This window comes from Theropithecus gelada, chromosome 3, assembly GCF_003255815.1.
Source record: "Theropithecus gelada isolate Dixy chromosome 3, Tgel_1.0, whole genome shotgun sequence".
In the NCBI taxonomy this organism is placed as follows: domain Eukaryota; kingdom Metazoa; phylum Chordata; class Mammalia; order Primates; family Cercopithecidae; genus Theropithecus; species Theropithecus gelada.
The window spans coordinates 154,900,148-155,188,505 of NC_037670.1; the positions used below are offsets into that span (position 1 = coordinate 154,900,148).

Consider the following 288,358-nt stretch of genomic DNA (forward strand, 5'->3'; position numbering starts at 1 on the left):
GGGGTAGCAAATAGCAGGTTGTGAAAAAGGAGGAGAGATGGATTACGAAGGAGCATGAAGAAATTTGCGGGGTGGGTAACGACTATGTTTATTATCTTGATTATGGTGATGATTTCAGGGGTACACACATACATCAGAATTCATGAAATTACACACTTTAAATATCTGTGGTTTATTGTACATCAGTCATAGCTCAATAAAGCTGTTAAAAACTTACCAAAAATGAAAAAATGAAGAGAGGGCTGAGGACAGCTTTAAGTGGACATGGTCTCTGGCAGTCATTTATCTCTGCCTCTCCTACTTGCCTTGTTCTCATTTTTGGATTTCCTGTGCCTCTATCCTTCCTCATTTTGGCTATGCATATTCGCTTTTTTTCCTATTGCTGTGTCAACAGTTTGTGGGGTTAGAACTTGGAGAGGGTACTGAGCCTCTTTACTCTTAAGCCCCTGTTATGTCCCTAGTTTGCCTTTGGTCATTTCCATAGCTAAGAACATTTGCAGAGCAACAATTTTTGTTCCCTTTTGTATATATACAAGACTATATATCTTGTATATAGTCCCTGACCTAATAGGCTGAGGTCCTTCCACTGTCTCTGTATAACAGTTTTAACAATTTAATGGTGGCAAGAATTGGCAGTTTGTTTGTTTGCTGGTTTTTAATGCCCTTGAATTTTCAGCTGTAAAACTCCATCCCTGAACTGCAGAAACACGAAGATAGTCTCACCTCTGATCACGGTCCAGGCGCCTACATTCATGGCTTTGGGCCCCACCTCTTAGCCTTCATATACAATTTTCTTTCTTTTTCCAGGAGTCATTTTAACCAATTCCACAGCTTTCAGCTGCTTCATCTTGAGAGCGGAGAGTGCTGTACTCATAGCAGGCAGCTCTCCCAGAGCAATTTATGGCTTCACAGTTCTGCAAATTACGGTCATTTGCAATCTTCTCCATTAGTGCCCTGACCCCATCCAGCTATGTCTGCATGTTTTTGGTTCCCGATGTCTGAAGCTTCTTGTTGCTTTACTATCTGATCTCTCCAAGCTGAAAATGTTCCTTTTCCATTTTCTGGGGGCCTTCTGATCTGTAGACATGCTCGATATTAAGATCATAAGGTGACATTTGTTTGTTTTCTGTTCTCGAGTTTGCTAATTCTTCCATTTACAAACTTGTAGTTTTCCAGAACTAGCTTTCCTATAGGGAAGAGATTATCAGTGAATTCTGATTCTTCCCAGAGCCTTATTACTTAAACCAGTCCTGTCTACCTCTTTTCTATGGGCTGGGCAATCTTGCTTAAAATCTCTCCCACCATCAGTCCAACGCCTCCGTGAAACCCAGACTTGGTTTCTTGTGTCTCCCCTTGAGTGAGTCTTGCCATTTGTCTACCTGTCTAGGCTGACTCAGTGGTTTCAAGGGAGCCCTGCTCCCCAGCAAGCTTCTACTCAGTGGCCATGAGAAGCACGTCAGGGATGCTTTTTTGGGGTGGTTCTCAAACTGTAGTGTGCATAGGGATCACTTTGAGGGCTTGTTGAGACACAAATTGCTCCACCCCCAGAGTTGCTGATTCGGGAAGATGGAGTATTTGCAAATGACCAAATCCTCAGGTGACGCCAATGTTGCAGGTCAGAGGCCTGCACTGCTGACTGGGAACCCCTGTGTTGGTCCATAGTCAGCAGTTGTCCAGGGCCTGTCTCCATGTGTTATCCAATGATCCCATTTATTTTTCCTTTGTTGTTGGCTACTGTTTTTAGCTTCACGTTTGTTCTTTGTGTTCATCCTCTTGGGCTTGGTTCTCCTTGGTTTTCTCTTTATTTTTTTTTTTTTTGAGACAGAGTCGCCCAGGCTGGAGTGCAGTGGCGTGATCTTGGCTTACTGCAGCCTCTGCCTCCCAGGTTGAAGCAATTCTCCTGCTTCAGCTTCCCAATTAGCTGGGATTACAGGCATGCACCACCACACCCAGCTAATTTTTGAAATTTTCATAGAGACAGGGTTTCAAAATGTTAGCCAGGCTGTCTCAAAGTCTTGATCTCAAGTAATCTGCCCGCCTCAGCCTCCCGAAGTGCTGGGATTACAGGCGTGAGCCACCACACCCGGCCCTCCTTGGTTTTCTCTTATCTCTGAGTCTTTTGACCCTATCTTGCTGGCTCTTTATGCTCCATGTCACCCAGGCAGGAGTCCCTTCTCTAGCTCTGGCTTTTTGGGGATCCAAATTCAGTACCAAAACCCTTAACCACCTTGCAGGGGGTGGTGTCCAGATGAACTCTTGCAAAGTCTTTACCCTGAAACCTCTTAGCCATAGTTTCCCAAGCCATTCCCCCTCAATCATTGCCTTGCCTTGGAACTGGCCAATTAATATCGGTGCATTTTGCACTAATAGCTCCAGACTTCCCCCATCTTGCATCTGCCACCTCAGGTTATTGTCAGAGGCACTAAGGAGGATGCTCTGTGAAATAATATTTACCCTTATTTCTCTATCAGTGGCTGTCTGAAGGTGCATTTCAATAGTACCCTCTTGGGTAGAGGCGAGGAAACGGGCAAGTGTGTTTCGGTTTCTGCTCCTAGCAAATTTCCCTTCTGTCTTCCGTTAAAGCCCTTAAGTGCCTGATCACCCATTTTAACCAGCAAATAATAACTAAAATAGCCTCCTCATTCCTATCTTCATTTATTAAAGCAGTAAAATCTGTATTTGTCCTTTTAAGTACATTGCTTTCATGTAGTCTCGTCTGGTTTCTAAGATTTCAACCATTCTAAGTAGTGCCTTTTTTTCCCTCTTTCTCCCTTAAGCCCTTGTAATTTTCCTATTTGCCATTTCCAAGCTAAGACTGTCTCCAGGGCAACGGTCCTCTGCTTGCTAGCGAGTCCTCAGCCCCTGCCCCCTCAGCAAAGACCCTTCGACTCTTTATGTGCAAATTGGATTTTCAGAACCTAATGCTCCAGGTGCAGGCTGATTGTCTTTTTTTTTTTCTTTGCCTTTGGCATTGTAATTATTTAATTTTTTCAACCACTTCAGTCGAAGAAGCTATATTGCCAATTTAATTTTCCCACTTCACTCCACCTGCCTCATTTTCTGTGCTTTAAAAACCACTATGATAACCAAGACTTATTGATTAAAATTTCTAGAGGGCCCCAAACAGGATAGACAGACATGAGAGTGTCTTTGGACCTCTTGTGGTCAGGCTGCAGGTTTCGTGCTGATGGCCAGAAACCGTTCTTTCAGCCCATGTTTGAATGGAGTCATCCTGGGGTAATTTTCATATCATCCTAGAATGCATGAGAGGAGCACCCAGCCTGTTCTTCAGTGGTTCCTGGTCCCTCGGATGATGTAGTCTGTGAGGAAGTTTTTTTCTGGCCGGTAATGAAAGGAAAAAAAATAAGGCCAGGTGCCAGTGAATGAACTTTTTCACTGGCACCTGGGGAAGGGTTGTCATTTCTATTTTGTCCTTCTCGCTTTTCTGGTGTTAAAATGTCTTTTTATTTTTATGGCCCTTTCTTGAGCTCTTGTGTTTTATTATACCTGTGAACTCAAAACCTGTGGGTTTTCTCTCTCTCTTCCACCAATTCTAACACTAAAAGCTGGCTCACTAGAGCTGGTTTTAAGATGAACTTCCCCTGACCCCAGAAATGAATCTGCCTCTCCAAGAACACTAGATTCCTACTCCTACCAAGGGATGCTAGTCCAGACCTCAAGCCAGGGCAGGATCCCATACTCTGCACGTGAGATGTTCCCTGGGAACACAGCTGCTGTTAGGGTTTGCGTGAGCGGCCCCCAAACCTCAGTCCCTCATGCATAGGCTTACATCAGTTCTGCCAACCCCACCAGGTGTTAGCCTTGTCCTCAGAATCCCAAACCGTTCCATTCTGAATAGTTGCCTGGTTTCCTCTTCTGGCAAAGTGTCTGGACACTGTAAAAATCTCAAGAACATCCCTGATCCCAGTGGTTATTTTTTAAGAGGCATTTCTCAAATTTTTTCCACCAAAGTATTCCTAACAGCTGAGAAGACTGAAAACACACAAAGGAGAAAATGAAAGCAGTCTGAAGGGATCATTGCAAGCAAGAAATGTGTATTTTATCTTAAAAATGCATTCAGTGGTTGCATTCTATTTCATAATAGATTCCTTTTTTATTGACATTAAAATGTTTAAAATTATTTACCATCAGGCAAAATGAGTCTGCCACTTCAGAAACGCAGTGTGTCCATCCAGGAGCTCAAGTACTCATGGTGCACAAAGTGACCCCACAAGAGTTTCAGCCAACATCATGCCCCAGAATGGTTCCATCCTGCAGTCTGACTTGGCTCAGAAATCCTTTCCTCATCTTTAGCCAACTTCCTATGCTATTTCTTTTAAGGGACTTCACCAATCCCCTCCAAGCCCAATTTTACCTCCACCTCATTCTACAGGTTATGTTCTGTTTTGGCAAGGAAAGAGTGGCATCTTTGTAGCTCTTCTTAGCTCTTGGGTGGCATCTTCTTAGCTCTTCTCCAGTCCATCTCAGAGGACACTGATATGTGGACCAAGGAATGCATCTCTCTTCCTTTATGTTATGCTCTGTTAAAAGAGCACCAAAGCATGTTGCCTTGGGCTCAGTTATTCTAAAGATTAAAAACAAAATAATATCTTTTTCCTGATTCCCAAAGTAGTACATTGTAATAGTCATCAGCTGCGTTTGCTTGTCAGTGCCTTTATTCTATCAGGGCCTCTTTTTTTCTTCTTCTTCTTTTTTCCTCTCTCTTTTTGGAAACCACTATTCAATGTGGGGCTGATACCACCCTGTTTCTACTCGGCTCCACAGATGGTTCCTGTGACCCAGGCCTGGTCATTAGAGTCCCAGTGTTCAGGGAAGGGCATATGTCCAAGCAAGGCCATTAAGAGTCAGTCCAGAATTATCTGGGCATGGTGGTATGAGCCTGTAGTCCTACCTACTCATTTGCATTTTCACATAAACTATAGAATCAGCTTGTTATTTTCTACAAAAAAAGCCTGCCAAGATTTTCTTTGTGATTATGTTGAATCTACAGATCAATTTGGAGAGAACTGATATTTTAACAGTATTGAGCTTTCCAATCCATGAACATGGTATAACTCTTCACTTATTTAGATCATCCAGATTTTTCTCAGTAATGTTCTCAGTGTACAGATCTTGTAACATTTTATTTAATTTTTCTATAAGCATTGCATATTTTTTGATGTTATTGTAAATGGTATTGTTTAAAATACAATTTCTAATTATTCATTGTTAGTAAATAGAGATAAAATTGATTTTGTATATTAACCTTGTGTTCTATAATCTTGCCACTCACTTATTGGTTCTGGTGGCTTTTTTGTAAGTTCCTTAGGATTTTCAACATATGCAATCTTGTCGTATGTAAGTGGGAGGAGTTTTACTTCTTTCTTTCCAGTGCGTATGCCTTTTATTTCTTTGTATTGCAGTATTCCATTGGCTAGGGCCTCCAATACAATGCTTAACAGAATTGTGAAGATTCTATTCAGATTCAATTCTTGCCATGTTCTCTGTGTTAGGGGAGAAGGTAGCAAGAATAATGTTAGTTGTAAGTTTTTAATACATGTCCTTTATCAGGTTGAGGAAGGTTTCTTCTATTTTTAGTTTGCTGAGACTTTAAAAAAAATTTTAAAAATTTTATAAATAAAGGGGGTAAAGTGCAGTGTTCTTCCATGAATATATTGTGTAGGGGTGAAGTCTGGGGTTTTTGTATACCCATCACCTGAGAGTTTTGATCAAGAATGGAGTTTGAATTTTGCCAAATGCTTTCCTGAATCTATTGAGATTACTTTTCTTTTTCAGTCTGTTAATGTGGTGAGCTATATTAATTGATTTTTGAATGTTAAAACAATTTCATGATCCCTGGGATGAACACCATTTACTTATAATATGTCATCCATTTATATATTGCTAGATTCAACTTGCCACAAATTTGCTGAGAATTCCTGAATCTGTGTTCATGATGATACTAGTGTGTAGTTTTTTTCTTCTTGTAATGCCTTTGTCTGCTTTTGGCAAATGAATAATGCTGGCCTCATAAGTTGGGAAATGTCCCCCTTCTTCTATTTCTAGAAGATTTTATGAAAAATTGGGATCATTTTTTCCTGAAATGTTTGAAAGAGCTACCAAGTAAAGTTATCTAGGCTTGCAGATTTTTTTTTCTTTTGTTTTTTTTTAAACAGGGTCTCACTCTGTCACCCAGACCGGAGTGCAGTGGTGCGATCACAGCTTACTTCAGCCTTCACCTCCCAGGCTCAAACGATTCTCCCACCTCAGCTACCTGAGTAGCTGGAACTACAGGCATGTGCCACCATGACTGGCTATTTTTTTGTTTATTTTTTGTAGAGATGAGGTCTTGCCATGTTGCCCAGGCTGGTCTCAAACTCCTGGACCCAAGTGATCCACCCACCTTGGCTTCGCAAAGTGCTGGGATTATAGGTACAGGCCACCATGCCCACCCATATAAGTCTATTGTTTAATTTTCAAATATTTGAGGATTTCCATGTATTTTTCTGTTACTGATTTATAATTTAATTCTACTGTGGTTAGAGAACATATGTCATATGAATTCAAAATTTGTTGAGACCTATTTTATGGTTCATAATGTGATCTATCTTGGTGAATATTTCATGTGTAGTTGAAAAGAATGTGTTCTACTTTTGTTGTGTGAAGTTTTCTTTATGGCAATTAGTTCAAGTTGATTATTATGTTGCTCAAACATACTATACACTGATTTTCTCTCTACTTCCTCTTTATGTTATTGAGAAAGGAGTATTTATCCACAGTTATAATTGTGGATATGTCTACTTCTCCTCAAATTTCCATTAGTTTTTGCTGCAGCTATTTTGAAGCTTTATTATCATATGCATATGCTTTTAGGGTTGTTATTGTTTTATTGTTTTGATAAATTGATCCTTTTTCCATTGTAAAGTCTTTCTTTACTCATGATATAATCTTTGTTCTAAACATTTTTTAGAAGAAGGAATGTATCATTGTTGAAGTGGCATCAAAATTATGCCACTTCAGCTTTTTAAATGAATATTTTCTTGGCATACATCTTTTCTTTATTTTTTAATAACAACTTTATTGAGATATAATTTACGTGCCATATAACTCACCTAAAGTATACAATTCTATGGCTTTCTGTTTATTTACAGTTGTGTAACCATCACGACTATCAATTTTAGAATATTTTCATCACCTCCCTAGGAAACCCTGTACCCATTAGCAATCACTCATCTTCACTGCTACCCCCTCCAGCCCTAGGCAACCACTAATCTACTTTCTGTCTTTATAGATTTGCCTATTCTGGACATTTTATATAAATGGAATCATACAATATATGTTCTTCTGTGACTGGCTTCTTTTACTTTTCAAGGTTCATCCATGTTGTAGCATTGATTAGTCCTTCAATCCCTTTTATTGATTAATAATATTCGATTGTACAGATATACCACATTTTATTTTTATCCCTTCATCAGTTGGTGAACATTTGGGATGCTTGTGTGAGCTCAGTGGATTTGCCTTAAAGTGCTTGAACAACTATGATAAGCAGAGTGTTGTAGGATGGAGATAGTGGAAATGGGGGTAGGTGGGTTACAGATGGGAAACCACCCCATCTGTGGTTTTACAAATTCTGGGTTTTGTTCCTTTCTTTTTTTTTGAGAAATGAACAGGCCAAAGAGAGGAGTAATTCATGGATCTGACTTTATTCATGGTTCAATCTCCCCACTTTACTACTGTATTCCATTCCCCACTGCTTAGACCACAGAGGATAAAGTCTCTGAAATACCAGCCTAAATTCAGTGAAATCTTTTTAAATAAATAATTTTGGCCAGGCGCGGTGGCTCACGCCTGTAATCCCAGCACTTTGGGAGGCCGAGGCGGGTGGATCATGAGGTCAGGAGATCAAGACCATACGGGCTAACACAGTGAAACCCCGTCTCTAGTAAAAATACAAAAAATTAGCTGGGCATGGTGGCAGGCGCCTGTAGTCCCAGCTACTCAGGAGGCTGAGGCAGGAGAATGGCGTGAACCTAGGAGGCAGAGGTTGCAGTGAGCCGAGATCGCGCCACTGCACTCCAGCCTGGGCGACAGAGCGAGACTCCGTCTCAAAAAATAATTAATTAATTAATTTCATTCAACTGAAGAATTTTCAGTAAAGAACATAGATAAAATATGGCCTCCAGGACTCTTGCACCAGTCTGACTTTTAGCTGCTGCCAAAAACAAAAGAATGTTTCACTTGGAAGTGTTCCTTGTTCTTCTTTTAAGGTAAATCTTTACTTTGTAGACTGTAGAGTTTTTAATATTATCTTGATGTTAACTGGGGAAACCACTGATCCTATGTTGTAGACAACATGGGCCAGGACAAGACTCTCTGGTAGACCTTGGCTCCAGGACATTTGGGTTTGATTTCCATAGTACCTTTGGTGCTGACAGCTCCTGCTTCCTACACAGCTGGTGCCATCACTGTGAAGAGTGAGAACTTAACTTGCAGGGACAGGAGAATGAGACTCTCTGGGTGTGCTACGGGCAGAGTTAGACTCTCATACAGCACAACAGCCCGTGTGAGCAAGTTCTGCCCAGCAGCCCACGCGATCAACCACAGGCTGCAATTTTTCAGGATGGAGAAAGAAGGGATGAAGGAGCCTGTGCATTCCTTTAACTGCAGTGGCCAAGAAGGGATTCAGAAAGAGGTTTTAAACCTGGGTTTCACAATTTATCCTTGCTGTCACTGGCTAGTTCGAACTCTCCTTGCTCCTTATCTAGACTATAGTGATCACTTCCCAATCAGTGCCTCTTCTTCCAGGATCCTTATTTTCCTCTATTCCTTCTTCTCATGGATGTGAAATGATGGCAGTTCCTAGTCTACCCTCCCTTAAGTTATGAAGTAATGTTTGCTTACAATGTTGAAACGGAAAGGAAAGACTAAAGCATCCCTTCAGCCGCCCCTACCACTATTATTTCTTTCCTCATTTGCCTCTGAGGGCCAGAAGCAACTGAGGGAAGCAGAGAGTGTAAGATAACAGGGAATACATTGAGGAATAAATAGGAACTGTATGGGAGCCTCTCCTAAAGGCATTCAAAATTTAAGTGAAAAAACAACCACCAATAAAAAATCTTCCTGCAGATTAAATTTGTTCCTGCGCTGCCAATTTGCCCCACCTAGATCTTGCCGGCATTTCTAATACATATACAACTATATCAATATTATAAATGTAACTATAGCTGTTTAGATACATGGTACATATATGTTAGACAACTAGGATTACAATATGCATACTATTTTGAACTTTGCTTTTTCATGTAACATTGGGAAGCTTTACACGTTAGACAACCTCATAACTAGCACCCTGTAGAGGACATTTAGGTTGTTTCCAGTTTGAATTTTTTTTTTCAAATAATACAGCATTGTTTGCTCTTAGACATGTGTCAGGGAATATACATATAGGATAAATGTGAAACAGTGGAATAGCTGGGTCAAGTTTGGTAAATATTGCCAAAATGCCTTCCCAAAAAGTTATATCTATTTAATTCTACTAACAGTGTTCCTCTGTTTAATTTTGAACTTTTTTTCTCTGTATATGTTTTATTAGTTATTCACATCAGAATAGCTGCCCTCATTTCACCAGTCCAGAGTGAACTACTCACAGAAAGTTTCTTTACTCTGTTTATTGAAGAACCAGAGGAACATAAATACGTTTTGCCTACATAAAGTTAATGGCCTGTAGTAAAGAATGTAGACTTTTAAGCAGCCTTCCATGTCATTTGGCATAGGAAACACTGAGTTAGTGTGCTAGACACCTGGCACGGGTTTGGAGGAAAAAGGTGGGCTTTTTTGGGCTGTGCCCGCCAAGTTGGGCCACAGCTCCACCGCCTACCCCTTCCCTCTTGCTCAGTGTACACATCACCAAGTCTGTGCTCCACAGTTTCTCCTCTGCTAGAAAGGGACTGAAGCCTGGGGGATGGGAATGTGTCTTCCCCTCCCGGAGTCTGAACACCCTAGTTGGACTTCTAGGTGAGGCCAGAACTTCCTTTGAGTACTGGGCCACATCTTCATAAGCTTCAGAGACCTCTTCCCCCTGTTCCCCATTCTCATATCATCTTGGTGAAAGCCTTGCTCTTCTGCCCAGTGACCCCGTTCCCCCAACCACCAGAGGCAAAGGAGTGCTCGAAACTGTGGAAACTTTAAACATTGTGGATTCTAAGAAGTAAAGCCTTTAGTAGTAAAAGATTTGCTGACAAATAAAGTGTTTCTGAAAAAGTTAGGTTGTGTTGCTCTGGTTCTAGCAACATGCTCACTCCGCAGTTGTGGGATCTCTGGGTGCCATTTTGTTTCCCTGACACCTCCCTATTCCCTGGCAGACCCTGTCCCCTTGGAACGCCCACAGAATTTTGATCATAGCTGAATTACATTATTTATCACATTGCTTGTTGTCAGCTTATGTGTTTATCTCTACCACTGGATTGCGAGCTACTTGAGTTCTTAAGAACAGCGGCAGCAATAATACAGTGCTTCCTGTGTGCCAGGCACTCCACCAAGTGCTTTACACATGTTAACTCATTTAGACCTCACACGTCCCTCACAATATCTTGGTATCTTCATCTCTCACAACTCATTAAACATTCTATGGTGTCTTTCAATTTAGATCTCTCTTCTTCAAAAGGAGTTTTAAAGAAAAATCTACTATTACTGGTTTGTAATATATCAATCCCTAAGCAAAAATACTCATAACATTCATATAATAAGAACAGATTATATGGGATAAGATATGATCATTTTCTCAGTTAGCCTGACATCAAGAGTATTTATTTGGCTTTCTATACCATTAGTTTAAATTAGAACACTCTATTTCCATCCACTAGAGTAGAATAGCTATGTGTTTTCCCTTTAAAAGATAAATTAACTCTGTAAGCATTAATACTTTAAAAAATGACTAGTGGTTTTTCAAATATTTTAATTCTACCAAACTGATGAATAGATAAACATGAGCAGATAGATCTGGATTTAAATCTTGATTCCACAATTTACCAGCTCTGCGACCATGGGCAAGCTCCTTAATCTTTCAAAGCCTGTTTTCTCGTTAGTAAAATTAGGATAATAATAGTTCTTCATAGGGTAATCATCAGAAGTTAAAAATGTACGTATGAGAAATTCAGCACAGCATCTGGCACAAAGCGATTAACAAATGTTTGCTGTTATTCATTCTTATCATCATTGTTATAAAATGTTGGGTTGAGCTGGGCGTGATGGTGCATGCCTGTAATACCAGCTATTTGAGAGGCTGAAGCAGGAGAATTTCTTGAGTTCAGGAGTTTGAGGCTGCAGCAAGCTATGATCGTACCACTGCTCTCTAACCTGGGAGACAGGGTGAGATCTCTTGTCTATAAAAAGAAAATTAAAATGTTGGGTTGGCAAAAGGGACATAGAAATGAATAAAATGCTGTCGTTGTCCTCAAGAAGCTCAGCTCTGTGGTAGGAGAGGCAAGACAGGTCTGCAAACATCATCACAAAACAATGTGATAAGGCAACTGAGGGACAGAGATGGCACAGAGGAGGGAGGGATCATTTCCATAGGAAAGTTTCATGGAAGGCTTGCAAGAGGATGTGAAAATTACGTTGATTTTTGAAGAATGAACAGGAATTTTTTAGGTAGCCAAAGTGGGACAGGACATAGCTGGTCGTGGAGAACATGTGTAAAGGCACGGAGAAAGGAAACCACATGGTGTTTTGGGAGTAACTATAATTAGTAATGTTTGGTCAGATCATGAGGTTTTGGTGGGGGTGGGTAAGATGGGGGTGGTAAGATAGAAGATTCTAGAGGAAGTCAAGGCAAGGACCAGATTTTGGAGTGTTTTGCATGCGGAGCTAAAGAGCTTGGATTTAGCACCAGCAATAGGGTGTCAGTAAAGAGTTTTAGAAGAGAGATGTGATCAGATTTGCATTTTGGAAAAATCACTTTGGCAGGGGTGTGAATGATGGACCAGAAGGGTGTGATGGTGGAGACTTGGAAGCCAATTAGGAGGCAGTAGTCCAGGTGAGAAATAATGCCCCGAGCAAAAGCAAATGGCATTAGGAATGGAGGGGAGCAAGACGAATTCAAGAGACCCTCGGGAGGTAAGATGAAAGGGATGGGGAGGAGGGAACTTGTTGAGATCTGTATCCAAAGGTGCCCGACCCCTTGGCCTCATTCCACTGTTCCACAGGGGTTGGTGACAGTGTCTGGGAGACAGGGGTGGATGGAAGTGCATTAACCAAGATACAGACTAGAGAAGGAAGCATCAGTTCTTAGGACAGGGGTCAGTTTGTAGTGTGGGAAAGAGGAGGTAGAGAAAGGGTAGTGAATTTCACCTAGCTCTTGTTGAGTATGAGATGTCTATGTTCGCCATGTGAACAGCAGAAAGCAGGCAAATATAAGGCTCTAGAGCACCGGGTAGAGGGAGGGCTGGCGATGGAGACTTGTGCATCTTCAGGGTAATTACGAAATCAGGGGCATGGCTGAAATACAGAAGGCTCGCCAAAGATCTCTACGTAGTTAATAACTAGCAAAATGTCACTTCTTTGGCCTTCACTTTTATTATGTAAAAGTAATAGGCCGAATACAATTTTACTCTATCCAACGCCGTAGGCTATTGTCGAAGCCACGGCCTGCCATTTCATACCCTTTGCGATAGGTGGCGCTGACGCCTGGCAGGGAGAAGGCGGCAGCACATGCTGGGCTCGGGGGCGATGGGCTGGTGCGCGGACCTGGCGACGCTCTAGCCCCGAGCCGCGTATTCGCGGCGTATTCGTGGTCGGGTCCTCCCTGGTGACAGGGTGAAGGCCGAGAACCTCTGGCCTCAGGAAGCGCATGCGCAACGGGTTCTCCCAGACATGGAGTCCTGTAGCCCAGGTCTTACCTGAATCAGGTAAGAGGCGGGCGGGGAAGGAGTGATCTCCCCATGCACCCTCGCAGCCCGCTTCAGGAGTGGGACTAGCGCTCCTTGGTGGGTGTGGCTTGTGTGCGTGGGCCACACCAGTCCTGGGGGGCAGGTAAGTGCGCGTGGCCCAGGAGGCGTGAGGCTGTGCTGACGAGGGGAGGGCTCCCGGGGCGCGTGGGTCCCCGCACTAGGTGCGCCGCCGCCGGCCCACAAGAGGACCACGTGGGCGAGAGCCTCGGTCGTCGTCTCCCAGCACCTCGGGGTCGTAGAGAACACAAAAGTCACACAACCCTCGCCGAGGCTTGACCCCCGCTTAGTCATTAATTAGCTGGCTCCACCCGCCCTCCTGGGCGATTTCTTGGGAGGCTGCGCCTTCCCACTTGGGGGACAGCCAGCCTTGGAGGTAGGGAAGGTCGCAGGCACACGGGTGTGACCGAGTGGTAGAGGGCGCGGTCGTTCGGGGTCGGAGCTGCAGGTGCAGATCCAGGCGCTGGGGTCACCAGGGCGGAGAGCGGCAGTGGTGGCGCGGCTGGAGGCCTGGTTCGGGGAGGGGGACAGCCGGTGAGGTGAGGAGAGCAATCGAGGAAAACGGAAGCACCTGCTCCTGGTTGACTAATTCTGGCTGGAGGCATAATCTAAGGTGGGAAAGTAGTAACAGAAAAAAAAAAAAAGCGAGAAAGACCGACTGTGCTTGTGCTGAAGCCCTTGCCTCCCCAGGCAGCTGGGAAATTGCCTGCCTGAAAGAAAGTAGCTATTTTCCTTAGGGGACTGTGGTGAGGGACAAATGAGATAATATCTGTGAAAGGGTAAAGAGCTATAAAAATGCAAGATTCTATTACTTAATTAGAATCCTTCAGCCTGTTTATCTGTTTGAGTGGATAAAATGTCCTCTAGGTGCGAGATAGTGGGGTAGGAGTACCTGGTGAAGCAGTACCAGCTGTGGGATAATGGGATGTGTGGAGTAATGCAGAGGGTGTGTGAAGATAGTTTAGGGGTGCCCGCTGTCACCTGGAGAAACAACCATCTGTCATTTAGGGTCATCTTATTTGGGTAAGAGATTATTCAGTTCCACTGCTTCCTTCGTCTACCACTCATCTTTTGAGCTTTTTACAGCCAAAGACTTTTACTCAAAATTGGGCCTGAAGAGGAAGACATCAGTCGCTTCAGGGATATATTGGTTAATTTGTTTTTGTTTTTGAGATGAAGTCTCGCTCTGTCGCCCAGGCTGGAGTGCAGTGGCGGCATCTCATCTCACTGCAACCTCCACCTCCGGGGCTCAAGCCATTCTCCTGCCTCAGCCTCCCAAGTAGCTGGGACTACAGGCACACACCACCACACATGGCTAATTTTTGTATTTTTGGTAGAGATGGGGTTTCACCATGTTGGCCAGGCTGGTCTCAAACTCCTGATCTGAAGTGATCCGCCTGCTTCAGCCTCTCAACGTGCTGAGATTACAGGTGTGAGCCACTGTGCCCGGCCATATTGGTTAATTTGGTTGAGAGCGAGGTTGATGTGATTTTATTGATGATAATGTCTTCAATTTGTTTTGCCCTCAGTATGAAGCAGCATGTCATACCAAGGGTTCTGGGCTGAGGGACATAACTAGGGAAGACTGAGTTGTGGATTCGTCCCCTCAGTAGAGGATCACCTTGGCCAAGTTCCAGTTCATCTTGGAGCCTTACTTTACATCAGATGGGAAAAGACCTTGCAAATCATTCATTCAGTCTTATATGCAGAGCTTGCATACCTGCCACAGGGTTACCCAGCCCCCAGTGGACAGGGAATTTGTCCCATCCCCAAATGGCCGAGCCACCCAATCCCTCTAGACAGCCCCTACTGTTGGAAAATTCTTTATGTTGAATCGACATCTGTTTCTCTACAATTTGCACTCTTTGGAGCCATACAGAATAAAATGTCTAATGCTGCTTCCACAAATATTTGAGGACCGCTAACACATTTCCTTCTTCTACTTACTCCACAAGGCTTCTTTTCTTCAAACTAAATATGCCCAGCTATTTCAAACAGGGAGGCAGTGTGGAGTAGTGGAAAGAAGGCCAGCTTTGGAGCCAGGCACATCTGCGTTCAATTCCCAGCCCCTTCACATCCTAACACTCAGCGTTCCGAGCTGCCATATCTTTCTCTGAAATCTGTGAGTGAAAATACTTGTCTAGCCAGGCTACTGTGAGGATCAGGGATATGTTGGGTGAAGATCCATGCTCATGGTAGGAGCTTAAAATACAAGAGCTGTTACACCTTCAATTTGCAATTCATTTAGTTGATCTTCTCTGAACACATTCCTATTCGTCTCTGTGTTTCAATATCTATCTGCTCTGTAGAACAGAATAAAATGCTTTCTGTGAATTCTAACTAGCAGAATAGAGTAGGATTAGCTTATTTTTGGTACTTCCCCTCAGTCTACAGTCACAGTAGCCTTTTTTAGGGTCCTGTCCTACTGATTCGGTAAGTTTCTCAACCAAAACCCCTTCGTTAATATGTGCTCCTCTGTTCAACCAAGTTTCTCCCATTATGAAGTGTTTTAGTTGATTTGAATCTACAATGATGGCTCTTGAAAGTGGCAGTCCCAGTTGTGTCTTGTCGTCTCCATAAATATCCTGCACTTGTCACATTATGGTTCTCAAACTGGGGTTAGAAAAATACGGTTATTGAATCTGTGATACCGTCCCTGCAGATCCCATACCACTGTTGTGAATCAGCGAGATAATAAACACGGAGCTTTCTACATGAATTTTTGCACAAATCTGAGGTCTTATTGTGAGGCGGAACTGTGTTAGACTTGGAATGTGACAAGAATGTGTGATAAGCCACTGGCTGAGGGAAGACTACTGCATGAGATACCCTGCACGGCCCAGGATAGCATCAGCCTGGAGGAACTGAAAGGGTGCAACTTCGAGCAAGCCAGAGCAGGCTTTGAATTTATGTGTGGCTGTGTGTTTTCTCAGGGCTCTGAGTGTTTTATACCTTGGGTCAAATTCTTCCCCTGTGGAGGAAGCTCCTTTCTGGAAGTAAATCAGGCACATTTAGAAGATTCGTTAACTCTTTGGCTCCTGGGGGATTATGGCCAGCATTTTCTCTCTTAGACTTCCGACAGCAAATTCCTGGTTGGGCCAAGCTGATATCTTTGAGCTGACTTCTGTACTCAGGGTTCTTCCAAACAGGAATATGCTTTCTCTGCCTAAGATCTGGGTTCCATGCCCATCTCAACCTCAATCCCTCCTTCAAAGAAGTTTTTCCTAATTACTCGGCCAGACATCAATAATGTCTGAAGGGAGGATTTCTCCCGAGTGTCACACTTGGAATTCCTGTTGTCTTGGGGCGCTCTCCCTGGTGCTCCCCGCTTCCCCCAGGGCCTTTAAACTGTTTCTCCTCCAGGCTGTCCACTTGAGCCATGTGGGTAGATATGTTCCATGGCCTTCAGAATAAGATCCTTTGTGGGGCACTCAGTCCATAAACAGAAAATTGCCTTCATCTTGGGTGCTGGTGTTTCTGGCCTGGTGAGAATGAAAGTGTGGAATTGTTTGTAGGACTCAAAGGTTCCATTAACAATAAGTATGAAAAATATATAACGCAAAGGCTTTTGTTATTGTTATTATTAAAATAGGAAAGCCTTTACCTTGTTGGAAGAACCGATTTAGATTTTGAAGAGTAATTCAGTCTTTAAAAGGTAGTGATAATTAAAATAGGTAATCTTTGACTTGTAAAGAGACTAATTTAAATTTTGTTAAGTAACCAATTAAGGCCATAAAGAGTTTAAATCCATCTGTGGCTTCTCATTTTCTCTAGAACAAATTCCTAATTCCCTACGATGAAATTCTCTTGCTAGCCTAATTTTTTGCCTGTTGGTGCCCCGGTTCAAAGGACTTCCCGTTTTCCGCAAACGCGCGGCCCTGAGCCTCCAGTGCTTCGCGAAAGCCGTCCCCTCCGGCTGGAATGTTCTTTGTCTCTCTGGTAAATGTCTATTCATCATTCAAGACCACCCTTCCCCCCTCCCCTTAATTACTTCCTCCCCTGTGCGCCCTCAAATTCTTGTACTTATTCAAGCAGGATTTATTAGGGGCCAGCACCGTGGCGGGCTCTGGGGATACAAAAGGCGAATAATACTTGGGCTCGGCCTCTGAGGGCCTTACATGTTAGGAAGGAGTGGGTCAACTGCCACAAACGTCACTAGGAAATTACAAGGAAAATTTTAAAAAGTGGCAGTTCTTGTCTGTCTGCCCCTTCAGATGGCCTGCGTCTTGCTCTCGGGCCGGGGCTATTTCTCATTTATTTCGCACCCCCGGTTCTTAGCGCGCTGTAGGTGCTAAATCAGCTTTTGTTTCATGAGTGCGTTTACTGGGGGCAACCAGACCCCTGCAGAAGTGTACCTGTGTTGTGCCACAGGTTCTGATGACAGGCTCATAGGCGGTAGTTTCCTCAGTGCCCGTGGGTCGCCCTCGGTCACGGGTTGGAGGCCCTGCGGGCCAGCGCCGAACCTTTCGGGTGCAGAGTTGCAGAGTCGCGGAGGGCCTGGGCCGTGCGCGACCGAAGGGAGGCCTGCAGCGCCCCCTCTGGATGCAGCGGGCACCAGCCGGCCGGCTGCCCCGCTCACCAGCTTGCGCCCCGCGTGCGTTCACCAGTATTTCAGTTTATGGTCAGAAAATGAACACAGACACTTCGTGATACTCTACACTTTTCAAAGGCGTAAGGGATGCCTTTTAAAGGATTATGGATTAGAAAAATTCCTCCCTCTTTCTTGTGCCACTGAGCCCTTGCACTGTGATTCTATATTACGTAAATAAAGGGGGCTTTGCTCTCCTAATTGTGCCCACTCTTCTGTGCAGCGCGGACTGGCTCATGCAGGGAGCGGGGCTGCGAGGGCGCTGCTGTAGCCGGGAGTCTGGCATGCCGACCACGTCGCGCTGCTGTAAAGGAAACCTGCCCCGCGCGGTGGCGGTGGCTGGAGTGGCAGAAACCGGACTTTGTGCAACTTTGGCCATAGTGGCCATACCATGAATCTGTTTACTAGCTTGGTGGTGGGTCCAGCAGAGCTTGTCGCTCCCTGGCCGCTTGCTCGTGCCCTTGGTGGTTACCGGGAGTTAGGGACTTAGGGCGCGTAGGGCCCTCGTGGCTTGCCACCTCTCACGGTTCAGTACGAGGGACGGGAGCAAGCGCCACGGCCGGCACCCCCGAGCCCTGCTGCCCCTTAGGTCGAGCGGCCATCCTCCTGTGGGGCTTGTGGGCGGCCTGTGGGGTTTGTGGGTGGTCTAAGGAAAGTGTTGGGGCTCTCAGGGGTCTGCTGTTTTTGCCCGTGGCCTTAACTCGTCAGGGGAGGGTTTCTGCAGCAGAATCTCGGGCTCAGGGTTGGGGGTTCACGAGGGAGCAGCGGGGTCTTGGGGAGGGGGCTCGACACCCCTGAAGGTGCTCCCTAAAGGAGCCACTGTTAGAGGGGCACCCCATCTCTGTGGCCGTGGCGGTGGCAGAGTGGCTGGGAGGGGCTCTGCGGCGAGCGGGGGAGCAGGCGGTAGGGGTTCTGCGGCGATGGGCGGGCTAGGGGCGGGGCGCGGGTGGGCTCTAAAAGTCGGTGCCCACTCGCTCCGCGCTGCCGCGGCAACCAGCACACCACAGCACCTCCTCTGCGGCAGCTGCGCCTCGCAAGCGCAGTGCCGCAGCGCACGCCGGAGTGGCTGTAGCTGCCGGGCGCGGCGCCGCCCTGCGCTGCTGTGGGCTGCGGGCTGCGCCCCTGCTGCCGGCTGGCCCTGCACGGCTGCGGGCTCCGCGGCGCCCGGTGCTCTGCAACGCTGCGGCGGGCGGCATGGGATAACGCGGCCATGGTGCGCCGAGATCGCCTCCGCAGGTGGGTGTGCGGTGGGAACGAGGGGGTGTGGCTGGCCGCCCTGGGACTAGGGCGCGGGCGAGTGGCGGACTGCTTGCCCGTGCTCGAGCCGGGGCTGCTTTTGGGCGAAAACTCTACCGACAGGCGGCACGCATTCCGCGCCCGCTCTGCCTACTTGAGGAGGGGGTGTCACTCCTGCACGCAATGGCATGTTCAGAGCGCGGGACCTCTTTGGGTTAGGATTTCTAGACCCCGGGATTGCCTTGGTGAGATTTAGGATTTCTGGACCCCAGCGTTATCTTGATATGACTTGGGATCCATAATGACCCTGGTCTCACCCTGATACGAATTGGGATTTTTAGATCCTGGCATCACCCTGGCGCGATTTAGGATTTTTATACTCATTGTTGCAGCATGATTTAGGATTTCTAAACCCTAGCATCGCCCTGATTTGATTTAGGATATTTGGACTCTGGCTTCCCTCTGGTGCGATTCAGGATTCTTAGACTCCGCCTTTGCCGTGGCGCGATTTAGGATTTATAGATCCCGGCAAAGCCCTGGTGCGATGTAGGATTTTTAGACCCCGCCATTACCGTGGCGCGATTTAGGATTTCTAGACCCCCAAAGAGCCCTGGTGCGATGTAGGATTTTTAGCCCCGCCATTGCCGTGGTGCGACCTAAAGGATAGACCCTAGCATCGTCCTGGTGCGATTTAGAGTTTTTAGAACCCCAGTATCTCTGTGGCGCACCTTAGAATTTCAAAAACAAGATAATCGCAGTGCCAAGATCGCCGCGGTGCACCTTAGGATTTCAAGACCCAGGTACCACGGTGGCGGGAGTCACCGCAGAGTGACTAGAACTCACAGTACCCGTCAGCTGCCTTAAGTATTTTTCAGATTTCAGTAACAAGCGCGAGTGAGAACGGCGATGTGACCAAACGGTCATGTTGCGCAGCGATTGTTCGCCTTAGTTTCGCGGGTTTATAAAGTGGTTCATTCATTTTGCGGCGACGCCATCAGGTGGGCAGCAGGTTGGGTGATATTATTACTGGAGTGTGTTTTTCTGTTTACCAGATGAAGAAATCAAGGCCCAGAAATTTCTGGAAAGTTTGTTACTGGAGTTTGCTTATTTTCTCTGCTCATGGCTCATCAAATAATTGGGATTTTGGCCAAAAAATGTTTGCTTAACCCATTTCGCCTACTGACTGCTAGGCTGCTTCACTTCTAAAAATCCTAAAAGGTCATGGGGGCATTTTTACTGAGGTAATGAGACAAGAAACGGCTCCTTGAAAGGTTGCCGCTTTGCTTTCTTGGAGTAAGAGGAGGAGGGTGTGGAGGGGGGTGTCCAGGAGTGGAGTATGTTGGTCGATCGCCTCGATTTTTAACCCCCATTTTCCCTAAGCACCAGCGGGGGAGCCTCCCCATTTGCCGCTCTGGCCGCCCCTCCCGGGGCTCTCTGCTGAGTCACTGCAGAGATTCAGCTGCTGGAACCCCGTGGAGGAGCGTGATGAGAAGCACTGGGGGAAAGGAGTAATGAAATCCGCACATGAAAATGTATGCACTGAAGTAAAGGACAGATAGCGCTGGGCAACTGATCATCAAAACTTAATGCTTTTTGTCATCTGACCTTTCAAGGAGGTATTTGGGATATAGCCTGCTATTGTTGTGGGGTGAAAACTGTGATATAACTATCATGTTCTGGCACGTTTTTTGAACCATTTCTAGTATTACCTTGACAAGTAGGACCAAATGGTTCTATCCGTCTTATGGACAGGTACTTTGGAGAAAAAAGGAAATGACTGCCCTAATAATGCCTAAAAAATAGGCTGGGGAGCTGAGATTCTTTAAGAAACATGGTTATTTTACCACTGTAAAACCACAGGTTTGTTTTTAGAGTTTAGCTAGCTATCTCTGTCTCTAAAACTATCGGGGATTTTGGGGGGGGGGAAGTATCTTGTAAGTTGAGGAAGTTAGTGAACGTGTAGATTACAGGTAATAGGGAAGAATGTGTGTACAAACAGAAAGCCATTTCCCCCAGGGCTTTAGCAATTAATTTATTTTAGCTCTATGACAACTCTAATTTTAGTTTTGGAGGGTATTATTTCCATTCTGGCTGTTTTGAGAGAACTTCCATTCTACTGACAATTCTTGATCTGTTGACCATCAGAAGTCATAGACTTGAAACAGAACTGTTTATAATTCCTGTTTGGCACTCCTTGTCAATGTGGATAAACTGACTTGTGCCTTTGAAGTCCTGGGCATGGGAGAGTTGGGTGTACCAACCAGTGCTCTTTTTCCAAAGACAAAATCAATTCTCACATGCTGGGTATGAGTTATGCCTTATCTGGGGGTGGGGGAGCATCTTAGAAAATTAAATGGAAACTTCAAGAGTCTGCTAAGAAAAGCAGAAATATAATCTACTGCCCTGACCTCTCAAGAGATTAGATATTCAGGGTCATAACAAAGCTGCTTATGTTGGAATACCCAGCGCAGCTATCTTACTTTCAGACTGTTTACCCTGAGCAGTTTCTCAGCCCAAACCCAGAAACGAGTACTAAATGGGGCTTCATTTAGGCAGGAGGGCTGATAAGTATGCATTAAAAATCAGGAGCAACTCTCTGCTTGAGGACATGTGATAAGTTACTACACACACACTCTTTTAAGACATGAGATAAAGCACATATATATATTTTGAACACTTTACTCGTGGGGGCTAGTGGGTAGATGGTAGAGCTTTTGGAGTAAATAAGAAGTTATTTTTTTCCTGGGAAGCCTTGATAAAAGTCAACGAAAGAGTGTCCAGCATTTAAATAATCTCCCTTTTATTTATATAAAGTCCTCTTCAGCAGGTATTGGGAAGACCACAAGGGTAGGGGCTAAGGGGTTAAAGTTGGGGAGCAGAGGCGGAAGATTGTATGTTGAAATAATGTATTTTTTTTCCTTAAAATTAGAATGATGAACAAATACGGCGAGTGCTATGGCAGAGGTTCGATTATAGTCTTGGTCAGCTTTGTGCCTATGTGAAGGGCAACGTAATCATTGCTGGTAATAGCAGTCTCCCACGCCATCTTACCAGGTTTTGGTTTGTAGATGAGTGTACAACGTTACCTGACTGCTTACAGTGGGTCTCTGCTTTTCCTACAGGATGAGGGAGTGGTGGGTCCAGGTGGGGCTGTTGGCCGTGCCCCTGCTTGCTGCGTACCTGCACATCCCACCCCCTCAGCTCTCCCCTGCCCTTCACTCATGGAAGTCTTCAGGCAAGTTTTTCACTTACAAGGGACTGCGTATCTTCTACCAAGGTAAGAAGTGGACTATTGGAACACCTGCGTGTATCGGTCATGTAAGTCCCAGCTGAGGTATTTATTTTGTGTCTGCTGGTCTCTTGTTGCTCCTTAATGATGGAGGAGAGTATCTCTTTCTGTGTAGTGAGGTTGCAGAGAAGCGCAGAAAACTGCTGGGAGAATGGGGGTTGGGACTGAGATTCCAACCTGCAGACCTTACCTTTTAGTATAAGTTTTCTTTGTAGCTTGATATGTATTCTGATATATATATTTTTTTAATTGGGCAACCTTAGTGTCAGGTAATATATAAAATATTAATAGATATAACCACCATTGGTTCTCTCCTCACCATCCCTGATTTCATTTTACTGTTTTCTGTAGATTATTTGTAGTGTAACTGTGATTTAAGTCTTAATACCATTATATAAATTAATTTGCTAGTGATGATTATTATTATGACCACTACTTATCAAGTAATTACCATATGTCAGGCACTGAATTATATTTTCAGCCTTCATTGTTTAATCTTTATAACAGCATTTGGAGATAGGTGCCATTAACCTCATTTTATAGGTGAAGAACCTGAGAAACAGATTGGAAATGATTTATTTTGAGCGGGGGTCAAGAGCAATAACGAAAAATGTTTGTCATAAACCGTTTTTCATTATTGCTCCTGACCTCCTCTCATTTGCTATATTCAATTAAGTAAGTATACAATTTTCATTATGTTGGGTTGGGTTATTTCCAGTTTTACTGTTTTAAAAAACTAATGTTGAAGGAAAAGCTTCATGTCTGTACAGTTTATTTTTTCCTTACATTTTCAAACTATACTACTTGTATAAATGGAATGATTTTATTTGCACAGATTCTCAAGAAAAAAACTCTTAGGCTAAAGTATATACAATTTTTAACTGCTTCTAAATTATTTTTGAAAACCTTATTACCGAAGTTTCATGTCACTGGCAGTATATGAATATACCAGTTTTAATCCAATACTATTAGCAAGGTTAATATTGTCTAAATGTTTACCTAATTTAGATGATGCTGAATGCTTCCGTATTGTCATATGCATTTAAAAAGTTCATGTTTATGTTGATTAAGCCCTTTTTGTAGTTGACAGGATTTTGTAATAGTTTTATTATGTTTTTGATGTTAGATTGGGTCTCCTGCTGAATGAAAAGTGCTGAGCAAACAGGATAAGCTAAAGGTGTTCTTTGGGAATAGTTGCTATCTCTTAGAGAATTTCTGTGAGGCCATTCATGATAAAGTACAAATAATTTGTAGTTTTTGTGTTGGGATCATATGCTTTTAACTGTGAAATTTTACTTTTCACCGTGAAAAAATGTGCATATTACAAAACAAAAGGAGAAATGGGGATATGCTTTTTAAAAAAACACCTAGGTTGAGTAAACAGGTGCCTTCAAGTATTTTCACATAGCATGATTTTTACAGTGTTTTAATATACAGATCAAAAGGAGAAAAGGCCTGTTCTCACCTAACGCAGTAAGCTTACATTTTAAAAAGAATTGTGTCATTTTAATGTCAATTTGGTCAGTTTCTTGTCTTTTGTATCAGATTACTTAGATTTTAACATCTTCGAGGTTATTTTTATAGGGATTTGGCCTGATTGATTGTACTTTCCTTCTTCCTAGACTCTGTGGGTGTGGTTGGAAGTCCAGAGATAGTTGTGCTTTTACACGGTTTTCCAACATCCAGCTACGATTGGTACAAGGTAATGAAGTCAGACTTCTAGGTCCTACTATGTCTTAAAAAGCCTCGGCCGGGCGCAGTGGCTCAAATCCTAGCACTTTGGGAGGCTGAGGTGGGAAGATGACCTGAGGTCAGGAGTTTGAGACCAGCCAGGCCAACATGGCGAAACTCCATCTCTACTAAAACTATAAAAATTAGCCAGGCATGGTGGCACAAGCCTGTAATCTCAGCTACTCGAGAGGCTGAGGCAGGAGAATCGCTTGAACCCGGGAGGCAGAGGTTGCAGTGAGCCGAGATCGCACCACTGCACTTCAGCCTGGGTGACAGAGCGAGACTCTGTCTCAAAAAAAATTTTTTTTTAAATAAAAATTAAAATAACCTTTTATTTATTTTTAAAAAATAATTTTTTAAAATAAAAATAAAAATAAAAATTTAAAATTTTTATTAAAATAATGAAAATTAAAATAAAAGGATTTTGTTGTCAGCACTAGAAGGCTCTTGCACATTTGAATTGCTTCTAAAAAATATTAAATGTTGAACTGTTTCTTATATACTGAAAGGGAATGATAAACTCCTTGGCACTCTGGAAGGAATCACTGCCAAGTTATCCTCAACAGGGATTAATTAGCAGGAATAAAGCATTTTCCAAGAGGATCATCTGTGGGACCTGTGGTGGTTTTCTCTTTATGGAAGTCTGTTAAGCCAAGAGAGGGCTGAAGCTCCTGTGTTCAGTCTGGTGAAAGGGAGGGGCAAGAGCAGAAAGCCCAAATCATCCTTTCTTTTTTGTAGATTTGGGAAGGTCTGACCTTGAGGTTTCATCGGGTGATTGCCCTTGATTTCTTAGGCTTTGGCTTCAGTGACAAACCGGTAAGCGGCACCTATCTGGGGCTGGTGATGGGGTGTCGGGACAGACATAGACTGTGAGGGTTCGGCCGGCAGAGAGCTGTCCTCATGACTTCATCCTGTGTATGTGGGCTTTCCTTTCCTCAGAGACCACATCACTATTCCATATTTGAGCAGGCCAGCATCGTGGAAGCACTTTTGCGGCATCTGGGGCTCCAGAACCGCAGGATCAACCTTCTTTCTCATGACTATGGAGATACGGTTGCTCAGGAGCTTCTCTACAGGTCAGTGGAGCTTCAAACTTCAGCTTATAATGCTAGGAGAGCACATCGTTTCTGGACTCTTTGCATCCTTTTTCTCTCTTGGGAGTTGTCTTCAGAGGTGCACTGGTTTAAGTCTGCTCAGCTACATGTGTGTTTCCTCATCTCCCTTCTAGGTACAAGCAGAATCGATCTGGTCGGCTTACCATAAAGAGTCTCTGTCTGTCAAATGGAGGTAAATGTCTTGGCGGTAGGTAGAAAGTGGGTGTAGTCTAGAAGGGCCATCGTTAGATACCACAGCGGCACCTAAATGGTAATCTGATAATATTGCAAGTAGACATAATTAAAACTATGAGATCTCTACCTTTTCTGTGCCATCAACTCCTTTGGTGGCCTGACAGGATTTATGGACCCTTTCTCAGAATGTTTTTAAATAAACAAACAGCATTACAAAGGATAGGGACTTTACTTACACAGTAAGTAAAAAGCTGCATTATAGTCATATGTGCTTTTTCAATGCATTAGATAGCAGGATCTAGTGGAGGACCTAGGAACAGCTGTATCAGGAGTGGGGAGGGTAAAGGCTGTCTGCCGTATCTGTGACAACTGCAATAGGTTATGAGAGTATAGGATTGAAGGTACAGAAAAAAGCCACAAGTGTTTCTAATCCTACTATGATGTTAGTGTAGAAAATCCTTACTTAATGTCATCAATGGGTTCTTGGAAACTGTGACTTTAAATAAAATGTTATAATGGAACCAATTTTTTTTCTCATCAGTGTTTTAAAGAAAGGATGTTATTCAAGGACCTGCTGTACCTCATTTTGCTTAAAGCCGAAGTTTCTAAGAACCTATCCTGATGTTAAGTGAGGACTTCACTGTATGAGTCTCCCCAACTCCTAACTGGCACTGCCAAGTTTCAGTTAGAAAATACCGAACCCCTGATTAGGCCTTCTGGGCAGCCAGCTTGCAAGTCCATGAATACCCAAATGTCTCCTGAATGCCTTAAGAGCAGACTGGGAGAGAAATCTGTCTCTCCCTTTATCACTTATGCTCATGGCTTTCTTCCACTGACTCTGAAGAGAAATGGAAAAGAAAAACTCTAGGTTTTTTAAAGGACCTATACTTATTTAAAAACTTCTTGTTTTATTCTTGCAGCCCAAATCATTAACCCTTGTGTTCTGAGTGATGGCGGAAATGCTAAGGGGAGTCAGAGCCTGGTTATCAGCATTTTGGATGACCATATATTTTCTCCCCGTTTCACAATCTTTAAGATGGGAAAAGTAATTCCAGTGGGATTTATTGTGACCAGTTAAACATGTAATTCCTGGAGATGTAATTAGATGACAGTATTAAATTTTTATTTGTAATTGTTTTGGTAGTAAAGGCTGCAGAGGTGATGGTGAATAGGGTGGGTAGTTTCTGATAACGGGCTTGCCTTTGACCTTAATGTAGGTAGGCTGGGCGAGGTGGCTTACACCTGTAATCCCAGCACTTTGGGAGACTGAGGCAAGAGGTTGCTTGAGCTTGAGACCAGTGAGACCCCGTCTCTATAAAAAAAAAAAAATAAAAATAAAGCTGTAGGTAAATGACTAAGATAAGTCTCTTCTCCTACAGGTATCTTTCCTGAGACTCACCGTCCACTCCTTCTCCAAAAGGTTGGCTACTTCACTAACAGACTTTAGTTTGAGGATTTGCACTGACGTAGATAATGCTGGGACCTTTAAGGGCCGTAGCTCCTGTGATCGGCAGTAGTTCAATACTCTTCCTTGGGAATTTATCTTAATGAAGTTAGTTTTTCCCTTCGTAGGCAACTAAAGCAGAGGCAGTGGCCCCTACATAAACCCAAAACACATCCTAAGAATAAGAGATCAACAAATATTTGGAGAAATAACAGTTATGGAAAGATCTGTGTCACAAGCTTGATGTTTGAAGAAATTAGGATTCTACTCTAAACTTGAATATATCAGAGTTAAAGTTTTAGGGATTTAGTGAATTGTAGCAAAGTAATCTTAGATGGAATTAGAAATAGATTTGTCTTCCTTGAGAGAAGAATGTAGGTAGGCAAAACAAAATGCCAAGTACCAAACCATTCAGTAGCAGGAGATTTGGCTAAAGATTTAGTTCCTGCCAGGCACGGTGGCTCACACTTGTAATCCCAGCACTTTGGGAGGCCGAGGCGGGTGGATCACGAGGTCAGGAGATTGAGACCATCCTGGCTAACACAGTGAAACCCCGTCTCTACTAAAAATACAAAAAATTAGCCGGGCGTGGTGGCGGGTGCCTGTAGTCCCAGCTACTCAGGAGGCTGGGGCAGGAGAATGGCATGAACCTGGGAGGCGGAGCTTGCAGTGAGCCAAGATCGGGCCACTGCATGCCAGCCTGGGCAACAGAGTGAGACTCCGTCTCAAAAAAAAAAAAAAAAAAAAAGATTTAGTTCCTAATATAAAACCCTTTGCCCAGGTGAAGGTCTTCCTCTGGATTCTTGAGCTTTACTTCCACTTATTCCCCTCCAGCTACTCAAAGACGGAGGTGTGCTGTCACCCATCCTCACACGACTGATGAACTTCTTCGTGTTCTCTCGAGGGTAAGTGTCACTGTCAAATATTGACTGTGGCCTAGGAACAATGTTGTGAAAAGGTGCTGCCATTACAATTCTGGGCCAAATCCTAGGGCTTGATATTTTAAAGCAAAGGTGTTGGCCGCTTGCCAGGGAAGTAGAAGGAATTCATAAATCACCTATGGGTCGGACTGATGGCCGGGACTGCATGGCCTCTGAGGTTCCAGCCATATTGAACATTCTGAGTTCTCCTCACACTTATCTTCCTGCGTTTTGGACTCTTTCAGTCTCACCCCAGTCTTTGGGCCGTATACTCGGCCCTCTGAGAGTGAGCTGTGGGACATGTGGGCAGGGATCCGCAACAATGACGGGAACTTAGTCATTGACAGGTAAGAAATTACCCTTTGCTTTCGTTTCCAGAGAAGCGTTTTTGTGGAGAGTGGGGATTGCTTGTTCTGTTCCTTGCTGGCTTATTCCCTATCACAGGAAGGCTGATGACCTATGGGGCAAACCAAAAAGTCATGGTCTATATGAAGAAAGAAATAGAAAATAGAGTGAAACTGGACTCTTTGTTAGTATTAAATGCTTCAAAGTATTGAATCATGGTTGTGAAAGTAGCCTAGGGCCTCCCTCAAGGTACAAGGCTCTACCTTTTGCCTATCTTTCTGCAGCAACAGGGAGTGAGAGGGCAGACTTATCCTCCTCTGTCTTGTACAAAGAATTCCCATGCCTTGGTTCAAATGAGAAGGTAGACCCAAACCAGCTTTCATAGGGGACCCAGAGGTGGTGATAGCTGTAACTACTTGGGATAAGGCTCTGTCTTCTAGCCACCTGGGTCAGTGTAGCTTCCAGTGTTTTTACTGATGGCTTTGCTGGGAATTGTGTGTTAGAGGCAGCCAATCCTCCCACCCTCTCCTAACCCCTACAGGATCCCTGAACATTTCATTTTAGTATTAAAAAACTGAAGAACAATTAAGACTGACTTTCAAAATTATCTTATATTTTCCTTTCCAAAAAGTATATACTGTTTCTAAGATGAGATATTTGAGGGTTCACAAAAATAACTCCTGGAGTTGCCAGGCAGAATGAGTAGAATACATGAGTTCTAAAATGTGGCAGTAGTGTCTTATGCTGGAGAAGGAGGAATTCTCTCCATTTTGTCTGTGGTCAGATGAAGCCTTGTGCTCATCAACATCTACACTTAGAATTTTGAAGTAGATGTCGGCTGGGCGCAGTGGTTCACACCTGTAATTTGAGCACTTTGGGAGGCCAAGGTGGTCGGATCACCTGAGGTCAGGAGTTCAAGAACAGCCTGGCCAACATGATGAAACCCCGTCTCTACTAAAAATACAAAAATTAGCCAGGTGTGGTGCCACACGTCTGTAATTCCAGCTACTCAGGAGACTGAGGCACAAGAATTGCTTGAGCCCAGGAAGCGGAGGTTGCAGTGAGCTGAGATCATGCCACTGCATTTCAGCCTGGGCAACAGAGTGAGACTCCGTCTCAAAAAAAAAAAGAAGTAGATGTCAACACAGAAGATCATGTGTTTCAATCCTCTTATTTTAAAAATGAGGAGGCTAGCCAGGTTCTTTGGCACATGTTTGTACTCCCAGCTACTTGGGAGGCTGAGGTGGGAGGATCTCTTGAGGCCAGGAGTTATAGCTGTAGTGAGCTGTAATTGCACCTGTGAATAACCACTGCACTCCAGCCTGGGTAACATAGGGAGACCTTGTCTTTTAAAAAACAAACCAACCAACAAATGAGGAAACCAAGTTGAAAGATCTGTGTTATATATTTGAGTCAGAGAGGTAGGTAGTGGTGAAGCTAAAATTGGAACCTTAGACCTGGGCTTTTTAGTTACATAAAATCCAAACCAACTATCAGCCTTCCTAGATGTCATTCCCTGCTTAATAAATACACGAAACCACTAATTCTTATATTGATAGTAGGCATAATCACTACTAGAGCTACATGGTGGTTAACTCTAGAGGTTAACAGAAATGGATAAATTAAGTGGGACATTTCCAGGAATGCTAAACTGCTTCTGGATTAAGAAATTGTATCTTGTATTCCTTGTGGCTCTTGTCATGCCCTTGAATCCCTATAACAGTAAAGGTTTCTTGTTCTGCTCATGCTGACTTACCTGTCCTATAGTCTCTTACAGTACATCAATCAGCGGAAGAAGTTCAGAAGGCGCTGGGTGGGAGCTCTTGCCTCTGTAACTATCCCCAGTGAGTATTTTTATATTATTGATAGGAAGCTGAAGGACTATAGGGTTAAAATAATTGCAACTCCTTTATACAATTAGGCTTACCAGATTTAGCAAATAAAAATGTTAAGATACCCAGTTAAATTTGAATTTCAGATAAACAACAAATGCTTTTTTAGTATTTAAGTATGTGTTGTACAGTATTTAGGACCTACTTAAACCAAAAAGAAATCAATTTTCATCTGAAATTCAAATTTATCTGGGTATCCTTTATTTTACTAGCAGCTGTACTCATGACATCTGGAACAGTGATGTTTGTGTGTAGAGTGAAGTATATAAAAAACTGAGATATTACTGTAAAGGTAGTTGGTATTACTGATTTCTGTGGTGTGCATTGTCAGTGACTGCCACATTACATGCTGAATTGCTCGGACAGAAGGCTGTTTGGATTACTAATTAAGAGGCTATAGGTGGTTTGTACTTATTTGTCTTTTCATTCTTACAGATTTAAAAAGAAAATTACAGTGTTTCACACATAGTGATTAGTGCTCAGGAAATTATCGGTTGATTTCAAATGTCAAAGGTCTGTTATAACTGAAGAGAGACTTAAAGAATGATAGTATCCTGGACTTAGAGAATGTTGAAAGATGGGCATATTCCATTTGGTCTAGGGTGCAGGAGAGTTGGATGAGGGACCAGTTGGTTGTCTATAGGAGGAGATGTATCCAATGAATGAACTGGTGCATTCCTAGCTGCTCTTTAGAGGTTACCTAATAAAACAAGCTAGGTTTTCTATCACACAAAAAAATTATTTATAGAAAATATTTTCTTGGGCTGGCTGAGGCGGCTCACGTCTGTAATCCTAGCTCTTTGGGAGGCTGAGGCGAGAGGACTGCTTGAGCCCAGGAGTTTGGCACCACTCTGGGCAACACAGTGCGCACATTTTTCTCTACAGATAAATTTAAAAGTTAGCCAAGTGTGGTGGTGCACACCTGTATAAAGTCTCAGCTACTGAGGACGCGGAGGTGGGAGGATCGCTTGGGCCAATGAGTTTGAGGTTACAGTGAGCTATGACTGCACCACTGCACTCCAGCCTGAGCAACAGAGAGAGACCTTGCTTATTATAATAAAAAAAGGGAGAAGAAAACATTCCTTTTTGGAGAGGAGTTAATTTTAGGGTGGGAGTAAAACAGATGTGAGAGCTGTTAAGTATTTCATTCCTTTTCTCTTTCCTAGTTCATTTTATCTATGGGCCATTGGATCCTGTAAATCCCTATCCAGAGTTTTTGGAGCTGTACAGGTGAGTCTCCCTGAGAGAGGTCTATGTTTTGTTAGTATCTCATCCTGACAGTGGTAAACAGAATTACCTGTTGAGGGCTATTGGCTCTAGCCATTGTCTCTAACCTCACTGGCTGTTCATCCAGGAAACAATAAAAGCATTGAGTTGAGGAATCTTATTCTAACATAATTGTAATATCAAGAAATTCAGTTATACATTCTCTTGATTTATACATAGTCTGTTTTCACTGTCATCACTGCTACATATTCCTTGGTGTACAAAAAGCTCTCATGTGAGTCAAAGGTTGAAAGTGGATATATCCTACAAAGTGTTTGTTTTAGTCCGATTGTAAAGCCATTTCATTGACTTAGGCTGAGCAGATGGCAAGGAGAGATTGAGAAGAGCTCATTGTGGAAAAGTGCCTTCTCATTGGTTGCTATTCTCTCTAGGTACTTACTTGGAAGGTATCAGAGTATGAAATCTTGATTGATTATGTCACATAAGAATGTTCCATACCTTCCTGTGGCCTACTGGATACAAGCTAGTAGTAAATAGCTTGCATATAATTTTAAATAAAATACCCCCTCTCATCTCCTGGGATTAAGGGAAGATCCTTGGTTATCTCTGCTTGGGCAGTGAGTTGCTGTGTGATCCACTTGTTTGATGCTTCATCCTTCTCTAAGGAGCTGAAAATCATCTTGCTTTGACAATTGTTGCAAAAGTGTTATATTTTCAAGTTGTTGTTTGTTGGATTATGAACATTTAAAAACTAGTTTGTATAAATGGAATTGGCAAGTTTACCTGCCTAAGATACAATTTCAGAGTAGAAGGTGAATAAGCTCTTTGGTGGCTCCTTCCAGTATAGTGTGTCCACAGGGTCATTTACTGGGGCTTCCCACTGGCTTACATCCCTCCTCCTCCAGCCTCAAGTTCACCTGCGTGCTGTTCTCTTCCACTAGGAAAACGCTGCCGCGGTCCACAGTGTCGATTCTGGATGACCACATTAGCCACTATCCACAGCTAGAGGATCCCATGGGCTTCTTGAATGCATATATGGGCTTCATCAACTCCTTCTGAGCTGGAAAGAGTAGCTTCCCTGTATTACCTCCCCTACTCCCTTATCTGTTGTGTATTCCACTTAGGAAGAAATGCCCAAGAGAGGTCCTGGCCATCAAACATTATTCTCTCACAAAGTCCACTACTCAAATTGGTGAACAGTGTATAGGAAGAAGCCAGCAGGAGCTCTGACTAAAGTTGACATAATAGTCCACCTCCCATTACTTTGACATCTGATCAAATGTATCTTGGCTTTGTTTTTGTGTTATTAGGAAATTCTGATGAGCATTACTATTCTCTGATGCAGAAAGACGTTCTTTGGCATAAAATACTTTTTAACACTTTGGATTTCTCTGAAATATTTAGAAGTGCTCATTTCTGGCCCAGCCCCAACAGGAATTCTATAGTAAGGAGGAGGCGAAGGGGGCCTCCTTCCCTCTCCTTGAATGACGTTATGGGCACATGCCTTTTAAAAGTTCTTTAAGCAACACAGAGCTGAGTCCTCTTTGCCATACCTTTGGATTTAGTTTCATCAGCTATTTTTAGTTATAAACATTTTGTTAAAATAGATATTGGTTTAAATAATATAGTATTCTAGGTATTTGATTTAAGACTATGATTTACCTATACATTACATATATTTTATAAGGACACTAAACCAGCATACCCTTACTCTGCCAGAGTAGTGAAGCTAATTAAACATGTTTGATTCCTGAATAAATTGAACTAAATCCAAACTACTTCCTAAAATCACAGGACATTAAGGACCAATAGCATCTGTGCCAGATATTTACTGTTATTAGCTGGGAAGACCAATTCGAACAGCAAATAACAGTCTGAGACTCCTCATACCTCAGTGCTTAGAAGCATGTTTCTCTTGAGCTACTGTAAAGGGGAAGGGATTGTTGTGTAGTCCAAGTCACCATGCTGAATGTACACTGATTCCTTTATGATGACTGCTTAACTCCCCACTGCCTATCCCAGAGAGGCTTTCCAATGTAGCTCAGTCATTCCTATACTTTACAGACAGGAAAGTTCCAGAAACTTTAAGAACAAACTCTGAAAGACCTATGAGCAAATGGTGCTGAACACTTTTTTTTTTAAGCCACATTTCATTGTCTTAGTCAAAGCAGGATTAAGTGATTATTTAAAATTCATTTTTTAAAATTAGCAACTTCAAGTATAACAACTTTGAAACTGGAATAAGTGTTTATTTTCTATTAATAAAAATGAATTGTGACAAAAGTGGACTCTGGCTTCCCCTCCCCCTCACCCCCACCCCTCTGGGATAAAAATTTTCCAGCATTGCCAGGAGCTTTCAGGTACACATTAAATTAAAGAATAAAATGAAGTTAAGCAGCTGGAGTATAGGATAGTATTTGATTTTCAAGATCACCTGAAGCTGCACTATTGTACCAAAGCTGACCAAGTATAATAAAAAGAAAAAAAAAACAACCCATGCACAAAGATAGACACCTGCTTGATCTGCTGGCTCAGGGCCAAATGTTTAATTTGCTTCTCCAAAGTCATTCATCTTCAAAAGTGTGATTCTGGGAAACTGATGCCACTAGCCTAAAAGCCCACTGACCGTGAAGTGTACATCAGTTTCCTCTTGTCCAGTAAGCCTTTATCCAACAGAAGCTAAGATAACATCTACAGGTGTTCTCTCTTTGCTTCTGACAGTCACCTGCATGGTCACTCCATCGGCTAAGGCCAGCCTGGACCTCACCAATAAATCATAGCCACCTCTGAATATGCCTGAGAGAAAAAAGTGAGGAAAAACATATTAAGAACCCAAAACAAGCACTGGATAATGAAATTTATCATGCTCTCCCTGCATCTCCTTTCTATTAGTTTAGTTTTCCAGAGATTTGTGGAAATTGAATCCTACGCATAAATTCCAAATATATATTTTTTATATTCCCATGAAACCAGATACATAGAAGGTATTCAAAAATACCAATTTGGAGTACTCAAAAGGAATGTTGGTGGTGGCTTTGGTATCTGTTGGAGAGATTTAAGTGTTTTAGGTCAAATGTACATCTTAAAAGAATAACTAAGAATAGCATGCAAAACAAATTATTCATTTTGACTGGGTTTCACATTGTGGCTCATATAATGGGATGATGGGACAAAAGCAAGGCGTAAGATGCCCATCTATATCCTATTAAGCTTTGCAAGAAAATGGAAGGAAAATCTGATGGAAGCTTCTTACCTGCCAGATAGAGCGAATGGGAATTCTTGTTCTCAGGTACTTTATCGGACCTCTCACATGGCTGCATGCCCAGAAATGTGATGATATTGTTGACAGCCTCTGTGTTGAGAAGATGTATGAGACAGTATTAGAAAAGTAAAGCACAGGGATCTCCCTCTGCACCAGTCTATGCTGGGAGCTGGGGTGGAAGGGGCTGTTGGTGATGTGTAGAGGGAGGCTACTTGGACTAGAAAATGGCTGATCAGTTAGATGATGAAGACAGGGTGCTGGCCTTTTAAGTAAGAGATTTATGAAGTTTTTTTTTTTTTTACAAGGAGTTCTTCTGGAGTAACAAATATACCTATTAGGTGTTATATTGCTATCAGGCAATATACTGATAGCAAAATGGGTCTCACCTTCAAGGGTTTTGGTAGAACTGAGGGCAAAGGTTTCCTCTTTCTCAAAGGTATCTCCCACCTCTTCCCAAGCAGCAGCAAAGTTAGGCTTCAGTACTTTCTGAATGTGGTCAGACACAGTCACTTCGAGATCTTCCAGCTAGTGGGTAACAAGCAGTCAGTAAAGAAAAGTCCTTTCTGTTATAGGGCAAAGATAAAGGAATTAATATAGTTCTCTGGAGCCTAGAGAAAACTCTACCACCAAAATAGTTTAAGTTCTGTAGTCTGGATAAATCTAATGCTGGAGCCCTTAGCAAAGGAAAGCAAGAAAACAGAACATCTGGCAAGAGCCAAATTCAGATCAACATCTGTAGCCCTGAGGTACAGAGTAGTCATGTTGTACCCACACTTGACCACTGAGTTCTGGGCACACAGTACCCTCTCATCATTCACTAAGAGGTTGATATTTTTAAAAGTTTTCCCTCCATTCTGTGAAGGCTTTTTAATCCATGATCTGGCTATAAACTAACAGTTGCTGAAGCAAAAACAAAAAACCAAAAAACAAAACCAACCCCCGACCCCAAATCATTTTAAATAAAACTGATCTCAATGAAAATCATGTAATTATTTTTATTTCTTAATTATCCCTATTATAAAGAAAAAAAAAAGGGTGAGTTTGTTTTAATGATGAAGTGGTAAATCTCAATTATCTCTGGCCTGATGCTGTCCAGTTACAGAGGAGGGTTAGTCCAGGTCCTCCTAAGTTGTCATCTGTTTCAGAAGAATAGAAATCCCATAAGTTTATGTCAGATGCTCCTAGAAAAATGTTCTCTCAAGGCAGAAGTCACTTAGTGCTGCGAAGGTGTCAAAGAAAGTCTCTCTGCTGGGAAGACTCACCACATACTCATCATCATACCCATCCTCATCTGGAACTCCAGTGTTAGGGTCACAGTCCCGGACTGTAAACTTCATGGTGCAGCTAAAGGTGCCTGCAACTGGAGGAGAAGGCAGGCAAACCTGCATCAGTGGGCAGTGCAAGCGAGAAGTTTCCATCATTTCTTAGGAAGTGCCACCTGTACTCAGCATTGTGTTCCACATTTTCCAGTTAAATACACATGCCCTGTTTTCTAGGGTAGTGGTTCTCAAAAGCAGCCTGCAAGCGGGTCAGAAAGGCAGTCTCACAAAGCATGAATGTAAAGTCTATTCCACGCTGTGGGTTACAGCAGTACAGGAATGATAACATGGGCAAACTGTTTCTCTATTGGTATGAAGAAAGCAGCAGAGAGGTCCTTTTGGGGGCTTTTTGCCATGCCTATCTCAAAGAGGCCTAAATGTTGAAAAATAGTATTTTGTGAACCACTGCTGTAGGACCTGACCGAAAAAAAAAAAAAAAAAACCGATGGTAAAAAAAGCATACAGATCATCAGATTAACATTGACCAATCTCATCAGCACCTCAATACTATCTTTAGATTGTGGACTGATGGCGGGCCCACAAATCACCAGACAGAACTTGCTTTATCTGTCAACCTTCAGCCTAAAGTGAGGAGGTCAGTAATGAGTTTCTATTATTGGTAAAGTCAGTGTCTTAAATGGAAAAGCAAGTGGGCAGTTGTATGTTTTCACACAAGTGGTGTTAAGTAATAAGAAATGGAGGTGGGGGTACATTTTTGGAAAGTGAAGTCTTTATAAAGAAGACAGGATTTTCTGAAATGTTTGAAGGAGGGGACTTAGCAAGCAGGGATGAAGAAAAGGCATTTAGGATCTTATCTATGGTCTGGAAAAAGCTTACAGGTACAAAAATATTAGATATTGGGGCAGTTAAAAAGTTATTTGGGGGATAGGCGAGGAGAGGAAAGAACAGGCTCAGATATAAAGACCATATATGACAGGTTGGGTAATAAGACTTCCATCTGCTCAGTCTTGACTTTAAATTCCATCCATTCATCCATCCATACATGTAGTGACTGTCAATACATGTTGACATTATATGTAAAGGTATAAGCTTATGTGCCAGACACTTGGATAAAAAGATGACTGAGACATGACCTCTGTCTCTAGGAGCTGTCTAGGAGTTAAGTAAGCGTGTGAGGCTGTGTGTGTGCGATCTATCTATGACATTACAACTCAGTGCCATAGATCCTTTAAGTTTTAAGAGAGTGCCATGTGAAGGTGCAGGATTAACCAACAGCCTGGGAAAACTGTAAAAAATGTTAAACGACACAGTAGTTTAATTGGCTCTCAAAAGATGCAAAAGAGCTTTGGGCAAGCAGAGGAAGATGTACAAACAAGCAAAAGGAAAGAGGCTAGAAAGTCCATGGGGCAGTTGGAAACAGTAGGAGGCAAGCTAATGCCTAGGTGCTGAGAAGAGAATTTGTTTCGGAATAAATTGTAAAATACCTTGTATTTCAAATGATTTTCCAACAGGCTCTGGTGAGCTGAGGCAGTCAAGAGATTGAAAGGTTAGAGATAAGCTAGACAAGATGTGCCTAATTTAAGCCACTAGTGGGGACTATGAAGAATGGGTCTGAATTCAGAGAGCAGATGGATTCAACAGAATCCGCCGAAAACAGATGATGGCAGTGGGTTGCCCCATACAGGCAAGAATGAACCTATCAAGTCTGCAGACTCAATTTCAATGCTATTAGGGGTTGAGGAAAGAACAAGTGTGCTTTAATAAAGACAGGATTTTCTTCAGGGAGAAGGGGAAAGAAAGAAGGAAGTGAAAGTTAACACAAGGCCAGAATAGGTCAGGTGAGGCATTTTTTTTTTTTTAAACAATGAAAGAGATACAGGATATGGTAGGGGAAAGGTCATGATCAAGTTAGAATGAAGAGTCAGGAGAGACATTAAGCAAATAGCTAATAGCAACCCAGTGTGGTTCCAATTAAGCAGAGAGGCTACAGCAAACGAGGAGGAATAAAGAGACAACATCAGGTATGAAGGTAGATCACAGACTGGGCACAGGGGCTGGGTTTTATGTGGAGGTAAAGACAGAAGACACTTACATGTAAGGACCTGATACAGAGAAAGATATTAAGGAAGTAAATACGAATGGTGTTAGTAGAGATAATGTTCCTGAAACCTTGGGAATTTTTTACTTAAATGGTTTGACTGATACAATGAGAGGTTACAGGGATCTGAGGAAGTCCAGGTAGTAATCTATTGAAGCCGCTACAGAGGATGACGAAATGGGGCGAGGAGGTGGGGCGGGGGGGGCTTTCCATGGCAAGAAAATACTGAATGCACTGCCATAATGTAAAGATAAGAGTTACACAAACAAAGGAAGACAAACACCAAAGGGAATCAGGAAAGAATGCCCTGAAGATCTGCATTAAAACTGGTCTCTGAAATTAGGCTTGTCTTGTGAGGATTCACTGAAAATGACAGTCAACCATTAAGGAGATTTGTATGAAAAGAACCCAGCGGTGCCTGTACAGGTCCCAGCTACTCGGGAGGCTGAGGCAGGAGAATGGCATGAACCCAGGAGGCGGAGCTTGCAGTGAGCTGAGATCGCGCCACTGCACTCCAGCCTGGGCGACAGAGTGAGACTCTGGCTCAAAAAAAAAAAAAAAAAAGAAAGAAAGAAAAGAACCCAGTGAATTATAGAAAAGATGGATGCTGGCAGCTAAGACAGGAGAGGGATATGTGAGTTGGGCCAGGGTACAGAACACGCAGTGTGGCAAAGGGCAGAGTGGAAAAGGTGGGAGGGAGCTGCCAGGTCTCAACCACCTAGGGGAGACCATGACAAAGTAAGAGACACTTATGAGGCATTTCCAGAAAGCTTTGTTAGAAAAATAATTAAAGAAAAGGGTATGTCACTAGGGCAAAAGATTAGAAAGAGGGCAAAAGAGATGGATCTGTACAGGCTAACTGCAGCAGTCTATGCAGGTCTGGACTGAACTGAGAAGGAATGGGTGCAGTATAGCATGTAGGACATCGAGGCAAGTTGGGCAGTGAGTGTCAAAATAAGCAATACACACCTACCTGGAAAATCGTGTTGAGTCTGTGGGAATGCTGTACAAATGGTGGGAGGGTTTTTCTCTAGGACAAATTCAGAAAGGGAAGGAGGAATGGTACTAGGAAAGCAACATTAGAGTTGTCCTCAGATGAAAAGGAGTTAGTCACTAAGGAATGACACACATCAATGGGAAGGTAAGACAGCATTGCTGGGCCAAAAGTCATAAGAGAGTAAGAAATAAGACACTGAAAGCAAAAGAAAGAAAATATTACATAAGGAAGGGCCAACTGGCAGAGGAGGTGTGGAATAAAGATTTAGAATGGGGTATCCTTTCTAGGTCTAAATGGCTGACTGCATGGGAAATACACAGAAAGGGTAAGGAGCAAGGAATTCAGTAGGAGGAAGCAATAGACTAGCTCTTGAAGCTTTTGAGGGAATGGCTAATTAAAGGACTTGCTTGACAGGAAAGTTATTAACTGGTGAATGCTGATAAAAAGCTATAGATGGGCCGGGTACGGTGGCTCACGCCTGTAATCCCAGCATTTTGGGAGGCTGAGGCGGGTGGATCACCTGAGGTTGGGAGTTCAAGACCAGCCTGGACAACAGTGTGAAACACTGTCTCTACTGAATTAAAAAAAAAAAAAAAAAACAAAATTAGCCAGGTGTGGTGGCGCATGCCTGTAATCCCAGCTACTCGGGAGGCTGAGGTAGGAGAATCACTTGAACCCAGGAGGCGGAGGTTGCAGTGAGCCGAGATCGCGCCACTGCACTCCAGCCTGGGCAACAAGAGCAAAATTCTGTATCAAAAAAAAAAAAAAAAAAAAAAGTTATAGATGGCAACTTTAGAAATATTAGGCTTGATTTATTAAGAGTGTGTGAACAGGTAGTTTGTCCAGAGAATGGATTACTGCTACTAGATGGGGAATGGGTGATTATGAAGAGTGAAGTTTTAAAAAAAAGTCTATATCTATTTCTGTAGAGAGATGGTAGGGCCGGGTGCAGTGGCTCAAGCTTCTAATTCCAGCACTTTGGGAGGCCGAGGCTGGCAGATCTCCTGAGGTCAGGAGTTTGAAACCAGCCTGGCCAAGATGATGAAACACTGTCTCTACTAAAAATACAAAAATTAGCCGGGCGTAGTGGCACATGCCTGTAATCCTGGAGGTTTCAGTGAGCCAAAATCACGCCACTGCACTCTAACCTGAGTGACAGAGTGAGACTCTGTCTCAAAAAAAGAAAAGAGAGATGGCAAGTGAAAGGATGACTGACAGTTAAGATATTGTAAACTATTGCACAGTGTTCCAATGAAGTTGCCTAGAAGTTACTCTGCTATGTGAGGATTGATTAAAAGTGATAGACATTTCCTAGGGAAACATGAATGAAAATATCACAGGGGAAGAGAAGATGGAGGCTGGAAGCTAAAAGACGAGAAGATGTAGGATTTAGGCTGGAGTATGGAATATAAAGTGTGGGTAGGGGCTGGGCACGGTGGCTCATGCCTGTAATCCTAGCACTTCGGAGGTCTGAGGCAGGTGGATCGTTTGAGGTCAGGAGTTCAAGACCAGCCTGGCCAACATGGTGAACCCCCGTCTCTACCAAAAATGCAAAAAGTAGCCAGGCATGGTGGTAGGTGCTTCTGATCCCAGCTACTTGGGAGGCTGAGGCAGTAGAATCACTTGAGCCTGGGAGGTGGAGGTTGCAGTGTGCCGAGATCAGGCCACTGCACTCCAGCCTCGGTGACAAGAGTGAAATTCTGTCTCCAAAAAACAAAAACAAAAAAAAAGTATGGGTAGCGAAGGGCATTAAAGAGGGCCAGAATGAGGAACACCAGAAGACGGCAGCGCTGCATATGCAGTAGAGATATGAGTTAAGAAGAAAAGAGAATGCACAGAGTAAGGAGATAAATAAGAACTGGTGTCCTGAGGAAGTGCCATCTGGGAATCTTTGCTTGAATGATGTTGGAAGCAGCAAGTGTGCCCAACAGAGTGGAAGGTCAAGGAGTTGAAATGGGATGGATTCTAGCCATAGGCAGTGGCAGGAACCCTATGAAGGTCTGGAATGAACTGAAAGTGCAAGTGTTCAGAGTGGTGTGGAGGTGACGAGGAAGAAAAGACTAAATCCATGAGAATGATACACAAGATTGTAGCTGAAAAAACAAGTGACTAAGTAACAGTTGTTTTTCTAGGGTCAACTGGGGAAAACAGTGGAAGAGCCTGCAGAAGAGATAGAGTCATTTGAAGATTGGCAGGTTTTGACAGGAGGGATACAGCCCCATAAATGTAAGATTAAATAAGGAGAGACTGGAAACTGTGTAAAGGGAGAACTATACAAAGAGTAGGTGTGCATAGGTGGAGTGGCATGGACAGGTAAAATGAGAAAAGTGTTTCCCAGAATGGGAAATCTTGTAAACCCTTTAAATGTGGGTCTATTTCGTCAAATGTTGGCTCTTAATTGCAGACTTTGAAAAGTAGTAGATAAAATGGGAAGAAGAGGTGCTTGAAAAGTAACGGGAAGCTTCTGTGAGAAGTTTAATTAGAAGGATTAGAAGGAGGTGGATTAAGATGAGCCCTAACAGGGCAGCACTTAAAGACACCAGGATAGATCTTTGAGTAGTTTGTAGAATGGATGACTAATATTGGGAGAGGAGTGGCTGGAGATTACATTGGAAACCCATCTAAAGGGTAAAACTTCTTTGTTTCCAGGTACAGATGGTAGATGAAATTATACTCTATATAATTAAGATAAGGGAGGGCAAATCACCAAAGGGGAAAAACAAATGAATATCATGAAAGTGCTGTATTAAATAAAGTTACTCTTAGAAGTTACTCTGTCATGTGAAGATTTTCTACAGATGAGAGGCAGATACTAGAGAGAATCTGGCTAGGAAGTGCCATTCAGGAGGAGACGGAGTCCATCTGAATGAAATATAGATGGCAGTTAAAAGAAGGGAGGCTGAAGATAAGGTAGCGTACATCTTTAGGGCAAGACAGGTAACAGGGAAAAAAGGAATAGAAGAAAACATAGTTGCCTCCAGATGAAACGGTCATTTGAAGAATGGCAGGACTGACTGGCGAGATAGTCCCGTATTTGGGCCAAAAGACATGAAGAGGAGTTAAAGCTAAGGGGAGCATTATATAAACTAGATAACGATTCTGAAAAGGTGGCATGGTAATAAGAAAGACCACAGCGCCATCAAGATGCCCGGAGAATCCTGCCAGATCTCAGAATGGGCCTAACTGGCCAAATATAGTAGGTGTAAGGCCAGATTGCAGTGACTAGCATATGGGAGAGAAGGAAAGACCTGAATAGGAATGAGTCAGTAGACTTGCTCTTGATGCCTTAGTGGAAGATTTTTAAAGGGCTTGGTTGAGGGAGAAGTTGAGAGCAGTGCTCCTTAGAATGTGTTACATGGCACTATCTAGGAATCTGTTAGAAATTTGAATTCTTCTCCCCTCCCCCAAACCTAGTCAGTCAGAAACTCAGGATACATTAATCTGTTCTCACATTGCTATAAAGAAATACCCGGGACTGGGTAACTTATAAAGAAAAGATGTCTGATTGGCTCAAGGTTCCATAGGCTGTACAGGAAGCATGGCTTAAGAAGCCTCAGGAAACTCACAATCATGGCAGCAGGTGAATGGTGGGGAGCCAGCACTTCACAGGAGAAAGACAGAGATGGGAGGAGGTACCACACACTTAAAACAATCAGATCGTGTGAGAACTCTATCACAAGAACAGCGCCAAGGGGATGGTGCTAAACCATCTATGAGAAACTGGCCTCATGATCCAATCACCTCCCACCAGGCCCTACCTCCAACACTGGGGATGACAATTCGACATGAGATTTGAGTGGGGACACAGATCCAAACCACATCATGGGGTAAGGCCCTGCAGCTTGTCTTAACCAGCTGCAGTTGGAGAACCACTGCTTTAGACAAGGCAGGCTAGGAACAATTCTGATAAAGAGCCTCTTCGAGCAACTGTCGTGTTAGGGTTAGCTGAAAATTAGAAGAAGCAACTGAAGAGATTTGAATGAAAGGACAGGAGAGACGGAAAGAATGGAGGTGATGGAGGATTCAAAAGGGAAGGGATAAATGAATGAGGCTGGAGGCTGCACTTGCAGCACAGTAAGTGGGCTAGTGAGGAAGGGCACTGAAGCGTGACGGGATGAGGAATACTGGGACAGGGAGAGTGGCAACTCTGGTAGAGTGATTTTACGTTAATCCAGTCACAGCCACTCAAGAAGACAGAGGAAGGAGAGAATGTGGCTAGGTAAGAATTGAGGTTATGAGGGGTCACTGTTCAGGAAGCTTTGGACCTCAGATCCAGTGTGCAGTCTGAACAGTGAGTGTTGAGTGTGAGGGGTCTGTTTATCCAAAAGACAGTACTGAATCTATGGAAATGACATACACAGAGTCTCTGAATGAAGGAGGGATGCTGAATATAGTTTTAATAAGGCAAAATAAAAAGGTGTACAATAGTGAAGTTAAAATTGCTTCCAGACGAGAAGGCATCACTTAGTATTGACCAAAAAAAGTGTCAATGATACTAATTGGAGGTATTTGGCACCATACTTGTGCGAAAGGTCATGATGGAAAAGAAAGAAGCCAGGTTAGATGCTATCTAAGGGGAAGGGAAGGCTTATCTGAAGAGTAGAAAACTGGTTTTGAATGAGGGAGAGAGTGGGGATATGAGGGGAGGAAACCTCAAAAAGAATATGTATCCATCACTATGAAAGGTTAGGCTATACAGGGGAAGCCTCCAAAGGGAAATTTGGAGAAACGTTCTGAGAGGGACATTAAGGATGTACTCAAAAATTAAGAATGTTAGGACTTGCCAAAAGTGAGAGAAGCAACTGAGGAGACTTGTATGCAAAAATCGCAAAGAAGGAGAGAACAAAAGATGGAGGCTGGATGCTAAATAGAGTGAGAGGACATGTGAATGAGGTAGGGGGCAGAACACACAGTGTAGAAAAACAACAGATACGGAAGGGCATTAAAGAGGGCTAAATGGGAACATTAGGAAATGAGTTGGGAATTTGTCAGAGTTGTGTATTAAGAAGAAGACAGTAAGGTAAGAAGGTGGCACAGTAAGAACACGGGTATAAGGTTTTGCTGTCCAGGAAGCTTTGCTGGAAAAACGTTAGAAGTAATGTGTTTGGTCAGTATGGTGAGAGGTGAGAGAGGCTAAGTGGGATGGGCATAAAGGGCAGGCCAGTGGCAAGAATCCTATGAAAGTGTAGGCAGATCTGAAAGCACAGGCAAATGCAATGGAGAATGTGGCAAGGGCAGAGGGCAGTGTGCTGAGCAGCGAGTGCCCAAGGGGAGGGGAGTATCCAGAAGAACCCATGGAGTCCCTAAGAATGACACACAGGTGATAGCTGAAAGAAGGAGGGACGTAGAAGAATCAGCAGCATGATTGTCTGGGGCAAAATAAGGAAGAAAGGAATGGAAGAAGAAAGTGAAGAGTTCCTGCAGATGTGAGGGGATGACTGGAGGAATGGCAGATATTGACTGGTGGGTAAAGGAACCATTTTTGGACCAAGGTTACGATGGAGTAAGAAGGAAGAGAGAGCTGGCTGAGTAAAGGACCATTGTATAAAATAGACAAAAGTTAAGAGTAGGTGGAGTGGCAACTAGGCAGATCAGTTGTGTTTTTAAAGGGGAAACTGCTAAGATCTCAAAATGGGCCCAAGTGGTCAAATTGGGTGGGAAGGCCCAATGGTAATGAATGGTGCATCTAACAGAGCTTCGGGGACCCAGGCAGGAATGGGAATTAGTAGATTAGCTCTTGATGCTGTAGGTAGAAATTTTTGGTTAAAAACTTGGTTAATAAGAAAGTTTAAGGGAGTTTTATTAAGATGTATTATCCTAAAAAGGCACTGCTAGCAACCTTTAAATACATGGGTATTGACCATTTAGGGAGGGTAGGTGAGTAGTTTGTCTGTAGAGGAAATTAATTGTATTTCTTGAGGACTGGTAGGGAATCATGAGGGAAGTAAACCTCAAGAGTATAATGCTATATCCGTTGCTATGATAATTTAATGCTAGTAGCCAAAATGGATAAGATATGATAGAGCATAATAGAAGAAGAAGAAAGGGGTTTTCATCTAAGTAATGGGAGCACTGTTAATTAGAGCAGGGTTCTGAGTGGTCAAGTTGCAAAAAGACAAATAAGAACTGTAATGGAGAAATCTGTCAAATCTCAGAAGGGGTCTAATGGGTGAAATGTGTGTTGTTGAAGATTGCAATGAGTGGTGTAGATGGTGAAGAGCAGCGAAGGCCTGAATACGAGCAGGAGTCAGAAAACAGACTAGCTCTTCAAGTCTTGATGGGAATTTTTTTTTTCTATTAAGAACGCATACATATACATTTATACAGCACTGCAAACACAGCACTACGTATTATTTATGGATACATAGTAAAATTATGAAAATAGGCATGAGGATAAGTATCAGATTCATGTAGTGATTTTCTCTTGGAAAGGAGAGAGGTAAATGATTTTGGGGAGTGATACCGAGGAAGTCTCAACTATATGTGCAATATTTCTTTAAAAAAGATCTGAAGCAAATACAACATCAAGATAGGAAGAAGTGGGTGTATTAATTTTGGGGGAATGAAAAGTTTTAATTAAAGGGCTTGGTTGATAGAAAGGTTAGGGGGGAAGATCAGGGTGAATCTTGATTCAAAGCTACTGACAGTACCTGAAAGACACTGGTTTGACAGAGCAACTGGAAAGCATGGGTGGGTGCTTTATTTGGTGAGAAGGTGATCTGTATTTGGTGTGGAGCAGGTGGATGGCATTGAGGGAGTATACCTCAAGAGTATACCTTGAGAGAAGGGTGTATCCATCACTGTGATTATCGATGGAAGGTGATGTTAATATATATGACAGTGCAAATAAAGGAAATTAGGAGGAACTTGCTGAAGTATGTTAAGATTTGCTCACAAAAGAAATATTATGTTAGAACTGGCTGTAAGAGCAACTATTAATATATGTATAAAAAAAGAGTGAGCAGCCTGGGCACAGTGGCTCATGCCTGTAATCCCAACACTCTGGGATGCCGAGGGGGGCGGATCACCTCAGGTCAGGAGTTTGAGACCAGCTGGCCAGCATGGAGAAACCCCATCGCTACTAAAAATACAAAAAAATTAGCTGGGCATGGTGGCACATGCCTGTAATCCCAGCTACTCGGGAGGCTGAGGCAGGAGAATTGCTTGAACCCCAGAGGTGGAGGTTGCAGTGAGCCAAGATGGCACCACTGCACTCCGGCCTGGGCAACAGAGTAAGACTCTATCTCCAAAAAAAAAAAAAAAAAAAGTAGAGAAGGAAAAACTTGAGAAAATCTGAAGCTAAAATTAAGGAAGGAGAAGGCATGGTTTAGGTTAGGGTGCTGAGCATGCAATGCAATTTTGCAAAATGTTAAACAGGGAAGGGTATAAGGAGGGCCAGGATGAGGAGCACCGAGAATCAGAATTACAAGTTCAGTGGAGTTGTACGTTAAGCTAGATACCAACCATGGGAGAAAAGAGGGGAGTGAGAACATAGCAAATAAGAATTGGAGTATACGTTGCTGCCCAGAAAGCTGTGTTGGAAAAAGATTTGAAGCAATTGGTAGAGTCAACAGAATGGGAGGTTAGAGAATGATTAATGCGATGGACTTAAAATGGGTCAGAGCAGGGATCCCAGGACGTCCAGACTGAATGGAGGGTGAGAAGAGATTAAGTACCAAGTGAGAAATAAGGAAGATGGAAGATGGTTAAATAGTGCTGAATATCAAGAGTGTACATAACATCCAAAAGAGATGGTTATATCCACTAAATGATATAGCTGAATGAAGAAAGAATGCTGGAGAAAATGTAAGGAGTTTGCAGCCAAAGGAGAAAGAGAAAAAGGAGAAAAGGAGTAGAAGGGAAATGTTCAGGTTGTTTGTAAATGGAAAGACATTATTTGAATAGTCACAGATAATAATAGGAAAAATGGCTGTTGCTCTATACTTAAGCCAAAGCTCATGATAGAAAAAATAAACAGAGGATAGCAAGTCAATAAATGGGACGTTGTATGAATTAGAAAGCAGTTTTGAGTAGGTGGAAAAACAAGAAAACAGATCAAGTATAAATTAAAGAAACAGAACTGTCAGATCGCAGAAGAACCAAATACAGAATGAGAAAAGATCAGAAGTCTAAAAAAGAACAGAAGTTGGATAGGCTGGCACTTGAAGTCTTAGTGGGAAATTTACTTCTTAAGTGACTGCTTGCTAGGGAAGGTTAGAAGGAGATGAATTAAGATAAATCCTGATAAGAAGCCATTGGTGGAAACCTTAAAAACATGAGGATTGTCAGGTATAGGTCGGGATTTGCTTTGCAGAACAAATGAATGTTATTGGTTGAGGACTGGTTGGGAATCATGATAAGGTTAACATCCAGAGAATAATACAGCATTCATTTATTCTAGAGTCAGTGGGTAAATGATTTGTAGAATATTTACGATATGGCAGGGCAGATATTCCAAGGGAGTTATGAAAGGACATAGCAGTAAATATGATGTTAAATTGGCCAAGAAGTTAAGAAATAATGTTAGGATTCGCTGAAAGTTAAGAGAAGCAACTGAGAAGACTTGTATATATAAAAAAGAAGAAAGGAAAAGGGAGAGGAGAAGATGCTTGGTTGGAGAAAAAAAAAGTATGAATTAGTCTGGGTTTGGAATATGCAAGGTATGAAACAGGAAATATTATTGAGACCAGAATGAGGAATTCAGATATCACCAGCTATCTGTTCATACAGCCTAAATACTTGTTAATATGAAAAGATTTACATTATATATACATCTCACCAAGTACTTAGAAAATCTGGCGCAGTGAGTTAGCATTCTTGTGCTAACAAAAACTTTTAGCTTGCACCCAAGCCTGCTTGAGATGGCATATTTTTGCTGTGGCTCTTGTGCCGATAGGCTTATTCCCTATGCTGAAGGATGTTAAATGTGTTGTGCAGTATTCCTGTCATCTTCCCCATAATATGAGTGGGGCAATTCAAGCAGCTCATCAGGTGGTAAGTCAGTATTTCCAAAAAACTTCTTGTTTATATATTTTATTTAAAATTGTAATGCATTTGTTATTTATACTGAAAACATTCCATTGTTCCTTGCAGTATAAAAGGCAAATGCAATTATAGTCTTTATTATAGTATGAGACCATTTTGTACTACACACAAACATGTCTGCTAATGAACTGATGATATGTTAAATAATTAGGTCATTATCCTTTAAAATGGCATATATTATGAGAAATACTTAAAAGTTTTTTTTTTTTTTAATCATAGTGTTTTAGTGATGATTGAGAAAATAGGTTGAGTTGTTTTAAGGGAGATGGGTAAGAGCTTTATCAAATTTAAGATAATGCAATATAATTGTTTGCTACCAAAAATTATTATTCAAGCACACAGGATAATGAAAATTGCTTTTACTTAAAAAGTTGAGTCAAGAAGACAACGATGTAGTTAGTTCTTAAAGGTCTCCCTTTAAGAGAAAGAAAGGGACGAGATAAAATAACTAAAAATTGGACATAAGAGAGACAGTGTCCAGGAAAGTACATTTGCATTAAAAAGTGCAATTGACAGAAAGATTAGCGACACATTCAGTAAAGTGTACATAAAACAAGGCAAGTGGCAGGGATCCTATCAAGGAACAAACAGAGAACCAAAGCAGTTCAGCACAGTATGCTGGAAAGAAGAAATTCTGAAAGGGATGGAGCAGTGAATGGAGGAGAGAAGGAGGTGCTTGACAGGAAGATCTTAGTGAATGCAGAGGAGTGACACACAGTGGATGGGTGGATAACAATGTGCTCTTCCAAGGCAGAAAAAGAAAAACAACAAAATAAAGGGAAAAGGCATTTAAAATTTACCTTAGGATGGGAAAAGTCATGCGAGGATAACATACTAAAAAACAAGATTTGCTACTATAATCATATCATATGGAATAAGGAAGAAAACACCTGATGGACACTAAAAAGAGCACTGCATGGATTTGGCAACATTTCAGAGTAACTTAAGTAAACACAGGGCAAATCCACTTCACAATAAGGAGACCCAGAAACAAGGAGGTCAGAAGAACAAGAGCATACATTAAGAAAAGTTATAAGATTAAAGATGGACCAAAGATACAGAAGGGAAAAAGGGTGAGGTAGAAAAGAAGCAAGTCAGAAGACAACTATATGCATCTGAATAGAGTATTAGAAAAAGGCAAAAAAAAAAAAAAAAAAAAAAAAAGGGGGAGGAAAAGAAAAAAAAAAAAAAAAAAAAAAAAAAGGTGGCGAGGCACGGTACATTGAGTAGTATACTTAAATCTGATTCCAAAAAGGAGGAAAGAAGTTCAGAAATGAGTAAAGAGGAACCGAGCTGAGACAGGGGAAAGGAAACCAGGAAATGGAATTGAAGGGTGCACATCCACATCTAGAAAGGGTTGCTCACTGCACCAGAAAGACAGTGGTGAACAAATTATGGGTGGCACAGGGGCTTCAAAGTGTCAAAGAAGAGAAAAAGAGGTGCAGAACAGATTGCCAAATGAGCTTCCAGGTAGGAAGGTAGGACTAAGAAAGTCTTTAAGAAAATCCAAAAATGAGATGAAAACATCCTGAATAATAATGAAAAGATAGGAAAGATGCATGGATTAACAGTATGAATGACGGTAACGAAAATACTATAGTACAGCAAAAAGAATGCATGATGGGGATAAGAGGAGCAGGGAGTAACTGGAGGCAGTCCTAAAGGTGGAATCTTGCCACCTGTGTCACAGTATGTAAACCTCAAGGATAGAAAATATTAAAATAAGAACAGAAAATATTGTACGGGTATGGAAGCTATCAGGCTGATATGAAGGGGGTTTAGAGTATAGGTCGCTTTCATGTACTGAAGGGTAAAAGTTTCAATGTAGATCTTTAAGAGAAATCCTTTTCAAGAGTCAGAGGGTGACTGTGGAGTAGAGAAACAAGGGGAGGGAAGAATGGGGTGGAAGGATGCCAGAGGAAGAAAAGAAAGTATGCAAAAGAAAGTGCTTCCATGGGAAGACTACCAGGTTAGTTAGCATACGAAAAACATGAAAAATGCAAAGTAATAAGTATAAAAAGCACATGAAAGAAGTAGCAAAAAAATGAACAAACAAAAACTGGTAGAAAGGGGGCATTCTGGCGCTTCAAAACAATGATCTTCAATAGTAAATGCAAGCACAAGAAGGCTCCAGGCATAAAATGGGAGTCAGGGAGTCAGGTGGCCATAGGGAGTCACAGTGGCCGTCCACATCAGTGATTCTTATCTGGGGTGGGGGGTGGGTTNACGATCAGCCTGGGCCCAGGAGCTGGGAGCTGCGAGAGCAGAGGGTGCGTTTGCAGCATATGGGAGAGCAGGACAGACGAGAGGTGTTCCCCAATGGGCAAGAAGAATGAGTTGGAGCAGGTTATGGAGCCCAGCAGCTTAGAGAGGTGAGCTTGTTGAGAGGATCAGGGCATGTGTTGCAGCAAGGGAGGCATGCCAAGAGCAAGAGTGTGGGTGTGAACGTAGAGAATCCTCCTTTTTGCCCAAAAGGGGCAAAGTGTTTGACACAGGTCATGGAGGAGAAAGCATGGTGTGGGTAAGCCAAGGGAGGAATGAAGGAGAGGTGTGATGAGGGGACATAACCTTATTAATTTTTGCCGGGCTTAGTATCAGTAAAAGGGCTGACATGGAATAGGGGAAGTTGGAATGCAGAGTTCCCAAAGTGGGGGCACTGACAAATCTCAGGGACAAGTCAGTGGTATGTTCAGTATCATGGCTGAGTGTAAGAAAATTTTAGGGAATAGAAGTTAAATCCTAGACGACAAGCAAGTGGGGTAACAACACTTCACCTGTCATGGTAACTACTTCATTGAATGGGAAAACAGACAAAGAAGAAACTTTGTAGAGGGTGACGGTAAAGCAACCCCAACCGATATGGAAGGCAGTGATGGCAATCACTAAGTCAGGATTTTGAAAGCAAACAATTAACAATGTAAAATTTGCAAGTGTGGGGGTTGGACATAGGTTACTATGTGTTTAATGTGGTCTCCAACAAAATCAGCAGAGCCAAAATGAGAAGGAAGTATTACTCTGTTTAACAAGATTGAAATTAAGGGGACAGTATACAGTTTAAATCACTTTGAGATTTAGGAATGTCAGAGTTGGTACGGTGGGTATTGTTGCCCCTTAATCCAAAGTATGGAATAATGGCAAAGAGGAAAAGTACATAGAAAGAACTTGTTATTAGAGAATTTGGTGGCTGCCTTAAAGCTCCTTGAGTGAAACACGTGATGAATGCTGGAGTCAGGAGAATAAACAGTCCCATGTAGAGATAGGTTTATGAAGTGGAGTCTGAAGGATGAGCTTCATCAGCAATCCTCAGAAGTCACTTCTACTAGCCAAGGATGCAGGTATGTTGGACACCAAGAGAACAGGAAGGAAATGTTTTGAACACTGGAGGTGGGTCACGGAGGAAGCTTATACATATTCACATTGTGAATCGAAATTTCAAGGACAGATGAACAAAGACTGGGCAGTACCAATAGAGCAGGGTTTTGTTTTGTTTTTCCCCTAAGGCAAAAGGCAGAAATGAGTGGGTATACCATGATTAAACTGCATTCTGTAGAGATAAGATCATTTAAGTAAGGTCAGCAATAAAAATTAGAGACATTGAGGATGATGGGGTAGAAAAGGGATACCAAATAGGAAGATGGCTTGAAAGGAAATTAGGGCAATTTCAGTGAGTTTGAGGAGGAATGTACAAGAGAAATGAGTTGGTAAATAAGGAGATCTCAGACTGAGAATCCTGGCAGATCTTTCAATGGGTTAGACTGTAGGAATATTGATTTTAAAGCCAGGCTGAAACAAATTCTAGTGACAAAGGAAGGGGAAAGGGTGGCTGAATCATAATGTTCTACCAATCCTGCTTTTTTTTAGTATTTGAGTTAAAATTCAGATTAAATGCTTGGCTTAGAAGAATGCAGTTTCACTGAGCCTCATTAATATGGATCCCAGTGGGTGAGTGGAAGTGTTAAAAGTAAAAAACTCTGAGGCAAATCTTACTTAACTGAAGTTGTGTTTTTAGTACAGAATGCCAAGTTAATATGGTTAATACTGAACAGAAAATAATGGAAGGGCAACTACAGATTCAGAGAAGACCTCGAAATCCATCAGATTGTATAGTAGCTTAAGATGGCACTTTAAGGAAGTGTAGGCAGAAAGTCGAGAAATTAAAATAATTATGAATCATTATATGGCAGGCAATATTTCCAACGAAAATCAGAGAAAATAAACTCACATACATGTACTGTTACAGCTGATCTTAGAATGAGTATTTTCTATTAAAGACTGTTTTAAAATAAGTTATTAATATTTGTTGAAATGTTCCAGATAATAAGAAATATGATACAATAAAACCTGATAAAAGCAATATAAAGATTAGAATGGTTCTGAATAGGCAGTGGAATAAAAAGTTAAGTTGGTAGTGGCATTAAAAAGGTCCAAAATGGGGAACAATTGGTAGAATGTTGTGTATATAATATATATTGTTACAGGTGCAATAAATATTCAGGGGAAACAGAGCTGCTGAAAGAGAATGAATGCTTAGAAGGAATGCTGCCTTAAAGGCTTTTCTAAAACTTTTTAGGTAAAGGACAAGGTCTTGGAGGAAGAAAGATAATAAGTAGGACTAATTATTAGCATGTCCCTAGTCTTTCAAGAAATTGCCCAACCTTTGCGAGAAGGTGTTATGGTAATATATTGATGTTGGGTTACAGCAAATTTTTTCAGATAGGGTAGATTTGTATACATTTATAAAGTAAGGGGAGTAGAAAAGATTAAAGATAGATCAAAGAAAGGATAACTGATGGAACAACTTTCTGGAAGAGATTAGAGGATACGTGTCTTTTGAACTCTAGAAGACTTCATTTTTAGAGAAGATAAAGGAAGAAAGTGGATAATTCTAGAATCAAACACTAAAAGGTTCTATGTGTCTGGCACCATGTGAAGCAATTTACCTATTATTTCATTTCATTTTATCCTCTAACAGTTCTAAGAGATCAAATAATTTGTCCAAGATCACACAGTCAGTATGTAGCAGGGCCAGAATTCAAATCCTCATCTATCAAACCCGTATTTCTTTCTATTATGCTATACTGTTTTCAAGTTGAAGGAAACAACCAAGAATTTCTGTTTTTTCACTGTGATTATAAGGAAAAACATTATTTTTCTGAAATGAGACATATTGATGTTTAAGACCTTGAGGTGATAGGTAAAATTTGGAATATCTGTGATGGGAAAATGCAAAAAGGAAGGAATGGGTAGAAGATACCTATTACCATCTATGCCGTGGTATTTCACTTCTTTCATTGCATAGCATAGACTTTAGATTGGCCATGGATTAAAAATTTGAGAATTCTGACAAAAACTAAATAGAAAGGAGTTTGTTTTTAAGTAGGTATATGATGGGTCAAATATAAACTTACTACTAACGAAACTTTAAACAATTCCCTAAATGCCAAACTTTTATAAACAAAAATCAAACCATCAAGCAAAAGAGTCCATAGCCAGCAGACCAAATGTTGAAATCTCTGGGCTAATCTGTAAGATCTATGTTTTAAAAATCCTTAGTGAACAGGGGCAAGAAAACCTCTCCTCTTTTTCTCTCTTGGTGGAAATGTTTTCTGTTGTTGTTGTTGGTTTTTTCCTATGCTATATGTAATTTCTATATTGCTGTTTTGTGTATTTTGGTATTATAAAATTGTACTTCTTAGATTCTGTTAAGAATACTTCCTGGGGTGTGAGCCACCTGAGTTATTAGTTAGCAAAATGAACCTGGGGAAGTGGGAAGAGCTAGTATTCTCAATTGGCAAGGGACTGATTCTTCAATGGGTTCAGCATTTCACTTCCCTCTGAAAGTAAGTGGCAAAGTAATAGCATCCCTTAAAAAACAGGATGTTGGTGAGAGGTAGAATAGTGAGAGGTAGAATAGCGGGAGGAATTTTGAAACATGGAAGGATGGCTACTGGAAAAGAACTGACGAAGTGCAGAATCTCTCCAGACAATGGTAGAAGCCACAGGACTACATTAAGATTGGGCCCAAATACTAGTTTAGAAAAGGGTAAATAAAACTAGGTTTACTTAAGAGTAGAGCCAGCTTAATTACTGGCTCGTGGACATATTTCAGACAAATCTAACTGGAGAGAAAAACAGACCAGGAGAGAAAGCGAAGTTATAAGGAAATGGAACTAGAGAAACCTCACAAAGGGATAAAGGAGGTAATTAAAGGTTAAAGCCAGATAACCTTGAGCTCAAAGGAGAAATACTAGAGGCCAGATAGGAAAGTGCCTTCCTACTCAGGGGGTTATGGATCCAGGGTGGCTAGAGGATAGAAGTAGAGTTCCACCCAGGGCCAGAGGGAACAACCTGGGATTCAGACACAGCAGTGGTGCCAACTTGAATCTACCTCGTGCTAGAGTCTGAGTAGCCTGGTCTATCACCCAACACAGATAAGACTGGACAGAGGCTCCCAGGAACCAACATCTAAGAAGGGAGTTTGGAGAGGGGCTAAAAGAAAGCAGGTTAAGCCCCAAAATGTAACTGATTGATGACCAGGGATAACTATTTACTAGTGCTTTTATGATTTCTTGTAACTCTGTAACTTCCCCAGTATTTGTTAATTTTTTAACTTCTGTTTTTCCTGTACTTATGAGCAGTAAAAGTTATTCAAAACATAAATGTGATGTGTGTGCTTATTTCTGTGAAAATTGGGTAACAGTTATGAATATTGTGCAATGAATATGAGAAGAAATCAAGGAGGAAAATGGTGGTGGGGGGAATCAAGTAGAACAAATACTTGACATTCACAAGAGATAGGTCATGAGACCTTCCCAAGTCTCCAAATAAGTAAATACTACTATTGACACTAGCTGGCTGCCTTTTAGGGGCTGTTTTTCCCCCTGCAAAGACTGCATATGGGTCAAGCTGGGAATTAAAAGCCCTTCTTAATGTGGACACACATGGTTGGCTAAGCCACTCACTAGGCTGAGACATGCTCTCAGACACCAGCCTTATGCTACAGGACCTTCAAAAATGATATATTTTAAAATGTCAACCATCTACTACATAACCAAGTTCAATCTAACTAGATAGAAACTTTGAGGAGAAGTGGGTCAAGATTCTTCATAGGAGACATCAGGTATATGAACTGTCACAAGTGGTCACATTATTCCAACAGAAAGCTTGAGTTCCTTTTTGTGCTATACACACTCAGTTTCTCTTTTAAGATTAAGTGTTTAGCAAATTTTACTCAGAGATTTAGTTTTAAAATTATTTCTGCAGCAGTAACCAATTTTATATATATATATATTCACACACACACACAAACACATACACACACACACTCATTATCATTACATTAAATTCTAGAAAAGCATCACATTCTTAAACTGAGCATTGGAAGAGCTGAAGAGCTCTCAAGGTAATGCATTCTGAATCACGTAAGTATCTCCTCCCTTCTAAGGGTTAGTACCTGCTGTAGGGTCATCATCAGGCAAACGAACAAGAGTGTAACATATTCCTGGTTGGTTATAAGGAAGGCTGGGGGCTGGGATACAACACAGCACTTCATAGGAATCTGATGGCTCCATCTGCACTGTCACTTTTTCCAGCAGCTGGTCATTGAGAGTGTTGGTGCAGTCAAACTGAAAAGTCAGTAAATGGAAAAGTTGTGAAGGATAACAAGTTATCCTTCCCACTCACAACCCACTACTCAGCTCTGGAACCCACTATACCTTCTATCTCTAAAGAGCAGGGTAGGTCTCCTCCTAAGATTCTTCTTTTGGCAACAGGGAGAGCCTTACTGTTGAGGTCTTTTGTTTATATTATTCACCAGTTTTTTCTCTTTCCTGAGACTGCTGTACCAAACAAGATGGCAGAAGTCTGATCGCTGTCAAATCTAAGTTCTTAGAATTAGCCCACTTAATCTACCCTGATGTTAAATGATAATTTAAAAAAGTTGGTTATACTTTATGTTGTCCAACTTCTTCACACATTTCAGTTTTATGTCCTTTAGATTTGAACCATCAAAAGTTGCCCATCACATGAAGGGATCTCTATAGCTCTGGCGTTAAGCAAGAAAACCAGAAATTCTGCCAAATTAATTATCTATAAAAGAAACTAGAATTATAGGTAAAGGATATGTGTCTCAAAGCATACCAGTTTATACTAAATCCCTACAGGAGTTAAGGGCATTCTCTTACCTGGAACACAATGTGATTGGTAAACATGTGCTTGATACATCGAACAAAATATTCTGTCTCTGCTTCTGTAAGTTGAACAGGCTCAGAAGACTTGAACAAGGGTCCTATATTCAGAAACTCAGGAATGGCAGCCAATTGTTCTATCAAGAAAAAAGAACACAGGCTATGAAGAAGACAGGGAAAGGCTTTACTCTGGATGCTTAAAAAATGCTTTAGTTGGCTGGGCGCGGTGGCTCACGCCTGTAATCCCAGCACTTTGGGAGGCCAAGGCGTGCGGATCACGAGGTCAGGAGATTGAGACTATCTTGGCTAACATGGTGAAACCCCGTCTCTACTAAAAATACAAAAAAATTAGCTGGGCGTGGTGGAGGGCGCCTGTAATCCCAGCTACTCGGGAGGCTGAGGCAGGAGAACGGCGTGAACCTGGGAGGCAGAGCTTGTAGTGAGCCGAGATCACGCCACTGCACTCCAGCCTGGGCGACAGAGTGAGGCTCTGTCTCAAAAAAAAAAAAAAAAAAGCTTTAGTTTCCATAGCCTTACTAATGGTTGAACGTTCAACTAATACGTCCCCAAGTTTTAGTGAAATAATCTTTTAAGTAAGTGAGCTTATATAATAATGAAAGCAAAAGAAAAAAAAAAAGAAACTAAATACTTATTTTACAATGAGTTCCCTGTTAACCAACGAGATACAGAAAAGAAAAACATTCCCAGTTAGCAATTACAAACGGGAAAGTTCCTGGACTCCGGGTAGCCTCAGCAACTATACCCTATGGTGTTCAGCCACATGAAGATTTCCTAGATTGAGAACTGATCAAATTGAGTAAGACTGGTGGACTTTATTATATTTACAACGCCAAGGGGCGAGATTATTACGTCTAACCATCAAATCATCATACCTTGGAAAATGTCTTGCCTGGAAGGAGCCAGCTTCTCTGGCTTAGTAGCCACAAATGTGATTTCTATAAAGACAGATAGGAGCAAGTAAGTGAACTTCTCCCCATACTATCAAGCTAGCAATGCAGGCAGAAAGAGAAAAGAGCAGACATTTCTAGCAGATATATAATGAGCTATTACTAAATCATACTTACAGGTTATCTGTCACTTCTGATGGGGGGACACTCAAATTAAAATGTATGTAGTGAACATATGTTGTGGAATCATAAAGTAAGCCCTAAAAATATAGAATTTGCTTTAAATGGACTGGGATGTACAAAAATTACTCAGAAAAGGAAAAACAATTTATTTAAAAAATCTTCTCATGATCAAAATAGGAAAAATTACTTATATCAACAGAAAAACTGAAAATGTTGAAAATAAGCATAAAATTGTTTCTTCCCAGTTTTGTGTTCTAACCACTAAACATTTATGTCTTCTGTTTTTGTTTTAAGTTTTAAAGTTAGATATTCTTTGGGAATATTTTTTATGATTGTGTCCCATAAATTCTTTTAAGACGAACCTCCAATAACAAAATCAATTAACTTAGAGATTATCAACTTCGGAAAATAAAAATAGGAGGCAACAGCACTATTAACTGCTCTCAGTGAGATGCACAGTGGTAACTGACTTCAGATACTGTAAGACTTTGCATTAAAAAAAAAACCTTTATCTTGGAGTGTATTTCATATTACTGCTTTTATGTAAAAACCAGGAGTTTTTTAAAACTCTAATAAAAATAGGTCTTAAATCTAAAAGATTTAGAAGGGGTGACAATCGGCCGAGCACAGTGGCTCCCCGCCTGTAATCCAAGCACTGTGGGAGGCTGAGGCAGGTGGATCACCTGAGGTCAGGAGTACAAGACCAGCCTAGCCAACATGGTGAAATCCAGTCTCTACTAAAACTAGAAAAATTAGCCAGGCGTAGTAGGGCATGCCTGTAATCCTAGCTACTCGGAAGACTGAGGAAGGAGAATCGCTTGAACCCGGGAGGTGGAGGTTGCAGTGAGCCAAGATCGTGTCACTGCACACCAGCCTGTGTGACGGGAGCGAGACTCCATCTCCAAAAAAAAAAAAGAGTGAGAATTAAATGAGTATTAGAGAAAATAAGATAATATTTTTTGGTTTTGCAAAACTACTTATACACAGAAAAACGAATAGAGTTAACCTGCTTTCTGTTCGAAGACAGGAGCCATAGCAAGAGGAATTGATTTCATGTCAAACGGTTTTTCTGAAGGCTCCAACGTGTACTGGTGTAAGGCTTTTTCCATCCCTGGTACGGAGACCGTCAAACCTGTGAAGCACAGAGAAATCTCAGCATTATAACCTCTTGCCAATCCCCAAATCCAAATAGGCCCAGATTTGTAATATTTATCAAAGCTTTCTGAAGGAAAAGAAAAATATAACCAAAAGCTTTATAACCTAAATATAAAAATAAAGGATATTGTTGAAATTACCTTATAAACTTATAAACTGACTTATTTCATTCAAGGAAACATGGGAGCATAGCATACACATTTTCAACAAAATGTATGTACCTCCCGGAAAAGAAAGCAACTTAGCTATATGGGAACAACAATAGCATAAGAAAACGGGAAAAAGGTAAACCCATCCAAGAAGGAGTTCAAGGAGAACCAGGAATAAGTGAGCAATGTTCTTAAAAAATGTAAGGGCCCAATCTATATTCTTATAGATTGTTGCACAGGACTTACCATTACCAAATTAGAAACTGTCCTATAGACACAGGTTTCTCTAGAAACGGAAGTGCATTCAAAGACAAAAACCAAGCATTTGCCTAGTGAAGTTAGCTCATATGCAAATCATGAAATATGCTTCCTAGACACCATTCGAGGAACAAAAGTGTACATCCTTGGCTTTCACTGACCATTAAAGATATATGTGGCATTTAGTGCCATCTGCCTCTGCTGCAGCACATTCAGATAGAAGGTAGCTCTGTCTCGTACCTCATCATCAGTATCCATCATACACCTGTCCAGGAGAAACAGAATAGTCATGTCACAGTACCCCAAAGACTTCCAATAGCTCTACTACCAAATCTAAAGGACACAGGTCAGGTCGTCATCTGATACTATCCTTAAAAAAGTGCTCAACAATAGCCAACAGTAGCTCCTAAAGTCTCCATAAATCTTGGGTACTGTTCTGAATTACTAAAGAAATACTGTTATTGTGAATCACAAGCACTACAGAAGTAGGCATTAAAATAACGAGGAGCACAAGAACATGAAATAGCAGTCTGGAGTCTTTTCTTCCATCTGTAACCACATGACCCTGTTGAAGACTTAGACTTTTTTGTAATTAGGAAATGGGAGTATTATACTTTCCAAGGATACTAAAAAGATAAATTCAAAATCCAGCCATTGTTATTGCTCAAATGACAATTTATGTAAACTAGCTAACCTTTGGCTTGTAATTTATCTGCTTCAATTATAAGATGCAATCACAGTTTGCTAAAGCAAGTCTTTTCCTCATCAAACAGAGAGTCATGAAGATAATGAAAAACTATTATTTTCAACTCTGCATAGTGAATTACCTAATAGCTTTTTTAAGTAAGCCTGTTGTACAAATTGGGGCGTACGTATTTAAGTCACTTTCTCAAAATCATGTGAGAGAAAGCCAAAGTCTAACGTGACACGTACCTAGCACATAAAACCCTATGGAGAACTAATGTTTTAGAGAATGGGGTTGGGAAGAGAAGCTCTATAAATAAGAGTGAGGAGTGATGGAAACATGTAGGCTATTGCGTAAACCAAGGCTAGAGGCTTTCATGAAGTGATCAGTCAATAGCACATCAAATTGATTGAGAGGTATACACAATTACTAAAAAGAGAAAGGAATTGCCATTTGCCCCTGACTTGCTCCAATAGCTCTACTCTTAGGCCTTAGAGTACATCTGCTCTATGGTACAATGAGGATTTCACTATTTAACCATATAGAATTCTTATTTTTTTAAAAAGAGACATTATTTAACTTACCTCTGTAAAAGTACAAGGATGCTTGGGAGAAGACTCTCATTCTGAGCCCCAAATTTAGCCAAAGCACTCACAGCAGCTACAATGAAGCATACAATTATGCTACATAAATATTGGTTTCTCAGAGTTAACCAATAACCATTTGAAAAAAAATTAGAAAAGTGTTCCCATGTTTAGTGGAGATAAACCCTCTTGTTTTATTGTTTCTTGATCTTATTTCTTTGATACTGTTAAGCAGAAATAGAATTCTGCAAGCCCAAGAGAGCTCTGAATAGGAAAATCTTCCAAGAATTGAGGAAAAAGATTCATATAGATTTTCTGTAGGAGCTATATCTCCACCCCACCACAACCCCTTATATATCACACTGATGTGATTAAGCTTTAATCTCAAACAACCAGCCCCAAGCACAAAAAGAAGTTCTATTATTAAAATTCCTCTCATTCAACAAAGATTCATTGTTCACCAAACTTTTATCAGGAATTGTGCTAGGTACTGGGGCAGATAAAAGACATGTCCCTGATCTCAAGGAGCTATACTCTAGTGGGAAAGACAGGTATGTAGAGAGAGAATTATGGCACATCATAGTAAGTCCATGGAAGAAATATATCCAGGATGCTATGTGAATACACAGAAAGGAACTAAATCAGAATTGGTGGTGGAAAACTAAGACAAGGAGCTAACACATATTACTTGAGCTAAAATCTGAAGAACAAGTACTGTTAGCCAGAGGAAAAAGGCAGGATAAGAGTAGGATTAGAGGCAGAGGAAAATAACAAGTTCAAATGGCCACTGCCCAGAGAAGAAAGTGTGGTATATTACTGGACAGTTGGGGAAGGCTGAGCATAGGACCCATGTTGGAGAGCAAGAAGAGACAAGGGAGAGACTGGAAATAAAACAAAATTAGGGTATGGTTTAATCTCATTATTAAAGGATATTAAATATGAGATAAATATGTATATTTGAAAGTCCCCTCCTTTTTTTAGCAGAGTGTAAAGAATAGGCTGGATATATGTGAGTCTAGAAGCAGTCAGATAGTTAGGCATCTGAAATGATGACAGCCTCAGTCAGCACCATGAAAATAGAAGAGAGAACGAAGAAATATTAAAGAGACACAACTGAAAGCACTTTGCTACAGAACAGATAGGGGCTGTAAGGCAGCAGAACAAGATTCTATCTTGATAACTGAGTGGATGATGAATGTGAGGTTAGTTTGAATTTCAGGCTGAATTTGAAGTGCTTTAAGTTATTTGGACAAACAAGTTCAGGAAAGAGACATGACTGGAATGTCATAGCCTATCAGTAGAGCTCTGAAAATGATCACCAAGAAGAATGTAGATGTTGAGAAGTCAAAACCCTAGAGAGAACTAATATTTCAAGGAAGGGGGCTGGGAAGAAGAGCTCTATAAATAAGAGTGAGGAGTGATGGAAACATGTAGGCTATTGTGGAAACCAAGGCTACAGGGTTTCACCAAGTGTTCAGTCAATAGCACATCAAGTGGACTGAGTGTAAACAAAGATAAGAACATTAAAGTATCTAACTTGATTTTACAACTAGTTTATAAGTAATTTTCAGTAAAATTACTTCAGAGGTTTTTTAAAGGAGAGCTACATCACACTGAGTTAAAGAGAAAAACGGATAATGAATTCATGCAGGCAGCTAATAATGGCTACTTCCAGTTTATCTACGAGGGGAAGGAAAGTATAGAGTCAGTAGCTAGTGAAAGGCTTATAGAGAGTTTACATCTTTAATGGGAGAGATTTGGATCTATTCATATGCTAAGGGGAAGAAAGATTAGGGAGGAAAAGTCACTTAAAAATATACATATAGAAACACATAAACAAATTCTACAAACATTCATAATTATGACTATAACTGAAAAAAACGGATGAGCCATCACAGTATTCCTATCATACTGAAAGCGAAGGGTTATTTGTCTCTAATCTAAGGCAAAAATGAGGATGGAAATTGAGTACATAGAAAGATATCTGGGCCCTAAGCATGCTCTAAAAATCCCACCATCTAACAGATCCTGCAACTTCATTTTTCAATTTCATTATTACTCTCCTAAGTATTTCAAAAGATCAGCATCATCAATATCAGTGTCCCAATGACTCACCAGCTCTGACAGCCTCATTCTCCAGGACAACCCTATTAAAAATAAAGCGGATATATTTGGAGGGGACAGGCGTTCTAGGGCCCTCTTTGCCCAACAAGTGTAGAATCTTAGTAGCCAGAACAGTGTGTTCACAGTCCTCAATGAATTCACAAAGGTGGGCTAGGCCTGCTTCTTTACTCTCAGGGTTCTCTTCCACAATGCTGATTATGCAGTCCACAATGGCCCGCTTGTACTCAAAGCCTCCCTGGCAAAAAAGAAGATAAAACTGCCATTCATTCTAGGGACACGTTTTGGAGAAATGCTTACACTCCAAGGTTCATGCTTATAAAATTCAGATTTCATTTCCCACCTTTTTGAAACAAAAAAGTGGTTTTTCTCCAAGTGGCGAAAGTAAAGCAATGGCATGTTTATTAATAAGACAGTAACCAGACTTAGTGTACTACTTGAGAGGCATACTGAGATGATAAAGAAATCTCCTTAAAACACTATGGTATTTCATGGCAATCCTAAGAATTTAAGAGAGCAACTTCCTACGATTAAAAAGTAGTCTACCTACATCATCTCGGAGCATGTTGGAGAGGAAAGTCATCATGACACTGTGCTTTCGAGGGTATTTCTGACAGAGAGCACTAATTGCCTGTACAACCACCACCTGTAGAAAAACAAAAAGAATATTCACTTTTATGACGGTACAACCACCACCTATCAAAAGCAAGCACAGAAAAGACATTCATCTTTATAACTTTGGCTACTAAACATACTTTCCCACTTACTTACTGCAAGCTAAGAAGACACTGTAGTTGCCTAAAATGACAACACTTGTTCTTCATGGAAGATAACCAAGGAGACCACAAAGGAAAATAAAAAGCAATGTAAAAATAAAGTTCATTCAAGAGATCCCTTCCCTTTGCCTTAGACAAATAATCACATCAAAGATTTTAAAGTGAACTATAAAGATAAAAAGCTTGAACAGACTGATTTCCATAGAAGAAATAGAGAAAGCTATCAAGGAACTACTTCACAAAATGCTTTCTAGGGGAATTTTACCACAACTTGAAAGACCAGTGTCAGCCAGGCACGGTGGCTCGCGCCCTGTAATCCCAGCACTTAGGGAGGCTAAGGTGGGTGGATCACCAAAGGTCAGAAGTTCGAGACCAGCCTGACCAATATGGTGAAATACTGTCTCTACTAAAAAAATACAAATATTAGCCGGGTGTGGTGGCGTGGGCCTGCAAGTCCCAGCTACCTGGGGAGGCTGAGACATGAGAATTGCTTGAACCTGGGAGGCGGAGGTTGCAGTGAGCTGAAATGCACCACTGCACTCCAGCCTGGGTGACACAGAGAGACTCTGTCTCAAAAAATAAATAAAATAAAAATACAGACCTGTGTCAAGATGCATGAAGAATGTGAGATTTTACCCTACTTGTGGCTAACAAGTTAACCTGTCACAATTTCATGGATGCTGGTAGAAAACATGAGACTCCCGGCTCAGCGATGAAAGACAGTTAACTACTCACAGCAGTAGCAGTAGCCAGAGTATGAGCATTTTGGGGTGGGTTTCCTGAACTCCAAAATTCCCAAAGTGCAATGCAAAGAGCCAGATAATACCTGGTCTTGCAGTAGGCTGCATTACCGGATAAGAACCCTAAAGATGGAATCTGAACATTTACAGTGGGGAGTAAGCATGCCTGTCCTTTTTTCTGAAGAAAAACATTATTATATTAGACCATAAACATGTTTGCTTTTTGCTCCAGAGGGCTTTTTGCTCCAAATACTATTAGTATCTTCTGGGGCTGCAAGGAAATCTTCCCTTTCCTTTAGAGGGAGACACGATCTCTATCTTCTAAGGCTGGAAGATGTCTTATATTATGGGAAGGGAACACAGCTGTGATAGCAGGAAACAGATGGCAATTAGTGCCTAACTTGCAAGATGTGCAGAAAAGAGACGCATGAATAATTCAGAATTGTCTACCAATAACTGGATAACCCCAAATCCATATATACAGTTTCAGAGCAAAGAAAATCTCCATAATGTTTGTATGAAGCAATGATACTTAAGCCTAATAAAGATGGCATATATGTACAGAAAGAAAAATTACAGACTAAAATCATTTATAAATATTGATGTAAAAATTCTAAAAGTAATATATTAGTTAACAGATTCTAACACTACATTAAAGAAATAATGCATTGTGATGAAATGGGGTTTATCAAGAATGTAAAGATGGTTCTGCATTAGAAAATTGATAAAATAACATCACATTCATGAGTCAGAGGATAATATCCAAAATGCTGAAAAGTCTTTGATAAAATCCAACATCCATTCCTAAATATTCTTGAAAAAAAAAAAAAAGGAATAGATATGTCCATAAGGTAAACATATATACTTCAATCTTAATGCCAGCATATTACTTAATACGGAACCCTGAGAGGCATTCCCATTGAGGTCAGAAGTGATGCAAGGATGCCACTATCTCCATAATTATTTAGCATTATTCTGGAGATATTAGCCAATGCAATTAGATAAGGGAAAACAAAGAAACAAGAATTGCAGAAGACAAAACAAACAAAAATATGTTTGTTTTTAGATGACATGATGGTATATATGAAAACCCTAGAGAATGAATAATAAAACTAACTCAATAATTCACCAAGGTAGCAGGATATAAAATTAACATGCAAAACCAGTAATATTTATATACATAAATGATAGCCAGGTAGAAGATAAAATGGAATAAAAAACATTTATAATAGCAATGAAAAAGGTAAGTTATTTAGAAATAAGCATTTTAAAACCATTCAAAACTAATATAAAAATATTTTTTAAACAACATTTTTGAAAGGCATAAAAGCAGATTTGAACAAATTAAAAGACATCCTTGTTCTTAGGATGTTCAAAAATCATCAGGATATGTGTTCTCCCCTAACTTATGAATTTAATGTGATCCCAACAGAAAATGTCAACAAGGTTTTTTATGAAGCTAGACAGCTTGATACTAAAGTTCATTAGAAAAATAAACATGTGGCTAGGCACAGTGGCTCACGCCTGTAATCCCAGCACTTTGGGAGGCCAAGGCGGGTGGATCACCTGAGGTCAGGAGCTCGAGACCAGCTGGACAACATGGTGAAACCCTGTCTTCACTAAAAATACAAAAAATTAGCTGGGCGTGGTGGTGGGTGCCTGTAATCCCAGCTACGTGGGAGGCTGAGGCAGGAGAATCGCTTAAACCTGGGAGGGGGAGGTTGTAGTTAGCCAAGATCAAGCCATTGCACTTTAGCCTGGGCAACAAGAATGAAACTCCAACTCAAAAAAAAAAAAAAAGAAAAAGAAACATGCAAGAATAGCCAGGAAAACAATGAAAATAAAGAACTATGATGGAGGGCTAAGCGTCCTACGAAGCTTCTATATTTAGAACAGAGTGTAGCAGTAGTATATGAATAAACAGACCAATATATAAGTAGAATAGACACTCCAGAAACAGACTCAAGTATGTATGCAACTTTTTTGAGTTTGTATAAACATACAAACTCAGGTACGTATGATAAAGATGATGTCTCAAATTACTGGGGCAAAGACGGTCTTAAAAATTTTCTTTCAGCTTTCCCCTAATTGTCTATAGAAAAAATGAAAATAACTTTTTTTTGAGTTAAGGTAATATGGTTTGGATCTGTGTCCCCACCCAAATCTCATGTTGAATTGTAATTGCCAATGTTGGAGGTGGGGCCTGGTGGGAGATGACTGGATCATGGGGGCAGATTTCCCTGCTTGTGCTGTTCTCGTGATAGTAAGTTCTTGCAAGATCTGGTCATTTAAAAGTGTGTGACACCCCTCCGCACCCCCCTTGGTCATGCTTCTGCCTTGTAAGACATCTGCTCCTGTTTTGCCTTCCACCATGAGTAAAAACTCGCTGAGGCTGCCCCAGAAGCAGACGCTGCCATGCTTCCTGTTCAGCCTGCAGAACTGTGAGCCAATTAAACCTCTTTTCTTTATAAATTACCCAGTCTAGGTGTTTCTTTATAGTAGTGTGACAACAGACTAATACACAAGATCTTGCTCTGTTGCCCAGGACAGAGTGCAGTGGCATCATCACAGCTCACTGCAGCCCCAACCTCCCAGGCTCAAGCCATCCTCCCACCTCAGCCTCCCAAGTAACTGGGATTATAGGTGTACACCACCATGTCTGACTAATTTTTGTATTTTTTTTGTAGAGACAGGGTCTCACTATGTTGCCCAGGCTGGTTTTGAACTCCTGGACTCAAGTATGCCCCTGCTTCGGCCTCCCAAAGTCCTGGGATTCAAAGTGTGAGCCACCACACCTGGCCTTAAATAAAATTTTGGGGGGCAATTAACTGGGTAGTCAATGGAAAAGGATAAGATTGAATCTGTTCATAGCATATATAATAAAAAAATTCAACGGAACAGAGATCTAAATGTAAAATACGAAACTATAAATGTATTAGAAGAGAACATGAGTGAATTACTCTATACTTTGAAGGGAATAAATTTTTAATTATGACTCAAAGTCAAATAAAATAAAAGGCTGGCAAATATGACTACCTAAAAAAAATAACACTTTTGCATGACAAAAGACATCATAAGAAAAGTTAAATGACAAACCAGTAGAAAATACTCGTAACATCTTTCACAGGTAAAGAGCTAATATCCTGAATATACAAAAAAATTAAGGAAACAAAAGACTAAAAATCCTATAGAAAATAGGGAAAATGCAGCTGGGCATGGTGGCTTATGCCTATAATCCCAGCACTTTAGGAGGCTGAGGCGGGTGAACAGCTTGAGCTCAGGAGCTCAAGACCAGCCTGGACAATCAATCCTTTTGCCTTTCTCCCAATGGTGAAACCCTGTCTCTACAAAAAATGCAAAATTAGTCAGGCATGGTGGCTTGTGCCTGTAGTCTCAGCTACTTGGGAGGCTAAGGCAGGAGGATCACCTGAGCCCAGGGAGGTTGAGGCCGCAATGAGCTATGATAATGCAACTGTACTCCAGCCTGGGTGACACAGTGAGATCCTGTCTCAAAAAAAAAAAAAAAAGAAAAAAGATGGGAAGGGGAAAAATATAAAACCGAAAGCAAACTGGAACAAATCTATCTGTATTTCAAGAGATTTATATAACTGCACTGAAAACAAGGAAGAAATAACCCACTTAGTCAATATTCAACTATTCTGTGTGCAGACGTTAAAAAATCAATTATGAACTAGCAGTTCTTTCCATACTACACATACATAAAATAATAATGACACATATATTATTCTTAATTCTTTATTATTTCATTTATACTTCACAATAACTCTATGAGGTAAGTACTATTATTATCTCCATTGTACAGCTAAGGAAGCTGAGGCAGTAAGAATTTATGTGACTCACCTGAGGTCACATATCTCATAAGTGGTAGAATCAGGATTTAAACCTAGGGATTTTGATTCTAAAGGTCATTCTCTTCACCACCACAAAGACTGCCTCCAAAACTTGTAACTCCTTTGCCTGACATTTTAAATTAGTCTTGTGCATAGCTGCAGCCACTGCCTGGCCAAGGAGGGACAGGGAGATCTCAGTCTCACAGCCTTCTGCTGCAGGGCAGTAGGTATTATCCTAAAAATGCTATCCTATGCATCATTAGGATACACATAGGATAAATTAGGATATGCATTAGGATAAATCTGCTATCCTATGCATCATTACGACAATATCTACTGCCCTGCAGCAGGATGCCATGAGACTGAGATGTGAGCAGACTGCTCTCCTCACCGCTTCTTGCCCACACTGGTTGCCTGGGAGGTGCCACACCCTCTCTGGTCCCGGCCCCAAGGTGCCATTTTGAGAGTTTAACACTGGGCTGCGCCCTGCCCTCGATCTGAGTTAGGGCTGATGCAGTTGTAGCTGCTACTTGGCCAAGGAGGGCAGGGAAACCAGGCTATCCTATACATATCTAGGATCATACTCACTGCTCTGTAGCAGGGAGCTGTCAGACGTCATGACGTGTGACCAGACCACACTTCTCACAGCTTCTTGCCCACACTGCATACCTGGGAGGGACCCCTCCCTCTCTGCTCCCTGGTCCATGGCACGATTTTGAGAGTTTAATGCTGGCTGTGCCTCACCTTGGGTTGAGTTCAAGTTGATGTGGCTGCAGCCACCACTTGGTCAAAGGAGGGACTAGGAAAGCCAGGTTCCCCCATGCATAGTTAGGACAATATCCAATGTTCTTCAATGGGCTGCTGGGAGACCAAGCCCCAAGCAGACCACACTTCCCACAGCTTCTTGCCCATGCTGCTCACCTGAAGGGTCCCCACCCTTTCTAGTCACAAGCCCACAGCTGGCATCATTTTGAGAGTTTAAAGCTGGGCTACGCCCCACCCTCAGGCTGAGTTTGAGATGATGATGATGTGGCTGCAGCTGTCACCCAACTGGGGGAGGGACAGGGGATAACAAGCTCTCCTAAACACACTTAGCATAATACTCACCACCCTGCTACAGGCAGTTGTGGGACTGGGACCTAGCCTATCCAACCCATTGCAGCTTCTACCAATACCAACACAGACTGCTTGTGACCCTGTGGGTTGCTCCAACACCACTAGTGCCCATCACCCATACCACACCAGCTGCCAAGGGCCGAAGAACCCACTCACACACTGGGCTCATTGCTCTCAATATTTGTTTCTAGCAAGTCACGTGGAGGCCCAAGGATAGCCCTCTTGTACCCACCAACACTGGAGCCAATGTAAGCTGGGCCTAAAAATAGGCACACGTGGTGCACTGCTGGCACTACTGGAGCCCAAAGACTATGTTTCTAGGTCCCCAGCTAAACTTCACCACGACCTCAACTAATGCCTGTACCCTAAGTCACTGAGGAATCAGATGCCACTGACCCTGTGTACTGCTCAAGAGGTCACACAAAGATCCCACTACCACCACAGGCAGTCAAAATCAAAGTCAAGGTATCTCAATAACAAAATATATGTCTTTAGGAAAAAACTCACTCCTACAAAAGCAATTTGAAAAAACTGGAACAAGCAACTGCTACACCAGATGCACAAAACTGTCTGCTTGAATATACAGGTAAAGTTTGTTTTCTGAAAGTCTGGATGCATACTAAGTAGAGAGTAAATAGGGTTAGTTATACTACTTGACTGAGTATAAAGAAAGAATGAAGCAATACAATGGTTCTTGTTTTATTCTTTTAACTGAAATTTATTTTTTTAACTGAAATTTATTTTTTTTAATCATCTCTGACATACTCTTACCAGTTCTATACAACCCTATTCTGGAAGTACTCTTTTAATTAGCCAAGAAAAATAAAGGAAAGGCATTTGGATTGGATATAAAGAAGTAAAACTGTTTCTATTCACAAATGGCATAATTATTTATATAGATTATATAGATAATCTCAAGGAATGTGTATAATGATGACTAGAACCAGTAAAGGTACTCAGCAAGGTTACAGGATACCAAGTTAATATGGAAAAGTATTTTTTAAAAGTTTTTCATTAGTAGTAAACAATAAAAAATTTTAATAAAATATCAAAAGCATAAATATTTAGATATAAATTTAACAAGAGACTTGCAAGACCTCTAGAGTAAACACTACAAAACACTGCTCAGAGAAATTAAAGGTCTAAAGGGAGAGATATACCATATTCATGAAATAGAAAAATAATAAATTAAGATGTCAGTTCTCCCCAGATTGATTTAGAGATTCAACACAATCCTAGTCATAATCCTAGTAGGCTTTGTTTAGTAGAGATTGATAAACTAGTCCTAAATTTCATAGGAAATGCAAAGGAACCAGAATATTAAAAAAGAAAAAGTTGGAAGACCACACTACTTGACATTTAAGAGGTACCATAATGCTACATTAATCAATATTAGTGTGGTAATGGTACTGGATTGACAAACGGTTCAGTAACATGATAAGAAGCCCAAAAATATACCTAAAATTATATGGGTATTTGCTTTGTAGACAAAGGTGCCAAAGCACTCCAATAGAAAAAAGGAAGTCTTTCCAACAAATTATGGCGGAATACAGTAGATGGCGGTATGGAAAAAATACTGAACTTACCAAACAAACAGTAATTCAACTTGGATCACCGCCTAAAATGTAAAATCTAAAACCATAAAGCATTTAGTCTAACGCATGAGAAAATAAGTAGATAAAGGTTTCTTAGGGAACAGTAATAACTATGAAAGAAAAAAATTGATAAATTAGACTTCATAAAAATTTAAAACTTCTGCTTCTCAAATGACACTGTTAAGAAAATAAATAGGCAGCCAACGGACTGGGAGAAAACATGATCATGTTTAAACTCTTACCTTGAACTCATCTGAGATTTCAGACACAAAAGAAGATATCTGCTTCATGAGCCTGTCCACACTGCTCTCACTTCCTGTTTTGAGGAGTGTAGTAATGGCTAAGGTAGCAATGCTTCTGTTTGAGTCTGTGATTAAGTTTTCTAAGTCCAGATTGCAGGCAGTAACAGCAGAGGGGTGCTTCATTGCCACCTTGTGGAAGGGTAAGAAAAGAAATTACGCAAATTGCTTTTGATAAAGGCCAGAACTTAAATTTTAATTGAGGTAACTGGCAATCCAAAGAGGACAGGATAAGTTAGAAGTCATTGTTTCAAAAAGAATGGCTCCAGTTAACAAGGTATATCTTTTAATAAATGATCAACAGCCAGAGTATAGCATCGTACTCTCTTTTGTTAGGTTCCTATAACCTTTCTAACATTACCATTTTTAAAAAATTATAATTGGCCTGTATTTCCTTATAGTACATGTGTTCATATATGTCTATTAGATGTTAGGAGCACTGAGAACGGGATCTAGCATAGTAGACAGTGCTCGACAAAGACTGTTAATATCTTAGCACTTAAAAAATACTTCTGCATTTCAACACGCAAACTCCAGCCAAACTGCATTATCTATGGTTACTACATAGTCGGCCATTCTCCTGTGTCCTTGTTTTTGTTGATGTTGTTCCATCTTTTTGTCTATCCCAGTATTGGTATAGAATCCCTTACCCACAATTTGGAAAATCTGAAAAAACTCTGGAAAGCAAAGCATTGGGATGAAAATTTATTTAACAGCAAAACATGACCCAAACTAATGTGAAACTCTTTAATTGTTAATTTGTACCACTTGACAAGAATAGTCATATGCTTTGTGCAAAAATATTAATGTGTTTTAATGGTGGGATGCTGCCCCAGGCCCACTAGGGTTAGTAAATAAGATATAACACCATATAACCTTTCTAAAATTTATCTAAAAGCAAATTCTGAGACACATCTGGCCCCAAGATTAGAGATGAGGGATTGTGGACCTGTATCAACTCTTTAAAAAAACAATTTAGGCCCTGGTGGCTCACACCTATAATCCCAGCACTCTGGGAGGACGAGGTGGGCAGATGACCTGAGGTCAGGAGTTTGAGACCAGCCTGGCCAACATGGCGAAACCCTGACTCTACTAAAAATACAAAAATTTGCTGGGCACGGTGGCAGGTACCTGTGATCCCTGCTACTTGGGAGGCATACTGGGGCATGAGAATTGCTTGAACCTGGGAGGTGGAGGTTGCAGTGTGCCGAGATCACGCCTCTGCACTCCAGCCTGGGAGAAAAAGTGAGACTCTGTCTCCAAAATAAATAAATAAATTAAAAACAATTTAAATTGTTGTTCTATAAAGGTTTATTCCATGGCTGCTCTAAACTTCTCTTTTCTTCAATTGTTTACACAATCAATTTATAATTATGTATTGCCTATGACAAGTCTTCTACTACATTTAACTTTCATTTACATTTTCTATGCTTATTTAATTTATTCTGTGTTTCTGTATTATATCCTCTAAATCTATACAGTCTAATAATGTAGCCGACAGCAACATGTGACTACTAAGCATCTGAAAGGTGGCTAATCCAAACTGAGTATGCTGTAAATGTAAATATACTGGATGTCAAAAACTTGAGATATGTAAAAATATCTATTACATGTTGAGATGACATATTATGATAAAATATACTATTAAAATTAATTTTACCTTAAAAACTTTAATGTGGTTATTATAAAATTTAAAATTATATATGTGATTCACATTGGGTTTCTACTGGACAGGGCTACTGCCAGCACTGTGCAAAAGCACTTCCTTCAATGACAGAAATGTTCAAGATCTGCACTGTCCAATAGCCACTGACCACATGTGGCTGTGAGTACAAGAAGTATGACTCATGTGACTGAGGATTGAATTTTTTATTTTATTTTAATTAATTTAAATTGAAATACCACTGATGGCTAATGGCCACCATATTGCACAGTGTGGCTTTTGAATATAAAATGCTTAGAAGTCAGGAATGAGTTATAATCTTCAGCTAAATAATAATAAAAATGGTCATTCCCAAGGCCACAAATGTTAAGTGAAGTGTTGTAGAGGTGAAGCCCATGAATCATATATACTAACCTTGGAGAGAAAATCAAATGCTTCACATTTAATGTTTCTCAATTAAATACTGATGTAAGTCAACAGTTAGCAAAGAAACACCTACCTTGTTCAAGGTCCTCACAGCTGCATATCTCAAGGCTGGCTTAGGAGAACTACAGAAAAGCTGAAGAACTAAAAAATAATAATAATATATAATATTACATATACATACTGTGAATACTCCTGGCTTAGGAGAACTACAGAAAAGTTGAAGAACTAAAATACAGATATAGATATAGTGAATATTACCTATATATGCTGTGAATATTCCTCATCTCATCATATACCATATAGCTGAAAATATAGTACATAACGAATCACATTCAAAATATGCGTAGATTTTATCACAGCATAAAAAATTTACATGAAAAATATAAATTTATCAAAATAGAAAAAGCACTTTTGGGGTTCCTGTAGTCCCAGCTACTCGGGAGGCTGAGGCAGGAGAATGGAGTGAACCCAGGAGGCGGAGCTTGCAGTGAGCCAAGCTATTGCACCACTGCACTCCAGCCTGGGCAACAGAGCGAGACTCCGTCTCAAAAAAAAAAAAAAAAAAAAAGAAAAAGCACTTTTAGTCACTTATAAAAACTTTAATAGGAAACAAAGTTTGCTCTTTTTTAAAAAAAATTAGCATACCCATTAATACTTGAACTTAAATGGTAGAAATATTGACAGTTCTGAAAACAAATGGGCTTTTTAAACACCAAGGAAAACTGTAAAATGTTTTCAAAAGTTTCATATGAGGAAATAGAAACTTTAAAAAAAAGCAATAAAGAATTATTATTAACAAACTATGTACATATAAATAAAATTCTTTCAGAAGTTTTATATACATAAATAGAAACATTAAAAAAAGAAGTAATAAAGCAAGGAACAACTAAAATAAACTATTTACATATAAGCTATCAGAATGCAAAGGCTATATATACACAGAGCTAGCATTCAAAAAACAGTCTTAACACCTATTCTGCAGACCTATGAAACTTAAAGCAAAAACTTAGGAATACAAGCAAAAGCCAGTCAACAAATATAAAACAAACCTGAAACAGCAGGTGCCAACTCTCTTGCAGTGCAGTTGGGAAGATGGATGATAGCTGAAGCAGCTTCATAAATAACCATTTCATGTTTATTTCGCAAGCAACTCTCAATGAAATCAAACAGTGGACTTTCATGGCTGCCAATAAATATTTATAGGCCATTATACAGATATCAAATAGAGAGGCAATATGCATAGGGATTAAAAGCACAGGCAGATTGAGAGGCACTTCTGGAACGGTGGATGAGGGATTTCTAAAAATTCATTTCTCCACAAAGCAATTAGACAACTGGCAAAATTGTCAAAATTAACTTTTTCAGAACTCCAAAATTTAATCAAAGATTTTTGACAATCCTGAACATCCATTTAAGAAAAGTAGCTGAATCTTAGTAAAAATGCTGAGCTTTCCGGTGTTTTAACCTGCCTCATTCTCAATTTCCATGTACCTCTTCCCAGTTCCATAGTAGCTTTGGAAACCAGCAGCCTCAGAACCACAGTAACTGTGAATGCCAGCAGCCTGGCTACAAAAGCAGCTCTCGGCCAAAACCTCATCCCCAGAGAACTGTCACTATGTGACCTGTCTGGTGCCCCAAGAAAAGCCCTATTCACAGGCTAATCTTTATTTCACCTGACTCAAGAGCTCACTCAGTGTGAAAAGCCCTATGCCCAGGGAGTTTGTCCAAAAAAATCAGTAGTATTTGGTTAATCTTGCAGCTGCCAGAAGCAGCAATTTTAGCAGAGGCAAACAAGAGACTGGCCAAAAAACTTAAAAAGAAAATTTGGGAAATGAGATGTCCTTAGAGGGCTTTGAAAATTTCTAAAATATTACTGGGGATATAGAAGGCCATGTGCATGTGGAGGGCTAAGCAAATACCCACTAAAGACCTGACAGAGCTCCACTCTCTAACTTTTCCTTGACTCTGAGACTCTGCACAAAGCAGGAAGTGAAGGCTAAGGCAGAGCTGTGAACTGCTGGGGTATGGAAAGCATGCCCCAACATACACAGCACCCCTTGGAAAATGATGGGAGACATGCTGGTTTAAAGCATTTAAAAAAATCTGTCAAATCACTATTTGTGACTCAGACATTCAAACAAACACTTCAGTGTCTATACAAGATACAGATTAAAGACTACAGAAATAGTCCAGGAAGTTCACAAACAACAACAAAAACAACAAACCCCAGGGATAGGGGAAGGGAAAAGTCTGATTACCAGTGTTGTCACATTATAATATTTAAAATATAATGTTTTTGACAAAATAATTATGAGACACACAAAGAAATAGTTAAGTATGACCCATCTATGTGAAAAAAAAGTAGTCAATAGAATTTATTCCTGAGGAAGCCCAGATGTTGAACTTACTAGGCAACAACTTTAAGTCAGCTAATATAAATATGTTCAAAAAACTAAAGGAAATCATATTTAAATTAAAGGGAAGTATAACAAGGATGTCTTACGAGAGAGACTACCAATAAAGAGACAGAAATGATTTTTTTTTTGTTTAAGAAACCAAATAGAAATCCTAGATTTGGAAAGTGCAATGACTGGAATGAGAAATTCGCCAGAAAAGTTCAATAGCAGACTTGTGCAGACAGATGAAAAAAATAAGAAAACTTGTAGATCTACTGAGATAAACCAGCTGATGAAAATAAAAAAAGAAGGAAAAAAAATGTACAGTGCTTTGGAGATCTGTGTAACATGATCAAGGGTACCCACATTTGGATGATAGGAGTTTTCATAGGAAACGAGAGACACAAAGGGGAAAACGAACATAAGAAGAAACCATGGCTGAAAACCTCACAAGTTTGATTAAAACAACAACAACAACAACAACAACAACAAAAACCCATTAATTTATGGACCCAAGAGGCTCAAAAAGTCTCAAGCCAAATAAATACAAAAATATTCACATATACACACACCAGAGTGAAACTGTTGAAAGCATAAAAATAGTCATTCTGACTGGTGTGAAATGGTATCTCATTGTGGTTTTGATTTGCATTTCTCTAATGATTAGTGATGTTGACCATTTTTTAATATGCTTGATACCATCTCGTACCAGTCAGAATAGCCATTATTAAAAAGTCAAAAAATAACAGATGCTGGTGAGGTTGCAGATAAAAGAGAATGCTTATACACTGCTGTTGGGAATGCAAATTAGTTCAGCCACTGTGGAAAGCAGTTTGGAGATTTCTCAAGAACTTAAAACAGAACTACCATTTGATCCAGCAATCCCATTACTAAATACAAACCCAAAGGAATATGAATTGCTTTTGTTAGGTTTTTATGTGAAGGCGAGGGTTAAAGAAAGACTGAGAGAGAGTTGGCAGCTCTACAGCAATGCAGGTTTTATGTGCAGCATAAGATCTGCAGAGGCAGGGCACCAACTTAATGCCAGGGCCCACCTCTCCTTACAGGCTGGGGCAATTTTAGGCCTGGGAGGGAGGGGTCTGAGGGATATGGCTTGCTGCCCGGGAGGATGTTGATAAGATGTTCCCATGATGAGGCGGTTTGGTCCTTGATCTGGCAGGATGAGACAGTGATGTTCCTTGGACTTTTTCCCAGCAGAATGTGATAAGAAAGTCAGGCAGTCGGGCAGGATGTTTCTCACGGCCCAGTCCCCCAAGGAATGTTTCACTTTGATCAAGGTCTGTGAAATGACAGGGGGCTTACAAAATGGTACATTTTGGACTAACAGTTCTACCATAAAGACACATGCCCTCATATGTTCATTGCACCACTACACACAATAGCAAAGACATGGAATCAACCTAGATACCCATTAACAGTGGACTGGATGAAGAAAATATAGTACATATACACCATGGAATACTATGCAGCCATAAAAAAGAATGAGATTACGTCCATTGCAGCAACACGGATGGAGCTGGAGGCCATTATCCTAAGCAAATTAACATGGGGACAGAAAACCAAATACTGCATGTTTTCACTTATAAGGGGAGCTAAACATTGAGTGCACATGGGCACAAAGAAGGGAACAATAGGCACTGGAGCCCACTTGAGGGTGTAGGGTGGGGAAGGATGAGGATAAAAAACCTACCAACTGGGTGGTACTATGCTCACCACCTCAGTGACAAAATAATCTATACACCAAACCCCCATGACATGCAATTTACCTGTATGACAAACCTGCATGTGCACCCCCGAACCTAAAATAAAAGTTGGAAAGAAAAAAAATAAATAAATAAATATATAAACAACAAAGAAAACATAAGATCAAGGTAAAATCTTGACAGCAGCAAGAAAAAAACTACTTATCACACAGGGATAAGGAAAAAAATCAGTATGATTAATGGCTGATTTCTCATCTGAAACAATGGAAGACAGAGACAGTAAAATGTCATATTCAAAGTGCTAAAATGAAAAAACAAGAATTCCATAATCCAACAAAACTATCCTCCAAAAATGAAAGCTAAAAATGACATTCCCAGATAAGCAAAGGCTGAGAAAATTCATTGCTAACAGACTTGCTTTGTAAAAATACTAAAAGAAGAACAGACTGAAAGACTGTAGACAGTGACATGAATAATCAGGGAGAAATAAACAGCATCAGAAAGTGTAAATATATTAATTGGTATGAAAGATTCTACAATTTTTCTCATTTCTTAACTACTTTGAAGAACATAAAATTGTATAAAGCAATAACTATAACACTATATTGTCGAGTTCTTAACATATACACAGATAACACACATGCCAATAACAGCAAATAGGAGGGAAGGAACAGAACTATATTGGAGCAAAGATTTTAAATTTTACTGAAATTAAGTTAGTATTATCTGAAGTAGATTGTGGTAAATTAAAATGCTTACTATCATTCCTAGAAATTATAAAAAAACTTTTTTTAAAAGTTAAATTATTGATGAAGGTATTAAAATGATATACTAAACATTTTTTAACTCAAACGCAATCAAAGAAGAAGAGAGAAACAAAAAAGACAGGAGATTTACACAGAACAAAGAGCCAAATGGCAAAGGTAAACCCAACAATAATTATGTTAAATTTGAATGGTCTAAATACTCCAACTAAAAGACAAACTGCTAGACAGGTTTAAAAAGCAAGATCCAACTACATGATGTCTAACAGACACACTTTAGATTCAAAGACACAGATAGGATGAAATTAAAAAGACAGGAAAATGTATGCCATGCAAACAAAACTGTAAGAGATCATGAACACCTATATTAATAGCAGACAAGAGTTTAAGACAAAAATGTTATGCAACAAGGAGAGACATTTCACAATGTTAAAGAGATGAATGCATCAGGAAGATTTAACAATGATAACTCATGCGATAGAACCACAAAATACATAAAGCAAAACTTGACAAAAGGAAAGAGAAATATATAATCTAAAAATAATATGCCGAGAGCTGTGGCTCACAACTGTAATCCTGGCACTTTGGGAGGCAAGGCAGGCAGATCACCTGAGGTCAGGTGCTCGAGACCAGCCTGGCCAACATGGCGAAACCCTGTCTCTACTAAAAATACAAAAATTAGCCAGGCATGGTGGCATGTGCCTGTAATCCCAGCTACTCGGGAGGCAGAGGCAGGTGAATTGCTTGAACCTGGGAGGTGGAGGTTGCAGTGAGCTGAGATCGCACCACTGCACTCCAGTTTGGGCAACGAGCGAGACTCTGTCTCAAAATAAATAAATAAAAATAATCGTTGAGGGACAAGATCTCAACTCTGCTCACAGCTGCCTGGATATAAACTCGATGGTATTAGTGGGGCACGGTGGGAAAGAGACTGGCCTTGTTGGCTGTGTGGTAGCTGGGTTAGACCTGTCACTGGCAGCTTTCCCCCACTTTCACGGTAACCTGTATGTTGCAGCAGAAGCACCATAATCCCCCTGGGAACATAACTCCATGGGCCTGAGAACCATACCCCCATCTCCCACACCAGCTGCAGCAAGCCCCACACAAGGACAGTCTGAGCTCAGATATGCCTAATCCTGCCCCCTGCTGATGGTCTTTCCCTACCTGCCCTGGTAGCTGAAGACAAAAAGCATAATCTCTTGGGAGCTCTATGGCCCCAGCCATTCCTTGAGAAACCCAAATATGTATCCAAGTGACCTCAGAGCAAGCTTGTATCCCCCCTATACTACTGCAGCTGATGCTCTCTTGAAAGCGCCACCTCCTGGCTGGAGGCCAATCAATTCAAGCCACTGCAGCAACTAATAAAAGAACAACCATGACCCAAGAAAACAGAAAACAGCTAATTCAACCGCCTATAACATCCTGGCTACCCAGAGGTCCAGAGTCAGTACACATGACAACCTTACTGCTAGTACAACCAGCATTCAAGAAAACCAGGACACTAAACAAAACTACAACCAAGGACCCTCACAGAGTCCTCTTCACTCCCTTCACAACTTCTGAAATGAAAGACACATTTACAGAAATGACAAATACACTGGAAAGTTTCAATAACAGAATCGAACAAGTAGAAGAAAAAAACTTCAGAGCTCAAAGACAAGACTTTCAAATTAACCCAATCCAACAAGGACAAGGAAAAAAGAATTAAAAAAAAAAAAAAACACACACAACAAAACAAATGCACAAAGCCTCCAAGAAGTTTGGGATTATGCTAAATGACCAAACCTAAGAATAACTGGTGTTCCCAAAGAAGAAGATAAATCTAAAAGTTTGGAAAACTTATTTGAAGGAATAATTAATGAAAACTTGCCTGGCCTTGCAAGAGACCTAGACATCCAAACACAAGAAGCTCAAAGAACACCCGGAAAATTCATCACAAAAAGATAATCACCTAGGCACTTAGTCATCACATTATTTAAAATCAAGATGAAGGAAAGAATCTTAAGAGCTGTGAGGCACAAGCATCAGGTAAGCTATAAAGAAAAACCTACCAGATTAACAGCAGATTTCTCAGCAGAAACCCTACAAACTAGAAGGGACTGGAGTCCTATCGATAGCCTCCTTAAACAAAATAATTATCGCGAAGAATTTTGTATCCAGTGAAACTAAGCTTCATAAATGAAGGAAAGATAAAGTTTTTTTCAGACAAACAGATGCTGAGAGAATTCACCATTACCAAGTCAGCACTACAAGAACTGCTAAAAGGAATTCTAAATCTTGAAACAAAACCTTGAAATACACCAAAATAGAATCTCCTTAAAGAAAAAAATCTCACAGGGTCTATAAAACAATAACACAATGAAAAATAAAAAAACAAGGTACAACCAGCATGATGAATAGAATAGTACCTCACTCACATCTCAGTAATAACACTGAATGTAAAAGGGACGGGTGTAGTGGCTCACGCCTGTAATCCCAGCACTTTGGGAGGCCGAAGCGGGCATATCACAAGGTCAGGAGTTTGAGAACAGCCTGGCCAACATGGTGAAACCTCGTCTATACTAAAAATACAAAAATTAGCTGGGCATGGTGGTGGGCACCTGTAGTCCCAGCTACTCGGGAGGTTGACACAGGAGAATCACTTGAACCCGGGAGACGGAGGTTGTGGTGAGCTGAGATAGTGCTATTGCACTCCGGCCTGGGCAACAAGAGTGAAACTCTGTCTCAAAAAAAAAAAAAGAGAATCCACCAACCAAGTCTGCTGTCTTAAAGAGACTCACCTAACACATAAGGACTCACATAAACTTAAGGTAAAGGGGTGGAAAAAGGTATTCCATGCAAAAGGACACCAAAAGTGAGCAGGAGTAGCTATTATATCAGACAAAACGGACTTTAAAGCAACAACAGTTTAAAAAGCAAAGAGGGACATTATATAATGTTAAAAGCACTAGTCCAACAGGAAAATATCACGATCCTAAATATATATGCACCTAACACTGGAGCTCCCAAATTTATAAAACAATTACTACTAGACCTAAGAAATGAGACAGACGGCAACACAATAATAGTAGGGGACTTCAATATTCCACTGACAGCACTAGACAGGTCATCAAGACAGAAAGTCAATAAAGAAACAATTGACTTAAACTACACCCTAGAACAAATTAACTTAACAGATATTTACAGAACATTCTACCCAACAACTGCAGAATATACATTCTATTCATTAGCACATGGAACATTCTCCAAGATAAACTATATGACAGGCCACAAAACAAGTCTCAATAAATTTAAGAAAGTCAAAATTGTACCAAGTACTCTCCCAGACCACAGCCGAATAAAATCGGAAATAAACTCCAAAAGGAACCTTGAAAACCATGCAAATACATGGAAATTAAATAATCTGCTCCTGAATGTTTGTTGGGTCATCAATGAAATCAAGATGGAAATTTAAAAATCCTTTGAACTGAACAATAATAGTGTATACAGACCTCTGAGATACAGCAAAAAAGGTGCAAAGACAAAAGTTCATACTACTAAATGCCTACATCAAAAAGTCTGAAAGAGTACAAGCAGATAATCTAAGGTCAAACCTCCAGTAACTAGAGAAACAAGAACAAACCAAACCTAAACTCAGCAAGAGAAAAGAACCAAGATCAGAGCACAATTAAATGAAACTGAAACAACAACAACAAAAATACAAAACAGATATGAAACAAAAAGCTAGTTCTTTGAAGATAAACAAAATTGATAGACCATTAGCAAGATTAACCAAGAAGAGAGAAGATCCAAGTAAGCTCAATTAAAAAGGAGTCGGGGGATACTAAAACCAATACTACAGAAATACAAAAGATCATTCAAGGCTACTATGAACACCTTTATACATACAAACTGGAAAATCTAGAGGTGATGGATAAATCCCTGGAAATATACAAACCCTCCTAGATTAAACCAGGAGGAAATGGAAACTCTGAACAGACCAATAACAAGCAGCGAGATTAAATGGTATAAAAAAGTTGCCAATAAAAAAAAGTCCAGGACCAGATAAACTCACAGCTGAATTATATCAGACATTCAAAGAATAATTGGTACCAATCCTATTGAAACTATTCCAAAAGATAGAGAAAGAGTGAATCATCCCTAAATGATTCTAAGAAGCCAGTATAACCCTAATACCGAAACCAGGAAAGGTCTTAACAAAAACAGAAAACTACAGACCAATATCCCTGATGAACACAGACGCAAAAATCCTCAACAAAATATAGCTAACCAAATTCAACAGCATATCAAAAAGATAATCCACCATGACCAAGTGGGTTTCATATCAGGGATGCAGGGATGGTTTAACATACACATGTCTATAAATGTGATACACCACATAAACAGAATTAAAAACAAAAATCACATCATCATCTCAATGGTTCCCAAAAAAGCATTCGACAAAATCCAGCATATCTTTATGATTAAAACCCTTAGCAAAATCAGCACAGAGGGGATGTACCTTAAAGTAATAAAATCCAGCTATGACAAACCCATAGTCGGCATTATACTAAATAGGAAAAAGCTGAAAGCATTCCCGAGAACTGGAACAAGACAAGGATGCCCACTTTCATCACTTCTATTCAACATAGTGCTGGAAGTCCTAGCCAGAGCAATCAGACAAGAGAAAGAAATAAAGGGCATCCAAATTGGTAAAGAGGAAATTAAACTGTTGCTGTTCACTGATGATATGATTGTCTACCTAGAAAACCCTAAAAACTCATCCAAAAAGCTCCTAGATCTGATAAATGAATTCAGTATTTTCAGGTTACAAAATCAATGTACACAAATCAGTAGCACAGCTATACAGCAACAGTGAGCAAGCAGAGAATCATATCAAGAACTCAACCCCTTTTACAGCAGCTGCAATAAAATAAAATACTTAGGAATATACCTAACCAAGGAGGTGAAAGACCTCTACAAAGAAAACTACAAAATACTGCTGAAAGAAATCATACATGACACAAACAAATGAAAACACCTCCGATGCTCATGGATGAGAAGAATATTGTGAAAATGGTCACACTGCCAAAAGCAATCTACAAATTCAATGTAATTTCCATCAAAATACCACCATCGGCCGGGCGCGGTGGCTCAAGCCTGTAATCCCAGCACTTTGGGAGGCTGAGACAGGCGGATCACGAGGTCAGGAGATCGAGACCATCCTGGCTAACACGGCGAAACCCCGTCTCTACTAAAAAATACAAAAAAAACTAGCCGGGCGAGGTGGCGGGCGCCTGTAGTCCCAGCTACTCGGGAGGCTGAGGCAGGAGAATGGCGTAAACCCGGGAGGCGGAGCTTGCAGTGAGCTGAGATCTGGCCACTGCACTCCAGCCTGGGCGACAGAGCGAGACTCCGTCTCCAAAAAAAAAAAAAAAAAAAAAAAAAAAAATACCACCATCATTCTTCACAGAACCACACACAAAAATATCTTAAAATTCATATGGAACCAAAACAGAGCCCACATAGCTAAAGCAAGACTAAGCAAAAAGAACAAATCTGGAGACACCACATTACCTGACTTCAAACTATACTATAAAGCCACAGTCACCACAACAGCATGGCACTGGTACAAAAATAGGCAAACAGACCAACGTAAAAGAATAGAGAACCCAGAAATAAACCCAAATATTTACAGCCAACTGATCTTCGACAAAGAAAACAAAACATAAAGTGTGGAAAGGACACCCTATTCAACAAATGATGCTGGGATAATTGGCTAGCCACACATAGGAGAATGAAACTGGATCCTCATCTCTCACCTTATATAAAAATCAACTCAAGATGGATCAAAGACTTAAATCTAAGACCTGAAACCATTAAATTTCTAAAAGATAACACTGGAAAAACCCTTCTACACATTTGCTTAGGCAAAGACTTCATGACCAAGAACCCAAAAGCAAATGCAAGAAAAGCAAAGATAAATAGATGGGATTTAATTAAACTAAAAAGCTTCTGTATAGCAAAAGAAATAATCAGCATAGTAAACAGACAACTCACAGAGTGGGAGAAAAGCTTTGCAAACTATGCATCTGATAAAGGACTGATATCCAGAACCTACAAGGACCTAAAACAAATCAGCAAGAAAAAAAACAAACAATCCCATCAAAAAAATGTGTTAAGGACATGAATAGACAATTCTTAAAAGAAGATATACAAATGGCCAACAAACATATGAAAAAAATGCTCAACATCACTAATGATCAGGGAAATGCAAATTAAAACCACAACGTGACACCACCTTACTCCTGCAAGAATGGCCGTAATTTAAAAATAAAAAGATAGATGTTGGCATGGATGTGGTGAAAAGGGAACACTTCTACACTGCTGGTGGGAATGTGAACTAGTACAACCACTATGGAAAACAGTGTGGCGATTACTTAACTAAAAGTAGATTTACCATTATCCAGCAAACCCACTACTGGGTATTTACCCAGAGGAAAAAAAGTCATTATATGAAAAAGGCACTTGCACACGCATGTTTATAGCAGCACAATTCACAATTGCAAAAATATGGAACCAGCCCAAATGCCCATCAATCAATAGTGAATAAAGAAAATGTGTACTCTCTCTCTCTCCTCAGCCATTAAAAGGAAAGAAATAATGGCATTTGCAGCAACCAGGATGCAGTTGGAGACCATTATTCTTTGTATATGTGTGTGTGTTATAAATTTCTTTCTTTTTTTAATTATTATACTTTAAGTTCTAGGGTACATGTGCACAAGGTGCAGGTTTGTTACATACATACATGTGCCATGCTAGTGTGCTGCACCCATTAACTCATCATTTACATTAGATATATTCCTAATGCTATCCCTCCCCCCTCCCCGAACCCCATGTCAGGCCCCAGTGTGTGATGTTCCCCACCCTGTGTCCAAGTGTTCTCATTGTTCAATTCCCAACTATGAGTGAGAACATGCGGTGTTTGGTTTTCTGTCCTTGCGATAGTTTGCTCTGAATGATGGCTTCCAGATTCACTCATGTCCCTACAAAGGACATGAACTCATCCTTTTTTATGGCTGCACAGTATTCCATGGTGTATACGTGCCACATTTTCTTAACCCAGTCTATCATTCACGGACATTTGGGTTGGTTCCAAGTCTTTGCTATTGCAAATAGTGCTGCAATAAACATACATGTGCATGTGTCTTTATCCTTTGGGTATATACCCAGAAATGGGATGGCTGGGTCAAATGGTATTTCCAGTTCTAGATCCTTGAGGAATCACCACACTGACTTCCACAATGGATGAACTAGTTTACAGTCCCATCAACAGTGTAAAAGTGTTCCTATTTCTCTACATCCTCTCCAGCACCTGTTGTTTCCTGACTTTTTAATGATTGCCATTCTAAATGGCGTGAGATGGTATCTCACTGTGGTTTTGATTTGCGTTTCTCTGATGGCCAGTGATGATAAGCATTTTTTCATGTGTCTGTTGGTTGCATAAATGTCTTCTTTTGAGAATTGTCTGCTCATATCCTTTGCCCACTTTTTGATGGTGTTTTTTCTTGTAAATTTGTTTAAGTTCTTTGTAGATTCTGGATATTAGCCCTTTGTCACACGGGTAGATTGCAAAAATTTTCTCCCATTCTGTAGGTTGCCTGTTCACTCTGATGGTAGTTTCTTTTGCTCTGCAGGAGCTCTTTAGTTTAATTAGATCCCATTTGTCAATTTTGGCTTTTGCTGCCATTGCTTTTGGTGTTTTAGTCATGAAGTCCTTGCCCATGGCTATGTCCTGAATGGTATTGCCTAGGTTTTCTTCTAGGTTTTTACGGTTTTAGGACTAACGTTTAAGTCTTTAATCTATCTTGAATTAATTTTTGTATAAGGTGTAAGGAAGGGATCCAGTTTCAGCTTTCTACATATGGCTAGCCAGTTTTCCCAGCACCTTTTATTAAGTAGGGAACTTTTCCCCATTTCTTATTTTTGTCAGGTTTGTCAAAGATCAGATGGTTGTAGATGTGTTATATTAATTCTGAGGGCTCTGTTCTGTTCCATTGGTCTGTATCTCTGTTTTGGTATCCAGGAGCCGGTTTTTCAAAAAGATCAACAAAACAGATAGACTGCTAGCAAGACTAATAAAGAAGAAAAGAGAGAAGAATCAAATAGATGCAATAAAAAATGATAAAGCTGATATCACCACTGATCCCACAGAAATAAAAACTACCATCAGAGCATGCTATAAACACCTCTATGCAAATAAACTAGAAAATCTAGAAGAAATGGATAAATTCCTGGACACATACACCCTCCCAAGACTAAACCAGGAAGAAGTTGAATCCCTGAATAGACCAATAACAGGCTCTGAAATTGAGGCAGTAATTAATAGCCTACCAACCAAAAAAAGTCCAGAACCAGAGGGATTCACAGCCGAATTCTACAGAGGAACAAAGAGGAGCTGGTACCATTCCTTCTGAAACTATTCCAATCAACAGAAAAAGAGGGAATCCTCCCTAAATCGTTTTATGAGGCCAGCGTCATCCTGATACCAAAGCCTGGTAGAGACACAACAACAAAAAAAGAGAATTTTAGACTAATATCCCTGATGAACATTGATGCAAAAATCCTCAATAAAATACTGGCAAACCGAATCCAGCAACACATCAAAAAGCTTATCCATCATGATCAAGTTGCCTTCATCCCTGGGATGCAAGGCTGGCTCAACATATGCAAACCAATAAACATGATCCATCATATAAACGGAACCAAAGACAAAAACCACATGATTATCTCAATAGATGCACAAAAGGCCTTCGACAAAATTCAACAGCTCTTCATGCTAAAAACTCTTGATAAACTAGGTATTGATGGGATGTATCTCAAAATAATAAGAGCTATTTATGACAAACTCACAGCCAATATCATATAGAAACGGCAAAAACTGGAAGCATTCCCTTTGAAAACTGGCACAAGACAGGGATGCCCTTTCTCACCACTCCTATTCAACATAGTGTTGGAAGTTCTGGCCAGGGCAATTGGGCAGGAGAAAGAAATAAAAGGTATTCAATTAAGAAAAGGGGAAGTCAAATTGTCCCTGTTTGCAGATGACATAATTGTATATTTAGAAAACCCCATCATCTCAACCCCAAATCTCCTTAAGCTGATAAGCAACTTCAGCAAAGTCTCAGGATACAAAATCAATGTGCAAAAATCACAAGCACTCCTATACCCCAAAACAAACAGAGAGCCAAATCATGAGTGAACTCCCATTCACAATTGCTTCAAAGAGAATAAAGTACCTAAGAATTCAACTTACAAGGGATGTGAAGGACCTCTTCAAGGAGAACTACAAACCACTGCTCAACGACATAAAAGAGGACACAAACAAATGGAAGAACATTCCATGCTCATGGATAGGAAGAATCAATATTGTGAAAATGGCCACAATGCCCAAGGTAATTTATAGATTCAATGCCATCCCCATCAAGCTATCAATGACTTTCTTCACAGAATTGGAAAAAACTACTTTAAAGTTCACGTGGAACCAAAAAAGAGCCTGCATTGCCCCCAAGACAATCATAAGCAAAAAAGAACAAAGCTGGAGGCATCCCGCTACCTGACTTCAAACTACACTACAAGGCTACAGTAACCAAAACAGCACGGTACTGGAGAACATGATTCTCAGTGAAGTAACTCAGGAAAGAAAAACCAAACATCGCATGTTCTCACTTAAAAGTGGAAGCTAAGCTATGAGCACGCAAAGGCATAAGAATGATATAATGGACTTTCAGGACTTGGGGGGAAGAGAGGGAGGGGAGTAAGGCATAAAAGATTACACATCGGGTATAGTGTATACTACTTGGGTGACGGGTACACCAAAATCTCAGAAATCACCTCTAAAGAACTTATCCATGTAACCAAACAGAACCTGTTCCTCAAAAGCGTGTTGAAATAAAATAAATAAAAATAAAAATAGTAGTAGTAGATGTCTAGTCCCACCCAATAATTGATAAAAACAACTAAGCAGAAAAATCATCAAGGATATAGAAGACTGGAACAACATGATCAACCAACTCAAGCTAACTGATTATAGAAAACATTCAACCCAGTAACTGTAAAAATACAAATTCTTTTTCAGTGCTAATCATTTCCAAGAATGAATTAAATACCAAGTCACAAATCTCAATACATTTAAAATGACAGAAATCATACAAGGCATGTTTTTCAATCACAACTGAATTAAATTATAAATGAACAACAGAAAAGAAACCAGGGAAATCCTTAAATATTTGGAAAGTAAACACCACACTTCCAAGTAACTCAGGGATCAAGAAGAAATCAAATGGGAAATGAGAAAATATTTGAAGCTGAATGAAAATGGAAACACAACAAATCAAAATGTATGGGACTCAACTAAAGCAATGCTTGGAGAAAATTTTATTTTAGAAACCTATACCAAAAACAAAAAAGGGTCTCAAATCAATAACCTAGGCTTCCACATGAAGAAATCAGGAAGAGTAAACTAAGCCTGCAGCATGCAGAAGAAAGGAAGTAATAAATATTAGAGCACAGGTTAACTGACTAGAATACAGAAAAATAATAATAATAAAAAAATCAGTGACACCCAAAGTTGGTTCTTTGAAAAGATCAACAAAATTCACAAACCTTCATCTAAACTAACCAAGAAAAAAAGAGGAAAGACACAAATTACCAAAACCAGGGATGAAAAAGGGAACACGTCACTGCTGACACTAATGAAAAAAATTATGAGGAACTATTATGAACAACTGTATGCCAACAAATTAGATAACTAACATGAAATGGAAAAATTCCTAGAAATACCAAACTACTAAAACTGACTAAAAAAGAAACAGAAAATCTAAATAATTTATAATGAGTTAATTATTAAAAACCATACCTCCAAAAAAAAAAAAAACACACACACACACACACACACACAAAAACAAACACAGATCCAGATGGCCTCACTGGTTAATTCTATCAGATATTTGATATAATAATACCAATTCTTCAAAACTCTTTCAGAAAATAAATGGGAAAAGAACATTTACTACTCAACTAATTCTATGAAGTTAGTACTACTCAGATAAAAAAGCATGACAAACATTTCACAAGACAACTACGGTACAGTACTCCTTCTACCAAAACCAAAAATTCTTAACAAAATATCAGCAAACTGAATCCAGTAATATGTAAAAAGAATTCTATACATAATTAAGTGGCATTAATCACAGGAATGTAAAGGTGGTTTAACATCAGAAAATCACGTTATATACTACATTAATAATATAAAGGACAAAAACCACATAATCATCTTCATAGATGAATAAAAATCAACTGACAAAATCTAACACACATTAATAATATAAAGGATAAAAACCACATAACCATCTTCATAGATGAATAAAAATCAATTGACAAAATCTAACACCCATGTGTGATTTTTTAAAAACTTTTAATTTTAGGTTCAGGGGTACATGTAAAGGTTTGTTACATAGGTAATGGTATATGTTACATAGGTAAGTTCAACCACAATGGTTGAACTAATTTACACTCACACCAGCAATGTATAAGTGTGTTGGTGAAGACACAGAAAATCGAAATTCTCATACATAATAGAAATGGTATGGCTATTCTGGAAAACAGTTTGGCAATTTCTTTAAAAGTACCCTAGAACTTAAAGTATAATAAAAAAATTTTTTTAAAATTAAACATAAACTTATATGACCCAGTTACTCTATTTATAGAAATCTTTGCAAGAGAATGGAAAAATATATGTACATATAAAGCTTTGTATATGAATGTTCACAGCAGCATTATTCATAATAGATAAAAATGGGGAAAAAACCAAATGCCTATCAATTAATGAACAAGTAAACAAAAGCTGGTCTAGCCATACCATGGAAGAGTATTCAGTCACAAAAAGGAATGAAGTACTGATGCATGCTACAACACAGTGAACCTCAAAAATATTATATTAAGTTAAAGAGCATAAAGTTAAAGAAGTGAGGCCAGGTGCAGTGGCTCATGCCTGTAATCCCAGCACTTTGGAAGTTCTGAGGCAGGCGGATCACCTGAGGTCGGGAGTTCACATCACAGGAGTCTGCAGACAATCCCTGGTACCAGCCTGGAGCCAGGTAGACTTGCTGGGTGGCTAGACCCAGAAGAGAGACAACAATTACTGCAGTTTGGCTCATAGGAAGCCACATCCACAGGAAAAGGTGGAGTGCACTACATTCAAGGAACACCCCATGAGACAAAAGAATCAGAACAACAGCCTTCCCTGCCTTAGACCTTCCCTCTGACAGAGCCTATCCAAATGAGAAGGAACCAGAAAACCAACTCTGGTAATATGACAAAACAAGGCTCTTTAACATCCCCCAGAAAATCACACTAGTTCACCAGCACTGGATATAAGCCAAGAAGAAATCCTTGATTTACCTGTAAAAGAATTCAGGAGGTTAGTTATTAAGCTAATCAGAGAGGTACAAGAGAAAGGGGAAGCCCAATGCAAGGAAATCCAAAAAATGATACAAGAAGTGAAGGGAGAAACATTCAAGTAAATAGATTGCTTAAAGAAAAAACAATCAAAAATTCAGGAAGCACTGGATACACTTATAGAAATGCAAAATGCTCTGGAAATCTCAGCAATAGAATTGAACAAGTAGAAGAAGAAAATTCAGAACTCAAAGACAAGGCCTTCGAATTAACCCAATCCAACAAAGACAAAGAAAAAGGATAAGAAAATATGAACAAAGACTCCAAGAAGTCTGGGATTGTGTTAAACGACCAAACCTAAGAATAATCAATGTTCCTGAGGAAGAAGAGAAATCTAGAAGTTTGGAAAACACATTTGAGGGAATAATTAAGGAAAACTTACCCGGCCTTGCAAGAGACCTAGACATCCAAATACAAGAAGCACAAAGAACACCTGGGAAATTCATTGCAAAAAGATCATCACCTAGGCACACTGTCATCAGGCTATCTAAAGTTAAGACAAAGGAAAGAATCTTAAGAGCTGTGAGACAGAAGCACCAGGTTACCTATCAAGGAAAACCTATCAGATTAACAATAGATTTATCAGCAGAAACCCTACAAGCTAAAAGGGATCAGGCCCTATCTTCAGTCTCCTCAAACAAAACAATTACTAGCCAAGAACTCTGTATCCAGCAAAACTAAGCATCATATATAAAGGAAAGATACAGCCTTGTTCAGACAAAAAAATGCTGAGAGAATTTGCCATTACCAAGCCACCACCACAAGAACTACTAAAAAGAGCCCTAAATCTTGAAACAAATCCTGGAAACACATAAAAACAGAACCTCTTTAAAGCATAAGTCACACAGGACCTATAAAACAAAAATACAAGTTAAAAAGCAAAAACAAAAAAAACAAATAAAAAAAACAAAATACACAGGCAACAAATAGCATGATGAATGCAACAGTACCTCACATCTCAATACTAACATTGAATGTAAATAGCCTAAATGCTCCACTTAAAAGATACAGAACTGCAGAACGGATAACAACTCACCAACCAACTATCTGCTGCCTTCAGGAGACTCATCTAACACATAAAGACTCACATAAAGCAAAGGGGTGGAAAAAAGCATTTCATGCAAATTGACACCAAAAGCGAGCAGGGTAGCTATTCTTACATCAGACAAAACAAACTTTAAAGCAACAGTAGTTAAAAGAGACAAAGAGGTATATTAGATAATGGTAAAAACCCTTGTCCAACAGGAAAATACCACAATCCTAAACATATAGCCACCTAATACTGGAGCTCTCAAATTTATAAAACAATTATTACTAGACCTAAGAAATGAGATAGACGGCAACACAATATAACACTGGAGGACTTCAATACTCCACTGAGAGCACTAGACAGGTCATCAAGACAGAAAGTTAACAAAGAAATAATGGATTTAAACTATACCTTGGAACAAATGGACTTAACAAATATACAGAATATATCATCCAACAACCTCAGAATACACATTCTATTCAACAGCGTATGGAACTTTCTCCAAGATAGGCCATATGACAAGGCCATAAAACGAGCCTCAATCAATTTAAGAAAATTGACATTATATCAAGAACTTTCTGAGACCACAGTGAAATAAAACTGGAAGTCAACTCCAGAAGGAACCTTCAAAACCATGCAAATACATGGAAATTAAATAACCTGCTCCGGAATAAGCACTGGGTCAAAAACAAAATCAAGATGGAAATCAAAGAATTCTTCGAACTGAAAAACAATGACACAACCTATCAGAACCTCTGGAATACAGCAAAGGCAATGCTAAGAGGAAAGTTCATAGCCCTACATCAAAAGCTCAAAAGTTCAAAAGCTCAAAAAGTTCAAGTGCCTATATCAAAAAGACTGAAAGAGCACAAACTGACATTCTAAGGATACACCTCAAGGATCTAGAAAAACAAGAACAAACCAAACCCAAACCTAGCAGAAGAAAGGAAATAACTAAGATCAGAGCAGAACTAAATGAAATTGAAACAAACAAACAAACAAACAAAAAACACCAAAGGTAAGTAAAAACAAAAAGCTGGTTCTTTGAAAAGATAAATAAAATTGACAGACCATTAGTAAGATTAACCAAGAAAAGAAGAGAGAAAATCCAAATAACCTCATTAAGAAAACAAAAGATATTACAACTGACACCACTGAAATACAAATGATCATTCAAGGCTACAATGAACACCTTTACACACATAAACTAGAAAACTTAGAAGAGATGAATAAATTCCTGGAAAAATATAACTCTCCTAGCTTAAATCAGGAGGAATTAGATCCCCTGAATAGACCAATAACAAGCAGCAAGACTGAAATGGTAATTTAAAAATTACCAACAAAAAAAAAAGTCCAGGTCCGGCACAGTGGCTCATACCTGTAATCCCAGCATTTTGGGAAACTGAGGCGGGCAGATCATGAGTTCAGGAGATCGAGACCATCCTGGCCAACATGGTGAAGCCTCGTCTCTACTAAAATACAAAAAATTAGCCAGGCATGGTAGCACACACCTGTAGTCCCAGCTACTTGGGAGGCTGAGGCAGGGGAATCGCTTGAACCCCCGGGAGGCGGAGGTTGCCGAGAGCCAAGATTGCACCACTGCACTCCAGCCTGGCAACAGAGTGAGACTCCATCTAAAAAAAAAAAAAAATGTCCAGGACCAGACGGATTCACAGAAGAATTCTACCAGACATTCAAAGAAGAATTGGTCGTAATCCTTTTGAAACTATTCCACAAGACAGAGAAAGAAGGAACCCTCCCTAATTAATTCTATGAAGCCAGCATCGCCCTAATACCAAAGCCAGGAAAGGACATAACAAAAAAAGAAAACTACAGACTGATATCCTTAATGAACACAGATGCTACAATCCTTAACAAAATACTAGCTAACCGAATCCAACAATATATCAAAAGGATAATCCACCATGATCAAGTGGGTTTCATACCAGGGATGCAGGGATGGTTTAACATACACAAGTCAATAAATGTGATACACCACATAAACAGAATTTAAAACAAAAATTACATGATCATCACAATAGATGCAGAAAAAGCATTTGACAAAATCCATCATCCGTTTATGATTAAAACTCTCAGCAAAATTAGTATACAAGGGACATACCTCAATGTAACAAAAGCCATCTACAACAAACCCACAGTCAACATAATACTGAACGGAGAAAAGTTGAAAGCAGTCCCTCTGAGAACTGGAACAAGACAACGATGCCCACTCTCACCACACCTCTTCAACATAGAAGTTGTAGCCAGAGCAATCAGATAAGGATGCCCAAGAAATAAGGGCATCCAAATTGATAAAGACGAAGTCAAACTGTCACTGTTTGCTGACAACATGATAATTTACCTTGAAAACCCTAAAGACTCCTCCAGAAATCTCTTAGAACTGATAAAGGAATTCAGCAAAGTTTCCGAATGCAAGATTAATGTTCACAAATTAGTAGCTCTTCTATACACCAATAGCAACCAAGCAGAGAATCAAATCAAGAACTCAACCCCTTTTACAATAGCTGCAAAGAAAATAAAATACTTAGGGATATATCTAACCAAGGAGTTGAAAGCCCTCTACATGGAAAACTACAAAACACTGCTGAAAGAAATCACACATGACACAAACAAATGGAAACACATCCCATGCTCATGGATGGGTAGAATCAATACTGTGAAAATGACCATATTGTCAAAAGCAATCTACAAATTCAATGCAATCCCCATCAAAACCATCAAAATACCACCATCATTCTTCACAGAACTAGAAAAAAACAATTCTAAAATTCATATGGAACCAAAAAAGAGCCCATAGCCAAAGCAAGACTAAGCAAAAAGAACAAATCCGGAGGCATCACATTACCTGATTTCAAATTATACTATAAGGTCACAGTCACCAAACAGCACGGTACTGGTATAAAAACAGGTGCATAGACCAATGGAACAGAATACAGAACCCAGAAATATACTCAAATACTTACAGTCAACTGATCTTTGACAAAGCAAACAAAAATACAAAGTTGAGAAAGGACACCCATTTCAACTAATGTTGCTGGGATAACTGGCTAGCCACATGTAGGAGAATAAAACTGGATCCTTATCTCTCACCTTATACAAAAATCAACTCAAGATGGATAAGGACTTAAATCTAAGACCTGAAACTATAAAAATTCTGGAAGATAACATTGGAAAAACCCTTCTACACACTGGCTTAGGCAAGGATTTAATGCCCAAGAACCCAAAAGCAAATGCAATAAAAACAGAGATTAAATACTTGGGACTTTACTAAACTAAAGAGCTTTTGCATGGCAAAAGGAACAGCAGAGTAAACAGACAACCCCGCAGAGTGGGAGAAAATCTTCATAATCTATACATCTGACAAAGGACTAATATCCAGAATCTACAACAAACTAACAAATCAGTAAGAAAAAAAAAAAAACCAATTCCATCAAAAAGTGGGCTAAGGAACTGAATAGACAATTCTCAAAAGAAGATATACAAATGGACAACAAACATTTAAAAAATGCTCAACATCACTAATGATCAGGGAAATGCAAATCAAAATCACAATGTGATACCACCTTACTCCTGCAAGAATGGCCATAATCAAAAACATCAAAAAACAGTAGATGTTGGCATGGATGCAGTGAACAGGGAATACTGCTACACTGTTGGTGGGAATGTAAATTGGTACAACCACTATAGAAAACAATGTGGACATTCCTTAAAGAACTAAAAGTAGAACTACCATTTGATCCAGCCATCCCACTAGGCAGTATCTATCCAGAGGAAAATATGTCATTATATGAAAAAGATGCTTCACACGCATGTTTATAGCAGCACAATTTGCAATTGCAAAACCATGGAACCAACCCAAATGCCCATCAATCAACAAGTGGATAAGGAAACTGTGGTATATTTATATGATGGGATATTACTCAACCATAAAAAAGGAATGAATTAATAGCATTCACAGTGACCTGGATGAGACTGGAGACTATTATTCTAAGTGAAGTAATTCAGGAATTGAAAACCAAACATTGTATGTTCTCACTTAAATTAGGAGCTAAGCTATGAGGACTCAAAGGCATAAGAATGATACAATGGACTTTGGGCACTTGGGGGAAGGGTAGGAAGTGGGCAAGAGATAAAAGGCTTCAAATATGGTGGAGTGTATACTGCTCGGGTGATGGGTGCACCAACATCTCACAAATCACCACTAAAGAACTTATTCATGTAACCAAATACCACCTGTACCGCAACAACTTATGGGAAAAAAACCCTTTTTTGGAGACAGAGTCTCACTGTGTCACCCAGGCTGGAGTACAGTGGCGCTATCTTGGCTCACTGCAAGCTCTGCCTCCCGGGTTCATGCCATTCTCCTGCCTCAGCCTCCCGAGTAGCTGGGACTACAGGCGCCTGCCACCACACCCGGCTAATTTTTCGTGTTTTTAGTAGAGACTGGGTTTCACCATGTAAGGCAGGATGGTCTCGATCTGACCTCGTGATCTGCCCGCCTCAGCCTCCCAAAGTGCTGGGATTACAGGCGTGAGCCACCACACCTGGCTAACTTACGGAAAATTTTTTTAAAAAATAAGTATTTACAGCATCCTAAATATGAATCTTTTCCTTCCTATCTGTAAGTGGCACCAAAAGTAACTTCATTCAATTCTAATCAACAAACTATGATTGATTAGAACCATAGTTATTAGCCAACACTCTTAACAGTACCACAAAACTCTTGCATTTTAACAGTTTATAAATTACATATAATTCCTATACTTTAATATTAACCCATCATAAATTCTACTATATTAAAAAATACGATTTGGCTGGGCGTGGTGGCTCATGCGTGTAAACCTAGCACTTTGGGAGTCCAAGGCAGGCAGATCGCCTGAGGTCAGGAGTTTGAGACAGCCTGACCGACACGATTGAAACTCCGTCTCTACTGAAAATACAAAAATTAGCCAGGCATGGTGGTGCATGCCTGTAATCCCAGCTTCCCGGGAGGCTGAGGAAGGAGAATTGCTGGAACCCGGGAGGTAGAGGCTGCAGTGGGCCAAGATAGCGCCACTGCACTCCAGCCTGGGCGACAGAGTGAGACTCCATCTCAAAAAAAAAAAAAGAAAAAAAGAAAAACACTATTCAAGAAAGTAACAGACGGCTCTATTCTCTATAGTCCTAAAATGCTTTCCAATATCCAACTGGATATTGTTATTACAAAAATCATTCTGTTAACATTAAATGCAAATAAAAATATAATACTCGCTTTTGAATAAAAATTTTAATTGCACAATAATCACCTTTACATTTTTAAATTTAAATTCCTCTTTTAAAATTTAGAACATGGGGACAGTCCTCTTTGACAATCCTCCCCAATGCAGTCCTCTCCTCCATGCTCCCTAAAGACAATCACTATAATGAGAATTTGTTATTTATCTTTACCAATCTTTAAAAAAATAATTACCCCCCACCACACACATATACAAACAGGGAGAAACTATATTCAGTGTGCAGTTTTTTTCTTTTATAGAAATGGCATTGGCTGCATATTTACTTCACATTTTTTTCATGAAACAATAATTCCTGATTAAATATTTTATAACATCCCATAATACAACTATTTTGTCCAATCGTTAATTCAATGGATGTTAAAGACATCTCTCAATATTTTGGTTTTATAAGTAATACTGGAATTGAAATCTTGGTATACATTTCCTTGTGAAAGTATACAAGTGCTTCTTCTCTGCAGCAGATATGCAGGGGAGAAACTGCTGGATCCCACACACTGTATAGGTTTACCCCCTTTTTTGTAAGAGTCAGGTCTCACTATGTCACCCAGGCTAGAGTGCAGTAGCAGTTTACAGGCGTGATCACAGCTCACTGCAACCTCGAAGGCCTTCAGTGATACCCCACCTTAGACTCCCAAGTAGCTGGGACTATAGGTGCTCACCACCACACCTGGCTAACTTAAAAAAAAAAAAAAATTTAGAGACAGGGTCTTGCTATGTTGACCAGGCTAGTTTTGAACTCCTGGCCTCATGCAATCCTTCCACTTCAGCCTCTCCAGTAGCTGGAACTACAGGTGTATGCCACTGCACCTGGCCATGTTTACTTTTTAATAGACCCTACCAAATTACCTTACAAAGTATTTCTACCAATTTATACTCTCAGCAATGTGGTATGAGAATACCCATGTTCTAGACAACATTAGATACTACAAAATATTTAAAATTTTGCCAACCTGATAGATGAAAAAATCATATCATCTTGTTTTAGTCTGTATTTCTCTAATCAATAGTGAGTTGGTGCTTCTTTTTGTTTATTGGCAGGTTCATTTCCTCATCTGGAGCTGTCTGTTAATCCCAATTTTTTCCATCAGGATATCTTTCCTCCTGATTTGTAGCAGTTCTTTATATATTTGGATACTAGTCCTCCCTGAGTAGTGAATATATGTGTAGCAAATATTTTTCTCTCAGTCTATTTTTGTCTAACTATATGTGTTTTTTAATCATAAAAGATGTTAAATTTTTGTTGCAAAAACTATCAATATTTTCTATTATTTTTCCTATCAAAATATTGTTTTTTTCTTATGTTTAGTTTTAACTAGATGAAAATTTGAGGTTCTGTTTATTTAAGCCTTTACCCCATCTATAACCTATTTTTATGAATGTAAGAATCCAAATTTCTCAAGGTACTACAAAACTAGAAAATAATATGAACAGATTAAAATTAAACAATATTATAATAATAAAGAAGAAAAATCTTATGATTCCATAATGGCAGGAAAAGCATGATAAAATTTTAAAAAATCTATTCATCATAAAAAAATCAATAAACTAGGATTAAAAATAACTTATAACTTGATAAGGGATATCTTTTTTAAAAAATACAGCAAATACACCAGACTTTTCATCATGCCAAGGGAAGGGCTGATATTAAATACTTCCTTAACCGTGAAAGGTGACAGAGATTCCTGCTACTGGCATGCCATGTCATATACCTGTAAGATCTGGGTCACAGCCTCTGATTATACCAGGGAAGGGCTACTTCCCCTCAAAATTTATGCTAGGTTGTCAAAATTGGGCTTACACCAAAACTATGCCACATTATGCTGCTCTTGTATCCCACCTGATCACAACAGTGAGTAGCTGGAGCTTCTGTACTTAATGCAGTTTAAAAACTATAAAGCCCAAGGATGTAAGCCCTGTCTCAGTATGAAAATGCCATTAGACTTCTATACACTAACACAGAAAGAATGGGCAATGGGGAGACAAGTGCATCTGGTATTACTCCAGGCTCTGTAAGTTTTTCCCACTGAATATTACTCTAGTAGGCTTTGCATGAATTCCGCTTGGCCATTTGTGCTTGATTACATAATAACTGTCACAGAAAATTGGACATCAGGTCAGGTTTCTACTGCAGTTTTCTGTAAAGCAAAGGACCAGAGGTGAAAGACTCATTCTGGCATTTTGGCAGCATGCCCAGTCATCAGGATGGCTAATCACTAACTGTGATTGGGAAATAGCCCTAAAGTCCCAGTGAATAAAATATCTGGAAAATAAGACTGGCCAGGTTGGAACTCCTTGGTTGCTATTAATGGCCTTGGTGAGAATCCACTAGGAAGAGGTAAACTCCACTGAAGGGAAGGTTAAGTAATCCCTGATGAAATTATATAGACACACACAGAGAAGTAATGATGTAAAACAAGAGCTGGAAAATACTCTTACAGAAAAGTAAGGGAGGAAGATTTTCTCTAGCGTACATCTACACTAACATAAAGAAAGCTATTACAATAAGGCGGAGTGTTGCTGGCACATAAATGGAAATAAAAAGCAGTGGTGAATATGAGTCCAGAAATAGACCAATCCATATAAAGACACCTGATTTATAACAAAGCTAATATTGCACAGTAGTGGGTAAAGACACATATTTCAACAAATGGTGCTGAGATGACTGGATATTCATACGGAAAAGAAAGAAATTAAATTGCTACCTTATACCAAATCCAAAAAAGAAAAACAAAATGAAACAATTCCAGGTAGATTACAAACCTAAAATATGAAAGTTGAAGCTATAATGCTTATGGAAAATAATACAGAGGATATACTTGTGAACTTGAGGTAAGAAAATGTTTCTTGAGCAAGACACCAAACACATTATTTCTAAAGTAAAAGACTGATAAATGTGACTACCTTACACTTACGAAGCTCTGTTCATCAAAAGACACCAAGAAAGGGAAGAGACAAGCTAGAGCGCAGGAAAAGCTATTTGCAACACATACAATCAACATCGGACTCATGTTTAGAAGATATAAAGAACTCCTAGAAAATCAGTGGGAATAAAGCAGAAAACCGAGTTAAAAACTAGGTAAAACTCAAATAGATATTTCATTAGAAAGGATATCCAAATGGATAGTAAACATAGAAAAAAGCTGTCAAACTCATTAGTAATTAGGAAATTGCAAATTAAAATCACAATTATTTGACAAGCACACCAAGACAATTCAATGGAGAACAAATCGTTTTTCATGAAATGGTGCTGAGACAACTGGACAGCCACAGCAAAGAATTAACTTGAACCCCTATCCCACGGCATACTTGAACCCCTATCCCACGATCTCAAAATGGATCAAAGACCCAAATGTAAAATGTAAAACTACAAAACTCTTTGAAGAAAACAGGTGTAAATCTTTGTGACCTTGAATTAGGCAATGGTTTCTTAGGTGTAATACCAAAAGCACAAGCAAAAAAAAAAAATAGATAAATTAGACTTTATCAAAATGTAAAATTTCTGTGTTTGAAAGAACACTGTATCAAGAAAGTGAAAAGACGACCCAAAGAATTGGAGGAAACATTTGTAAATTATGTATCTGATAAGGGTTTAGTATCCAACATATACAAAGAATACAATTCAACAATAAAAGATAACCTAATTTTTTATTTTTTAATTTTTTTTCTTCATTTCTTTTATTATTATACTTTAAGTTCTAGGGCACATATGCACAATGTGCAGGTTTGTTACATATGTATACATGTGCCATGCTGGTGTGCTGTACCCATTAACTCGTCATTTACATTAGATATGTCTCCTAATGCTATCCCTTCCCCCTTCCCCCACCCCACGACAGGCCCCAGTGTGTGATGTTCCCCTTCCTGTGTCCAAGTGTTCTCAGTGTTCAATTCCTACCTACGAGTGGGAATATGTGGTGTTTGGTTTTTTGTCCTAGTGATAGTTTGCTGAGAATGATGGTTTCCAGCTTCATCCATGTCCCTACAAAGGACATGAACTCATCCTTTTTTATGGCTGCATAGTATTCCATGGTATATATGTGCCACATTTTCTTAATCCAGTCTATCATTGATGGACATTTCAGTTGGTTCCAAGTCTTTGCTATTGTGAATAGTGCCACAATAAACATAACGTGTGTATAAGACAACCTCAATTTTTTAAATGGGCAAAGATTTTAAATAGGCATCTCTCCAAAGAAGATACGGAGATTGGCAATAAACACATGAAAAGATGTTCAACATCACTGGTCACTAGGGAAATGCAAATCAAAACCCACAATTAGATTCACACAACCTCTTTACACCTACTAGGGTGGGTATAATAAAAAAGACAGACAATGATAAGTGTTGGTGAGGATGTGGAGAAACTGGACTCTCAAACACTGCTGATAAAAATGTAAAATGGTGCAGCCCAAAAACAGTTTGGTAGGCCTTCAAAAAGCTAAACACAGAGTTATATTATGATCTAGCAGTTCTACTCCTAGGTATGTACCCAAAAGAACTGAAATGTATTGTCACATAAAAAATTACACGACCATTTATAGCAGCATTATTCATTAACAGCCAAAAAATGGAAAAAATGGATATGAGCCAAATGTCCCTCAATAGATAAATGGATAAATAAAATATGGTATATTGATACAATGTAATATTATTCAACCGTAAAGAGAAGTACTGATACTTCTACAATATAAATGAATCTTTTTTTTTTTTTTTTTTTTGAGACAGAGTCTCGCTTAGTCGCCCAGGCTGGAGTGCAGTGGCGCGATCTCGGCTCACTGCAAGCTCCGCCTCCCGGGTTCACGCCATTCTCCTGCCTCAGCCTCCCGAGTAGCTGGGACTACAGGCGCCCGCCGCTTCGCCCGGCTAATTTTTTGCATTTTTAGTAGAGACGGGGTTTCACCATGTTAGCCAGGATGGTCTCGATCTCCTGACCTCGTGATCCGCCCGCCTCGGCCTCCCAAAGTGCTGGGATTACAGGCGTGAGCCACCGCGCCCGGCCATAAATGAATCTTGAAAACATTATACTAAATGAAAGAAGCCAGAAACAAAAGGCCACATATTGTGTGATTCCATTTATATGAGATGTCCAGAACAGGCAAATCCAAGACAAAAAATGGATTTGTATTTCCCAGCGGGAGAGGGAAAAGGAGAATGCAGAGTGACTGTTAATGGGTTGGGGGCTTTCTCTGTGAGGTGATGAAAATGTCTGGTGGTTACATAGTTTTGTGAATATACTAAAAATTAACTGTATACGTTTAAAAGGTGAGTTTTATGGTTTATGAGTTACATCTCAAAAGTTATAAACTGGGAAATTATCAAGGGAATATAAAATAGAATTTAAGTGAACAAAAGCTATAAGCAAAAACAAGGGTGAAATCTTACAAGAAAATACTAAATGAACAAAACAAGATGCAATTCTCTTGAGTACGCCCACACTCCCTTTTCTTGAGTGTGCACTTTTTGCTTTGAAATAAAATCTTTGTATTTTCACTATTTTCTGACTCATCCTTGAATTCCTTCTCATGATGGTGTCAAGAGTCTGGACACCGGCTGGGGCTGAGGTCCCATCAGCATCTGGGGACCCCCCTCCAGCCTACCCATATCATCTTTATGGCCATCCAGCCCAGAGCATCATCAACCACATTAGAACCACCAGCAGTTGGTAAGACCCACTGGGGCCTTAACTGGAGTATTGAGTTACTGCTACTTTCTTCCTTGTTCCCACAGCCTGACTCCGCCGCAGCCACTGGAAAACGCAGTTCACCCTGACAGTGACAAACGGAGGTGGGAAGGCTCTGACCTACACCTGAGCTCTGAGGTGCCACAGTCCTCCTGGACAAGAGGCTAATGAGAGTGGGTGGGTAAAATCCCATGTCCCAGTGCTGGACAGCTGCCAAGGAGCATGATGACTTTTTCCTGGGAAGTCTTCTGTTCTCCCAAGGGACCAGTTGCGCTAAGACACTGACCTTGGTTGGGAACTGTTTTCCCTTTCCCATCTTTCTTTAAACCCTGCTTTTGCGGTTTTCTCTTCTCATGCTTCTTCCTCATACTTCATACAAAAGTTTAGTGAACTCTGGACACAGCCAAATAGGTCTGCTGGAATGCCAACTCTAGGCCTACTGTTCTTAAGGGGGCCCTTCAAGGTCGCTATTAATTGGCTATGCTGAATTATCTCTACTCCCAAGTCTTACTTGGTAATAAATATTCAGATGGATTTTGGCAGGCTCGCTGCTTTCAAATTAAGTCCACACTTATCCTACTCAACCTTGAAAGCAAAGCCCCAGGGGGCATGGATGCCTGGGCAACACTAGGGCTCCAGGGACACCTGGACACCAAGGCAGCCAGCCAAAGGAACAGGGATGACTGTCTCCTTGGCCTGGCAATGGAGGTGGTGTCAAGTTGGACACTGGCTGGGGATGAGGTCCCACTGGCATTTGGGGACTCCCCTGCAGCCCACCAGTATCATCTTTATGACCACCTAGCCCAGAGCATCGGCAGCCACGTTAGAACCACCAGCTCATTCACCTGGCATTTTGTAAATGCTGGAACTAGTCCCTCTGTGAGGGAACTATACTGTTCTTTTCTCTTTCAGGTTGTGCCGAGAACAAGTCAAGGCTATGGGTAACTCTCTTTCAGAAAATGGGGTGCAATGGCTAGAGACTGGGATCCTAAAATGCAATACCATCTTGGAATTAAATCTTTTTTGTAAACATCAGAAGTGGACTGAAATAGCATAAGTATTAATACAAGCCTTTACAGCTCTTTATCAGAATCTTGAACCTCGCAGGAATTGCTGCCTTCGTTATGCTCACACCCCTTTAGGGGAACCAAACGGGACACCAGATACCCTGCATGATCCCCCTTTTGGGAAACGTACCCTCAGTTACCCTCAGACTCCTGCTAGTCCATCTCCTTACCAACCTTCATACCCTTTTCTCCAGAAGGAGCAGAGCCCGGCTGGGGTTGCCCACAGTACATTTCCTAGCTTCTTGATCATTCTAAGTTATGTCCACTTAGGGAGGTGGCCAGTGGGGGTGCTGGGACTATCTGGGCATGTATACCTTTTTTGATGTCTGATCTAGCCTACTGCAGACAGAGGTTGGGCCAATTTTCAGAGGACCTAACTAAAGTTATGGAGGGGTTTTGGCCTCTCTCACTCTCATTTGAGTTAACTTGGGGACATATTCATATTACCTTGTCCATGTGTTGTACCCCTGAGGAAAAGCAGTGTATTTGGGCACAGGTCCAGGCTTATACTGACAACTTGTCGGCTTGGGACCCCGAACAATATACTATGGAGGCCACGTCTGTGCCTAACAGTGGCCCTAACTGGAACTATCAACAGGGCCAGACTTATCTAAGAAAAAAAAAAAATCACATGGTGACTTGTTTAGTGAAAGGAATGAAAAAAATGTACCACTAAGCCTGTGAGCTATGATAAAATAAGGGAAAGAACTCAAAGAAAAGATGAAAACCCTGCTGTGTTCCAGGGGAGGCTTGTGAAGGCCCTAAAAGAATATATACTAACACTGACCCCAGTACTGATGCTGGCCAAATTTTCTAAGGACATACTTTATTAGTCTATCAGCATCTGACATCAGGAGGAACATGAGGAGGAAAGCGCAGAAATTAGCTTTGGGATCCCAAATGCCTATTAATCAAATGTGTGATGTCGCATTTAGGGTTTTCAATAACATGCAAGGATTCCAAGCAATCCCTGCCTCAGATGCAGACTCTTCTGATGACCCACCCTTGGGACTCTTAGAGCAGGCAGCCAGAGGTTTCCATGCTGGTGTCAGGCAGGGCCAACGCCCCTAAATCAGCAGGAAGCAGATATAGAAAACTGTCCTCCTCCCTCATCAACCAACCCTTAAGAATAAGGGATGGAAGTCTCTGACGGGGATAAAATGAGACAGGAATAATACTGGGTGGTCACCTGAGAATAGAAAACTCCAGGCAGCAGTTTCACATGCTAGAGGCTATGGGCTGCTAAGTCTCTGAAAAACAGCATGTGAACCATGCTGGCTAAGACCAACCAGACCCAATGTGGCACTGGCTTTGACCTAGTTTTCACCTAGGACCTCATTATATGCTCATTAGCATATTGAGTCACACACCCACTGGCGCCATAACAGTTCCAAGAACACCCGCATTGGGTATGAGTGGGTGGCACTACAGTTCACAGATATCTCCACCTTTCCTAGAGATTTTCGTAAATATTCTACCCCTTAACCAGTTAAAGCAACACACAAAGGTAGCAGCCCCAAACCCCCCTTGTATGGAACTCTTTCTTGAGTATGCCCATACTCCCCTTTCTTGAGTTTGTACATTCTCTATACTTTCACTAGAAAAAGAAAAGAAGACACAAAATGTAACATGATTCTATTGACAGAACGTTCAAAACAAGGCAAAACTAAACTTTACTGTTTAGGGATGCATACCCAGGTAAAAATTTGACATGAAATTAGGATAGTAATTTTCTCTGGGGGTAAATAATCATGATCAAGGAGGATACATAAAGCATTTCTGGGGTACAAAGAAATGTGCTACTTCCTAATGCATGTGGTCATTATAAGGGCGCTTCATAGCAACTGTATATAATGGTCACACAACTATTATGTTTTATGCAGTTTTCTCTAAGTACAGTTTTCAATTTAAAATTTTAGAAAGAATACTGTATATTCTCTCTCAGATGCAGGGTTCTAAATAGGAGGTCAATTTTGTTATCAGTAACATACAAATCAGTTGCAGTCTTACATTTTTATACTTGATTTCTCAGTTTCTGAGATAGTTGTGCTGAAGTCTCCATGAAGAGATCAAGGGGACTTAGTTTCCTATATTAAGATTTTGCTTTGCATATTTTGAAACTATATATTGTTAATATTAAGTGTATATAAGTTCATTCCTGTTATTTTTTTTAGACCATTACTTTTGTCAAAATACAAAATTCCATTTTGTCATTTTTACTTATTTATTTATTTTTTGAGACAGAGACTCTTGTCGCCCAGGCTGGAGTGTTGTGGCACAATCTTGGCTCACTGCAACCTCCGCCTCCCAGGTTCAAGAGATTCTCGTGCCTTAGCCTCCCAAGTAGTTGGGACTACAGGCACATGCCACCACGCGCCTGGCTAATTTTTTGTATTTTCAGTAGAGACAGAGTTTTTCCATGTTGCCCAGGCTGCTCTCAAACCCCTGCACTCAGGAAATCCATCCACCTTTGCCTCCCAAAGTTCTAGGATTACAGGCGTGAGCCACCACGCCTGGCCCATTTTGTCATTTTTAGTGCTCTACACACTAAAATTCCTATTCTGGCTTACATTAATATTGTTACATGGCATTTTTTATGTGTGTGAGTATATAGCTAGTATATATCTTTTATGTATTTATTTTAAATGTTTCCTGTCATTTTGTTTATAAGTGTCTTTTGTAAAGGCATAAAGGTCTCTTGTTTCCTTTTATTTACCCAATCTGAGCCTCTTTTAATATGTAAATTAATTCATTATGATAACTGTTATATTTTGTGTTCTAGCAAGCCTCCAAGATGGCCCCCCAAAATATCTACTTCTAAAATTCCACATCCTTGTGTAGACATTATATATACCAGAGTTTGTGTGACCAAAGGATACACAAGAGGTGATGGCCTGTCACTTTTGAGATTCAGTTATAAAACACTGCAACTTCCATATCAGGCTTGCTCTCTCTCTCAATTCCCTCGCTTTGGGAGAAGCCAGCTGCCATGCTGTGAGAACATTCAGGCAGAAAAAAAGCTCATCATCACTGGTCATTAGACAAATGCAAATCAAAATCACAATGAGATACCATCTCACGCCACTCAGAATGGCGATCATTAAAAAGTCAGGAAAAAACAGATGCTGGAGAGGATGTGGAGAAACAGGAATGCTTTTACACTGTTGGTGGGAGTATAAATTAGTTCAACCATTGTGGAAAACAGTGTGACAATTCCTCAAAAATCTAGAACCAGAAATACCATTTCACCAAGCAATACCATTACTGGGTATATACCCAAATCATTCTACCATAAAGACATGTGCACACATATGTTTACTGTGGCACTATTCACAATAGCAAAGACTTGGAACCAACCCAAATGCCCATCAATGATAGACTGGGTAAAGAAAATGTGGCACATATACACCATGGAATACCATGCAGCCATGAAAAAGGATGAGTTCATGTCCTTTGCAGGGACATGGATGAAACTGGAAACCATCATTCTCAGCAAACTAATGCAAGAACAGAAAACCAAACACCGCACACATTCTCACTCATAAGTGGGAGTTGAACAATGAGAACCCATGGACACAGGGAGAGGAACATCATACACCAGGGCCTGTCGGTGGGTGGGAAGCTAGGGGAGGGACAGCACTATGAGCAATACCTAATGTAGATGACAGGTTGATGGGTGCAGCAAACCACTATGGCACGTGTATACCTGTGTAACAAAACTGCACGTTCTACACATTCTGCACATGTACCCCAGAACTTAAAGTATAATAATAGAAGGAAAGAAAGAAAGAAAGAAAGAAAGAAAGAAAGAAAGAGAGAGAGAGAGAGAGNTAGAACAGAAAATATAGTGCTGGGGCTGGGCGTGGCAGCTCATGTCTATAATTCCAGCACTTTGGGAGGCCAAGGCAGGAGGATCACTTGAGTCCAGGAGTTCAAGACTGCAGTGAGCTATGATTGCACCACTGTACTCCAGCCTGGACCACAGAGTGAGATACCATCTACTAGAAAAAAAGAAAAAAAAGAAAAGAAGGAAGGAAGGGAGGAAGGGAGGGAGGGAGGGAGGGAGGGAAGAGAAGAGAAGAGAAGAGAAGAGAAGAGAAGAGAAGAGAAGAGAAGAGAAGAGAAGAGAAGAGAAGAGAAGAGAAGAGAAAGGCTCTCAAAGTGAAAAACTAAAGCATCTGGCCAACAGCCAGGGAGAAACTGAGGCTTGTCAACAACTATATGAGTAAAATTCTAAGTGGATCTTCCAGGCCCAAGTGACTGCAGGCTTGGCCAACAACTTGATTATAAACTCATACGAAGGAGGGAACTTGAACCAAACTGGACAGATTTTCTCAGATCCCTGACCACAGCAACTGGGAAATAATAAATATTTCTTATAAGCTGTGAATTTTGGGTCCAATATACCACATAGCAAGAGATAACACATACAATTAACACTTCTATCCGATTTCTTTTCTGTTGTCTATTTGAAGGTTTTACCTCAATCAATTTTTTCCTTAACAATTTTTAATCAACTTTTCCTCACTCCATTTTTGAAAGCTTTACATTCAATTTACATTGTTCATATAATTAAATATTATATTAGCTATATTTATAATATTACAATAAAGTTTTATATTATTACCATATTTTCCTCCTAAACAAGATGACAACACATACACACAGCATACTTTTACTTCCATCTAATATCATTTTCCTTTTTTCACTTTTTCTGAAACAGAGTATCACTCTGTTGCCCAGGTTGGAGTGCAGTGGCACAATCTCAGCTGACTGCAACCTCTGCCTCCTGGGTTCAAGCAGTTCTCCTGCTCAGCCTCTGGAATAGCTGGGACTAAAGGCATGCACCATCACACCCAACTAAGTTTTGTATTTTTAGTAGAGACAGGGGTTTCACCATGTTGGCCAGGCTGGCCTCAAACTCCTGACCTCAAGTGGTCCTCCTGCCTCAGCCTCCCAAAGTGCTGGGATTACAGGCATGAGCCACTGCACCCAGCGAACCACTTCCCTTTTTTTAAAAAAAGCCTACAGCATCCGGTATTACCAGATAGCCTCACACCCAAGTACTAACCAGGCCCAACCTTGCTTAGCTTCCAAGATCAGATGAGATCAGGGTTGGTTAGGGAGGTATGGTCATAAATTAATACCACCTTCTACACCATTATTTATCATGTTGTCATCCTCTGGAATTTCAGAGCTTGTTACTAATTAAAAAAAAATTTTTTTTAACATCAATTCAGAATTATCAACTTTTATATCCCAAATAAGAACCATCCAACTAAGACACTCTCAAACCCCTGATCTGCAAAAATTATATAATAAATATTTACTATCCCTTTAATCTGGTGTTAGACGTGACAGTATGAAAGTCGTTAAATGAATTACTACAAAATTAATGTGCTCCTACCTCAGAGATAATCACTATACTAACTTTCAATACCATACGTTAGTTGTACCTATGTTAGTTAAGTCTAAAATTAACATAAATGGAACTATATAAAATGTATTCATTTGTGTATGACTTCTTGGTGAGATTTATCTATGTGATTGCATTAACAGTAATTGTTCATTTCCATTATTGTATACTATTTGACTATATGAATATACCACAATTTATTTTTTGATTCTAGCACTGACAGACATTTGGACTGCTTCCATTTTGCGGCAATTTGGGCATGGTGGCTCACACCTGTAATGGCAGCACTTTGGGAGGCTGAGGCGGGTGGATCACCTGAGGTCAGGAGTTCAAAACCAGCCTGGCCAACATGGTGACACCCCGTCTCTACTTAAAATACAAAAAATTAGCAGGGCATGGTGGCGTGTGCCTGCAATCCCAGCTACTGGGGAGGCTGAGGCCGGAGAATCACTTGAACCTGGGAAGCAGAGGTTGTAGTGAGCCGAGATGGCACCATTACACTCTGGCCTGGGCAACAGGAGCAAAACTCAGTCTCAAAAAAAAAAAATTTTTTTTGTGCGACAATTATGAATAATAGTACTATGGGCATCTTGTACAGGTGATCCTCAAACAACATGGGATTAACAGTGCCAACCCCCATGTAGTTGCAAATTCACATGTAACTTGTGACTCCCCCAAAACATCACTACTAATAACCTACTATTGATCATCTTGTTAACAAAAATAGGTCATTAACACGTTTTATGTTATATGTAATATATATTGTATTTTCACAATAAAGTAAGCTACTGAAAAGAAAATATTAAGAAAATCATAAGGAAGGGAAGATATATTAACTACTTATTAAGTGAAAGTGGATCATCATAAAGGTCTTCATCCTCATCATCTTACATTGAGTAGGCTGGGGTGGAAGAGGGGGTCTTGATGTCTCAAGAGTGGCAGAGGCGGAAGAAAATCCATGTGTAAGTGGACCTACACAGTTCAAACCCATGTTGTTCAAGGATCAGCTGTATGTCTTTTAACACACAAATGTATGCATTTCTGTTTGGTGACTTATTTGAAGTCAGTTAGGATTGTAATTAGGGGTTTGTGGAATCCATAGGTCAATTTAAGATTGTATCTTTACAATACTGAATATTCCATAAATGGTATATACCTCATTTACTTAGGTCATACTTTAAATAATATTGTATAATTTTCTGTGTAGAGATATATACAAATTTTAGTAGATACATTCCCAAGGATTTGATTTCAATATAATTATAAATTATACCATCTTTTCAAAATTTTATCTTTTTGATGGGTTGCTGGAATAAGAAATAAAACAACTTTGGATATTGACCCTTTATCCAGCAACACTGGTAAATTTACATACGAACTTTGATAGATAATGTATAGATTATTTTGCATTTCCTGTAATATACAGCCATATTGTCTCCAAATATAGTGTTATGTCCTCCTTTCAAATTTTTAGATATTTTATTTTCTTCACTTACTGTACAAAGTAGGCCTTCTAGCAAAATACTGTTTAAAAAATAAAAATAGCAGGCATTTTTATCTCTCTCATTCACACTCTCAAGGGGAAAGCTTTTAATAGTCCACCAATAAGTAGAAAGTTTAGTGGAATTTTTTTGTACTGTTGTCAGAATAATCATGTTCCCTTCCAGTGCTGGTTTGCAGAGATTTCAATCATAAATTGCCATTAAATTGTATCAACTGCTTTTTTCTGCACCCATTAAGACATTAAGACTCTTCTCTTGTATTTTTAAAATGAGGTATATTATGCTATGTTTTACTGTTAGATCAACCTTATACTACTAGAGTAAACCCATAATGAGAAATATTTTGACATTATTTCTCCATATATCTTTTTGCTCCATTCTATCACCTTTCCTTCTGGATTCCAATTACATATGTGTTAGGACACTTGATCTTATCCCATAGTTCTTTGAGGCTCTTTACTTTCTTTAATATGTTTTCTCTCTGTTCTTCAAATTAGCTACTTTCTATTGCTCTATCTTCAAATTCACTCTCTTTGACTCTCTTATCAGCCATCTCTAATCTGCTGTTAAGTCCATTTAGCAAATTATCCGATTCAGTTATTGTACGTGCTGGGGCAGAATGGCTCCCCAAAGATGTTTATGTCTTCATTCCTAGAACTGATGAGTATGTTACATTACAACATGGCAAAGGAACTGTGCTGATACGATTAAGATTGTCACCTAAATTACCCAGGTAGGTGCGATCTAATCACATGAGCACTTTAAAACAGATGTGCTGAAAGAGGAGGCAGAAGAAATGTGGCAGAAGGGCAAGTCAGAGAGATTCAAAGTGCAGCTCAACACACCATTGCTGGCTCTGACACGTATGAATCCATAAGCAAGGGACTCAACAGAGGCCTTCAGTTGCTCACTGAAAGCATGAGAAGGAATACAGGCAACCTTCAGAGGCACAGACTAACCTCCAGCTGAAAGCTAACAAGGAAACAGAGACCTACAACCTACAATCTCAAGTAAATGAATTTGGCCAACGACTTAAATGAGACTGGAAGTGGATTCTTCCCCAAAGCCTCCAGTAAGCAACAGCACTCCACCAACATCTTCACTTTAGCCCCATGAGGCCTGTATCAGACTTCTAATCTATAGATCTATGAGATAATAAATGGATCTTGTTGTAAGCCATTATATTTAATGGTAATTAGTTATGGCAGCAATAAAAAAAACTAACAGATTTTGGCACCTGTAAGTGAAGTGTTACTGCAACAAATACCTCAAATCATAGAACTGATTGGAATCAGGCACTGGGTGGAAGCTGGGAAGAATTTTTGAGGAGCATGATGGATGAAGCCTAGTTTTGAAGAGACTTATAAGAAATCTGATCTTAAGTGATCCACCCACCTCAGCATCCCAAAGTGCTGGGATGTGTATAGTCCCAGCTATTCAGGAGGCTGAGGCATACGAATGGCTTGAACCCAGGAAGCAGAGGTTGTAGTGAGCTGAGACTGTGCCACTGTACTCCAATCTGGGCAGCAGAGCAAGACTATATCTAAGAAAGGGAAGGGAAGGGAAGGGAAAAGGGAAGGAAAAAAGGAAGGGAAGGGAAGGGAAAAGGGAAGGGAAGGGAAAAGGAAAGGGAAGGGAAAGGGGAAAAGAAAAGGGAAGGGAAAGGGGAAAGGAAAAGGGAAGGGAAGGGAAGGAAAGGAAAAAGGGAAGGGAAGGAAAGGAAAAAGGGAAGGGAAGGGAAAGAAAAAGGAAAGGGAAGGAAAAAGGAAAGGAAAGGAAATGAAAGGAAAAAGGAAAGGAAAGGAAAGGAAGAAAGAAAAGAAAGAAAGAAAGAGAGAGAGAGAAAGAAAGAAAGAAAGAAAGAAGAGAAAGAAAAGAAAGAAAGAAAGAAAGAAAGAAAGAAAGAAAGAAAGAAAGAAAGAAAGAAAGAAAGAAAGAAAAGAAAAGAAAAGAAAAAAGAAAAGAAAAGAAAGAAAAATCTGGTTTTTAAGGACACTGCTGGTCAGGGCTTATGAACTGCCTACAGAAATCTGGACTTAAAAGATGCTGTAGTGAGGGCTCAGAAGGAAGTGAAAAACATGTTAATGTAAACTTGAGTAAGGTAGATCCTTGTTATTATGTATTGGCAGACAGTTTAGTGAAATTGTGCCCTGTAGTTATTTGTGAAGCAGAACTTGTAAACAATGAAGTTGGATATTTACTTGAAGAAAATTCCAAAAATGAAGATATGACCCAGTTTTATCTCGCTGTTTACAGTAAAATGTGAAATGATAAATTTCACCTATGGAGAGCAACTTCGGCCTGGGCCCCTGCGTTCCAGCCTCCCCGCAATCTTCCCTTTCTGACAGCCTGTCCTATGAATTTTAGATTTGCTTAGCTAGTCCCCAAATTACATAATAAATAAATCTCTACATATTTATATCCTCCAGGTTCTATTTCTCTGGTTGAATCCTGACAGAGTACTTTTAAGCTCCAGAATTTCTACTTAGCTCTTTTTGTAGTTTCCATTTCCCCTGTTCAATCATGATAACTATTTTCCGTTAAAGTCATGGACAAGGCTGGGTGCGGTGGTGCACACCTATAATACCAGCACTTTGGGAGGCTGAAGCAGATGGATTGCTTGAGCTCAGGAGTTTGAGATCAGCCTGGGCAACACAGCAAAACCCCATCTCTACAAAAAGTACAAAAATTAGCCAGGTGTGGTGGTGCATCCCTGTAGTCCTAGCTACTTGGGAGGCTGAGGTGAGAGAATTGCCTCAATGTGGAAGGCAGAGGTTGCAGTGAGCCAGGATCACGTCACTGCACTCCATGCTTCGTGACAGAGTGAGAGACTCTGTCTGAAATAAATAAATAAATAAATAAATAAATAAATAAATAAATAAAGTAAGTCATGGACAAATTTATAATAGATGCTTCAAAGTTTTTGTCTGCTAATTCCAATGTCTAGATCACATCAGGGTCAGTTTCTATTGATTGCTTTTTCTCTTGGCCACTAGTCACATTTCTAAATTCTTTGTACTGATAACTTTTACCATCTGTTAAACATTGTAATGATATACTGTAAAGACTCTAGAACTTATGGAGTTTCTTTAGCAAGAAGCTTGGCTGGGATCAAACTCCAAACTTTATTTCCTCCATAGTGAGTTGCAGCTGGATTCCCCATTCAGTTCTTTCATCTTACAACTACTGCTTCCGGCAGGTCTCCTAGAGTATTCTCCTGTATATATTTAGTTCAGTGGTCAGCCAGTGATTTTTGCAGAGTTTAAAATTCATTTTGAGACTTATTCCCTTTATGGCTCCCTCCTTTCCATGATTTCTACTCTAAGTTTTCAGTTACTCTTCCAACCTCAAACTGTTTTGACCACTCTGTCCAGAAGTTTGGGGAAGGAATATCTTTGTACTAATGACAATCATTATTTGCAGGAGGATTAAGCTGGCCAAGCTACACCATTATTGGAAGGAGGACGCTCAACTGAATATTTTTAAATATTCCTTTTTATCTTCCCTGTTGACATTTAAGATCCATATGTTTCACAAAGATTTTTTGTTAGTTACAATATTCATCAAGAGATTACAATATTCATCCTTATCATAGTGTATCATCAAATAATATACTACTACATGAATGATACAAAAACTTTACAAATGTCCATTTTTCTCCTTCATGCCCTTTATACTACTATTTTCATATATTTCACTTCTACATATATATAAGCCCACAATTTGCTGCTGGTTTTAGTAAAAATTGTATATATTTATAATTTACCTACATATTTACCTTTTAATTTACCTACATATTTACCCTTTTTCCTGTTCTTCATTCCTCCTGAAGATCCAGGCATCCATCTACTATCATTTCTTTTTAGCTGGAAAAATTTCTTTTAGCATCCTTCATGATGCAGATATGTGGACACGAATCTTTTCAGGTTTTTGTTTTTTCCTGGTTGAAAATGTTTTAATTTCACCTTCATTTGGAAGAATACTTTTAGAGTATAGAACTTTAGATTGACAGTTATTTGTTTCAACAATTTTAAGATGTCCATTATCCTCTGGTATCCATTTTTCTGAAAAGTCAACCATTCTTATTTTTTGTTTCCTTGAATCTAATGAATCTAATGTGCCTTTTTTTAAAAAAGCAACTTTCAAGCTTTTCTTTCATTCTTTCTCTTTTAGTTTTCAACTTTTTACTTGTGATATATATGACTAGGTTATGATTAGGTGTGGCTTTTATTTATCCTACTTGAGTGTCACTGGCCATCCTGGATTCATTTTGGGTTTGTTGTTATTTTTTGAGATGGGCGTCTCACTCTGTCATCCAGGCTGGAGTGCAGTGGTGTCATCTCAGGTCACTGTAATCTCCGCCTCCCTGCCTCCCAGGCTCAACTGATCCTCCCACCTCAGCCTCCTGAGTAGCTGGGACCACAGGCCTGTGTCAGTATGCCTGGCTAATTTTTGTATTTTCTTCTGGTAGAGATGGGGTTTCACTATGTTGCCCAGGCTTGTCTCGAACTCCTGAGCTCAAGTGATCCACCTGCCTCAGCCTCCCAAAGTGCTAGGATTACAGCTGTGAGCCACCGCACCCAGCCCCTTTCATTCATTTTGGAAAATTCTCATCCATTGGTATGGGTTGGCTGTGTCCCCACCCAAATCTCATCTTGAATTTCCACGTGTTATGGGAGGGACCCAGTGGGAGGTAACTGAATAATGGGGGCAAGTCTTTCCTGTGCTGTTCTCATAATAGTAAGTCTCATAAGATCTGATGGTTTTAAAAATGGGAGTTTCCCTGCACAAGCGCTCTCTCTCTTTGCCTGCTGCCATCCATGTAAGATGTGACTTGTTCCTCCTTGCCTTCCACCCTGATTGTTAGGCTTCCCCAGCCACGTGGAATTGTACGTCCATTAAACTTCTTCCTTTGTAAATTGCCCAGTCTCAGGTATGTCTTTATCAGCAGCATGAAAATGGACTAATACATCCATTATCTCTTCAAAGACTTATTCTGCTCCATTCTGTTTCCTTTCCTTCTGAGACTTATTACACAAGTATTAGACTTTTTGATATATTCCCTAGGCTTCAGATGTTCTATTCTTTTATTTTCTTTTCTTATTTTTCTCCCTATGCTTCAGTTTGGACAATTTCTATTGACTTGTCTTTAAGTTCTCCAATTTTTTTTCTAGTGTGTCCAATCTGCTTGTGTCCAAGTACTTCAAATAAATTTGAAAAATTTATACTTCAAATAAATTTTTATTTTTGATATTGTAGTTTTTGGTTCAAGATTTTTTTTTCTAGTTTCTATTTATCTATTAAATTCCTTACCCATTTACACATTTTGTCCATCTTTTCCACTCTTTATCAAAAAGATATAACTTACAAAAGTTAAAAAAGTTCACTTTACAAAACTCCTTTGGTGTTCACTTTACAAAAGTTGTTTAAAAGTCACTGCCTAATAATTTCTAAAGTCACTGCCTCCTAATTTCTGTATTTGGGTCATCTGTAAATCAGCTTCTACTGACTGCTTTTTTTCCTCTTGTTTATGGGTTACATGTCCCTGCCTTTGTGTTTTTTGATTGTTTGCTAGACACTACTTATAAAGGTGCAGTAGAGACTGATGTAAATAATACTTATCATTATAAAAAGTGCAGGTCCTTTTTCATTTTTAGTAGCTAATAGTTGATCTGGGTCAGGACTTTGCTGCAGCTTTAATTAAATTCAGTTATCTGCTATTGACAAATGACCTGAGGAACAAATCAGGCTTCCCCTTTCAGCGGGACATTAGTAGTAGTGGCAGATTCTAGAGATCTTTCCCTGTGTTACAACTCAGTTTCCCAGGCCACATAAGAAATCTTTGGAGTTCAGCCATAAGCCTTTCAGGCTGGGGAAGGGGTCTTCTTTGCTCCCTAGATCCATCCCCAGCTTACTATACCTCAAAAGATCTCACTTTCCTGCCCTTCCCTAGCCTTCAAAGTTTTTTTGGTAACATATGTGCCTCAGACTTGCAGAATGATCTTGGGCAAATCACTAAATGCAGTACTTCAACATTCTCTTTTATAAAAATAAAAGGGATAGATAGGATAATTCTTAATGTCCCTTCCAACTTTCATATTTAATTATCTATATATCTTATGATCAATGCATATATTTTTTGTTCAATATCAGTTTGTTAATGTGCTATTAATAATTAAGTACATACACAAGAGTATACATTAAGGTAAAAACAAAAAGTGTGATTTGAAATTCCATAATTTTTTTAAAAAATTGAAAAATGTCAAACTCATCTGTAAAGTCAGCACTGCCCAAAAAAAATTCATAAAGGAAATAAACTCTAAGGTATATTAACTTTGCAAATGGAAAATAACCCAGGTTTAGGTGAAGACACTTACCCATCCTCAGTTTCTTTCAGTAAACGACTGGCAATTCGGATCAGCATGCAGTAAGCAAACTGTGACTTGAGACCAGATTTAGTAAACTTATTCAACATCTTGGAAACAGCAAGTCGATCATTCTTTCTAAGGTGATACAGGACTCCCAATGCATGGTACTAAAGAAAACGAAAAAGAAGGCAGCACATGGATTAGAAAGACATCAAAATATTTACACAAAAATAGAATCACATGGAACTAGATTAAAGATTTCTTTTAAATACCCAGGTCACATGTACACGAATATCTTTTTCACACTGAACTAAACACAGGCAAGACTAAAAAGATTAAGAGTTTCTAATTTACCCCCCAGAAGTTGTCAATTCAGACTGGCAGGTATAAAGGAGGTGACATACAATCTGAAGATGGCTCTAGCAGGCTCAACACTGGCTCACACATCCTCAGTACACACGTGCTCAGGCCCAGGGCTTTACTGGTGCTATCTGTCTCTATGAGTGGCTTTACATCATGTGTGGCCACCTTAGTAATTAAAGGATTAATCTAAAGCATGCTACAAGAATGTCATTATCTTGACACTTTGTATAAAACCACATGATCAGAGTCACCAGAAGGAGAGTGTTTCCCAAGGGAAAAATGGCTACTCTTGTTTCCTAATAACTAAATGTGCTACCACAGAAGTTATAAACACCAAGAGAGCCTAAACACCCTCTCAAACAAAATGGGGTACTTTACATACAATTTCCAGTTAAGAATTTAATCTTGTTCCTCTTAATAAAGAATAACCTGATAAATATGAAAAGAAGCTCTTTTTGACAAAATGGTTTCAAAGTTTCATAAAGTAAAAGCTGCTCCTTATGATTTTTTTAACGTCTATAATCAAGGCCTCAGAACTTGGAATTGAATATCTTTTTACACAAATTATTTTTCAAAGACTGAAATGAGCATCTCAATCTATAATCTTTCCTAAATATCCCTACACAGGGTCATCGAGCTTCTACGAAACACCTGAAGGGCAGTATTCAAATGGCAGTAATCATAATTAGTGAGACTCCTACTTCAGAATATATACTAGTAGCTGCTTAATTTACCTTTAGTTAATGTTTATCTAGGGAATCAATAAACTGCCCCTACAATACAGGTTTAAAGAATGCTGATCCTGAGACATAAGCTAATGTGATTCACTGACAGTACCTGGACCATAATATTATCACTTGATGCAGCTTCTTGGGCTTCATTGATCCAGCGCTTAACCACATCATAGCTTATCTTCATCATGTGCTAAATACAGAAAAAAAAAATGAGAATAAATAATGCATGTCACTAGAAGCTTAGAAACATGAGTTAGTTTTCTTGGAAAATCACTAACAGACATTTCCCAAAAGGAAGAAAACTATGTAGCTCTTAAAAGTCTATTTTGTGTCTCTACTCCTGGAGCAACTGATAAACGAGAAGTATTTTTTCCCACACCTGTTACAAAGGTGAGTATATGTTTGTGAGCTGGGAGAGGTATGTAAAAGGAAGTAATGAAAGAGGAAGAACAGGATGGGGATGGACAGTCAACAGAAAGGTGCTTAAATAACATCATCATTATAAGCTTTATTTCCGGGAAACTCCCCTGGAAGACAGACAGTACACAAGTTCTCTGCTTGTGTATTATTCTCTGCTATAAAACTCAGCCAATTATATTCCAGAATCAGGAACTCTTGTATTTAGATGTCTTATACATTCACACTATGTAAGTGATGTTAATCAAAAGCAATGTGATAGGTTTTAATGTATAAATTGTGTTCTGCTGAAAACCAGAAAGAAAAATATATTACTTAAAAAAAGACCACTTCCTGGGAGGAAATTCAGAAGTGGGACAGGAAACTTTGGATTGAAGGATACACGTAGACAAAGGGCACCAGAAAAAGCAGAGGACAAACAGAAAAGTAGTAGAAGTCATAAAGGCAGGTCATAAAGAAGATTTTAAATGAAAGAAAAGGGCCCTAGGTTTCTTCCCTGTCCCATACCCCACACTTACCCCTCTTTTATTATGTGTACAACATAACTTTTAGATTTCCAAAACCTTTCAAACATATGAAAATGTTATGTTTTTAATTGCTCAATGATCCTATAGATCAGCAATATCCAATCTTTTCGGCACCAGGAATTGGTTTTACGGAAGACAATTTTCCCATGGATAGTGGGCAGGGGGATAGTTTTTGGATGAAACTGTTCCACCTCAGATCATCAGGCATTAGTTAGATTCTCATATGAGGCCAGCAACCTAGATCCCTGCATGGGCAGCTCACAATAGGGTTCGAGCTCCTATGAGAATCTAATGCTGCTGCTGATCTGGCAGGAGGCGGAGCTCAGGCCGTCATACTCGCTTGCCTGCCACTCACTGCCTGCTGTGTAGCCCAGTTTCTAACAGGCCACGGACCAGTACTGGTCTGAAGCCCTGGGGTGGGGACCCCTGCTCTAGATAAAATACACTTGGATAAAGTAATAGAGGTATATACATATTTTTAACTGTTTCATTTGTGAGAGAATCCTAGTGATACCTTGTTTTTGCAACTCCAAACTGTCCCATGCGTAAGAACTAGGAAGCTGCTTGTTCACTTACCAAGGAAGACACCAGTGCTGAACTGGATACACTGGAAACTTTATCCACAATGGCCTGCTTCATGTATCTTTCAATGGCTTGCAACATTGTTCCCTAATAACATTAAAAAAGAAAAAATTGTTAAGGAAAAACATTTTTATGCAAAATCACTCTTATGCTTCAAAATAATTTTCAAAAACCAATCTTGTATTTGTTTCTGTGCAAATATTTAGAATGCACTGAAAGGATGATAATATAGTAATAACATCCCAAAGCGCAGAACCCCAACAACGAAGTTGAAGCTTTAAGAAAGAACATTTTAGATTACATATAAAGAAGAATAACTGTTCAACAATGAAATAAACTGTCCCAAAATGGAGAATCACAGTTTGGAAGAAATACAGAAGTAGACGCTGAACCCATCAGGAAAGTTATAAAGAAATTCCTATATGGAGATGAAGCCTGCTTTTGAAGTTATGAAGATTCCTCTATGTGAAGGGTACATATTACATACAGATCCCAGAAAGTCCTAGAAATCAAATGTAATCCCTGATTATCTGAGATACATAAAGAACTAAATGTGTAGCATATTACCATAATGAGCCCTCAATATAACATCCTCTGGAAATACAGTTGTTTTCAACTTTAACTGGGAAAAAGCACTGGGAAGATGGTGGCAGATAAAGATGAGTAAAAAGACTGAGAACAATATTCAGATGAAAAAAAGAGTTTTATTGCTAGCACTAGCATGGTCAAGGCTCATGCTGCTACCAATTTAATGCTAAAAATAAATTAAAACAATCACAACAAAACAACAGTGCACCAAAAAATATTACAGCATTTCTATTACTCCTTCTAGGATCCAGAGTTATCAAATATATAATTTGGTCCTGCTCAACCTTTACAACTTGAGAAGGTTACAAACATACACCTAAAATATACCCAAGCATGAGTATATAGCTATTATTCAATTTGCTTGGCAATGCCTGGCCTGCCCTTCCTACTCAGAGTTCCCAGAAAGAGACAGCCAAACATACCACATGATCTCATCCCTGCAGATATAATGAACTGGATCAAAATTAAACACCTGACTCAGACACAGGTAGATATAAGCTACTGGCCTACTGCTGGCTAATCAGATTCTCTCTCTTAAATATTGGAACAAGAGGGCCTGTGTCTAGTACATGACGGATCACCACAGTAAATAGCCTGGCCAACATGGTGAAACCCTGTCTCTACTAAAAATAAAAAAATCAGCCTGGCGTCGGCCTGGTTTTACAAAATATTTCATAGGGAAGTTGGAGATCTGGAAATGTATTCCTTTAAAACTCTTCTCAGACTGATTTGAGGATATTGCCTAAGTATTCCTTGCAGTCTTCCCATACCCTAGGAAAATCTTCATTTACCCCACTTGGAAGACTTCTTAATAAAGGCATATCCAAACTCCAATGTCCCTGACTATCCATTATTTTGAGACACCAAAGCAAATGTCCCAGAAGTAAGGAGGAAGACTTGTTCTTGGAATAGAAGTGAGTTATGAGAGAAGTCAAAGAGGATGGCTCCAAGTTGGTGTAGTGTGAAGGTCATGGATACGGTCCTTGGCTTTGCAGTCCTAGAAGTGTGATTTTGTCACTCCACACAAAGGTATTCACGTTTTGTCACATTAAATCAAACTCATAGGAAGTTATGTACATAATAGAATGCCAGTGCATTCTTTTACACTTATACCCACCAAGTGAACTGGATTATCGCTCCTGTTGGGGAAATCTTATCTGGGAAGATCAATTATAATCAGAAAGTTACATGAGGAGCGTGGATCTTGAGCATGGCTATTGCCAATGAGCTGATGAGCAGGTGCTCACTGCCTGGCACATAATAGGAGCTTAGTAATTACGGAATGAATGTACTTCATCTATATCTTCAATACAGATGCTAAAGGGGAAGTTTATGATTCTTATAGGTCACCCCAACATGTTTTTTGATCAGGTAGATTTTTTCCTTTTTTCTCAAGTTATACTCTTAAATGGCTATATCATATAGATATTAAATCCAACAAAATTTCATGTCAGGGAATTATACAATTGCAACAGCTAAGTTTTATCTATCATCTCTGAGCCTAGAAGTTAGGACTGTTCATTTATAAAAGAGATTGGAGATTGCTTTCTCGTGCTCTGTAGGAGTAGTGATGATGGTAGCAGCTGAATGATCTGCATTTCACAATACTATTTGGTGGCCAAGAGTGTATACAAAGAATGACACTGGCTGACCCCCAGTGCTGGCACTTTCCTGGAGTTGGGACATCTTGACTAGGGAGGTGCTGAGCCACCTGTGGGTTGGCCAGCGGTTGTGAACTGTACTGCGGTGAGGAGGAACTATAAATTTCCCCCACTCCTTAGATCCCCCTTAGGAGATAATACTTGATACTGCTTTTAAGGACAGACAAAAAGACAAGCCTTTTCGAATTTTAAAATCATTAGGGATGAGTTGCCAAAAAATTTGGGTAAGTTTTATCTGGAAGCCAGAAGACATCGTCTCCTCAAGGCTTTTTCTGGCTCTGGGATAAGCTATTGAGATAGAGGAAAAGATGCCAGGCTGAGGAGTTTCACTTAGTATTTTAATAATAATAAAAAAGCCATACAAAATCTAAACATTTCTTTTTAAAATTCAGATACATATTTTTTCCCAAGTGCAAAATACTCTATGAACTGCATCATTTGCTGTTTACTGTTGATTGTGTAGGAGATGCGTACTATACTGGCAGCAGTGGAAGGCGGATATAAATACAGTATTTTGAGATTTCTTCTGCATTTTAACAAAAAGCCTCCTACATGGCGATGATTATTCTGAAACTTGAGTTCAGCTCACACAGAAGAATACAGTTTTCAGTTTGTTCAAACTGCTACAAAAAAAAAAAAATTAGTTGGGTGTGGTGGTGGGTGCCTGAAATCCTAGCTACTCAGGAGGCTGAGGCAGGAGAATCACTTGAACCCGGGAGGCGGAGGTTGCAGTGACCCGAGACCGTGCCACTGCACTCTGGCCTGGGCGAAAGAGCGAGGCTCCAACTCAAAAAAAGAAAAAGAAAAAAAAAAATCTTCTGTTGAATTCTTAAAGCTGCCCAATTTCTTGCCCTGGTGTCTACCTGTAAGCTTCACCTCAAATTCTGAGAGATTTGTGTCCTATAATAAAGCTTTTTAAGATAAATTTGAATGGGTTTTTGTTTCCTGCAAGCAATGTACCCTCATTACAACAGTTCAAGAGGGCAAATAAAGAGAGAAAATGGACTAACATAAATAAATTAAAGGAAAAAAATTTGAAGAAAAAAGAAAGACTGGAGTCACAAAAGTCTTTCTGGTGATCATGTTTCTCTTATACTGAAGATTCACAAAGTTAGACTAGGAAATCCTACGAAATCTACATGGCTACCCGCAGATAAACATAGTGTTCCATTTGATAACTCAGTAAAACAGAGAACTTACATCAGTGATTCTGCAGAGAGCCCTGATGGCCGGGCCTCGGTATACATCTTCTTTTCCAGTCATGTCTTTAGTCAGACTAAGAAAAATCAAATTGGTTAACATAAGATCAATTAAAATCTCTCCCGTGGAATTCACCCCTAGTCAATTTCCAGTTGTCCCATAATTATCTTAATGCAGCTACTGATTCAACAAATTTATGGAGGAATATTTATACTTATTTTATATTCCATAAACAAATATAAATATTCTTTGTATATATGCTAAGACTACTGCATAGAAAACTTTCTAATTCAAGAATAAAGCAATGAGCAAAATTAGTAAAAGGCAAAAAGTCCTTCACCTTCATGGAACTTACATTCTAGGAGGAAGAAAGATAATCACATAAACAAAACAACCCTTTCCCCATAATTTTAGATACTGGTAATTGGCATAAAAAATAAACTAAGGACAGACCGGGCACAGTGGCTCACACCTGTAATCCCAGCACTTTGGGAGGCCAAGGAAGGTGGATCACGAGGTCAGGAGATCGAGACCATCCTGGCTAACATGGTGAAACCCCGTCTCTACTAAAAATACAAAAAATTAGCCAGGCGTGGTGGTGGGCACCTGCAGTCCCAGCTACTCAGGAGGCTGAGGCAGGAGAATGGTGTGAACCCGGGAGGCAGAGCTTGCAGTGAGCCGAGGTCACACCACTGCACTCCAGCCTGGGTGACAGAGCAAGACTCCGTCTCAAATAAATAAATAAATAAATAAACAAACAAACAAACAAAGGACAATGGTATAAAGAGTCCTAGTCTGACATATCTCCAAATCCTAAAATCCCATCAGACTAGACATAACTTTTTAAAATAAATTAACAAAAATAATTAACTCATGAGGTATCGCTCTTTGGCACGGCTTTCTAAAATTATCAATGGCTTCAGACCTTTCTGCTGAGCTTCAAAAACAGGCAGAAGTGTGAACTGAGCTACAAAATTCCACACCCATGCTTTAAAGAGGTTTTTAACCTTTTACCCTCCCTTCTTTAATTCCCCATGCATTTATCCTACTGCTATCAATCTCTCCACTACCTCAACTCCTCTCACATAATCCAAAATGACCTACAACTCTGACTCCCTCCATTAGCACACCAAGAGGAAAAAGTTTTGACTGATAGTCCCTCATTTCTTTTTCAATTAGAAAAGTAATTTGGCCGGGTGCAGTGGCTCACGTCTGTAATCCCAGCACTTTGGGAGGTCAAGGAGGGAGGATCACTTGAGCTCAGGAATGCAAGACCAGCCTGGGAAACATAGCAAAACCCCGTCTCTACAAATAATACAAAAATTCGCCTGGCGTGGTGGCATGTGCCTGAAGTCTCAGCTACTTGGGAGGCTGAGGTGGGAGGACTGCTTGAACCCAGGAGGCAGAGGTTGCAGTGAGCTGAGATGGCACCACTGCACTCCAACCTGGGTAACAGAGTGAGACCCTGTCTCAAAAAAAAAAAAAGACATTTTTTTGGAAGTGTCCTGTACTTAAAAATTTTTGCAGCGTGGGCATTTTTCTCTGACGCACTCTTTCTGGCTCTATCAGATGCAAGCTTGGTTTTCCGGATTTCCAAGAGTATCTATGAACTAGATTCTATTGCTAGCAACGGGGAGCCCTGAACAATACACTCATCCAGTAATTTAAGTGCTAAGGGCTATGAATTTTCCTCTGAGCATAGCTTTAGTTGAAATCATAGGTTTTCATCATTAGATTTTAAAAATATTCTTTAATTTCAATTTTTACTTATATACTGGCCCAAACGTTGAGGCTTTCTTTTTATTTTTCCATTTTAACATATCTGGGTACTATCTGTTCATTTTCTTCTCAAAATAAATGTATTGTTTGATTGCATTGTAATGACAGAGTAAGTCTTGACTACATTTCCACATTCTAGAATTAACGGGTTTTCAGGGGTTGAATGTTGAATAATTTGTAAGTGTTCCATGAATACCTGTAAAGGTGACTTTTCTATTATAAAGGTAAGGTTTTCATAAGTATTAATTAATCTGTATCAAGTTTATTATTCATATCCTTTATACCCTTAGGTTTTTCCTTCTTTTTAAAACAAGCGCTGATACTATTTTGTTTCTATTTACATTTTTTTGTGATTTTTGGCTTATGTACTTTGGTGATATATTAATAAATAATTCATGACAGTTTCTCCTCATTTTGGATAAAGTGCCTCATTCTTGTCTCATTCAAAACGTTCTGTATTTAATTCCATTTTCTAATTATTAACACCTTCACCCAAGCTTCCTTTCAGCAGTGTTTGCCTTATATGCTTTCACCCCTCCTTTTATATTCAAATTTTGCTTTGCCTTGTTTTATATACATCACAATATATAGCATATAGTTAGTTGTATTTCATTTTTAAACTAATCTGTATTTCTTTTAATAGGCAATGTCTGGTGTTAATTCTGTCAATTTGTTTTGTGTTACATCTCTATTTTTAACACTTTCTTTGTTTCCTATAAGGCAGTGTTATCCAATAGAACTTTATGCAATGATGGAAAATGTTCTAACATCATTCAATATAGTAGCCACAAGCTACATGTGGCTAATGAGCACTTGAAATATAGCTAGTGAACTGAATTTTTAATTTTACAAAAGTTCAATTAATGTTCACTATAACAGCCATATGTATCTAATAGCTATCTTATTAGACAATACAGATGTAAGAGTGTGTTTTGTTTTCTAAGTGAATGTGTTTTCTTTCTGAAAAATGGAAGATTTACACTCTAGTTCTTTTTGTTGCTGCCATAAAACTTTAGATAAAAGACTTAAGCTATGAAAGCAAAAAAATTAATGCACATGAGCTTTCTCCTCTCTCATCTGCCCTCCCGTGTATCTGCAAATTTTTGTTAGTATTATTCTTTTTGTATTATCATGGATTATAACATTTATATTCTATCTTTAATCATAATTTCTATAGTAGTTTAACCTTACTTCTATAACTGAATAAATTCAATGCTCACTGGTAATTCATTTCCTGTAGCCCCTCTTACAGAATTCACTCTTTTGATTTAATGCTTTAACATAACTTTAATGCTTAATTTTATTTTTCAAGAAAAGCTCACAGGTGTTATGGCCCCTGAATTCTTTACAGTGTGGAAGTCTGCTTGTTATCCCTGTACTTGAATGACAATTCGCTTTGCTGTATTATTCTTGTATCACATGTTCTGTTTCTTAAAACTTTGCAGACACTGTCCTCATTCTTTTCTGACACTGAAAACTGCCATGAATGGCTGAAGGCGGACTTAGTTTTTCTCACTTTTAAATGACTAGCTTCTTCTGCCAGAAGTCTTAAAAATTATTTCTCTCCACAGTACAAGTTAACCAAGATGCATGTTGGTGTTAGTCATTCTGCTACAATTTTTGTTGGAATACAGTATGCTATTTTAAAATGTAGATTTATTTTAATATGTAGCTATGTTTTTAAAAGTTCTCTTTTTTAATGTTTTATTTATCTATAAATAGGGTTACTACTTCAGCAATGTCAAAAGTTTTGCCCTCTCATCTCTATTAAATTGCTTAATTTTTTTTCTTTTAGTTCAGCGTTTCAGTGAGTGTCTATTAAGTGTCAGACACTGCTCCAGACACTTAGGATACTTTAGTAAGCAAAAGAGACAAAGATTCCTGCCCTCAACAAGCATACATTCTGACAGGGAACAATCTAGTAAATATTTCAGGCTCTGCAGGCTATATGACCACCCCACAACCACTTGATTTGGTTGCTGTAACATGAAAGTAGCCATACACAATACATACACAACCCTCTGGCCCACAGAGTAGAGCTGGGTGCCACAGGGATTATTCCCAACCCTTGAAATCTAAGTTTGCCTGATTAAATTTAAAAATTGTCTGGTGCTAGTGACTCCTTTCTTTCCTCCCATTGTCTCCCTTTCTGAATCGGAATGTATATAATTGTTGTTCTAGGCCTGTCGCACCACAGTATTTCCACAGCACGTAACTTGTTTTCTAGTTTCACAGGTCCATAGATAAAGAGGAATTCTGTCTTGGGATGAATCATACCCAGAAACTCACCTATACTGGAGTTAGATGATTAGATGATGAGATTTGGGACTCTGGAGTTATAATATTTAATGACATCTTGGACCAGAGTTAATGCAATGGGGTTTAGATTTTGGAAGATTATTGCAATACAGTGAATGCACTTTGCATGTAGGATGAATGTAAATCTTTAGGGACCAGATGGAAGCCTGTGGTAAGCTAAATAATGGCCCCTAAAGACATCAAAGTCCTACTCCCTAGAACCTGTAAAAATGTACCTCATATGGCAAAAGGTACTTTGCAGACGTGATTAAGTTAAAGACACTGAGATGGGGAGATTATATTGAATTATTTGGGTTAGCCCTAAATGTAATCACAACTGTCCCCATAAGAACAAGGCAGAAGGAGATTTGACACAGGAAGCATATGTCACAATGAATCAAGAGACTGGAATGATGGGAAGGGGGAGTTAGGATTTGAGGAATACAGGTAGCCTCAGAAGCTAGAAAAGGCAAGAAAACAGATTTTCCCCTAGGGCCTGCAGAAGGAACCTGCTCTGCCTATACCTCTGACATCAGCCGAGTAAAACTGATTTTAGACTTCTAGTCTCCAGAACTGTAAAATAATTTGTGTTGTTTTAAGTCACCAGATTTGTTAAGTTACCAAGTTTGTGGTAACTTGTTCTAGCAAGGAATGCACAGGAATGGCACACTTATTCTGTAAATATTTTAGACTTTACAGGTTATATGATCTCCTCACAACTACTCAATTCTGTAGCTGCAGCACAAAGGCGGTTATATACAATACATTAAGAAATAGTGTGGCTGTGTTCCAGCAAAACTTTATTTACAGCTGGGCACGGTGGCTCACACCTGTAATCCCAGCATTTTGGGAGGCCAAGGCAGGCGGATCACTTGAGGTCAGGAGTTCAAGACCAGCCTGGCCAACATGGTGAAACCTCGTCTCTACTAAAAATATGAAAAACTGGACAGGTGCGGTGGCTCACACCTGTAATCCCAGCACTTTAGGAGGCCAAAGTGGGTGGATCACAAGGTCAGGAGTTCGAGACCAGCCTGGCCAACATAATGAAACCGCATCTCTACTAAAAATACAAAAAATTAGCTGGGTGTGGTGGCGCATGTCTACTCAGGAGGCTGAAACAGAAGAATCACTGGAACCCGGGAGGTGGAGGTTGCAGTAAGCCAAGATCATGCCACTGCACTCCAGCCTGGGAGACAGAGCGAGACTCCATCTCAAAAATAAATAAATAAATAAATAAATAAATAAATAACTTTATTTACATGGTTTTGGCTATGTACCATAGCTTGCCAACCCATGTTCTATACCTCTGTCACAGCTTTGGCTGTCCTGACAGCAAAGGCTTGCATAAAGGTAGTTTATTTAGGAAGGTGTTCAGAGGGAGAAGTGAATGACAGGGAAATGAACAGGGAAGGAGGTAAAAGCAATATAAAGACCTTTCCTTGAGTGGGTCACTGATGCTGGCAACTGGTTATTTAATGAGCAATCTTCTGAGGAGCCTTATGAAATACATCTCAGAACCACTAACTGTTAGCCCCTGGCTGAATGTTAACCCCAGAGTACTAATTCCCCCATACTTCTGGGGAGTATACATGTGAGCTGAAGTGAATCCGAGTAGGCAAAAAAACACTCAGTGCATACCTGAAGTAAGGCAATAACAATGCCAGTGAGCTGGGCCCCTAAAGAACTGCTCATCATGCCACAGCTGGAATCAAAGATAAGGCCTGGGACCATGCAAAGTGACTCAAAAGAGATATCCAATACAGGCTATCCATTCCATCCCTCAAATTTGTTCATGTCCTCCATTAAGTCTAATCTATCATGGAGGCTTCAACACGGTAGCAATCACTGTTTCTACAAAAGACTAAATAAAGGAAGGTGAGTGGAACATGGTTCAATCCTTGCTGCTACAACTAATGCCAAGGCCATAATTGATATTCATCATCTCCTTCCTAAAACCACCCATTCTACATTTCCCTCCCCACTGGCCAGCACTTCATCTAGTTTTGGCTACGTGTCCAACAGTTGACTCAAACCTTTATCCCAAAGGATGTGAGCCCTGTGTTGGGTGTACCCTGATTGAACCACTGGTTGTTCTCTATCCCTACCAACACTCCCAGAGGCAAGCAAGCAAGCACCAAAATACACTCAAGTGAATACCATGAATTCTAGACAGAGTCCTTTCTGCCACCATTATACAGAAATGATCCTAGCTCCTGATAAGAATCAAGGTCAATGACCTCTGCCTTCACTAGAATGAAGAACCCAAGGTGACCTAACAGTGATCATCATTCCAAATATGCAGACTGGCTCAGTTTGTGGCCCTGACTTCTCTGACATGGGAGTATCAGCTGCCTGTGGTTGCCAACGTGTCACTCAGACATGTATAATCCTGAAGTGTGGGTGTTTCTGTGCTAAAGATAATCCTCAACCAACAGGAATCAAGAGCCAATGAGTTAAATGCTTCTGTCCTTTCACCCCTGAAAAACACTGGCCCCTGGAACCAGGGTCTCTAATTCACATTTGGGGTACAGATGGGATGTTGTCTTAAGTCTATTCCAGCTGTTATCACAAAATACCTTAAACTGGGTAATTTATAAAGAATAGAAATGTATTTGCTCACAGTTCTGGAGGCTGGGAAGTTCAAGATCAAGGAGCCAGCAAATTTAGTATCTGGTGCAGGTCCCATTCCTCACAGATGGTGCCATCTAGGTATCCTCCGGTGGCAGGAGGAAGGGAGCTCTCTGAAGTCTCTTATAAGGGCATTAATCTCATTCATGAGGGCAGAGCCTTTATGACATACTCACCTCCTGAAGGCCTTACCTCTTAATACTACTGCAGTAGGAATTAAGTTTCAACATGAATTTTGACAGAACAGAAACATTCAAACCATAGCAGATGCACAGTTTCTACAAGTGGGTCACTGTGAGTGACAGTGAAGGGGGCCAGTCCTACTTCCATCTCTTGAATTCTGGACCTACATATTGTATTTATTGGTGATAGCACCATACACAGGCTATCAATCTAATGCATATGCTGCATTCCAGAGGAAAATTCCCTAACCTCACAGGGTCCCATCCTCAACCCAGTACCTCAGCTGAGCACTCAATATGTTTCCTAGGTGGAACATAGTATAGTAAAACTGTTGGATCTTGTAGTCCTGAGCTCACTACCACACTGCTTTTCCAATAAAATAGGTGGCAAGGTCACGTGGGATTCCATTACAATAATCAAAAATAGCTGTTTGTACCACAACCTGGACCTACTGCAAACCCCTGGCTCATTTTACATTTTATGTTGATTTTGACAGGTAATTAAAAAAAAATTTTCATGGAGTCAAATGTATCAACCTTTTCTTTGATTGCCTCTAAAACTGTAGTCGTAATTAACAAAGCTTTTCTCTACACCAAGGTTAAAGGAGAATACATCCATCTTTTCTTCTATTACATGCATGGTTTTATTTTTTAAAAATTTATATGCCTTATCCATTTGGAGTTTACTCATGGGTATGACAGGAAATATGAGTCTAATTTTATCTTTTTCCAAATGGTTAACTGTTCCAGCATCATGTATTAAAAGGTACATGTTTACCCCAATGATTAGAAATGCCACCTTGTTAAACAGTATGCCACTACACTAAATTCCGTATGTATTTGGGTCTAATTCTGTACTTTCCATCTGTATCAGATTGTATCTGAAAAACGTAGATCAGCCTGACCAAGGTCACCACATTACAAAGTCACCATACAATTTTATTCCACGGTCTATTAGTCTGTTCATGTGCCAGTACCACACTGTTTTAATTGTATAGGCCTTAGATTTACTGACTAGTAGAGCTAGCTTCCTCTCCCCTCTATCCCCATCCCTCATGCTTTTTCCTTTCTCAATGACTTCCCAGCTATTCTTACATTATATTTTCCACGTGAACTTTAGTACCAACTTGCCTAACTCCATAATATGATTTGTTGGTATTTTCATTGGATTCCACTGTATTTATAAATTAGTTTAGGGAAGAGTAAAATTTTTATAACGTTGAGTTGGTCTATTAAAAAACAGGCAACAACTCTGGGCATGGTGGTACACGCTTACAGTCCCAGCTACTCAGAAGGCTGAAATGGGAGGTTTGCCTGAGCCCAGGAGTTTGAGGACAGACTGGGCAACATAATGAGACCTTGTCTCAAGGAAAAAAACTGAAAAATAAAACAATATTTTTTTTCCAAAAAACAAGGTATCTTTACATTTAAGTATACTTTGAGTCTTTCAGGAGTATCTTAGTCTATTTGGCCTGCTATAACAAAATATTACAGACTAGGCTTCTTATAAACAATAAACATTTATTTTTCACAATTCTGGAGTCTAGGAAGTCTCAGATCAAGATACTGGTAAATCTGGTGACTGGCAAGGTCCTGTTTCCTGATTCAGATGGCATCTCTTCTAGCTGTGTCTTCACATGGTAGAAGAGACTAGCTAGTGGTCTGTAGTCTTTTCATAAGGGCACTAATCCCAATCCCAAGGGCTCCATCCTCATAATCTAATTACCCCGCAAAGGCCCCACTTCCCAACACCATGAACTTGGGGGTTAGAAATTTAAAATATACTTGGGTGGCGGGGACACAAACATTCAGACAAGAGTAAGGGGCTTAACATTTTTTCTAAGTTTTGTACATTTATTGTCAAATCTATTCCTAGTGTTTAATCCTTTTTGTTGTTGTAAATGGGGTTCTGTCTATCTACTATTATGTTCTCTATGTGCTGTTTCTATGAAGACTAATGATTTTTTTTTACTTTTTATTTCAATAGTTTTTGGGGTACAAGTGGTTTTTGGTTACATAGATAAGTACTGTAGTGGTGACTTCTGAGATTTAAGTGCACCCATCACCCAAGCAGTATACACTGTACTCAATATGTAGTATTTTATCCCTCACCCACTCCTGACCTTCCCCTCTTCCAAATCCCCAAAGTCCATTATGTCATTCTTATGCCTTTGTGTCCATGTAGCTTAACTCCCACTTATAAGTTAAAACATATGATACTTGGCTTTCCATTCAAGTTACTTGACTTAGAATAATGGCCTCCAGTTCCACCCAAGTTGCTGCGAAAGACATTCTTTTGTTCCTTCTTATGGCTGTATTCCATCGTGTATATACACACCACATTTTCTTTATCCACTTGTTGACTGATGGGCACTTAGGTTGGTTCCATGTCTTTGCAACTGTGAATTGTGCTGCTATAAACATGCATGTGCATGTGTCTTTTTCATATAATGACTTCTTTTCCTTCGGGTAGATACTCAGCAGTGGGACTGCTGGGTCAAATGGCAGTTCTACTTTTAATTCTTTAAAGAATCTCAATACTGTTTTCCATAGTGGTTGTACTAATTTACATTTCCATCAGCTGTGTAACAGTGTTCCCCTTTTATCACATTCATGCCAACATCTATTGTTTTTTGACTTTTTAATTACAGCCATTCTGGCAGAAATAAAGTGGTATCTCATTGTGGTTTTAATTTGCTTTTCCCAGATGATTAGTGATGTTGTGCATTTTTTCATATGTTTGTTGGCTATCTGTATATCTTCTTTTGAGAAATAAGACTATTGATTATTATATATGAATTTTATATCCTGCTATCCCACTAAATTATTGAACTCATTTTATCACTGATTATCTGGGGTTCCTAGGTATTCGATCACATCATCTAAAAACAGACAGCTTTACTTCTTTGTTAACTCCTTCTTATGTCTCAACTTGGTTTCTCCTGTCTAACTGCATTGCTAAATACCTCTAGTACAACACTGAATAGCAGTGAAGATAATGAACATCCTTGCCTTGGTTCCTGATCTTAGTGGAAATGCCTCTAGTGTTTCCCCATTAAAAAAAAAAAATAGGGTCATTTTTGACAACCTGTATTTGCCTAAGAAATTATCCATTACATCTAGGTTTCAAATTTATTTCAAAGACTAAAAATTTGTTTTTTGATTTTTACATTTCTTCTGTTTCCCCCTTGTCATTTATTTTGCATATTTATGCTTTCTCCTTTTTTTCATCAACTTAGCTTATGGTTTATTTATATTGTTAATTTTTTTAAAACTAGGATTTTGATTTAATAATTAGATGTTTTTCTATTTTTTCCTCATTATTTTCTGTTTTTATCTATACTAATTTCTATCATGTGCTTTCTTTTGAATTACTTTGTTGTTCTTTACCTAGTTTTTTTGAGCTAAGAATTTAATTCATTTTTTATTCCTTCCTTTTCATTGATAAAAGGTATTCACTGCAATGAGTTTTACTTTGATCACTGCTTTAATTCACCATATAGATTTATTATTTTTAATTGACACATAATTGTATATACTGAGGGGGTACACAGTGATGTCTTGATACATACAATGCATAGTTATCAAATCAGGGTAATTAGCATATCCATCTCCTCAAACATCTAACATTTCTTTTACTGGGAACATTCAAAATCCTCTCTGAGTTATTTGAAAATACATAATAAATAATTGTTAACTACAGTTGTCTTACAGTGCTATATAGTCTATAGATTGATATGTAGTTTATGAAGCGATTTGCCTTTTTTCCCCAAAATTCTGTTATTTAAGTTTGCATCTCCTCTTTCACCCAGAAATAAAGATTTTAAAGTCTTCTGATGGAAGGGTCTTTTTCTTTCTGTTAACAAATTCTAGTTTTATTGTACTGTGATCAGAGATGTGGTTTGTAACATTTCTACTTTGAGTTATTGACACTTTGTCATCTAATAATGAATTTTTCTGAATGTGCTCAGGGTACTTCAGAATATGTATTCTCTACTATAAAGGTGAAGAACTTGACATATATATAAAAGATCTACTCTATTAATAGGTGATTTAGATTGCATACTCCCTACTTATTTATCTACTTTATCTCTCTTGTACTAAAAGTGAGCTAATAAAATGTATTATTCATATGTTTCTAGCTATATCTCTCTACATCTCCATGGTTTTTGCTTCATAAAGGTTGTTGTGGTGTTATCTCTTACACATATACTGAGTAATATATTTTCACTGTGGATTGTGGCTTTAATCATTACAAAGTATCCTTCTTTGTCACATTTAATGCTTTTAGCCTTGAGTTCCACTTTGCCTGGCATCTACTTTACTTTCTTTTTGTTTCCATTTTCCTGTTATAATTTTGTCTATCCCTTTATTTTCTGCCTCTCTGTATGACTTTAAGTGTGTCTCTTGCATACAGTATTGTTTTGTTTGTAAGCCAAACTGAAACCTTTTCTTTTAATATATGGATTAAGCCTATTTATGGTTATTGTTATAACTGATACGCTTGATTTTGGCTCTATCACAATAATCTATAAAGATATGTATTATATTATATTTGCAGCTTCTGTCTCCAAAAGATACATGCTATTTGCCTTTATATTTTAAATTTTGGTAGTTAGGAAGATTTATGTGTTTTTCTAGCGAATTCCTTTGTGATTAAATCTTTTTTGATGACCTTAGTTCCCTCATTTTCCCACTTATTTTACTACGTCTGGATTAATAGGATTTTTCCCCCAGTATTTTGTAGCACCCACCTGTTGACTATAAAAGGTTTTTCCATTTTACTTATTTCCTATCCCTTCTCCTCCCATTTTTTCATCATATTATTTGTCAGTGTATAACATTTTTACATCAGTCTTCCACACTCCACTGTAGAAACATTTCCACTGTTTTGCTCTTACATAAACATTTTTATATTTTAAAATACTTACCATCAGTCTTTTCAATAAAGTTTTGCCAGATGTCATTTCACTGGATAAAGCTAATCCTCTAGAAAGTTCCTCAGAAAGAGCTAATGGGTGCAGAATTCCCTATATTTGAAAGACAGCTTCCTTAGATAAAAATCAGCCACTCACACTTCCATTGGGTACTTTTTTTTTTTTTGAGATGGAGTCTCACTCTATCGCCCAGGCTGGAGTGCAGTGGTGTGATCTCAGCTCACTGCAACCTCTGCCTCTTGGGTTCAAGCAGTTCTCTGACTCAGCCTCCTGAGTAGCTGGATTACAGGTGCCTGCCACCATGCTTGGCTAATTTTTGTATTTTTAGTAGAGATGGGGTTTCACCATCTTGCCCAGGCTATTCTTGAACTCCTGACCTTGTGATCCGCCCACCTTAGCCTCCTAAAGTGCTGGGATTACAGGCATGAGCCACCGCGCCCAGCCTCACTGGTTACTTTTAAAATACTGCTGCATTGTTGCCGTATTTTGTATGTTGATTTTTCAAAAGTCTGATGCTGGTTTGAATCCTCTGCCTTTGTAAGTTGTTTGATTCTTTTTTTTTGCCTGAAAGTCTTAATAATTTTATCTTTAAATTCTGATAGTTTTACTACAGTATGTCTCAGAGTTGATTATTCTAGGTTAATATTCTCAGTTACCTAATGAAATCTTTCAGTGTATAGAAGCAGGTCTCTCATTAGTTCTGGAAAGTTTTCCTGGATAATGGCTTTAAATATTAGCTCTTGCTTTTCTTCTTCAGAGACTCTGAGTCCTTTGTTTCCCGTCTTCCACTTCCACTACTTCTCTCTGCCTCTCATCACTTCTTTCTTTGGGACCTTTTCATTCTCTTTGGTTGTTTTTTCTTTGGTGGCCTTTATTAAATTTTCATTTGAATCTATTCTCTCTTGTGCATCTCATATTATGTTTCATTTCTGAGGTAATTTTTTATTTTTCTTCCATTTCCTCCCTGAATTCAATGAACTCTTTTTCATTTTTCCGTTTTTGTGTGTGTGAAATTCAAGATTGCTTTTCATATCTTCAAATGCTAATTTGAGCACATTCATTTCTGTTTTGAGTGAAAACTTACTGTTTTTTTCTGCTTCATGTTTGTTTGGGAGGTTGGAGGACTGACCTCTGTGAAATTTTGTTTCCCTGTTTTCTGCAATCGTTATAGACTTTTCTTTTGGTTCACTTTTACAATACTTGGATGTTTTCAAGTTTCTTAGTTTAATGGCACACTTTTCTTTGCCTAGGGAAATCCAGGCCTTTGGAGGGATTTGTATGTGTTTTATTGACAGCGAAGGGGTTACAAGAACCTCTGATTTTGTGGTTCTCAGTGACAGAGCAGGAGCATCGCCATCTTGGACAAGCACTGCCATTTTAAAGTTCACTTTGATCAAAAACTGCCTAAATCCAAAGGGCATCAGCCTAACGGCTAAGGTCAGCATGACCAAAAATCACAAATGACACCTCCAACCAGAAACATTCCAACCATAAAATAAACCCCTCCCTGACCAGAGACACGCCAGCCCCGAGACATCCTCCCCTCTCATCTGAGAGATGTCAGCCCCAAGATAACTTCCCCTCTGACCAGAGACATTCCAACTCTACCATAAACTTCTCTCCCACACAGAAACATTGTGTTAAGAATTATGATAAGAAACTCAGAGCTTGTGATACGCCCTCTCACCCTAAAAAAAAAAAACAATCAATACTTTTTTTTTTTTTTTTTTCGCACTGTCACCCAGCCTGGATGAAGTGCAGCGGCGTAATCTTGGCTCACTGCAACCTCTGCCTCCCAGGTTCAACCATTTCTCCTGCCTCAGCCTCCCGAGTAGCTGGGATTACAGGCGCCTGCCACCACACCTGGCTTTTTTTTTTTTTTTTTTTTTTTTTTTTTGTATTTTTAGTGGAGACGGGGTTTTACTTTGTTAGCCAGGATGTCTCGAATACCTGACCTCATGATCCACCCACCTCGGCCTCCCAAAGTGCTGGGATTACAGGCATGAGCCACCATGCCTGGCTAAGAAATACTTAGTCTGTAAGAGAGAGCGCTCCTGACCAAAATCAGCCAGAAGCCCCCTCATGTTTATTCTCCAAAATAAACCTGTCTTTGACTGTTGAGCTGCTTTTCATGTTTCTTTCCTCTTTCTTTAACTCTTACACTTAAGACCTTGAAGAACCCTGACTATCTACCTTTCCTCCTCTTTCCCGTTGACCACCTGATTGCCAAAAGGCACTACTTTTTTCCTTTTTGCCTTTTTTCTCCTGGAGAAGTGTATGTTTGGAACACTGTCCCTTTATGTTGTGCTGGCCTTTTTAAATTACACTTGTTCTTTTATGTTGAATATTTCTCTTCAAATTGTGTGTATAGCCTTTGAGACAGAGTCACTCTGTTGCCAAGGCTGGAGTGCAGTAAAGTAGCATGATACTGGCTCACAGCAACCTCCACCTCCCAGGCTCAAGTGATTCTCTCATCTCAGCCTCCTGAGTAGCTGGGACCACAAGCACACCCACCATGCCCATGTAATTTATGTACTTTCCTTGTTTAATAGAGATGGGGTTTCACCATGTTGCCCAAGCTTTTCTATTGTGCTTAAATCTTTAAATCAAGTATACTTTGAAATCTGTTTCTTATAGTAAATGATCTTATCTTCCCCACTAACTTTTTAGTATTTTCTGAATTACAACTGTGGAGTCCTAATCAGGGAAAAGTCAGGCTGCCAGGACCAAGGAAAAGCAAAAAGAGAACGCAGATAAGCTGTAAGTTGGCCTTTCTTCGTGGTCCAGGACACACAGCCCTCCTGCACAAATAACTCACAATCTTCCTGTGCCCAACTTATCACTAGACCATCAGCTAACAGAAAAATGCAAGTTAGCTAACTGCAACCTTGGTGTTATCAGTACTGCACAAAGCCCTCTTCAGCACAGCACGAGCACCATCCTATAAAATCCCCAACAAGCCTTTGTCTCCCTGAAGTCAGCTCTGCTCTTGCTGACTGGGCCATTGCACCCTAGCAACATGTTTTCACTTTTTTAAAGAATCTGTCTTTCTTTACCTACACCTGCCTTGGTCAATTTTTTTTACCGTCTTCATGATACCAGCCTCAGATAGTTACTACTCACAGCAACAACTTTAATCTTTCTAGTTGTTGTTCCCGCCTGGTGGTTGCTAACCTCCCTCTTCTATCTATCTACAACTTTAGTGGTTGGCCAATGCTTGCCCCAAAGATTTTGGGGGTGCAGGGGGGTGCGGTTCAGGGGAGGGATGAGGAATTACCACACTGGCATTTGTCAGTTTTTCTTTTTACTCAAGAGGTTTTGTACTTTTGAGTATTCTCTGAATTGAAATAACTCTGAGGGTGTAGTTTTACTAAAAACAACTGTAGTTATAAAATTGTTCCTTATCATTTAGGGAGATTTTGAGTCATTGATTAGTATACAGCCTTCATCGTCTTCAACTAACTAGAAGTCAGTATCTGTCATTTAGCTGGTGTGTTTAGACAATTCATTATTAATTACTGATTATGACTGGATTGAAACCTGTGGTCTTGCTGGTTTGTTTTTTGTTTTTGTTGTTGTTGTTCTGCAGGAGACTAGAGTTTTATCATTACTAAATCAGTCTGTTGCCTTGCTAGTTTTATATTTGTTCCATCTGGTCTTTGTTTCTCTGCCCACCTCCTCTACCCCCGCCCCCCTTCTGCCTGAGTTTCGGTTAACTGAACACTTTTTTCTTTTAATAACTTTGGTACGAACTATTTTTATTATTCCATTTTACTTCCTTTACTAGCTTATTAATACCTCTTTATTTTTTAGTTGTTGCCCCAGGGTTTATAATTTATATCTTTACTTAATCAGTCTACTTTCAACTAACGGAGTATCACTTCGTGGCTAGAATAAGAACCTCACAAGGGTACATTCCCAATACTTTCCTTCTATTCTTTGTGCAATTGTTCTAATATATTTTACTTTTACATATGCTTTAAACACATTACACTACTATTTTTTGTTTTAGACATATATTGTCCAGAATAATTTTTCAAAAAGAAAAAAGTGAATGTGATTTTGCCTTGGCTTGTTTCCAATGTTCTTTTTGTGTAGCTCCAAGTTTCTGCTCGGTATCATATTCTATCTGAAGAATATCCTTTAACATTTCTTGCAGAGTAAGACAGCTACCAATAAATTATCAGTTTTTATTGTGTAAGAAAGTCTTTAGGCTGGGCACAGTGGCTCATCCCAGCAATCCCAGCACTTTGGGAGGCCAAAGTAGGAGGATCACTTGATGCCAGAAGTTCAAGACCAGCCTGAGCATCATAATGAGACCTCTCTCTACAAAAACAAAAATAAAAAATTAGTCAGGCATAGTAGTGTGCGCCGGTAGTCCTAGCTACTCAGGAGGCTGAGGTAGGAAGATTGCTTGAGCATGAGGAGTCATGCCACTGCACTCCAGCCTGGACAACAGAGCAAGTCTTTACTTGCTTCATCCATGTCCCTGCAAAGGACATGAACTAATCCTTTTTTATGGCTGCCTAGTATTCCATGGTGAATATGTGCCACATTTTCTGTATCCAGACTATCATTTACGGGCATTTGGGCTGGTTCCAAGTGTTTGCTATTGTGAACAGTGCTGCAATAAACATACGTGTGCATATGTCTTTATAGTAGAATGATTTACAATCCTTTGGGTATATACCCAGTAGTGGGATTACTGGGTCTAATGGTATTTCTGGTTCTAGATCCTTGAGGAATCACCACACTATCTTCCACAATGTTTGAACTAATTTACACTCCCACCAACAGTGTAAAAGCATTCCTATTTCTCCACAACCTCTCCAGCATCTGTTGTTTCCTGACTTTAATGATCACCATTCTAACTGGTGTGAGATGGTATCTCATTGTGGTTTTGATTTGCATTTCTCTAATGACCAGTGATGATGAGCTTTATTTCATAATCTCTTCTTTTGAGAAGTGTCTGTTCATATCCTTTGCCCACTTTTTGATGGGGTGGTTTTTTTCCTTGAAAATTTGTTTAAGTTGTTTGTAGATTCTAGATATTAGCCCTTTGTCAGATGGATAGACTGCAAAATTTTTCTCCCATTCTGGAGGTTGCCTGTTCACTCTGATGATAGTTTCTTTTGCTGTGCAGAAGTTCTTTAGTTTAATTAGATCCTATTTGTCAATTTTGTCTTTTGCTGCCATTGCTTTTGGTATTTTAGTCATGAAGTCTTTGCCCGTGCCTATGTCCTGAATGGTATTACCTAGATTTTCTTCTAGGGTTTTTATGGTTTTAGGTCTTACGTTTAAGTCTTTAATCCATCTTGAGTTAATTTTTGTATAAGGTGTAAGGAAGGGGTCCAGTTTGAGTTTTCTGCATACAGCTAGCCACTTTTCCCAACATCATTTATTAAATAGGGAATCCTTTCCCTATTGCTTGTTTTTGTCAGGTTTGTCAAAGATCAGATGGTTGTAGATGTGCAGTGTTATTTCTGAGGCCTCCGTTCTGTTCCACTGGTCTACATATCTCTTTTGGTACCAGTACCATGCTGTTTTGGTTACTGTATCCTTGTAGTATAGTTTGAAGTCAGGTAGTGTGATGCCTCCAGCTTTGTTCTTTTTGCTTTGGATTGTCTTGGCTATGTGGGATCTTTTTTGGTTCCATATGAAATTTAAAGTAGTTTTCTTCTAATTCTGTGAAGAAAGCCAATGGGAGCTTGATGGGGATGGCATCTATAGATTCTATAAATTACTTTGGGCAGTATGGCCATTTTCACAATATTGATTCTTCCTATCCATGAACATGGAATGTTTTTCCATTTGTTTGTGACCTCTCTTATTTCCTTGAGAAATGGTTCGTAGTGGTTTGTAGTTCTGCTTGAAGAGGTCCTTCCCATCCCTTGTAGGTTGAATTCCTAGGTATTTTATTCTCTTTGTAGCAATTGCAGCAATTGTGAATGCGAGTTCACTCATTATTTGGCTCTCTGTTTGTCTATTATTGGTATATAGGAATGCCTGTGATTTTTTGCACACTGATTTTGTATCCTGAGACTTTGCTGAGGTTGCTTATCAGCTTAAGGAGATTTTGGGCTGAGATGATGGGGTTTTCTAAATACACAATCATGCCATCTGCAAACAGAGACAATTTGACTTCCTCTCTTCCTATCTGAATACCCTTTATTGCTTTATCTTGCCTGATAGTCCTGGCCAGAATTTCCAATAATATGTTAAATAGGAGTGGTAAGAGAGGGCATCCTTCTCTTGTGCCTGTTTTCAAAGACAATGCTGCCAGCTTTTGTCCATTCAGTATGATATTGGCTGTGGGTTTGTAATAAATAGCTCTTATTATTTTGAGATACGTTCCATCAACACCTGCTTTTTGAAAGTTTTAGCATGAAGGGTGTTGAATTTTATCGAAGGCCTTTTCTGCATCTATTGAGATAATCATGTGGTTTTTGTCATTGGCTCTGTTTATGTGATAGATTACGTTTATTGACTTGTGTATGCTGAACCAGCCTTGCATTCCAGGGATGAAGCCAACTTGATCGTGGTAGATAAGCTTTTTGATGTGCTGCTGGATTCGGTTTGCCAGTATTTTATTGAGGATTTTTACGTTCATGTTCATCAGGGTTATTGGCCTGAAATTTTCTTTTTTTGGTGTGTCTCTGCCAGGTTTTGGTATCAGGATGATGTTGGCCTCATAAAATGAGCTAGGGAGGAGTCTCTCTTTTTGTATTGTTTGGAATTGTTTCAGAAGGAATGGTACCAGCTCCTTTTTGTACCTCTGGTAGAATTCGGCTGTGAATCCGTCTGGACCTGGGCTTTTTTTGGTTGGTAGGCTATTAATTACTGCCACAATTTCAGAACTTGTTTTTGGTCTATTCCAGGATTTGACTTCTTCCTGATTTAGTTTTGGGAGGGTGTATGTGTCCAGGAATTTAACCATTTCTTCTAGGTTTTCTAGTTTATTTGCATAGAGATGTTCATAGTCTTCTGTTATGGTAGTTTGTATTTCTGTGGCATCAGTGGTCAGATCCCCTTTATCATTTGTTATTGTGTCTATTTGATTCTTCTCTCTTTTCTTCTTTATTAGTCTGACTAGCGGTCTATCTATTTTGTCAATCTTTTCAAAAAAACAGCTCTGGATTCATTGATTTTTTTGAAGAGTCTTTTGTGTCTCTATCGCCTTCATTTCTTCTCTGATCTCAGTTATTTCTTGTCTTCTGCTAGCTTTTGAATTTGTTTGTTCTAGCTTCTCCAGTTCTTTTGTTATGGTAGGGTGTCAATTTTACATCTCTCCTGCTTTCTCCTATGGGCATTTAGTGCTATAAATTTCCCCATAAACACTGCTTTAGCTGTGTCCCAGAGATTATGGTATGCTGTGTCTTTGTTCTGATTGGTTTCAAAGAACTTATTTATTTCTGCCTTAATTTCTTTATTTACCCAGTAGTCATTCAGGGGCAGGTTGGTCAGTTTCCATGTAGTTGCGTGGTTTGAGTGAGTTTCTTAATCCTGAATTCTAACAGGACTACACTGTGGTCTGAGCAACTGTTTCTTATGATTTCTGTTCTTCTGCATTTGCTGAGGAGTGTTTTACTTCCAATTATGTGGTCAATTTTAGAATAAGTCCAATGTGGTGTGGAGAAGAATGTATATTCTGTTGATTTGGGGAGGAGAGTTCTGTAGGTTTCTATTAGGTCCGCTTGGTCCAGAGCTGAGTTCAAGTCCTGAATATCCTCGGTAATTTTCTGTCTCATTGATCTAATACTGACAGTGGGGTGTTAAAGTTTCCCACTATTATTGTGTGGGAGTCATTATTGTGTGTGAGTCTAGGTCTCTTTGTAGATCTCTAAGGACTTGCTTTATGAATCTGGGTGCTCCTGCATTGGGCGCATATATATTTCATATATTTAGGATAGTTAGCTCTTGTTGCATTGATCCCTTTACCATTATGTAATGCCCTTTTTCGTCTCTTTTGATCTTTGTTGGTTTAAAGTCTGTTTTATCAGAGACTAAGATTGCAACCCCTGCTTGCTTTTTTTTTTTTTTTTTTTTTTTTGCTTTCATTTGTTTGGTAAATATTCTTCCATCCCTTTATTTTGAGCCTATGGGTGTCTCTGCATGTGAGATCAGTCTCCTGAATACAGTACACTAATGGGTCTTGACTCTTTAACCAATTTGCCAGTCTGTGTCTTTTAATTGGGGCATTTAGCCGGTTTACACTTAAAGTTGATACTGTTATGTGTGAATTTGATCCTTTCATTATGATGCTAGCTGGCTATTTTGTCCATTAGTTGATGCAGTTTCTTCATACTGTCAATGATCATTACCATTTGGTATGTTTTTGCAGTGGCTGATACTTGTTTTTCCTTTCCATATTTAGTGCTCCCTTCAGGAGCTCTTGAAAGGCAGGCCTGGTCATGACAAAATCTCTCAGGATTTGCCTCTCTGTAAAGGATTTTATTTCTCCTTCACTTATGGAGCTTAGTTTGTCTGTAAATAAAATTCTGGGTTGAAAATTCTTTTTTTAAAGAATGTTGAATATTGGCCCCCACTCTCTTCTGGCTTGTAGGGTTTCTGCAGAGAGATCTGCTATTAGTCTGATGGGCTTCCCTTTGTGAGTAACCCAACCTTTCTCTCTGGCTGCCCTTAACATTTTTTCCTTCATTTCAACCTTGGTGAATCTGATGATTATGTGTCGTGGGGTTGCTCTTCTCAAGGAGTATCTTTGTGGAGTCCTCTGTATTTCCTGAATTTGAATGTTGGCCTGCCTTGCTAGGTTGGGGAAGTTATCCTAGATAATACCCTAAAGAGTGTTTTCCAACTTGGTTCCATTCTCCCCATTACTTTCAGGTATACCAATCAAACATAGGTTTGGTCTTTTCACATAGTCCCGTATTTCTTGGAGGCTTTGTTCATTCCTTTTCATTCCTTTTCTCTAATCTTATCTTCACGCTTTATTTCATTACATTTATATTCAATCTCTGATATCTTTTCTTCTGCTTGATCAATTTGGTTATTGATACTTGTGTATGCTTCACGATGTTCTCGTGCTGTGTTTTTCAGCTCCATCAAGTCATTTATTTTCTTTCTAAGCTGGTTATTCTAGTTAGCAATTCCTCTAACCTTTTCTCAATGTTCTTAGCTTCCTTGCATTGGGTTAGAAGATGCTCCTCTAGCTCCGAGGAGTTTGTTATTACCCACCCTGTGAAGCCTACTTCTGTCAATTCAAACTCATTCTCTGTCCAGTTTTGTTCCCTTGCTGGCAAGGAGTTATGATCCTTTGGAGTAGAAGAGGCATTCTGGTTTTTGGAATTTTCAGCCTTTTTGCACTGGTTTTTCCTCATCTTCGTGGATTTATCTATCTTTGGTCTTTGACGCTGGTTACCTTCAGATGGGGTTTCTGTGTAGACATCCTTTTTGTTGATGTTGATGCTATTCCTTTCTGTTTGTCAGTTTTCCTTCTAACAGTCAGGCCCTTCTCTTGCAGGTCTGCTGGAGTTTGCTGGAGGTCCACTCCAGACCCTGTTTGCCTAGGTATCACCAGCGGAGGCTGCAGAGAACAGCAAAGATTGCTGCCTGTTCCTTCCTCTGGAAGCTTTGTCCCAGAGCGGCTCCCACCAGATGCCAGCTGGAGCTCTCCTGTATGAGGTCTGTTGACCCCTGCTGAGAGGTGTCTCCCAGTCAGGAGGCACAAGGGTCAGGGACCCACTTGAAGAGGTAGTCTGACCCTTAGCAGAGCTTCAGTGCTGTTCGGGGAGATCTGCTGCTCTCTTCAGAGCCGGCAGGCAAGAACATTCAAGTGTGCTGAAGCTGCGTCCACAGTCGCCCCTTCCCCAAGGTGCTCTGTCCCAGGGAGATAGGAGTTTTATCCACAAGCCCCTAACTGGGGCTGCTGCCTTTCTTTCAGAGATGCCCTGCCCAGAGACAAGGAATCTAGAGAGGCAGTCTGGCTACAGAGGCTTTGCCAAGCTGCAGTGGGTTCTGCCCAGTTTGAACTTCTGGGTGGCTTTGTTTATACTGTGAGGGGCAAACCACCTACTCAAGCCTCAGTAATGGCAGACGTCCCTCCCCCTGCACCAAGTTCAAGTGTACCAGGTTGACTTCAGTCTGCTGTGCTGGCAGCAAGAATTTCAAGCCAGTGGATCTTAGCTTGCTGGGGTCCGTGGGGGTGGGATCCACTGAGCTAGACCACTTGGCTCCCTGGCTTCACCCCACTTTCCAGAAGAGTCAATAGTTCTGTCTCACTGGCATTCCAGGTGTCACTGAGGTATGGAAAAAAAAAAAAAAAACTCTTGCAACTAGCTCAGTGTCTGCCCAAATGGCTTCCCAGTCTTGTGCTTGAAACCCAGGGCCCTGGTGGCATAGGCACCTGAGGGAATCTCCTGGTCTGCAGGTTTGAAGACCATGGGCAAAGCATAGTATCTGGGCTAGCATGCACCATTCCTCAAGGTACAGTCCCTTATGGCTTCCCTTGGCTAGGGGAGGGAGTTCCCCAACCCCTTGCACTTCCCGGGTGAGGCAACGCCCCACCCTGCTTCAACTTGCCCTCCAGGGGCTGCACCCACTGTCTAACCAGTCCCAGTGAGATGAGCCGGGTACCTCAGTTGGAAACGCAGAAATGACTCACCTTCCACATTGATCTCGCTGGGAGCTGCAGACCAGAGCTGTTCCTATTCGGCCATCTTGCTAGCCACACCTCCACGTCTGAGCCAATGAATTTTTTTACTTTACATATTATAGTCTGTCATTTCTAGAATTTTCATTTAGTTTTTTATATATAGCTCACTGCTGAGAATTCCTCTTCCCATTCATTTCAAGAGTGTCCACCTTTATGGTACATGGTTGCACTAGCTGCTTTAAAGTATTTAAGAATCCCTACAACTGGGTCATTTTGGGGGTATCATTATCTTTTCCCTTGCAAATTTCCAAGTTTTTTCCAATCAATAGATACCAACCCCAAAATGATGCAGTTGTAGGGATTAACACTGGTTCAAGGGAACCAATTTCCTTTCCTGGTTGACTGATTTTGGATTGCATCCTGGACATTTTGAATATTAGGTCATGAGACTCTGGATCCTATTAAAAGCCTCCGGGGACTATTGACTTTTTTGTTTTAGCAAGGAATCAACCCAGTTAGTTTCAGATTACAAGTTCTGCTTGGCCTTCTGTGCATATTGGTTCCAATGTCAGTTCATACTTCAAAACTTTTGCTATGCTTCTTTAGGAATATTCCATACATGTAGTGCTCTGGTAAGGTATCCATTCCTCCATGTCTCTCCTCATGTCATTTCTCCCATACCCTCTGGCTGTCAAAGACACCTTTCCCAGCTCGTCAGCCAGAAATATGGGGTTCTCTCAGAGTTTCAGCTCCCTGTACTATGCAAGTGGGCCCACCCTCATGATGAAGAGGCAAGAAAAGATAGAAAGAAACAAATAATGTGGCTTTTCCCCCACTCTTCACCTAACAGCCGTCCCTTTTCTCAATGGTCAGTTTCTTCTCAGGGTTTTAAGTGCCCACAATATTGCTGTTGTATCCTAGTAAAGTTGTTCCACAACTAGGGCTGACCTCAGGACAGGACTAGGAAAGAAAATGAGAAAAACACAAACAAACAAGGATTTTCCCCCAGCTCTCCAGCTTGCAGTCACCATCAACCTTTTTTATTTGGAAACTGTGCTCAGGCCAGAGAGATGCGCTTCTTTCTGAGTCTCTGTTGACCACACCTACTATATAGTTCCCTGATTGAGACTGCCCTTGGGTCAAACTCAAGGTATAAAGATGAAAATTAACCATGAAACTCACTGTTGTTATACTGGTCGCTCATTAGATATTGTTTTATCTCCCTATTTCACCTACTATATTTACTGTTTGGAGGCCTCAGGTAATTGTTTTTGTTTTTTTGTTTGGGGTTATTTATTATTATCATTATTATTATTTGTAACCACTGGGAAAGATGGGCTCCAGTAGCCTTATTTTATCTCTGCTAGAATTAGAAGTCTCCTGGCTTTCACTTTTATTCACTGTTGTTCATTTCATTAGGCTTTGGAGAAGGAAATTTTATGATTTGGCATCACTTCATCATCTTTCCTGAAAAGTCTGCCACAATTTCATTTTAAAATAAAATAAGTGTTAATCCAAATAAATCAGGAAAGTTGGCTTGCAAACTGGGCAGGAAAAAGAGAAGGGAAGTAGGAGACTGAAAGGTTTCTCAACACGCATTAACCCACCTTTCTCCACTTCTGCCTGTGTGACTGCTTTCGTAAGGTAGAGAGGGAAATAAATAAACCTTTTGATTTCAGCTCCCTTGCTTGAAGACAGAAAATGGATTATCCTTTGTTTAACTCATGCAACAAACTTTTATTGCATGTCTAATAACACAAAGCACTTTTCCAGGTATTGATGAAAAAAGTTATATGTGGTTCTTTCTCTCAAGGAATGAATAATTCACAGGGCAGAAAAACTATGAAAATAATTATAGTGCAATATATTAAAATAACAGAAAAGAGGTTAAAAAAAAAAAAGAAGTGTTATAAGAACAACTGAGGCTGGGTGTAGTGGCTCCCCCCTATAATCTCAGCACTTTGGGAGCTGAGATGAGAGGACTGTTTGAGGTCAGGAGTTCAAGACCAACCTAATCAATATAGCAAGACCCCATCTCTTAAAAAAAAAAAAAAAAGGAACAACAGAGAAGACAATGATTAATCTGTTAAGAAAGAAGGAGGAGGCCAGGCGCGGTGGCTCACGCCTGTAATCCCAGCACTTTGGGAGGCCGAGACGGGCGGATCACGAGGTCAGGAGATCGAGAACATCCTGACTAACGCAGTGAAACCCCGTCTCTACTAAAAATACAAAAATTAGCTGGGCAAGGTGGTGGGCGCCTGTAGTCCCAGCTACACGGGAGGCTGAGGCAGGAGAATGGCGTGAACCCGGGAGGCAGAGCTTGCAGTGAGTGGAGATCACACCACCGCACTCCAGCCTGGGCGACAGAGTGAGACTCCGTCTCAAAAAAAAAAAAAAAGAAAGAAAGAAAGAAGGAGGAAGTCAGTACCTATAATGACATGTATTTGAGCTATGTGGAAAAGGAAACAGAATAATTCCAGGCACGGGGAGAAGCATGTACAAATATAAAGGGTATCAAAGAGCATGATGAGTCTGGGAAAGAGCTACAGCACTGATATGAACCCCAGGGAATACCAACATTTAGATGACAGGCAGAAGAAAACCAGCCATTTACTTCTGAGGTATCATAGAATAAAATGGAAAAATCAAAGAGGAGAGCAAATCCAGGACTATGGTTTCTGAAAGCCAGAGATGGCAGAACTCCAGGAAGTATTTAACCATGTTAAAACCGGGAGAGAGGTCAGGTAAAATGTGGACAGAAAATTAACTTTTAAAATTAACTAAGTAAGAATTTACTGGAAATCTTCGAGAGGAGTTTCACTACAGTGGTGGTTAAGTCATAAGAGTATCTCATTTCCCCTCTTTTTCTAAACCACCTCCTGGCAGTAAATCTTCAGAAGTAATTATTCAGGAACAGCTACACCATTCAAATAGAAAAGCTGTTTCAGGCTTGTATATTTCTTACTAAGTGGATGAACTTTTAACATTTAGTTTCCTTAGAAGGCGCAAAGTATTTTTCTCCCTCTACCCAAATCCACACATTATCCCCACAATTGATTTCAAAACTGCCTAGCTGATAACAGCTTCTACAACCCATTTCTTTCTTTCTAAACCATGGTTTTTGAATTTTTCATTTGATTTTCTGAAACTAGGACATAACTTATCACATACTGATGCCCACTCCCCCGAGTACTCCCTAATGTGAGTGATGGATCATTCCTCAGGACTCAATTCCAGAATTCTATGCTAGCTTCAGAGACAGACTTTCACTGGATGGGTCCCATCACATAAGGGTTTGCCTTCTTGTAATGAGTAGAACAGTATAATCAGGTTGTCAATATACGTTTAGTTAGTTAAGACACTAAATCTCTTTTTTTTTTAACCGAGTTGTAATTTATACAATAAAATGTACAATTTAAATATTAAGTTAAATCAGTTTTGGCAATTGTGATCATCTATGTAACCTCCATCCAAAACAAAAATACTGAATATTTCCATTACCCCAGAAAGTTCCCTCATGCCCATTTCCAATCAATTTCCTCTAACCCAACAGACTTCTGATTTCTATCACCACAGATGAGTTTGGGCTGTTCTTGGAGTTTACACCAAGAGAATCATCCAGCATATATATTCTTTTGTATCTGTTTTCTTTCCAACATAAATGTTTTAGGAGTTTGTTGCCTGAATCAGCAATTTTTTCCCTTTATTGCTGAGTAATAGTCTATTGCATGAATATGCCACAATGTGTTCATTCTTCTTTAATGAGCATTTGGGTTGTTGCCAGTGTAGGGCTATCACAAATATGAGGGGACTTCAAAAAGTTTGTGGAAAAATGGAATTAAAAAATAAACCTAATGGCTGGGCACAGTAGCTCACGCCTGTAATCCCAGCACTTTGGCAGTCTGAGGCGGGCAGATCACTTGAGGTCAGGAGTTTGAGACCAGCCTGGCCAACACGGTGAAATGCATCTTTACTAAAAATACAAAAATTAGCTGGGCGTAGTGGCACACAGCTGCAATCCCAGCTACTTGGGAGGCTTAAGCCTGGGAGGCGGAGGCTGCAGTGAGCCAAGAGCACACCATTCCACTCCAGCCTGGGTGACAGAACGAGACTCCATCTCAAAACAAAAACAAACCATAGGCCAGGCGCGGTGGCTTTTGCCTGTAATCCCAGCACTTTGGGAGGCTGAGGCGGGCGGATCACAAGGTCAGGACATCGAGACCATCCTGGCTAACACGGTGAAACCCCGTCTCTACTAAAAAAAATTTTAAAAATTAACCGGGCGTAGTGGCGGGTGCCTGTAGTCCCAGCTACTCAGGAGGCTAAGGCAGGAGGATTGCGTGAACCCAGGAGGTGGAGCTTGCAGTGAGCCGAGATCGCACCACCACACTCCAGCCTGGACGACAGAGTGAGACTCCGTCTAAAAAAAAAATAAATAAAAATAAAATAAAATAAAAATTTAAAAACTATAAATTTTATTTATCGACATAGCTCCATCAAGTTCAAGACACATTTTAAAGTGATGATACCAGTCATTTAGTCCATCCCGAAACAACTGAAGTTGCTGGGAATGTAAGCATGTCAATGCAGTCATTTTTACTTTTTTTTTTTTTTTTTTTAAGGAGCAGGAGTAGATAACTTTGTTTGTATGGGGATCAAGATAGTTGCTCTGCTGTTGGTTTGAGAACTTCAACTCCAAGAGCAGGTTCAGGGTTCTCTTTTAATTCAAGACCAGGCTTGTAAATTAAGCTGCCTTAAAGAAAAAAGAAGCACTGCAGATGAAAGAAGGGTATAGGAAAAACAAACACAGACTTTTAAGAATGAGCAACAAGATAGGCATCGTGGCTTACGCCTGTGATCCCAGCACTTTGGGAGGCCAAGGCATGTCAGAGGATCCTTTGAGGCCAGGAGTTCAAGACCAGATAGGCAACATAACAAGACCCCACCTCTACTTAAACACACACACACACACACACACACACACACACACACAAATTAACTGGACATGGTGACACACACCTGTAGTCCCAGGTACTTAGGAGGCTGAGGTGGGAGGATCACTTGAGCCCAGGAGTTGGAGGTTGCAGTGATCTATGATCACAGCACTACACTCCAGCCTGGGTGACAGAGAGAGACCCTGTCTCAGAAAAATAAAAGAAACGAGCAGCAGCACAAAGGTCATTGGGAAATTCTTAGCCAAAACCAACTTTGGCAGTCTGGTTAGAGGAAAAGTCTCTCTCTGATTCTATTACTTAGAATCTATTAGAGAATGAATCCCGAAATAGGTTTCATTTATCCTTGGTATCTGAGTTTTAAAACAAAAAGCAAAAAAACTCCACGATCTTGGATTCATGTCAATTTAATAATCATTTTGGGGGTGGAAAGGGCTACTCTGTCCCAGGCCCAGGGCTACTTTTAGGATAAGTTCTCTTTTCAGAAAGAGAAACACTAGGTATGACTAGTATCCCTTTTGCATATAATCACTTTGTGGGATGGCAGATGGTTCTAGGTTAGGAGTTTCCAAGCTCTAGTCTACTTTGAACACTCTTCAAACCATACTAGAAAGTTAGCCCTTTTCTAGAAACAAAGTGGGTACCTAGGAACAAATTCAGGTATGTTCAGTGAAGATAGGGCTACTCAAATCAATTCAAATAGCAACTGAAAATGATAGCCAAGGTTGTCACATAGTGATCAAGATGCTCTGCCTACCATTTACATAGACGTAAAAGTTCACTTTCATGCAGTTGGTATAGTCTTTTGGTGAGAGTTAAAGGGGGATAAATAGTATCTTCCATACTGAACAGGCCTGTTAACTGAATACCTTGGAAGCTATTTCCTTGGAAGCTGACTTTTGCTTTCCTTTTACTTCAGTTAGCATCAGGAACTCATTGCTTTGTTGGCGCCAGATATTTCCCAATTCTGTCTTCAGAAGAGTCTGTTATTAAGAAATGCTGGCCAGGCGCAGTGGCTCACACCTGTAATCCCAGCACTCTGGGAGGCCGAGGTGGGCGGATCACCTGAGGTTGGGAGTTCAAGACCAACCTGGTCAACATGGTGAAACCCCTTCTCTACTAAAAATACAAAAATTAGCCGGGCATGGTGGCAGGTGCCTGTAATCCCAGCTACTAGGGAGGCTGAGGCAGGAGAATCGCTTGAACCTAGGAGGCAGAGATTGCAGTGAGCCGAGACCGCACCATCGTACTCCAGCCTGGGGGACAAGAGAGACTTCATCTCAAAAAAAAAAAAAAGAAATGCTTAAGCACCCATTTTTTCAAGTGACTGGAAAAAGCAGGAAAATTTAGTGTTCATGGTAAGAAAATGTTGTCATTATGCTTCCACGTATTCACAGAGTACCCCCTTTCCAGAATGAGCTACTCGGCTGTGTGAGAAAGCCTCTTGTTCATCCAGCTTTGGCAAAGAGATATTACCTGGGGAGCCACAAAATACTCCTTCACGACGCAATGGGAGTTTTGTAGTAATTCTTCAGCACAGTTGCCTTCTACTACATTGTCGGATCTCAGGTACAGACATCTGCCCTCCAGGACCGACTCCATGGGCTCCACCTGTCGGTGTCCACAGCGTGGAGCCCATGGGCGAAGATGATGGCTTTCTCCAGCTGCACCACTGCCTCATGACTTCCCAAGTCCACAGGCACTAGAGGCTCCAGGGGCTCAATCACCTCAGCCATGATCCAGCCACTGCCCTGAGGATCTGCCTTGGAGGTGAAGCCCCGGCACCCATCCAGGCACAAACACCCACACTCACCCTTTTTCCATTATTAACTAAAGAAAAATGGGTGACCTTTAGAGATTTTTTTCAAGATTAGGAAGCAAAAGAAAGTCAGAAGAAGCCAGATAAGAACTCTAAGGTGGATGCCTATGGACACTCTTGCAAAATTGCCCTTGTGCGATAAGAGGAATGAACAGACACATTGTTGTGGCGGAGAAGGACTCTCTGGTGAAGCTTTCCCAAGTGTTTGCCTACTAAAGCTTTGGCCGACTTTCTCTAAATACTCTCATAATAAGCTATTATCATTTTTTGGCCCTCCAGAAAGTCAACAAGCAAAATCCCTCAAGCATCCCCAAAAACTATTGCCATGGCTTCTGCTTTTGACAGGTCCGCTTTTGCTTTGACTGCACCACTTCCACCTCTTGGTAGCTATTGCTTTGATCATACTTTGTCTTCAGGATTGGACTGCTAGTCACATTTCTTCTCCTATTACAGTTCCTCAAGGAAATGCCTCATCATCTTGATCTCACTTATTTAAAACTTCCACTTAAAGCTCTGCTCTTGCCTGCAGCCAATCTAGATGCAATAGTCTTGACATCCATTAAATAGTTTGTCAACTTTAATTTTATCAGTCAGAATTTGGTAAGGCTGAACCAAATGAGGTGTCTATACATTGGCTATTGCTGCTGTTAGTCATCAGTTTCAAAAATTGATGTAGATGGTCTGCTTCTGAAGATGAAGGGCTTTGTGGTCAGCACTGTCTCATCCCTTCTCAATACAACTTATCCGTTTGTAAACTGCTGATTTCTTTGGGTCACTATTGCCATGCTTTTTTGTAACACGTCAATAATTTCACCATTCTTCTACCCAAAGTTCACATAAATGTAATGTCTGTTCTTGCTTCAATTTTAGCAGAATTGATGCTGCTCTGAAATGGATTCTTTTCAAACAGATGTATTAGTGTCTCAAGCTAGATACTGTTCGGACATGTTATTAACAAGTTAGTCATGAGTTTATATTTTAGTGCAAAAAAATTTTGAACTCTGATATGGTTTGGCTCTGTTGTCTCCACCCAAATCTCATCTCGAATTGTAATCCTCACGTGTTGAGGGAGGTAGATAATTGGATCATGGGGGCAGTTTCTCCCATGCTGTTTTCGTAATAGTGAGTTCTCATGAGATCTGATAGTTTTATAAATGGCAGTTTCACTGTGCTTTCACTCTCTTCTCTCTTGTCACCATGTAAGATGTGCCTGCTTTCCCTTCTGCCATGATTGTAAGTTTCCTGAGGCCTTCCCAGCCACGGGGAACTATGAGTCAACTAAACCCCTTTCCTTTATAAATTACCCAGTCTCGGATTATATATATATGTGTGTGTGTGTGTGTGTGTGTATATTTTATATATATATATATATATGTATATATATATTTTTTAAGATGGAGTATCACTCTGTCGCCCAGGCTGGTGTGCAGTGGTGTGATCTTGGCTCACTGCAATCTCTGCCTCCCAGGTTCAAGCGATTCTCCTGTCACAGCCTCCTGAGTAACTGACACTACAGGCATGCGCCACCACGCCCAGCTAATTTTTGTATTTTTATACAGGGTTTCCCCATGTTGGCCAGGCTAGTCTCCAACTCCTGTCCTAAAGTGATCTGCCCCACCTCGGACTCCCAAAGTGCTGGGATTACAGGTGGGAGGCACTGTGCCCAGCCTCAGGTAGTATCTTTATAGCAGTATGAAAATGGACTAATATAAACTCCATGGATATTTTTTCATAACACACATTTCCCGTAAACTTTTTGAAGAACCCTCATGAGGCTGTTACAACATTCTTGTTCAGTCTTTTTTGTGGCCATATATGTGTTCATTTTCCTTGAGTAAATACCTAGAAGGGGTATTACTGGTCACAGGGCAGGTATATAATTAGCTTTATAAGAAACTGCCAAAACTTTTCCAAGGTGGTTGTATCATTCTACATTCCTATCTACAGTGTATAGGAGTTTCAGTTGTTCCAGATGTTCAGTACTGGAATAGGCTTTTTTATGTTGGTATTGTCAAGCTTTTTTGTTTTAACCATTCTAGTGGGTATGCTATCATTAGATTTTTTTTTTTTTTTTTTGAGACGAAGTCTCGCTCTGTCGCCCAGGCTGGAGTGCAGTGGTATGATCTCAGCTCCCTGCAACCTCTGCCTCCCGGGTTCAAGCGATTCTCCTGCCTCAGCCTCCCAAGTAGCTGGGATTACAGGCGCCTGCCACCACGCCCGGTTAATTTTTTGTATTTTTAGTAAGATGGGGTATCACCGTGTTAGCCAGGATGGTCTTGTTCTCCTGACCTTGTGATCCGCCCACCTTGGCCTCCCAAAGTGCTGGGATTACACGCGTGAGCCACTGCGCCCAACCTATCTCATTCAGATTTTTAATTTGCATGTTCCTGATGACTAATAATATTGAGAACATTGTGCTTATTGGCCATTTGCATATATTCATTTGTGAAGTATGTGCCTTCAGGTTTTTTTAATCTCCATGGTTTCTTGCCAAGCCAACAAATTTTCTATGCATACAGAAAGGTCATCTATAACATTAGTTTCCTATTCCTGCTGTAACTAATTACCACAATTAGTAGCTTAAAACAACATGAATTTATTATTTTCAGTTCTGTAGATCAGAAGTCCAGCATAAGTCTCACTGGGTTAAAATCACTGCGTCATTAGGGCTGTGTCCATTTCACAAGCAAAATACATTCATTCACCCCCTTCTAAGATCCTCCCAAAGTCTCAACACACTGCAGCATCAATTCAAAGTCCAAAGTCTCATCTAAATCTCATGGATTCAAAAATCTCAATCTTATTATCAAAATCTAAATTTGGTATGGGTGAGACTCTTGGTATAATCCATCCTGAGGCAAAATTCCTCTCCATCTTTGGACCTATGGAATTAGAAAAGAAATCCCCTGCTCCCAACATACAAGGACGGGACTGCCGTAGAATATAGTTACAGATATTCCCATTCAAAATGAAAGAAAGTGAAAGGGAAGACATCATTGGTCCCAAGCAATTTTGAAATCCAGTTAGGCAACCTGGAATACGTCTCCGCATGGGCAGAATTCTGTAAAGTTCTCAGTTCCACCCTACAGGACTGCCCCTTTGCCCTCAGAGTCATCCTTCCTTTTTCAAAAAGAGTAACCAGCATGTATTTAAAGCTGAGTAGTTCCACTGGCTTGTTTCCTGCCTGTAGAATTTTGGGGCTCTGATAGCCTTCTTTCACTTCATCCTCTCATTTCTTTTCTAATTCCATACATCCACAAATGAAGAGGAATTTTGCCTCCTCTTTGAGTCTTTCACTTCATCCTCTCTCTCTCTCCCTTTGAGTTGCTGCTGACGTAGAATTCTCAAAAACCTTGTGGGTCTACTGTATAAGTACAGAGACTCACTCCATTAGACAAGAGGCTCCTCCACAGATCTTGCCTAGATCATCCCATCTCTATTTCTGGCTTCTACTTAGATGCTAAGGGAATCTACAAGTCACACCTCTTGATCTCTTCAGCCTTTCGTGTGAGTGAATGCTCTGACCTTTTGATCTTTCTGAGGTTTCAGCAAAAGGTTGTGCAGTGACTCCTTTGGCTTTTTCTCTAGAGCACATTTTCCTGACAGTGAAACTCCTGACTTTAGCACCCTTTGCCACTTGGGTAGACTAAGAATTTCCAAAATCATCAAGTCCTGGTTCCTTTTTGTTTAACAGGTCTCCACTTGATTTATGTCTCTACTTTCAAATTTTGCTATTAGTGGCAAAAAGAAACTAGGCCATACCTTCAACACTTTGCTTGGAAATCTCTTCAGTTAAACATCCAAGTTCACAAGTCCTCCTTTCCACCTAATTGCAGTACACAAGCCTACCGAGCTTTCTGCCACTATAATAGGGATCCCTTTTCCTTCAATTCCCAACATTTTCCTCTGAGCCAGCACCTTTAATGCATTTTCACCATCTGTTCACAATGATTTAGATATTCTCTAAAATGATAAATGTTTTCTCTATCCTGCTCCTCACTTTTTTCTAAGTCTAATAGAGTCATTAACATCCATATTTTTATTGTCATGGCAATCTAGGCTTTTTCTATCATGCACCTCAAAATTCTTCCAGATGTGCTCACTGCATAGTTCCAAAACTACTTCCACATTTTCAGGTATTTGTTACAGCAGCACCCCACTTCCAGTACCAAAATCTGCATTAGTCGTCTATTGCTGCTGTAACAAAGTACCACAAACTTAGAGGAAAATACAACATTCATTTCTTTATCTTACAGTTATGTAAGTTAGAAGTCCAAAACTGGTCTCACTGGGCTAAAATCAAGATATCAGTAGGGCTACAGTCCTTTCCGGAGGCCAGAAGGGTGAATCCTTGCTTTTTCCAGTTTCTAGAGGTTACCACATTCCTTGACTCATGGCCCTCTTCCCCCATCTCCAAATACAGCAACACTGCATCTCTGACCTTGTTTCCATCATCACATCTCTTACTGACACCTCTTCTGCATCCCACTTTCATTTTCAAGAAGTGTATCCTTAAAGTGACCACCTGAATGATCCAGAATAATTTTCCTATCTGCTGTTTAGCAATTATAATTCTCTTTTGCCATGTAATGTACATATTCACAGGTCCTAGGAATTGGGACATGGACATCTTTGGGTCACTATTATCCTGCCTACCACATCTACTGATCACTTAAAATGAACTATTAATAGAAATACACCATAATTCAAGGTAGCCTAGCAAAACTCAAAGTATTGACAGCTAAAAGAAACAAACAAAAAACTCTCAATGACTAATTTATTTAAAATTGTTCAAAATATTAGTGAATCTAGCAACCTAACTGAAGGTTTTCTGTTTTTTGTTTGTTTGTTTGTTTGTTTTACTTGTGGTAGATACCATTAGATAACACCCATTTTCAACCCCTTCTCCCTTTTCTGTCTCTAATACGTGGGCTATAAAATACTAAATACTTTCCTGGCTTCCTAAGGATAGTTATATAACACAGTTGTGCCCAGTGAAATCTAAAAATTGCCTTGGGAAAAGATACTGCGTTCCTGATAAAAGAGGCAGATGGCGTGGCCTTCCCTGGCTTCCTTCCCAGTACCCCTCTAGCCTTGAATGTGGTATACTGCCAGTAATTCGGGCATCTATTTTGCAATAATGGAGAATGTCCAAAGAATTCAAGAGACACTACCCCTGACATTGCTGAATGACTGAGCCAACACCAGCTACTCTATGCCTCTAGACTTACGGTTATATGAGAAAAAACAAACTCCCATCCTGTTTATGTCACTGTTTACATCTGCTTTTCTGTTATTTTCAGCTGAAAGTTTTCCTAATTGAAACTACATTCCACACCACTACAGGTTAAACACAAGCACCCTCCTCTAAACATTTATTCTGTTATATAAAACCAGATTCACTTCAATGAGTTATAGTAATTAAGAAGGCAACTACTTTAAAAATAATGTTTATTATACACTTAGAACTATAAACTATATATACTTATTCTAGGACATTTGCAAATTATAAAAAGTTTAAAGAAAACAAATATCAGCCACAATCCCAACCATCCAAAGTCTGTGTAACTTCTATCCATACTTTATATATATATATATATATATACACACACACACAAAATGTTCTTTTTTTTTTTTTTCTGAGACTGAGTCTCACTCTATCACCCAGGCCGAAGTGCAGTGGCACAATCTCGGCTTATCACAACCTCCGCCTCTCAGGCTGCAGCGATTCTCCCGCCTCAGCCTCCCAAGTAGCTAGAATTACAGGAGCATGCCACCAACGCCTGGCTAATTTTTTTGTATTTTTAGTAGAAATAGGGTTTCACCATGTTGGCCAGGTTGGTCTTGAACTCCTGATCTCAGATGATCCACTTGCGTCAGCCTCCCAAAGTGCTGGGATTACAGGCGTGAGCCACCACATCTGGCACATAAAATGTTCTTTAAAGTGAGACTATATGGAATACGTAGATTGACTCCAATCTCCATTTAGCAGTTTATGAAAACTTATTAATACCAGATGTTTCAAAAATATCTCCAAAATTTAAAATATTTTATAACATGACAATATGGTTAATTAAATGATTTTATCAATGGTAGACACATAAGTTGTTTTGTTCTTTTTGCTACTGTAAATGGTGTTGCAACAAACATCAATATATGTAAGTTTTTCTGTGTTATGTCTGATTATTTTCCAAGGATAGTTCCACAGATATGGCCTTACTAGGTCAAAGGGATAAAACCTTTCAATTATTCAACAAATGTTGCTAAACTGCTTTCTAGAAAAATTGAATCAATTTATTACTCCGTCTCCTTTGTACAAGAGTATGTCTCCCTTACAAGTACTGAATACTGCCTTTTTGCTTTTTTGCCAGTTTGATGAATAAAAACTATTATACCTCATTCTTGAATTTTTAATTTATGTTTTTTGGTTACTAGTGAGACTATCTAAAGACATTTAGATCCTTTTTGATGAATTATCACTTGTTTCTTTTTAAAAGTTCTTTATATATTACAGATGCTAGCCTTTGATGTATCTGTTGTAAATATTTTATTTCAGTGTACATGTTATCACTTACTTTTTAGTTTGATCTATTTTTTTTTTTTTTTTTTTTTGAGACGGAGTCTCACTCTGTTGCCCAGGCTGGAGTGCAGTGGCCAGATCTCAGCTCACTGCAAGCTCCGCCTCCCGGGTTTACGCCATTCTCCTGCCTCAGCCTCCCGAGTAGCTGGGACTACAGGTGCCCGCCACCTCGCCTAGCTAGTTTTTTGTATTTTTTAGTAGAGACGGGGTTTCACCGTGTTAGCCAGGATGGTCTCGATCTCCTGACCTCACGATCCGCCCATCTCGGCCTCCCAAAGTGCTGGGATTACAGGCTTGAGCCACCGCGCCCAGCCAGTTTTATCTATTTTTATGAATATTTTTATGCACTCAAATCTATCAATATTATCTTTTGTAACTTCTTCCTTTGCTTTATCAGATAAGGATGGCTTTCACATGATGAAAACTTCATTTTAGAAAAGAATGCTTCAAGATATTATATTCTTTTAAATTCCTATTGGCTTATGGTCAAAAAATAAAATCAACAGAGAGCAAACAGCAAATATTCGACTAAATATGTAAGTATCTCATCCTAGATTTTGACCATTCACATACCTGCTTGTGACAATTATCACATCCTCAGAGATGGTAGCCATTTCTTTGATGGTAAGGTAGCACATTCTCCTCAATGTTTGCTGAAAAATTATTTATAAAAGGTAACAGATTATTCATAAGGAAATGGTTTTTTAAATTATTTGAAGTGAGGAACCCAAGTAGATATATATTTAGAAAGATATTCTTAAAAGAGTCTCATCTACCAAAAAAAAAAAATTAATATCTGGGTGAGAAAATATTCAGAATACTAGTATTTCCTAAACACAACGGATGCACTGACACAAAAGGTAAAAACTTAAAAATTCAATTATATGGATCTTTCCACAGAGAGATACAAACTTAGACTCTGATAGCTTGAGTCCAAAGACATAGGTTTTTTGTTTTGTCTTGTTTTGCTTTTTTGAGATGGAGTTACGCTCTGTTGCCTAGGTTGGAGTGCAGTGGCGCGATCTCGGCTCACCACAACCTCCGCCTCCTGGGTTCAAGCAATTCTCCTGCCTCAGCCTCCCAGGTAGCTAGGATTACACGTGCTTGCCACCACGCCTGGCTAATTTTTGTATTTTCAGTAGAGACAGTGTACAGTGTTAATTAAAGGCTTATTCCTGGAAAACATATTTTTTAAGTTTTTAAAAAATATGTAGGGATAAATGGGCAAACTCTGCACTTTCCTCAGTTCAGTGTATACCGATGTTTTCTCCTGAACCCTAAATGAGATTTCTAGATGAATACCTGGATCCAAGTAAGTACTAAGCTAACAATGCTCCATCTACTCTCCCCGACACAACTGGATCTCTGATTTATTCACACACTACGGATAAATGGGCAGCAGCCAGACACCAGGTTCCTCTAGTCTGTCCTTACTGAGTAACCTCAAATTTATTTTAAGCAGAGAAACCCAAATACATCAGATGCAGCTCCAGAGGCCAAGCTATGGAGAAAACCTTGATACTACTGAACCCATTAAGGAAGGAGAAGAGAGCAAGGATCCTCGCGGTGATTAAACACAGAAAAACAAACAAACAAACAAACAAAACACACACACACACACACACATAGAAAGTCAGTATGGGCACACACATGGGGCAGATCAAAGCTACTATGAGAAGAAAACAAAAAATAAGAATCAAAATTTCAAGAACATCCCACCCCAATTAAAAAAAAAAGAAAAAAAAAGTTCTGTGAGAAGCAGAAAAAAACAAGAGATACAAAAAAAAATTTCATTAAAACACAAAAAAATGGGGGCTGAACATTATTAGTCATCAGGGAAATGAAAATTACTTATCCAATGAAAAATTAAAACCACATTTCAGAAATTACCTCACACCCACCAAAATGGTGAAAATTCAAAAGACAAACAATACAAAATGTTGGCAAAAAATGTGTTCTTAATCACTAAAACATACTGTATAAACAAATACACAGAAATGCTGAATAAAATAGAAACAAAAATTTTAAATGTGTAGCCAAGGACAAAATTAACATAAATTCACAGATGCTAGAAATGAACACAACCAAACATTCATAGCCACAGAAGGATCTTACTTCTGTGGGATATAGTATCTAACGTCTAGGAAAATAAGATTCTCAAAGTTATATTCTTCAAGCACAAGGAAAATCATCCCAGATAACTCAGAAATAGAGCAAGGAATGAAGAGTTTTTAAAAAGTGCTAAAGACATGAGTAAGTCACAATGAACAAACAAGACTCACAAGCAAATGATAGCATAGAATATATGAATGTAAATGTGCATGTGTATATGCATATACACACATACATATGTTGATATACTCATATATGTATAAGGAATCAGAGTATCCTAAGACTCTCGAATTTCCCATGAGTAGGGAAAACACAGAGATGAGTATTCGATTTTGATAAGTCAAAAACCCACTGCAATTTTGAGTATAAACAATAAAAAAAACTTCCAAAGTATTATCTCACAGGTTGCTGATGCTCTGCTTATTTCTAGTCTGTCTTTTTTTCCTCTCTGCTTTATTCTGGACCACTTCTACTGCTGTCTTCAATAACCCTGGGTTTTGTTTGTGTGTTTGTTTGTTTGTCCTACATCTCTAATTTGCTATTAACCCCATGTAGTGTAGTTTTCATTTTATATATTTCTTTTCTTTTTTTTAATTTTTGGGAAGTATATTTGGATCTCTTTGTATCTTTCCTATTTTATGCTTTATTTTTGTTATGCCTCTCTATACACTCTTAAGCATATAGACCATGTTAATAGTTGTTCTAATGACATCATCTGCTCATTCCATCACCTTTATCATTTTGGGTTTGTGTATGCTGATCCATTTTTCACCTGTTTATAGATAATATTTCCTGTTTATTTGCATATCTGATAATTTACTAGATGCTGCACATTGTGAAGTTTATTATTTTGTTGCATGATCTTACATAGTATTGAACTCTATTCTGTCGTGAGGGAAGGTTACCCAGGACTAGCGGTTTTTTTTTCCCCCCCCACTTTGAGGCTTACTTATGGGCTTTTTAAAGTTTTAGTGTAAGGTTATAATATATTCCCATTACTTAGGTAATAATTACTTATGTATGGTTTCCTTTTGAGAACTATACCAGATGTCTTACGCAATATAAGGTCTTTCCACTCTCACTGGTGGGAATACAAACTATTCGGAGCCCTGTTTTTCAGATTCTTTCTTTAGCTTTCAGTAGTTTCCTTTTTTACATACACAGATCAGTTTTTACTTAACCAAAGACTCAAGGGACAGTCCTCAGCAGATCATGGAATCCCTCCCTCTCCTCCTTCCTTCTCTCCCCCGCCCTCTTTTTCTCTCCTGCTCCTTCTTCTTTGGTATTCTGCTTCACAAACTCGAGCTTTCTTGGCTCCTAACCTACATTCGTTTTCTCAGCTCTGAGAGAGAGCTAGGCCTGTAATCTGTTTCCGGGCCATGATCTAGCACAATCCTAGGACTGACCTAGTTTCCCTTCTTCAGATCACAGTCCTGGGATACCTATTATCCAATGTCTGAACATGTTACATCATAAATTTTGTTTGATTTTCTAGGTATTTATAGTAGCAGGGAAAATCCAGCCCATTTACTTTACCATTGCTATAAACAAAACAGAAAAAAATGTTCTTACTATCAAAATAAACGGCGATTGATTTAGTTATTCTTTTATTATTAATTTCTAACACTACCCCATTGTAAATAAAGAACACAGTCTACATGATTTCAATCTTTTGAAATTTGTTGTCTTGCTTTATGGCTCAATATACAGTCAACTTTTCATAAATGATCTTTGTGCTCTTCATTTACATTTAATGTGGATAATGATATATTTGGGTCTATATCTACCAGGTCATTATATGATTTGTTTGTCCTGTTTGATCTATGTTTCTCTTCCTCTCTTTTTCCCCTTCTTTTGGTTTGATTTTTTAGCTTTTTTTTTTTTTTTTCTTTTTGCACAATTAGTTTGGAAGAGAAAAATAATTTTAAAAAATCAATGAAACAGAAAGCTGGTTCTATGACAAGATCAATAAAGTTTATAAATCCCTAGACAAGCTTCCTAGGAATAAAAGAGAGAAGATACAATTTACCAATATCGGAATGAAGGAAGAGACATCACTAAGGATTCTGCAGACATTAAAAGAATGGAGGAATATTATGAAGAGCTTTATGCAAACAACAATTTAGCTGAAATTCCTTGAAAGATACAAACTACCAGAGCACACTCAAGAAAACAAATAACCTGAATGGCATCATATATACATTTTTTTAATGAAGTTAATTAACCCTGAAAAGCCTTCCCACTAAGAAGACAGCTTCAATAGTGAACTCTAACAAACATTTAAGGAGATCACAAGAAAAAGGTCAATATATAAAAGTTCATTTAATTTCTAGAGACTACCAATAAACAATACAAATACAAGAGCATCAAAACATACTATCTACTTTAGGGACAAATTTCACAAAATATGTGCAAGACTTGTACACTGAAAACTGTAAAATGCTGCTGGCAGAAGTTAGAGAGACTTGAAAAAAGGGATATACACCATGTTTGTGAAGAAGAAAACTCAATAGTGCTACAATGTCCATTCTCCTAAAATTGCTCTTTAGATTTAATGCAAGCCCCATCAAAGTTCCAGCAGGCTTCTTATATCTATATAAAAAGATTATATTAGGCCGGGCACAGTGGCTCACGCCTGTAATCCCAGCACTTTGGGAGGCTGATGTGGGCGGATTACGAGGTCAGGAGATCAAGACCATCCTGGCTAACACGGTGAAACCCTGTCTCTACTAAAAATACAAAAAATTAGCTGGGCATGTTGGCGGGTGCCTGTAGTCCCAGCTACTCGAGAGGCTGAGGCTGGAGAATGGCATGAACCCGGGAGGCGAAGCTTGCAGTGAGCCGAGATAGTGCCACTGCAGTCCAGCCTGGGGACAGAGCGAGACTCCGTCTCAAAAAAAAAAAAAAAAAGATTATATTATATATAATATAATTTGTCTATTTCTATATATCTACATATTTCTATATTATCTATACATAACATAGATATTATATTTAAAATCCATATGGAAATGCAAAGGGCCCAAAAGAGCCAAAACAATTTTGAAAAATAGAAAGATATGCACTATAAAACTTACTATAGTAGATTTTAAACCTATAGTTAATCAAGACAGCATAGAGCTAAAGTAAGAATAGACATATAGGTCAATGAAACGAAATCACCTTCATCATCTCCTCCCCCTCCTCCCCTTTCTCCTTCCATATGAATATGCAATTGTTCCAGAACCATGTGTTGAGAAAATGAAGAAAGAAGAAAAGGAAGAGGGAGTGGATGGAGGAAGAGGAAAGAGGTGAAAATAAATCAACCTTTACTTTATACTATATACAAAAATTAATATGAAATGGATCATAAGATAATTGATATAAAACCACAAACATCCAGAAAAAAAGCACAGGAGAAAATCGTTGTCACCTTCGGTTAAGCAAAGATTTCTATGATATGACATAAAAAGCACAATCCGTAACAGAAAAAAATTTGATAAAGTGGACTTCATCAAAATTTAAAACTTCTGCCCTTTGAAAGACTTTAATAAAAACATAAGCCACATACTGAGAGACAATATTTGTGAAACACATCTGATAAAGGATTTGTATCCAGAATGCATAAAGACCTCTTAAAACTCAATAAGAAAATAAACAATCCAGTTTTTTTAATGGGCAACAGACATTAACAAATCCTTCACCAACAGAAGACATATGGAAGGTAAAAATACAAATGAAAAGATGTTTGAGATCATCAGCCATTAGAAAAATGCAAATTTAAGACACAAAGGGATACCATTACACACCTATCAGAATGGCTAAAATTAAAAACAAAAATAAAAACAACAATACAAAGTGCTGGCCAGAACGCAGAGCAAACTGCAGCTCTCATACAGTGATTGTGGGAATGATTACAAACATTTTAGAAAAATGAGTTGGTAGTTTATTACAAAGTTAAATGTACCACACCTACATATGGCCCAGCAATCCCACTCCCAGGCATTTATCCAAAAGAAATAAAAATGTATGTTCATACAAAAATCAAAACATGAATGTTTATAGCAATGTTCTTTATAATCTCCAAAAACTGGTAACAAGCCAAATATCCTTCAACTGGCAAACAGATAAAGACAGGTACATCCATTCAATGGAATAGGATGACAAAATAAAAATAAACTACTGATACAAACAATAATATGGATGAATCTCATATGCATCATCTAAGTAACTGAAAAGAAACTCACAAAAGGCTTCATACAATATGATATCATTCATATGACTTCCTGGAAAAGGCAAATTTACAAGGACGGAAAGGAGATAACAGATTGCCAGGGGCTGAGGGAGGCAACGAGGAGTAGATGATAAAGAGGGAACATGAGGGAACCTTTTAAGGAGATGGAAATGCTCTAAATCTCAATTGTGGTGGTGATACCACCACTGTATGTGTTTGTCAAAGCTCACAGAACAATACCCTCAAAAGGATGAATATTACTACATGTAAAACTATACTTAAAAAAAATAAAATAACAGTCCAGTAAATGAAAAGGCAAGCCACAGAGTGGGAGGAAATATTTACAAAACACCTATCTGATAAAGGACTTCTATCCAGAATATATAAAGAAACTTATAACTCAGTAAGATGACAAGAATTTTTTTTTTTTTTTTTTTTTTTTTTTTTGAGACAGAGGCTTGCACTGTCACCTGGACTGGAGTGCAGTGGCATGATCTCAGCTCACTGCAACCTCTACCTCCTGCGTTGCGTTCAAGGGATTCTCCTGCCCCAGCCTCCCAAGGAGCTGGGATTGCAGGTGGCTGCCAGCACACCCAGCTAATTTTTTGTATTTTTAGTAGAGACAGGTTTCACTATGTTGGCCAGGCTAGTCTCAAACTCCTGACCTCATGATCTGCCCGCCTCGGCCTCCCGAAGTGCTAAGATTACAGGCGTGAGCTACCACGCCCAGCTGACAACTTGATTTTTTTAATGGTACCAAATTTTAACAGACACTTCATCAAAGCAGATATACAGATGACATATAAGTAAATGAAAATATGCTTAGGCTGGGCACTGAGACTTAACATCTGCAATCCCAGCACTTTGGGAGGCCAAGGTGGGCAGATCACGAGGTCAAGATATTGAGACCATCCTGGCCAACACGGTGAAACCCCGTCTCTACTAAAATACAAAAATTAGCTGGGTGTGGTGGCGTGCGCCCGTAGTCCCAGCTACTCGAGAGGCTGAGGCAGGAGAATGGCATGAACCCGAGAAGCGGAGCTTGCGGTGAGCCGAGATCGCGCCACTGCACTCCAGCCTGCTGAAAGAGCCAGACTCTGTCTCAAAAAAAAAAAAAAGAAAAAGAAAATATGCTTAAGATACTCATCATTAGGGAAATGCAAATCCGACAACGCCACTCCTAGATATTAATCAAAGAGAAATGGAAACAGGTATACACAAAGACTTGTACTGGAATACTTTTAGCAGCTTTATTCACAATAGCCATAAACTGGAAACAAACCAAAATCCATATACTTCAAACAGATAAATCACTCAGATGATCTCCATAAAATGGAATACTATTCAGTGATAATAAGGAACTAAGTACTGATACATACAAGAAATTGGATCACAAAAGCCATAAGCTAAGTGAAAGAAACAAGACATAAAAATCACACAAGACTATGTACTATATGATTAGATTTAAATGAAATTCTAGAAAATGCAAAACTACATAGTCAGAAAGTAGAACAGGTGCTAGAGTTCAGGTGAGGGAACAAGTAACTAATGGATATAAGGACATATTCTGGAATGGTGAAAAGTTTCTATATCATGACTCTAGTAGTGGTTCCATGACTCTATACATGGTCAAAACTCACTAAACTGTACACTTAAAATTGGTGAATTTTATTGTATATAAGTTATATTCAATACAGCTTATTTTATTTTTAAAAAGACTATAAAGGTTTTAAAAACTTTAACCTATAGGTCAGTGGGAGGAATTTAATAAACAAAGAATATCAACAGGCAATTCAGAGACAAAAGCAAAATGACTATTAAACATATGAAAAGAGTTTCAACCTCAGCGATGATCATGAAAATGCAAATTAAAACCACAAAAAGATGCCATATCATATTTTCCAAATGGCATGTACTTGGGCCTGGCAATAAGAAATGGTGAGGATTTGAAGCAGTGTCTGTATAATTTAATACAACCTCTAATCTAACAGATCAATTTGACATGACTGTCAAAAAACAAGCATTATCTAGAAATTCCACTTGTAGGTATCTACTCCAGAAAAAGCCTCACTCTGTACATAAACATTGTGTGCAGTATCATGTGTAATAGGTAAAATGTGGGAACAACTTGTATCTATCAATGGGAGAATGGATGAATAGAATTACTGTATATTCACATATTGGAATTCCATACAGTAGTGAAAGTAAATAAAGTAGAACTACATGTAACAAGCAGGTAAATCTTAAAAATGTATTAATTATAAACACTGCAGGCCAGGCGTGGTGGCTCACACCCGTAATCCCAGTACTTTGCGAGGCCAAGGTGGGCAGATCACGAGGTCAGGAGATCGAGACCATCCTGGCCAACATGGTGAAACTCCGTCTCTACTAAAAATACAAAAATTAGCCAGGCATGATGGCGTGCACCCGTAGTCCCAGCTACTCAGGAGGCTGAGGCAGGAGAATCGCTTGAACCCAGGAGGTGGAGGCTGCAGTGAGCCAAGATCACACCACTGCACTTCAGCCTGGGCGACAACTCAAAAACAACAACAACATTGCAAAATAATATGAAGATGTTATTTTTATACTTAAAGACACACAAAAATGCAAAGTATTGATTATAGAAAAAAACATACATAATCCTCATGTATTAATATAAACAACGATAGAAGAATACCAACCTTCTGGTAAAGGAATGCTGGTAATGGAAGGAGCTCCACATGCTTCTGGCAAAATCTCTACCTCTCTTTGCCCCAAAACAATCACTCCCTCAATTCCGTATTTTGCCTAAGGAACCATTAAAACTAATCACATCATGCTGTACATGGCTACTTACCTCAGTCACTTCAAAAAGCCTAAAATATTCTGGTCATTATTCATAACCTGCAGACTTATTCCTTGCATCCGGGTACAGCACTTCGTCTCACTCCATTTTCCATCCTTCTAATCAGCGCCATTATATTCTCTGACACTTTCATCAGCAAAATCCCCTATATTCTCAAACTCTTCTCTGAATGTTCCCATCTTTTTCTCTAACTGAAACCTGGCTCTCTCCCAGGGATCCTCCGGCAACCCTCTGAAACAGCGGCTGTTTTCTCTCCCATAACCCTCATACCACGAGGCCTACAGGTGGGGAAGCTTATGCCTTTATACTATGTCACCTGCTACCATTGCTGGTTGTCCATTAAACCCAGGTTACTTCCCCTATTTTTTAAAAATACCAGTACCTTCTTCACTGTCTCTCCAATACAATCCCAGTAATAAGTATTGGTGATTTTAATATCCATACAGATGGTATCTCTAAACCTCTGACCTCTTCATTCCTTGACCTCCTCTTCTCCAATGATGCCATCCTCCCTACAATGATCACCCAATTCCACTGCCACAGCCTCTAACAGTAACAGCTTCCTTTTCTAATTTCATTTCCAAGCACTCATACTCCTGACGCCAAAATTTTTTCACTCTCTCTTGACCTACAATCTACTTATCCTATCAACTTTTTGCTGTCCCTGTTAGCCCCGTTCTTGCTTCCCTCCTAACCAAAGATTTCACAGTCAATGTTTCAACCACTCAACTTTTGCTTCTCCCTCTGTTTACTAACCTGGCAAAACTTCAATCCTGATTAAATCCTATCTCTGAGCCTTCAATGCTTTAACCTGCAGGCTGTAGTTGGAGAAAAACATTCACCATGCTACCTGGTAATACTTTAAATTCATGAGCACTAACTTCAACAGGCTATTAGTCCCTTCGAACAATCCTACATTTCCCTAATCCATTTCCTACAAAAAAATTTCACATCTTCTTAATATAAACCTCTGTGCTACAGGCTTCAAAAGTTTGTCCTCGTTCTGTTTCTTTCTTACTCTGCTTCCTTTTCTCCACTACATGTCCAGCTTTTCTTCCCAAATGCCAGCCCTCTGAGTAACAGCAGCCTTGGGAAGACACCTGGCAGCAAAAGCAGAGCCACAAAAGAGGCAATAGCCTTCCATGACTTGTGTAACAGCCTCCCTCTGAACCCCACTCCAGCAGCTCAACCTGCCTAGTTTTCTAGTCTAATTCCTCTAATAAACACCTAATTCCACAATACTCATAGTAGTTCTGTTTCCCTGTTTGAACTCTGAATTTCTGGTACAGGAAGTGGTTAAAGGGAAAGAAGACCTTAAAGATATGAACCTGAAGTTGCTTCTCTGATTTGATTGAAGGTATTAATGACCAGTTTCCAATGATAAAGGGGCTACTAGTAGTCCATGGCATGCAGTGGCAAAATATTTAAAATTATCATCTGTAGACAAGGACCTATAGAAGACAAAACTTTGAGTAACTAAGTAGATGATGCCATAGAAGATTTTAGTAAAAATAAGTTGCATAATGGGTTAATTAGTTGTTTCTAGGACACTGGAGAATTTTTTTCTCAAGAAAAGAAAATGATGAGCTCAGAGTTTTAAATGCACCACTCAAATCTGGGTAAGGGACCAGAAATCTATTAACTGCCTTCATAAGAAAGCCTTATATCATGTGGCCACAGGGCTGAGATTTCTACAAAGCATATCCTGCAGTGGCTCAGTTACAATGCAAATTCAATTCACACTGTTGCAGGACATCTTATGTTAAAGTTAGGACCTTGACTGGCAAGGAATGGGGCCCTGAAAAGTGGAATGAGGACACACAGGCAGACTCTGATGAAGCCAAGTACCCCAAACTCCTAAATCCTGCCACATCTTTTGCCAGTAGAAGTGTCAGTCCTTTATCCCATATGTGAGGATATTAGTCTCCCTTTGCCTACAGAGTATATAATGGCCTCCCCTGACACAGCTGCATTACAGGGGACTGCTGATCTTCCTGAAGATCTACTCCTAAAACCTCTCATTATTTAGATCTGTAACAAGACTCAAATCTCAGGAGGTTCTGGGGGTTGACGCAAAATGTGACGTGTGATGATATGCAATACATACCAAAAAACTGCAAGATTTGGCCAATTTATGTTAATGGAAAGCTGGAAAATAGATATTCCAGAATTACCTTCCCTGTATGGTTCTACCTCAGGGCTAGGCAAAAGAAAAATGTACACCACACTTAGAAGACAGACAAAAAGCAGCAGACATATGTTCTGAAGGTCAGGGTGGTCTAAGGTAATGAGAGGCAGGTTTAGTTTGCACTCATTTTTCTTTTTCCTTATTCCATTCCTTATTCCCCTTCCCCACTCCACATCCATCTCTTCTTCTCAACTGCCAGCCCCACTGACTAACAGCAATCCCAGGCCCACCAGAAACTTGACTAAGAACTGACAAATGTGGTAGCTATGTGCACTGACTTCTTTATCAGTCCACCTTTACAGTGTCATGCCAGAAGCTAGGTATTAACAGTCTTTATGACTTCACAGTAGATCTGCAGAGGAAGAGTTTTACAACGGCATACTTTAATTCTTCCATTTTCATGTCTTATAATGAACATTTGTAAGTTTTATAAGCAGTCAAATAATTTAAAACATTTCAAGCAACACTCCCTAATTTAGAACACTCTTAGTTCCCTGGGAAAAATAAATAAAAGGAGTTTTCTCATCGTAAAAAAAATAAAAAAAGACTTACATCATTAGATTGAAACAATCGCGTCATTGCAAAGAAGGCTTCAGTAGCTTCCGTTGTTCCAAAGTGTTCACCCTAAGTAAAATTTAAAACAATTTTTAAACTTTAAAATATATGTATTCATATATATGTACACATACACACACAGGATTTTCTATTTCTGCAAAAATCCTTTAGAACTCAAGAAAAAAGAATCTCTTTGTAAACATTTTGCCTCTGCAATTTTTCTGGCTTTCAATCTATAAACCCACACGGTCATTTATCCCCCCTTATTTAAAATAATTCAGTATCAACATACCATGCTTAAAAGTTCTAGCATAGTAGTCTCTAACCTTTTAGTAGAAACTATTTTAAATCTCCCTGAAGTACTGTAGCTTACAAGAAGGCAGAAAATTATAGCACTCACAATAGGACATTATTATTACACTGCCTAAGAGCAGAGATCACGTCTTTAATCTAATGCCCAGCACAATGCCTAACATGTCATAGGAGCATAATAAATATTAAAATGTAAGGAACCATCTATTAGGAATCTCAGCAAAGTGGCAAGAAGGGGACCAACCAAAAGGGCAGGAACCAGATTCATCGTATAAAAAAACTAGGCTTAAGGGGTTGCTATGTAGCTCAATATTGGCTCAAGCCCCTAAAAACATGCTTTGGATCAGAGCTTCAAATGCTTTAATGTGCATGACAATTCATCCTGGGATCTTGCCAAAATGCAGATTCTGATTCAGTGGCTCTGTGGTAAAGCCTGAGATTTTGCATTTCTTTTTTTTTTGAGATAGAGTCTCACCCTGTCGCCCAGGTTGGAGTACAATGGCGCAATCTTGGCTCACCGCAACATCCGCCTCCCAGGTTCAAGTGATTCTCCTGCCTCAGCCTCCCAACTAGCTGGGATTACAGGCGTGCACCACCACGCCTGATTAATTTTTTGTGTCTTTAGTAAAGACGAGGTTTCACCATGTTGGCCAGGCTCGTCTTGAACTCCTGACCTCGTGATCCACCCGCCTCGACCTCCCAAAGTGCTGGGATTACAGGCGTGAGTCACCGCGCCTGGCCTGAGATTTGACATTTCTAACAAGTGATTCTAACAAGTGATGCAAATGCTGCTGATCTGGGAACTACATTTTCTGAGCAGTGAAAAAGTGTTAGATAACGTATTTCAAAACATCTCAGATCATAGATTACCTCAAATATTACCATTTCAATATTTAATGTCTTCAATAAAAGCAATCCTATATAATAATATGTTACACTCAATCACTTTTCAGAGCTTCAGATTCCACATAAAATATAACTAGTCTTCAATCTATTTGCCATAAGTATAAGAATAAATTTTGGTGAAAAATACTGACAGTTTAGGATGAAAGACAAAGTACAGTAAGTTTATACTTACTTAAATCAGTGTATCCAGCCTGCTCATCAGCAAGAGATTTATCTCTCTTTCATAACTATTTACTGAATACCCAGAAGTCTGTGTGTTTTTTAGTTATATAGGAAAACCTTACATCTTACTTTTTTACGTGAAACTCAGAAAACACATAGATATGTCAACTCTCACAGAAATTCAAAAGTATCTTTCTATAAAGCTCTACCAAGGACTAGGCAAAGATAAAATGTATGTTCCCAAACTTGTTTATATAGTTAATTGTGTTTATGCTGTGCTTGGTAATTTCCTTATCAAGATAATTAAATGTTTCAACATGAGTTGCTTCATCGAAAAGGTAATGGCCAACATAAAAATATATGTTACTCTCAATCAACTTTGACCATTCAGAACTTTTGTTTATACAATGGATTTAGCCAACTTGGACACAATGTGTGCTATGAAAAGTTAAACCCAATTGACTATGCTTTAAATGTTTCTTATATGCCGACACAGAGGGATTATGTTGTTTGTGAACAGATACATTTTATTTAAAACTATGTGCTTGATGATCCGGCACAGTAGCTCACATCTGTAATCCCAGCACTTTGGGAGGCTGCGGTGGGCAGATCACCTGAGGTCAGGAGCTGGAGACCCACCTGGCCAATATGGTGAAACCCCGTCTCTACTAAAAATACAAAAATTAGCCAGGCATGGTGGCACACGCCTGTAATCCCAGCTACTCGGGAGGCTAAAGTAGGAGAATCGCTTGAACCAGGGAGGTGGAGCTTGCAGTGAGCCGAGATCACGCCACTGCACTCCAGCCCAGTGACAGAGCAAGACTCCATCTCAAAAAAATATAAAAAATAAAAAACTATGTGCTCATTGTTTAGTCCTCATTTGTAAACAAGAAAACTTTATTAAATCTCTGAATGAGGTCTTCAGTCACAAAACAAAGTAAAGATAAAATATTCTCTTAGAATTCAAATTGGAAACCATGGTTATCCTAGCACCATATGTAAACCACCTGAGGTATATGGCATATATGTATGTTTTATGTGTCCCTCTATATGTGTACAGACACATATAGTCAGCCCTCCAGTCAGCCCTCCATACCATGAGTTCTGAATCCGTGGATTCAACCAGCCTCAGACTGAAAAGGAAAAAAGTGGGCAAAGGATATGAACAGACACTTCTCAAAAGAAGACATTTATGCAGCCAACAGACACATGAAAAAATGCTCATCATCACTCGCCATCAGAGAAATGCAAATCAAAACCACAATGAGATACCATCTAACACCAGTTAGAATGGCAATCATTAAAAAATCAGGAAACAGGTGCTGGAGAGGATGTGGAGAAATGGGAACACTTTTACACTGTTGGTGGGACTGTAAACTAGTTGAACCATTGTGGAAAACAGTGTGGCGATTCCTCAAGGGTCTAGAACTAGAAATACCATTTGACCCAGCTATCCCATTACTGGGCATATACCCAAAGGATTATAAATCATGCTACTACAAAGACACATGCACACGTATGTTTATTGCAGCACTATTCACAATAGCAAAGACTTGGAATCAACCCAAATGTCCATCAGTGACAGACTGGATTAAGAAAATGTGGCACATATACACCATGGAATACTATGCAGCCATAAAAAAGGATGAGTTCGTGTCCTTTGTAGGGACATGGATGCAGCTGGAAACCATCATTCTCAGCAAACTATCGCAAGATCAGAAAACCAAACACTGCATGTTCTCACTCATAGGTGGGAATTGAACAATGAGATCACTTGGACACAGGAAGGGGAACATCACACACCGGGTCCTATTGTGGGGAGGGGGGAGGGGGGAGGGATAGCATTAGGAGATATACCTAATGTAAATGACGAGTTAATGGGTGCAGTACACCTGCATGGCACATGTATACATACGTAACAAACCTGCACATTGTGCACATGTACCCTAGAACTTAAAGTATAATAATAAAAAAAGATAAGCAAAAATAAAATCAATAAAGTTATAACAGACCTGAAAAAAAATATTCAAGGAAAAAAAAACCTGGGTTTGTACTGAACATGTACAGATGTCTTCTTCTTGTCATTATTCCCTAAACAATACAGCACAACAACTATTTACACAGCACTAACACTGTACCGGGTATTATAATCTAGAGATTATAATCTAGTATTATAATCACAGAGATGACTTAAAATATATGGGAGGATATGTGTAGGTTATATGCAAATACTACACCATTTGTATGAGGGACTTGAGCATCTATGGACTTTAGTATCCAATGGAGGTATTGGAACCAATTCCCCACTGTTATTGAGGGAATATGAATCCATGAAACAAAATCATATTTTCTAAGGCCCTAGACATTACATGAGTTTTTTTTTTAAGTCTGGGGCAAAAAAAAAAAAAAAAAAAAGAAAAGAAAATTAATAACAATAGTAGCAAGCAGAATCTGTATTTCATGAGTGCAAATATTTTTTGCTGGTTTTGTCTGCTATATCCCCAACACCTAAAACAGTGCACAGGACACAGCAGCTATGCAATAAATATTTGCTGAATGATGGAAGGAAAACTATTCCTGAATGCTTACTATGTGTTCAGTACTATTCCCAGTGCTTTACACTAATGATCTCATTTAGTCGTTACAACTCTGTAACAGGTATTATCATAATCCCCATGTAGAGAAAAGGACATCAAGGCACATAAAATGGTTAAGCTACTGCCCAGAATTATTTTAATAGCAATGGTGAGGTAGGGATAATAAATATAAAATCTGAATATTAAAAATCAAAGCTTTAAAACATCATGATTACACACAAAAGAAAGAAAATACCTGGAATTTGCCTGATCTTGCGCTGTATTTTCAGAAAAACATGAAGATCTCCAAACACATGTAAACAATATGTTCTAACTAGTACTCATTAAACTGAAACCAAAGGATTTATTGAGAATCTACTACGTGCATCACTAGCTTAGGATCTCAAGAATGAAAAAGAAGTACAGGTTAAACATCTCTAATCTCAAAATCCAAAATCTGAAATGCTCCAAAATCAGAAACTTTTTGAGTGCCAATATAACACTCAGTGGAGACACTCATTGGAGCATTTTGGATTTCGGATACTCAGAGTAGGAACAGCCAGCATGTATTCTGCAAATGTTCCAAAATCCAAAAAAATCTGAAATCTAAAACACTTCTGGTTCCGAGCACTGCAAATAAGGTATACTCAACCTATATATGTCATAGTCCTCATACTCAAGTCTTACATATTATTTTGTTAACCAAACGTTATATATGTTAAAATTAAGTGAATTTAAAATCAATAAATATTTACACTTTCCAGAAAGTATTTCATTGAATCTTCAGTATTTCTATTCCAGGACACACTTATCTGAGGAAAATAAAAGTAATTTACCTGGTTTAGTAAGTAAAGAATTTTCGTAAGAATATGCAAACATCTTCTTGGATTGATTGGAGTTTCATTGAATATACGAGCCTATGAAAAAACATAAAAAACACTGTTATTTTTCTACTTTTTCTATCATAGATTATAGCGAATCAACTTTAATAGACTATTTTTAATCACAGTATCCAAAGAACATGGTCTATAGTTCTCAATTCACTAAAGCATCTGATAAATTATTACGTGTGGCCTTGATTTTCCATCCTATACTTTCCAACTCATTCCGTTAGGTTGACTACTTCAACTTTACGGGCTATACCAGTTAAATAAGGATCACAATACTGATCTGTATCATACTAATACAGTGACATTAATACAGATAACTGATTTCAATAACCTTGCACTAAACACCTCTTCTTACATTTAAAATTCCCAACCTGTAACAGTCTTCATGTCTTTGCTCTAAATTCTCGTGTGACAAGTAACCCCTCTTCCTTTTCCCTTAAATCTATATTCCCTAAACTCTGTTACGTTCCTTATTTGGGGTGTTGTGATCACAGTAGCCCAGGAATTCGCTGCCCACCACTCTAAAACAGAATAGAAAAGAAAAGGCACAAAATGCTTCCCAGTCATACCTCCTGTAAAACAGCACTCTTCTCCAGATGCTGGAAAGGATTTGAGCCACTACCTATGTATAAAACAAAAAAATGTCCTGAATAGCTGTTTTACACAAACTTATGTATTTTCCAGAGAAGGGTACTGAATGCTTGGTAAGTGAACACTTGGATGGCACAGTGATAATCATTGCTAATATGCATACAAACTGAATGAAATCACTCTGATCCTGGCTCCGTCACTGCCACACTCGAAGAGCTGAGACTTCTCTTTTGCAGCAACCCTCTCCAAAATGAGTGTCTTCTTTCCCTGCCCTCTTTTTCCATGAATGTTACAAATGTGTCATTTCCACAACGAAGATTAATGAGATTGTGGTAGGGTGCTTTTGATTTCCTTAGGTAAGCACTAGTTTGTGTGTTTCTAACACTTAAGGAGAGGCAGAAACGAAGTTTCCCAGAGAATCATGCAGACGTAAACCTTCAAGAGGTCGTGGAGGTTGATTAACCCAACCCCCTCTCACACCGTGGGAGATGTTACCAAACACTGGGATTTTTTTCTTTTTGAGGATGCTTGGCATCTTCCCCATTTGCTCTGGACCAAAGACGGGTATCAAAACGCAGGTCACTTCTGGACGCCTGAGCGTTCAACGAGCTGTGTCCCAAGGCACAGTCTTGCCCCCGGGGAACCGGACAGAGCCAGGGGTCCCAGGAAAACGATAAGGTACCAGGCACCTGAATGTTCCTCCACACACACACCCTGTGCCGTCGACCCCAGCCCCGGGAACCGGGTGCTCCCACTCGGGGTCCGACCCTACCAGTACCCCTGGCCGCGGAGACGCGCGCACGCTCTCGCCCCCGCCGGGGGCCTGCGCGAAGGGGCGGAGGCGGCTCGGAGCGGATGCGCCGCAGCAGGAACGGGGCGCGCGCGGGCACCGGGGCGGGAGCGCGCGGCCCGAAGGGAGGCTCCGGCGCCTGGGGGAGGGGCTACGGGCAGGCCCCCGGCGGCCGCGAGGGGAGGGGAGGGGCCGGCTCCAGCTCCGGCCCCCTGGCACGCCGGCGCCCACGCCCCCAGCCCCGCCGGCCCGAAAGCAGGTGGCGGCGGGCGGGGGAAGGGGCGTCCCGCGGCTGAGGGTGGGCCTCGGAAGCCCCGCGCGTACCAGACTCCTCGTCCTTCTTGTCGAATTTTTTAATCATCTTGGACGACTTCCCAACGCCCAGACCCACCGCAACCGTCCCAGGCGCTGCAGCCGGAGAGCGGAAGAGGCTGCAGGAAGGCCGGCCCCGCGCTCTCACGCCGGTTGGGCCGCCGCGCCGTCACTCGGGGCCAAGGCCCGCCCTCCCCGGCCTCCCTCGTCTCCCGGGGACGCAACCACGCCTCTCCTGCTTCCGCAGCCGCCGGAGGCTTCGGCCAGACCCTCCCGACCCGTGACCCGGGAGCCCACGCCCGCTGCCGCAGGAATGTGGTTTTATTTGGTTGGCGACCTCTGCGGACCCCTCAGTCTCAGGAGAGCGAGGCGGGAGGACTGAGGGTTCTGTGTTCACCCGATGACCGTGGCCTTTTTGATAATCCACTGCGGGGCCCTCCCGTTGCGGAAGGCGCTCTCCCCGGGCGCGTTTCTGGTGGGCATCTCTTCCAGGAGCGATGCGAGTGTCAGTGGTTCCCGAATCACCTTGGAAATCGGCCTTTCACTCGCTGACTTCTTGGAAGCTACGACAAAGCACAGGCACCCTGGTGAACGTGGCTTTTCAGAAGTACTCGAAGGATGCTTAATGTGAGATGTGAAGGAGACCCACTTGAAGGGACCTTTAAAGGCTGGTCTTTAAAGATTTCGGACCGTGTAATACCATTCCCAACCTATTTTATAATTTTTGGATTCCTTCATTTCATCAAAACCCAGTGTAAAACACACTGCCTATTTAGAGCCTTCTTTGTTCAAGCCTACTTCTTTCAATGATTCCGTCTGACACCATATTGACACTTAAGAAACTCTCTAAATTAACGTACATTCATTCCTAACTCATGTTCCTCTTTCTGAGTGTATGCTGGCTTTCTGTTCTCTTGTCTAAGAGTGTGGCTAAGAAACTTCGCCTTTGGCTTCAGTGGCATTACTGTTTAGAAATGTAAATTGAGTCTATACTCAACAGGATCGTGCCCCTGCAAAATTAGAGAAATTCTAACCTAGATTACATTCTACATCCTAGGGAAATTCTTTCCCTTAAATATAGATTTAAGATGAACTGTTGATATCCTACATATGGTATCATTTAAGATTTACCTCCGGCTTGGCTAAATGTACTATTATTAACTACTATGTTTGCTTTATATGGCTTGTAAAGTTCAAGTCATACTTTGTAGGTGGAGTTTTCCTTGAAGGAAATAGAAGTCTGCACGCATTTATTCTGGAGGTGAAAATAAATAGGCTTTGGGGAAGGAAACATCCTCTTCCTCTTCCTTGGCCCAAGAGTATTGGGAACCAAGGCAGACACAGTGTAGATAATATAGGCCCAGAGGTTCCCAAGAATGAGTAATGCCCCGGAGACCTGCTGGGAAGTAGAAGGACCTGAGTTCACATTTGAAGCTGACCCTAAGACTAGCCCCTTGTAAAGCAAGATAAATCATTCTCTGCTGTTCTTCAGCTTTTCTGTGTATCTATGAAGTTTTGTTTAATACCACAGGTTGGTTTTAGCTGTGCAGTGTTTACGGAATTAAGAGCAGCAGTAGGTGAAAATGGGGTGGGGTGTGGTGGCAAATAGGTATAGCAGGAGCAGAGAAGCCTGAAGAAGCCAGTTAAGGGATGGTATAATATGACTCCAGGTCTCTGGTATCAGGACTATTTGGACTGAGGATGGCTGGCAAAGGGGTTGAGCAATCACTACAATGGCTTTGTGGGAAAGGCAAGGATACTTTAGGGAGTCTCAGAAATTGCTTGAGGAGAGAAAGCTAGTAGGAGAAATGAACCTTGTCTTAAAACCATGAGCTGGTGAAGTATGAGGACCCACCAATTACGCATCTAATCACAAATGTGTACTCAGTGCCCTGAAATTCTTCATTGGGTCCAAACTGCCTACTGAATAAAATCCAAACCCTTATTTAAATAATATTTAAGGCATTGTGGTATTTTTGATATTTTGTTATTGTTATTTTTGTTATTTATGTTTTGTTATTGTTGTTCGTTTTTCAGACAGGGTCTACTCTGTTACCCAAGCTGGAGTGCAATGGTACAATCACAGCTAACTGCAACCTTAAACTCCTTGGCTCAAGTGATCCTCCTTCCTCCAGCCCCCCAAGTAGCTCAGACTACAGGTGCATGCCACCACACCCTGTTAATTTTTTAAAATTAATTTTTGTAGAGACAGGATCTCACTATGTTGCTCAGGCTAGTGTCAAGCCCCTGGCCTCCAGCAGTCCTCCTGCCCCAGCCTCACAAACTGCTGGGATTACAGACACCCCCAGCCTCTCAAGGCCTTTTAGAATCTGTTTCATCTCTTTCACATATTGAAAGTGCTATTGTTGGTGCTTGATAAATGTCTAACACTTAGTAGGAACCCTAGAAATACTGTTAAATAAATGATAATACATGAGGAGGATTCTCATTGTACCCTCTGCCATACAACTTTATTCCAGGCCCCTTCTACCCCATTCCCTACCCCAATCCCAGAGACTTTTATACCTCTAAGACACACAGACTTATCCTTTGGCCCTTTTAGAGCAGTTTTTTCTTCAAAGTATAATATGCATACCACTGGGTGGTTCTAGGTGATACATAGATAAACATTTTAAAATTTCATTATTATAAATTTGACTTAAGTGTTTCAGAAAAACATATAATTTGTACATCAAAACCATGATGTCAATGATACAGTATTAATTAGGACAAGAATTTTTAAAAATCCTTTTGAAGAAAAATGCTAAGTAAATTAACAGAGCAAATAATACATCAAGGTGGCAAAAACTCTTAAAGTGCTGGGTGATATAGCTTAGTAAACACTGCTAGAGTTTTCTTGAAGTTTGAGGATTTAAACAGGGTCGGAAGCTTTGCACCTCTTGAGCCTCTATTTGTTATTAGCTTCCATGCTATAGGGAAAAATAGTCTCCAGGACTACCACAAGAGAAGCCAGTTTGCCACATCTATAATCCTCATGGATTGTATCTCCAGCCCACATCTCAGTCCAGTAAGCCTTTGCTTTGAAAGAGAGAAGCTTACCATCTTTCCTCATACCTCTCTCATGGACTGGAGCAAAGGTGAGCTGAGGGTACATTTTTTTCTGCATCCTCAAAGCGTAGACTTTTGAATACTTCCCTTCGCTCTTGAAATCATTGTCGGTGGAAAACCTTAACAAAGAAAGTTCTTTGTTTAGTAGATCCTAGGGCGGGCGGATTCATGGAACCATTCACTTTATTTTATTTTATGTATTTACTTTGAGACACGAGTCTTGTTCTGTCACCCAAGCTGGAGTGCAGTGGCATGATCTTGGCTCACTGCAACCTCTGCCTCCCAGGTTCAAGCAATTCTCCTGCCTCAGCCTCCCAAGTAGCTGGGATTACAGGCACTTGCCACCACGCCTGGCTAATTTTTGTATTTTTAGTAGAGACGGTTTTCACCATGTTGACCAGGCTGGTCTTGAACTTCTGAGCTCAAGTGATCTGCCCACCTTGGCCTCCCAAAGTGCTGAGATTATAGGCATGAGCCACCGTGCCCGGACTTCACTTTAAAGTTGGCTATATTCTCGGAGAAGACAAGACAATGATAAGAGGCTGTTGATTGGTGCCAAGTAGGAGTATTGTTCCATGGCAAGGGATGCTTCTGAACTTAGCACCGTAAATAAACCTTTGGAGGAACTCCAGAATCTCTTCTCTCCTCTCTAAACTACACATAGGCTGCTCTTGTAAGTAGTTTCAAATAAAACCTCTTTTGTCTAATGTGTTCTCATAGCACATTGTTCCTGTGATATAGCGCCTAACTTGTACTGAGGGTACTTTTTTTTTTTTTTCCTGTTTCTTCAAAGCACAGACCTTGGAATATTTCCCCTCAATCTCGAAACCATTGCTAATGCAAAACCTTGGTTTTGCATGACTGTTTCTCTTTGATTCGAGTGTAAGTGAGGTTAGGGTCATGTAGGGGAAGTTGTATCTTATCATGCAGTTGTACAACCAAAGAGTATGTCATTAAATTTATTCCAAGCCCCTTCTACCCCATTCCCTACCCCAATCCCAGAGACTTGTATACCTCTAAGACACACAGACTTCCCTTTTAGAGCAGAAACAGGAATAGGGAAAAGATAGGAAAGAAAGTGAGTACAAGAAGAAGCAAGATTTCACCTAAACCATTGTTCTCTCTTGGATGTGGGATCGTCCGACAGTGTCAAAGGGAAGATTGGTTTCAACTTAGATCTTAACTTTTTTTTCTGAGGCATGCGGGGCAGCCAGAGGTCCTCAGTGGGTTTGTGCTGATGATGACTCTCCTGTAGGGAAACGAGGGAAGAAGAGTAAGGGAGTAAGCTGAGTCTCTTGGGATTTTAAGTTTGGACCGAGTTCCTGGACTAAGTTCCAATTCCCCTACAATGATGCAACAAAACCTGTCAGAGGGGCAAGTGGGAACTCAGAAACCAGAATCAGAGGAAGCCATTCCCTGGGAGGGAAAACACTCTTTTCATGGACAGATTACTTGTCCAAAGCCTGTTCAGTTTCCTAAGTAATTGATTAAATTTGCCTACTGGCCCTTGGAAGTGAATGGCAGAGAAAGTGACCCGCTTTGGGGAAGGATTCAACCAGTGAAGTCCTTGGGAAACTAAACATTTGGCAATAAATTGGGAAATAGATCCATGGGACTTTACCTTCCTTTCTTGGAGTTGGCTACCTCATCCACATTCCATTCTCCTTAATGAGAAGGCCATGGAATGGGATGTTGTGAAGTCATAATTATATCATTACTAAAGGTCATAGAATCAGTCTTTCAGAAAGAATCTTATGTCATCCAGGCTGTTTGCCTGACCCTCCTAGCCCCTCCATAATCTCACTAGCAAGTGATCAATCTTTCTATACCTAAAAAAAGAAAAAGATTTCACCTCTGATCAGCCAATTGATATCTCCCCGTAACTTTTACCCTATAGTCCAGAAGGAGCAAATCTAGTCCTTCTTCCACAGAGTCCTTAAACATTTTGAAGAAATCCATCACATTCCTCCTAAGCTCTGTCTCTTCCAGGCTAAACATGGCCAATGTCTTGAACTTTTTTTCCTATGACATGGCGTTGGGTTCCTTTTTCTTTTTTAATCCCATTTGAGAAAGCTACAATTCATATTCTAACTGATGTGCGGCAATCTGAAATGAAAACAATATGCCAGGTGTAGTAATTGCATGGCATATCCCCTGACCCCATGAAAGTGTCTATTCAAAAGTCGACTGGGAATGGTGGCTCACACGTGTAATCCCAGCACTTTGGGAGACCAAAGCGATGGATCATTTGAGGTCAGGAGTTCAAGATCAGCCTGACCAACATGGTGAAACACTGTCTCTACTAAAAATACAAAAAAAAATTAGCCGGGCGTGGTGGCGTGTGCCTGTTTTCCCAGCTATTCGGGAGGCTGAGGCAAGAAAGTTGCTTGAACCCAGGAGGCGGAGGTTGCAGTGAGCCAAGATCACGCAACTGCACTCCAGCTTGGGCAACAGAGTGAGAGTCTGTCTCAATAAAACAACAACAACAACCAAAAGTCATCAATTCTGAGAGCCTTCTTCTTTTTTTTTTTTTTTTTTTTTCTTGAGACAGAGCCTTGCTCTGTCACCCAGAGCTGGAGTGCAATGGCGTGATCTCAGCTCACTACAACCCCTGCCTCCTGGGTTCTAGTGGTTCTCCTGCCTCAGCCTCCTGAATAACTAGGATTACAGGTGCATGCCACCACGCCCAGCTAATTTTTGTATTTTTAGTAGAGACAGGGTTTAACCATGTTGCCCAGGCTGGTCTCGAACTCCTGACCTCGTGATCTCCCCACGTTGGCCTCCCAAAGCGCTAGGATTACAGGCGGTGGTGAGCCACCATGCCCAGCTGAGCCTTCTTAACTGCACTATCTAACATTGCCACTCACATCCGTCACATTCCATCTCCTTATCCTGCTTTGTCATGGCATTCAGCACATTAGACATTATCTGTGTGATCGTTTGTTTATGGTCTAAGTCACTGGAATTAAGCTTCATTAGAGCAAAGACTGAGTCTTAGCCGTTAATATATCCCTAGCACCCCTAATAGTACCTGGCACATAGTAGATAATCAATAGATGTTTGTTGAATGAATAAATGACCAAACTAATTGATTAACATATTGAGCTTTTGCTGTCAGAATCTTAAAGCCTTTTTGTCTTTAACACTTGCTGCTTCTGAACCATGTCTTTTCAATTCTGAACTTACTCTCTTTAAGCTCTTGTATTAGGTTGGTGCAAAAGTAATTGCAATTTTGCAATTATAACAGCAAAAGCTGCAGTTACTTTTGCACCAACCTAATAATTTTAAGGGAAAGAAATCCATTTGAGTTATCTTAAATAACAGGTGTTTTACCGTAAGAGCACATGTGCCTAATAACTAAGATATAGATAACTATCCAGCCAGAAGAAGAGCAAAACTCTAGGAGAGCTGGACCTCATATCAGAAAAACAGTAACTGAAAAGTTATTTGGAATCCAAGATAACACTAGCGAAGGACCACTGTCTTAATGCAAACATCACTCACATGTTTCTCCTACTTTCTTCCCATCTTCTTCCTTCTCCTCCCTCTACCTTGTTCACTCCTCACCTTTACTCCATAAATAAATATATATGTGTGTGGTTCTTTTCTACCTATAGCTTCTGCTTGTTTACTTCTATTTCCTACTTCCCTGTAACTTCAGCCTTCCCATACTCTACTTCATGGCCTTTTCACTACCTTTCTTCCTCATGGTTTGAGTCTATTTTTTTTTTTTTTTTTTTTTTTTTAGATAGAGTCTGTTGCCCAGGCTGGACTGCAGTGGCGCAATCTCAGCTCACTGCAACCTCCACCTCCCAGGTTCAAGCAATTCCGCTGCCTTAGCCTCCCGAGTAGCTAGGACTACAGGCATGTGCCACCACGCCCGGCTAATTTTTTGTATTTTTAGTAGAGACAGTGTTTCACCATGTTAGCCAGGATGGTCTCAATCTCCTGACCTCGTGATCTGCCCGCCTCGGCCTCCCAAAGTGCTGGGCTTACAGGTGTGAGCCACCGCACCAGGCCGGTTTGAGGCTTTTCTAGTCCCACTCTATGTGTCCTTTCAGCTTTCATTGCTACTGCTTCAGTCTTTTCATTTCTCAATTCAGAGGCCTGGAAACAAGAATCTGATTAGCTCGGGGATTCTGGGTGTTGGTAGGTTGGTTGGTTTTTGTTTTGATGTGTTTTTTGTTTGTTTTGGTTTTAGGGTACCAATCCACATCACAGGTCACTACCCAGCCTATGAAGTTTGCTTTGCTCAGTCTCATATCCTCCTCTGGTCTCAGCTAGGAGTGGGGACAGGGTTATACTGTACCAACTAGAACTTCTTAGGACGTTCCCTTACTCAGGAGACTGTGGTAGGGTCAGTTTCACTTAGAAGGGGCTGTTAGTATAACAATCACTGTAATAGATCTATCTAGTACATTCCACAACTTGCCTACTAGAACTCACTCTCTTTTTGGATGCATACCTGGGCATAGCAAAGAATGCTTTTCTTGTATATGATTCTAGGTTTACAAAAGATTATCACATTTGTCCATCAAGGGAAGGAAAGGATGCTGCAGGAATATTAAAGAGGCATGGTAGATATTAGACGTTTCAATCTTCTTGGGCTTGTTCCAGTCAGATAGCCCCATAAAAGTACCATGGTGCTGGTCTTTGAGCCTTAACTCTATCCATTAGTACAATTTAACTGGTACCACAATTTACTCATCAATATGATTAGGTTCCGCATCTGAACTGGAGGGTTCACAGAGTGCACAGGCTATTGGAAGAAAGCTCTTCCTGCACCCAGTTTACATGATAGCTTTGTATTTCCTTCTGCACATTAAGCAGGGCAATCCTGGCCTGGCATTTATCCCTTTCTCAATGTATGGTTCACCCACTGCCATGAGAAACTACCACTGAGCTTACCTTAAAAGGGCACAAATTCTGAGACCTAAGAGACCATATGCAGTAAATTCATTAACTCCTTTGTTAGTATATGCCATTGGACATTAGCATTTTATCTTCCACTTGAAGGAGAATCTCTCACTGTCATCCATCTAGCAACTATGGAAACACTAACCCCAAATTCACCACATTTTATTATAAGGGTCTCACTTGGGTAATCCCATGCCCAGCATAAAATTTCTGCTAGAATCCTTTGTTTGCACTTTCACTTAACTCATTTATTTAATTTATTCTTGTTAGATTAGACCCACTCTTGAGGCCGTCAAGACCTTTTTTAGATTTTGATTCTTTTTTTTTTTGAGATGGAGCCTCGCTCTGTCACCCAGGTTAGGGTGCAGTGGTGCAACCTCGGCTCACCTCAACCTCCGTCTCCTAGGTTCAAGTGATTCTCCTGCCTCAGCCTCCCGAGTAGCTGGGACTACAGGCGCCCGCCACCACGCCCAGCTAATTTTTTGTATTTTTAGTAGAGACGGGGTTCACCATGTTAGCCAGGATGGTCTGGATCTTCCGACCTCGTGATCCACCCGCCTCGGCCTCCCAAAGTGATGGGATTACAGGCGTGAGCCACTGTGCCCAGCCAGGTTTTGATTCTTAAATATTTCTTAATTCAATTTTCTCTACTTCCTCGCTAATGATGTAGTTCAAGTCTTCAGTTCTCACCTTGACTATTTTAGTAACATCATAACTTATCTTTCTGGGTTTTGTCTCCTCCACAATTACTAATGCACCTTTCTTCAACCTCCAAAACAGTCTTCCTAAAATGCAAATTTGTTTGATTACATCTTTTTGTCTCCTGCTATTTACTCTCTGTTTTTTAAAATTTTTTATTTTATTATTATTTTTTTTTGAGATGGAGTCTCGCCCTGTCGCCCACGCTGGAATGCAATAGCACTATCTCGGCTCACTGCAACCTCCACCTCCCAGGTTCAAGGGATTCTCCTCCCTCAGCCTCCTGAGCAGCTGGGACTACAGGCATGCACCACCACACATGGCTAATTTTTGGATTTTTAGGAGAGATGGGGTTTCACCATGTTGGCCAAGCTGGTCTTAAACTCCGGATCTCAAGTGATCTGCCCACCTCGGCCTCCCAAAGTGCTAGGATTACAGGTGTGAGCCACCGCACATGGCCCTGCCATTTACTCTCTTACATCTTCCTGAATACACCTCATTTTCCTATGTCTTCATGCCTTTGCACTTTCCTCTGATTTGATATTTTCCTGTTCTTTTGTCATGGGTCACTTCCCTACTCACTCCCTTTTTCCCAACAGAAATACTGTATTCTACATTACTTCCATATTTTGTATATTCTTCTATTACTTTTACATATCTCATTTATTGATCTCTCTCCTATTAGACTCCAAGTTCCTTTAAGATAGAAACTGTCCTGTAATCATCTTTATATTCTGGTTTTTAGCTTACTGTATCCTTAGCAATTGCTTGTTGAATGGAATTTGAGCTTCTTTAGTCTATAAAGGAGTTTCAAAGGTTTGACTACTGTGATGGTAAACTCCCTTCTCTGAAACCCGAAAGTAATGTGTACCAAAGCATCATTCTTTACTCCTTTCCCATTTACATATTCATCACCGTTTTTATTGCTCATTTCCTGACTCATCTTTTACTACTTTATTCTCAACTAGAAAGTCAGTGACTAGTCTACCCTTTGTTAGTTACAAATTAAATATCTTTGACCAAAGAGGAACACTTTCCAATGAAGACCCCATTTTCTCCCTGCAATGAAGCTTCAGTACCCAAGCTTATTGAATTCTGAATCCCAGGTTCTCCAGATGCTGTTTTGTGAAGCATAGGATCAGGAATAAGAAGGAAGAGATAGACCAAGTGCAGTGGCTCACACCTATAATCCCAGCACTTTGGGAGGCCGAGGCTGGAGAATCCCTTGAGGCCATGAGTTTGAGACTAGCCTGGGCAACATAGTGAGACCCCCATCTCTACAAAAACAATTTTTTAAAAATGTAGTCAGGCATGGTGGTGCACACCTGTAGCCCCAGCTACTCAAGAGGCTGAGATGGGAAGATTGTTTGAGCCTAAGAGGTCGAGGTTTCAGTGAGCCATGATTTTGCCACTGCAGTCTGGCCTGGGTGACAGAGTGAGACCCTATCTCAAACAAACAAACAAAGTAAGAGTTGGTTTTCTGAGTACTATTCTTCATGTTAAGTTAGCTTCCTTCTCAATGCTAACTCCTAATTCTTCAGGGTTCACATTTCGGGTTCCAGGAGGCTTCTGCTTACCATGGCCTTGAGCAGTAACTCCTTGGAAAAGTACTTTGGTGCACTCTCCTTGTCTTGATGGGTGATTGAGCAGGGAGGTGGGTTGTTGGTCATAATCAGTAAGGTCTTATCCTGGTCATACTCTGTTACTTTTAACATGAAGCTGGTGGTTTTCCTGTTTTGAGCCAGGAATTTCTGCAGTGCAGTGGCCTTCAGAGGCTTATAGTACTGGGCCTGAACAGACAGAAGGGTTTCCAGAAAGAAAAAGAGATTAGGCCAAGAGCAGGTTAACAAATCGGTTGGCTAATACTTAGCTTCTGTGAGGTAAGAACAGAAGTTGGACAAACTTGCTGCAAAATTTGTGGGGTTTTTTGTTTTTGTTTTTGTTTTGTTTTGTTTGAGACGGAGTCTCACTCTGGTGCCTAGGCTGGAGCACAGTGGCATGATCATGACTCACTGCAACCTAGACCTCCCAGGCTCAAGTGATTCTCCCACCTCAGCCTCCTAAGCAGCTGGGATTACAAGCACATGCCACCCTGTCCAGCTGATTTTTGTGGGTTTGTTTGTTTTTGGTTTTGTTTTTGTTTTGTAGAGATGGAGTTTTGCCATGTTTCCCAGGCTGGTTTCAAACTCCTGGGCTCAAGCAATGCACCCATCTCAGCCTCCCAAAGTATGGAGATTACAAGAGTGAGTCATCACACGCAGCCCTAAAATGTGTTTATCAGAAACTATCTGAAGTTCTCAGTCCCTCTCTTTCCTTGGGGCATTCCCCTGAAAAAACACTAAGGGGCTGGGGCAATGCGATGGAAAGGTTTCCATGGTAAAAGGAGTCAGGTAACTTAATTCTTCCAATATAATGGGACAAGCAGAGAAGTTTCTACATGGCTAAACCGAATTGGCCTTGTCTCTACAACTCTCTCTAAGGTACAGGGGGAAAGCTACCAAGGACCAAATCTTGCTCAAGGAATTCCTCAGGAGTAGGCACAGCCAAGTGCAACACCTTCCCATATTTACGTCTTCCACACATCAACATTTCTCAGGCCCAACCACATTGACATGCACTCACAAGCACAATGTTAAAGGAAAAGCAGCCACAAAAGATAGCATGTCACTTAAGGTATGGGTGAAGAAGGGGCATTCCCACTAAATTTGCCTTTCTCTCAATAGGAGAAAGGCAGAGGGTTAGGGGGGAAGGAAGTGAAAGGGAGAAAATGGATTATAAATACTTTTTTTCCTAGTCATAAACATGTTTTCTCAACTTAAAACAAATCAGCGGTGGGGACCCACTTTCTTCCCAGTTCTTGTCTCCCACTTTGCCACCCCAATCCTCAGCACTGCCTCTGGCATTGTAACCTAAATGCAGCTCTGCCTGCCTGTCCTGAGAGTATGCCCACTCACAGAAGCTGGGGACACTTGGAGGCATTAGGGACACTCGCAGTGGGCATCTGCACTACTGCTGAAACTTCCCCTTAGAGATCTTGGGGGAATGTTTTTTCTACCTACCAAATTTGGATGGACTGTGTAATGCCGAAGGTTTTCTAGAACAAATTTTGATCGCCCGACTGCATCATAAATCTAAAGAGGATAATCAAAGTTAGTGGTTTGAAGTTGCACGTATCCTAAACAGTATTCCATTCCTTACCTCACCTTAGTCTCACTAGAGAACTGGTCTCTAACTTACACTAAGTGAGAAGTACAGTGTGCTTCAGGTTTTGTACTCTAGGTTTCCAGAACAAGGGCCTCAGCAAGGAGACCTGGATTCTAAGACCTCCTGACCGTGACACTTGTCAGCGGAAATGGGGCCAGCCTTATGAAATGTCAGGGAAAGCCGTTAGGAGGGGAAGTAGAGTAGGGCAGCATCAGTTCAGACTGGGACAAATCTTTCCAAGGAGTCACCTCTTTCTTTTGCCTTTTCCATAGCTATAGGAGTGAAATGAGGTGAAAATCAACACGGAGGACAAATCTTTAAGGAGAAAAGCAAGTTTCAAAAGGGCATTAACCTAAAAGTTATGGGTGCAAGGGGGCCATTGGGTCAACTCTGCCAACTGAGCTGGCAGCCAGCCTACTCACAGAGAAAGGAAGAGCAGTGCATGTTGCAATTTTGAACATCTCTGCAGTATGAAATTCTTTCAGAAATGTTGCAAAAAGTAATTGAATTTTGGTAACACTTCTGTCTAGCACTTTGCTTTTTTTTTTTTTTACTAATGGTAGTCCTGGATGTTAGTGGATTATTTGAGTGTCATATCTGGTAGTAGAGGAGCTGAGCCTTTTCCATTCCCTTTCTGCTGACCTAGTGTTCTTGCTTCTCCTCTTGAATAGCCCTGTCTAAGGATGAATCAAGGAGATAGGAATACAAGGAGATAAAAGCTCTGAATTATCTTCTTCTGCCTTGGCATAATCAGAAATCAGAAAAAAAGAAGAGTACCTCATAATCCTGTGTTTGGATCAGCATTTCTGTTTTCTTTTCTTTTCTTGTTTGTTTTTTCTTTTAAAGACAGGGTCTCACTCTGTCCCCCAGGCTGGAGTGCATTGGTGCAATCATAGGTCACTGTAATCTTGAACGCCTGGGCTTAAGTGATCCTCCCGCCTCAGCCTCCCAAATAGATGGGTCTACAGGCACGTGCCACCATGCCTAGCTATTATTATTATTTGCTTATTTATTTTTCTTTTTTTGAGACCGAGTCTCGCTCTGTTGCCCAGGCTGGAGTGCAATGGCATGATCTTGGCTCACTGCAACCTCTGCCTCCTGGGTTCAAGCAATTCTCCTGCCTCAGCCTCCTGAGTACCTGGGATTACAGGCTCCCACCACCGCACCCGGCTAATTTTTGTATTTTTAGTAGAGACGGGGTTTCACTGTATTGGCCAGGTTGGTTTCCAACTCTTGACCTCCAGTGATCCACCTGCCTTGGCCTCCCAAAGTGCTGAGATTACAGGCATGAGCCACCATGCCTGGCCTATTTTTTAATTTTTTGTAGAGATGGGGGTCTCACTGTGTTGACTAACTCTTGGGCTCAAGTGATCCTCCTACCTTGACCTCCCAAAGTGCTGGGATTACAGGTGTGAGCCACCACGCCCAGCCTGGCTCAGCATTTCTAAAGATTGTCATACCTCCCCCATCAGGAGGCAGTATGGTAAGGTGTGTACAGAGGAAAGGGAACATGCACTGAAAAGTGAATAAAGCAAGAGGGCTAATGGAGAAGTGGGAAGCAGTCAGAATGGGACAGAACTATGAGGTAAGAGGAGATCCTGCTATGCTCCAGGAAGAAAAGGCCAGAAGTTGGCAATTCTTGGCAGTTGGAAAAGGAGCAGGAAAAAGCATAGCAAAGCCACTCCACAAATTCCTTTAGAGAGGGTGGGATGAACTATGAGATGGTGGGATGGATCCAAAGACTCAATTATTTAATTTTTAACGCCTTATGGAAAACTGAAATTCATTTGTTGAAAACAGAAATATATTATGAAAAACCTGCTTTACAACTATGAAATGTATGACATATTTAGAGTCATAGAAATAGCAAAAACTTATTTGGGAGAAAGGTATGAAGACCTTTTCCTTTATAGGTTTTTTTTGTTTTTTTTTTGTTGTTGCTGTTTTTTGTTTTGTTTTTTTAAATAATTTTAGGGGGAAAGTCCCTGGTGAAAATGTTTTTACTCCTGAAGTTTTCTGAAGTATTGCATATCTGTTCCAAATTAGCCTCTAGCAGTTGACTAAACCCACAAGATTGTCCAAATTGGAATGTGTTTTTAGTTTTGTTATGTTGAATTTCACTATCTGTGGCTGATTAAATAAAAGTTGGCCTGGAAAATTCACTTGAATGTGGTAAACATAGGAAAACAACCAAGATACGCATTGGAGTTTTGCTACAAGAGGTAGTTTAAAGTCTGCATAAGTTAGGGTTTGACACGCTCTTACTCCCTAAGATAGGTTTCTGCTTCCTGGGTTTTATGTCCTAATTTGTTGCCGATGTGTCCTGTTCCTTCTTTTTCTGTGCTCTATTTGTCTTTAATAACATTTGACAAGTTAACCTTGTTTTCTACATACATTTTTACTCCTTTTTGCTTTTCAATAGGAAAGTTTGTGACACCCAGCTTACTAAGTACACTAAGCAACTCCAAAGAAAATTTAAACATTGAACACTTAATAACGCTCCTTACCTCTTTGCCATTGACAACCATTCCTTTCTCACGTTTAGCTGAGCTATTTTCTGATGTCTTTGATTTGCCGTTTTGAAACCTGAAAAAGAGGCAGAACATCCGGTTGCACTTTCTGGCTCAGAGGCCTGGCCTTCTGCATCTTGTCAGTTTCCCTCAACGAAGTTTGGAGGCCTGACTCAGGCAAGTCCAATTTAGGTGATCACATCACTAATTGACTAAGTAGTAAAAAAACTGGACTCATTATCCAGTCTGCATGCTAGGGAAAAGCAAGACTTCAGTTTAGAGAGTTAAATAAGTGGCACCTTTTGGATGACTCAATGACATCCATTGAGTTGGTTTCTTCTAAAAATAAGGATTTTAGACCTTTCACAGAAGTGCTCTAACAGACTGCTTAAGGAAATTATTTTGGGCAGTTAGATCCTCACAATACCCTTAAAAACCACCTACTGTTTTGAATATTTACCTGCCTATTCTTCTTCCACATGGAAATTGCCCTATTTTTGCCAGTGATTGGCCAATGATTAGCCAATGAATCTGTGAGAAGGAATATAGTTAATAGAACCACACAACTAAGTTTCCAATTCTTGTTGACCTTGCTTGGATTACTGGCTCTTGTGTCTTCCTAACCACATCTCTGAAGACTTCTCTTCTTAGAACTAGGGTAGTAAAAATAATCAACAATGGCAAATATTTCTGTACTCTGCTCTTTTACCCTCACCCTAATACCAATTCTCTTTGCAGAAAATAGGGTGAAACAGATTCTATTCTTTGCTATTCTTTTTAAACCCATTTGCTGCCAGAACATAATGTAAAATACTCCTCAGTAAGATTTGGTTAATGATTAAGATGAATGGCCTGCTTCTTCCTTGGAGATAGTTCCATTGGGGGGTTAAATTAGCTCAAATTAAGAATTATGCAACTATCTCAACTAGACCTCTCTCCTTTAAAAATGAGGATAGCAGAATAAGGACCAAAATAAAGGTAGAAATAGCCAAACTATGTAGTTTGTAGGTCAACTGGCTATAGCATGCTACAAATAATCCCCAAATCCATGATTAAATCCCATTCAAGGATGGCTATCTTCCATCTGTTGCTGGCCACCAGTTGTACCATTAACTCAGGTCAGAGGTCTTAAAAATGGTTGCAAGTGGAGTAGGTGACCCATGATGGAGAGACCAAAATTTATCCCAACTTAACATCTTAAAGTTTGTGCCCTTTTAATAGGTCTCATTGCATTGTTATCTAATAATTAGTAATACAATATAATATTTATTGTAGCACTTTTCAAAATGATTCTTTGACACCTAAAAGGAAGACAGAATCTCGGACACTCTTCTTCAGGGCCAATTTAAGGCATAGAAGTATATGAAAAGCGCTTCTTTAGCCCAACAGCGTCCATCTGGAACAAGCTGGTGCTTTCTTTTTGATAAAAGCTCCTTTAGTTGTTGCATGAAGTACAGACCAAGATCTGGTTTTTGATCCAGGAACAACCAGTCAATTAAAATATGTTTAATGATAGTCTACTCTGTGACCAGCCCCATTCAAAGTGCTGTGGGCTATGCAATAAGTTAATATAAAGTGGTATTTATAACTTAGTTGGGCAAACAAGACTACATACTTGGTTTGTCTCTTTTGGCTCATTGCTGTTGACTGCGAGTTGGCCAACCCAAGGCAGGTATTCACCCCAAGGCCAAATTCAGTGTCTCTGAATAGTCCACGTTCTGCAGGGGTTCAATTCAATCCAAATATTCTTTGCTTAGCACACAGTGTGTACTCAGCCCCATTCTTGAACCTGTATGGGAAACAAGAAAAGACTAATATGTGCTATTGTAGATGTAGAAAATTCACAAGACATGTGATGCTTGCTCTTAGAAGTTAAGTTTATTTGACAAATGGAGGGAGGTGGGAGAAAGCAATTATCTAATGTAAAGCAATAATGACAAATACATGCTCATATATTAGGTAAGTCACTTTATCTCTTGGAGTCTCAATTTCCTTATCTGCAGAACGGAAAGTATTAACTAAATGATTTAAAGGTGACATTCTAATTCCATGATAGTAATGAGATTTAAATATAAAAAGATCTGAATAAAATTAATTCACATGTGTCTGTAGAAGGCTAAAGGTGGAGAAGCAGCCATCTTTCAATTTTCTTCTCCTCTCAACAAAGGCATGCTCATCCATAGATTAGGCCTGAGAACCTGGGAAAAGTGTGTGTATATATTGGGGGTGGGAGGATTGCTATACTTTTTGATATAGACCATTAGAAATGGAAGATACAAGCTGATAAGGTAGAACCTACCATTTAGAGAAAAGAAAGGTCAATGAGCCTTGGAGATGTTTCCTAAAGGATGTGGAGCTTGAGCAGAACCTCGCAGGATGGTATATGAAGTAGTCTAATTGGAAGGTTATTTGTTGTTGTTAAGTAGGAAGAAATAAAAGCAGGTAGGTAGAATGGAATCACATTATAGGGGCCTTGACAATTAAGTAGAACTTTGAAAAGACCTACATCAGCCCAAGTTCCTACGAAGCCCACAGGTTTAGTGGAAAGCCCATAGAGAGGGGTTTATGTCTAACTTGATTGTCTAGACAAACCCTAAAGATGATTTCTAGAGTTTATGACAAGACTGGGCTAAACACTTAAAGTTCCCTTCTAGGGAAATAGACTAATAAGCTTTTCACCCTTTTCTCACCTTTAATTTTTCTGGAATTGTAAGTCCAGTTCAGGTATATGTTGAAACTAAAATAAAAATGAGCTGTCAAATTGGGCAGTATAAGTCCTGGGTTGTTAGTCTGCAGCCCAGGCTGAAAAACAAGTCACACAAACACAAAAACTACATTCAAAATAAGAATGGAAAAACCTGGTGAACACTACCTTTAAGAACATCAGGAAATCATAGTTTGGTGAAGAAGGCAAAAATCTTTGTCATGGGAACTTACCATTTTGAAAATATCTTAATTATTCTTTTCTGCATTCTGGAGGAGACAGAGAGAATTTGTGATGAATAGGCAATCTAGAATACTGAGGTGTTCTGTGTTGGAGACAGAGAATGAAAAGGCCAAAACTTAAAGGCATACTTAAACAAAATCTGTCAATTTCTTATTTTTCCAGCTTATGACTTCCCTACACACACATACCCCTTCACCATCTCTTAATCTACCTCTACCTAAGCCAATGTTTTCACTGCATTCTTCAAAAACAGTGAGCATTTTTTCTTATTCCCCATACTCAAAATGCTGTCCCCAATCTCTTCAGCCATTTGAATTTTCTTCTTCTTCTTTTTTTTTTTTGAGATGGAGTCTCGCACTGTCACCAGGTTGGAGTGCCAACCACCACGCCAAGCCCTGAATCTTCTTTCTTTACGTTACTACTCAGGTTGCTCCTTTAAACAGAAGATTTTCTAGATTAATGCAATCCCAAACTCTAGACTATAGTCATTGGGTTTTGTGCATGTCATTGTATAGTATCTTGTAACTCTACTTGCACTTTTCTTTTGTGTGGGTCTTGTCTGCCTCTTAAGCTGTGAGTCCCTTAAAAGTGGAAATGTAAAATTTAAACATATTTTTGCCCCCCCACCAAGTGCTTTGTATCTTATGCATTCAAAACTAGTATTTGCTTATTTAAATATATTTGCTGAACATTTATGACATATTAGACACTCTCCTAGGTGATGAGAACAAAACATAAATCAGATGTAATTCTTGAGCTCCTTTAGGAGCTCACAGTTTAGCCAGAAAGAGAGATAAAGAAACGGTTGAGGCCAGGCGCGGTGGCTCAGGCCTGTAATCCCAGCACTTTGGGAGGCCAAAACGGGCGGATCACGAGGTCAGAAGATCGAGACCATCCTTGCTAACACGGTGAAACCCCATCTCTACTAAAAAATACAAAAAACTAGCCGAGCAAGGTGGCAGGCGCCTGTAGTGCCAGCTACTCGGGAGGCTGAGACAGGAGAATGGCATAAACCGGGGAGGCGGAGCTTGCAGTGAGCTGAGATCCGGCCACTGCACTCCAGCCGGGGTGACAGAGCCAGACTCCGTCCCCCCCCCCAAAAAAAAAAGAAAAGAAAAAAGAAACGATTGATTGCAACAGAGTGGAATGCCAAATTAGATCTAAGTTTAGGGTACAATGGAAGGAATGAGGAAGGGGACTTAACCCAGACTGGGAAGAGACTGGGAGAGATTTGGAACTACTGCCTAAACTGAGCTGGGGAAGATTGAGTGTGAATTAACCAGGTGGTGAGAGAACAGACATTTGAGAAAGAGGGAGAAGCACAGGCAAAAACATAAGAATACAACAAAGCCTGGCTTATTTAGGGGAATTGAAAATACTGTAATTGCAGTACGCCAGGAACATAAGATTTAGGGGAAGGGTAGTAAGAGGTGAGACTAGAGAGGTAGACAGGATCCAAATCCTAAAATGAACTATCTGATAGGAAGTTTGTGGATTATTCTGAGTGATGAAGAGCTATCAGGAGATTTTAAATGAGATATAATCTCCTTATTGAACAATATATATTTTAGAAATACAAAAATAGTGGCATGTGAACTATAGATTGGAAAGACACAAGAACTAGACATTGGAAAGATGAAAAGAGGTCCTTGAGAAGTCTATGACAGTACTGAGGAGGGGTTGAGAAATTATAAGGGTCCATAGCCATCGCAAATTAGTGCTATTCACTCCTGTCTCCCAGCCCTGGATGACGGATTCAAAGGTGACCAACCAGGTTATACTAAGAATTTGAAAGTTTGATAAAGACACACAGAGCTGAAAGATGATTGCACCTGAGCCACCTCATGTGGTGTCCCAGGCTAGAAGACTCTGAGCTCTGAGCTCTACCTGCTAAGGGCCCCAGAGCTGCCCCTGATCTAGTCCTTCCTAAAACATGACTATAAAATTTTCCCTTCAGTTCTGTGAGCTTTCCTAATATTCTTTCAAATAAATCCTTTATTTTCTTAGGGTTCATTTCTGCAGTTTATGACAAAAAAAAAAACAACAAACACTTAAACTAATATGGGCTCTGAAGCAGGGTGTCCAATCTTTTGGCTTCCCTGGGCCACGTTGGAAGAATTATGTTGGACAACACACAAAATACTCTAACACAAACAATAGCTGATGAGCTAAAACAGATCACAAAAAAAACTCATAATGTTTTAAGAAAGTTTTTGAATTTGTATTGGGCTGCATTCAAAACCATCCTGGGCCACATGTGGCTCGTCGGTCATGGATTGGACAAGCTTGCTCTAAAGCAAGGTAGTGGCAGTGAAGAGGGTTAAAAAAGGATACCTGAAAGATGTTAGGAGGGTAGAATTAATAGAACTTGGTAACTAGTTGAATACATGAGAAAAGGAATATAATCACATTTTTAGCTTCGTTAGCTGAGTTAATGGAGGGGCAAGTTACTAAATTAGAGAACAAAGGAAATGGAGCAAGTTTGGGAGATAAATGATGATTTTGTTTTTGGTCAGTTGATAATGAGGCAGAGGTGAGGATATTGTCTAGTAAGTGGTTTAAAATATGGGTCTGGAGCTCAGGAGAGACAGGTTTGGTACTATAGATTGAATGTTTATGTCCCCTGCCTCCCTAAATTCATATGTTGATACTGAGTCCCTAATTATGAGAGTATTAGGATGTGGAGCCTTTGTGGGGGCAGTTAGTGCGCTTATAAAAGAGGTTTCAAAAGCACATCTTTGCCCCTTCTACCATGTGAGGACACAGCAAAAAGCAGGCCCTCACCAGATACTGAATGTGCCAGCACCTTGATTTTGGACTTCCCAGCCTCTGGAACTTTGAGAAATAAATTCCTGTTGTTTATGAGCCACCCAGTTTATGGTATTTTGTTATAGCAGCCTGAACAGACTAAGCCATTTGGGTAGAATTATATATTTGGAAGTCAGCCTCAAGTATTATGTGATAATTGAAGCCATTGAACTAGATGAGATCAAGTAGGAAAAATGGTGGACTAACAAGAGACTAAAGCATAGAACCATGCCCCAGACTATGCAAACATCCGAAAAAGAGCATCATAAATGAATTTTGTAAACAACACGGCAAAGGAGTGGCCAGAGATTGAAAGAGAACTAGGAGGAAGTGGCCACAGGTGGGATGATATCATTGGAAGGGATGCTATTATGAAAAAGGAAACAAACTCTTTAGCTTCAAGCAGCAACTTGTGAAGGTATAGAAAAAGATTAAAACTTGTAAAAATGACCAAAAGCTTAATAAACAATACAATGCTGCCATTTATAAGGCAGATAAATCTAGACTGAAGAAAACCCACAAGACTTGAGTTCATAGAAATGCCAGGATTTGCTTGAAGAAACAGACCATCTGGTAAAAGAGAATGTGAATCCCCACTGGTTGTCTTCTTTTTTCAGAGATACAGGGGTTGCATTGATCAAAACTCAGGGTGATCTCCCTTCCTACTCCTTGGGTGTTGATCTATGACAGAGCCTAAGAACAGCTCCTTCTTATCCCTTCACCTACATAACTTTCCACATTCAGATGGAGACTTCACACCCCAGTGACAGCTGGGCAGGGAGGACAGGGTGCTAGGGTAGCACAGTGCATTCTGAGAGATGTGACCTCAGGAGCAAAGAGCAGGAGGAAGGGCACAAGATGGGAGGAGCTGGTTTTTTGAACAGTTTTGTCCTCTTTTCTCATTTCTAACTGTTTATAAAATAAAAATGGCTATTTTATGGAAGTATTGGCATGAAAAAAGGTAGGGGCACAGAATGCTGAGCAAGGGTAGTTTGCCCCATTTTTGGCTTGCTTCTTTCTTTCTTTCTTTCTTTTCTTTCTTCTTTCTTCTTTCTTCTTTCTTCTTTCTTCTTTCTTCTCTCTCTCTCTCTCTGTCTTTCTTTCTTGCATTTTGAGACGGCGTCTCATTCTGTTACCCAGGCTGAAGTGCTGTGGCGTCATCATAGGTTACTGCAGCTTCAAACTCCTGGACTCAGGCAACCCATCCACCTCAGCCTCCTGAGTAGCTGGGACTAAAGGTATGCACCACTGTGCCCAGTTTTTTTTGTTTTTTGTTTTTGTTTTTAAAGAGACATGGTCTCACTGTGTTGCCCAGGCTGGTCTTGAAATCCTGGCCTCAAATAATCTTCCTCTCTCAGCCTCCCAAAGTGCTGGGATTATAGGCATGAGCTACTATGCCTAGCCACCCTTCCTTCCTTCTTTCCTCTCTTCCTTCCTTCCTTCCTTTCTTTTTTTCTTTCTTTCTTTCTCTCCTTTCTTCCTTCTTTTTTTTTTGATGGAGTCTTGCTCTGTCGCCCAGGCTGGAGTGCAGTGGTGTGATCTCAGCTTACTACAAGCTCCGCCTCCCAGGTTCACACCATTCTCCTGCATCAGTCCCCCAAGTAGCTGGGACTACAGGTACCTGCTACCATGCCTGGCTAATTTTTTGTATTTTTTTTTAGTAGAGACAGGGTTTCACCATGTTAGCTAGGATGGTCTCGATCTTCTGACCTCGTGACCTGCCCACCTCAGCCTCCCAAAGTGCTGGGATTACAGGCGTGAGCTACGGGCCTGGCCCACTCTTTCTTTCTTAAACAGCCTGCTGGCGACACATGAAGCTCTTGCTTTCTTAGGGAGAGGCCTATCATTTATCAGTGGCTGGGTAAATCTTTCCAGTTCAGGGGGATGTGTTAGGAAGCCCAATTTATGTTCACGCCCCAGCCAGTCTCCAAACCAACTTCTAGCAAAAAGCTGACATTTTGAACTTACCAGATTTTTGCATGTGTTTACTAACTGCTTCAGAACCAGTAAGGGAAAGAGATGTAATTTGCACCTCAAATATTACTTTTGCACCAACCTAAATCAACATCCTGGCTACAGTGAATGTTACAACTGTAATTTTAATGTTCTACATAGACTCAGATACCAGAGAATACGTAAGTAGGAATTGAGAAAGTTATCTCCCCAGCAAAGCAAAAAGTGAAATCCAGATAGAAACTGGGCACTGGGCATGGAGGCTTGCCTAGCAACCTGCCCTCCAACTCTGGTCCAGAAAGCAGGACCAGAGTTTATAAATTCATTCATCTCATGTATTGACCAACACCAAGACTCAACAAAGCTAGCATTATTCAGAGATGAATGAATGGAAAATGATTTTTAGAGCTAACGCATTTTTTGAGGAGTAGAACATAGCAGCAGCAATAGCTTCTCTGGCAAGAATACGGAGCTAAGAAACTGCCAGAAGTGGAGGAATACAGAGAAGAGCAGGAGACTAGGAATCTGGGAATTAGGAATCAAGGCCATGAAATTTTTTTGTAGATCTGCCTATTAAAAATTTGGGGAAATCAGCTTACAAAACTGGAAGCTGTCTCTCCACTCAGTACTTCCATTCAGTTTAGCACTGGAGTGTCAGGAAAATGGGGACCAAAGGAGAAACAAAAATGGGGGGGAAATGAGGTTTTAAATATATGAGATGGACAGTAAGGGATAGAAGGTTGTCTCAGGAAAAACTCTGGGACTGAAGATGCCCACCATGGCAAATTTCTGAACGTTTCCAACATGGCGGGATGATATATGAAGGAGCAGTGGATATGCATCCCCTTTCAGACATTCTCTGCAGACAGCAGAGAGAAATCCCATGTCTTCTCCTCCTCTTTTTTTTTTCCAGCTTTTATTTTAAGTTCAGGGATACATGTGCAGGATGTGCAGGCTTGTTACATAGGTAAACATGTGTCATGGGCGTTTGTTGTACCGATTATTTCATCACCCAGATATTAAGCCTAGTATCCATTAGTTATTTTTCCTGATCTTCTCCTTTCTCCCACCTTCCACCCTCTGATAGGCCCCAGTGTGTGTTGTTTCCCTCTGTGTGTCCATGTGTTTTCATCGTTTAGCTCCCACTCATAAGTGAGAACATGCTGTTTTTGGTTTCCTGTTTCTGTGTTAGTTTCCTAAGGATAATGGCCTCCAGCCTCATCCATTTCCCTGCAAAGGACATGATCCCATTCTTTTTTATGGCTACATAATATTCCATGGTGTATATGTACCACATTTTCTTTATCCAGTCTATCATTGATGAGCATTTAGGTTGATTCCATGTCTTTGCTATTATGAATAGTGTTGCAATGAACATGTATGTGCATGTGTCTTTATAATAGAACAATTTATATTCCTTTGGGTATATACCTGGTAATGGGATTGCTGGGTCAGATGGTATTTCTGTCGAATCACCACACTGTCTTCCACAATGGTTGAACTAATTTACACTTCCACCAACAGTGTATAAGCATTCCTTTTACTCCACACTCTTGCCAGAATCTGTTATTTTGTGATTTTTTAGTAATAACCGTTCTGACTGGTGTGAGATGATATCTCATTGTGGTTTTAATTTGCATTTCTCTAACGCTAAGTGATTTTGAGTTTAGTAAACAGACAACCTACAGAATGGGAGATATTTTTGCAAACTATGCATCTGACAAAGGTGTAATACCCAGCATCTATAAGGAACTTAAATATACAAGAAAAAAACAAACAATCCCATTAGCTGGGCATGCGGCGCGTGCCTGTAATCTCAGCTACTCGGGAGGCTGAGGCAGGAGAATCTCTTGAACCAGGGAATCGGAGGTTGTGAGCCGAGATCGTGCCACTGCACTCCAGCCTGGCAACAGAGCAACAGAGGGAGATTCCGTCTCAAAAAAAAAAAAAAAGGTGGACAAAGGACATGAACAGACACTTTGCAGAAGAAAACATTCATCTGGCCAACAATCATATGGAAAAAAGTAGCAAATTCTTAGCTTTTAAGTTCAAGTATCAAGGAATCAATTGTAAGACAGACTGATTTAGGAAAATAGATATGATCAATTCAGATGCCTCTGTCTAACAAAGAAGGCACTTTGCTAATATTACAAGTTTCTACCCTGATAGGGGAGATGTGATGTGACAACTGAGTCACAATTGAAATGCCATAATTGAGTCTACCCACAAAAGGTGGACCCCAGCATCTAGCACTAATTTATTGGCATCTTGAAGCTTCTCCCCAGCCTCATACTTTTATTTTTTTTTTGTGACGGAGTCTCACTCTGTCGCACAGGCTGGAGTGCAGTGGCGCGATCTCAGCTCACTGCAAGCTCCACCTCCTGGGTTCACGCCATTCTCCTGCCTCAGCCTCCTGAGTAGCTGGGACTACAGGTGCCTGCCACCACACCTGGCTAATTTTTTGTATTTTTAGTAGAGATGGGGTTTCACTGTGTTAGCCAGGATGGTCTCAATCTCCTGACCTCGTGATCCACCCGCCTTGGCCTCCCAAAGTGCTGGGATTACAGGTATGAGCCACTGCGCCTGGCATATTTTTTCTTTAAATTTTTTATTTTTAATTCTTGTGGGTACATGGTAGGCATATATATTTATGGGGTACATGAAATGTTTTGATACAGGCATGCAAAGCATAGTAAGTAATCACATAATGGGGAATGGGGTATCCATCCCCTCAAGCACTTATCCTTTGTGTTACAGTCTAATTATATTATTAGTTATTTAAAAATGTACAATTAAATTATTAGTGACTATAGTCACCCTGTTGTGCTAGCAAACAGAAAATCTTATTCATTCTTTCTAACTATTGTTTTTGTACCCATCATCCTCACATTTTTTAAATTTTCTTGGTCCTTTTAGTTTTTCCAAATAACTCCAGACTCTGCATGGTGTGATAGCCAGCAACAGCAATACAGGATCATACATAATTGTACTACCCTGTATATCTTCCCATATATTAAAATTTCACACCAGACTGTACGTTGAATTATAATACTGGCCAAAGCTTTAAAAACATCCATATCAGTAGAGTTAGGGTGGTGGGGATTAGGGGTGAGAAGGAAGCTCTTCAGGAAGTCTCTTCTGTCTCACTCTCCCTCTTTGCTTTCTCTCAAGAGGGAAATTCTTATCACTATTTGGGCTTTGGTTCTTTGGGGGAAGTCTCAGTATATTAAAAGTTCATATAAATGGATTTGACTTGCTCCTCTGTTCAGGCTCTCACCCTCCACTCTCTTCATTCTCCTTTCTTGCATATGTCAGCCCAATCGAGAAATTCAGGTTTGAATTCAGAGTGGAGATGAGCCCGTTGGACTCTGTACTTCTTGTGAGTAGCCTCCTCTGACAGTTATTCACCTACTGTCTCTCAGCTTTAAGCCCCTCATTCTAATCTCCACTCTGAGATGCAAACTACATTCCCCACATCCTCTAGCCAATGCACTTCCTGTTAGGTTCTGGCAAAAGGACAGGCTAGTGGGAGATTTGAGGGTAAAAGGAATAAAAAAAATCCTCCCGGTTTTCTAGGGTTTTCTAGTTCTTGTCAGCATTTCTGTGACAAAGGCAGTTCGCCCATCTGTAGTATTCCTCATGGTCTTTGTTTTCAGTTTGCTTTTTTTTTTTTTTTTTCGAGATGGAGTCTTGCTCTGTCGCCCAGGCTGGACTGCAGTGGCTTGATCTTGGCTCACTGCAACCTCCGTCTCCTGGGTTCAAGCAATCCTCCTGCCTCAGCCTCCCAAGTAGCTGGGACTACTACAGGTGTGTACCACCATGCCCTGCTAACTTTTGTCTTTGTAGTAGAAATGGGGCTTCACCATGTTAGCCAGGCTGGTTTCGAACTCCTGATCTCAGGTGATTCGCCTGCCTCAGCCACCCAGAGTGCTGGGGTTACAGGCATGAGCCACCAGGCCCAGCCTATTGTGTTTTATTGTTTTTAAAGCCCTTAGACTTACCCCTCATATATTTATTTATTATTCATCTCCATCATGAGATGTACCGTCTCATGAGGCAAGGACCTTGGTTCCTTACTATACCCCCAGTGACTGAAGCAAGGTAGACACTCAGCAAATATCTGCTGATTGAATGAGTCTTTGAAAATTCATCTGAAAGGTTCCATGTACAGTATGTGAGATTTTTGGTTTTGATTTATTAGTTCTGGTCATTGTTGGTGGTACTTGATTTTCATCCCAAATTTTCTTTCTTGTTATCCTGTTCTGAAAGAAGACATACTAGATCCAAGGAAAAATCAGATTGAACCAATATCATTTATATAGTGTATCCACAGCCTCTCTGAGGCATTTCCCTACCTGCTCACCCTCTGCTCTGTGCTCTCAATGTGGCCCTGACATGTCCATTATTGATGACCCAATCACACTTGTTACCACCATAGCAATGTAACAATGGCTAGATGAAGAGAAAGAAGATTCTTCTGGAAACAAAACAAAACAAAAAACAGCCCCATCCCAAAGATTGAAAAATCACTTTAGGGAGCCTGCATCTGTCGTGCCTTTGCTTATGGAGTCAGGCTGGCCCAGAAACAGTGGAAGGGCTTTGATCAGCAGTCAAGGCCAACCTATCTTTCAGACGAACAGAAAACAATGACTTGAGAAGGATAGCTTTAGAGATGACAGAAAGCAAACTGGGGATATATCATCAGATGAATGAAGAGAGACTGATAATTGGGGAAGACATGAGATATGAAACATTAAAGCTAGTCATAGAAGAGAAAAATATGGGTGTCCCTTTAATTTAAATCTGGACCTAACTGCCATTTGGGGACGAGGCTAGAAATGGGTTGGGGACATGTTTTTAATGATAGAGGACCTGGGAAAATTCCTGGGTCCCAAGAGATTTAATGGAAGAGGAATGAAATGATATTAGGAAGCAATTTGGAATTATACCCCAAGAGGGAGCCTAGATCCAGGAAATTATTGAAAGTCGCCCTCTGATGGTGACAGATAGAAAGTCCTTAACAAGAACAATTGGGGGACATTCCTTTGATGATAGGGACAACTCCCCAAGATGGTTACAGAAAACTTAGGTTTAAGAAAAGAAGGCCAGAAACATGATTTGGGAGTACTTTAGGTATTCTTTTCTTTCTTCTTTCTTTCTTTCTTTCTTTCTTTCTTTCTTTCTTTCTTTCTTTCTTTCTTTCTTTCTTTCTTTCTCTTTCTTTCTTTCTTTTCTTTTCTTTTCTTTCTTTCTTTCTTTCTTTCTCTCTCTCTCTCTCTTTCTTTCTTTTTTTTTTTTTTTTTTGAGATGGAGCCTCGCTCTGTCACCCAGGCTAGAGTGCAGTGGTGCAATCTCGGCTCACCTTAACCTCTGTCTCCTGGATTCAAGTGATTCTCCTGCCTCAGCCTCCCGAGTAGCTGGGACTACAGGTGCACACCACCACGACTGGCTAATTTTTGTATTTTTAGTAGAAATGGGGTTTCACCATGTTGGCCAGGATGGCCTCCATCTCCTGACCTCATGATCCACCTGCCTCGGCCTCCCAAAGTGCTGGGATTACAGGCGTGAGCCACTGCGCCTGGCCCTAGGTATTCTCTTGTGGGTTTCAAGGTGATGTGGTTTTTGTAGGTGGGAAAGCATGACCAGCACATGCCACGAGGAGAACATTAAGGTAATGTACAAGGTTAGGTCTCTAAGGACATGCGATACACCAACATGAGCCAGACAGAAACACAACAGAATAGGTGTAGGGCATTATAGGCAAACTCTGACCTAGGTCTCCCATTTTCACCCGTAATTAACTTTATAAAAATTGCATTTTGGGCTGGATGTGGTGGCTCACACCTGTAATCCCAGCACTTTGGGAGGCTGAGGCGGGTAAATCACTTGAGATCAGGAGTTTGAGACCAGCCTGGTCAACATGGAGAAACCCCGTCTCTACTAAATATACAAAAATTAGCTGGGCGTGATGGCGTGCACCTGTGATCTCAGCTACTCGGAAGGCTGAGGCAGGAGAATCGCTTGAACCTGGGAGGCGGAGGTTGCAGTGAGCCGAGATCGCACCACTGCACTTCAGCCTGGGTGACAAGAGCTAGTCTCCATCTCAAAAAAAAAAAAAAAAAAAACGCAGTATTGTGAATGTTTTCTTGCTTTTTTTTTTTTTTGACAGATTCTTGCACTGTTGCCCAGGCTGGAGTGCAGTGGTGTGATCTCAGCTCACTGCAACCTCCCCTTCCCAGGTTCAAGCGATTCTCTTGCCTCAGTCTCCTGAGTAGCTGGGATTACAGGCGCCCGCCACCACACCCAGCTAATTTTTTTGTATTTTTAGTAGAGACAGGGTTTCACTACGTTGGTCAGGCTGGTCTCAAACTCCTGACCTCGTGATCCACCACCTGGGCCTCCCAAAGTGCTGGGATTACAGGCATGAGCCACCGCACCCAGCCTTTCTTGCTTTAAATACTAATTTTATAGGCTGGGTGTGGTGGCTTGTGCCTGTATTCCCAGCACGTTAGGAGGCTGAGGTGGGTGGATTACTTAAAGCCAGGAATTAAAGACCAGCCTGGCCAGCATGGTGAAACCCCGTCTCTACTAATAAATAAATAAATAAATAAATAAGTAAATTTGCCAGGCACGGTGGTGTGTGCCTGTGGTCCCAGCTACTTGGGAGGGTGAGGCAGGAGAATCAGTTGAACCTCGGACACGGAGGTTGCAGTGAGCCAAGATCACGCCACTGCACTCCATCCTGGGTGACATAGTGAGACTCCATCTTAAAAAAAATAATAATAATTTTATAGATATATATTTCTCAATACAATATTTTTCATCCACTATTTGTCTAAGAAGAGTTTATGTTCATGGCCTTAAAACTCAATACCACTTTAAAAATGTGCATTTTAAAGATGTGCAAGTAATCATTTGATTTACATTCCAAATACAATTAGCAGAGTGTGGAAATCATATGTAATCATTTTATAAAGCACAAGTATTGACAAAGGGTCATATGAGTTTCAGATGTTGCTGGTATTGAGAGGCCAAAGTATTGCATCAAATCAACTGTTTGTTAACATTTATATTCATTGTTTTTCATCAGAAAGCAACTCTAAAGCATTTTCCTTTCTAACATAAAAATTTGTTAATGATATATGGACATTTAAGTTATGTTTTAGGAACTTGATTGGGGGACTTTTGTTGATATGTAGCCCATTATAATGATTTCCATTTAAAATTATAGGAAGTACACCCTTACTTAGCATTTTTATATGTAACATCTGGTTTTCAGTAAAGTATTATTGACTTAAATGGGAGATGCCTGAACATATATTTATAATTTTCAAACAAATAGAAATGAATGTTAAAAACTGATATAGCATAAGTTAAAAAATAATAAGAATAAAAACAAAAACAAAATCATGTTAAATTGAAGACACAAAATAAGATGGTAAAAAAGAAAAGTTCAAATAAATTAATAATCACATTAAACATAAATGGATTAAATTCACCTATGAGAAAGACATTCTCAGGGTGGATTTTAAAAATATGGCCGTGTACTATTTGCCTAGATACATCAAAAATATAGTAACACATAATGGCTGAAAAAGATAGTCCTAGGAGTTTTTCTCATTCTTTACCTCCTCTTTAAAAAATTTCTTCACCCCCATCTACTTTGCCTCCTGGGCTACCATATCTCTATGTTACAGGTGACATCCAAGAGCCTCCTACCAAACAAGAGGGCCCATAATAGCAGCTTGGAGATGTCCAAGTAAATCTAGGAGGTATTGGGTTACTTTGGCTGGGATTAAAAAATACCAGAAACTATTCACTTTCATCTGGCAGGGACAACAATATACCTTTACCATTTTTCTGAAAGTGTGTCAGATATTTGCCCATTATCTTTCTATACTCTGCACTATGATACTGTGACTAGACACTGCAAACTTCATGCTCCAGAGTCCCTTGCTAGCTAGCTTCTGCCAATTGGAGGCACTTCCAAAAACCATAAAGTGGAGGAGGTAAGAAGTAGTGTCTTCCAGTTTCCAGTTGGAGTTTGCATACTCTCCAGCTACAGCAGACAGCTATGATTTGATTCCAGTCTTCAGCTTGTTATTCCCAGCAGTAATCTCACTATGCCCCATCAAGATGCTAGTAGCAGCCAAGTCCATCATTCACTTTTATCCATTTGGCCATAGCCCCTTGAGTGATGCAGCCTACAGTCCCTCAGCAGTCTGAGCACTAGAAGTAAAGTATCCTCTTCTGTATGTTCTGGTAATAATAACTTCTTCCATTTTGTTCCCCCAGGTCTAAGGTGGTACCTTCTAAAGAGATTAATCTGTGGGTTGCCTCAACCTCTCATTTTTGCTTGTTCAGTGTTCCAATATCTGCATAATCAATTCCCTTTATTAAATACCCTTTTTTTCAAAATATCTAGTGTGGTTTACGCTCTTATGATTAGACTCTGCCTGAAACAAGAACCTTGATTCTCTCACCATTCCGAAGAAAATTATGCTGGTCCACTACAGAGAGGGCTAAGAAAGCAGGGAATATCCTAAAAACTTTGGTAAAACTCAAAATGTCTGGAAGAAGAAAATATGAGGGCTTTTACATTAAGGTGTCTTCTAAAGGGCCCCGTTTAGGAGTATACAGGTTATCTCCTCCTGAGTGGACTGGCCTGCCTTACAGTAAGAAAAATGTACAATTTTTGGTGGCAACCAATGGCACATTTGGGTGTGTTACACTGACAAATCCAATAGGTGACTTTGAAAAACCAACAAATTTAGTGGGACTTAGAGCAAGAAAAGTTCCTTCAGCTGGTTCAGGCTGTAAGCAAGCAGCTCTGTCACTTGGCTCTTATGATTCAGTAGATCCAATGATGCAAAAAGATCAAGATGACGAAAGCAGCCCATGTGACTCCTCAGTAGGTAGGATCACATTAGTGACCTGCAGCATTCCGTGGAAAAAGCCATGCCCTATGGACAACTAAATATTCTCCTTATGAACATCGTGTTATATTTTGGGGGGATATATGTCCAAAAAATAAAAATGCTGGGTCATAAGATATATTTGTTTCATATAATTTGTCTGAGAAATGCCAAATTTTGCACTCCACAATGGCTGCCTCTTTTAAATATCTGCTTTAAAGGATTGCCCTTGGGCTATTGGAGCCACCTAGCCCAGAGAATAGGAAGTGTCTGGGAGATTAGGTATCCCCAGTACATCCCTAGTCAATGGGTCACTGCAGTATAAAGATGAAAGCCCAGCTCCTTTGCCTTAGACTCGTTCAGGCTGAAGCATAATTTCCTCTCCAGAACTCCCTTACAGGATCAGATTAAGGCTAGGACTGTCTGAAAGACAGTACATCGGTTGGGCACAGTGGCTCACGCCTTTAATCCCAGCACTTTGGGAGGCCAAGTTGGGTGGAGCATGAGGTCAGGAGATCGAGATCATCCTGACTAACATGGTGAAACCCCGTCTCTACTAAAAATACAAAAAATTAGCTGGGCGTGGTGGCGGGTGCCTGTAGTCCCAGCTACTCGGGAGGCTGAGGCAGGAGAATGGCATGAACCCGGGAGGCAGAGCTTGCAGTGAGCTGAGATCGTGCCGCTGCACTCCAGCCTGGGCAACAGAGCCAGACTCGGTCTCAAAAAAAAAAAAAAGAAAAAAAAAGAAAACAAAAAAAGAAATACAGTACATCTTTCTTTAGTTTCTTCTATTTTTCTGTCCTTCATTCCCAACTTACTTACCAGTTTATGCTGGGATAACTTTCTTAATAACTTATTTGAAATTAAATCTATGTCTCAAGATTGGCATCTGGCGAACATGAGCTAAGTCACATTACCCCACCCACACTTAGTAGCATTCAATTTTCCAATTTTTTCCTATTTCACTGTTGTTTCAATCTGCATTCCTTTGATTATTAATGAGTTTAAACATTTCTTCATATTTATCAACTTTTGGTTCCTTACTTCTTTAAATGCTGGTTCATATATTTTGCTTATTATTTTAATGAAGCTGCTGACATTTTCTTGTGAATTTGCAAGATTTTGTTGCATGTGCTAGATATCAACTCATAGTCAGCTTTAAATGGCATGAATAATTTTCTTTAATTCTATTAGCTGTCCATTAATTTTTTCCCTATATAGAAAGCTTTTTGTGTGTGTGTGTGCCTCCACCAAGATTTTTAAAATTAACTATTTTAAATTCAGTGACATTTAGTTCATTTGCAGCGTTGTGCAACCACCAGCTCTATCTAGTTTCAAAACATTTTCATCACTCTAAAGTAAAACCTTTTGCGCATTAAACAGTTTCTCCCCTTTCTCTCTAACCCCCCAGTACCAGGCAGCCACCAATCTGTGTTCTATCTTTATGAATTTATCTATTCTGGATATTTCATACAAATGGAATCATACCATATGTGATCTTTGGTGTCTGGCTTCTTTCACTCAACATAATGTTTTTGAGGTTCATCCATGTTATAGCATGTATTAGATACAGTACTTCATCCTTTTTTTATCACTGAAAAATATGTTTATGAATATACTGCAATTTGTTTATCTACTCTTCCATTGATAGGCATTTGGACTGTTTCCACCTTTTGACTATTATCAATAGTCCTGCTATGAACATGTGTGTATATGTACTTACTTGAGTGCCTGTTTTTATTATTTGGGGCATATACTGCTAGCATTTACCTAGGAGTGTAAATGCTTGATCATATGGCTAACCATTTTACATTCCCACTAGCAATGTATGAGGTTCCAATTTCTCCACATCCTTGCAAACATTTATTTTCTGGTGTTTTTTGTTTTTTTTCACGTGTAGTCATCCTAATGGGTGTGAAGTAGTACCTTGGTGTTGGAAAGTTTTTTGATGTAAATAGGTTAATTAATGTTTTGACTTATGGTTGTGTTTTTTGTGTCTTGTTTAAAAGTCTGTCTATGCTCCTAGGATATAAAAGTATTCTCTGTTTTTTGCTTCTACTGACATATTTTTTCACATTTAAGTCTTTAACCTGTCTAGAATCCCCGTTTGTATTTGATATTAGTTAAGGATCTAGTTTGCATTTCTCAACAAAATGATGATATTAGGTAATAATCTGGTTAATATTGCTCCACATAGCCAATTTCATCAACACTATGTACTGAAAAAATATTTAATTTCTCTGTGGATTTTTCGTGTCTTCTTTAACATATGTTAAATTCTGATACATAAATGGTTGTTTCTAAATTATTCTATTCCACTGGTCTGTTAGTTCTTGAGCCCAAATCTGCTAAAATCACATGTTAATTCTGTTAATATCAGGCAAGGCAAATTTCACTATACTCTTCTTTTTTTTTAAGGTTTAATGTTTTTAAAGTTGACTTTTATTCATATTTAAGCATCAGTTTTTAGAACATGTGGGAAAAAAATTGAAAATACAAGAATATCTAATAAAAATGAAAAAAACAAACCAAAAAGAGTAAGTTTATCATCTTCCTTGAAGGTCCAGCTATAATTAATTTTGAGTTGGATTACATTAAAATTATACATTAATTTAGAAAAAATATTATTATAAAATTATACCATACAAAAGCATAATTTTTTTCTATTTAGATCTTTTTCATATCTTTATTAAAGTTTTCTTCAAAATAAGTTTTTACCATCAAGTTGCACCATTTAAGAGCATAAAATTTTTTTAGATATATTTTATATCCTTTATCGAAGTTTTAAATTTTTCTTCATAGACATCATATGCATTTGGGATCAAATTTATTTCTAGCTATTTTATGGTTTTTGTTGCTAATGTGAATAGTATTTTATGTTTATTACATCTTCTACGTGGTTGTTATTGGTTTAGTTCTAACAGTTTGTTGAATCTGTTGGTTTTTCTAGTTCAATGGTCATGTCATCTACAGAAAAAGACAGTTTTTATCTCTTCCCTTCCACTCCCTTCTGCCACTTCTATCTATTTTCTTTTCTTATAAATCTGTCTAGGACCTTGAGTATAAACAATAGCAGAGATGGGGGCATCCTTGCCTTGCTCCTGATTTACAGTTTTTCCATTAATTATGTTTGTCATTGGTTTTTGATATAAAACTTTATCAAGTCAAAGAATTTTCTTCTATTCTTAGTTTTCTGAAAGGTTTTTTAAATTATAAATAAGTCTTCAAGCATAATATTTTTGCTGCCCACTACTACTTACTACTACTGTAAATTCTTTTTCTGCATTTTTTTTTCTTTAATCAATCCATGAGGTAAATTTTGTTGAAGGATTTTCTTGTATATACTTCAACATATCAGATTTTGTATTATACCTCAATATCTCAATTTCTGAGAAAAATTTTAATTGATTGTGATGTATTATTTTAAATTTATCTGTTAGATTCAAGGAACTATTTTTAATTTTATTTACATTTATGTTTATAAATGAAATGAGCCTATACTTTACCCATCCTTTTATAAAAATGACCTCATAAAATTAGGTTTCATATGCAGGACAGAAATTAACTGTTCTTTGAAATTTTGGTAGAAATAAACCATGAATAACATGTGGATTTGTGGGTTTAGGAAGAGAGGGGAAAGCAGGGTCATTTTCAAGTGTTTGATATTTACTCATCTCTTCAAGGTTTCTATTTTTTCTGCTGCTAATATTGACTTTTATATATTTCTAGGAATTAATAAATGCACAAACCATTTATAATACATCAAAAATCTTTTATGTCTCTAGTTATTTTCCCCTTTTTTTGTTCTGTATCTTTTATGTCTTTTTTTTTTTTTTTTTTTTTTGAGGCAGAGTTTCACTTTTGTTGCCCAAGCTGGAGTGCAGTGGCATGGTCTTGGCTCACTGCAACCTCAGTCTCCCAAGTAGCTGGGATTACAGGCGTGCACCACCACACCTCGCTAAGTTTTTGTATTTTTAGTAGAGATGGGGTTTCATCATGTTGGCCAGGCTGGTCTCGAACTCCTGACCTCAGGTGATCCACCCACCTTAGCTTCCCAAAGTGCTGGAATTACAGGTGTGAGCCACCGCGACTAGACTCTTTCAAGTCTTTTTATCTGCATTGTTCTTGCCACAGATTTATGTAATTAATGCTTTTGAATAAGCAGCTTTTGGTTTTGTCCTCTAACTCATTGATTTCTGACCCTGTCTTTACTATTTTCTCCCTTCTTATTTTTTGGGTTTACTCTATCACTCTTCTGTCAACTTCTTGAATTTTCTACTTAGCTCATGTATTTTTTTTCCCTACTATCCACCTCCAAGAGAAATCACTGTTCCTGACTTAAAACAGCATAGATTAGCTTTGTCTGGTTTTGTATTTTATATAAACAGTGTCATGAAGTATGTATCCATTTGTGTCTGGTTTGTTTTGCTCAACCATATGTTGGGGAAAGTCATTCATATTTTGTATGTAGTTGTATGCTCTCCATTGACATTGCTTTAGAGTATTCTATTGCGAGAATATAGCACAACTTATTTATCCAGTCTACTGTTGATTAGGCATTTAGATAGTTTCTAGTCTGGAACAATTACAGAATGTGCTGCTATGAACATTCTAATTCAAGTTTTTTGGGGGAACACATGTACTCATTTCTATTGCCTACATATCCAAGAGTGGAAATTCCTGGTAATGTGTATGTTAGGCTTTAGTGAATATTGCCAAACAATCTTCCATAGTGGTTGTACCATTTATACTCTCATCATTGTGGACGAGAGTTCCAGTTGCTCCACATTGTGGTGTTTTCCGCTTGATTCATGTTAGTTATTCTGGTGAGTTTGCAGTAGCGTCTGGTTGTGTTTATTGGCATTTCCTTGATGACTAAGGAAATTAACCAACTTTGTTTGTTTGTTTGTTTCTTGACCACATTGATGAAACTACCTCAGCTCACACCTGCTTCTTCTTGAGGAATTCCCAATGAACAGTTGACTAAGAAGGGAAAATTGACCCTTGTTTATAGATGGCTCTTCATAATGGCCAGAAACAGGATGTAGTGGCATTGTAACCCCTATCAGAGATAATCATGAAAGAAAATGGAGTAGGAAAATACTCCCCATGGCGTAGGACTTGAAGCATTATGGCCTGTTGTCTTATTGTCTACTGTTTGTTGAAGGTGAGATGATCTGGCATAAGACTCCTTGCTGATTTATGAACAATACGTGAGGGGAAGATTCATACTGATTTATAGGTAGAGCCTAATGGTTTGGCCACATAACCAGGGACTGACAAGGCATCAGATTAGAGGACAGGTGACAATGAGATTTAGGAAACAGATTTTGAAAATTTCTCCTTTCTTTAAAAGCCTTTTCTTGAACCCACTTCCCCTTCTAGCTGCACACCATTTTCTCTCCTTTCCTTTATAACAACCTTCCTTGAAAGGTTTGTCTGCACTTGCTATCTCCAATATTTCTCCTTCCATGTTTTAGGCCCATTTCAAGCCATCTGACATCCTTAACACTCAACTAAAACTGTTCTTACAAATGTTGCTTTCATTGCTTCTTCCAATGGTAATTTTGGATTAAAGTCTTGTTTAACTTCTACTGGTTTTACCATGTATTCTGTTATCCAGAAGTAGAGGGGTGAAAAGGCCTTCTGAAGACTCAGTTTTGATGACAGCTGACTGACAACACTTGCGAGATTGCAAGATTGTAATCCTGATGAGCAGGGCATGTGGTCTGAAGCAGAACTTACATATGGTGCTGTTTTTCACAAAACCAGAAGGCATGGGTCAGGATAAATGTTGGAGTGCTATTCTCAGATCACTCCTATTTAAAGCTTAAAAAAAAAAATTTAAGAGATAGGGTCTCCTTCTGTTACCCAGGCTAGAGTGCAGTGGCATAATGATAGCTCACTGCAGCCTCAGACTCCTGGGCTCAAGCAATCCTCCCATCTCAGCTTCCCAAGTAGCTACGACTACTACAGGTGTGCATCACCATGCCCAGCCAATTTTTAAATTTTTGGAGATATGGAGTCTCATTATGTTGCCCAGTCTGTTCTCAAACTTCTGGGCTGAAGTGATCCTCCCACTTTGGCTGCTGGGATTATGGGCGTGAGCCACCATGCCTGGCCTGTTTAAAGCTCTTAATACCAAAGGAAGGAATGCCTCCACCAGGAAGTCTACAATGGTGCCATTGAACTGGAAGCTGATCCACCTCCTGGACATTTTGGACACTGCTCTGCATGCCACTAGGAAAACAGGCTAGAAACAAGTTTATGACATTGGCTGGTGTGCCTTTGATTCTTGGTAAGGTTGCTACTGCACTAACTGGGCAAGAATGTAGGGAGGGGTATGAACGTAATCCAAGGGTCTTAGGAGGGAGAAGAGATAAATTTCGAAATGTCTAATGTAATTATCTTAGAGAAAAATCTCAACTCTTAGGTATAAAATGAAATATTTTTCCCAGTGACTGCTATTATCTGTTTTCTTTTGAAACTCCCTTTTCTAGCAATTCAATAATTTTCAGTAACTTTCAACTATTAGAATGGTCATTTTCAGTTTTTACAACTTCTTGCTGTTAATTTCACAACTTAAATGTCATATGTAATTTTTTTTTATTTTTTTGAGATGGAGTCTTGCTCTGTCGCCTAGGTTGGAATGCAGTGCAATGGCATGATTTTGGCTCACTGCAAGCTCTGCCTCCCGGGTTCATGCCATTCTCCTGTCTCAGCCTCCCAAGTAGCTGGGACTACAGGTGCCCACCACCATGCCTGGCTAATTTTTTTGTTTTTTGTTTTTTGTTTTTAAATAGAGACGAGGTTTCACCATGTTGGCCACGATGGTCTCGATCTCATGACCTTGTGATCCGCCCTCCCCAGCCTCCCAAAGTGCTGGGATTACAGGTGTGAGCAACCGTGCCCAGCCCTCTCATATGTAATTTCGAAGTCTCTCCCAGTAAGCCCCTTATTCACCCTAGTTTTTATTGGCTTACAGTCTGGCTCTCACTCTTCTCCTCTGGCACATACCCTTCTGATGATGGAGTGGAGAAGAGGGACAGCAAAGGTAAAACGCTTCTTCTGGGATTGCCCATGGAGAGATTAAGGTCATCTCTTTGGCTCGTTGTCTATGGGTACGGTGTGGACAAAGTGCTAGTTTCAACAGGCTCTGCAGTAGACTCACTCATAAGCAATTCTCCCTCTTGGCTAACTTTCACTTCAGGGCCTCATGTTCCATTCCCCTTATGTGTGTACATCTTTGCCCCATTATGGCAGTCTCAGCAAGACTGTGACTCCTGGCTAGGCATGATGGCTCACAACTGTAATCCCAACACGTTGGGAAGCCATGGTGGAGGAATAGCTTGAGCCAGGAGTTCAAGACCAGTCTGGGCAACATAGTGAGACCCCATATCTACAAAAAAATTTAAAAATGAGCTGGGCACGGTGGTGCGTGCCTATACTCCCAGCTACTTGGGAGCCTGAGGTGGGAGGATCACTAAGCCCATGAATTTGAGGCTGCAGTGAGCTATGAAGGCACTCCACTGCCTGGGTGACAGAGAGAGATCCTGTGGCCCCCAATGCTATTCACCCTCTGCAGCTAACTCTTGGGTACCCAGGCATTTGGAGAACCCACATACCATTTCTCCCAGAAACTGGGAACTTGGTGAGGGAGTCATCTCGGCTGTCTCTCTTCTTCGTTGGCCTTGCCACATAATTTCTTCTCCATAACTTTCTCCTGATCTCAAAGCACAGGGGCAGGTCCCCCAATTGTCCTTTGGCTAAGAAGACCTTCCCTTGGAGTGCCAACTGCCAGCATCCCTTACAGGGCATTGGTAGGAATCATCAGGAAAATCATTCTGTCAGGAATTACGATGTTAACAATGAGTCTTTCTCTTTTTGGTCAAGAGGCAGTCTCCCAAATTAATTGAAACCTGTTAAGTCTCAGTTTATAAGAAAATAACAAATGCAATCTCTCTTTAAAAACAGGGCCAGCCAGGTGTGGTGGCTTACACCTGTAATCCCAGCATTTTGTGGGGCTGAGGCGGGTGAATCACGAGGTCAGGAGTTCGAGACCATCCTGGCTAACACGGTGAAACCCCGCCTCTAGTAAAAATACAAAAAGTAGCTGGGCATGATGGTGAGTGCCTGTAGTCCCAGCTGCTTGGGAGGCTGAGGCAGGAGAATCGCTTGAACCGGGGAGGTGGAGGTTGCAGTGAACCGAGATTGTGCCACTGCACTCCAGCCTGGTGACAGAGCAAGACTCTGTCTTAAATAAATAAATAAATAAATAGGGCCAAATGGCCAAGTCAGGGATCATATAGGCATGTGCTCCTCCTTGATGAGCCTGAGTTGCAATCTCTTAGCTCACTGTCTACTGACACACAGCTCAATGTCATTCTGTTGTGCTTTAGCCTTATTGGCAAGGGTTTTTCCTGCTTGGCTTTTGGAAGCATAGACAACTTGAAAATCTCAACTGTACACCTCTGGGGAACAAACCCAACTCTGGAAAACAATCCAGGAAGGCGCTTTAGCATCTGGCTTTATTTTATGCCAAGACTCAAGGTGATGTGCAATGCCTGAAAAATTATTTAACCCAATCCCAACACATTATTCTGCTTAAATCAATACCTGACAGGTAACAGAAGGCCTTCATTTCTATTCTTTCCCTGGTGATTTCACTGTAGGGAGGTTGCTTATGCCCTGGCCAGAATGACTAATTTCAAACCTGTTCCTTCTATCTTCTATACCAAGCATTTACAATTGGACACCTGGAACTGACTTCTCCAAAATGATTTACTGCATTCTAAATTAGATGGGATGCCAAGCAACAATATCTTTGAAATCCAGCATCCCTTAACCTGCTGTTCATGACCTGGTGCAATGCCTCCAGACACTGCCTTGCAGGTAACTTTCTGAGGTCTCTCTCTGAGCCCACTAAGGGTTACCCAATATCTTTCAGGCTAGCCTAGTTTAGAAAATCTCATCCCCACAAATAAGAGCATGGCTGGATATTTGTCAACCAGGACCCATCAGTCTGTCTCAGGATTGCAGTAAGACTCTGGGGAACTTACAAAAGTCTGTGGGTGAGTGCTCTCTTTCTGGCTAAGTCTATTTTGATCTGATGAAAGTCTCTTTTATTTTATTTATTTATTTATTTATTTATTTATTTATTTATTTAGACAGGGTCTTGCTCTGTCGCCCGGGCTGGAGTACAGTGGGAAGTGGCACATTCATGCCTTACTGCAGCCTCAACTTCCCAGGCTCAAGTGACCGTCCCACCTCAGCCCCGCTAGTAGGTGGGAATATAGGCATGCACCACCATGCCTGGCTAGTTTTTTGTAGAGATGGGGCTTTGCCGTGTTGCCCCGACTGGTCTTAAACTCCTGGACTCAAGTGATCAGCCTACCTCAGCCTCCCAAAGTACATGGATTATAGGCATGAGCCACCACACCCAGCCAGAAATGTTTTAATAAGGGTTCTGTTATTACTATTAATCTCTTACTCTTAACTTTGAAGATTGCCCAGTACAATTGGAGATAGTGATGGTATACAGATATTGATGTAACTTGCCTCTGTTAAAAACTTTTTTTTGGCTCTGTTAAAATTTTAAAGTTGATTACTCTCAAATGATTCAGGAATAAAAGTGTATGCTTATGTATATAAATTATATTTGTGTTTGTGTATATACACATATACACACATGCATACATACAGAAAGAAAGAGATGGATAAAGCAAATACGGCAAATGCTTAAAATTTGGGAATCGTTGTTAAAGGTATGTGGGAATCCTGTATACTATTATTGCAATGTCTGTGTCAGTCTAAAATTATGTCAAAATAAGTTCAAAAATATACAAATACACAATGTATGATCAAGAAACTTTAAAAACACATCCCTAGTATTAGCAGTGATTATTACTAGAATATGGGTTCACATTATTTTCTCCTTTTGGTTTATCTATATTTATAAATGTTCTACAATGGAAATGTATTGTTTTTGCTCAGTACTAAGGACAAAGGAGCATTACAATTGCACTACAATTTGTAAAAGGCAATATTTTTCAAAGTTGATCTTGTTGGCATGCTAACCACATGATAGTTACTGCTCTTCTTGGGAATGTAACTTAGACATAGGGTTCTGTAACGTGTGGTCTAGATCTCCTGTTTTGAGTGAATAGAAAACGTTTTGTTCTGTGATCAAAGCAAGTTAAAAAAAAAAAAAAAAAAAAAAGACCACTGTGATTCCTTCACCTCCAGCCTTCCACAATTATTGACATTTTGCTGGATGTCTTCTTATACTTCTCCAGATCCACTTACCACCTTCCTCTCCTCCTCTCTTCTCCTCTGAAGTCTGACCTAGTCAAACGCTCTCTTGTTCTCTGGCTTTCATTGGGTTCGGCCAATGGTGAACAAGAGTAAAAGATCTGTGGGAGGGAGGAGACTGAGATCTGGGTAACTTTTTTCTTGATTCCACCCTTGCAGTCTTCCTATAGTTGGCTTTATCCCTTAACTGAGGAATATTGCACCTGTCAGGCCACCCTCTCCACAAAGGTCTCTCCTTCAAGTTAAGAATGGTAATGACACTCCAAGTTACTAGCTTCTCTAGGATACAGAACTGTCCCTTGCTTAATCTCTGCTCACATCTTTGAAGATAGTGCCTCTATTAAACTCTCCTCCATTGACTCAGTTTGAATGGGAAGGTGTTTCTGGATGCGATTAACGTTTGAAATGGTAGATGGAATAAAGCAGGTTGCCCTCTGCAATGTGGGTGGGCCTCATCCAATCAGCTGAAGGCCTGAATAGAATAAAGAGGCTGACTCTCCTACAAGTGCAAGGAACTCCTGCAGCCTGGCTGCTTTCAAGCTGGGACGTCCATGTTGTTCCTGCCCTCAGACTTTGGGTTTCAAGACTGCCAGCCTTCAGACTGGAACTACACCATTGGCTCTCCTGGGTTTTCAGCTTGCAACCACAGATCTTAGGGCTTGTCAGTTTCTATAATGGTAAACCAATTCCTCATGATAAATCTCTTTCTGCGCGCACACACACACACACACACACACACACACACACGTGCTGTATTGGTTCCTATTAGTTCCTTTTTCTCTGGAGAACAGGGACTAATATACTGTCCCTGGAAGACTCTTTCTCTGGGTTCAATACTGATTTTCCCTCTCAGACAGTGCCTGCCCTTCATACCATCAGAGTTGTGAAATCTCATTTCATTACGTGCCATGCTGTCTGTACCTTCCCTCTAGTAACCAGGATTTCACTTCACTGCTGCCTCTATTCAGCGTTGGGCCAGAGGCAAGGGTATCCAGTGAACTTCCTGTTGACCCCTCTAGCATTCAGCATTGTTCATGGTCAAAGGGTTTGTTCAGTCACACCAGCTTCCTGGCCGACTAGGTGGTGCCTCTTGTCCACACAGTGGAGACCCATTTGGCTACCCGCTTTTTGGCTTGGTTTCTTCCAGCATTCTTCTGCACATCAATCTGTGTCAAAGGAGGAATTTGAGCTCTGTTTTTGTGACTCCTGCCTGTCACTGTGCTCCCTCAGATTCTGAAGCTAAGTAACCTCCAAACCTTGCTGGTAAGAGCGTTCATAACTGTCACTGTCAAAAACACCATGCCTAGTCACCTTTTGGGTGCATTGATTGGCCTGAAGAATTTTACTTTTTCCCCTTGTTTTTTTTTTTTTTTTTTTTTTTGATGGAGTTTCGCTCTGTTTTCCAGGCTGGAGTGTAGTGGCGTGATCTCGGCTCACCGCAACCTCCTCCTCCCAGGTTCAAGCGATTCTCCTGCCTCACCCTCCCAAGTAGCTGGGATTACAGGCATGTGCCACTATGCCCAGCTAATTTTGTATTTTTAGTAGAGACGAGGTTTCTCCATGGTGGTCGGGCTGGTCTCGAACTCCTGACCTCAGGTGATCTACCCGTCTTGGCCTCCCAAAGTGCTGGGATTACAGGCATGAGCCACCATGCCTGGCCACATTCTTACAGAGAAAGTATCTTCAAGAGAAATAATGTTTCTTACAAACCTTAATGAGTCAAAGATCATCCTGTGTCAATCAGCAATTAGAAAGTAATAAATCTCAGCTCTAAGAGTCTAAAATATGGCCCCCAAAGCAGGAGGTTCTTACTAAAGGTCAAGGCAGCACTGACAGGCTGTCAGAAGCAGGGACAGCTACTTACAATTTAAGACTCACAAGCCCCTAAAAATAAGGAAAATATTTTCTCTTTCTTCCTGTCCTCCTGTTCCTTATTTGTTTAGGAGAGTGTGGGCAGGGAAAAGACAATGTTGTTTGATATTTGTAGCAATGATTGGTATGTGCAATTTCAAAGAGAGGCCAGATGCTAATGTTTGTAATAACCGAATAGCAGGCATGTCACCTGTTTGATTTGCCAGTTTTAATAAGTCCTGGGCTTCAATTTGTAAGGATAATTGGAGTAATTATAAATATGTAAAAATAGATTCATTAAACATTCTGGGGAATCAAAGGGCTGAATCTCTGCCCGTACTTATTTATGATATATTCATATTTTTTCAGTGGGTCAGTAGTTTACTGTGGTATATGGAAGCCTAAAGCTTGGGGGGTAGACACTCAAGTTTTCCAACCGGTACTCACTAGTCTACTCCCCAAGCTTTAAAAGTAAAGGACTATTTCAGGATGGCACATGACACTGAAAGGTCAGTAGGATGCTATGGCAGATGCTCTCAATTTTCTACCAAAATATATATCCTCCCTTTATTCTCTGCAAAGCAAACCTCAGTTTTCTACAGGGAGGCATCAGGATATGGACCACAATGAGATTAAGTTCATTACAACAGTCCTTGAAGCATTTTCCCATATTTTCTTGCAGCTAGAGATGGCACATATACTGGCCCTTGAGAAGTGAAAGAAAATGCCACTCATCACTTGGAATGGGTGAACAATCTGGAAAGCTTTCGTATTCTGAGTAAAAGGGAGAGAATGCCAGTGGTTCCAGCTTTCTTTCCTTTTTTTTTTTTTTTTTTTTGAGATGGGGTCTTGCTATGTTGCCCAGGCTGGTCTCAAATTCCTGGGCCCAAGTGACCCTCCCGCCCCAGCTTCCCAAGTAGCTGGGATTACTTGTGCACTGTGGCTCAACTTATACCTTACCTTTCTTCCTGCTTTAAACATGCATAAAATGCCTAGAGCTGGCCCTATTGTTCTGTGGCCGCGATATGGCAGACTAAGAGATGCTGACCCTGTCTGTGTAGAGTGAACTGAACAAATCATAGCAGCACTTTCCTCCAAATTTCTTGTTATATAATAAGAATAAAACTCTATTTGTTAAGTTACTATACGGTTTTCTGTTGCTTCCAGCCAAAGCAATTTTACCTTATACAGGTGCTTTAGCAGAATTAAAGGATTTAAATATATGTATCTTTCTCACTAGGGGGACAGAAGCTTCTCATATCTTCCCCCACCCAGGATCCAGATCCTAAGTTGGCTGTGTGAGATGGCCAAGGATACCCTAAATACTGATAGGACCTAGACAGGGAACTGCATTCTCTCTTTTATGAAGGTCCAACAGTTTTAAGTATAAAATGCTGGCACACAATAACAATCACACTCCAGTTTTCCAGCTGGGAGATAATAAGGCTGGTCTCTACCCTTAGAACCCAATTTATTTTTAAATTAAATTTAATTTAATTTAAGTTTTTTGAGACAAAGTCTTTCTCTGTCACCCAGGCTGGAGTGCAGTGGTGTGATCTTGGCTCACTGCAACCTCTGCCTCCTAGGTTCAAGTGATTCTCCTGCCTCAGCCTCCTGAGTAGCTGCGACTACTGATGTGCCCTACCATGCCCAGCTAATTTTTTTTGTATTTTTAGTAGAGACAGAGTTTCACCGTGTTGGCCAGGCTGGTCTCGAACTCCTGACTTCAGGTGATCTACCCACCTTGGCCTCCCAAAGTGCTGGAATTACAGACATGAGCCACCATGCTTGGCCCTTAGTACCCAATTTAAATTTGCCTGAAGTTCCAAGTTGCAGACCATGGAAAATCTGTATGGGACTAAGATGCTGGATTCTCCCTTCCCCTACAGCAACCACTCCTAGTAAAATTTGATCTGTGATCTGTGCTAAGAGTGCCTTGGGGAGAGGTGCATTAGGGTGGTGCCTCTCAGAGAGGCAGTTAGTCTGGGCAGCATAGTCTGGGCACATACTCAGTAGCTTGGTGGTCCAGAGAGAAGAGAACGACTTTTGTCCTGGGTGACCACAGTAACTGCAACCTCATCCTGCAGTTATTTGTTTAACAAAACTAAGGAAGGTAGAGAAAGTCTTCAATAAGGTTTTCTGGGCTTCTTGGAGCCAAACTGCCCAACCAATGGTACTAAATGGAACTAAGGCATGATTTTCCTTTACTCTCATGTAGCATGTTTTCCTAAGTATACTCAAGGGATTAAAGGGACCTGCATAAAATTAAGATCTGAGACAGAAATCTGAATGACTGAGGACGATGAGTCCAGTATTCTGGGCAATATCAGGAGGGTTGACCTACCACTCCCAGGTCAGTAAGTGTCTTGTACCTTGTGTCTCCAGCAAAGTATAAAGAGAGATGCTGAGGCCCTTTAATCCTACACATCTACACAACCCACAGTGAGGATTAAGGAGGTATCTCATAAATAGCCCTTGGAGGCTGAGGCGGGAGGACTGCTTGAGCCCAGGAGGTTGACGGTGCAGGAATCCATGATTATACCAGTGCACTCCAGCCTGGGTGACAGAGCGATACTCTCTCTTCTCTCCCTGTCTCTGTCTCTCTCTCTCTCTGTGTTTCTGTCCCTCTCTCTCTCTCTATATATATATTTTTCTTTCTTTCTTTCTATCTATCTATCTATCTATCTATCTATCTATCTATCTATCTATCTATCTATCTATCTATCTATCTATCTATCTATCCATCTATTTATCTATCGAGAGAGACAGAGAGAGATATCTGAATAGATATATATGCCTTGGGATTACCACTATGCCCTTGTGTCAATGATCGAAAACCCATTAAGCTAACTATAATCTGTGAAAAGTGTTTTGCTTTATCTATACAAATACCTGGGAAGATGGGAGGGTAGATTTTCTGGGACTTTAGAGCAAAAATCATCTTTGTACCACAGGAACTACATCAGGATAGGCTGCTGTGTGAACACAATCACAGTGGGCCTGTGACCAGGGTTGAATACAAGTCCTGGGCATCCTGAGCAATAAGTCAAGGTCGCCTGTGGCAGGACATTAATGTCACCGCAATGGAGTAAAAGAGCCAGTCTGTCTCAGTCACTCCAGTTATAAAGGAGATCAAAATGCTCCAATCACACTTTAAAATGGTGCTGGGAAAAGAAATCACGAGATATTAGCAATCTAAAGAGAATGGTGTATATGATCTGGAAATCAGAACTTAACACCTCAGAATTCTTGGTAGATGTTTTCTTTGTACTGTCCAACCTGGAAATTTCTCAGGAAAGATGAATGGCCCATCAAGGGTTTGAGACTAGAAACTGAGTGACTTAGGGGCCACTGTAACACACAGCAGGCCTTTATAGAGAAGAAATCTGAATCTCCCTCCAGTAAACGGAGGCATAAATAAATCATTGGAGCAAATGGGATGTTTGTTGTGTTGGGGGCAGCCGATTTATTGCTCAAAGAAATAGTACAAGGTTACTTTTTTGCTTTTCGCACAATTCTTGTCTTCTATATTACCTGACATGACTTTTTGCCAATAAATATAATATGTGGTTGCAATTATAGGAATAATATATGTAATGTGTGAATTATTGTGTGTTAGTGGAAGAAAAAACAAAACTGAAAAGAAGCAATACCATTAAGGTGAAGAATGTGTCTCTTTTTGACATTGCTGGCATAAAGCAGTAACCCCACTCTCAGAAGTCTACCTCTTAGGAAGAAACCCTTGAGAAATGGATAGGGATCCCTAGGAAAATCCCTCTTTGTTGTGCTTCTAACCCTTTAGGCAACTATTATCTTGTAAGAATATTTTATTTTGTTACAGTGCAATAGTTAAACAGCTGAGGTAGAAATGGTATGTTCCAATTGTAAGATTCAATTAGTGATTTACTTTAAGAGTGTCAGTGGGTCATTCCACCATATTTCTTTTCCTTTTTCTTTTCTTGTTTTTTTTTTTTTTTCTTTTTTGAGATGAAGTCTCACTCTCACCAGGCTGGAGTACAGTGGCATGATCTCGGTTCACTGCAATCTCCACTTCCCGGGTTCAAGAGATTCTCCTGCCTCAGCCTCCTAAGTAGCTGGGATTACAGGTACGTGCCATGACACGCAGCTTAATTTTTATATTTTTAGTAGAGATGGGGTTTCACCATATTGGCCAGGCTGGTCTCAAACTCCTGACCTCAATGATCCAGCCACCTCAGCCTCCCAGAGTTCTGGGATTATAGGCATGAGCCACCATGTCTGCCTTCCCCCATATTTCTTAAAAATTTTATCTCCTGGCTTGCTTTTACTCTTGACGTTACTACCCCTGCCTTAAGCTTGGTGAATGTCACATACACGTAGATGACCCTGACATCTCAATTCTATTTTTTTTTTTTTTTTTTTTTTGAGACAGAGTCTTGCTCTGTCACCCAGGCTGGAGTGCAGCGGCGTGATCTCAGTCCACTGCAACCTCCGCCTCCCAAGTTCAAGTGATTCTTCTGCCTCAGCCTCCCGAGTAGCTGGGATTACAGGTGTGTGCCACCACGCCCGACTAATTTTTTGTATTTTTAGTAGAGACGGGGTTTCACCATGTTAGCCAGGATGGTCTCAATCTCCTGACCTCACAATCTGTCCACCTCAGCCTCCCAAAGTGCTGGGATTACAGGCATGAGCCACCACGCCAGACTGACCTCTTAATTCTTGACCTCCTCTCCCACAAGGATCTTCTCCTTAACTATTCACTTCCATGGCCATTGCTTAGATTTTATCATTACTTATAGGTGTAACCCCTGCATAATCTCAGTGCTATGATTCCCATTGTCTGATCACTTTCTCCTATCTTTCCAGTTTACTGTCTAAACCCAACAAACCTTTGCATCCTATACTCAAAATACATACAATATTTATTTACAAAAATTACGTCCCGTAATACAGGGGCAAATATGTGCCAAAGACAAAAAGAACATTTTTTAGAGCCATGAAAAGAACATTTTAAGCCATTTCCTTAAGCAATAAACTGGCTTTCATAAAAAACACACACACCCTTCCATTTGTACCAATTTATTTGCTGTTATTCTTCCCAACCTTGCTGTTCTCATTCCTCTCCATATCCAGCTTAAAGCCGATGGTCTCTTAGCGTAAGTACTCCCATTCATATAACTTTGATACCCTTGTCCCCCTCACTTCTTTTTGGTCAAACTAAAACTTTGGGTAACTCAACTTCTCTGCCCAATGCGTGTCTAAACCCACACAGCTAAATGAGGCTGATAAGCGGGCACAGACACAGACTGGCTAATCTCACATTAAATTCACAATTGCTAGCGTCAAGTGAATTCTTAATGCTGCCTGGAAATCACACATAGCCTAGTTCATTACTCTCCCCCTCTCCTAAATGACTCACACATTTTCCTTTCTCCTCAAACCCCCAATTAGGTCATGTCTCATTCAGAAGCTCAGTTGATGACCTTATTTTCTAATTCACTGAGAAATATTACGCAATCAAGAAAGAACTTCCTCAGTCTCCTATCACTGCATCCACCCACTTACCTGTGTCTTTACCCTCATATTATGCCTCTCCGACTGCTTCACAGATGAAATGTCCATGCTCCTAGCTAAAATCAATCCCTCTGCTTGTGCATTAGATCCATTGCGCTTGCTGCCTTAAGGATATTGTTCCTGCAATTCTCCCCCTCTTTGTCTTGCATTAATAATTTTTACTCCCTCTTGGATCATTTTTACTAGCATATAAACAGGCTGCTTTCCTTCCCATCTTAAAAAAAAAAAAAAAAAAAAAGAGAATAAAAGCAATCATTTCTCTTGACCCTGTTTTTCCCTGCCAACTTCTCTATTTCTTTGCTCCCATTTGCAGGAAAATGTCTCAGAATAGTGCCCTGTACTCATGGTCTACAGTTTGTTTCCTCTTACGCTTTTTTTTTTTTTGCCAGAGTTTCGCTCTTGTCGCCTAGGCTAGAGTGCAGTGGCACGATCTCAGCTCACTGCAACCTCCACCTCCTGGGTTCAAGCAATTCTCCTGCCTCAGCCTCCCAAATAGCTGGGATTACAGGTGCCTGCCACCACATCTAGCTTCGTGTTTTTAGTAGAGAATGGGTTTCACCATGTTGGCCACGCTGGTCTTGAACTCTTGACCTCAGGTAATCTACCCTCCTCAGCCTCCCAAAGTGCTGGGATTACAGGTGTGAGCCACCGCGCCCGATCCTCTAATGATTTCTTAAACCCACTGCAGCTGGGGTTTTAGCTCCTGCCACTCCACCACAATTACTGTGATCAAGGCTGCCGATGACTGCCTCCTGGCTAGAGTCAATAGTCAGAATCCCAGCCTTCATCCTACTTGACATAGCACGAGAATTTCACAAAGTGGACCACTCCATTTTTGGGTGCACTTTCTTTTCTAGGCTTCGAAGACACCACACTGTTGACTTTCTTCCTACTTCACTGGTTATGCCTTCTTCGCCTCCTTGGCTGGTTCCTCCTGCTTCCCTTGGAGTGCCCCAGGGATCAGTCTTAGCCTTTTTATCCCTTCACCCTCTACACCCTCTTGCTGATCTCATTTGGACTTACAGCTTTAAATAACATCTATATGCTGATAACTCCCAAATTTTTCTCTCTAGCCCAGACTTCTTTCCCAAACACCAGATGTATCTATCTTACTGCCTAATCAAAATCTCCATGGGATGTCTAATTTTTATTTCAAACTCAACATGTCCAAAACAGAATACTTTTTCTTCCACTACAAATCTGCCCCACTTCTAGCCTTCCTCATCTTAGTTGATGGAAACTCCATCCTCCCAGCTGCTCAGGCAAGACTTTTGAGTCACTGTGACTCTTCTCTTTCTCTCACTCCCCATTGTCAATCCTTTAGGAAAGTCTATTGGCTTTTCCTCTAAAATATATCAGAATCTATCATCACTCTGGTCCAAGCCACCATCATCTCTAATCTAGAATAGTGAAATTACCTCCTAACAGATCTCTCTGCTTAAATGTATCAAACATAGCAGTCAGAATGATCTTTTGAAATGCCAGGTAGAGCATACTATGTTTCTGTTCAAGATCCTCAATGACTTTCTAGTTTACCCATAGGAAAAGTTATTACAATGACCTATGAGGCCCACATGGTCTGGCACCCTCCCCTCCTTCTGACCATAACTCTGCTCCAGTACTGCTAGTTCGTTTAGTGTTTCTTGACCTCATCACCTAGGGTTGCTTCCTTAGCTGTGCCCTCTGCCTGGAATACTTTTCCTCCAGATAGCTGCTGGCTAACTTCCTCAACTTCTTCAAGTCTTTGCTCACATCTCATTTGCATAATGAAGCCTATTCAGATCACACTGTTTATGACCTCAACCTAACCTCTACTCTCACCTAGCACTGTTGATCCCACTCAGTCTGCTCTACTTTTCATTAATTCCATATCTTCTATTACCCAACGCTGATTTATTTTTTAATTTTCTATATTCTTTCTACTGGAATATAAAATCATAAGGGCAAGGATCTTTGTTTTATTCACTTCAATGTCCCAAGTGCCTACAACAGTGTCTACCATATTTTAAGTGCTCAATCAATCCTTGTGAATTGTATTTCTTAGCCCATGAAAGCCTGGTGTTTTTTGTTGTTTTTGTTTTGTTTCATTAAAGATAAAAGCCATGACTACACACGACCCCAGAAGGAAAGCCTCTAGCTAGCACCGCCTCTGGATGCACTTCAGTCCAGTCCATTGCTGACCCCTGCTGGAACTCAGCAACCAAGTTGCTGTCTGTCCCTTGACTGGATGAGTGGACCGGGAACTCCTTGGGGACCAGCAGGGTTGACAAGAGGCTGCTGATCTCCTCTTTGCCACCTACTTGTTCCATACCCTGTTTGTAAGAGTCGTACCTGTAGTCCCACATCTCCCTGGGGATTTTCCTAATTCTAGGGGTCTGCAGAAGACAGATCAAAGCTTTCTTTTGTTTTATTTATACTTGGTAACTGTCTTCTCTTATAAAGACCCAATAAGAGGGGGAAAAATAAAATAAAAAATTCTGCTCTGGGTTCCACTTTCAGAACTAAGAACTTAATCTTTAACCAGACTAAAACTTGACATGAAGTAGAGAATCTGTTTTGAAAATATTAATATTAATGGGATTTCTTTTCTTATTCTCTTCCGTATAATGACTCCCTTCTCAACCAGAGGCATCCTTTTTCACCAGAGAGCATTATGGTTGTTACAGCAAGAATGCAAGGGTACACGGGACTTGAGTTCAGCTTTTGAAGCCCAAAATTAAATAACAGTCTTGAAAGCTTTTTTGAGAATATAAGCTCAAATTTCCAAAACCTCTTAAATATTAAGAGCAAAGAGCGTAGCTTGGACATAAGGTTTTACTCTAATCTGAAAGTACAGCACACTTCAGTTATGATGGTGGGAAGTTGCCATCTGCTGAGGGAGAAAGTAAAGTGCTCTTCCAGTTGAAAGAGCCAAGGACAGGGGCAGGTTTGAGGGGTTGAGACTAACCAATCCTTGGATCCCTGGGAAGGAACCCCTCAGTCCCTTCAGACCTTGGACCTTGGCCCAGAATGGGAAGATGGGCATGACATCAGGAACCCCAGAGAAGTTGAGGTAGAATCTGGAACTTCTGGCCTGTCCTTCACTTTTACTCCATGTTCAGTGTGACACTGGGGCAATACAGTGCCATTCAAGAGGTAGTCCTTACATGGTTGAGAGGTATCTAGGCAGATGAACCTGGGTTTGCACCCCAGTTCCCTGTGGCCTTGGTGTGGAATGGAGGATGACCAGAATATTTTTTATGCCTTGGAAAGAGCATGCAGGAGTGCTGAGAAAACCCAAGGTCCAGGAGAAGTCTGCATTGGGGACGAGGAAGCCACATCCAGCAGAGACCTCCAGTAAGAGATATAGCAGGATTCCAGACTCCAGACTCCAGCAGCGAGTGTCAGAAAGCCACCAAAAACACCAGACAGGACCTGTTGCAATTCACTGGGCACAAACACAATATTCCCAGAGACCCCTAAGACAGTCACGCAGCATAGAAAATGAGTGAGGATCCAGAGAACAGCAGAGGACACAGCCATGAGACTGCTTCCCTTTCTGCTGTTCTGAGTATATGTAAGCTCCCAGTATTCAGGGACCACGGTGGGAAGAAGGGGAGAGTTTGAGCTTTGAATTGATTGAATATTTATACCCAAAACACTGAATTAAATTGAATGGGAATATTTTAAACTGAAAAAGACTAACTGAAATATAACTAAATTACCTTAATTGACAAGTTTAAATTTTTCACCTGTCATTAACAGGCGTGGGAGCTTCTTAATAAGACACAGGTAGCTATAGACAATAAAAAATGCTACATTTTTTTCTTTCAAGTTGAATCGTAAATGTTTGTATGTTTTGACTGTTTGCTTTTCTTCCCTTTTACTAAACTGGAATATTTTGATAGGGGAACTAGGGTTCTGGGTCAAGCTCTGGATCATCAAGAGCTATGGTGGAAAAATAAGAGAGAAAAAGAGTACTCTGGAGTGGAGTGTGGGAGATTTTCCTTTGAGAATTCAGATTGGGCTCATTTCCGGTGTGGTTTGTGTTGACACTCCCCTAACTCTATCCCTCCAATGAGCTTAAGAAAATGGGAATGAGTCTCTGAATTCCTAGCGAGGGATGAGGGGCAAAAGAAACTCCCTGCCCAAGTCCTAGAATAGGTATGAGAGCTCCTGAGCTGACACTCCTATATGCGGGCACAAAGGTTCTTATCGATTTGGATTCTTAGTGTACTATGCTTTTTCTCCATATAAAATTATCTACATTTGCTGCACTCAAGTTTTGTGCTTGTAATTGTATTTTGACTCTGACATTAATTATGTCACACCTTCTTGCTTTTAGTAACACTTAACATTTGTTTGGTATATCATTTCCACATTTCCAAACCTAGGATTTTCTTTTTTCTTTTTTTTTCTTTTTCTTTTTTTTTTTTTTTTTTTTTGACAGGATCTCACTCTGTCGCCCAGGGTGGAATACAATGGTGTGATCACAACTCACTGCAGCCTCAACCTCCTGGGCTCAAGCAATCCTCTCACCTCAGTCTCCTGCATAGCTGGGACTACAGGCATGCACCACCATGTCCAGCTAACTTTTATTTATTTATTTATTTATTTATTTATTTATTTATTTATTTATTTATTTTAGAGAGACAACTATGTTACCCTGGCTGGTCCTGAGTTTTTATCTCAAGCGAGTTTTTGTCTCAGAGTGCTGGGACTGTAGGTGTGAGCCATTGCATCTGACCTGCTTTTTTTTTTTTTTTTTTTTTTTTCCTTAACCACCATTATTTTGCTTCTGTCCTTTAAAATACTTTAAAATGTCAATCTTGTTGACTTATACAAGCAATACATGGATATTCTGCTTTTTAAAATAGTCAAAGCAGGCTGGGCACAGAGGCTAATGCCTGTAATTCACCACTTCCAAAGGCTGAGGCAGGAGGATTGCTTGAAGCCAGGAGTTCGAGACCAGTGTAGGCAACAAAGCAAGACCCTGCCCTCATTTCTACAAAAAAATTAATAAAAAAAAGAGTGAAAGCATTATATGTAAGGCTAGAGAGCCCCTAACCATCACTCTCAATCCTTGTCTTTTCTTTAATTGCCTATGACTATACTTTGCCAACTTTTTTGGTTCTTATCTCTTGAATTTTTGATTCTTTATATATTCCAGACATTGATCTTATGCCTGACAAATATTTTTCTCAGAATGTAGCTTGATATTTAATTGTGTTTAGGCTTTTAAATGTAAAACATTTAAAAGTTTTGATGCAGTCAAATCTGTCTTTTTCCTTCTTTAAATTTTTATTTTTAATTTTGTTGTGTCCTAAACAAGATGACCTTCCTTATTTAATGATGATAGAGGGATTTTCCAGTATTTTTTACTATTTTTTTTATAGCCTAAACATGTTTATGTCTTTACCATCTGTAATTTATTGTTATGAAATGTTTGAGAGAGAAAGTAATGCTGTGTATTATTTTGTTTTCTTCATGAAGAGTCAATTGTCTCAATAGCATTTATCAAGTAGCCTATCTTTTCCCTGATTACATGAATGCCACCTCTCTCATCCACTGGACTGTATTTACAGGTTTATTTCTGAACTCTTTATCCAATTCCACTTATCTCTTTGTCTATTCCTGCATTATACCACACTGCCTTAATTACTGTAACTTTGTCATATTTTGATATCTGGTAAAGCAATTTTTCCTTCCTTTCCCCTATGTTCTTCTGTAATATTTCCTTTAAAAAGCTCGAAGAAAAATTATTGTGGGGTTTTGATTGGAATTGCATTAACTATATAGATTAATTTGAGGACAGGACTGACATTTTTAGAGTATTGAATTTTACCATCCACAGACACATTATTTTTATCCACTTAGTCCTAGTTTCTTCTTTCTTTCTTTCTCTCTCTCTCTTTCTTTTTTTTTTTTTTTTTGAGATGGATTTTCACTCTTGTTGCCCAGGCTGGAGTGCAATGGCATGATCTCGGCTCATCGCAACCTCCGCCTCCCGGGTTCAAGCGATTCTCCTGCCTCAGCCTCCCGAGTAGCTGGGATTACAGGCATGCACCACCATGCCCGGCTAATTTTGTATTTTCAGTAGAGATGGGGTTTCTCCATGTTGGTCAGGCTGGTCTCAAAAGTCCTATTTTCTTTCATGTCTTTCAGTAAAAATTTTATAGTCTTCTTCATAGATGTTATTTATGTTATTTGTTGCTACCAAATATGGAATCACTTAGTCTATTACATTTTCTGATTGATGATTGCTGGCACATAAGAAAGTAAATGATTTTCTTCTTTATTCAATTAATGTAGTGAATTATGTTTATAGATATTATTGAATTAATCTTGCATACCTCAGATAAACTTCACACAATTATGATGCATTATTCTTGTCACTCATTGCTGAATTTTACTTAGGATTTGTGGACCTGTCTTTATAGATAAAATTGGTGTATTTTTTTTCTTGTCTTTTAATTTGCCTTGTTTTGGTATCAAGGTTAGCTTGACTACATAAAATAAATTGGTTAATTTTCTATCCTTTTCTATGCTTTAGAGTGCTTTATAAAAATAGAAATTATCTTTTTCTTGAAGACTTAGAAAATTTGCCAATACAACTGCCGAGACCTAGTGCCTTTTGGGAGATATACCTTTGATGACCACTTCAATTTCAGGTTTTCTACATTTTCTTAAACCATTTTGAAATTTTATATTTCCTTATAAAAGTATCCATATAGTTTTCAATTCTTGATATAAAGTTGTTTGTATTATTCTAATTTTAAAAATCTGTTTTTTGTGTTATGATTTTATGTCTTTTTTTATTCCTGATAACTTTTTGTGCTTTCTATTTTATTTTATTTTATTTTATTTTAATTTTGAGACAGGGCCTCACTCAGTTGCCCAGGCTGAAGTGCAGTGGCACGATCACAGTGAAGCTTTGACTTCCTGGGCCCAAGCAATCCTTTGGCTTCAGTGTCCTGAGTAGCTGGGACTACAGGCACATACCACACACCCAGCTAATTTTTTTTTTTTTTGGTAGAGACAGGGCTTTGCCATGCTTCTTGAACTCCTGAGCTGAAATGATCCTCCCACCTTGGGAGGGATTATAGGCGTGAGCCACTGCACCTGACCTGACTTCTCTTTTTAAGAAATTTATATTTGCAAAGAAACCTACTGTTATTAGCCTTTTAAAGGGGTTTTGCTCAAGCTACCTATTTTTTCTTCTGTTTCATTAATTTCTGCTTTATTAATGATAATATTTTCATCCTTTTTTTTATTATCACCCCTCCAGAATTGCTTTCAGATTTTTTTGGTGCTAATCACTCCGTTCCCCACATCCCTATAAAATCTTAAACCACACATATAGTGGGCTCTTTTGGAGGCCACAACCTTTGTAATACTTAAATGTTTGTTTTCCTTTTCTTCTGGAATTGAAAGCTTAGTTCATTCACCTTCATTCAATCTTTCTCTTTTTGAATAAAATATTTAAGGCTATAAATTACATTTCTTCCCCTGGTGTTTTTTGCTTGCTATATAGTGCTTTTTGTTTTCATTAAGCTCTAAATTTCTGCAATTTCCCTTTTTGTCTGACTTACATAGAGGCTTCCTTTTACATTTCCCAATTGATGGATTTTTAATGATTTTTTTGTTGTATTTTTATGTGATTACCTGCCTGAAGTTTGTCTAGACTTTCTTTGTATCTTACCATGTGGCCAATAGGAAAGATTGCAATGTTTCAACATTTAAGTTTGATTTTTATAGTAGGCTTTTGGCAGATACCTTTTATCAACTTAAGAAATTATCTTTTGTTACTACTTTACTAAGGTGTTTTTAAATTAAATCACAAATCATTGCTGAGTTTTAACAAATACCTATTTTTGAAACTATTGAGATGGTCATGCCCTTTTGCTTCCTAATTTCTATTTTTTTTTTTTTTTTTTTTTTTTTGAGACGGAGTCTTGCTCTGTCGCCCAGGCTGGAGTGCTGTGACCGGATCTCAGCTCACTGCAAGCTCCGCCTCCCGGGTTCCCGCCATTCTCCTGCCTCAGCCTCCCGAGTAGCTGGGACTACAGGCGCCCGCCTCCGGGCCCGGCTAGTTTTTTGTATTTTTAGTAGAGACGGGGTTTCACCGTGTTAGCCAGGATGGTCTCAATCTCCTGACCTCGTGATCCGCCCGTCTCGGTCTCCCAAAGTGCTGGGATTACAGGCGTGAGCCACCGCGCCCGGCCAATTTCTATTAATTTGATCAATTACTTTGATATATTTCATGTGTCTCATCTTCCTACACTTTCTAAAGACCTACTTCTTTCTGTACGTCCTCCAAGCAACCATCTATATTCCCACTGACAATGGTAATATCACTGAAACTAAGCTAAAAATACTTGGAAGTATTGTTTACATTTTTTGTAATCATCTACTATACCTAACTCAGTTATAGGGATGATTTTCCAGTGCTTTCTCTGCAAATTCAAGCAGGTACCTCTCAATATTTTCTTGGACCTGAGATCCTGAGTGAAGATGGACATTCATGTAAAGCTTGCATCCATTCTTCTGTTAGATCTCTTAGGGTTCTAATCACCTCCTCTAACCTACTAATTATAAAAACGCCACTCTCCTTTATAATTCCATGTTTAAGATTGTTGGCTACTGGTCTTTCTTATTTTTCTTTTCACATCATCGATACTGTCCTCTGAAAATACCACCTTTCTTCTAAATAAATCCTTCTCTTCTTTCAGCTTAATCAAACCGTCTTCCTTTCTTCAGTTTTCACCCTTGCACTGCTTCTATTTTGACTTCAAGATTTAAATATATATTTGAAACAAATATGGCTCCCATTTTATTTCCTGAATAGACTCTGATTCCTAGGGAGAGAAGGATTCAGGCAAAAGCCTTTTTAATACCTTTCCTGTCTTTGGGATTATTGCTTTTCTCTTCCTCAAACCCTTATATAACAAAAACTTCCATTCTTCTTTATGTATTTATGATAAAATCCACCATTTCTCTGTGGTTGAACACACAAGAAATTCAGCCAAGGCCCTGAAATTCCACTGTCAGGGCTTATATAGTAAACACATCTGGCACCAACTTGGAACATAAATAGAAGGTGATTCTGGATATCCCATATAAATTAAAGGACTTGAAGCCTCCCATTGGCCTCTCCTTAGCCCTATTAAAGGGTGCATTTCAAATCCAGGTAAGGGGGAAACTGATCTGATACGACCTGATACTTCTCAGAAGAACTTAAGAGCTAGAATGTCCCTAACCTGTGCTCTTACATATACATGGAACTTATGCCATTGATCTTAGAATCCTCAACTGCAATTCTGGCTGAGAATAAAGGCAGCACAAATTGATCTATTCAATAGTGCCTTCCCTTTCTGCAGTGATCCTGTCTCAGCTACATCTATGTGAATCAAAATCAGCCACAGTGGTCTGTACAGCTCACTTTTGCCAAAGTCTATGCTCAGAGACTCTAAAAAAATCAGTGGCTTGTGTGAGGACACTTGCTATCATAGGCTGCTAAGACTTGAAACGACTAAAGAACTGAAAGGCTGAAGATCATTAAAGCACTAAAGCCCTGTACTCTGGCATTACAGACATCCAATCTCCACACATCTTATTTTGATTCCCTAATTCCAGGTGAAGTGCCTATTTCTCAAGATTTAACAGGCAAGGCACATCTCGATGTGGTGGGGCTTAAGGGAGAATATTAATTCTATCTCTTTCCCCTCTATGTTATCAGCCAAATGAATAATAGATACAAGAATCAGACAAATGAGGGTCAAAATATCAGTACAGTCATCCCTCGGTATACATGGAGATTGGTTCCAAGATCCCTGCGTATACCAAAATCCACGCATACCCAAGCCCCTCAACTGGCCCTGTGGAACCCATATATATGAAGAGTTTTTTATACTCTATTCGCATGTGACTTTTTGTATATGTGTAAAGAACAGCATATAAGTGGGCTCTGCATCCCACAAATACCCTATTTTTGAACTGTTTAGTTGAAAAAAAACTGCACATAAGTGGACTTGTGCAGTTCAAACTCATGTTGCTCAAGGGTCAAATGTTACTTTGCTGATGAAGCTGTATCACGGTCAAAACTGGGCTTTCTAATACACTGTCTCCCCCACCCCTCCTAATTCCTGGTCTTGGATCTGGACTACCCAAAGAAAAACACACAGTGGAAATACTTACCTGGATAGCAGCAAGGAGCAGGGCTGCCCCAAAAGTAGGAACAGAGAGAGGTGTTCTTCAAACCTGCCTCTAGAAGGCAGGTCTGGGGCTCAGCAGGTGTGCTTACCCTACGGAAGCAGGATCTGAGTGAAGTGCATGCACACTGCAGGCAGGGAGGTGTAAAAGAGAGAACTTAAGTGTGTGTGTGTACAATGACCTCCCCTCCTTATGTCTCCATCAGAGAATACAATCATTTTTCCTTTGGGGAGAAGTGAGTAGAGGTAGAGATGGGGGTCACAAATGACATTCCAGAATGGTTCCCTGCTTGGAGAAGAACAGGGAAATAGGAACAAATGACATATTCTTGCCTCCACGGGTGGGGGCAAAGCCTGTATTCTTCACATCCTCCCAGCAGAAGCAGGGGATCCAACTCCCTCACACCCAAGGTCTGACCTAGAACTCATCCCCAGCCTCCAACCCATATTTCAGGAAGAGGTCTATGAATAGTTTCTGCTACTGGGTCATTCCTACATCAGAACTGGGGATGGCAGGGATGGGGCAAGGGCTCAGAGGTTCAATCTGACCCCAACCAACCCCCATATGTACTCACTCATTGAGCACCATCTGATTAACAAAAAGAAACCAAAGAAACACCAATAAAATTAGGAAGCCCTTTTCATGGCATTTCACTAACTACTCCTTGAGAACTCTCTGGTTGCTGGAGTGAAAAAGGTAACAACAATACTCAGACCAAGAAAGACCCACCTAAAAACCTTGTATCTGGCTACTCCAATGTATGTCCTGAGTATCTCCTCCCCCACCACCTCAAGACCTGGGAGGAGTCAGTTTTACCAATGAAAGACATGTCACATTGAGATTCTCGAGGCCATCCCCAGATAAAAGTCCCCAGTGTACAAGAACCCAAATAAGGACACTATTTGGGAGCTTGAGAATCAAAAGTTATTTATCAGCGGGTGATTGGAAAAGCCAAGCTTTCTTGAAACCAATTTCAGAATGGTTAGTGGAAATTCCTGTTAGTTTCTTTGGTCCACTTGCCCAGTGGCAGATCTTCAACTGAAAAGGACAAAGAGGAAACAGTAGTCTTCAATAGGACCCACAGTGCCCTAGCTATCCAGCCCTAGCTGAAGAGACAAACAGAGCAAAGAGAGGACTCCTTTCACCACCAAAAATCACTCTCACAATGGGGGCCTTCTCCTCCCACAGGTAACTCAACAGTCTTACCTTCCCTGCTTAGCCTTCATTCGGAAATACTGAACCTCTTCAGGGTCATAGGCCATACTCTTTGGGTCCTTTCTAAGGACCCCTCCCTCATTTAGTGTAGAAGCACTTAGTAGAGTCCCAATGCCATGTTTGTATCATTCACTCTCTTGAGGATGCTGGAATGCCCAGGACCAGAAAAAGAAGGGAATTCACACTGAAAATTAACCTAGCAGGTCCAAAGAGAAAGTCTCTCCTACGATGCCAAAAAGTTATTCTCACTTTATGTCAACATGGTGTGAAGGGAGGGAAAGTAACCTGTTAAGAAAAGGGATTTTGGGTCAAATACAATAGGCAAAGGGTTCAATCAACATGTGAAGGTACATAGAAGCAATACAGAATACGGAGGGAGGGAGGGACTAAGGTCCCAGAAAGGAGGAAGAGATGGGGTAACCAAGTGTGAGGGAAAGAGTCACTTAGCAGGCCAGACACCTAAGTTCTAGTCATGGCTCTTCCCAGTAACCCAGCATATGACTTTGAGCTTATCTAGTTTTCAGTATCCTCATCTGCAAAATAGGGGAAAGCAGTTTGTTTAACCAGGTGCCTGTTAGGGTCCTATGAGATGACAGCATCTTCCCCAAATGTCAGTGACGGACTATTGCAAAATATTCAGGAGGGTGTCAGAGGGGATCTCCCAGGGCAGGAAGTGCCTTTCAGCCTCATCTCCAAAGAAAGGGTCACATATATACACATTCACACATACACAAGCAGAGTGGTCAATGATTTCATCCACAGCAGCAGAGACACATACAGAAAAAACAAATACTGTTGATGTCTGATTCCTTCTTATTGGGAGAGGGGCCCTGAGGATATAACTTGGAGGGACTATATGGTCAGAGGAGAAAGGTCCTCCTATTTGATAATACCTATCACCTCGCTACTCCTTCCTCAAATCCAAGGCAGCCAGCTCCTTGAAAGAAACCAGTCTGTTACCCTTCCCTCTCCCATCTACCAACTCACCTGTTTCAGAAACAAAAATCTGCAGACTCTGAGGGAAATAACCCCCTAGTTAGCCATTAGGAAATGAACAGAATCTACCACTCCTGAGATTACATAAGGTGGGGCAGCTGTGTCCACACGCCTCTATTTCCCTGAAAGTTATCAATGGTTATGAACGGGCTTGTTTTGGGCCCCGCCCAACCTTAAGGTCGCTTGAGTTTTCTCTCTGAGTGAAGAGAGAACTAGTCTGGACCACCCTTTTCTTTCTGGTGCCTTTACGATTGTTTTCAAATTGTTTAACCAATCTCAGCGTGAGAGTGAGCCAGGAAGTTACCATCCTCAAAGAGGAATCGAAATGGGGAGAAGGGCTACGACGCAAGCGCAGGGTTCCAAATCATGCAATAGGACCTGCAAACAGACTCACACCCCAGACATCAAGAAGCATCTCCCAGCCACACATCTACATGGAGCTTATGTGGCCTCTCCTAGCAGAGGTAGCTGGGGCAATTGGGGGAGTGGAGGGCATTAGCCTCCCATCAACCTGGAATCCCTATTTAAAAGATGCTAAAAATAAATTAGTAAACATTGCTGTTTACAGAAATAGAAATCATTTCTGTTTCCAAAGGCCTCTCACCATCCCAGTCCTGGACATCTCCAAGACTGCCACCCCTGACACCCTCTCCAAGGTCCACCCTGGTGGATGGGTGAGACACCAGAGTCCTTTGAGACTGGGAGCTCCTCAGGCATCTGAGAATTCCAGTTTCACATCCCTGGTTCCTGGGAGGGGAGAATCTTCAGTACTCCGGAGAGTACCGGAGTTCATCCCTTCTTATCAGTTCCTGGGGGCTGTCTTGAGGCAAACCCCACTTTTAGGATGATATACGCGTTGCAAGAATTCCCGCTATTTTCCGGCCCCCAGTACCTCCCCAGAGTCCACATGTCTGCCTGGACCCACCCTCAAAGCAGAGGAACCAGTCTGTGCCTTGGTGTAATGACTCTGGGAAAGGGGGATGGGCAGAGAGAAGGCAGGGACAACCGCCTGGGGGATCATCCTTGAGGGTAAGACTGACAGCAATGACTGTCCTACAGGCAGGTGGTGAAGCTGGGCGCCGGGCCGGGGCCGGAGCCGGAGGCGGAGCTTTCCACCTCGCTGGCGAGTGGCGGGTCGACGCGGGGAGTGCGACGACGCCCCCGGTACTCGATCATATCTGGATGATAGGTTGGGTGGCGGCGAGCGTGTTTGGTCAGGTGGTCGCTCCGGGAGAACTGCTTGGGGCAGAGGGGGCAGGAGAAGCGCTTCTCGCCCGTGTGCGTCCTGTAGTGGCGGGCCAGCTCGTCGGAACGCGTAAACTTCTTGTCGCAGTCGAGCCAGTCGCAGGAGAAAGGACGCTCACCCGTGTGGGTACGCTGGTGAGACTTGAGGTGCGACGACTTGTAATAGGCTTTGGTGCAGCCCGGGAAGGGGCATTGGTGGCGCTTGGCAGCAGGTGTGACAGGCCTCCTCCGGGGCACCTGATCGGCGACGGGGGCGGGGCCGGCCCCTAGGGCCCCTCCAGAGACCCCACCAGAGGCTGCTGGTGCGCCCGGGGCGGCAGGCGCGCTCGGGACGGCGGGCGCACCGGAGGAGCTCTCGGGAGCGCAGACCACCGCGGCGCCGGAGGCGGGAGCCAGCTCGGAGCACGGGGTCTGGACGGAGCACGGGATCGGGTCGGAGAAGCCGGACGAGGCGCGTGGAGCTTCCCCCGAATTCTCCCAGGAGCCCTCGCCAGAGCTGCCGCGCAAGTCCTCCCAAACGCCTGCAGCCAGCAGGTGGGGCGCGGCGCCGCCCGCGCCGGGGCTGGGGGCGGGGACCTGCGGGAGAGGGGGAACCGACGCGGGCCCCGGTGGCCCCGGACCCGGCAGAGCGGACTCCGGCGGCGCCGCACCCACCTCCGAGCCTGCGGCTCCGCCCGCACCCTCGGGGTCCGGCGGGCGGTGGTGAACCACGGCGCCCGCGGACATGGACACCAGGCACTCGGCGGCGAAGTAGTCCAGGCACGCCACGGCGGCCGACATGCTGGGACCGCCCGGCCGCCGGCTAGCGCCGTCCGAACGCGGCCGGCCGCGGGCTAGGGAGTTCCCCGGAGCGTCCGTCCCGCAGCCTCGGAGCGAGAAGCAGGAGGCCGGGTGCGCGCCGCCCGCAGCCCGCTGCCGCCGCCGCCGCCGCAGCAGCCGCTGCCGCCGCCGCCCGCGCGGAGCCCGCCCCGCCTGACGCGCCCCTGACGCACCGGAGCCCGCGGGGGCGGCGGAGGCCCGCCCCGGCCCGCAGGACACCCCCTCGGAACGCGCGGCCCCCCGGCTAAGTCATGTTTAACAGCCTCAGAAATTATCTTGTCTCCGCGTTCTTTCTTCTGCCGGCGAGCCAGGTAATGGTAACGGAGCGAAACTCCCCGGTCGGAACTTCTGGGCTGCCGCGGCCTCGCCCCCCCTCCCCCCGGCTCGCCGTCCGCTGGTCCGTAGCCAGCTGGGTGTCCCGCGGAGTCCCAGAAAGTTTTTTTTTTTTTTTTTTTTTTTTTTTAAGGAAAAAAATGGCTAATACCTGACATGTCTTTCGGTTCATAATTGCGATTGTTAGCGAAGTGGTCTGGAATTCCATTTCACTCCCCGTTCGCCGCTCTCAGGCTAAATTGCAAATATCCCCAAGTCCGTAGCAAAAAAAGTTTTCTCATTGAGCAGCTCAACTGTGAACCCGGGGGCCGGGAGCAGTTCCCTAAATAGATCCGCTACGTAGCCATTAATTAATAGCATCTCGAACCAGAAACAGTTTTAACCTTGGAAAAGCAAAGAATCCTCTCCCGGTTGAAATTGAAACTTAAAATCCTTTAGGTAACGATTTAACTGTTCAGCCAACGAAAGAAAAATGCATGTTTAAACTGCATTAACCTGTCACTGGCATCCAAACAAATTTAAACGCTGAAATATAAATTATAGTCTAGCGGCGAGATAAACACATTAAAATGGACTCCCACCATTTTAATAGAAAGTCACGTTTCCAATTAGGCAGTCTCCTGTAATTTGCTTTTGACAAAAGTTAAAAGTAAGGAAATGCAGCACATGATATAGAATGCTCATATGGTGTTTTGTGATTGTGGAGGTTTGCCTTTTTTATAATCAAATGCATGTACGGTTTCTTTTACGTGTCTTCATTGCTTTCATTTTTTCCCTCGTTTTTCTTTTAAAAAATGTAAAACCACATAGAAAAACAAACAGGATAATTTCTAAAAATAGTCATATCTTAGTTTTTGATGTATACAAGCTTTTATGAGTGAATTATGTGCATTTTATTTGTAGTTCTTAAGTACTTTTTCTTTTGAAAATTAATACGTATGCAGCAAGAATAACATACGTTCATGTATTTACTGCCTAGGATAATCAAATGTGAAATTTTTGTTATAGTTGTTTCGTGTTTTTATTTATATTAAACATTACAGATAGAGTTGAATGTCACTTTATTTCCTTCCCCAGTCCCATTCACCTTTCTCCCTCTTCACTTTTCTAGGTAATTAGTATTATAAAGTGGCTATTTAATCTGCATTTGTTTTGATACCCTTATTACCTAATTATATATGTAAATATATGTATATGCCCATGTTTGTTTATTAAAATTTTTAAGTAAATGGTTCACTAGTATACATATCATTTTGCAACTTTTCTCCCTCAATATGATTGTGACAACTATCCAGGTTGATACCTATAGAATCTACTTTATTAATTTCAGCAGTTTTTAAATAATATTGTCAGTGTTACTATTTTTAAGGCGATTCCATTGCAAAACAGTTAATTTTTCTGAAGTTCCTCTAGACGATTAACTGTTCATTTATCTACGCATTAAAATCTATCAGAGATAGAATGATTTACTAGCTGTTTTGGTTTTATTATTTAGAAAAAATGTGAAGATGTTTAAAATGCAGAGAGAACATTACAAGCTCCCATATACCTGTCTCATATAATTAATATGTTAACATTTTGTCATGTCGCCCTCAGATCTATTAAGTATTCAACATTTCCGATAAAATTGAAGTTCCCCTTGTACTGCCCCCAATACCATTCTCCACCCTTTTCCCCAAAGGCAAACACTGACATGAATTTGGTATGTAACTTTCCAATCTGGGTTTTACACTTTAACTGGATGTGAACCTATAAAATGCAGAATATTGGTTTAAATGATTTTTTTAAATGTACAAACATGGTATTAGACTGTACATATTATTCTTGGACTTGTTTTTATCCTTCATGGTGTGTTTTTATTTTTTCTCTTCGTGTTGATAAATGTAGATCCAGTTCATTCATTTTAATTGCTATATTGTAGATCCATGCATACAAATGTGTCCTGTTTATTCATTCCCCTATTGATGAATATTAAACTGCTGTCAATATTTTGGTACTACTTGTACATGTTTCCTTTGCACATATGTGAGAATTTCTCTATGTATCTACCTAGATGGAGAATTGCCGGGCTCCACACACATTTTCAGTTTTGTGAGAGACTGCCAAATGGTTCAATTTGCACAACCATCAGCAGTGTATGACAGTTCATGTTTCCCTCACATGATCTTGTTTAGATTCAGACTTTTATTATTCCTGCCAATTTGATTATTTTAAAAAACAGTATCTTGTTGTTTCATTTGAATTTCTCTCACTGCTAGTGAAATTAAGCATTTTTTTCCCATATGTTTATTGGTTATTGAGGTTTCCAAGTCTGAGATTTGTTTTTTCACAGTCCTCGTTCATTTTTTTCATTGGATCATGTATGTTTTATCTTTTTTCCTCCTGATTTGTAGGAATTCATGTGTATAAACATTAAATATATTGTCTCAGTCTGTGGCTTGTCTTTTAATTGCTTTTGATGTCTTTTGTACTATAGAAAATTTAAAATGTACTCATATTCATTGATCTCTTTCTTTATAGTGTCATTTGTGGATTATTAAAGAAACCTCTCCATACCTGATGCATAAAGGTAGCCTCTTATGTCTTCCTTAATGTTTTAAAGTTTTGCTTTCTACACATGAGATTGATCTATCTGGGACTTATTTTTTTTTAATGGTGTAAAGTAGGAATTTAATAATTTTACTCCTCCCTTTTCCCCCAACCCCCATATGGAAGGCGTGTGGTAACCTGATTTACTGAACAGTCTTTTGTGTCCTTATTAGTGTGTAATGCCACCATGATTGTAAATTAAATTTCTATGTGTTCATGGATATGTTTCCAGTTTGTCCTTTTCCACTGATCAAACCAAATTTGACCCAATACTACGGTCTTAATTACTATGGCTTTGTAAATCTTGATGTGTAGAAGGGCATATCCTCTCTTTGTTCATTTAAAAAATTGTTAGGTAATGTGCATATCATTTTGCAACTTGCTTTTCTCCCTCAATGTGATTTTGAGAGCCACCCATGTTGATTACTGTAGAATCTGCTTTATTAATTTCATGAATGTATAGACTTTTTTTGGACTTCTATTCTTTTATACTAACTTTAGCATTAGTTTGTCAAGTTGCATTGAAAAACTCTTTTGGTATTTTGCTTAGTTATATTTATAGGTTAAAATTGGGGCGCTATGACAACTTTAAAAATTGAGCCACCTAGTACATTAATATTATTCTGATTTTTAAATGTCTTTCAATAACATTTTATAATTTGCTTATAAAACTCTTATACCTCTTTGTTAGACTTATTCCTATTGTACCTTACAGCTTTTGCTGATATTATAAGTGAGATTTCTTTTCTATTAAATGTTTAAATTGGTCATTGCTGCTACTGTCGTTGATAGAGATCCTGTAGATTTTGCAATAACCTTAAGTGTTAGATAATGTTGGCAAACATGCTGAACTTATTAGTTAGTTTATTTGTAGATTCTCTTGTGTGTTCATGTAGATTATAATATTATCTATAAATAACACCCCTAATACATTTTTCTCTTTCTTATCTCCTTGGATGGGCTGGCACCTTCAGTATAACATCAAATAGTAAGGGTGAGTACAAGCATTGTTTTCCTATTTTTATCTCATTGAAAATGTTTCTCATGTGTCATAATTATGATATTTGTTGTAAGTCTTTGGTGGAAACCCTTTATCAGTTTCCTTCTATCCCATTTATGCTTAAAGTAGGAATATTGTTAAACCATGAAATGAATATTGAAATGTTGTTAAATGCTTTTTCTAAAAGTACCGAGATGATTACAGGTTTTATCTTTGCTATGTTAATGTGACAGGTCATATTGATAGATATTTCTGATGTGAACCTCCCCTTGCTTTCCTGAGTTAAACCCTGCTTTGCCTTAATGTACTGTTATTTATTAACATAGTGCTTCATGTATTTTATTTTAGCATCTATGTTCATAAGTGACATTGGTTTAAAACTTTCCTTTCTTGCACTTTGTGCAAGAAGGAAAATGCATTTGGAAATTTCTTTCTTTTTTCTATATTCTGTGACAGTTTGGATGAGATAGGTATGATTTGTTCCTTGACTATTTGGTAAATCTCCTCTGTGAAACTATCGTATTTTGAAAATTCAATTTAATTTCTCTAATGATTGTTGGTTTCTTTGGGTTTTCTATTTTTTCAATCAATTTTGATGATTCACATCTTTTTCCTAAAAAATTACATACTACATTTAAACCTTTAAAATGTTGGTATATGGTTCATGGTATTCTCTTTAAAAATTCTTTATGGTGTCTGTAGTTATATCCTATTTTTCATTATTGATGTCATATATTTGTGAATTCTCTATTTTTTCTTTTTTGTCTTAACAAAGATTTGTCTGTATATTTAGACAAACTTATAGAGGTTTATGTGTAGTCTTTACAAATAAGAAGATCATATATCTTCTTGTTGATCATATATCTGTTTCTTTTAAAATGTATATATTTGTTTAATATCTATATTTATTTTTATTAATCCCTCACTTACATTTTCATTGAGTTTAGCGTGTTATTCCTTAGCACCTTAAGTGCTTTTCAAGTTAAATACCTATCAATTAATTTCCAGTATTTCTTATTTTCTAATATATAATTAAGGGCTATAAATTTCCCTTAAAGAGAAATTTCGGTTGCTTTATCTGTATCCTGCAAGTTTTTAAAGTAGTGCTTTTATTGCCATTCAGTGCTAAATACTTTATAATTCCACTGTGATTTCTGAAATATGAAATTTTTGGAAGGGTGCTGTCCCCGAATTTCCCTGGCATTGAATCACTTGAACTATTCTGTAACCAGCGCTCATTGTGTAACCTCTCAGGAATTGGGTCTAGAAGTATAATTGGGGATTATTTGAAAAGGAAAGTAGAATAAGGATAATTTTTTAATGCAGCATATATTGTGGCCTTGAAGTAAATGTTACCAAAATGTTATCTCTCCCAAGCCCATTCAGAAGCTTCCAGGAACGACATCAAAGAGATGTTCCTGAAGGCCTTGAACAGCTGACTGGTCTATTCCTTTGGTCACAAGTAGTTCAGGGCATGTACATAGTAGGGGTTACATAAATATAGTAGAAGAGATGAGTAGGAATATACAAGCTGACAGATTACTATTACCATTCATTTATGATTATTCATCCCAGACATTCAACATTCCTAGAAATACTGCACACCTGTTTGCATCTGTTGCCAGTTTCCTTCCCGCCTTTTGGCAAAAGCTAGTCTGTTCTAGTTCTAGCTCCATTGTCTCTTGCTTTCTCATGATTCACAATCCATAACATACCTTTTCTCTCTCCAATATCATCTGTGTTTTCTTCTGTACAGAATAATTTGAATCAACATTCAATAATGGATTAATACCTTCAGTTAAAAAATATCCCTCTATCTCTCTCGACTCTCCTTTCTCTTCTAGCTACTGCCACATAGCTAGGTTGCCCATGAAAGCCAAATTTCTGAAGTGCTGAATATGTTCTGTCACCACTTCCTTACCCCCATGGATTATTAAGTTTGCTTCAATATCGAGCCCTCACTTTGCTACAGAAATTCTTGTCAGGATCAACATTGATGCACCACACAATGTAAATGTCCTTAACACTACTGAACTGTACATTTAAAAATGGGTAAAGTGAGAAATTTTTTATTATACATACTTTAATTTTCAAAGCTTTCTTTTCTCAAAAGGAGAAAAAAATTAACATTGACCCCCTTGTTACTAAATTCAATCCTCAAATAACTAGAACTCTCAGAGCAGTTGAGCAATCTTTGAAACATTCTCATCTTTTGGCTTCTGTGATACTACATTCTTTTGGGCTTTCTTCATCTTTCTAACTGTTCCTTAACAGTTTAAGTCTTAATTACTCATTCCACCTCTTTACCTAATCTCTAAAATTTAAACTTCTACAGAACTCTATCCTAGGTTTTCTTCTCTCAATTCTACCCACTCTCTCTAGGTAATTTTAAACATTTTCCATGATTTAAGTACACCTGTATCCCAAGAACTTAGAAATTTTATAATCTTTAGCCCAGATCTCTTTTCCAGAGATGTCAGGGAGTCTTAACTACTTGACAGCTCCCTAGCCTTCCTGGAATGTCTCATTGATATTTCAAACAGTAGATTAAAAAGTCAAATTCTACCCCTAATCTACTCTTACTGTATTCTTCCCTGTCTCAGTACACAGCACTTTCATCTATTCCTGCTCCTTAAACCAGGAAACTGGGGTCATTCTTGACAGTTCCCTCTCCATCAGCCCCCACATTTAATTAACCTTCAAGTTTGGTTATTCTGCTTTGAAAATGTGTCTTGACCATCTCTTTTCTCATTTTTTCCTGCCGGTACCCTAATCCAAATCAACGTCAGCTTTTGGTCAAACTATCTTAATACTGGGTTCCCTTAACTAGTTCCACTACTTCACTCTTGCTCCATTCCAGCGTCTTCCCCATATAGTTGCTGCATGATGAAGTTATCAGAACCTTCCTATCACAGTTAAGACAAATTCAAAATGACGGGCAATGATCTGGCTCCTATATACCTTTCTATACGACCTCCTACTCAGTCACTGTATTCCAGCTTACATTGGCCTTTGAAAACACTAGTTCCTCGAACGCTCACACTGTAAAATCTTTGCATATGCTGCTCCTTAAACCTAAACTGCTCTTGCCTTCACTTTTTGCCTTAATAATTCCTATGCATCATTCATCCATTTTCACTTCCTCTGAGAATCCCAACACCCATAATCTAAACTGTGTCCCTTCTTTTACACAGGCATTCATTGATTTAACAAATATTTATTGGATGCCTGTTCTTCACCTAGCATCGTTTTAGGCACTGGTGATAGAGCAGTGAACAAAGCAGTTTCTGCCCTCATGGAGCTTACATCCTGGTGAGAGAGCCTGATAACAAGCAAGTAAGTAAATTCATAGTATTTCAGATATTCAGTGACAGATGCTATGGAGAACAATAAAACAGGGGCAGTGAGATAGCAAGTTCTGAAAGGGGATATTTTATGTGCGGGGGTTAGGCAAGACCGTTCTGATGTGGTGAACTGAAGGGAGTAGTCTTAGAGAAATCTAAGAGAAAAATAGGAAGTGCGAAAGTTTTGAAGCATGAAGTATGTGGGGTGCTGGGCAGCTTAGAGGCTTGTACTAGTTTTCTACAGCTGCTGTAACAAATTAGTTAGTGGCCTAAAACACAAAAATTCCGTTTCTCACAGTTCTTTAGTTCAGAAGTCCAAAATCAGTCTTACTGGCTAAAATCAAGAGGTCAACAGGACTATATTCTTTGCAGATCCTGGGTGAGAATTCGTTTCCTTGCCCTTTTCTAGCTTCTAGAAGTAGCTGTCTTCTGGACCCCTTCCTTCCTCTGTAAAGGCAGCAATGATGGGTGGAATCATTCTCTGATCTGCGTAAATCTGATCTACTCTTCTCCCTCTTATTTCTGCTAGTAAGAACCCTTCTGATTGCATTGGTCCCACTTGAATCCAATATAATCTCCCCATCTCAAGATCAGCTAATTAGTAGCTTTTATTCCATCTGAGTTCTGGGTATTAGGATCTGGACATCTGTGGGGAACTATTATTCTGTCTAGCACAGGGAAGGGAAGCATGAGTTCAGGGACTGGGCTGAGTGGGAGGCAGGTCATGTAGGGCCTTGTAAACAATGTGGAGAGGAAGATGGGAAGTCTTAAGGAGGATTGATTCACCTTGGTTGCTGTGTGGCTAGTAGACTCAATGGCAAACAAGAGTGGAAGCAGGAGACCAGTTAATATGCCGCTGCAGAAATCCAAGACAAAGATGATGGTGGTTTAGACCAGTGAAGGTGGTGAGGTGTGGTCAGATCCGGGATGTTGTTTGGATCTAGAGTGAGAGATATCTGCTAAGGTGTTGGATGTAGGGTATAAGAGAACGTGAGGATTCATGATTGACTGCAAGGATTTCAGCCCAGTAACTGGAAGAATATGCTTTCTATTTTGAGATGGGGATGGCTTTAGATGAAGCAGGATATAGGAGGTGGAAATTGGGAGTTTGCTTTTGGAAACTTGGAGATAGGGAAGCTGAGTTGGCTCTTGGATCTGAGTCAGATGCTTTTTTTTTTTTTTTTTTTTTTTTTTGAGACAGAGTCTCACCATGTTGCCCAGGCTGGTCTTCAACTAGGCTCAAATGATCCTCCTGCCTCAGCCTCCTGAGTAGCCAGGATAGTCTGATATTTTTATAGTTCAGTGAAGTCCAGCTACATCCCTGACTGGGCAACAGGATAAAAGGGATTTTTTAAAGCTACGTATTTTTATATGTATGTTTCTGGAGAACAGGAATTCTAACTCTCAGTAGAGTTTTTCAAAATGCCATATATAATCATTTGTTTAATAGTTTTTTAGTATAATGATCATAAGATGTTATCTAAATATAATTAAAACTGCTTGTTTTGTGTCAAACTATAAAAACAAAGATTTATATTCTAGGAAATCTAATCATTTAATATCTAATTTTTTAAAGTTTAATTTCCATTCTTGATAAAACCTCTATGTTCTTAGCTGTCAGGTTTCTTCTAGATCCACTGAACTTCTTTCCTGTGACATTCACACTCATGTTAATTTCAAGTCTAAATGAACTATATGTGACCTTATGAAAAACAGATGAGCTTTTCTTTGATGAATTTCAAACACTTTTTCAGTGCCTGTAGTGTTGTGCGCACATAGACCGTAAAGGCACATAGCAAATAATTGGAAAATATTTTTATATAATGAGACTGAGAGCAAAGGCCGAACTGAGATGTTTATATGAGACAGAAAAAAAAGTGGATGATGTTAAGATTCTGCAGTATAACAGCTCAATAGTTCAGCAGTATGTGTGGTGACTTTGGAGTCTAACAGCCAGATTCAAATCTCAGCATGGGACATAGGACCCTCTACTTTCTCATGAAGGGAATAGAAATTGGTGCAACAGTTTGATGATAACCTGTCAAGATGATGATGTTCATACATACCCTGTGACTTAGAACTTTTATACCTTAGTTATATGCTATAGAGAAATTCTTGTATTTGGCCCTAGGAGACTTCTACAGATATGTTCAAAGCACCATTTGCTGCAAATTTTTGAAGCAACTTATTCATTAAAATGCAAGACAATGCTGCAAATTTTTGAAGCAACTTATTCATTAAAATGCAAGACAATACTACGCAGTAGTAAAAATAAGCAGTGAGGCAACATATCAAAGGCCTATCTCTTAAAAAAAATAAAAATAAATATCATAGCCAGGTGTGGCAGCCTGAGCCTGTAGTTCCAGTTACTTGGGAGACTTGAGCCCAAGAGTTTGAAGTTATAGTGGGCTATGATGGTGCCACTGCACTCCAGCCTGGCAACAGGGGGGCAAGACCTCATCTCTAAATAAATAGGTAGATAGATATATTGATTAGATTAGATTAGGTAGATAGATAGACCAAAACTAATTAGATCATGGATAATGCTTTGCTTAGTAAATAGAATGAAAAAAATCTAAGATTTTAGAAGACTGTCAAATATGATATCTTTTACACAACGTAAATACATGATCATAATTACTGTATCAACACGTTATAGTTGTTAATAGTACAGACTCTGCAGCCAGACTGCCACATTCTGCTTCTATCACTCACCAATTACATGACCTTGATTGAGTTACTTTCCTTCATTCATAAAAGGGAATGAGAATAGTACCGACTTTATTTGTGTGGTACTAATTAGTTAATGCATGTAATATGATTAGACCACACATAGGCATGTAGTAAGTGCTGTATTCATTATTATGTATTGTTATCCATAGATTATTTATATATGTCCATAATATACCCATATATTAAAAGTATAATACGTTAGCAGGTGTGATAAATACCAAATTTAGAGTAGTAAGTTTCCTCTCTGGTAGGGGAGGAAAGGGAATGGAGTTTCAACGGATTCTTTCATTATTTATTTATTTTTTAAAAAAATCTGAAGGAAATTAGGTGAATGAGATTTGTCAGTATGGGCAAGGGTACAGTTCTGTTTGCCATATTATTCTCTGTACTTTTCTGTGTGTGTGAAATGTTTTATTTTTTTAAATCACAGAATAGAGCCAGAATATTAGATACATAAAACGTATCTGCCAAATAAGTGGGTGGACTGGGGATGCAGCCCTTGAAACATCTGGCTGGACTCCCCCTTTATTTTGCTGTCCAGAATTAAGGAGAGCAGGGGGCATCTTGGCCGTTGGGAGGGACACTCCTCTCCAGCCGTGTGGATGCAGTGGAGCCAGGCTTTCAAGGTTCTGAGGGAAAATTATTTTGAACTTAGAATTCTGTACCCAGGTGAACCCATCGTTCAGTGTGAGAGCAAAATGAAAACACTTTCAGAAGTTTTCTGATTCAGGAAATATACCACTCAAGCGCCCTCTCCGGAACAATCCCTAAACTTCGTATTCTGGAAAGATAAAAAATGAATCAAAGAGGAAGGCACAAGGGACAGGGAACCCAGTGACAAAACACAGCATAATTTAAAATAATTATTGACTGGGAGGGGAGGGGAGAAAGAGGGGAGGGAGGGAAAGAGAGAAATAACAACCATCTGACATTCTGGAATGAAAATCCCTAATGGTCTTTACATGGGGGGTAGCAAGAGGGCAAAGGAAAAAGTAGAGGTGTGAAAAGGTTCCTGACTTGTTCAGAGAGAAGCTAGTCATGTTGAGTAATTGAAGACGTTGATTTTATCAAATAATTTTAAATATGTGCTACAAAATGAAAGAGTAACCACTGGAGAAATTGAAATAGGAGGTCTGATTTCCTAACCATTAAAAGAAAACATTAAATAAGGAAAATGTTATCAATTCAAGAAAAGGAAGAGGAGAAAAGGAGAAGCAGTAACAAAGTACGGTAAATAGAAAACACAGAATAAGACGCAGGAGTTAGTCCAGAGTGTCAATAATCACAAAGTGAATTAACTAACCAAATGAAAAGATAGAGCCCCTCAGACTGGAGTTTTAAAAAATGACAAGGGAGGGTAGAAAATTCAAAACCCTAAATAGCTATATGCTGTTTACCTAAAACATCTAAAACAAATGACCCAGGAATTTGAAATTGAACAACAAAAGCAGATATATTATGAAAATGTCAACAAAGCCAACCAAATTAACGTTTCAAGTAGAAAAAAAATAAGGATAAAGAAGATTCTAATAACATTATCAGAAGCTTTATATACTCAGTTTAAATGTATGTGGAATATTTACAGAGAAAATTTCAATAGATTCTATAAAGTAGAAATTATATAACCTACACAGTGACCACATGCATAAAATTATTATTTAACAAGAAGACAGTAAAAAACAACAAACAGAAAAAAGCACTATCCTCTTGAAAATAAGAAGGCACACTTCTAATTAACTTGGATTACAAAAGAATTAAAATTGAAATTACAAACTACTTAGAAATGAACAAATGAGCAAACTACATTCCAAGATTTGTGAGTACTGCCAAAGTGGTACAAATGGAAAGATTTGCAGCCTTGAGTGCTTGTAGAAAACAGAAATTGTGAAAATAAACAAACAAAGCTTTTGACTCAAGAGTTAGATGAAGAACAGGAAAAATAAGCCCAAAGAAATAAAAGTAGAAATAAATTGGCCCGGTATGGTGGCTCATGCCTGTAATCCCAGCACTTGGGAGGCTGAGGGAGGCGGATCACTTGAGGTCAGGAGTTTGAGACCAGCCTGGCCAACATAGTGGAACCCTGTCTCTACTAAAAATACAAAAAGTAGCCAGGTGTGGTGGCAGGTGCCTGTAGTCCCAGCTAGGGAGGCTGAGGCAGGATAATCGCTTAAACCCAGGAGGCAGAGATTGCAGTGAGCCCAGACCATGTCATTGCACTCCAGCCTGGGCGACAAGTGTGAAATTCCATCTCAAAAAACCCAAATAAAAATAGTAGAAATAAATGAAACAAAAAACCCCAAATGGGCTTCATTAATAAAACCAATTACTGTTTATTTGGCAAGACTAATAAAATAGATGAATGCTTGGTGAATCAGATTAAGAAAAAAAGAAGATATACTTAATATAAGGATCAGGAAATGTGGAAAAAGCCAAATATTACTATGTACAACTTTAAAATTAAGATAAAATGTTTGTTCCATAAATGCACAAATTACCAAAGTTGGTTCAGTAAGGAGTAAAACTCCATGGACCATTACCTTAAAATAAATGGAAAAATAATCAAAGGTATACTTACAAAACAAAACAAAACAAAACAAAACAAAAAAAACCACCAGATCCAAGTAGTTTTGCCGACTGGAGCTACCAAAACTAAAAACAGGTATTTCCTGTGTTATGGTCATAGCCCATAAAACAGATTGAATATTTTTCGATTCATAAGAGGTTTTTTTTTTTATTACCCTAGTTCTGAAATCAGATAAAGATAGGATCCAAAAAAAAAAAAAAAAAAAAAAGAGACTCATCTCACGAACATAGTACAAAATCTTGAAGTGTATTTTAAAAATAGTGCATCATGCCCAAGTTGAGTTTTTCCCAGGAGAAGAATGGTATTGGATGGTGAAAGTGTATTAATAGACTTCATTGTATTCTCTGAAGAGAAAATATATAATAGGCAGCCAAAAAAGCAGTTGATAAGGTGTAGCACACATTCCTGGTTTTAAAAAATGATCTTAGTAAAGAAGACTTGGAAGAAAGCATCTTGTATTTGAAAAGGGGTTTCCAGTGGAAATCTACAACAAACATAATGCTTAACCATGAAATACTTGAAACATTCCCATTAAAATTAGAAACAATACAAGGGTAGCCTTTACTACTACCACTTAGCATTGAAGTAGACATCCCATTCAGTACAACAATGGGGAAAAAGGCAAGAAAGAAGATGAATACATGTCGGAAAGTAATATACAAAACCGTAACTTTTTGCAGATGCACATTTCCATGTACCTAGAAAAATCCAAGGAAAATGTCAGAAAACCTTGAGAGCTAGTAAGATTTTGGTAGGGTTACTGTATAAAGATCTTGGTGAAAAACAGTATACAGCTGAAGTAAAGTTCTCATAAAGATGTGACTACATGAAGAAACACACTGTTTCTTAACAGAAAAACTCAATGCTATAAAATACAATTATTACAAAACATTTATAAATTTAAGACTGTTTCATTCAACATAGCAGCAGGTTTCTGTATAAAATTTGGCAAAATAATTCATCCGGATGAGAAAAAATAGGAGGAATAACATTTTTCTAGCAGGTATTAAAACATATAATGGCCGGGCGCGGTGGCTCAAACCTGTAATCCCAGCACTTTGGGAGGCCAAGACGGGCAGATCACGAGGTCTGGAGATCGAGACCATCCTGGCTAACACGGTGAAACCCCGTCTTTACTAAAAAATACAAAAAAACTAGCCGGGCGAGGTGGCGGGCGCCTGTAGTCCCAGCTACTCGGGAGGCTGAGGCAGGAGAATGGCGTGAACCTGGGAGGCGGAGCTTGCAGTGAGCTGAGATCACGCCACTGCACTGCAGCGTGGGTGACAGAGCGAGACTGTCTCAAAAAAAAAAAAAAAAAATTATAAAGCTTTAGTAATTGATTCAGTGTGGTATTGTCATAGAAATAGACCAGTAAATTGACAGAAGAAAGAGATGGTTTAGAAGCAGCCATTTATACGTGAGAGTTCAGTATACGATAAAAGTGACATTTCAAACGAGTGGGGGAAATGATAGTTTATTAAAGAGTGTTCAACAGTTAATTATTTGGGGGAAAATAAAAATCACTCCCATGGCCAGGCGTGGTGGCTGACGCCTGTAATCCCAGCATTTTGGGAGACCGAGATGGGCAGATCATGAGGTCAGGAGATCGAGACCATCCTGGCCAACATGATAAAACCCCATCTCTATTAAAAATACAAAAATTAGGCCGAGCGCGGTGGCTCACGCCTGTAATCCCGTCTCTTTGGGAGGCGGAGGCGGGTGGATCACGAGGTCAAGAGAGCGAGACCACCGTGAAAACCCGTCTCTACTAAAAATACAAAAATAATTAGCCAGGCATGGTGGCCGGCGCCTGTAGTCCCAGCTACTGAGGAGGCTGAGGCAGGAGAATGGCGTGAACCTGGGAGGTGGAGCTTGCAGTGAGCCGAGTTTGTGCCACTGCACTCCAGCCTGGGCGACAGAGCAAGACTCCGTCTCAAAACAAAAATAATAATAAAAAAAAATTCACTCCCACATATAAAAAATAAACTCTAGGTGAATTAGGGAGCTAAGCATAAAAATCAAATTTAAAGCACTGGAATAATCTCAATAGATGTAGAATAAGTATTTGACAAAATTAAAGATTCCTTCATGATTTAAAAACTCTTAGAAAATTAGGAGTAGAAAGGAATGTCCTTAATTTTATAGAAGACATCTACAAAAAAACCTACATTTTACTTAACAGTGAAAAATGGAATGATTTTCACCTAAGAATGGAAATAAGCCAAGGATGTTCACTCTATCACTTCAATTCTCAGACACTATTGTCTATTAAGAAAATCCCAAGGCATCTATCCAAAAGTTCATAGAACTAAGAAGTCATTTTAGTAAGTTTTCAAAATACAAAGTCTGTATACTAACAATGAATACATAAAAATCAAAATTTAAAAACAGCATTATTTACCACACACACCAGTTCCATTTAGCACCAAAAAGAGAAATGTTTAATATATAGTTAACAAAATATTCGTTATCTGCGTACTTAAAACTACGAAAGACCAGTGAAAGACAGCATATACCTAAATAAGTGGCACATCTTCCATGGATTGGAAGACTCAATACTGTGTAGATGGCAGTTCTCCCTAAATTGATATATAGATTTAAATGGCCCTAATCAAAATCCAAGTAGGAGTGTGACTTTTGTAGATATTACATTTAAAATTGATATGGAAAGACAAACTAAAATAATCAAAACAATTTTGGAAAACAACTTTTGAAAATAGGATGTTAGGAAATGCATACTATTTGATTTTAAGAGCTAGTACAAAAGTACAGTGATTAGGACAGTGTGGTACTGGGGGAAAATGGACGCAAATATTAATGGAGCAGAGGGGAGATTTCAGAAATAGATCAAAGTGAGCAACTGATTTTTGACAAAGGTGCAAACACAGTTCAACAGAGAAAGAATAGTCTTTTCAGCAGATTGTTCTTGAACAATTGAACATTCATTCTTTTTTTTTTTTCTTTTTTTTTTTGAGATGGAGTCTCACTCTGTCACCCAGGCTGGAGTGCAGTGGCGCGATCTTGGCTCACTGCAAGCTCGGCCTCCTGGGTTCACGCCGCCATTCTCCTGCCTCAGCCTCCCGAGTAGAATTTCACTTCATACCTTGCACCTCCTACAAAATTATAATCAAAATGTATTATAGACCTAAATATAAAAGTCCAAAACTATAAAACTTTCACGGAAAAAAAGAAAATAGATTTGTGTTCTAGGGTTAGGCCGAGATTTCTTAATTTTGATATCAAAAGCATAAGCTATAACAGAAAAAAAGAAATTGGACTTCATCAAAATTAAAAGTTTCTCTGCAAGACACCTAAGAGAATTAGAAGACAAGCAACAGACTGGAAGAAATATTTGCAAATTACATATCTGAAAAAGAATTTTGTATTGAAAAATATAAAGAGCTTTCAAAGTTCAATATTAAACAATAAATAACTCAATTTTTAAAATGGACAAAAGATTTGAACACTTTACTCAAAAAGATGTGGGGCTGGCAAATAAGTATACAAAAAGATGCTCACTATTAGACGTTAGGGAAATGCAAATTGAAACCACAATGAGGTACCGCAATACACCTTTTAGAATTTTTTATTTATTTATTTTTTTGAGACAGTCTCGCTCTGTTGCCCAGGCTAGAGTGCAGTGGCATGATCTCGGCTTGCTGTAGCCTCCGCCTCCCGGGTTCAAGCGATTCTTCTGCCTCAGCCTCCCAAGTAGCTGGGACTACAGTCACGTACCACCACACCCGGCTAATTTTTGTATTTTTAGTAGAGACGGGGTGTCACCATATTGGCCAGGCTGGTCTCAAACTCCTGACCTTGTGATCTGCCTGCCTCGGCCTCCTAAAATGCTGGGATTACAGGCGTGAGCCACTGTACCAGCCCTTTTAGAATTTTTAAAATGTTGTTTTTAAACCAGACAATACAGAGCAGCTGGAACTCTCAAACTCTGGAACTTAGTCTAAAGCCCAGTCTGCTAGATGGGAGAGATGGCTCCAAGTTCTTATCTTTAGCCACTGGCTTCAGCCATTTGTATGCGGTGTTCTATTTCTAATGTGTAGGCCAGCTTATAAAGTTAAATACACATTTACCACATGATCCAGTAATCCCTCTCCTAGGTAGTTAGCCGAGAAAGTGGAAAACTTACATTTACCCAGAAACCTTTATGTGACTGTTCATGATGGTTTTTTTCATAATTGCCCAAAATCAAAAACCAGAAACAACCCAGATGTTGTTCTGCTGGTGAACGGACTAACACAGTGGCACTTCCATGCAATGGAATGGTAATCAGCAATGAAAAGGGGCAGACTATGAGACACACAGCAGTGTGGATGGACCTCATCTGCATTATGCTAGGAGAAAAAGTCGGATAAAAGGCTACCTACTTTATGGTTCCATTTATATGAGGAATCCCTTAAAAACAGATCTGTCGTTGCCACAGGCTGGGTGTGGGATGAAGGACAGGAATGATTTTGAAGGGTCATATCTTGTTTGAGGGGGTGCTTACATGACTGTATGAATTTGTTAAAACTCATAGAGCGGTACACGAAGAGAGAATTTTACTGTTTCTGAATTTAAAGATGTGAATTTAAAAATTACTACGAAAAAATGTAGACTATCTTGGTAATTGCTCAGTAGGATAGGAAGATGTGAAAACTCAGATGCTGTGAAGGAAAAGACTCACAGATCTGATGACTACAAAATACTAAACTTTTGTAGGACAAAAGTCACCCTAAACAAATGAAAAACTTAGGCCATGGGCTTATGAATATATATGTTCAGCAAATATTACAGACAAAGGATTAACATCCATAATGCAAATGTTGCCTACAAATTAACATGAAAAAAGGTAAATACTATAAAAGACAAGTGGACAAAGTACATGAAGTACAGGGTATGTATAGGGAGTTCACAGAAACCAGAGTCAATAGAGCCAAAGAGATTCACAACCTCACTCTCCGTCAGAGAGCTGTGAATTAAATCAACGATACAGTATCATTTTCAACCATTAGATAGGCACAGCTTTTAAGATTGTTAAAACCCAACACCAGTAAGGGTGTGAGGCAACAGTCCCATAGAGTTTTTGGGAGTATATACATTTGTACAGCTTTTTGAAAGGTAATTTGGTAGTAGCTATCAAAAACCCAAATGTGCATACTTTTTGACTCAGCGATTTCACTTCTACATATTAATGCTATAAAATACTCACATAGGTGCATAAATATATATATAAAAGATTTTTTATTAGAACATCGTAGTAGTCAAAAATAGGGACCAAATTACACATCTATCAGCAGAGGAATGATTACATAAATGAAGTGAGTCCGTAGGGTGGGCTGCCGTGACAGTACGGATGACACATATGTGAGTACTGATACAGCACTCTGGCAATTTATTTATAATGAAATGCATTATTAAGTGAAAAAAGCAAATAACAAGAAAACATGCATATTGTCCTATTTTAAAAAATTACAAATCTCCCCCCCCCCCCCACACACACATACAAGGTCTAGCTAAATGCACTTCAAAGCTCAGGCAGTGGTTCTTGAAGTGGGTGGGGGTATCATGAAGGAAAGGTACACTTTTAACTCCACAAAGTTTGGTGTTATTGGAACTTCTAAAATGCAAATGTGTTTATGTTTTGTTTTATTTTGCTTAACAAATATCTTAGTATTTTACTAAGCTTTTAAATTAGTGAAATAAAAAGATATAACTCAAACATATTTCTACACTTTAAATTAAGTAAGCCCAAGCAGAAAACAAAAAGGTATATAATTCCCAAGTCATGAATGAGGAGAAAGAATAAATTTGGTTACTATAGTAAGAAAAAATAAGAAACAGTCAGGAAGTATTAAAAATAGAAACCATAAAATAAAATGACAGAACAAACACCAAGTAGAACTTTTGTCATAGCAGATGTGGCTTAAAAATAATCTTTCAAAACACAAAAGACTCAGATTGAGTACAAAAAACATACAATTTTGTTGTAAGCTGTTTACAAAAGGAGATACTGCAAAATGAAATTGACAGAGAAAGTAGAAAAGTAATGAGATGGGCAAGAGTATCAGAGGCAAATGCAACCAAAAGAACCCATCCGTGTATGCTAATATTAAAATCACATGAAATAGAATTCAGGATGAGAATATCAAATGGAACAAATATAATTATTTTTATATGAATACGTGATATAATGTACTATGAAGGCAATACAGTCAACATAAATGCTTCCAAATAGGGAACTGGTGAATTACATTATGGTACCTATTTATTTACAGTGACCCTCTACACAGCCAGGAAATTGCTAATGTAGAAAATATATAATGACCAGAAAATGTTATAAACTGTAAAGCAAAAACAAGGTTATATACTGTAAGTACTACATGATCTCAGTTTCGTTTTAACATTTTATTAAAAAGAGAAAAAGGACCGGAAGGCTCACAGTATCAGGGTGCCATGTGGGTGCGGTGTGGAGGGAGGACAGACGTAGTGAAGCAGTCCTAAAACAACACTCAGTCACATGTGAGGACATAATAATGGGTGTTCAGCCTGGTGGCTGGACAGCTCTGCCTTCAAACCAGCTTCAGCTGGTATGTTTTTTGTTTTTTTGTTTTTTTTTGAGAAGGAGTCTCCTCTCTCTCCCAGGCTGGAGTGCAGGGGCGCAATCTCAGCTCACTGCAAGCTCGGCCTCCCGGGTTCACGCCATTCTCCTGCCTCAGCCTCCCGAGTAGCTGGGACTACAGGCGCCCACCACCACACTTGGCTAATTTTTTGTATTTTTTTAGTAGAAACGGGGTTTCACCACGTTAGCCAGGATGGTCTCAATCTGCTGACCTCATGATCCGCCTGCCTCGGCCTCCCAAAGTGCTGGGATTACAGGCGTGAGGCACCGCGCCCAGCCCAGCTGGTATGTCTTTTCCCCTTTGTTTTCCAGCCTGCTCACGTCCTATATCTCTTGGCTCCGTAACAGGGCTGCCTGGTAATAGTTCATAATCCCTTTTCCTGAGTCTAGTGTGTGCCATTGTGAGCTATCACTCTTCCCGTAAGATTTATGTGATTTCTGTATTTGGTTCCGTTATTGACGTTGTGGGATATCCCATGAGAGGTGTCAAGACATTAGGAGGGCATAGATTGTGTTGGAAGCATTTCAGAGGTGATCAGAGGAAGGTGCTGTATGTCACAAGGTGGCCAGATCCAATGAGAACAAGATGACTGTGGCTTCTCCTGGGGACAGATATCTGCATTGATCCTGGAGCTCCTATTGAAGGCTTTCTGTCTCCCCTGGTAACGTCTTCATAGCCTCTCATGGGGATTGGGTGGTTGTGGTGCTGAGAAGGGAATAAATTAAGAGAAAATCGAGAAAATGTTGCTATGGAAGAAGGGGCTCTTGGTTTATATAAGCCGTGATCAACATATTCTCCCTGCAGCTAAGCTTGAGGTAGTACATTGCCTCTTCTCTGATGCTGGGTGCCATCATGAGGCCAGAAAATGTTTCTAGGTTTGGTGAGCCACATTCATCTCTGTCCTTCTCTGAATTACTTTGAAAAACTGGAATTTAAAATGTGTCCTACACTGGTACCAGTAGGGACAGGGGAATTTAAGTTACTGACAAGAGTGGTTGAGGAGGAGATAACATCTGGGGGGAAATAATTGGGGGAAGACTATTCCCAAAACTACAGTAGGAATCTGTTACTCTGGGGCACAGATGCAGGGCTAATTGGAATGAAATGTTACTACTTCATGTGTAAAGGGAGGAAACTGACTAAATTTCGGTAGATTTCTGTGAGACAGAAAGGATATGCAGACTGGAAATCTTCTCTTGCCCTTTACCATCTGCGACTTAGGGCAAACCCCCTAGAATGGTGGTTCTTAAAGCTGAGCCTGCACCAGAAACATCTATAGGACTTGTTAAAATCCTGATTGCTTGCCTCCCTACCAATCTCCCACCCCTAGATTTCTGACCTGGTAGGTCTGGGGTGGGACCTTATAATTGGCTTTTTCTTTTTTCTTTTCTTTCTTTTCTTTTTTTCTGGAGGGGAGACGGTGGGGAGATGGAGTCTTGTCCTGTCTCCCAGGCTGAAGTGCAGTGGGACGATCTCGGCTCACTGCAATCTCTGTCTCCGAGGTTCAAACGATTCTTGTGCCTCAGCTTCCTGAATAGCTGGGATTACAAGCACCCACCACCACACCTGGCTAATTTTTGTGTTTTTAGTAGAGATGGGGGTTTCACCATGTTGGCCGGGCTGGTCTTGAACTCCTGACCTCGGGTGATCCCCTGACCTCGGCCTCCCAAAGTGCTGGGATTACAGGGATGAGACATCGTACCCAGCCAGAATTAGCATTTTTGACATGGTCTCAGATTGACGTTGTTGTTGCTGGTCTGGAGACCACACTTGAGAACCGCCTGCTTAGAATCCCTATGGGCAGGTAAATAAAGTTAGTGAATGAAGGATCTCAAAAGATCCTCACTGTATTGAAGAACTTTCCCATTCAAGGGTTGTTAGACAATTGTTATATTTAAATGGGAATGGCTGTCTGGCTGCTCAAGCAATGACCTCAGAGGTGCTGTCCCTCTTTCAATATGTTGGGTCTGGTCCTTTATCTTACAGATTCAGTAAAGCCACAGATGGAGGAATGGGGTAAAGGAAATAATATATAACTGAGATTTTAAATAAAATTTGTTCAGGCCCCTTCCAGCATCCTGGGAAAATTCCAGTGACTCCCTAGGGTGTATGTGACCTTCTGGGGACTCATTTCTCAGCATTACCTTGGGTTCTGAGTCCCCGTCTCACTGACCTCTCACCTTCTATGCCTGTTCCCTTCTTTCTTGCCCAGAAAGTGGCATTTGTCCCTTTCTTTATTCCCCCAATGCCACTCACAAGGGATGTGGCAGATATCATTGTTTTGCCTGTCCAGTAGCCCCCAGTTCCTGGTCATAGGACCCCAGTCTGCTTTGGGGAGCTGCCCCTCCCCAGTGGAAATGGATTCAGGGGGCGGGTAAGGTGTCCTACCAACTCTAGGGCAAAGAGCCGGGAAGTTGTCTTCCTGGACTCGGAGTCCGGAGTGGGCAGCTGCGCACTGACCTCAAGAGCAGCAGACCAGCTGGGTCACTAGCACCACATTTCTGATCCTTTCTCTTCAATAGTTCCTTTAGTTCTTTGGTTTGCTTCATATTTTCCAATAAATCCTGCTGTTCTGAAGTTAGCTCCAGTAGTCTTGCTTGTGAAGAAAAAGAAAAAGCCACAGACTAGAGGTTTGGGATCGAGAAGGAGTTTGTATTTCAGCAGTGCAGATATCTTCAAAGGCAATGTTAGACAGTCTCACTGATTTTATTTAAAAAGTCTTTGGCCCCTCTGCCACAGGACTGTGCTTCTTTTCACCTTCCCTCATGGGCCTCCATCACCTCATGTGTGGTCCCCCCCCATTTCCCCTCCATTCCCACCTACGAATGTTCCCAACTTTCCTCTGCTTATGGATGTGTCTTGCAGAGCAGTGTGACTCTCTCTCTGCACTGTCTCCTTTCCAGCCACGCCATGGGGTATCACCCTCCATGTTCAAAACAGTCTATCTAGGTGGTCTTCTCAAAGAAGACAATTCTCTCTTGAAGAGTAACCAAGAGCTACAGCAAGCCTGCTGTTCAAAAAGTACATCTCACTCTGCAACAAATCAGTGCCTACTATGTACCAGTTCTTACAAAGTGACACATCATCTGATGGAGCAGTTCATTGTATCTTGTGAATGCTAAATAAACCAAGAAAACGCTGGTTTATAAAGCATGACAACAACTTATTATTTAGAGTCAGGGTCTTATTCTGTTGCCACGGCTGGAGTGCAGTGGTGCCATCATAGCTCACTGCAGCCTCAAACACTTGGGCTCAAGGGATCTTCCTGCCTCAGCCTCCCAGAGTGCTGAGATTATAGGCATGAGCCACCTCACCTGGCCTCAACAATTTATTAATTTTAATGCAATTAACCAACAAATGGATTAGGATGGGGGTTGTCAAACTGTGGTCTGCAGCCTGTTTTTGTATAGTCCATGAGCTGAGAACATTTTTAAAAGCAGTTTTAATGGGTTGCAAAACAAAAATAAGAATCTACAACAGAAACCCATATGGCTTGAAAACTCAAAATAATTATTCTCTGGCCCCTTACAGAAAACATTGGCTAACCCCTGGATTAGAATACTCTTGAGCAAGGTGCCTGAGGCTGGGATGGATACCCAGACCTTAGGAAATTGATCAACATTGGGCTATTTTATTTGGGAATTGTCTATTTAGGCCAGGACGCCCTTTCTGCCGGTCATTATAGGACATGGCTAATTCTGTGGTTGTAAAGGAAAGAGGGAGGGATGTTCTGTGATTGCTGGGCCCAACTTGGAGGTATGAGGAGGCCAAAGAGGTTCTGGGGTGGGACGAGCTGCTCTCGCCCTGTGGAGGGCCTGGAAGCTGGGGCCCACTGGCCTCTGTGGTCTTTGTCAGAGGGAGTAGTAGCTGGGGAGGCTGGGGTTGTGGATTTGCAGGATTGCATGTGAGAGAGGCAGTCTTGGCAGTGGTGGGGTAGCCCTGGATGCCCCTTAGTTCAGCAGGAGAGGAGGTATGGGGTGAACAAACAGTTGTGGGGATTGACCTGGATTGGGGAACTCCCAGGCTGACTCTCCCAACTTGTTATAGCAGATGAGTCACGAAGTTAACTGGCTCTCAGACCAATGGATGTCACCCTAATCTCCTGATATCCCTGGCTTCTCTACCTGAGATTGTATCACCGTTACCCCCTTTCTTCTTATAGATCCTCTGACTTGTTGCTTTCTCTTCTTGCTACTTAGTACTCTCTAGCTGTGATATTATTTAACCCACCCCTTATTTCTCATTTGTCTCCTTCACTAGAGTGCTAGCCCTATGAAAGCAGGGATCTATTTTGTTCATTGCTTTAACTACAATGCTTTGAATGGTGTCTGGCACACAGCAAGTGCTTAATAAATATTTGTTGATTTAATTGAATTAACCCTATTTCCTTCATGGTCTTCCTAGGGAAAGAACCCCTGGAAAGTCTTAATTCCTACTAATTTGGTCAGGAAGAGGCTTAAAGTCCCCCCAAATTGAACGTTAATGGAAGTGTGATTGTATTTTGTATCCTTAACTAAAAAAGACTGCCATATTGGTGATATTAGTATCAGTTTGCCAGTACATTTCTCCTTAGCAAAATGCTTACATAGGATGCTAACTTACTAACAGAAGGTTATTTACTGAGTCTGGAATCAGGATAAAGGCCGTGGCAGGCATAAGCATAGTAGCTGGTGTTAGGAAGCTGGGGGTAGCCTCATGACCTTGCACATGGGATGGGAATACCTCTTTCAAGGGGATCAAGAAACTTAGGGAGTGTCCGGGGCTATTCTCTCTCTCGTGTAATAGTAACAGGCCACACTCATAGTGCCTATTCTGTGCCAGGCACTGTTTATTAAAGTCTTTCTGTGTAACTGGTTGAGTGAGTTTATGAGTAATAGTGAATATTTTGAGCATTTACTATGTACAGGTACTATTCTGAGAACTTTTCACGCTATCTCATTTACTTCTTGTGAGAATCTGATGCAGTAGGTTCTGATTGTCCTCCCCATTTTGCACCGGGGCATCAGAGGCATTGACAGGTTGAGTAAGTTGTTCGAGCTCACACAAATTAGTAGGTCATGGAGCTGGGATTTGAGCTCTGGCAGCCACCAGGCCCCTAGTGGACAGTGCTGGAGACCTACTAACTACTGTTGCCCACTGGTCTTTTTTTTTCTTTTCTTTTCTTTCTTTTCTCTCTTTTCTCTTCTTTTCTTTCTCTTCCCTTCCCTCCCCTCCCCTCCCCTCCCCTTCCCTCCCTCCCTCCCTCCCTTCCTTCCTTCCCTCCTTCCTTTTCTTCTTTCTTTTTGTTTTTTTGAGACAGAGTCTCACTCTGTCGCCCAGGCTGTAGTGCAATGGCGCGATCTCGGCTCACTGGAACCTCCTCCGCCTCCTGGGTTCAAGTGCTTCTCCTGCCTGAGCTTCCTGAGTAGCTGGGATTATAGGCACGCGCCACGTTGCCCAGCTATTTTAATTTATTTCATTTATTTTATTTTATTTTGTTTTATTTTATTTTTAGCAGAGACGGGGTTTCACCATGTTGGTCTGGCTGGTCTCAAACTCCTGACCTTGTGATCCACCTGCCTCAGCCTCCCAGAGTGCTGGGATTACAGGCATGAGCCACTGCGCCCAGCCTGGTCTTTTTTTTTTTTCCCTAAATTGTATGTGTATTCCAGCCCTTATAACACAGAGCTCTGCAAGTAACAGATGCCCCCAACTTAAAAAAAAAAAATGAGGCAAATCACAGTTCTATGTTCTTCTGGAGACACCCCTTCCCCTTGATTTGATGTGTCTGGCTCCCAAGTCTCATCAGGAATAGGCTGTTATTCTCTAAATCATAACTGACCCTTGTAAAAGTAGCTATCCCTTTAATTCAAAAACCAGGCTCATATTTTAAGTGTATCAAGAAAGGCTTTTTATTGTCACTATCTGTTGAAACCTTCAATAAATCTGAGAGTATTCTTAGAATCATCACATAACTTTTGTGTTTTGTAAGTTTGGAACGTTGCCTGTTGGATTTTCTTAGTGTGGCACATGATTGAAGGGAGCATGTTAACCTTTTAACTAAACTAAAGTGTTTTTGTACAAATTTAGTGATTAGACCTGAGCTGGTTAATGCGAGAGAAATGATCTTAAACATGAGCTTACTCTCTTGTTGTGGAGGTAAGACAGACATAGGATACAATTGAATAACCAATAAAATTGCTTTTGATTAGTGCCAAAATGAATGGAGCGGATATTGAGTACAGTAAGTTTGGATAAGGTAAAATATCTTGGAATAATTTGGGACTGATTTTAGGATAGACATATCATTGTTAGGAATGTTTATATTCCGTCCCCATCAGGAGATAATCCCTTCTGGAAGATTTCTTAGATTGGAGCAGTCTTGTTTAAAAAAATAAAAGCTCCTAGAGGGAGCTCACTAGAGGGAATGTGGTTCCCTCTAGTGGTGGTAGAAGAAGTTGTGAATTTTCTTATTTGTATTTCTTTTTTTCATGTTTATTCATTGCATCCTGATACACAATAGTCCCTGTATTAGGGATACAGAAATAAAAGACACAGTTTTATTTATCAAACTCTTACAAAGTTAGAATAGAGAAAGGCAAATAATTATGATACTGTATCTGAAAATAGTAAAAAGCCTCCTAGTCGAGACCTGGAGGGATAGGGTTAAACAAGGAAAGACTTCCTGAAGAATTAGATGTTATCTGAGTTTTTATAAAAGGAGCACCTATTATTTTTTCCTCTATACAATAGTAATGTATCGTATGGATATATTTGATGTTTATTGTGGAAAATTTTGGAAATACAGATGAGTTTTTAAAAAGTCCATTATTTCTTCACCAAAAGATAACCAATTACAACATTTTGCTATATCTGCTTCAAGTCACTTTTTATGGATAATTCATTTTTTAACAGAATTTATGCTCAAGACATTTTGTAATCTACTTTAAACAAACTAATATATTTTGAAAATTTTCTTGCATTACTACATTCACTAGCATAACATTATTCTTTCTCAAAATAGTATTCACCATTTTCCCACTGTTATTTTTTCAGATGAACTTTAGAAAAATTTTGTTCATTTTTAAAATTCCATTCATAATTATTTATTTGTTTATTTGAGACTCTGTCACCCAGGCTGGAGTAAAGTGGCATGATCTCTGCTCACCGCAACCTCTGCCTCCCGAGTTCAAGAGATTCTCCTGCCTCAGTCTCCTGAGTAGCTGGGATTACGGGCACCCACCACCATGCCCGGCTAATTTTTTTTTTTTTTTTTTTTTTTTTGAGATGGAGTTTTACTCTCGTCGCCCAGGCTGGAGTGCAGTGGCGCGATCTCAGCTTACTGCAACCTCCGCCTCACGGGTTCAAGTGATTCTCCTGCCTCAGCCTCCTGAGTAGCTGGGATTACAGGTGTGTGCCACCATGCCTGGCTAATATTTGTACTTTTAGTAGAGATGGGGTTTCACCATGTTGGCCAGGTTGGTCTCGAACTCCTGACCTCGGATGATCTACCCGCCTTGGCCTCCCAAAGTGCTGGGAGATTATAGGTGTGAACCATTGCACCTGGCCTAAAATTCCATTGATATTTAGATTGTGAGAAATATAGAAATTTATTTGGGGAGAGTTTATGTCTTTATAATATTAAGTCTTTCTGTCTAGATATATAGTAGGTCTCACCATTCATTTGAATCTTCATTTTTGTTCTATCAAATGTTGCAGTTTTCATCATTGGGTACAGCACTTCAATTTAAAGGTTTATTTCTAGGTGTTTTATATTTTAATTTTTATTTATTTATTTGAGACAAAGTTTTGCTCTTGTTGCCCAGGCAGGAGTGCAATGGCGTGATCTTGGCTCACTGCAACCTCCACCTCCCGGGTTCAAGCGATTCTCCTGCCTCAGCCTCCTGAGTAGCTGGGATTACAGGCAGCCACCACCACGCCTGGCTAATTTTTTGTATTTTTAGTAGAGATGGAGTTTCACCACGTTGCCCAGGCTGGTCTCGAAATCCTGACCTCAGGTGATCCACCCACCTCGGCCTCATAAAGTGCTGGGATTACGCGTGTGAGCCACCACGCCCAGCCTATATTTTAATTGAATTGGCTGTTGGATCTTCCTTGACTCTTTTTTTTTTTTTCTTTTGAGATGGAGTCTTGCTCTGTCGCCCAGGCTGGCGTGCAGTGGTGCGATCTGGGCTCACTGCAAGCTCCGCCTCCCGGGTTCATGCCATTCTCCTGTCTCAGCCTCCCAAATAGCTGGGACTACAGGCGCCTGCCACCACACCCGGCTAATTTTTTGTATTTTTAGTGGAGACAGTGTTTCACCGTGTTAACCAATATGGTCTCGATCTCCTGACCTCGTGATCCGCCCACCTCGGCCTTCCAAAGTGCTGGTTTTACAGTCGTGAGCCACAGCGCCTAGTAACTGGTTGTTTTTTAAACTAATTATTATGGATATAGGCATAGTAACACAACTGATTTTTGAATGTTTTCAGACCTTACTGATGCCAGAATTTTAATCTTTTTAGTATTTTTGTTGTTGTTGGTTTTTTAACGTAGATAATTGCAACACCTAAAATAATGATTAATCCTTTTATTTTTTCTTATCTTAATGTATCAGGAGGAATATCCCTAACTACATTAAATAATATAGGAACCTTTGTCTTGGTTTTTACTTTATTCTTGTTTTACCTTCAAGTGCAGGATTGTCTGATTTTTTTGTTTTTTGATATAGATATTTTTCACATTATACCTTATTTACTAAGTTCTCTTTCTTTTTAATTTGGAATAAGTACTAAATTTGTCAGATGTCTTTTTGGTATTTATATTAGTTTCCTAGGGCTGCCTAAAAAATCACCACAAACGTGGTGGCTTAAAACAACAAAATTTACTCTCTCACGGTTCTGATGGCCAGAAGCCCAAAATGAAGGTCTTGGCAGGGTTAACGTCTTCTGGAGACTCTGAGTGGGAATCCCTTTCACGGCCTGTTTCCGGCCTCTGATGGCTATCAGCAATCCTTTGTACTCTTTGACTTACAGCTCTGCCTTCATCTTCTCGTCTCTTTAGTCTGTGTCCTCTTCTCGGGACACTTGTCATTGGATTTAGAGCCCACCTGGATAATTCACAATGATCTCATCTTGAGAGTCTTAATTATATCTACAAAGACCCTTTTTCTAAATAAGGTCACGTACACAGATTCCTGGTGGACATATTTTGGTGTGTGTGAATGGGCCGCAACACAAACTACTGCAGCATCTATTAAGAAAGGTATCTTTTTTACTAGACAGGCGGTTTAACCAACTAAGACACAGTGCCACCCAAGAAAGATATCTTTTGGCTGGGCGTTGGGGCTCACAGCTGTAATCCCAGGACTTTGGGAGGCTGAAGTGGGAGGATCACTTGAAGCCAGGAGTTCGAGACCAGCTGGTCAACATAGTGAAACCCTGTCTTTAGTAAAAATACAAAAAAAATTAGCCGGGTGTGGTGGCACGTGCCTGTATTCTCAGCTGCTCAGAGAGTGAGGCAGGAGAATCACTTGAACCTGAAAGGCAGATGTTTCAGTGAGCTGAGATCACACCACTGCACTCCAGCCTGGGCCACAGAGTGAAACACTGTCTCAAACAAAACAAAACAAACAAAAAAACCCGAAAGGTATCTTTTAATTTGTTCTATAGATAAGTCTCTCCTTTCCCCTTCTCTCCTCTCATTTTTCTTTCTTCCAGGAAAAAAAAAAAAAAACTCTTTCTCTAATCCCATTCTTTCTAATACTGTTTTTCAGATCTCAGCTTAAAGGTTACTATGTGAAAAGCTGTTTTTGATGCAGTAGACTTGGCTAAATACTCCTCCTATGTATAGCATGTGCTTTTTTGTAACCCCTGAACTTCTATTATCATATTACGTCATATCTTCTTGTAAATATGTTTCATTGTTGGCCACCTTTGTGACCCTATAACTTGGAGTCATGGATATGTTGCTCCCTATTTTATTCCCAGAGATTGATGCATCAACCAACATATAAAAAGATTAATACATCTTTTGGTATAAAATGAACTTAATATGATGCATCAAACTAATAGATTGTCTTCTGTTGAACTGTTCTGTTCTTGTAACAAATTGCATTTAGTCATACTGTGTTATTCTTTTACTATAATGTTTGCATTTGCGTATTAGACATTTTATTAGATTTTTTGCATCTATATTGAAAAGCAAGTTTGGTCTTTTGCTATTCATTACTTTGGTTTAGGGAGCAGAGATAAGCTAGATAAATAAATTATCTGTCTTCTGGAAGTGTTAAGTAGCATGGGAGGTATGTGATACTTCAGTGCCTAAAAGAGCTTCATCATATAGCCATCTAGGCCCACTAACCTTTCAAGTCTGGCTAAATGTCTCCCAACTTTTCATCATTATTGGTTTTTGTACTTCTGTCTTTTGAGTTTTTCTACTTCTTTCTTGAAGAAAGATAGCTTGTTCATTGTATTTCGATTTTCAAAAATTTGATAGGAGTTGTATATTGAAATGTCTTATAATTTAAAAATCTATTTTGTAGTTCCAATGATGTCTTCTTTCTCATTGTTGTCTTTGTTCTTTCATCTTTTTCAAGTTTAATTTTCTGCAGATTTTTTTATTAGATTTTTAAAATTAGGTAATTAAAAAAACTTGTTGAAGTATATGTGACATACCGTAACATTTATCCATTTCAAGTTAACAATACAATAATTTTCAGTAATGCCACCCTGTGGTTCAGTCATCACCATAAATCAGTTTTAGAATGTTTTCATGCCCCCCTAGAAAGATCCCTTGTGTCCATTAAAAGTTAATTCCCATTCCCGCCCCCAGCTCTAGGCAACCAATAATCTACTTGCTGTCTCTATAAGTTTGCCTTTTCTGGACATTCCATATAAGTGAAGTTATAAGATATGTGATCTGTTGCATCTGGATTATTTTGCCGAGCATACTATTTTTGTGAGTCATCCATGACAAGCATGTGTCAAGAGGCTGTTCCTTTTCATTCCCATGTAGAATTTCATTACATGAATATACTGCATTTTGTCTATCTATTCACCAGCTGAACCAATCAGTTAGGTTGTTTCCAGTTTTTTCTATTATAAACAGTGCAGTTGTGAACATTTGTGTGCACGTATTTGTTTGGACACATGTTTTTATTTATCTTGGGTAGGACCTAGGAGTAGAATTGCTGGGTTATGTATTAGTTTTATGACTTACTTTTAAGAAACCATCAAACTATTTTCCAAAGGAAAGGAAAAGATTTTTCCACATTCCAAAGAAAAAATTTTATCTCCATGCCTTTATTCAAGAATGGATTATTTCCAGGTCTATTTTTATTTTTTTGAGGACCCTCCATTCTGTTTTCCTAATGGCATACTGATTTACATCCTTACCAATAGTGTGCAAGGGTTACCTTTTTTCCACATCCTTGCCAATGCTTATTATGTTCTGTCTTTGATAATAACCATTCTAACAAGTGCCAAGTGATATTTCACTGTGGTTTTTATTTGCATTTTCCTGATGATTAGTAATGTTGAGCTTTTATATATATATATATATATATATACACACACACACACACACACACACACACACACACACCTATTAGCCCTTTGTGTGCCTTCTTTTGAGAAATGTCTATTCAGGTCCTTTGCCCATTTTCTAATTCGGTTGTTTTCTGTCTGTTGAGTTATTTGAATTTCTTACGTATTTTGGATGTTCATCCCTTATCAGATGGTGTGCTAGCATTTTTTCTTTTTCCATACATTGTCTCTTTACTCTGTTAATTGTTTCCTTTGCTTTGCAGAAGCTTTTGAATTTGATGTCGTGTCATCTGTCTATTTTTGCTTTTGTTGCCTGTGCTTTTGGGGTCATATTTAAAAATTCATTTCCCAGACCAATGTCAAGAAACTCTTCTCTTATGTTTTCTTCTAGTAGTTTTATAGTTTCAGGTCTTATATTTAAGTCTTAATCCATTTTGAGTTTTTATATGTAGTATGAAATAAGGGTCTAATTATATTTTTCTACATATGGATATCCAGTTTCCCCAACACTATTTATTGCAAATACTGTCTTTTCCCCATTGTGTGTTATTGGCATCTTTGTTGAAAGTCAATTGAATGTAAATGTGTAGGCTTGCTTCTGCATTCTCTATTGTGTTTTACTGGTCTATGTGTGTGTATTTGTGCCAGTACTGTGCTGTTTATATACATATATATGTACTCTTAAGTTCTGGATTACATGTGCAGAAAGAACAGTTTTGTTAACGTAGGTATACACGTGCCCTGGTGGTTTGCTGCACCCATCAACCCATCACCTACATTAGGTATTTTTCCTAATGTTATCCCTCGGGCCCTAGCCCCCACCCACGGACAGGCCCCAGTGTGTGATGTTCCCTGCCCTGTGTCCCTGTGTTCTTATTGTTCAACTCCCACCTATCAGTGAGAACATGCAGTGTTTGGTTTTCTGATCTTGTGATAGTTTGCTGAGAATGATGGTTTCCAGCTTCATCCATGTTCCTGCAAAGGACGTGAACTCAAACTCATCCTTTTTTATGGCTGCATAGTATTCCATGGTGTATATGTGCCACATTTTCTTTATCCAGTCTATCATTGATGGACATTTGGGCTGGTTCCAAGTCTTTGCTATTGTGAATAGTGCTGCAGTAAACATACGTGTGCATGTGTCTTTATCGTAGATGATTTATAATCCTTTGGGTATATGCCCAGTAATGGGGTTACCGGGTCAAATGGTTTTTCCAGTTAAATACCCTTGAGGAATCATCACACTGTCTTCTACAATGGTTGGAATAAATACACTCCTACCAACAGTGTAAAAGCATTCCTATTTGTCCACAACCTCTCCACCATCTGTTGTTTCCTGACTTTTTAATGATAGCCATTCTAACTGGCATGAGATGGTATCTCATTGTGGTTTTGATTTGCATTTCTCTAATGACCAGTGATGATGAGCATTTTTTCATAAGTCTATTGGCTGCATAAATGTCTTCTTTTGAGAAGTGTCTGTTCATATCCTTTGCCTATTTTTTTGATGGGGTTGTTTATTCCTTGTAAACTTAAGTTCTTTGTAGATTCTGGATATTAGCCCTTTGTCAGATGGATAGATTGCAAAAATTTTCTCCCATTCTGTAGGTTGCCTGTTCACTCTGATGATAGTTTCTTTTGCTGTGCAGAGCTCTTTAGTTTAATTAGATCCCATTTGTCAATTTTGGCTTTTGTTGCCATTGCTTTTGGTGTTTTGGACATGAAGTCTTTGCCCATGCCTATGCCCTGATGTGGTTTTCTTCTAGGATTGTTATGGTCCTAGGTCTTATGTTTAAGCCTTTGATCCATCTGGAGTTGATTTTTGTAAAAGATGTAAGGAAGGGGCCTAGTTTCTGTTTTCTGCTTATGGCTAGCCAGTTTTCCCAACACCATTTATTAAATAGGAAATATTTTTCCCATTGCTTGTGTGTATCAGGTTTGTCAAAGGTCGTATGGTTATAGCTGTGTGGCATTATTTCTGAGGCCTCCGTTCTGTTCCGTTGGTCTATATATCTGTTTGGTAGCAGTACCATGCTGTTTTGGTTACTTGTAGTATAGTTTGAAGTCAGGTAGTATGATGCCTCAAGCTTTGTTCTTCTTGCTTAAGATTGTCTTGGCTATGCAGGCTCTTTCTTGGTTCCATATTAAGTTTAAAGTGGTTTTTCCAATTCTGTGAAGAAAGTCAGTGGTAGCTTAATGGGGATAGCATTGAATCTATAAATTACTTTAGGTGGTATGGCCATTTTCACAATATTGATTCTTCCTATCCATGAGCATGGAATGTTTATCCATTTGTTTGTGTCCTCTCTTATTTCATTGAGCAGTGGTTTGTAGTTCTCCTTGAAGAGGTTCTTCACATCCCTTGTAAGCTGGATTCCTAGGTATTTTATTCTTAGAAGCAATTGTGAATGCGAGTTCACTCATGATTTGACTCTCTGTTTGTTATTGGTGTATAGGAATGCTTGTGATTTTTGCACATTGATTTTGTATCCCGAGACTTTGCTGAAGTTGCTTATAAGCTTAAGGAGGTATTGGGCTGAGATGATGGGGTTTTCTAAGTATACAATCATGTCATCTGCAAACAGAGACAATTTGACTTTCTCTCTTCCTATTTGAATACCCTTTATTTCTTTCTCTTGCCTGATTACCCTGGCCAGAGCTTCTGATACTCTGTTGAATAGGAGTGGTGAGAGAGGGCACCCTTGTCTTGTGCCAGTTTTCAGAGGGAATACTTCCAGTTTTTTCTCATTCAGTATAATATTGGCTGTGGATTTGTCACAAATAGCTGTTATTATTTTGAGATATGTTCCATTGATACCTAGTTTTGAGAGTTTTTAGCATGAAGGGCTGCTGAATTTTATTGAAGGCCTTTTCTGTATCTGTTGAGATAATCATGTGGTTTTTTGTCATTGGTTCTGTTTATGTGATGGATTATGTTTATTGATTTGGGTATGTTGAACCAGCCTTGCATCCCAGGGATGAAGGCGACCTGATGGTGGTGGATAAGCTTTTCGATGTGCTACTGGATTCGGTTTGCCAGTATTTTATTGAGGATTTTTGCATTGATGTTCATCAGGGATATTGGCTTGAAATTTTCTTTTTTTGTTGTGTCTCTGCCAGGTTTTGGTATCAGGATGATCCTGGCCTTATCAAATGAGTTAGGGAGGAGTCCCTCTTTTTCTGTTGTTTGGAATATTTTCAGAAGGATTGGTACCAGCTCCTCTTTGTACCTCTGATAGAATTCGGCTGTGAATCCATCTGGTCATGGACTTTTGTTGGTTGGTAGTCTGGTAATTATTGCATCAATCAGAACTTGTTACTAGTCTATTCAGAGATTCAACTTCTTCCTGGCTTAGACTTGGGAGGGTGTATGTGGATTGTCCAGGAATTTATCCATTTCTTGTAGATTTTCTAGTTTATTTGCATAGAGGTGTTTGTAGTATTCTCTGATGGTAGTTTGTATTTCTGTGGGATCAGTGGTGATATCCCCTGTATCCTTTCTTATTGTGTCTATTTGATTCTTCTCTGTTTTCTTCCTTACTAGTCTGGCTAGTGGTCTATTTTGTTGATCTTTTCAAAAAACCAGCTCCTGGATTCACTGACTTTTTGAAGGGCTTTTTGTGTCTCTATCTCCTTCAGTTCTGCTCTGTTCTTAGTTATTGCTTACCTCCTGCTAGCTTTTGAATTTGTTTGGTGTTACTTCTCTAGTTCTTTTAATTTTGATGTTAGGGTTTCAATTTTAGATCTTTTCTGCTTTCTCTTGTGGGCATTTAGTGCTGTAAATTTCCATCTAAATACTGCTTTAAATGTGTCCCAGAGATTCTGGTATGTTGTGTCTTTGTTCTCATTGGTTTCAAATAACATCTTCTGCTTCTTCTTCTTATTATTATACTTTAAGTTCTAGGATACATATGGACAACATGCAGATTTGTTACATAGGTATACATGTGCCATGTTGGTTTGCTGCACCCATCAACTCGTCGTTTACATTAGGTGTTTCTCCTAATGATATTCCTCCCCCAGCCCCCCAACTCCTGACAGGCCCCGGTGTGTGATGTTCCCTGCCCTGTGTCCAAGTGTTCTCAGTGTTCAACTCCCACCTATGAGTGAGAACATGCAGTGTTTGGTTTTCTGTCCTTATGATAGTTTGCTTAGAATGATGTTTTCCAGCTTCATCCATGTGCCTGCAAAAGACATGAACTCATCCTTTTTTTTAATGGATGCATAGTGTTCCATGGTGTATATGTGCCACATTTTCTTAATCCAGTCTATCATTGATGGACATTTGGGTTAGTTCCAAGTCTTTGCTATTGTGAATTGTACCACAGTAAACATATGTGTGCATGTGTCTTTATCATAGAATGATATATAATCCTTTGGGTATATTCCTAGTAATGGTATTGCTGGGTCAAAAGGTATTTCTAGTTCTAGATCCTTGAGGAATCGCCACACTGTCTTCTACAATGATTGAACTAATTTACACTCCCACCAACAGTGTAAAAGCATTCCTATTTGTCCACAACCTCTCCACTATCTAATGTTTCCTGACTTTTTAATGATTGCCATTCTAACTGGCATGAGATGGTATCTCATTGTGGTTTTGATTTGCATTTCTCTAATGACCAGTGTTGATGAGCATTTTTTCATAAGTCTGTTGGCTGCATAAATGTCTTCTTTTGATAAATGTCTGTTCATATCCTTTGCCCACTTTTTGATGGGGTTGTTTTTTCCTTGTAAACTTGTTTAAGTTCTTTGTAGATTCTGGATATTAGCCCTTTGTCAGATGGATAGATTGCAAAAATTTTCTCCCATTCTGTAGGTTGCCTGTTCACTCTGATGATAGTTTCTTTTGCTGTGCAGAAGCTCTTTAGTTTAATTAGATCCCATTTGTCAATTTTGGCTTTTGTTGCCATTGCTTTTGGTGTTTTAGTCATGAAGTCTTTGCCCATTCCTATGTTCTGATGGTATTGCCTAGGTATTCTTCTAGGGTTTTTATGGTGTTAGGTCTAACATTTAAGTCTTTAATCCATCTTGAGTTAATTTTTGTATACAGTGTTAGGAAGGGATCCACTTTCAGCTTTCTACATATGGCTAGCCAGTTTTCCCAACACCATTTATTAAATAGGGAAACCTTTCCCCATTGCTTGTTTTTGTCAGGTTTGTCAAAGATCAGATGGTTATAGATGTGTGGTGTTATTTCTGAGGCCACTGTTCTGTTCCATTGGTCTATATATCTGTTTTGGTAGCAGTACCATGCTGTTTTGGTTACTGTAGCCTTGTAGTATAGTTTGAAGTCAGGTAGCATGATACATCCAGCTTTGTTCTTTTTGCTCAGGATTGTCTTGGCTATATGGGCTCTTTTTTGGTTCCATATGAACTTAGTTTTTTTCCAATTCTGTGAAGAAAGTCAATGGTAGCTTAATGGGGATAGCATTGAATCTATAAATTACTTTAGGTGGTATGGCCATTTTCACGATATTGATTCTTCCTATCCATGAGCATGAAATATTTTTCCATTTGTTTGTGTCCTCTTTTATTTTGTTGAGCAGTGGTTTGTAGTTCTCCTTGAAGAGGTTCTTCACATCCCTCGTAAGTTGAATTCCTAGGTATTTTATCCTCTTTGTAGTAATGTGAATGGGAGTTCACTCATGATTTGACTCTCTGTTTGTCTGTTATTGGTGTATAGAAATGCTTGTGATTTTTGCACATTGATTTTGTATCCCGAGACTTTGCTGAAGTTGCTTATAAGCTTAAGGAGGTATTGGGCTGAGATGATGGGGTTTTCTAAGTATACAATCATGTCATCTGCAAACAGAGACAATTTGACTTTCTCTCTTCCTATTTGAATACCCTTTATTTCTTTCTCTTGCCTGATTACCCTGGCCAGAGCTTCTGATACTCTGTTGAATAGGAGTGGTGAGAGAGGGCACCCTTGTCTTGTGCCAGTTTTCAAAGGGAATGCTTCCAGTTTTTGCACAGTCAGTATGATATTGGCTGTAGGTTTGTAATAAATAGCTGTTATTATTTTGAGATATGTTCCATCGATACTTGGTTTACTGAGAGTTTTTAGCATGAAGGCCTGTTGAATTTTGGTGAAGACCTTTTCTTTCTGCATCTATTGAGATAATCATGTCTTTTGTCATTGGTTCTATTTATATGATGGATTACATTTATTGATTTGCGTATTTTGAACCAGGCTTGCATCCCAAGGATGAAGCCAACTTGATGGTGGATAAGCTTTTTGATGTGCTGCTGGATTTGGTTTGCCAGTATTTTATTGAGGATTTTTGCATCGTTGTTCCTAAGGGATACTGGCCTAAAGTTCTCTTTTTTTGTTGTGTCTCTGCCATGCTTTGGGATCAGGATTATCCTGGCCTTATAAAATGAGTTAGGGAGATTCCCTCTTTTTTCTATTGATTGGAATAGTTTCAGAAGGAATGGTACCAGCTCCTCTTTGTACCTCTGGTAGAATTCAGCTGGGAATCTGTCTGGTCCTGGACTTTTTTTGGTTGGTAGGCTAGTAATTATTGCCTCAATTTCAGAACCTGTTATTGGTCTATTCAGAGATTCAGTTTCTTCCTGGTTTAGTCTTGGGAGGGTGTATTTAGTCTTGGGAGGGTCCTGTTATTTATCCATTTCTTCTAGATTTTCTAGTGTATTTGTGTAGAGGTGTTTACAGTATTCTCTGATGGTAGTTTGTATTTCTGTAGGATTGGTGGTGATATCCTCTTTATTTTTTATTGCGTCTGTTTGATTCTTCTCTCTTTTCTTCTTTATTAGTCTGGCTAGCAGTCTATCAATTTTGTTGATCTTTTCAAAAAACCAGCTCCTGGAGTCATTGATTTTTTTTTTTTTTTTTTTTGAGATGCAGTCTCGCTCTGTTGCCCGGGCTGGAGTGCAGTGGCCGGATCTCAGCTCACTGCAAGCGCCGCCTCCTGGGTTTACGCCATTCTCCCACCTCAGACTCCTGAGTAGCTGGGACTACAGGCACCCGCCACCTCGCCCAAGTCATTGATTTTTTGAAGGGTTTTAGTGTCTCTCTCTCCTTCAGTTCTGCTCTGATCTTAGTTATTTCTTACCTCCTGCTAGCTTTTGGATTTGTTTGGTGTTACTTCTGTAGTTATTTTAATTTTGATGTTAGGGTGTTGATTTTAGATCTTTCCTACTTTCTCTTGTGGGCATTTAGTGCTATACATTTTCCTCTAAGCACTGATTTAAATGTGTCCCAGAGATTCTTGTATGTTGTATCTTTGTTCGCATTGGTTTCAAATAACATCTTTATTTCTGCCTTCATTTCATTGTTTACCCGTTAGTCATTCAGGAGCAGGTTGTTCAGTTTCCATGTAGTTCTATGGTTTTGAGTGAGTTTCTTAATCCTGCTTTCTAATTTGATTACACTGTGGTCTGAGATACAGTTTGTTGTGATTTCTGTTCTTTTGCATTTTCTGAGGAGTGTTTTACTTCCAATTATGTGGTCAATTTTGGATTAAGTGTGATGTTGTGCTGAGAAGAATGTATATTATGTTGATTTGGGGTGTACAGTTCTGTAGATGTCTATTAGGTCCGCTTGGTCTAGAGCTGAGTTCAATTCCTGGATATCCTTGTTAACCTTCTGTCTCGTTGATCTGTCTCATATTGATAATGGGGTGTTAAAGTCTCACATTATTATTGTGTGGGAGTGCCAGTCTCTTTGTAGGTCTCTAAGGATTTGCTTTATGAATCTGGGTGCTCCTGTATTGGGTGCATATATATTTAGAATAGTTAGCTCTTCTGGTTGAATTGATCGCTTTACCATTATGTAGTGGCCTTGTCTCTTTTGATCTTCGTTGGTTTAAAGTCTGTTTTATCAGAGACTAGGATTGTAACTCGTGCTTTTTTTTGTTTGCTTTCTATTTGCTCGGTAGATCTTCCTCCATCCCTTTATTTTGAACTTTTGTGCATCTTTGCATGTGAGATGGGTCTCCTGAATACAGCACACTGATGGTTCTTGACTCTTTATCCAATTTGCCTGTCTGTGTCTTTTAAATGGGGGCATTTAGCCCATTTACATTTAAAGTTAATCTTATGTTTGAACTTGATCCTGTTATGATATTAGCTGGTTATTTTGCCTGTTAATGCAGTTTCTTCATAGTGTCAATGGTCTTTACAATTTGGCATGTTTTTACAGTGGCTGCTACTGGTTGTTCCTTTTCATGTTTAATGATTCCTTCAGGAGCTCTTGTAAGGAAGGTCTGGTGGTGACAAAATCTCTCAGCATTTGCTTATCTGTAAAGGGTTTTATTTCTTCTTCACTTATGAAGCTTAGTTTGGCTGGATATGAGTTTCTGGATTGAAAATTCTTTTCTTTAAGAATGTTGAATATTGGCCTGCACTCTCTTCTGGCTTGTAGGGTTTCTGCAGAGAGTTCTGCTGTTAGTCTGATGGGCTTCCCTTTGTGGGTAACTCGACCTTTCTCTCTGGTTGCCCTTAACATTTTTTCCTTCATTTCAGCATTGGTGAATGTGACAATTATGAGTCTTGGGGTTGCTCTTCTCAAGGAGTATCTTTGTGGTGTTCTCTGTATTTTCTGAATTTGATTGTTAGCCTATCTTGCTAGGTTGGGGAAGTTGTCCTGGATAATATCCTGAAGAGTGTTTTTCAACTTGGTTCCATTCTCCCCGTCACTTTCTGGTACATTAATCAAACATAGATTTGGTTTTTTCACATAGTCCCATATTTCTTGGATGCTTTGTTCATTTCTTTTCACTTTTTTCTCTAATCTTGTCTTCTCGCTTTATTTCATTAATTTGATCTTCATTCACGGATATCGTTTCTTCCACTTGATTGAATTGGCTATTGAAGCTTGTTCATGCATCTCAAAGTTCTTGTGCTGTGGTTTTCAGCTTCATCAGGTCATTTAGGGTCTTCTCTATACTGTTTGTTCTAGTTAGCCATTCATCTAACCTTTTTTCATGGGTTTTGGCTTCCTTGTGATGGGTTAGAACATGCTTCTTTAGCTCAGAGAAGTTTATTATTACCGACCTTCTGAAGCCTACTCTGTCAACTCATCAAATTCGTTCTCCATCCAGTTTTGTTCCCTTGCTGGCCATGGGCTATGATCTTTTGAAGGAGATGAGGCGCTCTGGTTTTTTGAAATTTCAGTTTTTCTGCTCTGGTTTCTCCCCATCTTTGTGGTTTTATCTATCTTTGGTCTTTGATGTTGGTGACCTACAGTGGGGGTTTTGGTGTGGATGCCCTTTTTGTTGATGTTGATGCTATTCCTTTCTGTTTGTTAGTTTTCATTCTAACAGGCCCCTCAGCTGCATGTCTGTTGGAGTTTGCTGGAAGTCCACTCCAGACCCTGTTTGCCCGGGTATCACTAGCAGAGGCTGCAGAACTGCAAATATTGCTGCATGATCCTTCCTCTGGAAGCTTTGTACCAGAGGGGCACCCGCCTGTTTGAGGTGTCTCTTGGCCGCTACTGGGAGGTGTCTCCCAGTCAGGCTACACGGTCAGAGACCTGCTTGAAGAGGCAGTCTGTCCATTCTTGGAACTTGAATGCTGTGCTGAGAGAACCACTGCTTTCTTCAGAGCTGTCAGACAGGGACGTTTAAGTATGCAGAAGCTGTCTGTTGCCTTTTGTTCAGCTATGCTTTGCCCCCAGAGATGGAATCTAGAGAGGCAGGAGTCCTTACTGAGCTGTGGTTGGCTCCGCCGAGTTTGAGCTTCCCAGCCACTTTGTTTACACTCTGAGCTACTCAAGTCTCAACGATGGTGGTTGCCCCTCCCCCCCATCAAGCCACAGTACCACATGTTGATCTTTAGACTGCTGTGCTAGCAGTGAGCAAGGCTCCATGGGTGTGGGACCCACCGAGCCAGGCACAGGAGGGTATCTCCTGGTCTGCCACTTGCCAAGACCATGGGAAAAGCACAGTATTTGGTCAGGAGTGTACTGTTTCTCCAGGTACAGTCTGTCATGGCTTCCGTTGGCTAGGAAAGGGAAATCAGGGAAATCTCCTGACCCCTTGCGCTTCCTGGATGAGGTGATGTCCTGCCCTACTTCAGCTCACCCTCTGTGGGCTGCACCCACTGTCCAACCAGTCCCAGTGAGATGAACCAGGTACCTCAGTTGGAAATGAAGAAATCACTTGTCTTCTGCATCAGTCTCGTTGGGAGCTGCAGACCAGAGCTGTTCCTTTTCAGCCATCTCATACTCCAGAATCTCAAACAGCATCTTTACTTTTGCCTTAATTTCGTTATTTACCCAGTAGTCATTCAGGAGCAGGTTGTTCAGTTTCCATGTAGTTGTGTGGTTTTGAGTGAGTTTCTTAATCCTGAATTCTAATCTGATTGCACTGTGGTCTGAGAGACTGTTATGATCTCCATTCTTTTGCATTTGCTGAGAAGTGTTTTACTTCCAATTGTGGTTAATTTTAGAATAAGTGTGATGAGATGCTGAGAAGAATGTATATATTCTGTTGATTTGGGGTGCAGAGTTCTATAGAGGTCTATTAGGTCTGCTTGGTCCAGAGCTGATTTCAGGTCTTGAAAATCTTTGTTACTTTTCTGTCTTGTTGATCCGTCTGATATTGACAGTGGGGTGTTAAAGTCTCCCACTATTATTGTGTGGGAGTCTAAACCTCTTTTTAAATCTCTAAGAACTTACTTTGTGAATCTGGGTGCTCTTGTATTGGGTACATATATATTTAGGATAGTTAGCTCTTCTTGCTGCATTGTTCCCTTTAGCATTTTGTAATGCCCTTCTTTGTCTCTTTTGATCTTTGTTGGTTTAAAGTCTGTTTTATCAGAGACTAGGATTGCAACTCCTGCTTTTTTTTGGCTTTCCTTTTGCTTGGTAAATATTCCTCCATCCCTTTATTTTGAGCATGTGTGTGTCTTTGCACATGAAATGGGTCTCCTGAATACAGCACACTGATGGGTCTTGACTCTGTATCCTATTTGTGAGACTGTGTCTTTTAATTGGGGCATGCAACCATTTACATTTAAGGTTAATATTGTTATGTGTGAATTTGATCCTGTCATCATGATGCTAACTGGTTATTTTGCCCATTAGTTAATGCAGTTTCTTCATAGTGTCAATATTCTTTACAATTTGGCATGTTTTTGAAGTGACTGGTACTGGTTGTTCCTTTCCATGTTTAGTGCTTCTTTCAGGAACTCTTGGAAGGCACGTCTGGTGGTGACAGAATCCTTCAGCATTTACTTGTCTGTAAAGGATTTTATTTCTCCTTTGCTTATGAAGCTTAGTTTGGCTGGATATGAAATTCTGGATTGAAAATTTTTTTCTTTAAAAATGTTGAATATTGGCCTGCACTCTCTTCTGGCTTGTAGGGTTTCTGCAGAGAGACCTGCTATTAGTCTGACAGGCTTCCCTTTGTGGGTAACCCGACCTTTCTCTCTGGCTGCCCTTAACATTTTTTCCTTCATTTCAACCTTGGTGAATCTGATGATTATGTGTCTTGGGGAATGCTCTTCTAGAGGAGTATCTTTGTGGTGTTCTCTGTATTTCCTGAATTTGAATGTTGACCTGTCTTGCTAGGTTGGGGAAGTTGTCCTGGATAATATCTTGAAGAGTGTTTTTCAACTTGGTTCCATTCTCCCCGTCACTTTCCTGTACGCCAGTCAAACGTAGATTTGGTTTTTTCACATAGTCCCATATTTCTTCCAGACTTTGTTTGTTCCTTTTTATTCTTTTTTCTCTAATCTTGTCTTAGCTCTTTATTTCATTAAGTTGATCTTCAGTCACGGATATCCTTTCTTCCACTTGATTGAATTGGCTATTGAAGCTTGTTCATGTGTCTCGAAGTTCTCATGCTGTGGTTTTCAGCTCCATCAGGTCATTTATGTTCTTCTCTGCACTGGTTATTCTAGTTGGCAGTTCGACTAACCTTTTTTCAAGGTTCTTAGCTTCCTTGCATTGGGTTAGAAGATGCTCCCTTAGCTCAGAGTTGTTTGTTATTACCCACCTTCTGAAGCCTACTTTTGTCAGTTTGTCAAAGTCATTCTCCATCCAGTTTTGTTCCCTTGCTGGTGAGGAGTTGTGATCCTTTGGAGGAGGAGAGGCATTCTGGTTTTTGGAATTTTCAGTCTTTTTGTGCTGCTATATTTTTCCCCCCATCTTTGTGGATTTATCTACCTTTGGTCTTTGATGTTGGTGACCTTCGGATGGGGTCTTTGAGTGGACGTGCTAATCCTTTCTATTTGTTTCTTTTCCTTCTAACAGTCAGGCCCCTCTGCTGCAGGTCTGCTGGAGTTTGCTGGAGGTCCACTCCTGACCCTGTTTGCCTGGGTGTCACCAGCAGAGGGTGCAGAGCAGCAAAGATTGCTGCCTGTTCTTTTCTCTGGAAGCTTTGACCCAGCAGGGCTCCTGCCAGATGCCAGCCAGAGCTCTCCTGTATGAGGTGTCTGTTGGCCCCTACTGGGAGGTGTCTCCCAGTCAGGAGGCATGGGGGTCAGGGACCCACTTGAGGAGGCAGACTGACCCTTAGCAGAGCTCAAACGCTGTGCTGGGAGATCCGCTGCTCTCTTCAGAGCCATCAGGCAGGGATGTTTAAGTCTGCTATAAGCCCCTTACTGGGGCTGCTGCTTTTTTTACAGAGATACCCTGTCCAGAGAGGAGCAATCTGGCAGTCTAGCCACAGCAGCCTTTTTGAGCTGCAGTGGGCTCTACCCAGTTCGAACTTCCCAGCAGCTTTGTTTACACTGTAGTTGTAAAACTGCCTACTCAAGTCTCAGCAATGGCAGACGCCCCTCCCTCAACCAAGCTTGACCATCCCAGGTGGATCTCAGATTGTTTTTTTTTTTTTTTTTTTTTGAGATGGAGTCTCGCTCTGTCGCCCAGGCTGGAGTGCAGTGGCGCGATCTTGGCTCACTGCAAGCTCCGCCTCCTGGGTTCATGCCATTCTCCTGCCTCAGCCTCCCGAGTAGCTGGGATTGCAGGTGCCCGCCACCACGCCCGGCTAATTTTTTGTGTTTTTAGTAGAGACGGGGTTTCACCGTGTTAGCCAGGATGGTCTCGATCTCCTGACCTCGTGATCTGCCCACCTTGGCCTCCCAAAGTGCTGGGATTACAGGCGTGAGCCACCGTGCCCGGCCTGGATCTCAGATTGTTGCTGTGCTGGCAGTGAGAATTTCTAGCCAGTGGGTCTTAGTTTCCTGGGCTCCATGAGGGTGGGACCTGCTGAGCCAGACCACTTGGCTTCCTGACTTCAGCCACCCTTTCCAGGGTAATGAACAGTTCTGTCTCAGGCCTTTCAGGCGCCACTGGGGTATGCAAAAAAAAAAAAAAAAAAAAAAAGCTCCTGCAGCTAGTTAGGTGTCTGCCCAATTGGCAGCCCAGTTTCGTGTTTGAAACCCAGGGCCCAGGTGGGGTAGTCACTGGAGGGAATCTCATGGATTTTGGGTTGCGAAGACCATAGGACAAGAGCCGTTTCTGTGCTGGAGCTCCTCAGGCACAGACCCTCTTCCTTGGGTAGGGGAGAAATTCCCTGACCCCTTGTGCTTTTCACGTGAGGTGATGCCCCACACTGCTTCGGCTCGCACTCCGTGGGCTGCACCCACTGTGCAACCATTCCCACTGAGATGAACTGGGTACCTCAGTTGGAAATGCAGAAGTCACCCAGCCTTCTGCATCGATCTTGCTAGGAGCTGCAGACTGGTGCTGTTCCTGTTCGGCCATCTTGAAACTCTCCTCCACTGTGCCGTTTTAATCACTATAACTTCGTAGTGGATTTTGAGATCAGATAGTGTAATGCATCCATTTTGTTCTTTTTGCTCAGGATTGCTTTGGCTATTTGGGGTCTTTTGTGGTGCCATACAACTTTTGAGATTTTTTTTTCTTTTTCTGTGAAAAATGTCATTGAAATTTTGCTAGAAATCATATTCAATCTGTAGACTGCTTTTCAAATGTTTAAAAATATTTTTAATTTTTGCTTTTATTTTTGACACATAAATAATTGTATGTACTTATGGTGTACAGTGTGATATGTTGATACATGTATAAAATGCATTATTAGCAAATCAGGGTAATTAGCATATACATTGCCTGAAACATTTCTCATTCCTTTATGTTGGTGTGTCCGGAATTGATTCCTTCCGGTGGGTTCTTGGTCTCGCTGACTTCAAAAATGAAGCTGCAGACCCTTGCGGTGAATGTTACAGTTTGTTTTGTTGTTTTTTTTTTTTTAAAAGACAGAGTCTCGCTCTGTCGCCCAGGCTGGAGTGCAGTGGCCGGATCTCAGCTCACTGCAAGCTCCGCCTCCCCGGTTTACGCCATTCTCCTGCCTCAGCCTCCCGAGTAGCTGGGACTACAGGCGCCCGCCACCTCGCCCGGCTAGTTTTTTATATTTTTTTAGTAGAGATGGGGTTTCACCGGGTTAGCCAGGATGGTCTCGAACTTCTGACCTCGTGATCCGCCCATCTCAGCCTCCCAAAGTGCTGGGATTACAGGCTTGAGCCACCGCACCCGGCCTAATGTTACAGTTCTTAAAGATGGTGTGTCTGGAGTTTGTTCCTTCTGATGTTCAGATGTGTCAGGAGTTTCTTCCTTCTGGTGGGTTTGTGGTCTTGCTTGACTTCAGGAGTGAAGCCACAGACCTTCACAGTGTTACAGCTCTTGAAGGGGTGCATCCAGAGTTGTTTCTTCCTTCTGAGGGGCTTGTGGTCTTGCTGACTTCAGGAGTGAAGCTGCAGACCTTCACAGTGAGTGTTACAGCTCTCGAAGGTGGCACGTCTGGAGTTGTTGGTTCCTCCCGATGGGTTCGTGGTCTCGCTGGCTTCAGGAGTGAAGCTGCAGACCTTCGCAGTGAGTGTTACGGCTCATAAAAGTAGTGCAGACCCAAAGAGTGAGCAGCAGCAAGGTTTATTGCACAGAGCAAAAGAACAAAGCTTCCACAGCGTGGAAGGGGACCGGAGCAAGTTGCTGCTGCTAGCTCGGGTGGCCTGCTTTTATTCCCTTATTTGGCCCCACCCACATCCTGCTGATTGGTCCGTTTTATAGAGAGCTGATTGGTCCATTTCACAGAGTGCTGATTGGTGTGCTTTTACAGAGTGCTGATTGTTGTGTTTACAAACCTTTAGCTAGACACAGAGCGCTGATTGGTGCGTTTTTACAGAGTGCTGATTGGTGCATTTACAATCCTTTAGCTAGACAGAAAAGTTCTCCAAGTCCCCACCTGACCGGGAATCCCAGCTGGCTTCCCCTCTCATTGGGAATATTCAAAATCTGCTCTTCTAGCTATTGAAATATATACAATAAATTGTTGTTAAGTATAGTCATCCTATAGTACTATAGAACACTAGATCTTATTCCTTGTATCTAGCTGTGTTCCTGTATCTGTTAACCAAACTCTTCCTATCCCCTCCTCCCTCCTACCCCCTCTCCTCTAGTAGCCACTCTCCTACTCTATCCTACTCTACTTCAATGCGATCAACTTTTTTAGCTTCCACATGTGAGTGAGAACATGTGATATTTATCTTTCAGTGCCTGGCGTATTTCACTTAATACTCTCCAAACTCATCCATGTTGTTGTGAATGACAGAATTTTGTTCTTTTTATGGCTAGATAGTATTCCATTGTGAGTATGTACCACATTTTTAAAAATCCACTCATCTATCGGTGGACACTTAGGTTGATTCCATATCCTGGCTATTGTGTATAGTGCTGCAATAAACATAGGAGTGCAGATGTTTCTTTGACATGCTGATTTCCTTTCCTTTGTATATATAACCAGTAGTAGAATTGCTGGATGATATGGTAGTTCTGTTTTTAGTTTTTCGAGAAACTTCCATGCTGTCTTCTGTAATGGCTATACTAATTCACACTCTCACTCTAGTATATTAAGAATATGCTTTTCTGGCCAGGCATGGTGGCTCATGCCTGTAATCCCAGAACTTTGGAAGGCCAAGGTGGGCGGATCACGAGATAAGGAGTTTGAGACCAGCCTGACCAACATGATGAAACCCTGTCTCTATTATAGATACAAAAATTAGCTGGGCATGGTGGCACATGCCTGTAATCCCAGCTACTCAGGAGGCTGAGGCAGGAGAATTGCTTGAACTCAGGAGGCAGAGGTTGCAGTGAGCTGATATTGCGCCATAGCACTCCACCTTGTGTGACAGAGTGAGACTGTCTCAAAAAAAAAAAAAAGAGTATCTTTTTTTTGCATTCTCACCAGGTATGTTATTTTTTGTCTTTTTGATAATAGCCATTCTAACTGAAATATTTCCTTGTGGTTTTGATTTGCATTTTTCTGATGATTAGTGAGGTTGAGCAATTTTTCATATACTCTTTGGCCATTCACATGTCTTCTTTTGAGCTCATTTGCCCATTTTAAAATAAGATGATGATGATTATTATTGCTGTTGAGTTGTTTGAGTCCTTTGTATATTTTGGTTACTAATCGCTTGTGGAACAAATAGTTTGCACGTATTTTCTACCATTCTGCAGTTTGTCTCTTCACTCTACTGATTTTTTTTTTCTCTGCAGTAGCTTGTCATTTGATATAATTATTAGTCTATTTTTATTTTTGTTCCTGATGACTTTGAGGCCTTCTCCATAAATTGTTTGCCCTGACAAATGTCCTGAAGTGTACCCCATATGTTTTCTTCTTGCAGTTTCATAGTTTGCAGACTTACATTTAAGTGTTTTATCCATTTTGAGTTTTTTTTTTAATATGGTGAGAGAGAGGATCTACTTTTATTTTTCTACATGTAGATATTCACTTTTCACAGCACCATTTATTGAAGACACTTTCTTAATGAATGTTCTTGGCATCTTTGTTGAAAATCAGTTGCCTATAAATATGTGAATTTATTTTTGGGTTCTTAATTCTGTTCATGTGGTCTATGTATCTGTTTTTATGGTAGTGTCATGCTATTTTGGTTATGATAGTTTCATAGTATATTTTGAAGCCCAGTAATGTGGTAACTCCAGCTCTTTTCTTTTTGCTCAGGATTGCCATAGCTATTCAGGGTCTTTTATGGTTCCATACAAATTTAAAGAAGTTTTTAAAGCTGTGAATAATGTCATTGGTATTTTGGTAAAGATTGTATTGAATCTGTAGATTGCTTTGAATAGTATGGACATTTTCACAATATTAATTCTCCCAGTATATAAACTTGGATATCTTTCCATTTTTTGTGTGTCTTCTTCAGCTTCTTTCATCAATATTTATAGTTTTCACTGTATAGAGCTTTTATCCTCTTGGTTAAATTTATTCCTAGGTATTTTTTTGTGAACATATTGTAAATGGGTTTCCTTGATTTCTTTTTCAGATAGTTCATTGTTCACATATATAAATGCTACTGATTTTTGTATGTTGATTTTGTATTTTGCATCTTTACTGAATCTGTTTATTAGTTCTAACAGTTTTTGGTGATGTCTTTAGAGTTTTCTATATATAGGATTATGTTTTCTGCAAACAGACAATTTAACTTCTTCCTTTCTGATTTAATACCTTTTGTTTCTTTCTCTTGCCTGATTGCTCTGGCTAGGGTTTCCTGTAAGTTTCTTTTCTTATAGTGTCCTTTACTGACTGCTTTCAGGCTTGTAGAATGAGTTTGAAAGTGCTCCTTCCTTTTAAATTTTTAATAAAGTTTGAAAGGGATTGGCATTAATTCTCCTTTAAATATTTGGTAGAATTCACCAGGTAAGCTGTCAGGTCCTGGGTTTTTCTTGGATGACAGACTTTTTATAATCATTTAAATCTCCTTTCTCATTATTAGTCTGTTCATATTTTCTATTTTGTTGTGGTTTAGTCTTGGTAGATTGTGTATTTGCAGAATTTTATCCATTCCATGTAGGTTATCTAATTTGTTGGTGTGTAATTGTTCATAGTAGTCCATTACAATTATTTGTATTTCTCTGGTATCAGCTGTAACTTCTCTTTCATTTCTGATTTTATTTATTTGAGTCTTCTCTTTTTTTCTTAGTTTAGCTAAAGGTATTTCAATTTTGTTTATCTTTTAAAAACCCAACCTTGCTTTCATTGATCTTTTCTATTGTTTTTCTAGTCTCTATTTCATTTATTTCTGCTTTAAAAAAAATATTTATTTCTGCCGTTAACTTTGGGCTTAGGTTTTTCTTCTTTTTCTAG

At 40.0% G+C, this 288,358-nt stretch overlaps 4 protein-coding genes and 1 pseudogene across 8 annotated transcripts; 1 reads left to right on the forward strand and 4 right to left on the reverse strand.

Annotated features, from left to right (window-relative positions):
- Positions 1-12,673: 12,673 nt before the first annotated feature.
- On the forward strand, positions 12,674-33,188 carry MEST. Of its 4 annotated transcripts, none has more exons than XM_025378339.1 (12): positions 12,674-12,905; positions 21,891-22,045; positions 23,680-23,759; positions 24,527-24,604; positions 24,728-24,864; positions 25,017-25,075; positions 26,457-26,497; positions 27,356-27,426; positions 27,687-27,788; positions 29,554-29,630; positions 30,845-30,908; positions 31,847-33,188. In XM_025378339.1, exons 2-12 carry the CDS (start codon positions 21,892-21,894, stop codon positions 31,962-31,964), a joined length of 981 nt encoding a protein of 326 aa, XP_025234124.1. In that variant the 5' UTR covers positions 12,674-12,905; position 21,891; the 3' UTR covers positions 31,965-33,188. The 4 variants fall into 4 exon arrangements, with proteins under 4 accessions (XP_025234124.1, XP_025234127.1, XP_025234123.1 ...); XM_025378338.1 differs by lacking the exon at positions 12,674-12,905 and adding an exon at positions 18,488-18,768; XM_025378340.1 differs by lacking the exon at positions 12,674-12,905 and adding an exon at positions 18,488-18,768 and having other exon boundaries at positions 21,891-22,003.
- COPG2 (coatomer protein complex subunit gamma 2) lies at positions 33,134-176,468 on the reverse strand. The gene is made up of 24 exons (XM_025378337.1): positions 176,348-176,468; positions 175,212-175,264; positions 174,589-174,669; positions 169,794-169,865; positions 158,457-158,536; positions 122,097-122,172; positions 118,642-118,734; positions 117,225-117,311; positions 116,034-116,191; positions 73,332-73,465; positions 72,356-72,423; positions 70,137-70,325; positions 62,367-62,462; positions 61,811-62,054; positions 59,696-59,771; positions 58,588-58,691; positions 57,871-57,996; positions 56,667-56,729; positions 55,771-55,910; positions 55,041-55,212; positions 35,430-35,527; positions 34,554-34,692; positions 34,159-34,257; positions 33,134-33,701 (listed from the first exon to the last, which is right to left on the reverse strand). The coding sequence occupies exons 1-24, from the start codon at positions 176,382-176,384 to the stop codon at positions 33,571-33,573; spliced, it is 2,616 nt and encodes an 871-aa protein (XP_025234122.1). The 5' UTR covers positions 176,385-176,468; the 3' UTR covers positions 33,134-33,570.
- LOC112620563 lies at positions 150,860-155,484 on the reverse strand (annotated as a pseudogene).
- Positions 176,469-176,642: 174 nt separating the features above from the next.
- On the reverse strand, positions 176,643-193,731 carry TSGA13 (testis specific 13). 2 transcript variants are annotated; one of them, XM_025378344.1, is made up of 9 exons: positions 193,607-193,729; positions 193,425-193,471; positions 192,350-192,523; positions 190,732-190,810; positions 188,080-188,151; positions 186,598-186,810; positions 180,511-180,653; positions 179,396-179,523; positions 176,643-176,898 (listed from the first exon to the last, which is right to left on the reverse strand). In XM_025378344.1, exons 3-9 carry the CDS (start codon positions 192,370-192,372, stop codon positions 176,729-176,731), a joined length of 828 nt encoding a protein of 275 aa, XP_025234129.1. In that variant the 5' UTR covers positions 192,373-192,523; positions 193,425-193,471; positions 193,607-193,729; the 3' UTR covers positions 176,643-176,728. The 2 variants fall into 2 exon arrangements, with proteins under 2 accessions (XP_025234129.1, XP_025234128.1); XM_025378343.1 differs by lacking the exon at positions 193,425-193,471 and having other exon boundaries at positions 193,607-193,731.
- A 44,302-nt stretch (positions 193,732-238,033) lies between these two features.
- Positions 238,034-239,499, reverse strand: KLF14 (Kruppel like factor 14). The gene has a single exon (XM_025380901.1). The coding sequence runs from the start codon at positions 239,497-239,499 to the stop codon at positions 238,528-238,530; it is 972 nt and encodes a 323-aa protein (XP_025236686.1). The 3' UTR covers positions 238,034-238,527.
- Positions 239,500-288,358: the final 48,859 nt, after the last annotated feature.

Bases quoted from the DNA above. Each gene is read 5' to 3' on its own strand.
- TSGA13 (XM_025378343.1), bottom strand. From the start codon at position 192,372: ATGAGCCAAAAGAGACAAACCAA. The intron at 190,811-192,349 runs GTATGTAGTCTT...CCTCTTTTTCAG, and splicing joins AGCCAAAAGAGACAAACCAA to GTTTCAAAACGGCAAATCAA. The intron at 176,899-179,395 runs GTAAGCTTCTCT...GCTTTGTCGTAG, and splicing joins GAGAGGTATGAGGAAAGATG to CTTCCAAGAAGTCAGCGAGT.
- MEST (XM_025378338.1), top strand. From the start codon at position 18,743: ATGGTGCGCCGAGATCGCCTCCGCAG. The intron at 22,046-23,679 runs GTAAGAAGTGGA...CCTTCTTCCTAG, and splicing joins ACTGCGTATCTTCTACCAAG to ACTCTGTGGGTGTGGTTGGA. The intron at 24,865-25,016 runs GTCAGTGGAGCT...TCTCCCTTCTAG, and splicing joins GCTCAGGAGCTTCTCTACAG to GTACAAGCAGAATCGATCTG.
- KLF14 (XM_025380901.1), bottom strand. From the start codon at position 239,499: ATGTCGGCCGCCGTGGCGTGCCTGGACTACTTCGCCGCCGAGTGCCTG.
- COPG2 (XM_025378337.1), bottom strand. From the start codon at position 176,384: ATGATTAAAAAATTCGACAAGAAGGACGAGGAGTCTG. The intron at 175,265-176,347 runs GTACGCGCGGGG...TTTTATACATAG, and splicing joins CAAGAAGGACGAGGAGTCTG to GTAGTGGCTCAAATCCTTTC. The intron at 122,173-158,456 runs GTATGTGAATGG...GATTTTTCTTAG, and splicing joins GTGATAATTGTCACAAGCAG to TCTGACTAAAGACATGACTG.